General features: G+C 35.0%; 7 protein-coding genes, 1 long non-coding RNA gene and 2 pseudogenes across 25 annotated transcripts; 6 read left to right on the top strand and 4 right to left on the bottom strand.

Moving 5' to 3' along the window:
* Positions 1–6,235: 6,235 nt before the first annotated feature.
* On the top strand, positions 6,236–15,138 carry LOC127868175 (uncharacterized). Its single transcript, XR_008043904.1, has 3 exons — positions 6,236–6,392; positions 10,074–10,199; positions 11,612–15,138. It is a non-coding gene; the product is annotated as an uncharacterized LOC127868175 (long non-coding RNA).
* Positions 14,783–16,797, bottom strand: LOC127868174 (putative nuclease HARBI1; annotated as a pseudogene).
* A 24,668-nt stretch (positions 16,798–41,465) lies between these two features.
* On the top strand, positions 41,466–46,801 carry LOC127868176 (procathepsin L-like). Its single transcript, XM_052409810.1, has 9 exons — positions 41,466–41,632; positions 42,606–42,736; positions 43,125–43,230; positions 43,537–43,707; positions 43,910–44,033; positions 44,325–44,425; positions 45,120–45,280; positions 45,918–46,028; positions 46,340–46,801. Exons 2-9 carry the CDS (start codon positions 42,606–42,608, stop codon positions 46,437–46,439), a joined length of 1,005 nt encoding a protein of 334 aa, XP_052265770.1. The 5' UTR covers positions 41,466–41,632; the 3' UTR covers positions 46,440–46,801.
* Positions 46,802–52,861: 6,060 nt separating this feature from the next.
* On the top strand, positions 52,862–60,398 carry LOC127869924 (cathepsin L-like; annotated as a pseudogene).
* A 4,007-nt stretch (positions 60,399–64,405) lies between these two features.
* Positions 64,406–91,461, top strand: LOC127868177 (procathepsin L-like). 3 transcript variants are annotated; one of them, XM_052409812.1, is made up of 9 exons: positions 64,406–64,574; positions 65,651–65,781; positions 66,254–66,359; positions 66,735–66,905; positions 67,108–67,231; positions 67,529–67,629; positions 68,218–68,378; positions 68,697–68,807; positions 69,113–69,578. In XM_052409812.1, exons 2-9 carry the CDS (start codon positions 65,651–65,653, stop codon positions 69,210–69,212), a joined length of 1,005 nt encoding a protein of 334 aa, XP_052265772.1. In that variant the 5' UTR covers positions 64,406–64,574; the 3' UTR covers positions 69,213–69,578. The 3 variants fall into 3 exon arrangements, with proteins under 3 accessions (XP_052265772.1, XP_052265773.1, XP_052265771.1); XM_052409813.1 differs by lacking the exons at positions 65,651–65,781; positions 66,254–66,359; positions 66,735–66,905; ... (3 more) ...; positions 68,697–68,807; positions 69,113–69,578 and adding exons at positions 85,819–85,949; positions 86,426–86,531; positions 86,790–86,960; ... (3 more) ...; positions 90,585–90,695; positions 90,993–91,461 and having other exon boundaries at positions 64,407–64,574; XM_052409811.1 differs by lacking the exons at positions 64,406–64,574; positions 65,651–65,781; positions 66,254–66,359; ... (4 more) ...; positions 68,697–68,807; positions 69,113–69,578 and adding exons at positions 84,389–84,555; positions 85,819–85,949; positions 86,426–86,531; ... (4 more) ...; positions 90,585–90,695; positions 90,993–91,461.
* On the top strand, positions 77,487–80,481 carry LOC127869925 (procathepsin L-like). The gene is made up of 6 exons (XM_052412583.1): positions 77,487–77,633; positions 77,809–77,932; positions 78,219–78,319; positions 78,925–79,085; positions 79,992–80,102; positions 80,382–80,481. The coding sequence occupies exons 1-6, from the start codon at positions 77,487–77,489 to the stop codon at positions 80,479–80,481; spliced, it is 744 nt and encodes a 247-aa protein (XP_052268543.1).
* Positions 91,462–96,208: 4,747 nt separating the features above from the next.
* Positions 96,209–99,960, bottom strand: LOC127870374 (uncharacterized). The gene is made up of 5 exons (XM_052412995.1): positions 99,796–99,960; positions 99,316–99,463; positions 98,292–98,425; positions 97,776–97,905; positions 96,209–97,027 (listed from the first exon to the last, which is right to left on the bottom strand). Exons 1-5 carry the CDS (start codon positions 99,848–99,850, stop codon positions 96,757–96,759), a joined length of 738 nt encoding a protein of 245 aa, XP_052268955.1. The 5' UTR covers positions 99,851–99,960; the 3' UTR covers positions 96,209–96,756.
* A 2,606-nt stretch (positions 99,961–102,566) lies between these two features.
* On the bottom strand, positions 102,567–165,210 carry LOC127868181 (disintegrin and metalloproteinase domain-containing protein 10-like). Of its 16 annotated transcripts, none has more exons than XM_052409819.1 (21): positions 164,969–165,210; positions 153,734–153,869; positions 150,575–150,696; positions 149,841–150,018; positions 145,630–145,753; positions 143,802–144,008; positions 140,919–141,065; positions 138,842–139,028; positions 138,120–138,292; positions 135,120–135,318; positions 134,563–134,719; positions 132,169–132,270; positions 131,119–131,203; positions 130,182–130,293; positions 128,232–128,396; positions 127,507–127,646; positions 126,959–127,186; positions 123,473–123,538; positions 122,006–122,059; positions 114,428–114,466; positions 102,567–107,493 (listed from the first exon to the last, which is right to left on the bottom strand). In XM_052409819.1, exons 1-21 carry the CDS (start codon positions 165,033–165,035, stop codon positions 107,362–107,364), a joined length of 2,820 nt encoding a protein of 939 aa, XP_052265779.1. In that variant the 5' UTR covers positions 165,036–165,210; the 3' UTR covers positions 102,567–107,361. The 16 variants fall into 16 exon arrangements, with proteins under 16 accessions (XP_052265779.1, XP_052265782.1, XP_052265781.1 ...); XM_052409822.1 differs by lacking the exon at positions 114,428–114,466 and adding an exon at positions 121,087–121,141; XM_052409828.1 differs by lacking the exon at positions 114,428–114,466 and adding an exon at positions 116,802–116,835 and having other exon boundaries at positions 107,353–107,493.
* Positions 165,211–173,626: 8,416 nt separating this feature from the next.
* LOC127868188 (zinc finger protein 732-like) lies at positions 173,627–192,825 on the top strand. Its single transcript, XM_052409841.1, has 7 exons — positions 173,627–173,663; positions 177,412–177,473; positions 177,879–177,976; positions 180,047–180,190; positions 183,384–183,490; positions 185,727–185,871; positions 188,455–192,825. The coding sequence occupies exons 2-7, from the start codon at positions 177,436–177,438 to the stop codon at positions 189,456–189,458; spliced, it is 1,536 nt and encodes a 511-aa protein (XP_052265801.1). The 5' UTR covers positions 173,627–173,663; positions 177,412–177,435; the 3' UTR covers positions 189,459–192,825.
* Positions 192,826–193,060: 235 nt separating this feature from the next.
* LOC127868196 (40S ribosomal protein S27) lies at positions 193,061–202,698 on the bottom strand. Its single transcript, XM_052409849.1, has 4 exons — positions 202,555–202,698; positions 200,828–200,936; positions 196,560–196,670; positions 193,061–193,151 (listed from the first exon to the last, which is right to left on the bottom strand). The coding sequence occupies exons 1-4, from the start codon at positions 202,558–202,560 to the stop codon at positions 193,123–193,125; spliced, it is 255 nt and encodes an 84-aa protein (XP_052265809.1). The 5' UTR covers positions 202,561–202,698; the 3' UTR covers positions 193,061–193,122.
* Positions 202,699–208,012: the final 5,314 nt, after the last annotated feature.

Raw genomic sequence — 208,012 nt, forward strand, 5'->3', positions numbered from 1 at the left:
AGCACGTGTTATGGCATCTCTGTGTACGTGGAATGCAAATCTCGCATGCTTATTTTGCTTCTTATCTCAATTATATATATATGCAAGTTCCGTTGCAATTAATTTCACTAATAACAAATAAATGAATGTTCGTTGAAAGTATTTTTTATATTCCATTATACACATCGTGTGAGTTTTGTGCTATAAATAAGTTGTTTTCAAAGAGTAATATCTAATCTGTGTTTGGAAAACATGTTCAATACATTGCAGTTTGTGAATTATCCATTTTAGTTTGGTTATTATCCACAGTCATTTTCATATTAGTTTGGATTTATCCATGAACTGTTATACCCGCCCTGCAAACACATGATTTTAACACAGAAACACACAAGGTGTTAAAAGTAAATTTTTATAGGACATTCATGATATAATTTTGCATATCTCTGTTACAGTTTTGTTTGCTCTTTTGCCAATTGACGTGTAAATAATTCAACACATAGGTTGCATTTCGTGAAAATTAGCATTTCCCGAAGACAAATTTATCGTTTTTTACTAGAAAACTATTAAATCATTGCACAACTCAAAACTCATGTGTGTGTCAGACATTCATTATCACATGTGTAGAACTATTACGTCCTTATAGTTACTAAATTAGCAGAAATGATAAAATAACCACCTAGCTTTCAGTTTCAGTTTCAGTTTCGGCTGACAGTTTTTTCTTCAGTTTGAATTATCCAACTTAGTTTGGATTATCGACGTACAGGGGGTGAATATACATACATGTAAAACTATTTCAATAACTTACTTGTACGAATCGAACTGACACATACCAAACTCACGCATTTTAAATTACTTTAGTACAGTACGGACAACTAGATTGCGCTTGCGTGCTGCGGTATTTCGATTAGATCTAATTTATTACGAATGCTATTCTTCAATACTTCTGCAAAAATTGTCACACAAAAAAGACAACTTAATAGAAATATTGTGAACATAAATGTTAAAATGAGAGTTTAGTCATTTTAAAATTCTTAGTTAATTATATTTTTGCTTAAAAATATTACTTGGGGCCATACTCTGATACTATTCGAATTAGAAGTTCGGTCAAGGCATTCTATACATAGATGATGACGTCACTATGTTATTGTCAGTATGACCAGTGTGTACACAATGTGGTCAGTGGGGCAATTGAGTTGTTTTCAATAAGGGCGCCTGGCGGCTTTTGTCTTTGAAACGGGCAGAGTGGCGCTTCAGAACGGCGACGTGGCGCAGCGCCACGCAAAACGGGCCTGGGACAAAACACTAGTATTAGACGCTACTTTATGCTGTGAATAAAATAATTCACTCTTTGCACCATTACAAACAACAACCAAACTGAAAACATAGTAAACACGCCAAGTTAACGCGATATCGTGTATGTGTTGAATGACCGTAAAACCCAAATTCAAAACATTTGAATTTTCGGGAAAACCGTTTTTACGTTTAGAAATGATTGTTTTACTTAATCAATAACAGCAATGACCAACTTCAAAAACATTCAACCACTTGGGTAAACAACCGTCGTTCTTCGGTTGCCATGATTGGCTTTAAAAAATGTAGAAATGCCACATACAATGGTATTATGAACTACGCTCTCTCGCTTCCAGACCTCTCCCCCCCCCCCCCCCCCCCCCTCTGCTCTTACACCCGCGACCATGATCGGCAGGTCTCTCAGATGAGTATGTTTAAATATGGTATATCCCATGTTCTCAGATGATATTCACATTGAAAATAAATATTTGCAAACAATTCCGCGTTTTTATATATTATATACATCGTATATAAAGCAAGGGTATTTGGCCGAGAGGGAAAGAGGGTTAGCGTATGTGAAATCTTAATGGTACCGCTAACCTTTTGCCAGCAACATCTGCAATTCGGTGTCAGATTTAACATCCGAGTAATATTTTTAACATCTTTACAATACTTTTTAGCTCGAAGTTTGCATACTTTGTTGTTTTTAGAGTTAGCGAGTTGCTTAGAAATACATGCTTGACACATGCAATTCGAATAATTGCTGTTGAATCTTTCATGATTAATTAATCGGTCTGATGTGAACGCCAATTTCATATGCAAAAACGAACTCGAATGAAATAATAAAACTTAACTTTTGTAAACTTCATTTTATATAACTCCTACAATGGAATATGTATTTTTGAATTGTAATTAGCATAAATGGTTTTAAATATACCATTGGCAATCTATAATAATGAAGTAACGACATACAAGCAAATAATAGCCAAATATATTAAATGATACAACTGAATCAAAAGTTAGTGAGGAAGCATCGAAAGCTATCAAGAATTTGTTTAACGATAGCAATGTTTTTATTCGCCCAGCAGACAAAGGGTCCGAAATTGAAGGAGTGAACGCAGCAGACTATGTCATTAATATAGAAAAAGAAATGAATGACAGGGAGTCTTTCGAGATATCGAATGGAAGTGGAAAAGAGGAATCGATCAGGATTGTCAGGAGGGTAGCCAATTAACTATTCAGGGATGGACTGATTTGCAATGAATTAAATGATTATTTGATACCTAAAAATTCAAAGGAAGCCCGGATGAAAGGTAATCCAAAGATCCATAAAAAGACAACCCCTATAGATCTAGAGTCAATGGAATTGGAACCGCCACAGAAAATATGACAGAAATAGCAGAAAATGAATAAATGCGTTGAAAGTACGCCTAGTTGCATCAGAGACACAACAGATTTTCTAAATAAGCTACACGAAATTCCAAAAACAATACCACAATGAGCGCTACTATTTTGTTTTGATGTTGTCAAACTCTACCCGTCCATTCCAAGACAAAATGGTTCAGAAGCTTGTAGAGAGGCATTTAATACAAGAACAGATAAGACAATCCCATCAAAAGCGGTAGAAGACATGATTTTAATTGCAATTGACAACATCATTATAATGCTAAATAGTAAAGAATATAAACAGATAAAGGTGTAGCCATAGGATCAAAACTACAAAACTGACAAGTATTAAATTATGCATGTAGCTACATGCGTAAATGGGATGAACAACTGATGAACAATGAATGTCTACCAATCGTTTATAAGAGGTTTATTCGCGATTATTTTGGACTTAAGCCTCGTGGGAAAGATCAGCTTGATAAATTCCCAGAACATGCCAATATGATCGACAAAAGCAATAATATAGAAATGAGAGTGGATGCCAACCAGATAGAATTTTAGATAAAATAGATTCAATTGTAAAGATCAAAGATGGGATGGTGACTACTTTGTTATACACGAAACACACCGACAAACACATGTACTTAAATAAAAGTCAAGCCATCCTACAAAAACAAAAGAATCCATCACATACAGCCAGGCCATACGACTCAAGGAATATGCTCCAATGAAGAAGAGTATCAACTTCATAAACTTAAACTCAGACACCATCTCGTAATCTTGGATATACATGTAGTGTTTGATAGACAGTTTTAACCAAGCGAAAATAATAAGGAAGACAACAAAATAGTACCTCTCGTTCTGACATACTCAATAAAACTGCCAAATATCCACAATATTGTACGAAAACACCTATCTTGCTGCATCAGTCAGAGAAGACGAAAGAGGTGTTCCCTACAACCCCGCTTATCGCATATAGAAGGGATAGAAATATCTATGATGTTCTTTTTCATGGGAAAACAAATCATATTGTGAGTAGTGGGGTGAACCAAGAAGCAAGATTTACAAGTAAATGTGTAGTTTGTGGCACATTAGGAAGAGGTCAACACAAAAATGGCGGAATAGAAGGAGTGTCCTTATCGAAAATTCAACGTTGTGAGACGTGGAACATTATTTACGGAATTAGTTGCCTAATATGTCAAAAGGTGGTGTATGTGGGTGAAACAAAGAGGTCATTAAAACAAAGACTGAAAGATTACAAAGCGGATGTAAGACTCCAAAGGAAAAAAAGGTCGCCGAGCATTTCAACTCCCTCGAACAGTGTAAGGACGACATGGGCGTTAGCATACTCCTGTGTATTCGGCATCATTCGGGATCGTACCGTAAACTGAAAGAATTATCGTGGATCCAAAAAATTTAAACAGAAGTTCCCAATAGACTAGATACAAAATGAACCACCGTGCATATATTTTATTACATAAGCAAAACTCAATTAATCAAAAGTTTTCAATTGTTAATAACAATATGATGATGATAACTCTAAGGATCTGAATAATTATAACTGATGTGATGATATATTTGGGTACTCATGAAGATAATGGTTATGGTATGATTATTATATGATAGTGGTGATGGTGGTGGTGATGATGATGATGATGATGAGCATGATGATGATGATGATGATGATGATGAAGAAGAAGAAGAAGAAGAAGAAGAAGATGATGATGATGATGATGATGATGCTGCTGATGATGATGATGATGATGCTGTAATTGTTTAACAGCTTTTTTATTTATCCATCACCAACTGTCTCTTTATCCCCTCCCTCCTTAAAAGAAGGCGACACATGACAGTTTCACTGTGTGTCTGTACGTCTGTCTTTCATTTCTTTTATAAGATTTACATTGGTCGTATATTCATAGATCTTGTCATAACTTATAAAAAATTTAACCATTTTAAGACGATTTGCCATGCAATACACATGACTCCCTACCTCAAAGGTCAAGGTCACACTTAGAGGTCAATACCAAATTTGACAAAAAACAGCTTAACGTGTCTGTCTCAGCTCTTTTTTTTCCATATATTGATTGACTTTAATACAACTAAGAACACATGCATCCATCATAATAGGAATCGTTGCGAGTAATTCCTGTCTTCTTACCTTAAAGGTCAAAGCCACACTTCTGGTTCATAGGTCGCAGTGGTGTTGGATTATTGTGTCCGCCTAGCGATCGGGAGGTTCTTGAACCGTATTCACCAATGTACTTAAGTCTGTTATTTTAAACTCAGCTTAAGATTCTGACTCAGGCTCATACTTACAAAACCTTATTCAAGAAAAATAAAATGGTAAATTGCAGACTTCAGACAGGTAAGTATCAAATACTTATTCTACAATGTTTAGACTTACGCAATAAATTCACGACCTAACGTTCTACGCACGTAAACATTCCTAAAAGGGCGCCGCACGACGCCACTTGCGTTTTCAGGGTGCAGGATCAAGTGACTTTTTGGAATTCCATCTTTTAACTTTTATGGATTAACACGCCGGTAAGTGGTGTTTTATTTTAAATAACTTTTTAAAATAACTTTTTTAAACAAGTTTTCTTCAGAATTTTAACTACATGTAGTGCATAAAAGAAAGATTTTTATGCTGCTTGTGGCAATGTGAAATACATCAGAATTAATTTATTTAATAAGCATGTGTTCTTGTTCAAAATTTCAATCTTTACTGCATTAATTGTACGCGGTTGTTTCACGCAACGTAAAATTTTGTCACCGATTTCAGACGTATTCAATGATTCATTATTATACCTTATGGCCCTATTCCACTACGAAATCACATTTTTTGAATCGGGAAGATTCGTGACAGTCTACGATTCAGATAAGACACTGGTAAGATTGAGTTACGACGAACCGTTGGGTTCGGTTGAAGTCTTGCGAATAGGCTCGCGATTCACTACGATGTGTAAGAATCTACTGCGACTGTACTACGAACGAAGCAGATCGGTCCCGACTTAGCTAGGAACTCACTGAACGCACCCATGAATTAGGCGCAAATATCTATTGATATTGATCTAAATCGCGAGAATCTTAGCGGGCTCGCAACTCACTCGGGGTGAACTCGTGAGAGTTTTTATCTAAATCGCGAGAATCTTAGCGGGCTCGCAACCCACTCGGGGTTGAACTCGTGAGAGTCTTGACAAAGTCGCAGCTATATATATTCTTTATTTCCTCCGATATCGAAGAATCGAACAACAAAGTTATACAATAATCACAAATAATCACAAAGCATGTTTAACAAAGCAAGGGTGGCATGATTTACAAAACATGTAATCACGAATAAATATACAGAATAAAAACTTAATGATATCATTTCACCTGTTGTTAAGTTTACAATATCACATACAAAAGTCGAAAGCGAAAGTTGGTGTATTATTTGTTGACTTATAAAGCTATTTTCTCATAAGAAGTTATTTATCTAATACCAAATAGTAGGTAAATAAACATCAAGTATTCGATTACCCCACTATTTTACTGTTATTGATAACACTGGGTGGACTTCATTCATTAAATCGGCGTTCGCCGGCGCTGGCCGGCTAACTTCTAGAACCGGCGTACCACTTGTTTCGATCCGATTTTGCGCCGAATAATCAAGCCGGCGTAAGCCGAATTCGCCGCTCTCGATTGACGGGCTGACCGGCGAGCGGGAAAGTAAAATGGCCGACAATGGCGCAAATGTAAGTTAAGAAGAGTTTTTGTGGATTAAAATGCATCAATTTATCTACTTTCCAGGGTAAGATGACACTTATCAGAAGCATATAACGAGGCTTTAACAGCATCTGCATTGTATCACTATTTCGCATTGTTTTTTAATGCTTTTATGTAGTATAGAAAAGAAATATTAATTTGTCCTCATTTTAGTTCGTCCCATCATTGTTTGTCTCAGCTACCAATCGATTCTAATATGTTTATATCCAGGTATAACAATTTACTTAACTCTTTCAGTGCGGGAACCGAATTTTGAAGGCCTTTGCAAACAGTTTGGATCCAGATGAGACGACACAGAACGTGGCGTCTCATCTGGATCCAAACTGTTTGCTATAGACGAGTTAATTGTTATTGTTTACATTCGGGATTTTCCGCGCATGCGCACTGACTGGTTGGCAAAAACACTGGTTACAGTAACGTAAAACATGTATAAAGGGCTTTTGTTTAGTCAATAAATTGATAATAAATACGAAATAAACATTAAAACTCTTTAAAAAAAAAAGTGCAAATATAGCATATTTAGTACCAAATAAATGTATATTCACAAATAAAATTTCCTCTTCATAAAAATACGAAGTAGTTATTAGCATAGAGTAAACGTGATCGGAAGACTTAATACTGACAATTCCACAAAACAAAACAATAAATTAGCCGTATTCTTTCTGATAATAAGACTTGAATAAATTATATTTAAACACTAATAAAACATATTTTAATTGTCAGGGCTCGAATTAAGCACTCGCAAACAGGCCATTTGCGAGTACATTTTAAAAAACACGTCTAAAATGCGAGTGCAACATTTAGATACTCGCCATTTTTTGCGAGTTGGGGAAAAAACAAACAAGGTGCTTAAAGATCTTGGATTAAATACAAGATTTGTTCGCCGATCGAAAGTCTTCCGACCAAGTACGAAAATAATTAAACCCCGTCTAGTTTCGATCTAAAAATAGATCTGAAAATTGGAATTACCCTAATTTGCATAATGTATTTCAGCGGTTACTTCCGTTCTAGCAGAAATAATTTTACGAAATATTTTTTAAAATATATTTACGCTCTGCACTGTATCTTTCTGCCGATATAGTTAGTAAAGAACATTGAAAATTATATTATTGCAATTGAAAGTATGTTATTCCCTTCTTAAGTGAAAATTGGCGATAGTTATTCAGTATGAAGTTTTTTTTAAAACGAAGCTCATTTCGTTAATTCCTCATTCTTATAAATAGACGGAACACGTTTAGCAGACGATTTAAAAACTCAAAAATGTCGTCTACTAAAAAAATAACTAGCTTTTTTGTGGCGAATTCCTCCGTCTCCTCTGTGGAAGACAAAAAAGCCGAGGCCGAACCAGATAAAAAGAAATGCCAAAACAGTTAAGAAATGGGAAGACGAGCTAAAAATAACTTTGAACACGGAGAGAGACCAAGACGGCAATGTGTGTAAGATGTTCTGCGATTCATCTGATTGGTCTCTACCCCCTCAGCAATGCTGAGTGTGAAAGATGCTTTTCTGTTATGAAAAGGATAAAAAGTGATTGGCGATGTTCACTAAGCACTGAAAGGATGGACCAATTAATGCGAATCTCTATCAGAGATAATGAGGGGTTCCAGCCACGCAGAGCTGTGAATAGGTGGTGGATCAGTGGCAACAGTAGCAAAAGGCCAGATGTCGCCCCATATGGACCGAGGCATTAACTTTGGATGATATAACTGATATAAAAAAAAATACTCTTTACACTCAATTGTGTTACAATGTTGCTTTGAAGTTTTTAGTTAAAATAAACATAGGTCCATCCTTTCAGTGCTTAGTGAACATCGCCAATCACTTTTTATCAACCAAAGGATGCATTATTATGAAAACTTGTATTGCGAGTTGGAAATAAAAAATGCGAGTTGAAATATTAACAACTAGCAATTTTTTGCGAGTTGAAAAAAAAAAGTAATTCAAGCCCTGAATTGTATTATAATTTTAAGTGGTGTGGATAGTGTTTTATTTCATCAGCGATCAATAGAGTCAGAGGTGCATTTAATCAATTATAAAAAAAGCCCTAAAAAGCGGAATACAGTACTATTTTTAAATATTGTGGTAATTTTCTTTTACATTGAATGAATTTACGTTTCGTTTACATTGAATGAATATAAATTCAATTTACCATACAAACGGAAAAACCCTGCATATTAATTACCCAAATGTAACTGTCTTTGCATGTTTATTGAAATCTCTATTAGTAATAAGGAGTGATAAAAATATAGCATTTTATGATAGATGCATATATTTAATTTATCTAACGGCCCCTTTTGTGACTGCTTATGTTCATGATCGTGTTTCGGACCCTGCAGTAATGTACAATCTTTACACATAATAGCGGAGTTAACTTTTGCCGGTACCCGTTAAATACCTTAATTCAGGGACCTATACAAACTATATGTTTGTATAGGTCCCTGCTTAATTGCATAGCAGTAAAATTGCACAATATTTAAATGTATAGTTATTAAACAATGTATTATTAAGTTTAACTGGCTAATAAATATATACACTCGTTCCCGTTTATACATTTCCGACAAATGTTTTCATTTTTGTTAAAATATTTCATAAAAAATTAACTTATCAGTATTTTTAGCTTTAAAATGTGGCTTAAATGATTGCTCAATATGCCAAGAGATGACATAGAGGTATCGTGACTTATGTTTACTGACCAGACACTCGTCTGCAACATGTGGTTTATGCAGGGGTCCAAGTGTAGGTCCCTGGGTTTATGACACCATGTTTTCTTTGTATTTGTCTGGACAGTATCCGATCATAACGAGATAATCGGTTTGTGATAACAAAGGTGCAATTATACACCGGGATATAAATGCTGCAACAAAGAGTGCCAAAATTAGTGTGAACAATAAAATAAAACAATTACATTAAATAAAAGAATTTATTGAATGTGTAAGAAGGTAAGTTTTTCCAGACACATAAAGGTTCAAATCAGTTACCCTATGTCGCGTACATACAATTGACCTATTCGTTGTTTGTTTTTATCCTTATTTGTTTTCGTTCATTAAATTTAATTCATTCTAAAAGAATTTTAATTTCTGAGAAGTTTTTAACTAAAAATGGTCGCGATGAAGTGCCAAGTAGAGAGATTTTTGTTTAACCACATACCGAGCTCTTAGATTGTGTTCCACTCCCGAGTTCGTTGTCAGTAAAAACAAATAATAATAAAAACAATAAAATCGTTCCAAAGATGCATTTCCTTGCATGCTAATGTTTTATTCAGACATAATTAGTAAAATTATATTCGATATTGTGCATGATTATCATTAAAAACGAAGATTTCGTCAACCTTCTCTATATGCGCTTATATAAATTGCACCTCTTTTGCCAACCAGTGGGCGGAGTCTAAACTTTGCAGGTGCGTGTGACGTCACGCGTTAACTCGTCTATTCTGATAGTATTCTTTGAAAAAAATCGAAGAAAATGCTAATTTTAGAAATTCAGCAGACGACATTTTAGGAGACGACAAATTTCCCAGCATGCAAAGGGTTATTATGTTTTAGTTTTATATGATAAGATCATAACAAATTGGTATTATAATATATCCTTGGAGGTCCACAATAATATAAATATCAAAGTTTATTAATAATAATAGTTTATACAAATTTCAGTTCTAGTGATTTTGGAAGGTGGACCTGATTTCTTTGCCATTCAAAAGCACCACAACATAGCATTGAAAGTCTAACTGCACAAGAGAGTTCCAACCGCACAAGGATCTTTGTGGATGGTCAATATAGGTACTAAAAGTCTTCCCATTGCATGTTATTAATAAATACTTATTTAGTATGCATGATAAATAGTTTTAGTGAACCAATTTCATAAGGGCAGATAACCCTAAATTTAATTTTGCCAAATAAATGCTCCATTTCCAAAAGCAAATACTCACATAGGAAGGTAGTTCTGGCTACCTTAACTTTAAATGTCGCTTTTTATGATTTTTGACTGGCGGGACTTTATAGATATGAACCAACCCCATTAGGAAAGTCAACCAGAAATTCCTGAAAAGTTGACAGTTAACAAAGACCGATCAAAAACAGCTTTTAAATGCAGTTATTGGCCCAAATCAACCACTTGATCGGAAAGATTGACATTTTTCACATTGAACTGATATATTCTTTCACAAAATACTATCTTAAACATTTAAAATTTATCTATTCTGCTCTTACATGTTTCTACTTCTACTTGTTACTCCCGAACAATCAATCCTGACTATGATTGGGAGGCGCTGTCAAGAAAACTGTGTTAAGAATAAAATATTAGTGCAGATTAACAGATAAAAGTGCAAAGATAAAAGTGTGCAAGATTAAAAACATAGTAGGGTGGCTACATTGTAACTGTCACCAGCCTATCTTTGAAGATATCTAGATATCGAGAAAAACAGCGATGTGACAGACCTTCTTGAAATGCGAATCTCCCGAGATTTCACTGTCATATGACGTTATTTCTATTTTTAGTAACATACCGTGTGCTCAAGTGTTTTCAAATTCAGAATGACATTTCCCGGTATTTTAACTTATTCTGGCTTGTTTTGTAAACAAATTGTAGTGTAAATACAAACTCAAAGAAAATATTATTTAAAACTACCTGATTCACACTGAAATCAGTCTTATAATCCACCAGACGTAAGTTGTTAATCACAAATAATAGATTTCAGAAAAAGAAAGTAATGTTTACAATTTCAGCAAAAAATGTCAAGGTCGATCTGAAAGTATCCAAATGAAAACTCGTCACGTGAAAAAGCGACAATGGCGTCAAATTTGTACATTTCAGACTGATGTGAGAGTTATTTTAATCTATTGTAATATGTATTTGAAACATTTGAACTTTAAAATATTCCCCAATGCAGTACTTTATATTCATTTACCAATATATGTAGAAATGTATCCAATAAAATGAACTTTCTTTGATTTATAGCGTGACATAAATATGTTACGACTCTGGTTGACTTTCGATACGGGGTTGGCTTCAGCGTACAGGTCTGTCAATACTATATAAACTGTACGCTGAAGTTTCTTTAGCTAATAGGAAGGCAACTTAGTTATTAATGGTTTCCAGTACACTATCAAGCACTGAGTAAATTGGAGTGCACTAACCGCGGACGGCTCTTGTTAAAAATCCTGCTGTCTATCATGTTTGTGTTTTATTTCAGAATCTACATTAGATGTTCAGAGTGCAGGCTAGTATTTCACGCAGACTGTGCTCATTGTGATCTTGAAGATATAATAACAGGGGACGACCCGTGCATTTGTGATGTCTGCGCAAACAGAATATTGAAGCTGTGAACTCACTAATTGGCGTTTAAAAAGACACCCTAAAAAAAATAATTTGTGGTGGCGCAATCACTTCTTGTTTTAAGTTTATTCAGCCTAATGCCATAGGACTTTAAATGTTCTCATGTTATGTTTAACATATTGTTCAACAGTTGATGTTATCACATACCTAATTGAAGAAAGATATTTGACTTGTGATATGACATATTAGCCATGTGAAATGACATCTTAGACATGTGTTATGACATTTTAGCCATGTGTTATGACATCTTAGTCATGTCATAATACATGTCTAATATGTAATATCACATATCTAAGATGTCATATCACATGACTAAGTTATCATATCATATGACTAATATTTCATAACACATGACTAAGATGTCAGGTCACATGTCTAAGTTGTCATATCATATGACTACGATGTCAAATCTTCTGTCTAAGATGTCAAAACACATGACTTAGTTGTCATATCACATTTCTAAGTAAACATATCATATGACTTAAGATCTCATATCACATGTGTAAGTTGTCATAACACATGACTAAGTTGTCATATAACATGTCTAAGTTATCATATGGCAAAGATGTCATATCACATGTCTAGGATGTCATAACACATGACTTAGTTGTCATATCACATGTCTAAGTTAGCATATCATATGTCTAAGATGTCATATCACATGTGTAAGTTGTCGTAACACGTGACTAAGTTGTCATATCACATGTCTAAGTTATCATATGGCTAAGATGTCATATCACATGTCTTGGATGTCATAACACATGACTTAGTTGTCATATCACATGTCCAAGTTAGCATATCATATGTCTAAGATGTCATATCACATGTGTAAGTTGTCATAACACATGACTAAGTTGTCATATCACATGTCTAAGTTATCATATGGCTAAGATGTCATATCACATGTCTAGGATGTCATAACACATGACTTAGTTGTCATATCACATGTCTAAGTTAGCATATCATATGTCTAAGATGTCATATCACATGTGTAAGTTGTCATAACACATGACTAAGTTGTCATATCACATGTCTAAGTTATCATATGGCTAAGATGTCATATCACATGTCTTGGATGTCATAACACATGACTTAGTTGTCATATCACATGTCTAAGTTAACATATCATATGTCTAAGATGTCATATCACATGTGTAAGTTGTCATAACACATGACTAAGTTGTCATATCACATATCTAAGTTATCATATTTTAATCCACAAAAACTCTTCTTAACTTACATTTGCGCCATTGTCGGCCATTTTACTTTCCTGCTCGCCGGTCAATCGAGAGCGGCGAATTCGGCTTTTCATATGACTAAGATGTCATATCACATGTCACGTCATAACACATGACTTAGTTGTCATATCACATGTAATGGTTATCATATCACATGACTAAGATGTCATTTCACATGACTAAGATGTCATAGCACGTCTAAGTAGTCATATCACATATATAAGTTGTCATATCATATGACTAAGATGACATCTTAGTCATATGATATGATTACTTAGTCATGTGTTATGACAGGGTTTTTTCTTTATCTTTTAATATTTTTATTATAACTTAACATTGTCTTCAAATGTTTGATTTTCTTACCTTTGTGATTGTATCAGGGATATGTGCAGCGGCAGTTGAACATATATTCATCCACAGTTTTAATAACCTGCCATTGTAATTTAGCATTAGAGACTGTTCAGTTAGTAGGAAATGATTTCATGGAACCAGAAATTCTGATAAGGAGGACTCCAGTTTAAAAGTTGTTTCTGTTACAGTTTAGAGGTTTGGGCTGTATTAATGCAAAGTGCCATACGCAGCTGTATTTTGTGCCCACATGTTTCAATTACTGTTTTTATACTTCCACAAACGAAGTTTAGGGGGGTATATAGGAGTGAGCTTGTCTGTCGGTCGGTCGGTATTGGTTGTCCGCTCTCTAATTTAAGTAGTTTTCATCCGATCTTCCCCAAGTTTGGTCAGAATTTTTATCTAGATGATCTTGAGACCAAGATCGAACATTGGTCTTGCTGGGTCAAAAACTAGGTCACGGGGTCACTTAGTGTGTTTTAAACATCGAGCATGGTGTCCGCTCTCTAATTGAAGTAGTTTACTTCCGATCTTCACCAAACTTGGTCAGAAGTTTTATATAGATGATCTCTACGCAAAGTTCGAACATGAGCCATGGGTCACTTAGCGGTAGAATGTTTTACACATTAAGCATGGTGTTCGCTGTCTAATTCAAGTAGTTTTCATCCGATCTTCAACACAATTGGTCAGAAGTTGTATCAAGATGATGTGTAGGTCAAGTTCGAACATGGGCCATGCCAGGTCAAAAACTAGGTCACGGGGTCACTTAGTGAGTTTTAAATATTGAGCATGGTGTCTGCTATGATTTTGTGAAGACACATGCAAAATATTCTGTGTCAATGCCACATGTGGGGGTATTCGTCACGTCTGTGACAAAGCTCTAGTTCTTTTTAGCTCACCTGATTGCTCAGGTGAGCTTTTGTGACCGGGCCTTGTCCGTCCGTTCACATTTATTCGTAAACACTCTAGAGGGCACATTTCTTTGCCGATCTTCATGAAACTTGGTCAGTACATTGGTTTTATTGATTTCTCTGACAAGTTGGAAAATGGCTGAGAGCGGTGTAACACACTTTTTAGCTCACCTGATTGCTCAGGTGAGGTTTTAGGATTGGTCTTTGTCTGCCGTCCGTCCGTCAACATTTGGTTTGTAAACACTCTAGCATTCACACTTCTTAAGCATTCTTTATGAAAGATATAGGTCAAGTTTGATAATGAGCAAAATCACATAAGTAATGCCATAATTATTGCCCTTAGATTGTGTCCAAAATAATTGTAAACACTCTAGAGGTCACAATTTTGTTTCAATTTTTATGAATCATGGTTAAAAAAATATTTCTAAGCGAAGTTTAATGTTTGGCAAGGGAGGGGGGTCAACTCAAAATATAGGTCACCAGGTCAAATCTCACAAAAACACCCCATAAGCCAGAGTTTTGATTCAATAATGATGAAACTTGACCATGGTGTTTGTCTGGACAATATCTAGGTCAAGATTGACATTAGGTAAAGATTGAATGAGCCAACTCCTCTCAGGTGAGAAAACTAGGGCCATCTTGGCTCTCTTGTTTATTTTACTGTGATATATGAGGTACATATTGATACATGTGATATTTTTATTTTACTGTGATATATGAAGAACATATTGATATATGATTTTTATTTTACTGTGATATATGAGGAACAAATTGATAAGTTTTGTCAGACAGGTGTTTCAAACCTGCTGTCACAGGCATGACATAATGATATACGCATTATACTCGTAATATGTTCAATATTTCGGAAATAAACAAGTAAAACCAAATATACATGTTATATGTTTCTTTTTTAATCTGACTATTCGTTTCATGTATGGACAATCAATAGAAATGTAAACAACGCCAGTGTAAATGTTTGAGTCATGAATATTTAAAAGTACTTTTAGTTTCGAATAATCACTTTCTTACACAAGTAGCCTGTTTGTTATATTAATTCTTTTAAGCTGACCTTCCGCATCATTTTGCATAAAAAACTGAGGATCATTACATTGGACTTGATTATTATCCTCATTGTTTAAGATGTCTTCAAAACCATCATGTTCCATAATACAAATGTTATGTAATACACAGGCAGCAACAATTGTCTTGCATATTTCTTCAATATATTTCATATTTCAATCTCCTAAAACGCCCTTTCAGCAATTCAAACACTCTCAATGACCTGGCGCTTTGATGACAAGGAAATGTTGTAGCGAACCTGCTGTTGTGATAAATGTCCACTATCTCTGTAAGGCGTTAATAACCACTGCTTTAGTGGATATGCACCATCCCCTAATAAATGATATCTACCATTATCACTCTTTTGAAAGCCAGATTCCCAAAGACTTGAATTCCGTAGCACTTTAGCGTCATGTTCTTTGCCGGGCCAGCCCACATTAATGTCTGTAAATGTTAAATCATGCACACAAACACCTTGCAGAATGACAGAATGAAACTGTTTTCGGTTAAAATAACAATTGGGTCTTTCATGAGGGGCTGTGATTGGTATGTGACAGCCGTCTATACACCCAAGAACATTTGGAAAACTATAAGCGCCCATATCATCAAATCTTTGGGCAACATCTTGATAACAGTGTGCTTTAGGCCAGGTGACAAGCTTAGAAAAAAGTTGATCGTTTACAGCAGAAATTACTGTCTTTTGCATCGAAAAAAACTATGTTCTGTTACACCAAAGTAATCGCTGAGCTCTCTGACAGTTTCTTGTGATACCAGGTACCTAATAGTCATTAAAACTTTCTTCTCAAGTGGAATAGGCTTTCTCCCACCTGGAACAACTCTTTCAGACAATTCTGGACAATCTGACAGTTTTTGACACAAATGTTCAATTAATGCAGGAGTCACTTTAAAAAATTGCTTGAAGGTGTCTGGTAGATACTGCTGGATTGTGACCTCGTAGTACTGTAGCGACTTTGTCCTGTCTTCTCTTTCACTAAAACGAAATGATAACCCATATGTATGTTACGTAGATATCAACAGATAATCATAGAACATATCGTTGGAGGCACTACATCTGAGTTGGTCCTTATTTCGATTTTCTACATCAGTTCGTGCTATATTTTAGTATAATTATAATGTCATCTTCAGTTTTTTTAATGTTGCATAAATATTATCATATGCCTGTAATGTAACTATCAGACACAGTGAGTGTATAATTGGCATTATGGACTTTATTAATATTGAAATATTGGCGTATAAGACTCTAAGAGACTTACATTCCCGCAATTCCTAATAACACAACCAGATCATCATCGTCATCGTCGCAAGAGAGGATTTGTTTAACCAAAGCATATGAACCAACCACAAATGCTGCCATTTTGAAATAAGCCGGTTCCACTTTATTTGCTTGTAACCGGCTTACGCCGTATCACGTGACCGGCCCACGCCGGCAGCTAAAACGGCGTAAGCCGAGTTGCGTAAATGAAGTCCACCCACAATATACTTTACCTTAAACGAAAACGAAAATTTAAACTAAAATTAGGTTATCAATAATATATTGACAATTTTATCCTGTCAATTTCATACCATAACAAAGAAACATTAAAGTCGATTTCAAGCGAATGTATCACATTCAAGTTAAAACAAATCACATATGAGTTTTAGTAAAACGAAATTTCTAAAGAGGTCATCTTCAGTTACTGTTAATGCAAGACACACTAGATGTCTACTCATTGCCATTACTGGAAGAATCATAATTTGCATAAATTTGCAGTGCCCAGTCACTTTGTACAATTCAACAATAAGATTATTCCTTTTTGATTCCGTTTTATCATAAAACCAGAGAGTATGGTTCACAATACTGTCGGTGAACTTATTACAAATTGCACATTTACTTGCAAACTGCCTCGACATCGCCATACTTAGAATATTCGTTGACTTATGGATTATCACAGAGAATGAAGGTGAAGTCTTACAAATGACGATGGCGGTAAGCGGTCTATCAGCTTTAAATAGCTTTGAGTCCTCGTGGCATGTAATTTCATTTGCATTTTGTGAGCGTCTTTGTCTGTTTGCCATTCTAACACTGTTTTTGATTGTCCGTTTCCATGACATCTTTCCGGGAAAGACACCACGTTCCAGGTACGTTTCTAGGATAGGCATCAAACTGTACTTTTGTAAAAGTCTGTAGATGTCAGGAATCAGCCCTTGAATATTCACGCACCCTGAGCAATATCGTACTAGTCTATGGAAGAAAACTTTCTTGGCCAAAAATCTCACTGTAAGCCGGCACAGTCGCCCAAAAAACTCAAGTTTCTCAAAGTTTAAACATGGCAATGCAACATCGGTGTTTGTGTTCCTACCGTCGTTAAGAATTTGTTTAACACATCTTCTATGGAATACTTCAAGTTGCATTGTGTCACTATTAGAATAATTGCACCATAGCGGCGAGCCGTATAAAGCTTTGGGCAAAACCACATTAACATATATTTTTCGACGTGTTATAGGATTAAGTTCGGCAGGATTAAATCCGCAATGAAGAATAGAATTGAGAGTACCTCTCATCTTCGACGACGCTTCACACATCAGTGCACCGCTCGACATGTTACGGTCACATTTCAGTCCAAGATGTGTGTACGATTCTGCTTCCTGTATAGTTTCGCGACCGAGTGTCCAAATACGTTCCGGTCGACTGCATCGCTGTTCGTTGAATACTATAACTGCACATTGTGATGGGTTGTATTCTATGGCAAGCGGTTCGACGCATAATCCCAAGAAACTAGGTTTCTCATGAGAACCTAGGTTCTCAGAATGAGAACCTAGGTTCTCATGAGAACCTAGGTTTTCAAATGAGAACCTAGGTTCTCATGAGAACCTAGGTTTTCAAATGAGAACCTAGGTTCTTTTGAAAACCTAGGATACCAAACGAGAACTTAAGTTCTCAGAATGAGAACCTAGGTTCTCATGAGAACCTAGGTTCTCATGAGAACCTAAGTTCTATGTGTCTATGAGAACCTAGGTTCTCATGAAAAACCTAGTTTCTCATGAGAACCTAGGTTCTCAAGCGTAAACCAAGGTTTTCAAATGAGAACCTAGGTTCTCATGAGAAACCTAGGTTCTCATGAGAACCTAGGTTTTCATGAGAACCTAGGTTCTCATGAGAAACCTGGTTTCTTGGGATTTCATAAACCTTGGTTCTCATGAGAACCTAGGTTCTCGTGAGAAACCTGGTTTCTTGGGATTTCAATAACCTAGGTTCTCATGAGAACCTAGGTTCTCTGAAAACCTAGGTTCTCAGAGAACCTAGGTTTTCAGAGAACATAGGTTCTCTGAGAAACCTAGTTTCTTGGGGTTATGCGTCGAACCGCGTGCCATAATTAACCTCCAGTTGTCTCCCATTGCTTGGTACACGCTGGCGGCATATGTGTAACATGAATAGAAATAGGCGTGAAACCGTGAATGTTTCTCCCAAAGAGCATTTTCTGAACAATGTTCAGACAATGCTCAGTAATATTCTACGAAACTTATCTGTTGAATATTTGTGACCACAGGCATTAGCCGTCAGTGACCGCCTCTTGTTCATGTTTCCGTGCATGGGTGTTATTTAGGAATGAAATTAGTAAAGTAATCGGTCGACATTGGTCTGAACACGTTAATAAAAAATTGAACTGTTTATGAAATACATCTTTTATTGTAAATATTATTTTGAGACTAAAAATTCAGATCAATCGTTACATAATATATTGTTACAGCATTTAATGAGTTTCAAATATTCAATTCCCTTGTTCGGGCCTCAAACGACTGTACGGTACAGTTTTCTATTTTAAGTATGTCTGTGACCTACATGTAGGAAGCAATCATTATGGTATAAAATACAAGTTTTATCCCTATTGATTATGTGTAATAATGTATTATTCAATAGTAAGATATCGGCAACACTGCAAGAAAAACTTATGCGCTAAAGACTTTGCAAACATATTTCAATAACTTGAGATATCTGCAAAAATAAAGTTCTTAACGGCGTGTTTTCATTCTGTCCAGCCCGTGTGTAATCATATGTGAACCCCATTGATCCTGCGCCCTGAATAATATGTGTCCCGTATTCCAAACGAGCAAGTTTACGCCGTCCGACGCGTAATTATGAAAACCTAGGTTCTTTGAGAACCTAGCTTCTCAAAGAACCTAGGTTTTCAGAGAACCTAGGTTTTCAGAGAACCTAGGTTCTCAGAGAACCTAGGTTTTCAAAGAACCTAGGTTCTCAAGAGAACCTGGGTTCTATGAGAACCTTGGTTCTCATAATGAGACCCTAGGTTCTCATGAGAACCTAGGTTTTCTGAAAACCTAGGTTCTCAGAGAACCTAGGTTCTCAGAGAACCTATGGTTCCCAAATGAAAACCACGGATATGGCAAGCAGTTCGACGCATAATCCCAAGAAACTAGGTTTTTCATGAGAACCTAGGTTCTCATAAAAACCTAGGTTTTCAAATGAGAACCTAGGTTTTCATGAAAACCTAGGTTCTCATTTGAAAACTTTGGTTCTTGACGCCATGTGCAATCTTCAAGCGAGAACCTAGGTTCTCATTCTGAGAACCTAGGTTCTCATTCTGAGAACTTAGGTTCTCATGAGAAACCTAGTTTCTTGGGATTATGCGTCGAACCGCTTGCCATAGCGCTTTGAATACAACCCATCACAATGTGCAGTTATAGTATTCAACGAACAGCGATGCAGTCGACCGGAACGTATTTGGACACTCGGTCGCGAAAAAGCGCCATTTGCACGAATAGTCATAACATATTTTCATCATGCCATCAAGTGCGTGCTTTGAAAATGCAATAAGAATCATGTCGTCTGCTACTGTAGGACTGCTCACATTCAATCCTGTACATACAGAAACCTTGGCCAGAACGTTCAAGAGCATTGATTAAACCATTAATATATACTAGATAGCAGATCGGTGAACTTTTCCCGCCTTTGCGGGTTCCCTGAAAAACAGGGAACCATTTCGATGTATGGCCAGGATTTTTCACACAACTACTCATGTTCGAGTATAATTCCATGAATGCGAGCAGTGAAGTGTTGTCTATTTTTGTTCGGAGCTTGTAAAAGAGGCCGTCATGCCACACTTTATCGAACGCTTGTCTCCATCCAGGTAGCACACGTATAGCTTTGATCCATGTTCACGTGCAAAATAAACATTATCGCGAAACGTGAATGACGTCATCAGACAACCAAGGCCCGCTTGGAAACCACACCGTTGAATGTTAAGGTCGGTCATCATATGTGTGCTACATTGCTGTAACAGTACAGATTCAAAGAGCTTTAACACAATAGAGGTAAGGGTAATAGCTCTGTAGCTATCCGGAATTGCAGTGAAGAGATTAGCTAATAATGGCGAAATAGCACTCGCTACTGGCTTGAGATGCTCGTATGTTATACTATCATATCCAGGAGCCTTTCCATTTGGACAAGAACGTATACACCTCTCAATGTCTTCGGGAATTACTGTGGCGTTGCTGTCAGGTATCAATGCCTCACGCAATAATTGTCCGACGTTTTGTGACACATGCTCACGCCATTTGCCATCAAAATGTCCAGAGTTAGATGGCGAATATAGTCTTTCAAAATAAAAACCCCATTGTTCCGTAATTGCTTTCTGGTCACGATATACCATTTCACCGAACTTGATACCAGATGTGGACTTCTTACAGTTATAGGTCGTACGACGTGTGTTGACCTGTTTCCAAAAATCATTCGTATTCATTTCTGCAGATTCGTCAATTTCCCGGTTCAGCTGCCTCATATGCTCACTTGCAGCCTTTCTGTGAGCTCGCCGGAAGTCCCTCTTTGCCGCCTTATAGGACATATACTCTGCGTTAGTTTTGTTCCTCGGACGTCCAGCACGACACCACTGGGACCTCTTTTGACGCATCTGTTTATGGAATTCACGTAAACCTCTATCCCAGTACGGCTTTAAATGAGACTGAAATTATCTATGACCGATACAAGTTCCTGCCGCCCCTGTCAGCACGTCATATAACATAGTATATGTTGAGTCAATACTTTCTTTACTATCGCACGTATATGTACACATTGATTCAAAGAGTTTGTAACATTTCCCACATAGTCACTTATTTGTGCATCCGTGGCACTTTTCCAGTTAATACGTTTAAAAGATTCTTCACTGGCGTTGAATTTCCCGTCTGACACAGGAAAGTTTATGCTAACTGCGACCGGCCTATGTCTAGATACATTAAGACAATCATCATCTAAAATTTCACAATGCAAAACGAGATCAATACCGTCACTAGGTAAACAGATATAGTCAATCACTGATTCATAAACATCATCATATGATACAAATGTAGATTTCATACCATTACAAACTGGCAACAATTTACGGGTATATACCGCGAATCTGAAAAGAACTGCCTAAGAAGAAAATTTCTTGGTTTGTCATCAAGTACAGAACAATTAAAATCACCCATAAAAATTACCATACCTAACTCACAATAGGCACACCAAAGTTCATACAGTTTTTGCACGTAATCCCTGTATATCACATTAGAATGATTGGTACATGGCAGATACACTTGAAAAATAAATACATAATTACTTGGTGATATTTGTAACTGTAAACCAATTATCCTATCATCATCAATTTCAAGGGGCGAAACTCTGTCATTAAGTTCATGTCGCCAAAGTAGGGCTACTCCCCCTTTACCAATTTTCCGTTTGCTAGGCAATAATAGATCATTATCACACTTGACAATATATCTATAGTTTTTAAAAGCAGAGTCGAGAAAATGTACACTGTTATGAAGCAACCAATGTTCTTAAATACCACAAATATTTACGTGAAGGTTAGTCAATGTTTTGCACAAGAATGATGCGCTGGACATAATACCAGTTGCATTCCATGTCAATAGTTTTAACTTATAGTCTTCCATTACCACACATTAAATAGAGCCATTATCACACCCAACACTCGGGTTAGTTCACCACCATATACAGATTGCTAAATCGATTTTCCCAGGGGTCGTTATCGTAGGAGTCGAAGCGAGGAGAGTCCACCCGATTGCCCAAACGTTTACGTCGCTCTCGAAGTCTCGGCGATTGCTGTCTCGCCGCCCGTGTACGCCATGGCCTGCAAGAAATGTATCTCGGCCAAAAGTCATATTCCAACAAGCGGTCGGCCATGTCATTATCGTAAACGTTTAGACGAATCAAAACCTTTCCTGGACTTGACTTAGAGGGGAAAACACGCAGCATTGACACAGTTGGGCCTTTTCGTTCTATAACTTGTGTAAGAATGTCTGTGTTAACCTTTGCACTAAGGCCAAGTAGACAGAAACGACGCGTCCGCCTGCGTCGCTTCACTTCAAAGTCACCCCCGTCCTGCCATTCGCCTGTAGGTATGTCATCTGACCGCTCTGTGACACGTAATGGTATAGGGAGTTGCTGCGACGAGTGTTTTGTCGTTGTAGGAACACGAAGCGAGCAGGCACGATTGCTCAGCTTTTCAACCTCGTGAGTTTTATCGGAGACTCGAGGTTTATCGCACTGATTGTCACTTCCGGCACAGAACTAATGTCGCCCCTTATGTCAGGCGAACCTATGACCGATACGCAGATAGGAACCGCGGTGAATGTAACGCTGCTATCTAACACACAGTTTCCAGTATATTCCGTGTTTAAATCCTGATTATTGGCATCATCTAACAAAGGGTGCACCTCAAGAACCCTAAGTCTGTCCTCTAGCTCAGTGATCCTCGCCACAGATGCACTGACTAAGTTTCTAATGGTCGATACAGTGCTGTCGGAACAGTCTTTTATAGCCTCATTACACATCAAAATTTGTATCTTGATTGACCGTAGTGAGTCTTTTGAAGCTTCCGTTTCCTTCTTGCGCATCTCGTTACTTGCATACACAGCCTGTTTGAGGATCAGGTGATCCGCCTGAAGGGTGGAAATCTGGTCTTTCAGTATGCAGATATCACTAGAACACATACACTTCCCAGGTTGTCGACCATTACCAACCTGATTTTCAACATCTGTATCCGGAATCGCCCGCGCTACTGTTGATTTCCTAGCCTTTGCAGTGCTGATCATCGACTTCAGCATGTACGGGTCTCCACCTTCAGCAACCTCAATAATAGCGTGAATGTATTGTGCGAGCCGAACCGGAAGTGGCTCGCCGCTCCGTGTAAACATTCTTTTCTTGAGCACAACATCATCGCTAAACGGGAAGTCCTCACACGTTTGCTTTAAGTGTTCAAAGTATGTATTGCGTATCCGTTCAAGGTCAATTTCATTAGAAGAAAATTCTCTCACAATTTGCAAAACACACATATCTCTAGGGAAAAACTGTGAAAGTTTCAGAATCTCCTCATATGCCCGGATGTCGTAAGCTTCGAGATCGTCAATGTTTAGCGCCCCTTCGTCGCCATAAGGATCACCGCTTCGTGAGATCCCGTCTATATCCACCTGACCAGGTGAGCCGTTATCCATGATCCTATATTCCGTTATACGGTTTCTTCAGTTATCCTCGCTAATCTAATCAAGCGGATAATCAAGCGTGACGAGATTTTAGCCGACCGGAGCGTTAACGCCGCTCACAATATAATGTTGAACTTTGACCTGGCAAATATATTTACTTTTACACAAAGAAAACAAAGAAGTATCTGCCAAGTCAATATTTCTTTGGTTAAAAGATATGAGACTTCGTAAGACTGTTTATCAACTCACAGTTATCACATATATCCACCATGAATCCGTTTATTCAACACAAAACACTGTTTTTCTATTTATCATACCACACTTTTCTAAAAATCTGCAAGACAATCCATTTTTTAAATTTAAATTCGTAGACAGATCACGTGATCACCGACTTCCCGATTGAGTAACGAATTACCTACGATTCTATTACGACGCCCAAGAACGCACTTCGTTGCTGTTACGAGTCAACTGCGATTAAATTTAGTCTTGGAGGTCCTGGCCAAATTTTAAACACGATTTTTAGGGATCTCACGAGTTGCAGGAATCACTTACGACCGGCCCACGACTAGCTACGAATATGTTAGGACCTTCGCCGATTGAGCTACGAATGTCCCCGACCTCAAAATATTGGAAATCGGGACAAATCGTGGGGAATCGGGTCGTAGTGGAATACTCCTATTAAGATATCGGTACAAATTGCAGGACAAACTGTCTTTTATGCACTACATATTTTTGCAAATGTATTTCAATAACGTGAAATAAAGTTCTTAACGGTGTGAATACATTCTGCTCAGCCCGTGTGTAAACCCCTGAACACCCCGTTGATTCTGCACCCTGGTTTTAATAATAATTTGAGAGTTAAAAGAGTGTTAATCTACCGAACGAATCCCTAGACAATATATCGGGACATTGAATTATATAAACGTTTTCCTTTTACAAGACCGGGTATTGTTTTTATTTGTAATCTGTGTGATGAAGAGCTGAACCGGAATACAATGCGGAGCCTGCCAGTTCCGGTCGCCCTGGCAGTATGTACTAACCTGCAGCTCACCGACGGTGATAGTACTGGCCTGTCACAGGCAACGGTTAGCCGTGTCTGTGCACAGGTTAGTCCAAATTTTTGACGCTCTTAAATATTAAGCTACTTTTTATATGGGTAATATTTGGTTCCAAAGAATTTAGCCCATATAAAAAGTATCCCTAAATTCTTTGCGCGTCTTATAAATGAGACTATGCACAGGTCAGCGACACTCTGGCAGCGAAAGTGCCGGGATTCGTGAAATTTCCAGCTGGTGCAGACGCCGCCCTCGCAAAACAGGACCTTGGTGCCATCGCTGGTACGTGAGTGCACATGAGATGTATGCTTTTGCAACCTGTCTAATGTATTATAGACAACTGTCAAATTCATAATAATCTGCGTGTGTTTGTTGTCATTGTGAAAATAATCTCCAAGCTTAATGTACGTGAACATGCACTAATTTTATTGATAATACGCATTGTTTGAATGAAATAGAAGTAACATATTTTTTTTAAATATCACTAACTATCATAATGAATTTAGTTCTTATTAGTGATACCTATTTTAAATCGTTTACAAGGCAATTACTTGACATAAATTTTGTTTGCATTTCTATAACGGATCTATTTATAGATGTCGCAATTATTATATTACTATATTTGCCCAAATCTATGCATTCTATACATAGATGGTGACGTCACTACGTTATTATCACCTCTATACTTAGACGCATCACGCACCTCCATTTGGAGGCATTTATAACTACGACACAAAGAAGTCCGCGGATGAATGAAGAATTTGCTTTATAAGTAAACTTTCATGTTATGATTTAAAATTTAAGTATAATTTTGTTCAGTCTTACGGTCTTATGTAAGTATCAATTAAAATTTTCGTAAGTTTTCAACAATTTCGCTCTTTATTCATTTTTTTAAAACTGTACTTTCACTTTCGGTTGTATAACAACATTTATCCTTTATTGACGTAAGTTTGCAATGAAAAGCGGTTTTCAAAACCGCTTAAAAAGTTTCAGAAGGTGTATCTGATGCATGTTATGAATAGACACAATGTCATAGCTATATTGCCGACTAGTATGGGAACAATTTGGTATTTCAAGTGGCTCCATTTGAATTGCAAGAGAAGTTCAAATTGACTTGTTCAGTTTGTTAAATTTTGACACCCTAATTATATATTTTTTTATAAGTGCCTGATAGATTTTTTTCTTTAAATAATTGAGATCAATGAAAATTTTAGTAAACGCACAGCATTGATGTTCTATGATGGTCACTTTTTAGTGGAATAGTATGTTACAATAAAACAATTATAACTATTGTATAAATGAATTTAGATTAGGTGTCATCTTTAAATGGGGTAGTAATTCATTATATGAGATTAGCACATTACATAGTTGAAAAATAAATAACACTTTAATGACTTACCATAGTAAAATAAAGTAGCATAGAATATGTTGCAGGTCATAAAATGTAAAACTGAAATTGAAGAAGCTTTACAAATATTTTACACTGACAACACTGCTGGTTTTCCAAAAAAAAAATCCTTCCTATCTACCTGCCCTAGTTTTTTGGGGCAAATTTAAATATTATTAATATAATTGAGTTAAATTATTAAAATATCAATATGTTTTGATTACATTAGCTTATTATATTATTAATAATAAATACTTTGCAAGGAAAGTCCAATTCTGTTTTAATTAGTCTTAATTAGGTACTAGTAAAATTGAAAATAGCAGTGACATCCAAAACTTGGCTAATATGCGTATGAATGCATATTTTCTTTGACAGTTACATAGTACCCTATTTAATTGGATTAAAAACAACAAAAAACTATAGTTTTACAACCCAGCCCAAGTTGACTCAAACTGAATTAATTCATCAATTGATCCTATTTAATTATATTAAAAACAACATGTGTAAGATTTTGAGAATATCCCATGTATTCCTCTAGTATTCCTCTAGTACACCAACATGCACGTCTTTCTAATGATTTACATGCACTCCTTAAACAGTTTAACAAAAATAATGAATGATTAATCCAAAGAAAACAACAAACAAGCTGCTTCATATAAAAAGTTTATTACATAAGATAACATAAGCAAAATAATCATTTTGATAGTAAATCAAGATTATACTTCAACCAAACCATTATAAATTTATTGTGGGGTGGGGGGGTAATGTAAGAACTAAAATGGGGGAAATGTCTGGGGAGGGAACATCTTAGGGCGGGCGTCCGGAATTCCTGCTAAGGGCGACAGTGTTGTTAATGTGTCTTTAGAAGAAATAACTGAAGGAAAGTACTTATTGGTGTATGCCCATCCAGAAGCATTTCTGAGCATATCAATTGGAACAGCAATATTGAATGCATTTGAAAGAGATATAACTGTTTCATGAATTGCTTTTGTTGAAGCCCACAAGTCATGGTCCTTTAATGGTAGCTTTCCTATTAGGGAATTTTATACTTATTTTTTACTCTACAATCTAGCTCTTTTGTCATAAAATGAGAAGTTTTATTATCCAACAGGTTTTGTGTTTGAACCTCACAAATTTTATAATACCAAAGTCCCATCATATAATCATCATCACAATCAGCAGCAGCATTATCATATTCATCATTATCATCGTTAGCAGCAGCATCATTGTGTTGTATTATCAGAATTCAATACAAATACAAACACAACCATTACAAATCTTACTACTACTACTACTAATTAATTAATTATCTACTACTACAACAAGAACAACAACTACGACTACTACTACTGATCTTACTTCTACTACTACTAGTCTACTACTACTACTACTACTACTACTACTTCTACTACTACTACCACCACCACCACCACCACAACCACCACCACCACTACAATTACTACTACTACTACTACTTCTACTACTACTACTACTACTACTTGGTACACCAGAACTTGTTGTCCATGGAGACGATAATGAGAACTCCCAGAGTATTGATCGAACCCTCGCCCAGCGGACATCATTCTCTACACCATAGCGACCATGAATTAATATCTGATGCCATGTACAACATAATTCACCTTATTACACAAAACATGGAATACACAAAATGAATGAAAATGCTTTAAAATAAATACAAATTTGAAGTTTGAAACAAAACAACCTAAGCAATACATAATAAGAAACACTACATTATTGAAACACTGATACCATGATCATTTTAGGGTGTAACACCTTATGTACATGTACCAGACCTTTTATGTACTACCGGCACTTTGAAACTTTACGTACCACCTACATAAAATATAGGTGTTATTTCCATTCATTCATAGCAGTCCTAATGAATTAAGGTCATTCTCTAAACATGCTTAAAGTCTAAAGAAGGAAATAATTTGATTTTTTTACAGTTTGAACATTAAGATCATTCTCTCTTCTCTTCAAAGTTTCACATTTCAATTATACAATATAATACAAACATTTTAGACTTTATAATCCTTAGTCAGGATAAGATAAGAGACAAATGAATTTTTATAATTTACTTCAATTTCAGGTAAGACTAATAAATCATTTATTAAGTACTACATGTACTTGGGCTAATAAATTAAACTAAGACACTCAGTGACACTTAGACAATCTGACAAAATATAAAATCTATGGCCAATATAGATCTATAAGTCTAAATTTATAAATACTATCACACAAAATACATTTCATCAATAACACACATTCATATTAAATTAGTTATCTCTTTATATTATAACTATGGTACATAAAGTGTCAGATAGTGGTACATAAAGTGTCGGTACATAAACGGACTGGTACGTAATGTGTGACATTCAACATTTTAAAAATCAGTTAACAATATATGGACTTCATTGTTTTGCATATACGCATTCAAAGCATATTTATTAAAAATTAAAACACACTGTTCATGGCTGTATCTTTTTATTTATACATGCATCAACTATTCTGGTTATTAATACATTTTTAAAATTATATATAAACAAGAGTACCACATTATGGGTGTCAAGCTAGGCTGCGGTGCAGTTTTGAATAAATGAAATTTTTTTAAAGAATTTTTAGAGGTTAGTGACCTTGACCTTTGACCGAGTGACCCCAAAATGGGTGTGGTGTGTAGAAATCATCAAGGTGCATATACATGTGAGGTTTCAATGTTTTAGGTGGAAGCACTTTGATTTTTGAGCCTATGTAAAGGTTTTAGCACGACGCGGACGTCTGACGACGAGCTGTCTATGACAATACCTAGGGTTTTCCCCGAAAACAGCCGTGCTAAAATTGAGCGCCATAAGTCCAATTTTTTGACGCTCTTAAATATTAAGCTACTTTTTATATGGGTAATATTTGTAGCAAAGAATTTAGCCCATATAAAAAGTATCTCTAAATTCTTTGCGCGTCTTATAAATAAGACTAGAGCGCCATATAAATTAAATGGAAAACATACATTATGTCATTGTCAAGAAAAATAAAGCTGTAAAAATCTCACCTGCTCGTCTTTGATGTTGCAATAAGCACATTCAGCATTTTCAGTATCTACTAAATAAATATATGAAAGTGCCAAATGTCCAAGATACCATGACGTCCTCCTCAAAATGTTAGATCCTTTGAACTCCATTTATTTTATCCCTGATAAATCCTCTCACACATGAGGCCTACATGTAAGATTCCTTGTAATGTTCACAGCGTTTATTTTAAATTGTTCACGTTCTCAAATTTTAGCAGGTATTTAATTATAAATATTTATTCATGATTTTGATTTATTTACTATTTCGAAGATACAGTCTTGCAACGTGTTTAGTTAGTCTAAGTTACGTGTTTAGTGATTCTTACAAACAATAGACTGACATAAAAAGTGGCTCCTTTTGAAGCACAAACTGCATCCATGTATATATTACAGCTGGCCCGGTTTGATGGGGCCTGTTTTTGATAATAATTAATTACCATTTTTCACTTCCGTGTTTATTATGTTTACCAACGCCATGATGGAAAAAAGTCCGTTTCCCACAATCCTTAGCGCGCATGCACACAGGTCAGTAAGACCGGTGTGACACAATGCAAATCTATGCACATTGCTGTGACGCACTTGGTAGCGAATCAGTTTTCTCGAATAAATTTTGCATTCTAGTCGGTGGTTCGAAATCACAAATAGTTCACAATTTTGTTTAAACATTGTAAATATAAAGTATACCGATTATTTCGATTATTGTTTCTAGCTCTTTTTAATAATGTAATTGGAATTCATTACTTATTTCCAATTTAATGCTACACAATTTAATTTAAAAACAAGGCACTATAAATAATTTATCTACTGTTATAATACACCCCGTTTCTAAGTAATAGGGGTAAACCGGAATCCATGTGTACCTCTTACCGTCTGTCTGTCTTTCTATGTATTAATTGAGTAGCCATATAAAGAGTAAACTTGAAGATAAAAATAGTATTCAGTGAGTGGTGCAGATAACGTTTATAAAGCGAGACTCAGACAATGGCGACTGCGAGTTTAATCCATTTATGCCTAGTAGACTCTCCCATCCTTCTAAATTGGATCAATTTATTTCCAAAATTAGGGATGTCTAGTATATTTATTTCTATATTTAGATTATTTCTTACAGAAATTCCTTTAAGCAAACAGCGCAGACCCCGATGAGACGCCGCATCATGGTCACACAACCACCGATTATATCATGAACTAAGGTTGACTAAGGTTGACTTTTCGAACAGCATGTTCTGAATTGTCGTTGAGTCAATAATTGTTACAGCGGTATATATGTATGTAATATTGAATAGGATTGATACGTATATTATAGTAAAGATAAGTGAAATGTAATAATTAATTAATTAACAGTTATACTTGTATACACAAAACTGCATTTATTTCTTGTAAGTTTTAATAAATGAAAACAAAAATATTAGCGGATCACAACTACACTGTCCTAAATATGCGCCATGTGCAAGTTGAACTGTTAAATGGACGAGATAACGAGAAAACTGCCTAAGGTTTGTTTGCTTTAAATAGATATGACGTGAGTTGTCCGGTGTTTGTTAGTTATATTAATATGTAAAACTGAGGTTTGGGCCGTGCTCTGTTAAAAGGGGGTGTAATGCATGTGCGGAAAGTGTCGTCCCAGATTAGCTTGTGAAATCCACACAGGCTAATCAGGGACAACACTTTCCGCTTTACTGGTATTTTTCGTTAAAAGAAAGTCTCTTCTTAGCGAAATTCCAGCTTGGGCGGAATGTGTAGTCCCTGATTGCACAGGCTAATCTGGGACAACACGTTACGCACACGCAGCTTATTTAAACAGCAACAATAGCATTACAATATGAAAAGTTGCGACAAAAATCACATGCTTAAGAATATTAATTTTAGAGATAATTGGACAAGTGCAAAACAATCTCCTTAATGATAACATGAGACGATATCATAACAATACAGTTAGACCACATGGTCATGGTTTCTCAATGATCAAACGACACATTAGAGTTGCAACTGAATTTTTTGTTTGCGACCTATAAACATTTATCATCAATATATTTCTAAAATTCCGGATATTAAATTCTTTAAAAGAAATGATAATTGCCGAATTAAACGCATAATTCAAATCGGCTCGAAACTGTCATACTAATTCAAAACATAATACACACTTAAAATTGTCGTGCGATATTAATGAATACGGTTTCTAAAATTCTTATCATAAGACTAAGTAAGATCCGCATTTTAAGGTCTACCTTTATTTATGTAATTATTTTTAAATAGTTAATTAAATTAATGTGTGGGTTTTTATATGATAACCATACTGCTTGTAATCAAAGGCAACGAGCACCACGGGGTATAATAAGTCAATGAAATTGCTTTGCAGTGATATTATTATATGAAAATAACAATAGAATGAACCAATACATAAATATCTGTTTAAACGACCATTCACACCAGGTCACGTTGATAGTCTCATATGTTTAGTTTCAACTTCATTTGGAGACTTTAAGCAATATATATTATCTACGGCGAGTCGCCTTTCCATTGAGATATTTTATTTAGGAAAACCCACAATCAATGTAAGCATTAAGTAAACTATTTTCTCTGACTGCTAGACGTAAGTTCGTATTTCCAATTCACAAATAATGTATTCAATAACATACATTGTATATTTACCGTTTAATTTCTTATTCCACCGTTCTAACTGAGACATTGATTGAAGTAATTTTATTTAGATTAAGGTTTTTGTTTCGTTATTATATAATGAAACTAAAACTATTTATTTTTTATGTATTGGTGTTATGAAAAAAGTAAGGCTTTAAACAGTTTTGAAAACATGGCGGATCTGGCAGTTCCGGTAGAAGTTTTTAAAAATCCCGCTGTATTCAAGATTAAATGAACACTAAGCATTTATTCAAGGCTACAGTAACAAACCCAACATTTTGTAATAGGAAAACTGTAATCATTGCTCATAAAAAAATCATTCTCCAAAAACGCAATCGATGACTTTAAGCTGGATTTTAAAAATACAGAGAAGACCATTTCGTCTATGTCTAGTTTACGAACGTGAATGTACCCTGATAATGCTCATACCAAAATCATCATTAGTCGCCTGGTAAAAACCTCCGAAACCACATTCGACGCGTTTTTAAAAGTTTTTTCCAAATATTTTCGTTTTTTTTTTAAATAAACACTTGAAATGGCTATAGTTTTATACTAGTTTAATTAAATAAATGGATAGTTTGCGAGCAACAGACGCGAGTAAATTGAGTTATCTTTGGTTCAAGTCAAACGTGATTAAGTGCACTGAAACCTTAGATGACAATCATGTTCTTTTTTACGCACAGCATGTGATAGTTACATGGCCAATCACAAATGATATAACGTGATGTATAATTATACCGGTGGTAGAATTAAATAGAACACTCGATGATTGTCGATTCAGTACGAATACTATATCAAATGTCTTCAGTGGAGCTAACCACTAGATTAGTTTGCTTTATCAGACAGAGAAGGCATCTTGATCGATGTTCTGGACCATTTCTGTATGTTGAACTCGACGCACAATTAAACAATTATTATCTTCAGATACACAGGTTTTCATTTAGATGGCCTTTGAATAACGTTCATGCCATGTTTACATTAAGTCCTTACAATTACATAAATATTAACTTTCTTGCTGATATGGCTAAAAATTGGGCGATTTTCAAAAAACATAATACAAGTAAAAAAGGGTATAAAACGGCGTAAAATACCTGCGACGGCATTGACGGCATATCACGTGATTACCCCATCTGAGCATAAAGTGTTAGAAACGCGAAACGGGTGTATAATTTTGAAATTTCGTTTGTTATTGTTATGTTTTGTGACACTACGAGGATTGCCTATATTGTATAAAATACCACATTAGTCATGTGGGGAGGATTGTCGAATGGTTTCAGCGCTGGTCTTTTACTCCAAGGGTTAGTTGTTCGAATCCAGATGTGGTTTACTTTTTCTATCTTTTATTATTCTCTGTAGTTCCGATGTTTACAGTTATCCTGTTAAAGCCGTTAATGAACATCATCATAACATGTCAAATCAGTGAACTCAGGTCCCTTAAACAATCGATTCTAATTCCATTACATTATTTTGTTTCAACAATGATTTTCACATTCTTTGAGTTATTGATCATATTTATCATTGTTGGACAACAGCCGTATTATGTTTATAAAAAAGATCGTAAAAACAAATATGAATGCCTCGAGCAAGTCCTGTTCTGACGTCAGTATGATTATGTCCCGTCCTTTGTTATGAAATAAAGCGGTTATAAGGTCGGTAACAGGTAACGCAAAGGCTCCAAAATGGCCGCGAAAAATGCACTTTCAGCGGATAAAATATATTGAGAACGATTCGCAACACAATAATTAAGTCAGTAATATTCTTTTCTTGTCAAAATGTGTTTGTTCATTAAAATTAAAGGATATATGGTCACAGAATCAGTTGACGCGATGTAATCAAGTTCGCTTTGAATTAGTAAACATATAACTATGTCAAACACCGATACGTATAAGCGGTCAACGCTCGTATAATAAGTGTCCCACTTTACATTAAATAGTAGAAGGTTAAGTGCTCATATTCACAGTTCTCAATTTATAAAACGTTGAACATGAGTTCACCAATTACTACAGGTATACTATAGAAAACAACCAAAATGCTTTTAATCGCTAAACCGAATATAAAAAACAACTACAAAAATATAACAAGAAATATCTTTTTTTTTTAAAGATATTAAATAAAGTTTGCAATTCACGTTTCTAAACAATAAAATTACAGACAAAAGTTTAACTATTTTATTTTATGCTTTCCGGTGGTTTATAGAGAAATATCAGTGAATTAAAACTGATAATTTCAATGTCCAAACAGTGAAAATTAACAGTGAAAATTATCGATAATTTTCACTGTTTACTGTGAAATGACGTCATTTTTTGACGAAATGACGTCATTATTATAGCGAAATTCTTTAATTAAACTTTTAAACAATGTATATAAACTGTGAAAAAAGGCATAAAATGAAAAGAAAATTTGTTGGATTCGGTGGAATATCGATTTTAATTCACTCGTGATCATAGCAAATATATATATTTTCTATGATCACTCGTGAATTAAAATCGATAATCCACCGAATCCTACAAATATCCTCTATGTGTTTTTTTCACTTGTAAGTCGCATATTCACTGCATGCAATGTGTGTTATCATTGTCAAACCACACATTAGTTAAAGTTGATAAAATTATAATACGAGAATGCACATCGTATGCGTGCTCATATGCCTTATTATGAGTGTATTTCTTCCCCATCGAAATTTATCGTATGTTATTTTATGCTTTCCGGTGGTTTATAGAGAAATATCAGTGAATTAAAACTGATTATTTCACTGTTTCAAACAGTTAAAATTAACAGTGAAAATTATCGATAATTTTCACTGTTTACTGTGAAATGACGTCATTTTTTGACGAAATGACGTCATTATCCCAGCGAAATTCTTTAGTTGAACTCTTTAACAATGTATTAAAACGGTGAAAAAAGCATAAAATAAAAAGAAAATTTGTTGTATTCGGTGGAATATCGATTTTAATTCACTCGTGATCATAGAAAATATATTTTTTCACTCGTGGCTGCGCCGCCCGTGAAATTATAATTTTCTATGATCAGTCGTGAATTAAAATCGATAATCCACCGAATCCAACAAATACTCTCTATTTAGCACACTGCTTTTCGATGCAAAATTGAAATCAAAATAGCAAACTTGTAAATAAGGGCAGCCTATCCAGGCGTTCAGGAACGATTTCAAGACGTGCTGGCCGAGTACGGCAAACATTTGTGGTTGGATAATTTAAGGATTTTCCTCTTATCGTGACATTATACTATTTCGGTAATGTTCGTTGTCTCATCTTGAAAGCAAAACTGTGTGTATCGATTGTCAATTTTATATTCCCCGAACGATTTAGTGAACGAGTAATGAACCTGAAATTCTGCGAGATGGATTTTAACGCGTAATTGTATCTGGGCCACAATTTGTGTCGTTTGAACATACAGAAAGTAGTCCGGAATTCCTAGCACTGAACAGTGCTACATCATTCGCGCTTAGCACAGACACAGTGATGTAGCCAAAGTTCAGAGGTTTTATCACGAATCAGCCTATGTTTTGATATATTCATGCGTGTCTGCTGGCATTATGTAAAAGTATCTTAAGGTGAAAAGCTGGGTAAAACAGCTACGCCGAAAAAGCGCTCTATACCCATACCTAATTCGTGAGTAAAAAGTATTCGTCACAGATTTATTTATTATTCATCAATTATCTTATTGTATATTTTGAATTTGCATATGGTGTCAAAGCTCAAAAGTTTTGTACAGGGAATTTCCATCATGAAATTATATTCTTAGTGAGAAAGCTATTCGATATTCCCACAATATTCATTTAATATGATGATGATTGCACATTGTCTTCTTATTCAGTTCTCATTACCATTTTCATTATTTACTTTCAATGCTTTCAGAACGTCAAAAAAGGGCCATGTTGTTGTTATTTTTTCTAAGTAATCTATATAAAATAAAAAGGATGATAAAACTTACACACACATCTCGACCCATGCTTTAAGAATCACTCTTTATAAATTTGAATGGCTTGTGTTTTTTCAAACTTGCGATTAATTTTGAAAAATGAGTTGCGTCGTAAATTATGCAATAGCGAACAACTTCAGTGCCTTCAGCGCTTTGAATAATCCTAACCAGAGCTACTCTTTTATTATTATTATTATTATTAGTAGTAGTAGTAGTAGTAGTAGTAGTAGTGGTAGTAGTAGTAGTAGTAGTAGTTGTGTAGTAGTGTGCTTCTGTTAAGAGCCGAATATTTATAATAGTAATATGTTCATATTGGTCCAAAATGATAATATCCAATAATGTAAAGTAAAACCATGTAAACATGTCCTTTCATATGTTCTTATTATTCCGCTCAGGTCAGATAAGATACGCTGATGGAATTCGTACCAATGGTGCACATCATTGACGAATGATCTGAAAAACAAGAAGAATTACAAATATTCCACGTATTTCTGATATTTCAGATATTTCAGAACGTGTATAAGAATGTAAGACTTTGCGATGTGTCATACTGGGACAATCCAGATGGTTGACCTTTGAAATATAAACTATTAGCATTTTCAACTGCAACAACAGGAGAGATACGTTCTTATAGCACGTTGTCCCTTATTTATGACAACCAATTCCCCAAAAGTGTGATACAGTGCAAAAGCACGAGGCACAACACACACAAACAATACACAAATCTGAAAATGAATAAAACTAAGTCATTTGAGTTTTAAAATAAACATTAAGGAGACCCAGACCTATATACGACACAATTAAGCTTATAGTATCACAATTCAAATTAAATAGCTATACAGTCAACCAAAACTTGGCTCACACATAAAACTGGTTTGGCTTATAAGTTTAATTGTATTAAAACATTTGGTGTGGTATAATAACAATCTGAACACAAACAATAATTTAAAAATATGCATATGCACGTATTTTGTGCCCCCGGTAGGGTGGCATATAGCAGTTGAACTGTCCGTCAATATGTCAGTCTGTCCGTCCATCCGAAAACTTTAATGGTCATAACTTTTTTAATATTTAACATAGCAACTTCATATTTGGCATGCATGTGCATCTCATAGAGCTGCACATTTTAAGTGGTAAAAGGTCGAGGTCAAGGTCATCCTTGAAGGTCAAATGTCTAATATATGGCGTTTGTCCTTCCGTCCAAAACTTTAACATTGGCCATAACTTTTTCACTATTAAAGATAGCAACTTGATATTTGGCATGCATGTGTATCTCTTGGCGCTTAAAATTTTGAATGGTGAAAGATGGAGGTCAAAGTCATCATTCAAGGTCAAATGTCAAATATTCCGTCCGTCCGATCACTTTAACATTTGCCATAACCTTTTAAATATTGAAGATAGCAACTTGATATTTGGCATGCATGTGTATCTCCCGGAGCTTAACAATTTGAGTGGTAAAAGGTGAAGGTCAAGGTCATCCTTCAATGTCAAATGTCAAATATATGGCGTCTGTCCGTCCGTCCAAAAACTTTACCATTGGTCATAACTTTTTAAATACTGAAGATAGCAACTTGATTTTTGGCATGCGTGTTTATCTCATAGATCTGCACATTTTGAAAGGTGAAAGGTGAAGGTGAAGGTCATCCTTCAAGGTCAAATTTCAAATATATGGTGTCTTTCCGTCCAAAAACTTTAACATTTGCCATCACTTTTTAAATATTGAAGATAGCAACTTGATATTTGGCATGCGTGTGTATCTCATGGAGCTGCACATTTTGAGTGGTGAAAGGTCAAGGTCATGTTCATCCTTAAAGGTAAAAGGTCAAAGTTTGCAATATTGAAGATAGCAACTTGATATTTTACATGCATGTGTATCTCATGGAGCTGCACATTTTGAGTGGGGAAAGGTCAAGTTCAAATTCATCCTTCAAGGTCAAAGGTCAATGTCAAATGTCAAATTTTGCAATATTGAAGATAGCAACTTAATATTTGGCATGCATGTGTATCTCGTGGAGCTGCACATTTTGAGTGGTGAAACGTCAAGTTCAATGTCATCCTTCAATGTCAATGGTCAAAAACAAAATCCAAGGGAAGTAACAAGCTTTAAAGGGAGATAATTTATATTTTATATCATTTGGCAGGTATAGATCATTTTCACAAGGGAAGTAATAATTTTTAATGGGATATAATTATAAAAAAAAATTATTTCAAAGCGGCGCAGTAGGGGGCATTGTGTTTCCGACAAACACATCTCTTGTTTTCTTTTAAAAACATAACACAAATATATATACACAGATATATGAATTTTGTATCATCAGTTATTTTACATACACACTATGATTTTTGTATTCGAATGAACTTGTCCAAATAATGAAGATTAAATCTACCAGCCAATGTTGTATTTAAAATAACCTATTTAAACGACTTGCATATCTGTTACCACAAATTAAACAATATTAAAGTAGTTACATATACATCTACTTCCAGAAACTGATGGATCACCTAATGCAGTGACGCTGGTTAGCTGTTGTAATTATGAGCAATTTAAAAACGAATTTATTTAAACAAACTAAAATACCATTGAAGTTTCAATATTAATAACTAATCGTTTACAGAATGACTAAAACGGTGATTAATTGTTATAACGTCTTTGTCTACCCCCATTTCAACGTTGTCGAATCATTCGGAAAGATAGCACACACCAAAGTCATTTCTTCTGCGCATGCGCTTTACACGGTTGACGAAAATACTCAATAGCAATTTAATTTTGGCTTATTTTATTCGTTAAGTACATTATCATATCCGTTTTCATTCGTGTAGTTGCTACTCATAGAAAGATGAAATTTGGCACATCTTAAAAATAATTCAAACTACTTTTTGACATAGCAATTATTTACAGAATCAGTTATCTTACATTGTATTGGCATTGCTACCTAAAGAGAGAAGTGCAAAAGCATACTCGAGTAACCTGACAAAATAACGCGGAGATCACAACAGTTCCGGAGTTAGCGGGTTTATATAAATATGTCCGCAAATTGTCACATAAATGTGCTACTGAAGAGTTTTATGCCAAGAGGGTTAGTATCTAAATGTGAAGTAACTTAATCGGTTAATATCATAAACATCGCCCGAATAAATATTTGTTTTTGTTCAAAATGTTGACCTTTGAGTTATTTATCTTCTCGACTAGCCCTTATTCCGGTCAATTGATTAAGATAAGTGGATCAAATAGCAATGATGCTATGATATTATCTCTGAAGTTTGGGATGCTTCATCATCTACAAGCTTAAATCTGTTTCTAGGTCATGTATTTGAAAGAGTTCAAGCTGGTTACAATGCACCTAAACAAACAAAGTTTACTTGATATCTCTTATTTGGAAGGAAAATATAGAACTTATGGCAAACAATAGAAAAGAAAAACTCTATCGGAACTTAAACTACTAAAACATTAAAAATACAAGGTATTATGTTTATAAAATATAACACATATTCGTCCTAACCTCAACGTGATTTAATCCAAACAGAAGCAGGTTTTTCTTGTAAATGATAAATGACGCTTCATGAACAATTGTTGTCTTTCTTGATTCATTTCCCTTGTGAATTCAGCATACAAATGCCGTATTGCTGGCTAATACGATAAAAACATATATTAAAAAAATATTCGTACTTGCTTTCTCAAGATGATTCTAAGTAAAACGTATGATTGTGTATAAACGATAAGTAAATATCAATGCATAAATATCAAGCATGGTTTTCTTAACATATTTCGTTGGACAATAAACTTAGAAGGCAGAGTACTGCAATCGTAAAATTTTAAGTACCTCTTTACGCATACGAACTAGACATAAAGGTTTTGCAAATGTATCTTTTTAGATGTAGTGAACGTTTTTGTTATGTGAATGTTAGAATCCTACCGATACAGTATATGCAAAACTAAGATTTTCCGTTGTTATTTAAAGAAACGTCTTTTATTGTTCCGAGATACTAGGACAAAAAAGGAAAATATTCGATTTGCTAAGCCGTGAAAGCAGCCTTCCCGACATGTCCAACGAGTTGTGTATGGTTCTTTTTTTTTATCCGTTTAAAAAAAAATTAAGTCAGCTAGTGTTTCACCATCTTATTTAATAATACACTTCCATGTCGGGGGGAGGGGTAGATTAGTTTACATTTTTAATAAATAACAGGACCGACTTACTAAATGAAAAGGTGGTATAGTTTTATTGCAACAAAAATAAAAACAATACGCCTACTGATAATGACAGCAACATAAATGCTGATAACAGATAATTTAGTCTACTTAACAAGTATCTGACATATCTAACTTATCTAACAAGAACATCCGTATCAGAGAGTCATTTGATACAAAGACGCGTTTGTAATTAAAACGACTTCACACAATCTAATTAAATTTTCAAAATGCAAATACTGATGCTGAATAACAAACTAGAATACATATTAAAAAGAACTCATCAAGAATGTAGCATACCAATTAAAAACATTTTATTATATTCGAAAACGCATTTATGTAATTAAGACGTGTTTACTACTTAGAAAGCGTCTATATTTTTGTTCGTGTTTTGAGCATATTTATCCATATAAAACAATTATATAATTACCCCCCCCCCTATCCACCCCCACCCAAATACACTTAATTAAACGCTTCCCTAGAAATCCAGCTGTCGTAAGAAGTTCATGAAACTATAGTGTCTACCAATTTCGACATCTATTTCCTAATGCGTTTTTGCATCAACTTTGAGCTCCGTGTTAAATAAAGATTTATCATAGTCAAACCTTATATCTATTTGCTAAATCCTGTCTTGATTTTGTCAGTCCAATTCAATACAAATGCATTTGCATATGCCAGGTATATATTACCTGTCTCAATATACATTGTGATTAATTTGAAATTAGCCCTAAAAAAACCGATCCCAGACAAAATTGCTTCTTGCAGCTAACACTATGCAATACAAATAGCTACATCAATCTTTTCAGTCGAGACAGCCAAGTGAAAATTAAAATTAAACTTTTCCAAAACGTCTCAAATGTGGCACTATGCCTCTCTTTTTTGCTACTCCTATTGCATTAAACGTTGTCGTTATTTCATTGGATTAATGTGTGTTTTTTTACAGCATTCACTGGTTTTAAATTTAAAACACAGTACATTTTGATCAACAAAATGTATAATTATTGCTGGAGATAAAGTGTTTGGATATAATTTACCATCCCTCTGTGTGCCGTATTGGCTTCCATCAGAATGTATTGTCTTACTCAATCAGCAATAAGGAACATACTTGTTTTAATATTCAAATTTTTCATGTTAACATTCCTTCGTAATAGGACATCAGGTTTGTTTTCTTGTTTTCTAATTTGGTATGTCCTGGCAAATGACCTTACGCATACCATCCATATCACATCGTCGCCAAAACTTGCCATTAGTCGAATGCAATATTTGGCCGAAAACCGTCATATCTCTAGGTGTTCTAATTTTGATACCAGGCCACATGATCGGTCACATTCTGTCATTGGTCATGTGACAGTCACGTGGTCTGTTAGGAAATAGGACTTTATTTTCGCATCGTCATCGGAGGCTTTTTGCAGTAACTCAAACGCGTATCACATGGAATATAACTCAGTTTGCATTTGAAGGTAGATTAGAAAAGGGTATATAAGGTAAAGGTCTGTAACATACAAATCACTTGTTGTTTGGGAAATTTGAACTACCAGTAAAGGTAAGCAAAATTTTAGTATTTACTAACAATGGGGGTTTCTTTTCAAAAGTAAACGAATTGAAAAGAATTGCAACAATGCGACCTTTTTTTCTATAATTTATTAGCATAACTTCATCACAATTAAAGTATATATATATATATATATATATATATATATATATATATATATATATATATATATATATAATTATGACTTTATCTCATAGACTTTTAAGAGCATTATTGTACAATAATGTAAAAATTAATAATTTTGAAATATTTCTCTCGTCAATATTTAAGTACGTTTTAAATATAAAGATATTAAAATACACCTGCAGCTATTTCATTAAAAAAAAATATTTCCGATTCAATTGTGGCAATAAATTGCAACATGTATAATTATCATTAAACACAAGATTTAACTTTAGCTTAAACACTATCAGCAACATATTTTATCATTTAAAAATACAAGTATGCTGTGTATGATTGTGCTGATATCAGCACACCTTGTACGTAAATAATATTTATGTTAAATGTTCAGTTGTTATCAGTGCATAATAAATGTTATCTCTAAATGAGAAATAACATATCTCAAAAAGACACGTATAAGCATTATTTAGCAAATGTATGAGCTTTTTTGTCGTTAAATGTTTGTGAAAAACATGAATATATTCGTCAAGACAAACCATATATATGAGGTGTATATTTAATTTAAAAAAACGCAAACTACATAAAAAAATTCGGTGTTGTATAGCTAAAAGAATTCATTGGTTTTGCAAAACAAAAAGGTTATGGTTAAAATTTAAATCTGAATGACGTCCTTCATTTCTTCATATGTTACGTATTTATATATCTTTTATATAGCCCGTTATATTCGAACTTAAGTTTTTTAAGTTAGTATAATAATTTATTTTTTAGCTTTGTTGTTTCATCGTAGGAGCCAAAAATATTCCTCTGTTGAAACCATTTTATATATGACGTCATACATTTTCAGATGATTCGCGCAGTCGTATTGTCCTGCCTCGTTGCCTGTAGTCTGGCTTTGAATGCCCAGCTCAATGAAGAATGGGAGTCATACAAACAGGTCTACGAGAAGGCTTACGAGGCCAACGTTGAGCTGCTCAGGTATGACGTCTCATTATATATTTACTAAGTATTATCTTAAAATCTATAATTGTGCATAGACTAATGATTCTAATGATGAAACTTCAATTTCTATACTCTGAATACTTGCTTTTGATAAGGCTAATGAGAGTGCTGCTTGAGTTTCACCTTCATTTGGTTACATTCTATACTTATGATTGAACATTCTACATTGCGAATGTCTGTCTTTGCTATGATTTTATTGGCTAAGAGTGTATATTGTACATTTAGAACCTTATGAGATATGACGTGGAAAGACTTGAACAAAGCACGAAAATGCTCTTACCACATTACCAGAATAAACGTGTGGCATGTCGGGCATAGCTGATATATTAAACATTTTCGTTTATATCAATGTGTGACCTTGCAGACGTGAGATCTGGGAGAGCAACATCCGGTACATCCAACAGCACAACCTCGAGGCCGACCGTGGACTCCACACCTACACACTCGGCATGAACAAATACGGTGACATGGTACGTTACTACTAAATATATATTTTATTAATAATAGACACCATTATGAACACAAATTTCTTGTTTTTGACAAAATAAGATTTTCGGAAGTAATTGTTTTTGCAAAACATCTATTTTTCAAAACAAAATCAAAATGAAATTTATTAATTACACGTAATTTTTATTGAAAACAAAAGGTGCATGTGTAATTATTATATGTTTAGATCATGACATATTTATTTCCAACATGAACGGTATTAAGGTGATATTGAAAGATAAAACCAAACAAACAACAAAATATATTTACGAAGCACTGCTATTTTTTAGACCCACGAGGAATTTGTTGCCACCATGAACGGTCTTAAGATGAACCTGAGTGACCCCAACCCCAAATCTGCCTGCAGTAAGTTCACCCCTCCACTGAACGTGAAACTGTCTGACTTGCCCGACACCGTCGACTGGAGGACGCAGGGTTACGTCACACCAATTAAAGACCAGGCATGCTTATCCTTTGATCATTTTTCCTTGCAGTACACTTTTTCGTATATCCACATGACACTATTATTATTATATTAAAATGTACATGCAAACGATTTCGTATAGACAATTCTTCAAACACAGGTTCATTTGCCGTCTAAGACAGAAAATCCATTGTCTTGATTGATTGTAATTATTCATGACATCACTCATGACGTTACAGGGTCAGTGTGGTTCCTGCTGGTCATTCTCTACCACTGGTTCCCTGGAAGGCCAGAACTTCAAAAAGACTGGAACCCTCACCTCCCTGTCCGAGAAGAACCTGATGGACTGCTCAGCGAAATATGGTAGGCCAAATGTCAAGATGACATTCTTTGTCATGTCTTCTGCTGACAAACATTCCGGAGGTCGATGGTCTATGCATATAAACTTTATTTTGTCTCAGTTTTTAAATATCATAATCCTTCTCTGGGGATTTGTTGAACAATCGAATCCTTCATTTTTCTTCATGCAGGAATTGCTGACTGTGATTAGACCGATATTTATGTATTTAGTAAACTACGGTGTTGTATTCAAGACTATTCGTGTTAATGCATTTATAGGCATTACATTTACTAATGTTTATTTTTCGTTTCTAGGTAACCATGGTTGCCAGGGCGGTTTGATGGATCAGGCTTTCGCTTACGTCATTGCCAATGACGGCATAGACACCGAGACATCATACCCCTACCAGCCAGTTGTGAGTACACATTTATAATGCACACGATTGTTACTTTCATGATTTGCTATTTAATATCCATAACAAAAGCAATTCTTTAATGTAGATTTTAAATATACAAAAATAACTTTTTAAAGACGTCAAACCTAAAAAATAACAACTTTGGCTTAAGATGTATTTGCATTTTGGTCAATAAAAAGGGTCGTGTATATTCTTTGAAAAGGTAGAAAGTGCTCTCAGTCATTTGATTTCATGTCTCTTGGCAAAAACACACAATGCTTTAATATCAACTGTAATCATTTCTGTGCATTTTTCACGATATAAGTTCAAACCACGTAAATATAGATCAAGTTCCGACAAGTGACGCTGATAGTTAACCTTTGATTTCACTAAACATGTCATGTGAACAATTTCGTCGATGCCTTGTAAATGGCTTACCGCAATCAAATCAATTTATCGGACTTTGGTAGCGAATGTCATTAACGAGAGTTCACAGTGCTTCGATTTTGTTAATCCTTAGGTTATAGATTCACCGGCTAATGCAATTTTAATATTGCCTTCTTTACCTATAATAGTACCGTCATGTTGATTTAGCAACGAGAAAATCAAGTTGAGCATAGCCTATACGCCCCGTACAAGCGGGTTTATTATGGATTTGAATAAGTGAGGTCTCCTTACACAAGCATTTATAATATAAACTATTAATGACTTTTAGAACGGCAAATGCAAGTACAACCCCTCAAACGTTGGAGCCACCGAGAAGAGCTGTATGGATATCAATGCCGGGTCAGAGGCTGACCTTCAAGCCGCCGTAGCAACCGTGGGACCAATCTCCGTTGCTATTGACGCCAGTCACCCATCATTCCAGCTCTACAAGTAGGTTTCATTGCAATAAAATATTTGACATGCGCTCATTATAAACAGAAAACAAAAACAACAGCAAACATTAAAAGCATTATTTTGTAAGACTAAAGCATTGTATTTATACCGTGTATGCATTACATTTTCTTCAACTGTATACTTAGCCGCATAACATATTTCAAAAGTTTGCCGTTGAAATACACCAGTAAATAATCACGGCATATTAATAAACAATGTGTTACTTACTTAAAACCGGTATGGGATTGGAACCGCCGACTATCAGTTAATCGATTTCATCAACTTTTATCTTGATTAGGTTCATAATTACAGTGTTAGGCAATTTCATGTTGTTATGCTTCACAAGTACAGGTCAATTGTACGAACATATAGGAAATAACAAAATATCGTTGCAGTTCCAATAATGCTTTGTATTAAATTAAGTTCTCGGTATAATACGATGTGTTCAACATCAAAACTATATCATAAAATAGCCAAATAAAACAAATATTGCACACCAAATGCTTTATTTCTGGACCTCTATTCGACCAACATACTCGTGAGTGCAAGTAAATCTAAGCTTGCGCTTATGACTTCTTTGCGAACTACTTATATGAGGAACTATTTTTTCACAATGAACACGAATACATTTCAGGTCTGGAGTGTATAACGAGAAGAAGTGCTCATCCACTAATCTCGATCACGGTGTGTTGGCTGTTGGATATGGATCTCAAGACTCAAAGGATTATTGGCTCGTCAAGAACAGGTAATAAATGACGTCATGTTATCAATGACGTCAATATGCAAAAAAATGCGTCTATTGATAGATTCGATACAGTACATTTGTTCGATGTTAAATATGCCTATTGTACTAGTAATAAAATTTATTGTGATTATTTGGTCTTTAATGCTCAATCAATCTTATATTAATAGTTATGTATCTACTGAATATTTCTGTCTTCGATAGTCGGTCGGGATGTCGGGATATCGGGATATCATAGTTTACATTTTCATCTTCCATAATTATATTTGCATATCGACAGTCTTCCAATAATGCATCATATGTGCATGTTTCAGTTGGGGATTGAGCTGGGGAATGAAGGGATACATCATGATGTCTCGTAACGTGAAGAACCAGTGCGGTATTGCCACTGCTTCTAGCTTCCCGACCATGTAAACATCTCGTTGGTGGATTCAAGGGGAACACTCATTTTGATTGGTGGTCTAATTTTTCATAAACGACAATTAAAACATAGGATCAGTAAATACAAAACCAGAGACTTTCCTGATTTTCAGATCCAAATATAAGACTCTTCTTGATGTGGTCGTTATACGTAACAATCATAAATATATGGATATTAGATCAATGTTTAGTTAGATTGGTAGATTCAAACAAGAATTTCCCATTTGTAAATGTCAAAATTTATTTCCCAATGGTGAAATCCAGATCTGATTGGATATGCTGAAAGTGTGTTGATTTTGTTTGTGTTGAATCGACAATATATGTTTTAATAGAAAATAAAGAAAATATATAACATGCATGTTTATCCTTTCCTTTTTACGTTCGCACGTTCGCAGGTCAATGCAAATCATGTCATTAGGTATCAAGTATGGCCAACCTCTTTAAAACGTATATAATAAACTATATATTTCTAATCGTAAATGTATGCCTTAACGATATCACTTAAAATAAAAAACAATACAACATGAAAGAAAAAGAATGTTATCACACAAGGAGCTGTGTGAGTTTTTTAGAAGTCAGTGTGTATTTATGTGAATATGTAATCTAAACAGATGTAGTATTGAAGTCAAACATACACTGGTGTACACAGGAAATGGATAACGTGTGTTCATACGACTCATGGACTTCATTTATTCTGTGTCCAAAAAATACGATTAACAGTTTGGTATGGGTGCGATGCAAGGATAATGCAATAAAAAAAACTCTTATTTATAGTGATTCTACGTATAACTATGAACAACTTTATTTTATTGTAACTAGTCTTTTTTTATCCGTTCGTATGTTTGTTCGAACCTCTTGTGTAAATATAAGTAAAAAAACGTTCCCCATTGTCATTTATAGAAAGCAAAAGACCCGATCCAGTAAGGTTAACGAAGACTTTAAAAGGGTCGCAAAAGTCTCTCCATTGATTAGAACCTGGACAGAATCGTACATCATAGTATCAGCAGGCTGTCCTATTACCTATTATCGCAGTGTATGGTTCACGCGCTATTCACCTTGACGAATCTGATTAAATCCCCATTAATAAAGCATAGACAGATATGTCAAGTTGTCACCATACCGGACTGCTTGACTTCCATTGCGGTTCTCCGGGTTTTTTTTCCAAAGAACAAAACATGCCAAAATTATAATATTTAATTTTAAACAAATTATCTAAAAATTGAAGTTTAAATAATGATAATAAGAGAGTCTAGAAATGTGAAGTTTATTACGTAGGTATTCTCTGTAAAACTACCGGCCACCGCAAAATTTAGTGTACAGACCTATAGGACCTAATTTACTTTAAAATGAACCTATGCAAAGCCTGTGGTTAGTTGGAAAATAAAGTATATCTGTTAAAGGGCCTTTTTACGTTTTGGTAAATTGACAACAGTTGTTTTAGATTCGCAAATTTTCATTATAGTTATGATATTTGTGAGGAAACAGTAATACTGAACATTTACCGTGCTCTAAAATAGCCATTATATACATCATTTGACGATTTAAAAACATGAAAATTATTAAGCGTTGCAACCCGAAACGATTGAATAATTTTGAGAGTTCTGTTGTTGTCGTTATAAATTTTGTTAAACTACGAGGATTGCTTATATAAAGTATAAAATACGTTTTTCATTGTATGAGCACGGATGGCCGAGTGCTCTTAGTGGGTAGACTGTTACTGCAGGACTCCAGGGGTCAGCGGTTCGAGTCCCGATGCGGGTTACTTTTTGTTCTTTTTTAAATTTTATTCTTGATTTTTACTGGAGCTTTTTTTAGATCCAATGTTTACATTTATCATTACATTAAGCACTTAATGACAAACTTCAATATATGCCAAAATCTGTGAAAAGGCCCTTTTAAACAAAGATGACGGATGCTAGCCAATCAGCTGACTTATGATAATTTAAAAAAAAAAGTGCTAAATATCATTTGTTATCTAATCAAGAAACAAGAGTAATACTTGTTTCACTGATATTGCGAACATTAAGATGTTCGTGTGACTCCCCACATGGTTTAATATTTGATATTATCTGATAGGAAATCGTGATTTGCTTAAAATCTAGAACTGACGCTGTTTGACATTGAAACTCTGATTAACCTACTTAAACAATGTTCTGTGATAAACACTTCTCGATCCAAATTGATGAAGATTTTAGATCACTCTAAACTTTAGATGCAGGCAACATTTAGCATGAACATTCTTAATCCATACACTTAAATGCTAGTGAAGATATTTAAGACCATTAATTGATTTTAAACTAAATTAACAGAATAATAATTGCACTTAATTGTCAAACCACCGAAGAAATTCTATACGCAAGCTTAAGAATAAAATCTTTACATCGCCTCAAAATGGTTCTAAGGCTCGTAAGTAAACAAACTCTAAGGGTTATATAAACCCCTTATAAAGCATATACGTTTCAAGCCCAAAATGACAGACCCTATGTCCTTCAAAACCGGCGTGTTTATTCTAAGAATGACATGTTCAATTATTACATGGTACGCTTAAAAAAAATTACTCTCTTAGTCTTAGCAACAATGATTAGATTAAAATTTTGTGAATACCCTCTCCCCCCCCCCTTCATTATTATTTAATATGATAAACTAAATATACATTCTAATGTAGATGTGCTTTAAATATATATCATACATTGACAAGTTTCTTGTAAGTATGCCATTACACATAAAAATGGTTAGAGCAAACGAGACACCACTGCTTGTCATCGGATTGTTAAACGAAACACCCAAATTGCAAAGAAAACAAACATTACAAATACTAACCATAGCAGTAAATAATTATATGTACATGTCACGAGATGATATTGTTAAACTTTATACGGTATGTGTGCTTGACACACACATTTGGGCCGTGCTCTGTGGAAAAGGGGTTTAATGTATGTGTCGGGCGACACTTTTCGCCTAACTAGATTTTTGCTAAGAAGAGTCTTTAAACGAAAAACACCATTAAAGCGGAAAGCGTCGTCCTTGATTAGCCTGTGCGGACTACACAGGCTAATCTGGAACTTCACTTTACATGCATTAACCCCCCTTTTCACAAGGCACGGCCCATTTATTTCTGACAGAAAATACAATTTACATTCTTGTCATGTAAATGATCTTGCATTCATTCGTGACTCCATGCTGTAACATAACAGAGAGACATAGCCGTTTCATTATTTAAAATTGCAAGGAAACAACTCCAAATGTAAAGTGCCGTACATGGCTTATCTGACACAATTCTGACAAAAAATACAATTTACATAAATGACCCTGCATATATTCGTGATTTCATGTTATAACATGACCGAGAGACATAGCCATTTCATTATATAGAATTGAAAACAAACAACTCCAAACGTGAAGTCCCGTACATGGCTTATCTCGCAGTATTAAGATGATAATTGTCTGGGGAACAATCTAACACCTTCTGTGACTTAAGGGTTAGGGTTAAGGGACGGTACCCATAATGCAGTCTCAAGGACCTCACATAGTTGGCAATAGGCAAACACGTTTTGTATTATCAAATGTTTAAAATCAATATCATATTGTTCACGATTGTTTTTCTACATTTACATATAATGTACTAATCGTAGTTTCACACACTATGTTTGGTTTGCTTAAGATATTGATATTGACATTAGAGTAACTTAAAGGGGCCTTTTCACAGATTTTGGCATTTTTTAACTTATTCATTAAATGCTTTATATTGATAAATGTAAACATTGGATCGTAAAAGCTCCAGTAAAAAATCAAGAATAAAAATAAAAAAAAGGAAAAGAACATTGCCCGGAGCAGGTTTCGAACCAGTGACCCCTGGAGTCCTGCCAGAGTCCTGAAGTAAAAACGCTTTAGCCTACTGAGCTATTCCGCCGAGTACACATACCTGACGTATTTTATACCTTATATAAGCAATCTTCGTAGTTTCACAAAAATTAACGACAAAAACAGAACTCTCCAAATTATTCAATCGTTTCGCGTTGCAACGCTTTATAATTTTTAGGTTTTAAAATCGTCAAAAGATGCATATAATGGCTATATTAGACCATGGTAAATGTTCAGTATTACTGTTTCCTCACAAATATCATAACTAAAACGAAAATTTGCGAATTTGAAACACCTTTTTTCAATTTTGTCAATTTACCAAAGCGTGAAAAGATCCCTTTAAAGATGTGCGAAAATGATTATGACCACCTAAAAATTCGCAAGATAGGACTTCAGGTCATATTAATTTACAAGGAAATTAAATTTCAAGGAAGACCATATTACATATCGGTCCTATTGTTTATAATCCTCGGTGTGTATTGTGGGATACTGCAGGAGTCCAAACGCATACTCTAATAGTTTCATATGTTGTGGAGCTATTTAAGATACATTTGCACTATGCTATGCCTGAGGAACAATGAATTAAACCGAGTACGCCAACTATTAGAAGACATTGTTGTTATGGGAGGAAAGTGCCCAAAGTATCTATGTCATAATTAAAACTCGACAATTATTAATAACTTTAGTATCATGTTTTGCTTCTCTCATTCACATCAGAAAAAAAAGGCATGATATGATTATAATCGGTAGAAACATATAAAAAACGACCTTAAAGACGCTGACGTAACGGCATCCAAGATCAGACAAAGAAGACCAACGTCAGCTACCAAGACGGTGACGTGTACGAGACGGTGAATGTCGTCCATAACGTTAGTGCTCAAATCGACCTTCATAGCATTCCAATCTCTACAAAATAAAATAAAAGAAAATATAAAAGAAATATAAAAGCGACGGAAGAAAACAGAAAAGAAACGTTGCTGCTTTTAGAAGAAGCATCTTATTTGATTTCTCTGGTAATCATAGAAAGTACAGATAATGTCATTGATGATAAAGTTATACTGATTTATAATATTTATTGATTTTTGTCATTTTTAATTTGGACGTTTCTGATCGTAACGATTTAATTCTGTGATGAACAAGAATATAAGGCAATAACTCCCCGAACAATAACAAATTGGCAAAACCTGACAGTATTAATATTAAAATTTAAAACAAATACTCGCCTAACAATGGTTTCAATGCTTCAGAATGATTGTTTAGTCAGTTCGTATAGTTGCTTGTTTCTGTATACGCCTGATAGTGCCCGTATGTATGTTTGTCAGAATGTATGTTGTGTTTTCTGTTAATTTTGTAGGTGCGCGTAAAATCTTTGCATATGACTTGTAGTTACTTTTGAATTGGTCGTGCGCTGATCCGTCGAAACTTTTGTATATGTCCGTTGCATGCACATTTTCTGATTGATATTAAGCTTATGCATAGAAGCATTCTACATAATTAACTCTTTCGACGGCGGAAATAGCAGGCATATTTTACATCGACATTTTTTAATCATCCAATATTAATCATCATTAATATTTATATACATGCTGTATCTTATTACTCATAAACAACAAGAATGGAGACTAATATAAGTGTACGTGGCTTTAGGAAGGGGCATAAGACACACATACGTTGTTTTAAGAAGGGAAAACGACAAAGGCGTGGCTCAAGGTTGCAAATTTCGAGAAATGGACAACTATGTGAAAATTGAGTGGAGTAGGTTGAACAAATATACGTTGAAATATGGAAGAGAAATAGAACCCAAAAGTGCATATGTATTTTGTTTCCTTCAACTTGGCCCAAGCCAAGCTCCTCTAGAGATATCTTATGCTACTATTGTTATTGGCATAAGGATAACGTGCACGTCTCGTCTTGTTAAACACCATACAACAAATCTAAACAATTTAGAGCACACACACGCGCGCAGACACATACACGCACTGCTATTTTTGTTAAATACATACACACATCCACTGAAAATATTTTTGTTACATACATAGACACTTCATTTAAAAAAAAGGCCATTATGGCTGTCCAAACTTTCGATTTTCGTGTTTTAGACTGCCATAGAGTGGCGTCTCTTAATACATACTAAACAGTTTAAAATTATATTCTAGTTTTGCTTGGTAAACCGTAGCGGCAATTTAGCGTGCACTAGGTTGCCACAATGTACGGGAACTTTTTATGAATGAAATAAAATTATGAACACATGCATACACACACGAACATAATTAATACACTATGATTAATTCAATTATTAAAACACCACATATGACTAAAAGGAAATAATTAAGTATTTTGTTTCTTTCAGTTGTTTGCATTAAATATTATCTTGAAAAAGTGATTTATGATTATATTTACTGACTTGTATATGCTATTATTATTTTTATTACAAGGAGAACATGCTTTTCGTTTTGTCAGCGTAGACTAAGTGCAGTTTTCGCATGATTTCCGAATAGAAAAGGGTATATAAAGAAGCAGTCCGTAACTTAAAAATCAGTTGCTTTTTGGGGGAATTTTCAACAACGACTAGTAAAGGTAATCAAAATTCTGTTATATACTTACTTTGCGGTGTTTTTATAGAAACAATAGATGCTGTTCAGAAACGCTTCACGGCGTTCATATGTTTTTAACAAAATGAAATGTCTATTTACTTTTCATTATTTCAAGTACACAATTAATTAAGACTTTAACTAATAAACTAATAAAGCAATTAAAGTAATTATTGTATAAGAATGTGCATGAAACAAAGTCTAAATCTCTGATAATACTACTTGTATTAACGCTTTTAGCATTGCGCCTTTATTAAAACTATCCAAAAAAACGTTAACTAAATTGTTTAAGTTGAAGATGAAGACATCATAAACGATGTTATACAAATGGCGCAAAAATCGTAAAAATATGCCAAAAATGGAATAACGTTAATACTTACATCTTACATGTCACCATGTTATGTCAAAATTATTGCTTAAAGTGTCTCATATACTAAATAAATTTATATTGTTGAGAGTGGAAACTCAAATATGACGACAGTGAAAACTCAAACAAGCATTATTGGTTTTAACATGATCAAAATCACTTACCTTGTATTGACTTGAGTTGACACTCTGTTGTTGAGTCTTTTATACAGTCAACTCGCCAATAGGGGGTCACACCAATAGGGGGTCACTATCATGTATTTCATGAAAAAGTATAATAAAATCAAAAACAATTGTTGCATAGTGTGTCCCTTGGATAAATGTACAATTTTACAAATTTGTGAAAAGATGCTCAAACTGTTGATTTGACAGGGGAGATAATGCTGTAAACAGTGATCCTTTATTGGCGATACTGAGTGATTTCGTGTACATCATTTCATTAAAGGTAATGTTTATTTATTTTCAATGAAACCTTTTTAAAACTGAAATATGGTTAAATGACAGCGTTATAAACTGTTTATTTTTTGTGATCATATGATATTTTTTCATTGTCGTACTTTCATTGGTCATTTTTGCAAAAAATCAGAAGTGTACTGCGGCAAAATAATAATACAGAAAAATGATATACTAGTATGTATTTTTACATCTTGTCATATATACACAAAAGCAAAAAGACCACAATTCTAACGGAAATATTTAACGTTTTTTGGCATGTGATTCTCTATTGGCAAGTTGATAGTACTTACTTCCGTTGGTTTGCACTGGCTGAACCACAAGAATTATGTAGTCGTTTCTAATAATCACGAAACAACATACTTAATGCATATGTTTGCCAGTTATATTTAGTTTTGCTTGTTGTATTTCCACTATCATATAACTTTAAGCTATGTAATGAATCTTCGTATCCATGTATTTTTCTTGAACTATGTTACGCTCGATTCCAAACTCATGGACGATGTTGTTTTAAAATGTTAGTGTTTTTCAACACAATGTATACTTATCTACATAACAGCGCAGTAGGGTTCATTTGAAATACTTTGTGATGATGTAATTTGTTAATATCGTCTTAGAGTTCTTTCCATCATTTTCGTGGCAGCCATCTTGTTTTAACTGTAAATATCGGCTAAGTAGCGAAAGTATGTTTTTCTCCCGCAAACGAGTTGAGGTTCGTCTTCAAAACGCTAAATTAACTTATCATGTGTAATTTGAACCCATTTATGTAAACATCTGTAAACATGCTGTTTTTACGAGAAAATAATACATTGGCCTTTGAAATGCTATTGTAAACGACGCGCACCTAGCTGCCACATTAGTTGCTTCGTCATGCCACAGGAGCTGTGGCGTTCCACAAAAATTGTGACATGAAACAATGTGGTGCCACATTGGGGTGTGTGGCATGTGGCATGCCACAATGTGGCACCGTGATGAGTATAAATAGCCCGAGCGCGTTCATTCGAGACTCCAACATCTCTAAAAGAGCCTGAACTCCATCTCGGTTTTTTTAAACTAGAACTTCTAAATTATAACTTAGCAAAAAGGTGCGCGTATTTCAAACTTATTATTTAATTAGTAACTTATAGATAGTAATATAAACAATATTAAGTAAATAAATAAATTATTATATACTTTAATGAATTGAATATATTTGATCATAATTCTGTAACGCACTTTGAGCCAGTTAGTTTCTTTTCGATAATAGTACGTTTTGACAGGCTACACATCACTAAACTGTGTAAACGTTTTATTATACTATTATCGCCATATCTTAACGAGTTTTCTACAATAAAAATCTTGACTGTTTTCAAACTCTTTGTCGTCTTTAATCCTTTAAGTTGGAGTCATTAACAACAGCAATCACTCACTAGCTCATAATAACACAATGAAACAATTCACAATCACCAAAAAGTACTAACGGATGACGAAGTCCAGTCACCCCTGAAGGCGAAGGCCAAGCCTGACAAAGACCAGTCACCCCTGAAGGCGAAGGTCAAGGCCGACTCGCAACAATATTTTACAATAAAACAATTAAAAAACCTATATAATTATAATTAACCTGAACTGCTTATCATACATTTAACATGATAAACTTATTTAAATAGTTAAAAGATATCTGCCGATATCTACATACAAGATTATAAGATAATAATAATAATATATAATTGATACTGAATTTCATAAACACATAACATATCAAATAAATACCATAAGTACTGTTATTTTCATATTTTTTTATATTAATGATTAATATATAATGTTTTTCACGAATCATTTAACCTTAATAATTTCGCTCAGCAAAAATCTAGCTGATTCTATGTATTAAGGTCATTTGGAAAATGTGATTAAATCTTCTTTATCTTTAAATGAGAAATACAAATTTCAGATGCATGTATTTTTAATGTATTATTTAACTGTTCTGCCTTCAAAGAAAATATTTTTTCATATATATGACGACAAGGAACATATTCCTTGTACCCATTGCAAATTGAATACACATGCTCATAGTAATTTAGAAATGTATGTCTTAAATAGCAAAATGATATATCGATTCGGCGAAAATATATAGTTTATTGTTAACATAATTAAAGTGTCAATGTCGTCTGACTTTTCTTGATTTGTAACGTTTTTTTTTACTTCTTTGTTATGCGATTTTTAGAATGTCCCTTTACTTTTAATTATTGGTTGGTTCAATTATCAAAGAAGCCTAATAATATCCATACATTTTCAGATGATTCGCGCAGTCGTACTGTCCTGTCTCGTTGGCTGTAGTCTGGCCTTGAATGCCCAGCTAAATGAAGAATGGGAGTCATACAAACTGGTCCACGAGAAGGCATACGAGACCAATGTTGAAATGCTCGGGTATGCATTACATTCTATATTAATAATGTATGATTATGAGGATAATGTTGAGTTGCTATGGTGCGATTTCAAATATTATAGAATACTCGCGTTTGGTATGGCTCGGTGTGGCGCTGTTTGTTAAGCTCATTCGTTTCGTTACATTCGATATTATAGACGTTGTTGTTTGTTCGGCTTATGGAACCAATTTTTAAATGCTTACGTATACTTTTACATTTTATATTGCCAATTCTTGTTTTTTCCAACGACTTAAAGCTTTTTATGTAAATTGTATATTGAGAACATTACTGCTGAGGCTTATGAGATGTAACGTCGAAAGACTACAACGAGACAAACAGTAATCGAACCACATTACCAGAATAAATGCTTTGCATGTACGTCATGTATAACACATATATTACATATACACGCATATATCACATTGTGACCTTACAGACGTGATATCTGGGAGAGCAACATCCGGTACATCCAACAGCACAACCTCGAGGCCGACCGTGGACTCCACACTTACACACTCGGCATGAACAAATACTGTGACATGGTACTTAATTTCCGAAATACTTAAACGAAAAAGTAACTGTTTACAAACATGGGGCATATGCTGCTTCTGGCCATGAAGATATAGTATTGATGCAAGTAGAACACATATGGTTCAGCAAAAATACTATACTAATTTGGAGCGATTTTGTCGGAAACATATAGTTTATCCGAAGTAAAACCGATACTTCAAACATCTTTCTTGTGACACAAATTAGAATTTCATAAGAATTGATTTTACTACAAAAAAAAATATTCTATACATGTGATCTTATTTGTATTCACTTTAAATTTATGTAGTTTTTATATCAAAAATATTTTTTTAAATAAAACTAAATACATTTCTTAAACGTTGATCATATATTTAAAACACAATTCATAATTTTAATACAACTATTTTGATATCCACGACGAATGTGTTGCCAACATGAACGTTGAACTTGAGCGAACAAACCACCTTTAGAACAAATCTATTTTATTAGTTACTTTATAGTTTAGACCCATGAGGAATTAATTGCAACCATGAACGGCGTTAAGATGAACTTGAGCGACCCAAACCCCAAATCTGTCTGCAGCAAATTCACCCCTCCACTGAACGTGAAACTGTCTGACCAGCCCGACAACGTCGACTGGAGAACACAAGGATTACGTCACGCCAATTAAAGATCAGGTATGTAAGATACTATTTTTGTGCATTGTATTTCCCCATCTACCTATAGATTTAAATAACATTCAAACGATTTCATATTAACAAATCTCTGAACGCAGATGTATCGTAGATTTGCAGCAGAAAATAAATTGTCTTGCTTGATTGTCAGTTCATATGGATCAAATATTACGGTACAGGGTCAGTGTGGTTCCTGCTGGTCATTCTCTACGACTAGTTCATTGGAAGGCCGGAACTTCAAGAAGACTGGAACCCTCACTTCCCTGTCCGATAAAAACCTGATGGACTGCTCCGCGAAGTATGGTAGGTAAAAGTTCAAGAAGACATGTCATAGTATGACAAAATAAGGGAGGTCGATGGTCTATGCATATACATTTGCACACTTTTGTTTCTTTCAGTTTTCAAATATGCCAATCCTTTTCTGGCAAATTATTGGACAATCGAAACGTATATGTTTTGTATCATTCATGCATTGCTGACTATTTATGATGCAACCTATATTTCTGTATGAAGTAAACTACGGTGTTTAATACAAGACTATTCCTTTTTATGCATTTTAAAGCATAAATGTAATAATGCCTATATTTCGCATCTAGGTAACCACGGTTGCCAGGGCGGTTTGATGGATTAGGCTTTCGCTTACGTCATTGCAAACAACGGCATAGACACCGAGACATCATACCGATACCAGCCAGTTGTGAGTACACATTAATAATGAACAGAATTGTGAATGTCATGCTTAACGATCATCCCTAATCGATTCCTGTGCTTTAATTAAAGTTTTAATACTGCAACAATACCTTTTTAGAGACATAAAACAAACAAACTGAACAACTATGGTTTAAAATGTACTTGCATTTTGGCCAATAAAAAGTTGCGTGAAAACTCGTTGTGTATTTAAAAAGGTAGCAGTTGCTTTCGGTCCTTTAATTTCATGTCTCGTGGCAAAAACACATGATGCTTTAATAGCGACTGTAATCATGTTTGTGCTTCATCCACGTCGTACGTTCAAAACCACGAATATATAGGTTAAACTCCGACAACAGCGCTGATAATTAACCTTTAATCTCGTTATCGGTCTATCGTAGTGAAGGTCTTTAACGAGAGTTCAAAGTGCAGTGATTTTCCACATCTTAAGGTTATTGATAGAACGGCAAATCCTAGTTTAGTTATGCCAAATTTACATATCATCTCACAATTATGTTAAATAAGCAACGAGACAAACAAGTTAAGAATAGCCATTACGCCCCATACACACACGTTTATTGAATAAGTCAGCCTTACACGAGAATGAGAAAACAAACTTCTTATGCTTTTCAGAACGGAAAATGCAAGTTCAACCCATCCAACGTTGGAGCCACCGAGAAGAGCTGCATGGATATCAAGGGGGACCAATTTCCGTAGCTATTGACGCAATTCACCCATCATCCAGCTCTACAAGTACTTTATATTGTACTGAAATGTTTGCATCATTTAGTTCAGACTAATTTCATCGAAAGACTTCGGCGCAATGAAAAGCTCTCGAATCCGTTTCCTGGATGGACCCAAGGGGGAGATCTTTAGAACGCTCATGTAGTGGGCTCGAAGCCGTGACCTTCCGGTCGCTTAGCGGATACAGTATCATCTACGCCATTGCGACCTATTTTATTTGATAACCATTGCTATTTTGCCAAAATAACTGATTCACAGAATTCGCTCATAATTAACATAATAATAACATTAATCAAAGTGAGCATGGTTTAACCTGTGTTTTTTTAACTATTAGTAGCTCGTACTTCACACTATGCAGCATATGTACTTTGCGACAGTTATAAGGAAATAGCTGGGATGAAATACGCAACTGTAACTATTACCAACGGATGCGCAACAATCTTCGTACAAAAGATTTATTTATGTTCTAATTTTAAAATTTCTTTTTTAAAATGACTATTTTCTTAAGACTCAATTTGCCAACGTACATTTTGATTTAGTCAATTATTAATTTGTAAAACAATATCAATTGTGTTATGGTTAATATAAAAAAAAGAAATGTTCTGTTTCACAAATATTGTATTTCTGAAATTAAAAACAGTTCCTAACAGATTCCATAATGCTTGGCCATGAATAATGCAGGTCGCTATAATAAGTGTGTACACATACAGAACTTTATGCTCAAATATCCAATTGAAGGAATATTTAGCTTCTAGACAGGGGTTAGAACTGCATATTCATGGTGAATTACAATACTAAACTTGCATCAGAGATTTATTGGGGAACTACTTTCAGAACTTATTCAAAGAGGAATCTATTTTTCACAAGGAACACGAATACATTTCAGGTCTGGAGTGTACAACGAGAAGAAGTGCTCATCCACCAATCTCGATCACGGTGTGTTGGCTGTTGGATATGGATCTCAAGACTCAAAGGATTATTGGCTCGTCAAGAACAGGTAATGAATGACGTCAACGTGCAAAATAAATTGCGTTTATTTACAGATACTATACAATATATTGTGCGATATTGAACATGCACAGTGTATGAGTAATAAGATTTATTCGTCCTTAATGGTTAATTAATCTAAAGGTATCAGAATATATCAACTAAATATTTCTGTCTTCTATAGTCCGCAGAGGTCGGAATGCCAAAGTTTTGAGATTCATCTTGCATTGTTATTGTATACGCAATATCGTTAATTAATGTAGCATATATGCATGTTTCAGTTGGGGAACGAGCTGGGGAATGCAGGGATACATCATGATGTCTCGTAACGTGAAGAACCAGTGCGGTATTGCAACTGCTGCAAGCTTCCCGACCATGTAAACATGTCATAGCTGGATTCAAGTCGAAAACTCATTTTAAATTGGTTGTCTAATTTTACCTTTACGACATAGAAACATTGGATAAGTTGATTCATATTTAGAGACTTCTTTCTTATTTGTCTATCTAAAAATAAGACTCTTTTTGATATGGTTGTATAACGTTACAATAATAGATTTGAGATCAATGTTCAGTTAGATTGGTGATATGAAACCGAATTTACACTGGTAGATTGCGAAATAAATTTGCAAAAGGTTCAATCAAGATCTGATTGGATACGCTGAAATTGTGTTGATGATTGTTTGTATGTGTAACATCGATAATATATATATGTTTTAAAAGAAAATAAAAATAAATAAAAAGCATGCGTGTTTATTCAAACATTATTATAAATTTTGGAATTTTCTCCTTAGCTGAAACTAGATTTCTATGCCAGCCGGTTGTTATAAAAGATGAAACATTATTTTTTCATCATATAATTGGTGAATAAAATAAACAAAAAATAACGGCTGATTTACGCATAAACGCCTTCGCAAAATAAGGCCGATTTCGTGACAGTCCTTAAAATTATGGAATTCTGTTACATTCTTGATCACACCCTTTTTGTGATAGCTTCAAAATGCCAAAGCCACTTTCGAATGCTCGTGTCAAAAAGTGAACAGACTGCGTATCTAGACATAAGTTTAAAGACACCGTGGAAATTGCCTATCGCGTGAATAGGTATCAAACAAGCAACATTTCTTAATATAGATCTGTGACCACTACTTTCAAGAAGGGAAACCTCAACGACACAATGGATGAGAAACAAAACTGGTTGAGCCTACTGGAATGATGAAGAAACCTTATGGAAGTCTGATAGAGAAACACACTCTATTAAAAATTTACTATAAGTTTGTTTTCTTTTTCGGAAATTTATACCAAAAAATAAAATGTAATTACAATATCAAAACAAAATAGTATTGTCACTCACGGAGCGGTATGAATCATTTCGAAATCAGTGTTTTGTTTATGTGTATAAGTAATCTAAACAATATATAAAAAAAGAAACTTTAGAAATAAAATATCGATGTCAAAAATTGCTTTTTGTAATGATGTCATGTTTAAGGAAAAAATAAACATAATTATGGTTCAGAAGATTTGCTATAAGAAAATGCCTGACGAATATTGTTTGTATTGAAGTCAACCATACAAAGGTGTTTACAAGAAATGCATAATACTGGCATAATTATCCAATTAAATTAAGTGTGTTGCGATTAAGAGTTTTGTCTGTAGGTAAACACATCTGAATTAGAGGTTTAATAATTTAAAAAAAAATCTCATTTATAGTAGATCTACGTGTAACTATGAATAACTTTATTTTATTTAAACAATTCTCGTTCATATGCGTTTTCAAATGTGTTCGAGCCTTGTTTATAAAAATTATTAGAAACTTTCCTGGTGGCCATTTATATCACCAACATGGTCCAACAAAGCAAGGATTACGCAGGCTGCAAATACGTCGCAACATTCTCTCCATCGATTACGCACTATAAGGACCGAATGGTGCACCGTATTAACTGCGGGTTGTCCTTTTATCGCAGTAGTTAGTTTACATGCTTCTCATCTTTATGAAGTTCTTCTGCGTCTGAGGCTGCATTATATGAGGACTTTATAGTGCGTCCCAGCACAAATACTGTATTCACTTGCACGACTTGCGAAAAGTGGGGCAAATTTAAAATTAGGCCTGCAATTTTCAGCTTTTTAGTTTTTACAGAAAGATATTCAATGTTAATGTGGTCTTGTGTTGTGGGGAAACCGGTGTATCCGGATTGAACCCCACCTATCCACAATCAAAACTCACATGCGCCGTGAGCGAGATTTCACCTGGTTCGCTCAGATTAGAAGCGCGTTTACCAACCACTGCGCTAGCCTGACAGTCTTTTCCCACTAATAGCGCATGAAAGCTGTATTAAGTTCTCACCATTCCGGACAGGTTGGGTTTCCTCGTATTGATCGTTTTTTAACCTAACAAGACCACATGAAAATTTAAAAACTGAGTTTAAAATTATTGTCTGGAAATTGAAGTTTTAATTCAACACTCTAAGTTTAGAAGTATAGTATATCAACGTTAAAAACGTATGTGCACTGTGTAACACTATGTGTCATCCCGTTACATAGTCTCCGGCGCAGAAGAACCTCTCTCAAATATACCCTTACACGCGCAAAAAGTAAGGTCCGAATAAGCGTCTTGCTATAGTATCTTGGTTAAAGAAATAGGACTGGTACTAAAAAAAACTTGCTTATGATAATGTCAAACACGTAATGACTAATAAGTATCATTTTGTATCTAATCAAGGAACAATAGTAATAACTGATTGCATCATGATTTTCTTGTGATTGCTCGCATGATTTCATATTTGATATAATTCATTATTTGCAACAATCAAGAACAGGCTCTGTTTGACATTAAATGTTGTTTTCCCGATTTCAATAATATCCACCCAATCCTGATGTATGAAAATTGTATCTCATTCATAACTTAAGATGAAATAATGCATAAACATCCTTAAAACAAACATGTTAACATTCTAGGTAAGATATTCATGCCTACAACCTATTCTTTTACCACATTATTTAATTGAAAATCAATTAACTCCCTTGTCAAACCACAAATACAATTCGATACGTAAGCAATTGGAAGAGTTCTGCTTCGTCTCCTTATGATACTAAGCCAAACTCCAAGTGCATTGTAAATTCCCAATAAAGCGAGATATAACAGACACGAACTCTGAGATGAATGTACGTGACTATAAGAGACATACATTTGTATGCCCACTTCGCTATGCATTAGGCACAACGATTAAAACCTCAAGCATACGCAGAGATATTATACTGGGAAGGCAAGTGACTGCCCATGCTATTTTTGAATTATAACTCGCATATCATTCATAATTATATACGAAAACATTCGGTGAAAATATTGCAAAAGGACGTTTAGGCAACGCCGACGTTATTTACAAAGATGGTGACATCGTATAATCACAGTTGTATTAGAAGACGAATGCAGTCCATAACGTCAGAGCTCAAATGGACCATCATGCCATTCCAATCTCTACCAAATAAAATAAAACAAAATATAAAAGAAGAAAAAAATGATGGTAGAAAACAAAAAGATACGTAGATGATTTTAGATACAACATCAAACTTTATTCCTCTCGTGATCATAGTCACTTTCATTGATGGTGTAAGTACTTCTGTTAAGATATGCAATTATATTATGTTGAACTTGAATGAGTGTTTCTGCTTGATTTAAAACGATTGGATGGGGCGATGAGAAAGAACATGGGACAAGTATTTATTGAAAAATCGACAATCCGTAACGACCAGACTGTATTTAATAAGTGAAACTTTGAAGAGTTTTTTCGAGTTCCTTGCATACTAAAATTAAAAATATTCTCCCAACCGTGAATTCCAATAAATGCTTCGGTATCAGGGTCACAATAGTTTCCGATCGGCCGTTCGTGTGGCCGCCTCGTTCTTAAACTCGTTATGTGATTCTGACCTGATTCTCGCCGTAAGTATGTTCTTCAGATGGTATGTTGTGTTTTCAACATCCTATTTATATTTTGAAGGTACTGCGTAAAATTGTGATGTATGACTTGTAGTTACTATTGCAAGGCTGTTCGCTTACTCGTCTAGCTTTGGTGTCTATCCGTTGCAGGTGAAATACATGATTTATACTTTCAAGGATTGTACATCATTCACCCTGGGAGGAGTAACGGATATTAGTTTTACATAAACATTCCGAATGATTACGTACCTTTAGGTAGGGGTATATGACAAACATACGTTGTTTCATGAGGGGGAGACTTTGACATATACACGGGGCTGAAGGGAGAGGATTTTGACAAATGGCTTGAAAGAAGCATGTTAAAGGGGAAGATCATTACACAAATATGCGTGGCTTTTTCTCAGAGACTTGGAAAAATATATGTGTTTTATGTGGAAAAGAACGATACAAACATGCGTGCACTATGGGCTTCAAATTATATAAATAAACATGGTTATATGGTAGGAAATAAGATCCAAATAGTGCACATCTATTTTATCCACTTTAACTTGGTCAAAACCAAGCTCCCCCAAAGATATCGGAAGGGAATATTTTGATGGGTGTAAGGATAAGGTGTCCAACTCGTGTTATTGAACATCACATGAAAACGTTATGATGCAACTTCGATTTAAGTTGAATTGCTTTTCATCTCCATATACGTTCAGTTGATTTCATATCTGAGGTGTTATCAAATTGCTATCATGTCACATGATCGGCCATGTTCTGTCTATGGTCATGTTACAGTCATGTGGTGTATTTACAAATAGCACATGCTTTTAATGTTGATTAGAAAAAGGTATATAAAGTAGTAGTCCGGAACGTACAAAGTTATTCTTTGGGAAATTCAAAACAAACTACCAGTTAAGGTAAGCAGAATTTTGTTGTAAACATATTGTTGTAGTGTTTTTTTCATACAAAAGTGCTGTATTGAAACGCGATATGGGGTTAAATCATAAACAATTCGATACTTATATTCCATCATTTTTAAGTATACATATAATTATTATGACTTAATATAAAAATCTAATAGAAGCATTATAATACGAGTATGTAAGAATTAAACAATTTGAAAGTTTTCTTTCTTTAAGATTGAAGTACATGTTTAATATAATAATATATTTATATGAGTTTTTTATTAAATGAAAAATATCCTTTTTGTGAAGCTTACATTTTAAGATTTATATTAATCAAAAAGCTTTTAAGTCCGGCTCTAACACAATTATTTAAATAAAAACTAGTATCTTTAAAGCCACACACCTTGCCTCTGACTTTGAAATGAAATACATGTAAACCTATACATATAGATGCAATTTGAAAGTCTACAAAATTGTCATTAAATCTATAGCCTCTTCAAACGGTACCGATTTTAAAACCAAAAGTAGGATTTCTAGACTTATCTTACGTCTATTCATTTCGAAAAAAGCGATTATTGTCAGGTTTTAAAGCGCAAAAAGACGGATTTCTACCTTGTTACCACCAGATATATTCTAATAGGCATATATAAAATTAAATATATAGCCTAGTTAGCAAGTAATTTATTATTTTTCAAACGTAACCGCTTTTAAAACCGAAAGTAGGCTTTCTAGACGTGTACGTCCATTTCGACAAACGCGATTATTTTTAAATTTTAAAGCGAACAATAGACGGATTTCTACCTTGTAACCACCAGATACATTCTAATTGGCATAGATAAAATATGTTTCTTATTTATACTTAAATTTACTATTCCAAATAAGGTGTGTCGCTTTAAATGATAAATAAAATATTCTAAAAGCATTTTTAATAGTACCATAATTTGAATATAAATACCCTGATACTTTTCTTTACATAAAATATTTCATTATTGTAAGTGTTATAAATGTATTTGTTAAATATTCCTTTTGTTTACGTTATTGTTTCGTTCTATTATCATATAAGCCATAGAACTATAATACATTTTCAGATGATCCGCACAGTCGTACTGTCCTGTCTCGTTGCCTGTTGTCTGGCCTTGAATGCCCAGCTCAATGAAGAATGGGAGTCCTACAAACTGGTCCACGAGAAGGCTTATGAGGCCAATGTTGAGATGCTCAGGTATGACGTCACATTCTATATATAGAATGTCACATTCTATGTTTAGAAAGTATGATGTTTGGCGTAGGATTTTGAGGCTTATGTTGAGATTAAAAATATAGAACGTCAAATTGTGTATTTAGAAACTTGCTTTTGATAAGGCTCATTGAAGAAATGCTTGAGATGCACCTTCCGTTTGGCACATTCTATATAAAGAATGCGTGCTATTACAAAGGCTTATGATGCCATGTTGAACTGCTTAGGAATGAATTAACATTCTATACTGCGAACGTATGCCTTTTCTTAGAATGAATTGGCAAATTTTATATAATGTTTGTTTAGAACATTACTGCTAAGTCGTATGCGATATGACTTCAAAAGATTCGAACAAGACACAAAAAGGTCGAACAGCATAACCAGATCAAACGTTTTTCATGTTCTGCATAACACAAATATTACGCATACACGCATATATCACCTTGTAATCTTGCAGACGTGAGATCTGGGAGAGCAACATCCGGTACATCCAACAGCACAACCTCGAGGCCGACCGTGGACTCCACTCCTACACACTCGGCATGAACAAATATGGAGACATGGTACGTAACTACTTAAAGAAAATAGAAATTGTGTAAACGAACATGATTTGGGTGCTGCTTTAGATGAATTTGTAATATTGATGCAGGTAGAAAAACAAAACTACACAAATTTGGAGTGTGTTGTTTAGAGATATAATTATTTTGAACTTTAAACTGTTTTTCAACAAACTTGTTTTATACAAAAAATAGAAAACTGCAAATCAATTTTGTTCGAGAAAAAAAATCAAAATGAAATATATTACTAAAAAGTAGTCTATATTCATAACAATATATATATATTTGAGGCACACGACAAATGTATTGCCAAAATCCATCTTTATCGAACAATCCATATTTTAGAAACAAAATCAATTTCGTAGCAACTGTATGTTTCAGACCCACCAGGAATTCGTTGCCATCATGAACGGTGTTAAGATGAACCTGAGCGACCCAAACCCCAAGACCGTCTGCAGCAAGTTCACCCCTCCACTGAACGTGAAACTGTCTGACCTGCCCGACACCGTCGACTGGAGGACACAGGGTTACGTCACGCCAATTAAAGACCAGGCATGATTATCTTTAGATCATTTTTCCTTGCAGTACACTGTTTCGTAATTTCACATGAAACTATTATTATTATATTAAAATGTACATGCATACGATTTCGTATAGACAAAGCTTAAAACGCAGATGAATTGGCCGTCTAAGACAGAAAACTCATCGTCTTGCTTGATTGTGATTATTCATGACTTCATGCATAACGTCACAGGGTCAATGCGGTTCCTGCTGGTCATTCTCTACCACTGGTTCCCTGGAAGGCCAGAACTTCAAGAAGACTGGTACCCTAACCTCCCTGTCCGAGAAGAACCTAATGGACTGCTCACAGAAATATGGTAGGTCAAAGGTCGAGGTGACCTTCGTTTTCATCTCATCTGCCGATAAACATACGGGTCGTCGATGGTCTATGCATAAAACCTTCGTTTTGTCTCCGTTTTCAAATTTCCCCCATCCTTCTCTGGGGAATTATCGGACAATCGGATCATACAGTTGTGATTCATGCAGGAACTGTTGACTGTATGTTATTCAACCGATGTTTATGTATTAAGTAACCTACAGAGTTATATTCAAGAATATTCATTTAATTCATATATAGGCATTACATTTAATAATGTTTATCTTTCGTTACCTAGGTAACCACGGTTGCGAGGGTGGGTTGATGGATCAAGCTTTCGCTTACGTCATTGCCAACGACGGCATAGACACCGAGACATCATACCCCTACAAGCCAGTTGTGAGTACACGTTTATAATGCACACACTTGTTACTTTCATGATTTGCTATAATCCGTTACAAAAGCAATGCTTTAATGTAGATTTTGACCATACAAAATAACTGTTTGACGTCAAGTCAAAACCTTAACAACTTTGACTTAAGATGTACTTGCATTTTGGTAATAAAAAGGGTCGTGAATATTCGTGTAATATTTGTAAAGGTAAACGTTCATTTGATTTATTGTCTCTTGGTAAAAACACACATTTCTTTAATATCAACTGTAATCATTTCTATGCTTTATTCCCTCTATAAGTTCAAAACCACGAAAAAGCAAGTTCTGACAAACAGCCTTTGATTTCACTAAGCATATCATGTGAAAAATTTCGTCCTAGTCTTGTAAACGGCTAGCCGATATCAAAATCGTTATCGGCCATCGGCAGCGAAGGTCATTGACGAGAGTTATCAGTGCTTTGATTTTGCTAATCCTTGGGTTCTAGATAAAACGGCTAATGCAATTTTAATCTTGCCGATTTTACCTATAATTGCACTGTCGTGTTGATTAAATGAGGTTTTATACAATCATTTTTATACAAACTGTGAATTTTAGGACGGAAAATGCAAGTTCAACCCCTCAAACGTTGGAGCAACCGAGAAGAGCTGCATGGACATCAAGGCGGGGGCTGAGGATGATCTTCAAGCCGCCGTAGCAACCGTGGGACCAATCTCCGTTGCTATTGACGCCAGTCACCCATCATTCCAGCTCTACAAGTAGGTTACATTGCAATAAAATGTTTAAAATGCGCTCATGATAAACAAAAACAAAATCGTAACAGTTCCAATAATGCTTGTATTAAATTAAGTTCTCGGTATAATACGATTTGTACATCATCAGAACTATATCATAAGATAACCAAATGAAACAAATATTTCACACCTGTATGCTTTAATTCTAGACCTCTATCAGACCAACATATTCGTGTGTGCAAGTAAATGCTAAGCTTGCGCTTATGACTCCTTTTGGGAACTACTTGCAGATCTACGTATATGAGGAACTATTTTTTCACAATGAACACGAATACATTTCAGGTCTGGAGTGTACAACGAGAAGAAGTGCTCATCCACTAATCTCGATCACGGTGTGTTGGCTGTTGGATATGGATCTCAAGACTCAAAGGATTATTGGCTCGTCAAGAACAGGTAATGAATTACGTCATGTTATCGATGACGCCAATATTCAAAAGAAATAGAGTTTATTTACGGATACGATACAATACTTTTGTGCGATGTTAAACATTCACATTATACTAGTAATATGGTTTCTCGTGATTAAAGGTCCTTAATGTTCAATCAATTATAAAGTATCAGTTATCTATCTACTGAATATTTCTGGTTTCCGATAGTCGGTCGGGATGTGAGGATGTCAACGTTTAGATTAATATCTTACATAATTATTTTTGCATATCGAAAGTCATCCAATAATGCATCATATGCGCATGTTTCAGTTGGGGAGAGAGCTGGGGAATGAAGGGATACATCATGATGTCTCGTAACGTGAAGAACCAGTGCGGTATTGCCACTGCTGCTAGCTTCCCGACCATGTAAACATCTCATTGGTGGATTCAAGGGGAAAACAAATTTTGATTGGTCGTCTAATTTTACTTAAACGACAATGTAAACATCGGATTAGTAAATACAAAACCAGATACTTTTCCTGATTTTCCGTTCCAAATATAAGACTCTTCTTGAATTGGTCGTAATACGTTACCATCACAGATTGATGGATTGGAGATCAATGTTCAGTTAGATTGGTAGATTCAAAAAAGAATTTCATATTGGTAAATGTCGAAATTTATTTGCCAAAGGTGAAATTCAGATCTGATTGGATATGCTGAAATTATGTTAGATTTTTTGTATGTGTTAACTCGACAATATATGTTTTAATAGAAAATAAAGAAAATATAAAACATGTATGTTAATTCTTTTATTGGTACGTTATCAAGTGAATGCCATTGTTGTATGTTAAAGTTACAGTGTATATCCACTGTACTTATTTAACAGTATTTTTTCACCATTTCATATTTAATACAATACTAGAAATTACTTAATGCATGAACGCCTTGGGCAAACTAAGTCAATATCCCGACATTACTTAAACCTATTGAATTCTATGAAATTCTTCATCACACAATTTTTGCGTTAAACCTGATGACTTCGAAATTCGATACCAGTTTAACTTACGAGCTACGCTGTTGTTGTTGTTTTTTAAATAAAGAAATAGCGACGTATTTTGGGTTACACAATTTAGAGACAGCATACATAATATCATGAAGTTTAACCTATTTATGCCTAGCGTCTAGAAAAAAGGCCTTGGCAAACAGCGTTAGACCCAGATAAGACGCCGCATCATGCGGCGTCTCATCTGGGTCTGGGCTGTTTGCTTAAAGGAATTTCTGTAAGAAATATTCTAAATATAGAAATAAATATACTACACATCCCTAATTTTGGAAATAAATTGATCCGATTGAGAAGGATAGGAGAGTCCACTAGACATAAATGGGTTAAAGCTTCCACGGTCAGTGCCATTCATGTGATAAGGGATAAAGTATGACCAATCGTTCTAAACATAGACATGCGACACCATTTCTTTCGAGAAGTTACACTAGAGTGAACACAATATATGGCCAACAAGACTTAGGGTCCCACATTAATTATGCGGACAGTTACCTCACAATGTCATGTAGTACAAAAGCTTGAACTGATTCATAAAATATCTTAAGAAACATATATAACAAACATACATTTCTAATATAAAATGTATGCCTTGAAGATACCACTTGAAATGAAAAACAAAACAACATCAAAGAAATAGAATATTATCACGTCATGATCTGTGTGAGTTTTTTAGTAGTCAGTGTGTATTTATATGTTTATGAAATCTAAACAGAAACTTTAAATGACAATTTCGATGTCATCAAATATTATAAAATGAATATTTAATTTAATAAAGATCAAACAAGAATTTGTGTTTAAAAAATGCTATAAGAAAATCTCGGACCTCATACTTTTGTTACTATAAAGCATATGTCGTATTGAAGTAAAAGCACACTGGTGTAGACAGGAAATGGATTACGTGTGTTCATACTACTCATTGACTTCATTTAGTGTGTGTCCAACAGATACGAATAGCAGTTTGGTATGGGCGCAATGCAAGGATAATGCAATAAAAAACGGCGTATTTATAGTGAATCTACGAATAACTATGAATACTTTTATTTTATTGTAACTAGTATTTTGTATGCGTTCCTTAAACTTCTTAAACCGCTTGTGTAAATATAAGTAAAAAACGCTACCTGATTGTCATTTATATCACAAACAAGGTCCGATCCAGTCAAGGTTACGAAGACTTTAAAAAGGTCACAAAAGTCTCTCCATTGATTAAAACCTGGACCTATATATTTAGGACCGAATGGTACGTCATAGTATCAGCAGGCTGTATTTTATCGCCGTGTATGTTTCATGCGCTATTCACCTTAACGAATCAGGTTAAATTCGAACTTATAACGCATAAACAGATGTCTCAAGTGGTCACCATACCGGACCGGTTGAGTTCCCTCGCGGTATTCCGGGTTGTTCCAACAGAACAAAACATGCCAACAATAAAATATTTGATTTAAAAAATATATAAAAGCTGAAGTTTAAATTAAAACGTATCAGTAAGAGAGGGTAGAATATTTAGTGTATTGTGTACGTATTATCTGTAGCGCTACCGGTCATAGAAAAAATGTAGTGTACGGAGCAAAAGGACCTAATTAACTTTGAAATGAACTTATTTCACCCTATGGTTAGGTGGCCACTAAAGCATCTTTGTTTAACAAAAAATGACGGCTGCTAGCCAATCAGCTCATTTGTGATAATTTTGAACACGTGCTAAATATCATCTGGTATCTAATCAAGAAACAAGAGTAGTACTTGTTACACTGATATTACGTACATTATGATGTTCTTGTGACTCCCCACATGATTTAATATCTGATATAGCATTTGATAGGAAAATCATGATTTGCCAAACATCTAGAACAGTCGCTGTTTTAAATTGAAATTATGTTTACCCTACTAATGTCCTTTGATAAACTCTTCTCGAGCCAAATTGATGAAGATTTTAGATCGCTCTTAACTTTAGATGAACATAAGGCAACATTTAGCATTAACATTCTTAATCCATACATGTCAAATGATAGGGAAGATATTCTAGACCCTCACTTGTTGTTAAACCCAATTGACAAGAATGATATTTTCTAAAATTACATGTTAGGCTTCAAAAAATATTACAGTCTTAGTCTTTTCAACGATTATTAGATTTAATTTATGAATACCCCCTCCCTCCCCTTCATTATTATTTACTATGATAAATTAAATATCCATGCTATTGTAATTACCATTGTCTTGAAATAGAAGTTGGTAGATATAGTAGGTTGTTCCGAATAGAACTTACGTGTAAACTCTGTAACCATAATGTTTGTGAATCCGAATATCACTTTTTATTATGTTGTCCATTATATAACGATTTACGTATACAATATAATATCCGGACATCATGGCCTACCATAAGTAAATACATATCAATGATGTCTTGTACTAATGTTTTTAAACTCAAAACCATTCAGACATTTTGGTCGAAGCGTTCAAACTTAGAGGTGAGACTTTAAGAGTCTAGCTGTTGCATAAATGCATGCTACCAAACATAATTGTATTTGCTAGTGACACATATTATTTGTTCTGATTGTCATATTTGCTCATCTTTAATTTGTATTATTGTATGATTCCCTGTCTTGGCCATTTTTCTTGTGTATATATGTTCCCTGACCAAAGGCAGAATGTCAGATTGCCAATAAACTTTGAGTTTGAATTTGTAAATATACTTTAAAAACATTTAAAGGGGTGTTTTCACAGATTTTGGCATGTATTGAAGTTTGTCATTAAATGCTTTATATTGATAAATGTAAACATTGGATTAAAAAGCTCCAGTTAGAAAAACAAGAATAGAATTAAAGATTGAAAAAAGTATCCCTTAACTGGGCTCGAACAACTGACCCCTGGAGTAAAAGTCTATCGCTTAGACCACTCGGCCATCCGTGCTCATACAATGAGTGATAATACTGTAAATAAGCAATCACCGTAGTAACACAAAATATAACGACATAAACAGAACACTTCAATTTATTTAATCGTTTCGCGTTGCAACGCTTTATAATTTTAAGGTTTTTAAATGGGCAAATGGTGCATATAATGGATATTATAGAGCATGGTAAATGTTCAGAATTACTCACAAATATCATAACTACACCGAAAAGTTGCGAATCTGAAACATTTTTTTTTAACTTTGTCATTTACCGAAACCATTTGTCAAAAAGGCCCCTTTAATCCTATTGATGAGTTTCTCGTCATTATGCCACTACAAATATAAAATGTTAGTGAAAACGATTAGCCACTGCTTGTCATCGGATTGTTATGGCAAACAACCAAATTACAAAATCAAATCAGTCAATCAATGTATGTACATATCATGTGATGATATACTGTAAAACTTTATATACGGTATGCGTGCTGGAGACACACATTTATTTCTGACACATATACAATTTACATTGTTGTAATATAAATGAACTTACATACGTTCGTGATTACATGTTATAACATGACAGAGAGAAATAGCCATTTCTTTATTCAAAATTGCAACCTAACAACTCCAAATGTTTAGTCCCGTACATGGCTTAGCTCGCAGTATTAAGATGATAATTGTCATAAGAACTATCTAACACCTTCTTTGACTCTATGGTTAGGTTCGGGGATTGTACACATAATGCAGTCTCAATGACCTCACATACTTGGCAAGAGGCAAACACATTTTTATCATCAAATGTGTTACATCAATATCATATTGCTCATATTTGTTTTTCTACATTCACGTATGATGTACTGATCGTAGTTTCACACACTATATTTGGCTTGCTTAAGATATTGATATTGACATTAGAGTAACTTAAAGATGTGCGAAAATGATAATGGCCACATAAAAATTCTCAAGATACGACTTCATGTCATATTATTTTACATGTCAATTAAATCTGAAGGAAGACAGTATTACATATAGGCCCTATTGATTATAATCCTCGGTTGTATTGTGATTTAGTTGGGATATTGTGGAAGTCCAAACGCATACTCTTAACAGTTTAACATGTTGGGGAGCTATTTAAGATACATTTGCACACTGCTATGCCTGAGGAACAATGAATGAAACCGAGAACGCGAACTATTAGAAGACATTGTTGTTATGGGAGGTAAGCACCCAAAGTCTCTATGTCATAATTAAAACTCGAAAATCATTAATAACTTTAGTATCATGTTTTGCTTCTCTCATTCACATCTGGAAAAGGCATGATATGATTACAATTGGCAGAAACATATAAAAAACGACCAAAAAAGACGCTGGCATCCGAGATCAGACATAGAGGACCAACGTCAGCTACCAAGACGGTGACGTGTACGAGACGCTGAATGTCGTCCATTACGTTAGTGCTCAAATCGACCTTCATAGCATTCCGACGGAAGAGAACAGAAAAGAAACGTTGCTGCTTTTAGAAGAAGCATCTTATTTGATTCATCTGGTAATCATAGAAAGTACAGATAATGTCATTGATGATATAGTAATACTGATTTATAATAAATATCGATTTTTGTCATTTTGAATTTGGACGTTTCTAACCGTAACGAATTAATTATGTGATGAACAAGAAAATAAGACAATAATTCCCAGAACAATCAAAAATTAGCAAAACCTGACAGTATTAATATTATTAAATTCTAGAGAGAGTTCTTTTAAATTAATTGGGGACTAAAATTTAAAACAAATCTGAAACAAATATTCGCCTAACAAAGTTTTTCTATCTCTGCTTCAGTATGTTTGTTTAGTCCGATCGTGAAGACGCCTGATAGTGCCCGTATGTATGTTTGTCAGAATGTATGTTGTGCTTTCAACAACAACAAAAATATTTGTAAGGTGCGCGTAAAATCTTGGTATATGACGTGTAGTTACTTTTGCATAGGTCGTGCGCTGATAAGTCGAAACTATTGTATATCTCTGTTGCATGCACATTTCTGATTGATATTAAGCTTATGCAAAAAAGCATTCTACATAATTAACTCTTCGAGGGCGGAGGTAGCAGGCATATTTTACAGTGACATTTAAGAATCATTCAGTGTCCCGTGGAGAAGCACAATGAGTCGTAATGTAGGTTTGACATCTCTTATAATATATCACTCAGGCAATTTTGAATACATTTACCATCTCTTAATTTGGGGAAAGGATTTAAAAACAAAATAGAACAGAGTTGTCAAGGGAGAATAAGATAAGTGTACGTGGCTTTAAGTAGGGGCATTAGACAAACATACGTTATTTTAGGGAGGGAAGTACGATGGCTAAAGGTAGCACATTTGTAGGCATGGACAACTATGTGTTAATCTAAGGGTGTATGTTGAACAAATATGGAAGAGAATTAGAACCCAATATTGCAAATGTATTTTGTTTAATTCAACTTGGCACAAGCCAAGCTCCTCTAGAGATATCTTATGCGACTAGTGTTATGGGAATAAAGATAAGGTGCACGTCTCGTCTTATTAAACATCATAAAATATGGATTTTCACCTACATCTATAACCATTACCCACCGGCTAGAGTACGCGCTGGTAACGGAATTGATGAAATTTGACGTCACATCCAATGATGATTGTCAGCATTGATATAGTATTACAGTAATATAACCGAAAATGCAGATGGGATGACGAAAACATAGGAGTAACGTTTAATATTTATATACATGCTGTAGCCTATTGCTCATAACTTCATTTAAACTAAAGCGAGTATGCACGATTTTTATTTGTGTTAAATTGTAATATATTGATAAAAATATGTTACAATAACACACCATAGACAAGACAAAATATACATTGAAGACGAATTTCATAAAATGCAGCAAAGACAAATAAACGCCCCGAGCCGATTGTGACGAAGATACTTCGTACATATTTTCCTACAATAACCGAAGAATTTGTCTTTGTATTAGGATCGGAGTTAGTGTTCGTGTGTCGTATGAAAAGATATCGTTGCCATTCCATACATAGATGGTGACGTCACTACGTTATTGTCAGTAAGACCGGTGTGACACAATGTATCGTTGCAGGAAATTAAAATGATCCGTAAAACTAAATTTAGATTCACATCGTGCATGCATGAAATACATGCTGGCGAATTCGACTGTACAGACATTTTTGATTTCAGAATGAAATATCTGGCTTATTTCGCATTTTTCGACACATGCTCTTCATAACTTTTATTTTAATTTATATTGAAATATATGTTTACTAAGTTTTTAACACATTTTATATAAATTCATAAATATTTGACAAAATCGTGCATACTCGCTTTAATATATTAAACAGAATGTAATATTAAAACGAAAACAGTCATATCTCAAGTGTTATCATTTTGCCACCAGGTCACATGATCGGTCATGTTCTTTCTATGGTCATGCCACAGTCATATGGTGTACTTAAAAAGAGCACATGCTTTTCGTTTCGTCAGCGAAGACTAAGTGCAGTTTTCGCATGATTTTCGAATAGAAAAGGGTGAATAAAGTAGTAGTCTGTAACTTAAAAATCAGTTGCTTTTGGGGGGAATTTCAAAAACGACAAGTAAATGTAATCACAATTGTGTTATATACTTACATTGCGGTGGTTTTATAGAAACAATAGATGCTGTTCAGATACGCTTCATATGGCCTTTCATATGGTTCATATGTTTGTTTTTTTTTTAAGATTTGAAATGATTATTTACCTCTAATTTCAAGTATTAAGGTCATTTGGAAAATGCGATTAAAATTTCTTTATCTTTTAATGAAAAATACAAATATCAGATGCAATCTATTCGTTATATATTATTTAACTGTTCTGCCTTAAAAGAAAATATATTTTGCATACATATGAAGACAGGGCACAAATCTGGTACCCATACCAAATTGAATACGCATGCTCATAATAATTTAGAAACGTATGTTTTCAATAGCAAACTAATATATCGATTTGGCGAAAATATTTAGTTTATTGTTAACATAATTAAAATGTCAATTCCATCTGACTTTTCTTGATTTGAAACGTTTTATATAATCTTTATTATGCGATTTTTTATTGTTCCTTTACTTTATGCTATTGTTTGGTTCAATAAACATTTAAGCATTAGAATAATCATACATGTTCAGATGATGCGCGCAGTCTTACTGTCCTGCCTCGTAATATGGAGACATGGTACGCAATTACTAAATACTAAAACGGATAAGTAATTGTTTACAAACATGGTGCATATGCTGCTTCTGTTCATGAAGATATAGTATTGATGCAAGTAGAACACATATGGTTCAGCGAAAATACTTTACTAATTTGGAGCGATTTTGTCTTAAACATATAGTTTATCCGAAGTAAAACCGATACTTCAAACTTCTTTCTATTTACACAAATTAGAATTTAATGAGAATTGATTGTACTACAAACATATATTATATACATGTGCTTTTATTTGTTTTTACTTTAAATTTATGTAGTATTTATATTAAAATATTGTTTTGTTTTAAATAAAAACGAAGTATATTACTTAAAAGTTGATCATATATTTAAAACACTATTTATATTTTTAATACAGCTATTTAGAGAACCACGACGAATGTATTGCCAACATAAACGCTGAACTTGAGCGAACAAACCACATTTAGAACAAATTATTTTATTAGCAACTTTATATTTAAGACCCACGAGGAATTTATTGCCATCATGAACGGTGTTAAGATGAACCTGAGCGACCCAAACCCTAAATCCGTCTGCAGCAAATTCACCCCTCCGCTGAACGTGAAACTTTCTAACTTGCCCAACACCGTCGACTGGAGAACTCAGGGTTACGTAACGCCAATTAAAGATCAGGTATGCAAGATTATATGTTTGTGTATGGTATTTCCCCATTACCCTATGAATTCAATAACATTCAAAGTATTTCATATTAACAAATCTTTGAACGCATATGTATCGTCGATTTGCAGCATAAAATCAAATGTCTTGCTTTATTGCCATTTCATATAACATAATTATTACGTCACAGGGTCAGTGCGGTTCCTGCTGGTCATTCTCTACAACTGGTTCCTTGGAAGGCCATAACTTCAAGAAGACTGGATCTCTCACTTCCCTGTCCGAGAAAAACCTGATGGACTGCTCCGCGAAGTATGGTATGTAAAAGTTCAAGACGACATTCTTTGTCATGTCATCTGCTGACAAAACTAAGGGAGGTCGATAGTCTATACACTTCAGTTTCTTTCAGTTTTTAAATATTCACATCCTTTTCTGGCAAATTATCGGACAATCGAAACATTTTTTGCGTCATGCAGGAATTGCTGACTATATGTGATGCAACCTATATTTCTGTAATAAGTATACTACGTGGTTTAATTCAAGACTATTCCTTTATATGCATTTTAAAGCATAACTGTCATCATGCCTATACGTCGTATCTAGGTAACCACGGTTGCCAGGGCGGTTTGATGGATCAGGCTTTTGCTTACGTCATTGCCAACGACGGCATTGACACCGAGACATCATACCCATACCAGCCAGTTGTAAGTACACATCAATAATGCACACAACTGTGAATTTCATGCTTAATGATCATCTCTTATCGATTTATGTGCTTTAATTAAAGTTTAAATACTACAAAAATAGATTTTTAGAGACATAAACCAAAATCTGAACAACTATGGTTTAAAATCTACTTGCATTTTGGCCAATAAAAGTTTCGTGAAAACTCGTTGATAATTTTAAAAGGTAGCAGTTGCTTTCGGTCCTTTAATTTCTTGTCTCGTAATGTAATGTCAACTGTAATCATGTGTGTCCTTTATCCACGTCATACGTTCAAAAACACGAATATATAGGTAAAACTCCGACAAGCACCGCTGATAATTAACCTTTAATCTCGTTATCGGTCTATCGTAGTGAAGGTCTTTAACGAGAGAGTTCGCAGTGCAGTGATTTTTCTTATCCTAAAGTTATTGATAGAACGGCAAATCCTAGTTTAGCAATGCCAACTTTACCTATAAAGGCACAATTATTTTAATTAAGCAACGAGAAAAAAGTTAAGCATAGCCATTACGCCCCATACAGACACGTTTATTGAATAAGTAAACCTTACACGAGAATGAGGAAACAAATTTGTTATGCTTTTTAGAATGGCAAATGCAAGTTCAACCCTTCCAACGTTGGAGCCACAGAGAAGAGCTGCATGGATATAAAGGCGGGGGCAGAGGATGACCTTCAGGCCGCCGTAGCAACCGTGGGGCCAATCTCCGTTGCTATTGACGCCAGTCACCCATCCTTCCAGTTCTACAAGTAGGTTATATTGTGCTGAAATGTTTGCATCATTTGGTTCAGACTTATATCATCGATGTTATTGCATCGAAAGCCTTCGGCGCAATGAAAAGCTCTCGATTCCGTTTCCTGGATGGACCCAGTACTTGGTGTCTAAGGGGGAGATCTATAGAACGCTCTCGTAGTGGGGTCGAAGCCAAGACCTCCCGGTCGCTTAGCGAATACAATATCACCTACGCCATTGCAACCTATTTTATCTGATAACCATTGCTATTTTGACAAAATAACTGATTTTTACAAAATGTGCTCATAATTAACACAATTATAATATAAATCAATTTCAGCATGGTTTAACCTGTGTTTTTTTAAACTATAAGAAGCTCGCACTTCACATTATATAGCATAAATACTTTGCGACAGTTATAAGGAAATAGCTGGGATGAAATACGCAACTGTAACTTTAACCAACGGATGCGCAACGATCTGCTTACAAAAGACTGATTTATGTACTACTTTTAAAATTTCTTTTTTAATAAGACTCAATTTGCCAACTTACATTTTGATTTAGTCCATAATTTATATGTGAAACAAAATCAATTTTGGTATGGTTAATATAAAAAAGAAATGTTCAGTTTCACAAATATTGTATTTCTGAAATTAAAAATAGTTCCTATCAGATCCCATAATGCTTGGTCGTGAATAATGCAGGTCTCTATAATAAGTGTGTACACATTCAGAACTGTATGCTCATATGGCCAATTGAAAGAAGAATGTCACACCAATATTTAACTTCTAGACCGGGGTTAGACCTGCATATTCATGGTGAAATTACAATACTATACCTGCATCAGAGATTTATTGGGGAACAACTTACATAACTACTCATATGAGGATCTATTTTTCACAATGAACACGAATACATTTCAGGTCTGGACTGTATAACGAGAAGAAGTGCTCATCCACCAATCTCGATCACGGTGTGTTGGCTGTTGGATATGGATCTCAAGACTCAAAGGATTATTGGCTCGTCAAGAACAGGTCAACGTCAACGTGCAAAATAAATTGAGTTTATTAATAAATAAAATACAATACTTGTGTGCGATATTGAACAGTTACATGCACAGTGTATGAGTTACAATTATTTTGCTGAATTCATCTTTAATGGTTAATAAATCTAAAGGTATCAGATACAATCTACTAAATATTTCTGTCTTCGATAGTCCGCAGAGGTCGGAATGTCAAAGTTTTTATATTTGTCTTGCGTTGTTATTGTTTTCGCAATATCGTTCATAAATGTAGCATATATGAATGTTTCAGTTGGGGAATGAGCTGGGGAATGCAGGGATACATTATGATGTCTCGAAACGTGAAGAACCAGTGCGGTATTGCCACTGCTGCTAGCTTCCCTACCATGTAAACATCTCATTGGTGGATTCAAGTCGAAAACTCATTTTGATTGGTTGTCTAATTCTACCTTTACGACATGTAAACATCGGATAAGTGGATTCAAATTTGGAGACTTCTTTCTTATTGTCTATCTAAAAATAAGACTCTTTATAATATGGTTGTATAACGTTACAATAATAGGTTGATGGATTTGATATCAATGTTCGGTTCGATTGGTATTATGAAACAGAATTTTCACTGGTAGATTGCGAAATAAATGTGCAAAAGGTGCAATCCAGATCTGATTGGATACGCTGAAATTGTGTTGATGATTGTTTGTATGTGTAACATAGACAATATATGTTTTAAAAGAAAATAAAGAAAATGAAAAGCATGCTTGTTTATTCAAAAATTGTTGTAAATTTTGGAATTTTTCCTTAGCTGAAACTAGATTTCTATGCCAGCCGGTTGTTATAAAAGATGAAACATTATTTTTTCATCATATAATTGGTGAATAAAATAAACAAAAATATCGGCTGATTTACGCATAAACGCCTTCGCAAAATAAGGCCGATTTCGTGACAGTCCTTAAAATTATGGAATTCTGTTACTTTCTTTATCACACCCTTTTTGTGATAGCTACAAAATGCCAAAGCCACTTTCGTATGCTCGTGTCAAAAAGTGAACAGACTGCGTATCTAGACATAAGTTTAAAGACACCGTGGAAATTGCCTATCGCGTGAATAGGTATCAAACAAGCAAAATGTTAATAATTAAAATAAAGTTTAATTACAATATCAAAACAAAATAGTGTTGTCACTCACGAAGCGGTATGAATCATTTAGAAGTCAGTGTTTTGTTTATGTGTATAAGTAATCTAAACAATATATAAAAAAAGAAACATTAGAAATAAAATATTGAATTCAACAATTGTCTTTTGAAATGATGTAATGTTTAAGGAAAAAATAAACATAATAATGGTTCAGAAGATTTGCTATAAGAAAATGCCCGACGAATATTGTTTGTATTGAAGTCAACCATACAAAGGTGTTTACAAGAAATGCATGATACTGGCATAATTATCCAATAAAATTAAGTGTGTTGCGATTAAGATTTTTTTTTAATGTTGGTAAGCAAATCTGAATTAGAGGTTCAATTATAAAAAAATCCATCTCATTTATAGAAGATCTGCGTGTAACTATAAATAACTTTATTTTATTTAAACATTTCTCGTTCATATGCTTTTTCAAATGTGTTTGAGCCTCATTTATAAAAATGATTAGAAACTTTCCTGGTGGCCATTTATATCACCAACATGGTCCAACAAAGCAAGGATAACGCAGGCTGCAGATAAGTCGCAACATTCTCTCCATCGACGCACTATAAGGACCGAATGGTGCACTTTAACAACTGCGGATTGTCCTTGTATCGCAGTTGTTAGTTAACATGCTTCTCATCTTCTTGAAGTTCGTCTGCGCCTGAGGCTGAATTATATGAGGACTTTAAAGTGCGTCCAAGCACAACTGCTACATTCACTTGCACGACTCGCGAAGGTTAGAAGCGCGTTTACCAACCACTGCGCTAGCCTGACAGTCTTTTCTCACTTATAGCGCACGAAAGTTGTGTTAAGATCTCACCATAACGGACTGCTTTGGTTTCCTCGTATTGATCGTTTTTAACCTAACAAGACCACATGAAAATTTAACAACGTTAAGTTTAAACTTATTGTCTGGAAATTGAAGTTTTAATTCAACACTCTAAGTTTAAAAGTATAGTATATCAACGTTAATAACGTATGTGCACTCTGTGACACTATGTGTCATCCCATTATATAGTCTCCATCGCAGAAGGATCTTTCTAAAATTTTCCCTTACACACGCAAAAAGTAAGGTCCGAATAAGCGTCTCGCTATAGTATTAAAAAAAGCTTGTTTATGATTATGTCAAGCACGTACTGACTACTGAGTATCATTTTGTATCTAATCAAGGAACAGGAGTAATAACTGATTACATGATGATTTTCTTGTGACTGCTCGCATGATTTCATATTTGATATAATTCATTATTTGCAACAATCAAGAACAGGCTCTGTTTGACATTAAATGTTGTTTTCCCGATTTCAATAATATCCACCCAATCCTGATGTATGAAAATTGTAGCTCATTCATAACTTAAGATGAAATAATGCATAAACATCCTTAAAACAAACATGTTAACATTCTAGGTAAGATATCCATGCCTACAACCTATTCTTTGACCACATTATTTAATTGAAAATCAATTAACACCCTTGTCAAACCACAAATACAATTCGATACGTAAGCAATTGGAAGAGTTCTGCTTCGTCTCGTAATGATACTAAGCCAAACTCCAAGTGCATTGTAAATTCCCGATAAAGCGAGATATAACCGACACGAACTCTGAGATGAATGTACGTGACTATAAGAGACATACATTTGTATGCCCACTTGGCTATGCATTAGGCACAACGATGAAAGCCTCAAGCATACGCAGAGATATTATACTGGGAAGGCAAGTGACTGACCATGCTATTTTTTAATTATAACTCGCATATCATTCATAATTATATACGAAAACATTCGGTGAAAGTATTGCAAAAGGACGTTTAGGCAACGCCGACGTTATTTACAGATGGTGACATCGTATAATCATAGTTGTATGAGAAGACGAATGCTGTCCATAACGTCAGAGCTCAAATGGACCATCATGCCATTCCAATCTCTACCAAATAAAATAAAACAAAATATAAAAAAAGAAAAAAATGATGGTAGAAAACAAAAAGATACGTAGATGATTTTAGATGCAACAATAAACTTAATTTCTCTCGTGATCAAAGACACTTTAATAGATGGTGTAAGTACTTCTGTTAAGATATGCAATTAAATTATGTTGAACTTGAATGAGTGTTTCTGTTTGATTTAAAACGATTGGATGGGGCGATGAGAAAGAACATGGGACATGTATTTATTGAAAAATCGACAATCCGTTACGACCAGACCGTATTTAATGAGTAAAAATTTGAAGAGTTTTTTCGAGTTCCTTGCATACTTAAATTAAAAATATTCTCCCAACCGTGAATTCCAATAAATGCTTCGGTATCAGGGTCACAATAGTTTCCGATCGGCCGTTCGTGTGGCCGCCTCGTTCTTAATACTCGTTATGTGATTCTGGCCTGATTCTCGCCGTAAGTATGTTCTTCAGATGGTATGTTGTGTTTTCAACATCCTATTTATATTTTGAAGGTACTGCGTAAAATTGTGATGTATGACTTGTAGTTACTATTGCAAGGCTGTTCGCATACTCGTCTAGCTTTGGTGTCTATCCGTTGCAGGTGAAAGACATGATTTATACATTCAAGGATTGTACATCATTCATCCTGGGAGGAGTAACGGATATTAGTTTTACATAAACATTCCGAATTATTACGTACCTTTAGGTAGGGGTATATGACAAACATACGTTGTTTCATGAGGGGGAGACTTTGACATATACACGGGGCTGAAGGGAGAGGATTTTGACAAATGGCTTGAAAGAAGCATGTTAAAGGGGAAGATCATTACACAAATATGCGTGGCTTTTTCTCAGAGACTTGGAAAAATATATGTGTTTTATGTGGAAAAGAACGATACAAACATGCGTGCACTATGGGCTTCAAATTATATAAATAAACATGGTTATATGGTAGGAAATAAGATCCAAATAGTGCACATCTATTTTATCCACTTTAACTTGGTCAAAACCAAGCTCCCCAAAGATATCGGAAGGGAATATTTTGATGGGTGTAAGGATAAGGTGTCCAACTCGTCTTATTAAACATCACATGAAAACGTTATGATGCAACTTCGATTTAAGTTGAATTGCTTTTCATCTCCATGTACGTTCAGTTGATTTCATATCTGAGGTGTTATCATATTGCTATCATGTCACATGATCGGTCATGTTCTGTCTATGGTCATGTTACAGTCATGTGGTGTATTTACAAATAGCACATGCTTTTAATGTTGATTAGAAAAAGGTATATAAAGTAGTAGTCCGGAACGTACAAAGTTATTCTTTGGGAAATTCAAAACAAACTACCAGTTAAGGTAAGCAGAATTTTGTTGTAAACATATTGTTGTAGTGTTTTTTCATACAAAAGTGCTGTATTGAAACGCGATATGGGTTTAAATCATAAACAATTCGATACTTATATTCCATCATTTTTAAGTATACATATAATTATGACTTAACATAATAATCTAATAGAAGCATTATAATACGAGTATGTAAGAATTAAACAATTTGAAAGTTTTCTTTCTTTAAGATTGAAGTACATGTTTAATATAATAATATATCAATATGAGTTTTTTATTTATTGAAAAAATATCATTTTTGTGAAGCTTACATTTTAAGATTTATATTAATCAAAAAGCTTTCAAGTCCGGCTCTAACACAATTATTTAAATAAAAACTAGTATCTTGAAAGCCACACACCTTGCCGCTGACTTTGAAATGAAATACATGTAAACCAATACATATAGACGCAATTCGAAAGTCTGCAAAATTGTCATTAAATCTATAGCCTAGTTAGCAAGTAATTTTTTTTTTCAAACGGTACCGCTTTTAAAACCGAACGTATGATTTCTAGACGTTTACGTCCATTCATTTTGACAAACGCGATTATTTTAAAGTTTTAAAGCGCAAAAAGACGGATTTTTACCTTGTAACCACCAGATATATTCTAATTGGCATAGATAAAATTAAATGTATAGCCTAGTTAGCAAGTAATTTATTAGTTTTCAAACGGTACCGATTTTAAAACCAAAAGAAGGATTTCTAGACCTATACTGCGTCTATTCATTTCGACAAAAGCGATTATTGTCAAGTTTTAAAGCGCAAAAAGACGGATTTCTACCTTGTTACCACCAGATATATTCTAATTTGCATAGATAAAATTAAATATATAACCTAGTTATCAAGTAATTTATTATTTTTCAAACGTAACCGCTTTTTAAACCGAAAGTAGACTTTCAAGACGTGTATGTCCATTTCGACAAACGCGCTTATTTTTAAGTTTTAAAGCGAAAAACCACCAGATACAGTCTAATTGGCATAGATAAAATATGTTTCTTATTTATACTTAAATTTACTATTCCAAATAAGGTGTGTCGCTTTAAATGATAAATATAATATTCTAAAAGCATTTTTAATAGTACCATAATTTGAATATAAATACCCTAATACTTTTCTTTACATAAAATATTTTATTATTGTAAGTGTTATAAATGTATTTGTTAAATATTCCTTTTGTTTACGTTATTGTTTTGTTCTATTAGCATATAAGCCATAGAACTATAATACATTTTCAGATGATCCGCACAGTCGTACTGTCCTGTCTCGTTGCCTGTTGTCTGGCCTTGAATGCCCAGCTCAATGAAGAATGGGAGTCCTACAAACTGGTCCACGAGAAGGCTTATGAGGCCAATGTTGAGATGCTCAGGTATGACGTCACATTCTATATATAGAATGTCACATTCTATGTTTAGAAAGTATGATGTTTGGCGTAGGATTTTGAGGCTTATGTTGAGATTAAAAATATAGAACGTCAAATTGTGTATTTAGAAACTTGCTTTTGATAAGGCTCATTGAAGAAATGCTTGAGATGCACCTTCCGTTTGGCACATTCTATATAAAGAATGCGTGCTATTACAAAGGCTTATGATGCCATGTTGAGCTGCTTAGGAATGATTTAACATTCTATACTGCGAACGTATGCCTTTTCTTAGAATGAATTGGCAAATTTTATATAATGTTTGTTTAGAACATTACTGCTAAGTCGTATGAGATATGACTTCAAAAGATTCGAAAAATACACAAAAAGGTCGAACAGCATAACCAGATCAAATGTTTTTCATGTGCTTCATGCATTACACAAATATTACGCATACACGCATATATCACCTTGTAACCTTGCAGACGTGAGATCTGGGAGAGCAACATCCGGTACATCCAACAGCACAACCTCGAGGCCGACCGTGGACTCCACACCTACACACTCGGCATGAATAAATATGGAGACATGGTACGTAACTACTTAAAGAAAATAGAAAATGTGTAAACGAACATGATGTGGGTGCTGCTTTTTAGATGAGTTTGTAATATTGATGCAGGTAGAAAAACAAAACTACACAAATTTGGAGTGTAATGTTTGAGAGATATAATTATTATGTTCGAGAACTCTTTTTGAGGCCCACGACAAATGTATTGCCAACATTCATCTTTATCGAACAATCCATATTTTAGGGAAAAAAATCAATTTCGTAGCAACTGTGTGTTCCAGACCCACCAGGAATTCGTTGCCATCATGAACGGTGTTAAGATGAACCTGAGCGACCCCAACCCCAAATCCGTCTGCAGCAAATTCACCCCTCCACTGAACGTGAAACTGTCTGACTTGCCCGACACCGTCGACTGGAGGACGCAGGGTTACGTCACGCCAATTAAAGATCAGGCAGGCTAATCTTTAGATGATTTATCCCAGCCGTACATTCTTTTCATATTTCCTTTGAATTTAAAAAAAAAAAAACAGTTTCTTTAACACAAATCTACAAACGCAGATGTATTGGCCATATACAATATATTGCGCCTTGTTCAATTTTCATTATCATGACATCATTCATGACGTCACAGGGTCAGTGCGGTTCCTGCTGGTCATTCTCTACAACTGGTTCCCTGGAAGGCCAGAACTTCAAGAAGACTGGTACCCTCACCTCCCTGTCCGAGAAAAATCTGATGGACTGCTCACAGAAATATGGTAAGTTAAAATGTCAAGATGTGACTCATTTTTATAGCATCTGCTGACAGATATACTGTAGGTCAATGGATATAAAGTTCAGTTTGTTTCAGTTTTTTAACGGTTAAATTAGTATTATAATGTACCCATCCATCCCTCGGCAAACATCACCCAATTGGAATATACATTTTTGCGTCAGAAAAAGCTTATTTATTATATGAAATGCCTTTTCATTCAAGCCTTTCGTTTTTACGCGTATTAAAGCATTAAGATTAATGTTTTCCTTTCGTTACCTAGGTAACCACGGTTGCGAGGGTGGGTTGATGGATCAAGCTTTCGCTTACGTCATTGCCAACGACGGCATAGACACCGAGACATCATACCCCTACAAGCCAGTTGTGAGTACAGATTGGTGGTCGACGAAAGTTTTACTTTCATTATATGTGATTATCCGTTAAAAACTGTGCTTTAATAAATAGCAAATATCGTAATACCTTCTTGAATTAAAGAAGTCACGCACTTAACAACTTTGGTTTGATATTGGATCAAGTAAAAGGTCAAACGCTTTACCAGGGTGCAAGATCACGTGACTTTTTGGGGTTCCACCTTTTAACTTAATTGGATTTATACATGACGGTATGAGTAGCTTTATTTCAAATATTAAAATCTTTTTTTTTAAGTTTTCTTAAGAATGTCAACTAGTGCATAAAAGACAGATTTTTATGATGCTTGTGCCATTGTGAAATACATCAGAATTACTTTATTTAAATAGCATGTATTCTTGTTAAAATAATCCATTTTTACTGCAGTCATTTTATACGCTTATGATTCACGCAACGTAAAAGTTTAGTCACCGATTTCATTTTCAGACGTATTCAAGGATTTATTCTTAAACTTTAAGATATTGGCACAAACTTCAAGAAAAACTTCTTTTATTAACTATAGATTTTTGCAAATGTATTTCAATAACTTGAGATATTTGCAAAAATAAAGTTGATTCTGCATCCTGCTTACTAGCATTTTTTGTCAGTTAAAGGGATCTTTTCACGCTTTGGTAAATTGACAAAATTGAAAAAAGTTGTTTCAGAATCGCAAATTTTCGTTTTAGTTATGATATTTGTGAGAAAACAGTAATACTGAACATTTACCATGGTCTAATATAGCCATTATATGCATCTTTTGACGATTTTAAAACCTAAAAATTATAAAGCGTTGCAACGCGAAACGATTGAATAATTTGGAGAGTTCTGTTTTTGTCGTTAAATTTTGTGAAACTACGAAGATTGCTTATATAACGTATAAAATACGTCAAGGATGTGTACTCGGCGGAATAGCTCAGTAGGCTAAAGCGTTTTTACTTCAGGACTCTGGCAGGACACCAAGGGTCACTGGTTCGAAACCTGCTCCGGGCAATGTTCTTTTCCTTTTTTTAATTTTATTCTTGATTTTTTACTGGAGCTTTTACGATCCAATGTTTACATTTATCAATATAAAGCATTTAATGAATAAGTTAAAAATGCCAAAATCTGTGAAAAGGCCCCTTTAACAGGGCATTGACTTCTCATTGAATTGAATATTTGAAGAAGGAAGAAAAACGTTCAGTTTTTTAATATACATATATATGTAATGAAAAACACTAAATGCTTTAATATCAACGGTATTGATGTGCTTTTTCCAAGTTGCACATTCAAAACCATAAATATTTAGGTAAAGTTCCGACAGACAACGCTGATAGTAAAACAAAACATATGTAAATAATTTAGTCGTAGTCTTGGGAATGGTTAACTACACTGGCAATCAAATCTCTTACACATTATGTCGTATAAAATGTCTTTAATGAGAGTTCACAAAGCTTTGATTTTCCAAAAGTCGGTATCAAGAATAAAAAGGATAAAACAAGTTTAGTAATATTCTCATTCTGTGGTATTTACCTATAATAATTTTATAACAACACAATCATGTTAAGTCTAGCCAGTACGCCCTATTAGACTTAAACAATTATTCATTATACAAATTCTTAAACAATTCAAGGATGGAAAATGCAAGTTCAACCCCAAAAATGTTGGAGCTACTGAGAAAAGTTGTATGGACATCAATGCGGGGTCAGAGGATGACCTTCAAGCCGCCGTAGCAACCGTGGGACCAATCTCCGTCGGTATTGATGCAAGCCACCCATCCTTCCAGCTCTACAAGTAGGTTACTTTGCAATGAAAAGTTGTGATCTCAAGTAGGTTACTTTGCAATGAAAAGTTGTGAACTTATTAGCAATGAGACTTTTACACCATAATTGACCTCAAACAAATCGCTTAAAATGAACAACCGATAACTGGTCTGCGAGTTATGATAATGTTTTCAATCAAATTGAAAACTTATGCCTAGCTAGACTTATTAACTTCTACGTATTTCTTATTTAACAGAATAGCTCATAATTACGTTGAGAACGTTATGAGGAAATAAAATTATATCTTGTTTAAAAACGCGACTGCAACTTCTTCACACGTGCAAACAACAATGTTCGTACTTAAGACTTATCAAGGAGCTACGTTTAACACTTTTTTCACAATAACTATTTTCTTAGAACTCGTTTAATTATTGCATACATACCGTGAATTCACAACGTTTTTGTCAACTGTATAAAAAGCCGCATAGCGCATCTCATATGTGTGAAGTTCATCAACGACAGTTACAAATCGCGACGTTTTTATTTAAGTGTTGGTAACATACTTAAAGCCAATATGTCATTCGAACCCCCAAATACCAGTCCGTTGATTAACCAATAGGCATAGTGATTAAGTCCATGATAATATTGTGTAACAACTTCATGGCGTTATGCTTCATATCAAAATAAAAGTAATTGTCAAGAACATTTCATGTTGGAAACTGAAAATAGTTTTTATCACAGATCCTATAAGTCTGGGCAGTAAATTACGCAGGTCCCTATAATACGGTGTAGAGACAATCAGAACTATATCCTCCACAAGCCAATTCAAGTACAAATTGTAAACCAATTATTTAATTCTACAAGTAGGTTACATTGCAATAAAATGTTTAAAATGCGCTCATGATAAACAAAAACAAAATCGTAACAGTTCCAATAATGCTTGTATTAAATTAAGTTCTCGGTATAATACGATTTGTACAACATCAGAACTATATCATAAGATAACCAAATGAAACAAATATTTCACACCTGTATGCTTTAATTCTGGACCTCTATCAGACCAACATATTCGTGTGTGCAAGTAAATGCTAAGCTTGCGCTTATGACTCCTTTTGGGAACTACTTGCAGATCTACGTATATGAGGAACTATTTTTTCACAATGAACACGAATACATTTCAGGTCTGGAGTGTATAACGAGAAGAAGTGCTCATCCACCAATCTCGATCACGGTGTGTTGGCTGTTGGATATGGATCTCAAGACTCAAAGGATTATTGGCTCGTCAAGAACAGGTAATGAATTACGTCATGTTATCGATCACGTCAATATGTAATATTACATATGAAATTATTCATGAATATAGTCACAATACAGTGCTTGTGTGCGATATTCAACATGCAAAATATGATATTGATAATAATGTTTTTATGAACAAGTCTTTAATGGTCAATCAATCTTAAAATATTAGTTATGTGTTTAATTGATATTTTCAATTCATAGTTTGCTGCATTAAATATGTCATTTGAAATCTGACGTTGCCCTTGTTTATAAAAAGTAATTTATTTATTTCATATACGCCAATGTTTCAGTTGGGGAGAGAGCTGGGGAATGAAGGGATACATCATGATGTCTCGTAACGTGAAGAACCAGTGCGGTATTGCCACTGCTGCTAGCTTCCCGACCATGTAAACTTCTCATTGGTGGATTCAAGTGGAACACTCATTTTGATTGGTTGTCTAATTCTTCCTTTACGACATGTTAACATCGGATAACTGGATTCAAATTTAGAGACTTCTTTCTTATTTGCCTATCCAAAAATAAGACTCTTTTTGATATGGTTGAATTACGTTGCAATAATAGATTGAAAGTTTTGAGATCAATGTTCAGTTAGATTGATGATTCGAAATCGAGTTTCACATAGGGTTAATTACGAAATATATTTGCAAAATGTAACATCAAGATCTGATTGGATATGCTGAAATTGTGTTGCTGGTTTTTTTGTGTTACATCGATAATACATGAATTTAAAGGAAATAAAAAGCATGCGTGTTTATTCAAGTATTGTAACAACTATTTTGATTTTCTCCTTAGCTGAAAACAAGATTTCTACGCCAGCCAGTTTTTAAAATACAGCTTTTATCCAAGGTAATTAAGGATGAAACTGTAGTTCTAACCATTTATTTGGAAAAATAAATTTCTGAAAATAACGCCTAATTTACGCATAAAAGCCTAAAGATAAATTAAGCCTATTTTGCTGTAGTACATTTGCCTAAGGAATTCTATTAAATTCTTCATCACATCATTTTTGTGTAAATTTGATGGCTACGAAATGGATTGTCTGTTTCATGAAAGAAATAACGAAATACTCCTTATTTAAAAAAGAACGCAATTGCGACGCAAGAATATGGTTAAAAATGTTAGAGACTGCATATCTAAAGATTATCAAGTTCACAGACTCCACGGTTACTGCCAATCACGTGATTAGATATCAAACACGAGCAACCATTCTAAACATAGACGTGTGACGCCGATTCTTTCGAGAAGTGTATGAGCAAAAAGACTGTAGGCGTCCGAGGGCTATGCTGACGGTTCATTTGCAGAATAAAATAATGTAACAAACATTAGACGATTCAGAGAACATATTTAAAGCATGTACTTTAAACAACATATTCCAAATGGAAATGTATTTCTTGAAAACATCTTACTTAAAATAACATTTTAAAAAGAACATTAAACAAAATAAGTTTTCACGCAAGGGGCTGTAAATGTATTATGCAAAACAACTATGCAGACCAAAAGCAATGTAAGGAAGCTAAATACAGGATAAATATTTGATGAATAAAAACTAGATAAGTGTTTATATGAATCCGAAAAACTGCGACGTTTAAGTTTTAATTCTTAAAATATTTGCCGTACTGAAGTCGCACACGGCATATATTTGCAACATTTTATTGTATGCATAGGTCTCAGTGATCTATTTTCTTTTTCTCAACCAAATACTTTTAACAGTTTGATTGCTCTACGAATCAATAGGAATGTTTAGGTCATTGAAATAAAAACATCTCAATTATTATTGAAATATAAATTATATAACCATTGAAAAATGTATTATATATAAACTTTTGTATTTCATATTCGGTCGAATCTCGTTTGTGAAAATAAGTAGAAGCGTTCCTGCTGGTCATTTATATCGTAAACAAGGTGCGACCAAGTCAGACCTGTTCAGATTGGCTTCGAAAAGGTCGCAAAAATCCCACCATTAATTACGACAAGAACCGAATTGTATTTTAGGACAGACAGACAGACAGACAGACAGACAGGCAGACATGTAGACAGGCAGACAGGCAGACAGGCAGACAGGCAGACAGACAGACAGACAGACAGGCAGGCAGGCAGGCAGGCAGGCAGACAGACAGACAGACAGACAGACAGACAGACAGACAGACAGACAGACAGACAGACAGACAGACAGTTTATTCAGACCTATACACAAGTACATCGTATTCATACTCAAATATACACATTATTTCTGTCACGAAATTAAGTATATTGACATAACCTTACATAACATAAAAAGGTCTTTTAAGGATACAAATATGAATAAACACAATCAATAGTAATAATACGTAAATTCTATCGAAGCGGTAATGGAATTTTAATACAGCATTATTTAGAATCGTATTTCTTATATCAAAAGCTTCTTTCATATATTTACATACGTTTGAAAGTACTGATTTGTCGCATGAGGATAATTACATGTGGAATTTATATACAGATGGGTTTATATTAAATATACGGCTAATATGTTTTTGTTCTTACATCATTGAAACAACGGCAAATACATATAAATGGTATACATCTTCTAAATCGAAGCTCTTACAAAATAAACAATAACGCTCATTTCGTGGTATGTTATTCTGAGCGTATCTTCCAGTTTGGAATTCTCAACGAGTGTGCAGAGACTCTTAATCTAACAAAAATATGCATAAACGTCTAGGAAGCAAGTCTAAATATTCTTCATAGTCTAGTGAGGTTTTAAAAACTTTATAAGTATCTAATACAGAACTGCTATTCATTTTTTCATACCACTCTTGTTTATAATTGTCAACAAGTCTACATGTGAACTCGCTAATAAATCTATTAATTAGCATGCATAACGTTTGAATTTTCAAATACATAACCGAATCCATATTATTTAACATCTTCTTAACATTTGAGACCCAATTTGTATAACCTTTATTACAATAAATTAAAGCTTGTTTGTAGACAATCTGTATTATAATATCTTCATTATATTTGAATTTTAAAACAATATTTTAGAATTTTAACGTACCTGTTTACAAACAATGGATATCCACCTTACTCACCATAAACAGCAACATTAAATGTATTTATTTTAACCTGTAACAATCGTTTGCAAAAATCTTAATGTATACGTTCGATATCATCAGACTTTGTGAAAACCCATACTTCTGAGGCATAATTCAATATACAACCCACAAAGGAGTCAAACAACTGGCAAAGTATTTTTGGTTTTATGTCAATGTTATTGCATTTAAACAATAGTGTATTCATACCCTTAAAGGGGCCTTTTCACAGATTTTGGCATTTTTTAACTTATTCATTAAATGCTTTATATCGATAAATGTAAACATTGGATCGTAAAAGCTCCAGTAAAAAATCAAGAATAAAATTAAAAAAAAGAAAAAGAACATTCCCCGGACCAGGTTTCGAACCAGTGACCCCTGGAGTCCTGCCAGAGTCCTGAAGTAAAAACGCTTTAGCCTACTGAGCTATTCCGCCGAGTACATATACTTGAAGTATTTTATACCTTATATAAGCAATCTTCGTAGTTTCACAAAATTTAACGACAAAAACAGAACTCTCCAAATTATTTAATCGTTTCGCGTTGCAACGCTTTATAATTTTTAGGTTTTAAAATCGTCAAAAGATGCATATAAAGGCTATATTAGACCATGGTAAATGTTCAGTATTACTGTTTTCTCACAAATATCATAACTAAAACGAAAATTTGCGAATCTGAAACAACTTTTTTCAATTTTGTCAATTTACCAAAGCGTGAAAAGATCCCTTTAAGGGCTTTACCAACCAAATGTTCTTGGTTACATTTAAAACTTCCAGTGTAATTTAAAACTGTGTCTAGATAAGCTCAGTTTAATTATCCGAAGGGATATTAAAAAATTATAACTCTCTGATTATACTCCTTTAATTATTAAAGGAGTATAATCAGTGTGTCTAGATAGTTAAAGTTATCAACCACTTCAATAGCAGTTCCATTGCATTTCCATTTTCCGTTGTCTGTTAGTCCGCCCTCTTCCGAAATACCATTATTATGTTTTTGCAGTGTTGACATAAAGCCTCCAGGAATACACTGTAAATATAAGTTATCTAGATGTAATTGGACTTCATCTGGTGACTTGCCTAAAATAGCCATGTCATCAGCGAGTAATAATAAAATCAATAAAATATCATCTATATTTAAACCAGAGTTTAGGACCGAAGGGTGCACCATACATACTGCAGGCTGTCCTATAGTTGCAATGATTGGTTCACACGCTTCTCGTTTTGGCGTGTACGTTTAGATTCCCGCACATGACAGGGTGGGAAGTGGTAACAGAGTTTCCTCGGGGTACTCCTTCTTTTACTATCATAACGAGACCACAACAAATTAAAAATGTTTAAACTGAAACCGAACAGCTGAAATCGCAATTTGTATTCGAAATTCAATGTTTGACAGTTTGGTATATTTAAGCAAATTGGGTTGGCATTCTTTGTAACATTCAATGTCATCGCACAATATAGTGCACGGCGCAGAGGTTAACTTCATTAACTGCGAAATATACTCATACACACGCTATAACGGGGTCGAAATATACTCATACACACGCTATAACGATATACTCATACACACGCTATAACGAGGTCGAAATATACTCATACACACGCTATAACGATATACTCATACACACGCTATAACGGGGTCGAAAAACAAGTATCGCACTACAATATATTGGTTTGGAAAAATACTCAAGCAGCTGACTTATGATAATTTCGAACAATAATAATGCATGTTTCACTGACATTGCGTACATCAGGATTCTATTGTGACTACCAACATGATTGTGTATCCGTTGTAGTGAAATCATCACTTGCCGATAATGTTGAACATTAAGTTGTTAGGAATCGAAACTGTGTTTATTCGATTTAAACGTTGTTATTGAATATATATTTCTCGATTTAAATTTAATTAGATTTAGGATATTCTTAATTTAGTAATAACTTATCAAAATAGAGCAAAAATCCTAAATCTTACATTTTACTGTGAGATTGAAGATATTCACGACTATTAATCACATTTATATATTAAATCAAAACTCTACTACTTTGTCAAAATACTAATAGAATTATTTACGTCAGTCATGAGAATAAAACAATGCTTCTAATAGTCATGGTTCCCAGCCTCATTTCTGAAAGGAGGTTGGAAATTAGACACACGAAAATCATGTACAAAATAGCAGACTTCGTGTACAATATTTTCAGTTATAACGCTTTTTTGTTTACATATTACGGTTTTTTAAACAACATCTTTCAACGATGTATGATGACATATTGTCAGGAAACATATGAGTTGGTATGATAAGTTGAAGATACGTGATAGTGTACATGATCAATGTAATGATTTTTAATAATTTCGATAAGTTTCTTGTTATTGTTCCAATACACATGGCTGAAAAAAAATTCACCACTGCTTTCTTCGGAGATTTTAAAACACAATGAGGCTCAATAATTCATATTGTTTAATAATTAATAAATAACCAAACGAAGGCAATACAAAAAAATGTAAACACACACGTTAACCGATAGTAGCAGAGTAAGGTATGTACGTGGGATGATATTGTATGTTTTCACAATATGTCTGCACTTAGACATACACGAGTTTGTGACACAAATACAAAATTCAATGTACATGATTGACATGCTAACGATATTGCAAACATTCATGATATCACATTATACCATGGCGAACGCAGTTTTCTACAAACAATCAGCATCATTTCATTTGTTTAACCCTTTCCACCATCAGAAGCAAAGTGAAAATGGCTTTTGCTACCAACATAAAACCAGAACAGCCTGCGAGTAACTCACACATATCATAGAGATATTATAGATATATGTGCACTGTGCTATGCATTACGAATAAGTATATAAACCGAGTAAACCAACTACGAGAGGACTAATCTGCTGTGAGATAGTATTCACAGGAGGTAGTTCTTTTTCATAATTAAGTTGCAAATCATTGATAACGTTATTTTCATGTCGCGCTTCTCTCATTCACAAGTCCCATCCAAAAAAAAGGCATAATACTATCACCATTGGCAAAAACATTGTCAATAACAACGCAAAATGCGCTGACGTCACGGCACCGGAAATCACGCAAATGGAGACGTCAAATGAGGCCGATGTCGCGTACCAAGACGGTGTCTTCGTGTTATCACAGTTGTACGAGACGGTGTTTAGAAATGTTTTCCATAATTCCAGCGCGTTGCCTGAGCAAGCCGTCGTAATCAGTGTTGTCAAATTGACCATCATCGCATTCCAATCTCTACAAAATATCATGAAACATAATATTCAATTATAAATAATATTAAAACAAAATGATGGTAAAAAGCATGAAAGAAACGTTGATCATTTCAATATCGTATCGATTTCTCTCACGGTTATATGAGGTATAGATCCCGATTAGTATTGTTTTTAACATGGATGTGTTGTTATTCGTAAACGATTGAATATGACGAGGAACAAGAAAGTCGGAAAATAACTTCCTGAAAGATCCACTCTACGGAACGACCTTACACTATTAATATAAGTAAAAAGATTTTTTTTTAATCTTTCCGATTTCTTGAAGATTAAAATAAAAATACTATTCGAAAATATAGTTTCTTTATATATCTCAGTATAAATAGTGAATTGCCAAGTATCTCATCTCATTGCGTCTATTTATTGAGAACGTCTTGTCTGTTAGATACTCATTCATTTATAAGTACCCTGTATGCAAACTCTAAATCTTTACTTTTAGGTAAAGGAATAAGAAAATCTAGAAGTTTTATCGAAATGGAAGTTCCTGCAAATCTATTATTAAAGCAAATCGACCAATTTACTGTATTATACTGTGCAAAGCATACAACCGCGTCAACGCAACATTAAACTTACATATTAAAATTATGGTCGCCATATCAAAACAGTAAATGCAAAGCAATGTGGGTTTCAAACGATTGAAAGGCATGCAAAACCGAATACACGAGTTTAATGATGGGTCGTAAATACTGGCCTAGATGTCATACGGAACTTACTCGCATATCTCCGTTGTGTTCTCCGTACTAGCGAGGTATGACGCCTGCAGCTTGTTCTCAAACGGACTGATGACGTCCAGCGCGGCTTGATTGGAGACGGTGTTACTGCACGAGATGAACTCGCCAACAGCTGATATATGTAAATAAGAATATTACAAAACAACTCATCTATGAATGACAAGTATCTGGAAAATAAGTTGAAAATATTATACAATCGTTGCAGCAGAAATATCCAATCACTGCTGCCCTATATTCATAATATCCATACTGTAAAAATGCTCCATTATCGGAGCAAAACTGTCCATTCGTTTTGCAATGTTTCGCGATCTTTGTAGCAATAAAATCCAATCATTGCTGTAAACCTTCGTATAATTGTTATGTTTACGATTATGAACGGTTTCATTATGTCATGTGATTGTCCATTATTTTATAAACCTAGTTCTCACAATTGTTTGTGAGCTGAAACTTCAATCGTATATCTAATGTAGCGTACGATCTTTAATAAGACGTGCATACCTGTCTCAGTCTCGTTGCACAGCCCCAAGTAAGCCCCTACAAGATTCGAGCCGTCGCCATTGACGACCATGAACTCTTGGCTGGAACACGCGCTGGCCACGGACTTCATGCAATACGTCATACACGTGGAATTGCTGAAACTCGACGTCACATCCAATAGTGGTTATCATCGTATATGTAGATAATTATCTTGTGGTGAAGAAATATAACCGAAAATGCATTCGATAATGGCCGGGATAGCGTTTAAAATGTACATGCAATATTAGTAGTACCTGAGCCGACAACAACCAATTGAGTCATCACAATAAGTAAATGTCGACTCAAGTGCTACTTAAAATTACCCCGGGTACTCTTAAGTATACTACTTAGTACCCGGGGTATGGAAAATATTATAAAAAGCACCCATATGTGTGATCGGGTGCTTAAAGCGTATTTTGCGTACCCGTGGTATATTGTTGTAAACGAGGTACTTTTAAGAAGTACCTAAGTCGACAAAGATCAATTGAGCCTTAATGACCTTTGCATATACGTGATACGTAATTTTTCGACGTTTATTTCTTTGGGTTACAGCGTTCGGATTACTTTATTTAATAAGCATGTGTTTTTGTTCAAGAAGTCTATGTGTACTGAATTAATGGTAACGGTTATGCTTCGCGCAACGTGAAATTTTGTCACCGATTTCATGCGTATTCAATTAGTTATTCTTATACATTAAAATATCGGCACAAACTGCAAGAAAAACTGTATTTTATTTACTAAAGATTTTTGCAAATGTTTCTCAATAACTTGAGATATTTGCAAAAATATTTTTAACGGTGAGTTTACATTCTGTCCGGCCCGTGTGTAAATCCCTGAAAACCCCGTTGATTCTGCACCCTGTAAAGTGATTTCGATTGTTAGTGGTTCGCAAACTCAAAACCGAAACTTATGTAACGACATTCAACATGTCGTAAACCGCACTACTATTTAACACTTCCGGATTCAAACAAACGTGTTAAGAACGTGCTTTGCTGCTATCTATTACCCGCAGAAGCCCTTGTAATAGTTTGTGCTCTCCACAATCGGGAACTGATAGTATGTCCCAATCTTCTGATACGCTAGGCATTTAATGAGGTCATTCTTGACGTCATTCGGGGCACACGCACCTAGCACGCACGTGCTCTTGAACAGTCCTGTAATATTTATTTAATATAAATAAGCATTTTGGCGATGCAGCTGCTTGTTTAGAATAAAATGTTTGGATTCCGCTAATAATCTACATGTTTCATACAGTGCAAAGAATAAAATTGCGGGGGAGGGCAAACTTCGAAACAGTTTTCTATAAATTCGCTCATATCGGATTAACATGCAAACGATTATGTATAAACACGTACAAGCTTTTTAAAATACCATTCAACAACTAACTTACTACGTAACGCATAACTATTACACCGATATTTAAAAAATGCTGAACGCCTTTAACAATAAAACTTAACGAAAGCCCATGAATAAAAATCGGACCTACCGTAAACAAGACACAGAATCCACACGTTTGGAATCGTTTTTCGCTTACACTTCATTTTCAAGCATACTTGTATGAAACATATTGGAAGTTCCACAAAGCATTATTATCATGTATTAAATCTGTCACTCTACATGTATTTTCGAATGTGTGCCCATTTGTGTTGAATATGCCATTGTTTGGAAGTTGTGATTTAACAACGCTATTGTTGAGCTTATTAAACCTCAGTGAAAGCATATCACGCTCAATAACTAGCATTTAAAACAAAAGTATCATATTTCATATTGATTCGGTCCGTGTGAATTCTCTGTTAACTGGAGCTGTTCACACTTATGACGAATATATTCGTCGTTGAAGTTGTTTAAATGTTTAAACTGATGAAGTTTAATAATAATGTTTATCGAAAAAGTGGAAAACGGGGTATAACTTAGCAAGATAATTAAAAAATGCGCATGCATAATTTAATATCATAATGAACAATGCACGCAAGTTTCAATGTAAAATAAGATAACTAATGTAAGGTAATAAGCACAGCTGCTGGTGATACAATTAACAGTACAATTCCAGTCGTCTTCACTTTCACCTTCCGATCACGACAATCTCCACGCAGAGTCGCGTAGTGATTGGTGGATTATTTGTGTGCTATCCTTGCATGAAAAGCTCCAAGGCTGGTAGCCGTCACTCTAAGTGATTTACCAGTTGATTCGAGTTTTGTTGCTGACGGGAATAATGAATTGTATGGTAGTCAGTCCTGATACACAATGTTGTACCGGATACTGCTGCCTCTTGTGGATGATATATGTAGGTCGATGTCAGATGGAATATCGATCAGATTGCTTATGGTACGTGACATCATAGTGACCTTTGTATTTTGTCGTCGCTCTTGGTGGAGGCTGCAATCCAATCTCCTCTATCATCTGTGAGCTGCTGCTTGTGTTTCTGTTGTCGCCTTATACGTAGCGAGAAGCGCGTCTCTGCACGGCTTCGAGCTGGCCAATGCATGCCTCATCGTCGGATACACACGGCTGCTGATTACGCTCTGCTCATACATCATATAGGAATGGAGAGTAGCGTAATGAAAAGACCGGGGTGTCCGACGATGTGCATGCCTGAGTGTGATGATCACTTGCAGTTGCAGCGTACTTCAAATTGGTCGAACAATGACTTATGGCTGACTGCGGCTACATGAAGTGTGCAAGACATGTTTTCCGAGATTGTCACTCCAATGTATTTTCCTTCCTTCACAGCTGCAAGCTTCTGAGCTTGACTTCCATACTCTGATTGTAGTGGGTTGAGCTTTATCGAGATTTGAAAGTCCTCACACTTGAGTTGTGTTATTTTGTCTAGAATGCCTGGTAGGTCATTGACGTATAACAGAAAGAGCAGTGGTCCAAGAAAAGACCCTTTTGAAACGCCTGATGTGAAGTCGACTGAGTTACAGAACTGTCCTTCAACTGGGACCCGTTGGCTGCGTCCAGTTAGGAAGCTTTCTATCCAGCTTAAGACTGGTCCTCTGATTCCATAGTGGCTCAGTTTCATGAGAAATTGTTTGCGGCACAATATCAAATGCTTTGGCAAAGTCTAGTAAAACTGCATCAATCTGCTCTCTAGGATCAACGAATGTAGCATGGTAATGTAGGGTTACGTTGCTGCGTCTTTGCTGAAAGCCGTTTTGTCGGTCGGCTAGGGTGTCGTGTGTGTCTAAGTGAGACACGGCCTGGCTGTGGCTGATGAGTTCCATGATTTTGCAGCATACGGATGTCAGAAAGATTAAGCGATAGATAGTCGGGTTTCGTCTGTCTTTCTTTGCAAAGACTGGTTTCATATGCGCCAACTTGCAATCAGGGACGCGTTATTGCTGTAGGATGCAGCGAAGAGTATTATAAGCGCCGATGCTATTTCTATTTTTGTCTCCGTTAGGAACCTTGTCGGAATTGCGTCGGGTCCTGTGGCCATGTGTGGGTCAATTGTTTCTAGTATGAGCATCATAACACCCTCAATTCAAATAGTGGATAGTAGACAAAGGGTCACCAGACTTTGTCGGTAGCTGTGGTCCTCCGATAGAACACGAAAATTAATTTCTAATTATGTATGGTGGCCTTTATTTTAGGGTCAATGTGTTCAACAGCCTCTCTCTTCAATGAGAAAGAAATGTCACAGCGCTAACTCTTTATGAAAGAATTACGTTTCTTACCATGATCTTTATATGTCAATTTATAAACATACGAGTTCTAACCGCACTTGCACTCCTACTTTTACGAAACTGGTTGCAATGCGTTTTGTTTTTGGAGTCTTTGGATTTACAGGCTTTCCTGAATGCACGTTTTTCCTGGTTGGAAAGACGTTATCACAGAGCGGTCATTTCATAAGACAGTACTTAAATCTACATTAAATGATCACGTACCAACACAGAGTTTTACCGTATTAATTTTTTTCAAAATTAAAATTAAGCTGTGGAGTGGCGTACATGTGGTAAGGTTCGATACTAAGAAGTCAATAGGTAATTTGACAGATTTAAAAATCAAGGTCATCAAGGGAAAGATGTATTCGCACACAGTGTTAGGATCGGTCTCCTTTGACGAACCACCCACTGCAATGAGCCATGCAAGTTGGGCAGCTGTTAGTTTTCCATTCATAAAAATGTTTGTTTGTCCGTTTTGTTCTTACTCTTTTTTATGAAATCAGCGAAAGACACAGCAAAGACACACACAGAATTGTAAAATAATTGGCTTCATTGCATTTAAAAATGTAAGAACATGAAGAAAACGCTGTGATAATTAAGTAGAAATGTATTATCATTTACATATACAATCATCAGTATTTTTACAATAGTAGTATGAATGGATATAAGTCAAATATAGATACACAACATTATTGTTAAGTAGAGTAAATTCTTTTCACTCTATGATATAAAACACTACAGTGAAGCTTCACTTGATCCACCCATTTAAACATTAACAGGACATTGAATTTTAAGCAAGTATTATGCATTATGAGCTATGATGGCCACGTATGGCATAGAACACATTTTCCCCATGACGTTTATCAAAATATTGTATGAGTAATTTGAGTAATGATACAAGTGTAAAAGAAGCATACATGATAAGAACAAACAATGATCATGTGTTTATTTCTGCTTTTCTGTTCTATTTAATGTCAATGTTCATGCCTTTTTATATAATGAACATAATAATTGTCAATCAAATAAAATGTCACTTTTTCTCAAACCTTTTATAATGGGTGGCAGTAAAAATGAAGCCTTACTGTTTTAAATATGAAAACAACACACTTAAGTCCATTTATACATGTGGTTTTAAGCAAATGTTGGTACTGAGAGCACCTAATAATAAAACGTAAAAGCACTAAATTAATTATTGAATATTGTACACTAAATACGTAAATTTATTGTTATAATTGATATTTCTTATTTCTTACTTTTCTCATTAGAAAATTGGTGCAAGATACTCAATAACTCTCTAAAAAATAATCTGGTAACAGAACAAATATTGCTAATTAACAATGGTACCAATTGTTTGAATATATCTATCTGATATAAACAAATGTCCTGCATATAAGATCACAGAACTTTGAATTACAAGTGTAAGTAATTCATGTTAAAGAAAGGCGACAATACCCATTACATCCTTGTAGACTGTTTTTTACATCTTACAATTTTAAAGACAGACATAATGGAAAAATCACAACAACTAGATAGAGCACAATGTGACTCTGATTTAAATTATACAAATTTTTTTTTTTAAAACGGGCTACTTTTCTGCAAAATGTAAACGCGTATCCACTATGCTTAATTATAGTATAGTGTAGTGCAAACATATTTTGTTGGTTCCAATGATGACCTTTATAACAGAAAACTTCATTGTAGGTTCATATGTTCATTCAACATTTATTTTTATTGTCAAAACACATAATATTTATTAAAGTGACACGCGATTGTGTTGATTGAGTCAACATTTTAAATTATCCTTACAAATTATCTTGTTTTCTTGTCTTGCTTTTATGTTTGAATATCACCTACTGTGAAAACATTCATCTGTATGATCATAGAAATGCACTATAATGGCAAGAAGTGTTTTATCAATTTTCAGTAACAAAAACAGCCTGTTAACAGCACACGTTTATTGCAAAAAAAGCTCCTGAAAAATAAATTCTGCTTATTAATCCATTATAAGTATGGTAGTATGCCATTCATGAAGTAAATGGAAATGCCAGCATTCCATTACTTGTCATATTTATAGAATAAATCATAACATAATTTCTCTGGTACAAATTATCATCATTTTACCCACAGGTACACTTAGCTTTTGCAGTTCATTTTTTATCAAATTTGCACAAATGATGCAGCTGCTTTGCAAACTATATAATCCAATTAAAATTATTGTACCAACACTTGTGCTTATTCCAATTATTTAAATACTTCATTTACATGTTTCCACTGATGCCCTCAGCAATACTATTTTTGTGTAGAACTTATACGATAACATTTAAAAACCTTATATTTGTATTTTTGAGTATTTGTTTTTATAACATTTTTGTTTTATCTTTAAGTACTTAAAAAGAATTTCCAATGCAAAATTGTCATAAAAAAAAAAGACTTTAAAAAATTATCATCTTATTGCATGATACATGTGAAGAATAAACAATTGTATGTTGTCTAACATATCATGGTAAAACAATAAAATAGGAAACTAAAATAATTGGAATGGAAATAAAACTCTTGAGCCTGCTTATAAAAAGTGTCCTCAAGCACAAAATGAAAAAAAAAACACCTTACAGACTTAAGGATTTTTTTACAAATATAGAAAATGTCATCAATTATAAAGATAAAGAAACTCTTTAAACCTACAGAAGAAGTGATTTTGTACATAAAAATTCTACAAGCCGATTTCAAAATATGGGCATTTCAAAATCAATACAATATTAATTGAAGTGTGCACCACACTTGAAAATAGTAACTGAAGCTATAGTCATAAAATTGAACACTTTTTAAAGGCAAATTGATGAACAGACAATGCTCATTAAGAGGAGCATTAACAAACAATGTCTGGCTTGAAAAATAACAGGTTTGTACTCCAAAGACATCTTGAGTTTATTTTGACAAATGTTCAATTCAGAGAAAAACAAATAATTCTATAGATTAATCACTATCAAAACAATGTGAAACACTACATAGTACAGAAAACAGTAATTTCCTTAACACTTAAGTTTTGTGTACACAAATATACATGTGTATAAACTCACAAAAATGCTGATTTCATGATAATAAAGAATTATAAATAACTAAAGATGTTTATGGAATACGACACCAGTTCTATCTGGGATACCAAATGAATTTCAAGCTAAATACCCCTGGGGGTTTCACATTTTCTCTATGGGAACCCTCTAATAGGAGTCTACTTATTGACTGTGAAGTCATTTGTGTAAGCATAAGGAAATCCATCTTACTGTGACTATGAAGCAGCCAAACAGGAGGACTTACATTAAAATTTACATCAAAGTGAAGGCATCATTTAGGATGCAAGATTTGCGCATCATCAAAACAATTAGAAGAGAGTCTTAGGGTGGGTGTCATTTAAGAGGGAATATACAGTAATACGGACCTGCTCTATATACATGTAATTACATCTTGGCATCAACATCTTGTTTACATGTACAAGTTAAAAAAATAAAATGTAGGAAGCTTAAAAGAAAACATCACAAAACAATAACAATGTACAGGTTATGTTGTTTTATTTCAATTATTCACAAAATAACATTTGTGCATGTATGATGTTACAAAAAGAATAATATATAATTATAGTTTAATTAAAAAAAATACATAAAGTGTATCAAATTGACTTTCATTGAAAAAAAATTAATTTATTCATGGCCTTGTCTTTGGCTTTTACCAAATGGCACAAAAATGAAAATTATAGAAACCTTGAACATGTTTTTCAATTGGTTTATTATATGTAACTTTGGAATGGTTTTCCAGATTTTATATAGGCTATTTAAAAGAATATTAAAATTGATTACTTCCGTAGTAAACATGCAAGGTCATATAATATTTACAAATCTGCAAACATTATGACCAAATATTTGCTCATTATGAAAATTACAAAATAAAACTGGAAATAACGATATGTAAACATACATATAAAGTTTAGAATACGGGAAATTAGGTCAAAGTCTTAAAATATATTCAAGAACCACTCAATTATGCAACTAAAACCTGAATTAACTGTAACCACGACATTACAAAAATATACATTATTACATCATATTTTGATACTCTGTTGATGAAAATAACCTAAAGACAGTCCATAATTGGTGAAAAAACTTAATTTTGTTATATAAATAACCTTTGCAAAAAAACAACACAAACCACAAATTTAAGAAATTTATTTCTAAATGCAAATTTAATGTTTGAGCCACACTCTCATAATTTCACTTAAAAAACTTTTAATATTGAAATCAATAAAAATAAAAGCATTAGAAAAACAATAATAACAAGGGACAAAATTGTCACAAAACCAGGTTTTCATTGTGAAAAAAAATCTGATAAAGGGAGAAAACTCAAACTGAACTTTTGAAATGAACAAACAAAATTAACCCCCTTTGTAAGTTTGTTTTTAAAAAAAATATATTTTTAGTCGTGGCGACTTTGACATTGGAGATATTGACGTGATTCTTTCGTGCGACACACCGTCCCATGATGGTGAACAAATGTGCCAAATGATTTTAAAATCTCACAATGAATGACATAGTTATGGCCAGGACAAGCTAATTTATGGCCATTTTTGACCTTTGAACTCAAAGTGTGACCTTGACCTTGAAGATATCGACGTAATTATTTCGCAGGACACACCGTCCAATGATGGTGAACAAATGTGCCAAATGATTTTAAAATCTGACAATGAACAACATAGTTATGGCCCGGACAAGCTTGTTCCGCCCGCCCGCCAGCCCGCTAGCCCGCCAGCCAGCCAGCCAGCCAGCCAGCCAGCCAGCCAGCCAGCCAGCCAGCCTGCCCGCATTCGCCAATCTAATAACCAGTTTTTTCCTTCGGAAAACCTGGTTAAAAATGATCAATTTCGATATTCTGTGATTATTTTTCAGCCACTTTTTTCTATAAAAATAAAACTAACCAAAGGAAGATCATGATAAAGAAAAAGAGTTAATTTTAATGAAAGATTCCAACATCAAAAAGTTTAAAGTTCATCTAAAACATTCATTAGAAATTATTTAATTGGTATCTTTTTAATGAAAGTTGTTGTTCTATCAAACTTAAATTTATCATTTAATCTGATAAAAATAATTCCAAAAAACATAGAAGAAAATATCATCAACCAGTTACACATGTCACATTAAACAGGAGTGTGCATAATTGCTTGGGACAAATGCGCTTTATCTATGCAATAAAACTTAACAAAAGGAAAACAATTGTCAATACTTTTGATGAAACCACAAATCCAGGGGAGAAAATAATAATACATATTGTTTCACCGAGACTCACAGCGTTCTTCATTCAAACTGATAGAAATAAAATACATAGTAGAAATAAGCCAGACACTATATAATTTCCATGTTGTGGGGGTGACTTTTTCGAGCCTTTCCCTTTTTCCCGTGCCCGTGGGGTGGGCCCTGCCGAGAGGAGGCACTAGTACTGCTGCCGGGGTATGGAGGGGGCGGGCCCTGTGGGTTCTGAAATAAGGGAACAAACAAGGGGGTCAAAATGGGGGTCACATCAAGTTAATTGTGGTCATGTAATTGTCAAAGTCTTGGAGGTTAACAATGCTATTTTGGGCCTGTATTCATAAAGGTCATTAGGTAAATCTAACGTTGTTGTTAGTTAAAAAATTTCAGGAAAAATATTTTTTTAATTTACTGGTATTGATATTGTTTTCAAAAGCCTATCAGGCACAAATTCTTTAGTATTCCTTTAGAAGATCCAAGCCCAGTTACTTGAACATCTAAGAACAATTCAAAAGACAAAAAGGTGATTTTGTAATTGATCAGTAAAATTTAACTTAAACATAATTATGGTTTTAAAATGTGTGCTTTCAACTTATCAAAGGTTAAACATGTAAATGAAACTAAATCACAAACAAATACAACATCTATGAAATTGAACTTAATCATTTGTATGAGTATAAATTTATTTGTGTGTATATATTCTGAGTCACTTTATAATATGGAAACATACAAAAAGTTAAAAAAACATGAATGATTAATTCCTTTACAGCATTAAATAAAACATATGAAATGTTGTTTTCTAAAAATAAAGTTAATGCAAATAACACATGACAGTATAATAAAACATTTACATAAACAGGAATGTTTATATAAGTAAAATTTAAAAAATACATAAAACATATCAATAAATTATTGCATTACAAAATTTAGCAATTGTAGTGGTGTGAACACTATTAAGATTTGCAAAGTGTTAAAAGCATTAAATAAAAATACAAATAAATAAGTGCAGTGACATACAAAAGGATGGGCCCATTTAAAATACACAGGTAAATAATCTGTCTACAATAATTTCCCAGTACCGTTCAAGCAATCAGGATTTAGCTGGAGGCAAGCATTTTGCAAAGTTGGTATTCAAACAGTTTAAGGAACATAAACAAGAGCTGTCAGAGGACAGCGCGCTCGACTATTCGAGTGCTCGACAGTATAACGTAAGCCATCATGTGGAAATTGTTCATATTCAATAATTTATTAGACGATCTTTCAAAAATAAAAAAAGGAAAAAACAAAAAAACATTTGGGGGGTTGGGGGGGTAGGGGGGGGGGGGGGGTGAGAGCGGGGTATAATGTGGGGTGTGGTAATTTATTAGATGATGTTTACAAAAAAAATGGGGGGTGGGGGGGGTAGGGGGGGGTGAGAAGGGAGTATAATGTGGGGTGTGGTAATTTATGATGTTTAAAAAAAAAAAAAATTGCGAGGGGGGGGGGGGGGAGGGATTCTGGTAGGGGCGTGGCGTATTGCTTGGGTGGAATCCATTGTGGTATTCAGGTAAGTGTTGTTTTGTCAAAGTAATAATAAAATGTGATCATAAATAAAGAAGTTATGGCAATTTAAGCAAAATGTTCAATTATCTAAGTGTAAAAGGGGCCATAATTATGTCAAAATGCTTGATACAGTGGTCTGCTCTTTTTTATAGGTTGGGGTCATGTTGCTAAACAAGTATGCAACATATAAAAGCAATATGTCAAAGGATATAGGAAATATTTGGGGTAGTACGCAAACTTTAACATAGATTTATCAATAATATGCATATTCTAAGTATAAAAGGGGCAATAATTATGACAAAATGCATGATAGTTGTCTGCTCTTGTTTATAGGTTGGGCTGATGTTGGTGAACAAGTATGCAAAATATAAAAGCAATATGTCAAGGGACAATGAAAATAAATGGGGTAGTACGAAAACTTTAACATTTGCTGCATATTCTAAGTGGAAAAGGGGCCATAATTATGACAAAATGCTTGATAAGAGTTGTCTGCTCTTGTTTATAGGTTGGGGTCATGTTGGTAAGCAAGTATGCAAAATATGAAAGCAATATGTGAAGGGAGAAAGAAAATATTTGGGGTAGTACAAAAACTTTAACATTTGCACGCAGACGCTAACGCTAACGCAGACGCCGGGGTAAGTAGGATAGCTCCACTATATATATTTCATTTATAATAGTCGAGCTAAAAATGTGACTGAAATTTAGAGTGTATGTCCACCACAACACACAGTGGCTTAAATATGGGTAAAATGTTGTTTGGGTTTAAGAAATCACTATTTTGTATTGCTATTGGAAGTCATGTTAAGAATATGCTCCAAATTCTGCCATTTGTTTTACTTTGCCTAGTGTTACGCATTTTTATGTAACACACACAGCTTTTTTATACGGCACCCTTTTGCATTGCTATCTATACAACGCAATATGCTTTAGGGTTAGCACATATTGAATCACTACATTGAATCAATATATTGAATCACTATAGCTGACAGTGAAAAAATGTTTACAGCAAACAAAGCAGTCTAAACGAATATTCCACAAGGTGCTTGCAAAGTGGGCAATTAACTGTTAATGACTGTATTCTTGTAAGAGTGACATTCTTACAAATTATCTGATTTAAAAATTGCTAATTTGAAGTAAATAATTTATGTGATGGTTAAAAATTGTGACTAATTATCAGTAAACCTGCCAATTGCTAAAATACCGGTTATATTGCAACAAATAAGCCGTTCGCAATGTGCCAAATTACTGGTTAATAAAACCTGTCGATTTCTAGGAAATACAAGGTAAATTGTATCAAATTAGCCTTATTTAATATTTCAAAGTGATAAACAGTTCATAAGCCAGCCAATCGCTAGGATATGAGATATATGTTAAAAAATTGATGATACTTGATAGCTAGCTTGTGTCTGGCCAGGAGTCATCAAAGAAAGCCGCTCACTTTCTGATGAGGTCAGCTGTGGAAAGAACACCACCAACAACTTTGAGAATATTTGTTGTGACATCGAGATATTATGCAGACATGGGTTATGATGTTTTGAAGAAATGGAGATAAAAGACTCAGGTTTTGAAAATATGAGTCGCGTTCTGAGAAAACTAGGCTTAATGCATGTGCGTAAAGTGTCGTCCCAGATAAGCCTGTGCAGTTCCCACAGGCTAATCAGGGATGACACTTTCGGCCTTAACTGGATTTTCATGTAGAATAGACTTCCTTTCAACGCAAAATACCATAAAAGCACAATTGTTGTCACTGATAAGCCTGTGCACACTGCACAGGCTAATCTTGTATGACACTTTACCCTATGCATTATGCCCAGTTTTCTCAGAATGTGACTCATATATTTGTGACATTGATACACATTTGAGGTTTTGGGTTTCGATACTCTGGTGTATACTTTAGGTTTTTAGATAAAGATTTGTGATAATACTTCAGACTTTGAATAAGAACTTTGGACTTAATGGTAGACCTTATGATTTTGACATGAACTTGCCGGATTGAGACAATACTTGGCTTTAGAGATAATATTTGTAACCTTGAGATTGTACTTATGCATTTCAGATAATACGTTATTTTGATGTAATTGGTGAGACTTTTAGATAATACTTATGTGACACGCATATACTTTGTGTGAATTATAGATTATAATTGTGGCATGAACCTGATACTTGTGAAATTGAAACTTTGTCATAGAGATAATAAGTGTGACATTGAGGCAACTTGTTTCACTTTGAGATAATGCACATGAATTTGAAATAAAACAAGAGATATTTTGATAATATTTTTTACTTAACAATAATACTTGTGACTGTTTTAATACCTGTGACATTGAGACACTTGGGACACTGAGATGACTTTGATATACTATGTGAGATGATGAGATCATGTGTGTGACCTTGAGATAGTACTAGCGTTATTGAGATTATATGCATGAAAATTACGTGTAACTTCGCAACAGAAATTTTTAAGATTAATTTTCAGCCAAGTTCAAAGTTTGTTGCATAGTTAAACTGGTTTAAAACCTTTGAAAAGTTTAACCAGTTTTGTTTTGCAATCTCATTTTACGTTTGCTTTTTATTCTTAGCAGTGTGCTGAATCAGCAACCGACCTGCTTTCTTTAAGATAAACAGAGATAATGTTCATGATTCAATCATGAGGTTTATAATTATAAAACATAATTATGCATATTGTTTGCACCTTGTACTGGTACCCCAACTTAATCATTAAAAATTAAAAGATTAACTAAACGATGTTACAGGACTTAAAAAACTGTTGAATACGCAAAAAAATCCTAACACATAAACTGAATGTGTTTGGTGTCTTTCTGTGTTTCTGTTAATTTTAACATTAATTGCTACAATGTAACATAAAGCAATAAAGTAAAAATACATCATGCCATGCGAGTCTGATTTAAGATGACATCAATTTGAGCCATGCTCTGGGAAAACAGGGCTTAATGGCATGTGCTTGCTTTTGATGAATTTTTCAATTTAAAGAACTTCTTTGTTAAAACAGAAATCCACTCTAGGTTTTAAGTATTGTCACTGATTAGCCTGTGTGTGTACTGCACGTGTAGTTCTTGGACGACCCTTTACAAACACGTCTTAAACCCCATTTTCCCAGAGCGTGGCTCATTTCTACAAAAGTTCTAATAAGCTTTCAATAAACCTGTATAATATTCATTTGGAAATATTATTTCAGTTATAATTATGAAAATCAATTCATTTTGCATTATAATCAAGTTATCGATAACTTCTGAGTACATGGCATGGATTATAATTCAGTTTTGTACCCTCAAATGTATATTTTAATTTATCTTCAAAGTAAAGTTGACTACGCTCTAGAAAATATAATTATACACAGAGCTAAGCATACAAGTATTTCAAAGTACCTGTGCATGACTTTTATTTTTTAGGCTAAAATAAAAAAATGTCAAACAAAATACTAAATTATTGAATAATTGTACGACACAGTGACACAATGAAAATGGGTGAACTATTATTTAATAAAGTGATACAAGTTGAACTTAAAAAAAGCTGACTTTTATTGAAATTTAAACAAGACTTATAGCATGAAATTTTGATTTTAGTCTATGTTTTATTGTATATGAGGTATGGATTTACTGAGATGAGGAAATCCACATATGATAAACAGTTAAAATTCCTAATGTTATTTATCTTGTAAGTAAATCTTCAACAGTTAAGTCAGGTATTTTACTATTCAACGGTGTGCTCAAATAAAGTTCAAAATAAAAATAGTTATATATTTATATAGATTTAAAAATTAATACATAGAATTGAACAAAAAGCGAAAACACCAAATTCAAAACTCAACACACTGATGACATTCCCAGTATAAATTATCTCCCTTATATTTTGCATGTATTTGTTTTATTTGTTCACTTCACTTTTATGTATAAAACAAGGGACAAAATTGTCACAAAACCAGGTTTTCAATTTGAAAAAAAAAGTCTGATAAAGGGAGGCAATTCAAAATGTGCATTGTTACCCCCCTTGTGTAAGATTCAATCTTTTTTTTTTCGTGGCGACCTTGATTTCAATTTGAACAAGATATGTGTTTGTCAGAAACACTATGTCCCCTTCTGCGCCGCTTTGAAGCTATATATTTGACCTTTGACCTTGAAGGATGACCTTGACCTTTCACCACTCAAAATGTGCAGCTCCATGAGATAAACATGCATGCCAAATATGAAGTTGCTATCTTCAATATTGCAAAAGTTATGGCAAAATGTTAAAGTTGAAGCAAACAAACACACAAACCAACCAACCAACCAACAGACAGGGCAAAAACAATATGGTCCCCACTATAGTGGTTGGGGACATAAAAAACAAGAGACGTGTTCGTAAGAAACACAATGCCCCCTATTGCGCCGCTTTGAAAAAAAAAACAACATTCTCAAGGGACATAGAAGTTATGAGCATTTTTCGAAACCTAAACGCAGATTTCAAAACCTAAACGCGGACCCTAAGTTCAAGGTCTAGGTCACAAGGGTAAAAATTTGTGTGCGTATGGAGAGGCCTTGTCCATATACACATGCATATCAAATATGAAGGTTATATCTCAAGGGACATAGAAGTTATGAGCATTTTTCGAAACCTAAACGCAGATTTCGAAACCTAAACGCGGACCCTAAGTTCAAGGTCAAGGTCACAGGGGTAAAAATTTGTGTGCGTATGGAAAGGCCTTGTCCATATACACATGCATACCAAATATGAAGGTTATATCTCAAGGGACATAGAAGTTATGTGCATTTTTCGAAACCTAAACGCAGATTTCGAAACTTAAACTTGGACCCTGAGTTCAAGGTCAAGGTCACAAGGGTAAAAATGTGTGTGCGTATGGAAAGGCCTTGTCCATATACACATGCATACCAAATATGAAGGTTATATCTCAAGGGACATAGAAGTTATGAGCATTTTTCGAAACCTAAACGCAAAGTGTGACGGACAGACAGATGGACAGTCCGATCACTATATGTCCCCTTTTCTTCGAAAGGGGGCATAAAAAGTCTGATAAAGGAAGACCAACTAAAAATGTGCATTGTTACTGATTGTTCAAAGTTACCCCACTTGTTTCAAAATCAATCTATTTTTAGTCGTGGCAACCTTGACCTTGGAGATATTGACTTAATTCTTTCGCGCGACACACCATCCAACGATGGTGAACAAATGTGCCAAATGATTTTAAAATCTCACAATGAATGACATAATTATGGCCCGGACAAGCTCATTTATGGCCATTTTTGACCTTTGAACTCAAAGTGTGACCTTGACCTTGGAGATATCGACGTCATTCTTTCGCCCGGACAAGCTTGTTCCGCCCGCAAGCCCACCAGCCCGCCCGCCGACATTCACCAATCGAATAGCCAGTTTTTTCCTGGTTAAAAACCCATAAAATATCAGAGAACTAAAATATTGATTTTTGTAATATAGTAAAGAACAATACAATCTTCTTATGTGTGAAACTTTTATTGTTTTTATCTAAATTGATAACTTTATTAATTCAAAATGGTAACTGCTCTTTATTCAATAATTCTATGTTCAATTTTGATTTTCTTCAATGGGAGACAACTTTTGCTGGGAAATCTAAATCAGGGGAGAGTACCTTGATTGGATATTTAGGATCAGGAGGAGTTTCTTGCCCCTGAGAAAAAGAAGACAACATTCTCTGCAGAATACCATACTTTGACATGTTTTCTGCCTTTGGAAAAAGACATGCCTGTATATAATATGGGGACAAATACATAAGAAACAACTAACTTAAATTATGTTCAACATAAGCACAATGGTAAATTATTGAATGTGATTATCTTTTGCTACTATTATCACTGGTTCAAACTCCAAATCTGTCATGACTATGGGATATAATTTGTTGTAGCTGCAACAGAAATCAAACTAATGACACCTCTATGGCCTAATACAAATATAAAGGTATTTAAGTGGAAAAAAGATCCCAAACAGCAACAAATAAAATACTTCATTAGAATAAACATGAACAAAAACAAGAATTGTTAACGCCTAAAACAAACAAAAAAACACAAAAGTGGCCTTTTCAAAATAATTAACCCAAAGACATATTAAACCACATTTGAAAGAACTTATAAGGAAACAGAAATATTTTGTACTAGGTAGTTTCCCTCAGGAATGGGGGCTTTACAGTATACCTTCTATATGTGATAACTTGGTAATTCTATGGCAACCTGTGGAAAACGGTATAAGTTGCGCAGTTATTGTGTTATATAAATGGCCATATTATGAATAAATGTCAACACAGAACGTTTATACACATTTCACCAAAAGGAGTTCTTAAACAATATTTAAATTGGATTAAATAAACCAGGGAGCTATACTTATATAAGCCGTTCTGTTTAATTGAGACAATAGCCAATGGTCAAGCTAAATGTTGCCCACATGGCACACATATTTAGGTACTTGACACTTTGTCACCATAAAATCAAAAGAATTTTCATACACATTCAAAAAAATATATACCAAGAAATATGCCACTTGAACTATTTCAACTACAATATTTAACCCTTAGATACGTATTTTTATGCATTTGTAGTCGATCCGAAAAATATATTTAATTAAAGACCTTTCTTACTAGATTCAAGTTTTTTCAGGCTTCATCTCAAAACCTTAGATACTGATGAACAGCTAACAGCATAAAACCTGAACAGACTGCAAGTTACTCGCAGGCTGTTCTGGTTTTATGCTGTTTGCATATAGCCATTTTCACTTTGCTTCCCAGTGGAAAAGGGTTAAATACATGAACCTTGTCATGCAAAAATGGGTCTTATGTCATGCATTCACATTGTCTGATCTGGAGGTACTCTGTCAGATATATAATCATGTTCTGGTCTCATTAGCAGACATTGAAACTCCTGACCAGTCTGCATGATCGAGGCTAGACCCATGTTTGCATGACCGAATAATATCTAAATAATGTCATCAATATATTGTGCAAAAAAGATTGTGGACAATAATTTTGATAACATGTTATTCTATTTCTAAAATACAAATAAGTTAACAGATTAATAACAGCAAATGGGTTGAATTGGGTGCTCAACACATCAGTGGTTAAAATAACAAGATAAACTGTTTTTAATAACAATCAATTCATTTAGTTGATATCAAGTGTCAAAAGGCGATTTTTAATGTTCAAATATAAACTTTATCACTGTGTCTAATGCATGATAACAGATTTTAAAATGCTGAATGTATGAAAAAGTCTCAACCGAATATTAGGTCACCCATCAAATTTGATGGGGATAGACAAAAGCTCGCCCATTTATTTTAACCCCCAGACAACAGAACAGCTTAAGTAAAGGTTGGCTTTCGTTCAGATACACAAAATTACACAAAAAAGCAAATGTTACTGTAAACTAAGTTGCCTCTTATCACCAATTACAAAAATTACAAAGTAGTTAAAATGTGTTGGTAAATTGTGAAAGAATTCTAGTTACAGCTCTATAATTGTGCACAAAAATAACTTCAACTATATTGTTCAAGAAAGAAAGTACCGGTAAGAAAGATAAGAAATTAATTGCAACAAGCAAGACTGGAGAATTGTTAGATAGTATGTCAATTGGTGAGTTTCCTACAAAAGATATTTAACTATTACTTAGTGCTAAAACAAGGCTGTGAAACAGAAAAATGATTTCAGGAAATGCTTTACATAAATTAATTTGTATACAAAAATTGTAACGTTGAGCTTCGAAATGAAGAAAAAACAAATTCACCAACAGCTTGCTTGAACTTCATTTCCTTCATCAAAATATTTTTTGTACAATCCAATATTTGATGTTTTGGTTTTCATACAAAACACCTCTTTCACAGCCCTCTGAACTAGGAGAAAACAACATCAATAACAACAGTTGAATGCAAATCTAGCCCATCTCATCCAATACTTCACAACAGATAGGTCAATTTTGTTTTCAACTGTTAATGTAAACACAAGTGCAGTAGAGCAGCCTTACATGCGCAGGATCAAAACGAGGAAAAGTTCCTATCCTAGAAAATAAAACAAACGCAAAAAGCACATGAGTTTTAATTCAAGCAAGCATACAATCAATTTCATGAAACACATTATTACAAATATGAAAAGCAACACATATAACACATATAACAACTAACAAAGGTCAATTTGCTAATAATTAAAAACCTAATAATCTTGGTCAAAATTCTAAAAAATATGCTATTCTTCAACTCAAATCAGGATTGAAGTCATTACAATATTTCAAGACCATAATCTTGATTCAGAATGTGTTAACCGAGTTTTGATACTTGGTCACAAGTCTGGAGTCTTAATAATTATTTAAATATGATCAATGTCTCAACAAACATTCATTCTAGTTTTGATCCTTCATGAAAATCTAACTAGAATAATAAAACCATGTAGTAAAATCCATGAGTGTTTATAAAAAGATTCAATTTTGTAGCATTATAAATTGATCAAATTCATGATTTGATCATGATCTTTTTGAAAAAGGGGGATATCTCCTAGTTACCTTAAAAGAAGGCAAATAGGTAACACTTAAGTCAATTGTTATCATGCAAATCAACAAGGATAAAGAGAGGTTTTCTGGGGTGTTGCCCGAAAATTCACAAACATGAAAGACCAATAAAATTCTGGGGGTAAAAAGGTTCACCAAACACAAATACTATTGAACTCCGGTCATACAACACATCTATATAAAAAAAGGGAATGGTAAAAATTGCAACATTTCAAACACGTCTTTTTGAAACACTGTACACACAAACACAGTATCATCACCTATGCGTCTACCATAATACCACTGAAAACATTTGATCTTCACTAGATCAACATCTTACATAATTAGTGACGACCAATCATCATAATAACATATCTGTATATATATATATTGTAGACATTGTCCTATCATTTTTTGTACTTGACTACAAACCAGAAAAATATTTTGTAAATTAACAAAATAAAATACTCAACTGAGGCTAGAATGTTTGTGGCTTTTTTATATTTGAAGACTGGTAAAACAAGAAACCGTCGGAGACGGGTGATGCTCCCCAAAGTTTTTTTTTGTCACAATATTGCACTATATATTCAGATAAAAGGAAACGTCTAGTAGTTGGGGGACGAGAATTGCAATATATGTACAGTTAATGGAAAATTTCAAAGGGCCATAACTCTGTGAAAAATCATCCGACCAGAACCGGCTGATAATATGCACATCTCCTCTTGGTAGTGAAGTTTCTCATAAAGTTTAATTAAATTCCGGTCATTAATTGCTGAGAAATAGCCCGGACAAAAAAAGCCACAATTTTGTTTCTAATATGGAAAAATGCGTATACACAATCAATATAATTTAATTGAAGACTCAAATATTGGTACATGTATACCCAAGAGTCTTATGTCGCATTCTGCAAATTTTCATCAAAACTTTTAACAATCAGTAATCACAAACTAAGTGAATCGGAAAAATGTTTAGAGTCGTGAAAAAAACATCCCGCCTAATGATTAACAATTACATTCAAAATCATTTAATGCTATATTTATTTGATATTTATTTTATTGATTCTTTCTAGACATAACTGCACTTAACACACTAGACGTTTATTTAAATTTGAAAACAAATAATTTAGCAATCTATATCCTTTATAAATTTGTCTGAATACAAGTCACTATTTAGCTTTATTAGCTATATCAATACCTGTTGTTGTCACATTATATTTTAAATATTGAGAAATAATATTTTCATGTTTTGGTAATAGATAGTTTAATAATATATTTTTACACGTAATCTTGATTCCTTGATATTTCTTAACATGAAAAGTATACAATATCAAATCATAAAATAGTACAAATTTAGTCAATTCTATAAACAAGCAGAAAGCACCTCCAATGGTAAGTGTGTTAAGATCTTTTGGCTTTTTTATATTGGGTTAAATTTATCTGACTAACTATTGACCAATGGAAACACAAATAACATTTAAGCATTGTTTTTCCCTTGTATTAATTGGATATTGGCACTAATAATTGACCAATAAAAACAGGCTCTACTAGCAACCTGTCTATACTCATGAAAAAAGTTTATAATGATATATTTTTCTACTTTGAAATAAATGAAGAGTCAACACACTTGAACAATTTGACATGAATTTAACACAAAATTGACAATACATGTTTTCCCTTTAAAATGCATACAATATATCTTGCAAATAACTCTGCAGTCATACAATTTAATTGCTCCTTCACCATCGTATTTTCAATTAGCAATATTTTTTAAGCACATGCAAAGTGAGTACTATTTAAGATTTAATTGTATTTATATTTGCTCTAATATGACAAAAAACATGGTATTAATGAATGGTAATAAAAACAAATGTCACAATTTGTGACCCATGTTAAGTACTTACTATAATTGCATCCTGTTTTAATTTAACCATTTTGTTAAAAAAAATCTGTCACATTTCATTGATAAAGAAAAGGATAGATTTAATCTTTCATTTTTACCCCTATTTGCATACATTTTTCACCAATTTTGAGAAAAAAAATAACTTTATCAAAAACCAGCCTGTTATTATTGTTATTGCCCACATTCCGTTCCTGACAACAGCTCATGTCACATGTAAGTCTATTAATAATAGCTTATAGTGTAATGTAGCCCATCCAGAGGTTATCCAAAAGTGCATTAAGTAACCCTATGAATAAAAGTCTGCAAAGTTAAAATATAAATGTAATCATTAAGGACAAGCCCGTTATTCAATTACAATTTTCAATTTGGTATTTAAAATTTTTCTATTTTATCATCATTATTCAAATAAAGTAATAGAGAGAAAAAAATATGACTATAAACAAATTAAAACAATAGTGGAATGCTTTTTATTGCATCTTTTAAATAGCTTTGGGTGAGCGACTATACAACATTAATTTGTTGTAAGATTCCTTGAAGAATAGAAAAAATGTTAACTCAATTAAATGAACTAAATAATCATAAAGACTCACAGTATATGTCAAACAAGCTTGTACTTGTATGTAAAGTTCTGTCAACAAAAGCATATTTTTGGTGGTAGTTACAAGTACATAAAAAAATAGTTTAACTAGTAACCACAAGCCCCACTGGATATTTCTTCTCTTTTGTTTTTTGTTTTTTTATATAAAAAATAAGGCATTAATACTTTTCTTAGATATGACAGATATATAATCCTATTTCAAAGAGATCTGGCTTAAAATTCTATTTCTAAGTGCTTAACGATAACAGGGGGTGAAGTAAAAATTGTGCAGTTTTCTCTGAATTAATTTATTTCCATATAGGTTAGTACATTGAGTATTCAATGCCATACAAAAGTATTTAACATAATGTGCAACATTTACCGTAGGCTCTAAATAAGTTTCGTAAATATTTGAATTTGTTTTGTGCAAAGCAAATTGCGTGAAGGACACCTGATGGGTGTATGTCTGTATAGGGGTAAACACAATTTAAAATGACAGGATTCTGAAAATCATAAAAAGTACAAAAAAGGTCTGCTGAACATTGAAAATTACACTGGCTTGGTTAAACAAAGGGAAGTGATTGTGCAGATTTTTGGTTCTGGAGACCAGAAAAAGTCATTAACTAGAGGTGTATTTTCTTCATTGTTTCCTTTTTATCAAATTTAAATCTGTTTTCTCTTGTCTCCAAATAACTATGTACATGACATTTTAAGACAAATGCCATTGAGTTATTTAAACATAGCAATAAATTTTGGGCAAAATTATACAATCACTGCCCCATGGGCAAAATGCAGCAATATCTGAGTACAAAATTGTATATAATCAGAGCACTTTTGCCATCTCTAAATGGTAAATATATTGTATTCAGCTGTATGTTAGATACATGGTAAAATATTTGTTTACAAACTTCTTATAACTCGCTGCTTACTTTGATGTATGTGCAGTGTTAAAGAAATGGCCAAAATGTTCTTTCGAGTTCCTCAAAGTGGTGTTCCTTACTTCACTGCACTGACCTGGGCCAACTCATCTTACAGTTTTCATGGTCTTACGCATACGATTTTCTATAACTGTTGATAATCCCTTTAGGGAATCTAATCCCCAAAACTTGATTAACCTTGATATGAAAATTGAAAAATCCAATAAATCAATCAATGAAAAGAATAAATCATTTTTAAGGGTCAAGTGACATTTACTATGGGCATGTAATGATTGCGCAAGTAAGGGAGACCACTTTTAGAAGTGTGTTCAAATATGCAAGCCATGCAGGGAGGTCATTCTAAATGTATACCAACCAAAAGTGTACATGGGTGAAACTTGATTTGCAGCCAAATGCCTTTTTTCATTTCTCTAAGGTGTAAAACAATAATACAACAATTTTTTTCCAAGATAAATGAATATCATATATACATTCAAATATGCATCATCAAAATAACTGATAAAAGGAAAACAAAATGGGTAATCTAAACAACAACAAAATGTAGTAAAACATAATAATGCCGCTGAAAAAAAATACGCTGGAGAAGTAAAGAAATATAGAGCGTGGAACCTTTGGAAACCAAGCTGTTGAAAGTAAGAGGCTAAGAAAGCATGACTGCAAAGAGGCCTATAGCAAGTTTTATCACTTGTGCGGTGTGCCATCTGCTGTTTTCATACAATTTTTTTTATCATATTCAATTAAAGTAAATCGTAAACATCTAAAATGTTTCCAATAGTTCGTGTATCTGCATTAATTAAATAGAATCATTCCATAGTTTACCATATAATTAATGATACTGTTGGTAAATTTAAAAAACATAAATTTCAACTTCTCAAAAAATGCATGAAAAAGAAGAGAACATTATTTTTATACCAAATTTGTGTAAATTGTGAAATACACTGTGCGATTTACCATATTTATATCCTATACATGTAGATCTGCTATTGGAAAAGAAGCTTTGGGACTCAAACAGGTAGATAAACACTTAAAACATGTAAACTTTAAAGAAATAAATATTTTTATGCAATATTTCAAAACCATTTTCATATATTTATCTCAAGTTAAACAGCTATCAAATAGTTGTCATCCATTTTCTAAATGGATCAACTTGACAATCACTAACTTGAAGAAAATCTAGCAAGTGCATTATAACTTGATCTACGTGTTAATTCCACCCGACATGTTAGATCAACTACTTCTACAGATTCAGGGGTGCAGAGCTAAACATAACTTACCCGGCTATCATAATTATCACTCCTATAATCCCTGGGACGTTGTTGACGATTATACTGTACGTAAATGTAAGATTGTTGATGGTTTACTAATGAAACTTAACTATGCTATTGTTAGAATTGCCTATTGTCACCAGAAGACAGAAGATTTCATACTGCAGCTTATAAACTACCTGGTATATGATTAAGTCTTAATTTACAAAACATGTGAATATCTATGTAAACATACTTAAACAAAATCAATTCATAAATTATTACCATTAACTATGATTCACTGAGAATTGGCCTCAAGTCATAATGGATGTCAACATAAGCTAGAATTTTTTTTTCTAAAGACCATAAAAATGATCCTATTAGCCACCTTGTGCAAAAATGGGTCTTGACCAGCAGCAAGTCGGTGCACTCACGCAGTCGGGTCAGGGGCTAAACTGTCTGCTATAAAGACGCACAAAGGTATCACAATCAAGCAGGGTTGCTCCTTACCTGGCTGCTCAAATGCGCAGGCTAGTCTGGAGCAACTGCCGCCGCATATGGCATAAGACCCATTTACACATGATGCAATCATTTAATGACATTTTATTAAATAACAGAAGTGTTCTTTTCAAATTATACAGACTATTGTTACCAATGTCATGTCATTAGCATAAGACAGACAATTTTATTTTGCATCCCATAAGCAATGAAATATGTTAACAATTTACACATGGATATAATAGATGTTAACATATTATACACCATTTCTTTAGTTTGGCCCATTATTTCTGATGCTGTGGAAAATTAGCTGTAGCCACATTGGTTAGGAATATAGGAAAGCAGATTAATATTAACACATTTATGCCTAGTGGACTCTCCCATCCTTCTAAATTGGATCAATTTATTTCCAAAATTAGGGATGTCTAGTATATTTATTTCTATATTTAGAATATTTCTTACAAAAATTCCTTTAAGCAAACAGCGCAAACCCTGATGAGACGCCGCGTCTCATCTGGGTCTACGCTGTTTGCCATGGGCTTTTTTCTAGACGCTAGGCATAAATGGGTTAAGGACCGGTAAAAATAACCTTACTGTAAAAATTGACCTCCACTCCATTTTAATTTGATTATAAATTTGAAAATTAGTTTCAATCCATTTAAGCTTGGACTTAAAAAGACGCTCTCAGGTCTGTTGCCTGGGTAGAACCAGTACTTAGTGTTAAGAAGTGTGTCACACTGAAGACACCATAATTATCAACACGACCATTGCCGCCAGAGAGATGGGGTATTAAATATGGAAAATAATCAGGAGTTATCTGACAAACATGACAATGCTGTAAGCTACACAAATAATGTTTTATATGATTTGTGTAATTAAATTTTCATCTTATTGTTTAACTGATTATCTTTAATAATAAAACATTATTTTGTTAGAATCGGCTGTAGCGTTAGACTGACTACTGATATAAATATTGGAGCAGTGTTGGACATTACTTACCCGCCCATCAATATAATCACTCCCATACTCTCTGGGCAACTGCTGATGCACATACTGACTTCCATACTGAACATCAACGTAAGATAGTAACAGAATAGTAAGACTATGAGTGATCATCATATAAACAATGAGCTTTTGGTCATACTGGATGTTACCTTAAGATAGAAGATTCTTCATTTTGGACAAGTACATTATGAACCATTATATTATATGGACAAGTACATTATGAACCATTATATTATATGGACAAGTACATTATGAACCATTATATTATATGGACAAGTACATTATGAACCATTATATTATATGGACAAGTACATTATGAACCATTATATTATATGGACAAGTACATTATGAACCATTATATTATATGGACAAGTACATTATGAACCATTATATTATATGGACAAGTACATTATGAACCATTATATTATATGGACAAGTACATTATGAACCATTATATTATATGGACAAGTACATTATGAACCATTATATTATATGGACAAGTACATTATGAACCATTATATTATATGGACAAGTACATTACGAACCATTATATTATATGGACAAGTACATTATGAACCATTATATTATATGGACAAGTACATTATGAACCATTATATTATATGGACAAGTACATTATGAACCATTATATTATATGGACAAGTACATTACGAACCATTATATTATATGGACAAGTACATTACGAACCATTATATTATATGGACAAGTACATTATGAACCATTATATTATAAACAACCTCCCTCTGAAAAAACTGTGCTTAACCCTTTGCCACTTAGATACATATTTTGATGCATTGGTAGTCCCTAAGACAGTTACATTTAATAAGACATTTCTAACAAAATTAAAGTTTTAAAGGCTTCATTTCTATGAGCAGAAAATAGCATAAAACCTGAAGAGACTGTGAGTTACTTGCAGGCTGTTCTGGTTTTATGCTGTTTGCACATAGCCATTTTCACTTTGCTTCTCAGTGGGAGAGGGTTAATGCATGTGCTTAAAGAGGCCGTCCAACAGATTTTGGCATGTATTGAAGCATGTCATTAAATGCTTTATATTGATAAATTTAAACATTTGACCTAAAAATCTCCAGTAAAAAAAAACACAAGAACACAATTTGAAACAAGACTATTGCCAAGCAATATAGTCCCCTACCGGCTCCACCATTGTAAGAACTTCCACCATTTATTTTTGTTGTTGCCATAGCAACCAGAATTTTTGATGTAGGAACAAAATGAAATGACGTGCATAATGTCCATATTGCCATCTATCCATGTTTCATGAAAAAATATTAAAAACTTTTAAGATTATTGCAGGATCCAGAAACCCACCATTTTCAGCAGTATTTCTAGTCTTTTTGTTGCCATAGAACCAGAATTTTTGACGTAGGAACAAAATGAAATGACGTGCATAATGTCCATATTGCCATCTATCCATGTTTCAAGTTTCATGAAAAAATATTAAGAACATTTAAAGTTATGGCAGGATCCAGAAAAGTGTGACAGACTGACAGACAGACAGACAGACAGAGCGCAAACCATAAGTCCCCTCCAGTCAAGTACCCTCCGGTGAAACCGGTAGGGGACAAAAAGAAAAAAAAGTAACCCTTAACCCGGCTCGAACCACTGACCCCTCGAGTCCTGAGGTAAAAGTCTCCCGCATAGACCACTCGACCATCCATGCTCATGCTTAGTGCGGATGTATTTTTTACCTATATAAGCAATACTTGTAGTTTCCCAAAACATAACTACAACAACAGAACTTTCCAAATTATTCAATCATTTCGCGTCGCACAACGCTTTATAATTTTCAGGTTTTCAAATCGTCAAAAGATGCATATAATGGATATTTAAGAGCATGGTAAATGGTCAGTATTACTATTTCCTCAAAAATATCATAACAAAAACGAAAATGTGCAAATCTGAAACAACTTTTTAAAATGTTGTCAATTGACCAATCTGTTAGAAGGCCCCTTAAAAGTATCATCCCAGATTAGCCCGTGAAGTACACAAGGTGGCTCAAATATTTATCTATTGGCAATATCTAAATTTAACATAAGATAGAAGGTTTCCAAATGGCAATAAACCACAGTGTTGAAAAATCCGATCAATTTTATTTAAAAAAAACACATTTTGTTCTCAATTTTTGGTTGAAATATTGTGAAAACCTACTTTTGTCTAAACCACAGCTCAAATTGGTCAAATAATTTTCTTGAATCAGATTCTAAAATTTTCCAAATTCTGTGTAATTTAGGATAGGATAGGGTAACATATTAATAAATTGTAACAGAGCAAAACAAAATGTATAATTTACCCATTTTTATTATAGAATTAAATATTTGTCCAGTAAGAAATGTATACCAGTCTCATTTATTGGCTTTGCAACAATAACATGTACATGCCTATGGTGTTCCCTATTTTAAGTTATCTAGTCATCCAATCAACAAGTCTGAGCAAAGCTTTTGCATGAAGCACAGTTATTTTTATGACATGCAAAGTAAAAAATGTTGGGACATTTAAGAGCTTTAAGACCAAACCTCCTACAACGACTTTCTCAGCTCACTACACATTTTGGAAGCTTGTTTCAAAGCTTAGCTCATACACACATTGTTTAATCTACTGTTTATAACAAGCAAACAACAGACAAGAAAGAAAATAGTGTCAAAACAGATTGAGGAAAAATCTGAGGCACAAAAATTTTTAGTAACCAATTTTAGTTGAGGTAAAACAGCTGATTATCATAAATTGTCATACGGTCTTGAGGATAATCATAAATACCGTCTTGAGGGTAATCATAAATAGACCCGTCTTGAGGATAATCATAAATAGACTAAGAAAAAAAAACAATAAATGATAATCACAAATGTTATAGTATCAAAGGAAACACAAACCAAAACATGTATTCTCACATATACCCACTGCCAAAAGTATGAATATCAAAAACAATCATCTTACAAGAGTTACACATTTACTAGGAATTCAGAAAATCATATGTCACCATTGAAGAGTTAAACAATTTAATGGAAAAATAAGCTAGAACATGAGGTCCAACTTGGCACAAATAAGCCCATTTAAAAATATAAATAAATTTGATCTGTGACTGATGTAATCATTTGATGTATAAATGGTGGTACAGAAATAATGGGAAAAAAGGGCAATGACATGCATATGTGCTAATATTTGGAATTGCTGAGTAAATCAACATGTATTAAAGATTGCTAAACATTTACATGTTTTATATCAAAGTGAATACATGAAAAATATTTTCATTTTCAAAAGTAAGTAAAACTGTTAATGTTTATCAGCCAAGAACGGCTCCAACACAAGGTAGAAAAATGAGACAGGGTGAAGCAACATGCTTTTTATATGTAGCTTTTTAATGAACTAGAATTATATAAATATTAATGCTATTAATAGAACATAAGAGGTAATTATCATGTCTATTTTGAGATTTGTTCGTATACTTACATCAGCTCTACCACCACCTCTGGCTCCCTCTGGATATGGCGCAGTCTGCGGCTGGCGGGCTGCGTTAGGGTTACGTTGTTTACGACGCAATGTCATCGTCTCGCTAAGTTTACGAGCTGGCTTGGCTTTAGGGTTGGAGCTTGGTGTGTGGACAGCACAGAACTTTATGAACAGGCCCATCAGTAGGACTAGACCTATGGCCATCAAGAGAACAGCCCACCATTTCTCCTGAAAAATGTTTATCACCAAATCCTCTATACATCATTTTCATGGCTACACACAGAATCAATTATTTAAAATTAAAATAAAAGAATAATTCTACATCACACCTCAGGTCTCTTGGTTGAAGAAAGACTTTGTTTGATCCAAACTTCATAACACGCCATTCCTCCCAATCCCCCAGGTAAATTCCCCATATATGCCCATCTTAAATTATGGCTCAGTTTCTCCACCCAAAAAAAACAATTAAGGGTGGACAAATAGTGGAACTATACACAACTGCCCTTTAAAAAGCCCACAAATTAACCCAAAATATAACGGCTACACACCACTATCCAGTTGCCAATGTCCTTCAGAGTCTCTGGGTTGAAGATGAGGTTCTTGAGCCGTGCCAGAGGTCCCTCTGCGTCTACACCACGGCAACGATGGAAAACGTCACAGTAGCCTTGGAAGTTATTGCACGGAGAACCTGGTCACAGAAAATAAACAGTTGCAATTATCAAGTTATCTGTCAGAGGAGGTCACTTAAGTAAGGAAGTTCATAAACATTTAATAATAATTTCACAAAATCTGCCAAGGAAGGCAAATCTTCGGAAAATCCCCCAGCGGCAATTCACAAACAAGAAACATGTATATGTTTACCCAACACCGTTTACCAGCGATGAATTTCATTGGTCGGTCCAATGCAAATTGATTATCCAATTATTATGCGTGGTGCAATTCTTGACAAAACATCATATCATTCATTTTACCGCGAGCCGAAAGCGCAATAACAACAAATGCTACATGAAAATATTGTGCGCATACTCTTAACTTTTGCATCCACGGCAATGGTTTTGCATCTAGGATGCACAGCACAGAGGTAAAAAAGAGCATTGCTTATATAGAAAGTTCTGTCAAATGTTCACACATATATACTCTGGAACATGCTGACCAATAAGGGCAGTTGACTTCACCACCCATGTTAGTGTTGTCCTTTAACAAGAAGTACTTGTGACATGTATTATTTCAGTGCTTGGCTTTGTTCAGTCATGCTTATAAACTGCAAAATTACCTGGTGCCAATTGGACCCCTTTGGCTATATCGGCAATATTTCCTTTTTTTCCAATGGTTATATTCTTCAACATGTTGTAGTATTTAAAGTACGGTCCTGTTTCCTTGATATCTGGGTTGTCTGAAGTGATGCATTGTGAAGACACATTTGTTCCTGCCTGTGAAGCTGCAAAAAGAATACAAGAAAGAATTGCAAAAAGATAATAAAGAGATGCTCAAAGGGATAATTACAAGTTGTTTGGTAGTTTAATTTATAAATCTGCTAAACATTTTTTTCAGGGCAAAATTTCTTGTTGCAACTGCTTATGCCAGTAACTTACAACTATCTTGGCCATTGACCACACATAATGACCCCAAAGGTATGTCAGAATTTCAACAGAGTGCATGCAGTGGTCTAAGTGATATAGCTAATTTTTTTATAAATTGTTGTTTGTTTGTTTTTTACATTTTAATTAGGAAGGCAACAATTTACTAAAACATTAATCATTTAACCTTACATAATAACTGGTCAATAACCTGGGAAGAACTCCAATTGTTGTATTATACTAAGAAAACACAGTTATATTGTTTGGTTTGCCTATGTTTAAAAAAAGCAAATAAATTTATGAACATTACATTCTGGATATAAGCCGCCACATCATGTTCATGATACACAACCATAATTAATAAATATAAAAGTGGTCTAATATATTCATTTATACAGAGTTTATTTGAATGTGTATTTAATTCCACTCTGTTAAAGCATGTGGAGAACAGATTTAATAAAATTGAGCCCTATTTAATTGTAGCTGGATTTTTTTCAGCATTCTGTTCAACAAAATTCTAAATTCTGTTTAAGATAACAATTTTTAAATGCTCATTAGAGAATACAAAACCAAATATAACAATTCATGGTTATTTTACCAGCATTCAGACAATCTGTGTAGTACATGTTATTAAATAAAAATACAAGTATAATTTTCTTTAAATTTTAAAAGAATGTTGGTTAACAAAACAAACATTAAACACCTTTAAAACAAGACTATTGCCAATCAATTTATGTCCCCTATTCACCATTGTCAGAGTTTATTTATTTATTTTTTTATATTTGTTTCCATAGCAACCAGAATTTTTGACGTAGGAACAAAATGAAATGTCGTGCATAATGTCCATATTGCCATCTATCCATGTTTCAAGTTTCATGAAAAAATATGAAGAACTTTAAAACGTAACGCAGGATCCAGAAAACTACCATTTTCAGCAGTATTTCTAGTCTATTTGTTGCCATAGCAACCACAATTTTTTATGTAGGAAAAAAATAAAATAATGCACATAATGTCCATATTGCCATCTATCCATGTATGAAGTTTCATGAAAAAATATGAAGAACTTTTGAAGTTATTGCAGGATCAAGAAAATTGTGACAGACAGACTCACAGACGCACAGAGCGAAAACCATAAGTCCCCTCCGGTGAAACCATTTGGGGGCAACAAGCAATTCATTGAATTGATATCCCCCGCCAATATGCTTCTGGACACTCATACCAAGCTTCAATGAAATCCGCCAAAGTACTTCAAAGATATGGCTCCAGACACACAAAAGAGCATTTTTTTAAGATACAAAGGGCCATAACTCTGTTATTAACAAATAGTGAACAATGCCATTTGGTGTGCATCATCCTATTATCCATATAAATACTCATACCAAGTTTCAATGAAATCCGCCAAAGCACTTCCAAGATATGGCTCCGGACGGACAGACGGACAACGCCAAAACAATATCCCTCCGCCTATGGCGAGTTACTCGCAGACTGTTCTGGTTTTATGCTGTTTGCACACAGCCATGTTCACTTTCCTTCTTATTGGGGAAAGGGTTAAAGTGAGGTCAATGCACATTGTGCAAGTGCATTTTTTTTTAAAGAAAATTGAGTTCCTGCTCAGGTAAAATATTCACACCTCTGATTGAACTTACGTTGTTTACAGCCTAGTCTACACAGCCGTTCCTGCTCTTCCTTGGTCTTTGTTTGTCCGGTGGTAAAACACTCCTCCCATTCAAAGTGCGCGCACAGGGACCCTGCACACTCCTGAAGCAACATTACAATGTGTTACCCATCTTTAAACTTCCTTGATGAAATATAACTCAAACATTTCCCTGACACTAAGACGGTAAGCATGAATAAATTTAAGTATTGAAATACGGGCCAACCTAAATACCTTCGGACAACCATTGTGACTGACCGATGGACAGGTGCAAAGTAATGTCTTAACATACCCCAGCTTCTTCGAAAGGTGGCATAATTATATGACAAACTTTGAATTTAAAATAACCATTGACCCCAGTCATGTGCTATCAACTAGGCTTCTCCTTTAGATCTGTACATAATCAGCCCAAGAAATTACTCCCTTCCAACTAGCTTTCTTATCTGTAATACTGAATCTTTCTACCATGGTCCTTGCAGCTATGCTAGACTGCTAGTGCAGTATTTACAGGGCAGAAAGTATTGGCCATTTCCCACTCAGAAGCAAATTGAAAATGGCTTTGTGCAAACAGCGTGAACCCAGAACAGCCTGCGAGTAACTCGCAGTACAGTATGTTCAGGTTTTATGCTGTTTGCAGGTCATCAGAATCCAAGGATTGGAAATCAAGCCTTTAAAATTTGAATCTAGTAAAAAAAGGTCATTAATTAAATGTAACTTTCTAAGAGACTGCAAATACGTCAAAATACATATCTAAGTGGTAAAGGGTTAAACCTCACTGGCCCTTACCAGCTGAACTGATATACCCACTTGATAATGTCAAGTCTGTATGCGCTGCCATATACTCAAGCTCAACGTTCTTACTAAAACATCTCTAGCAAATCAAACAATATCTCTTTCACACTAGGTTTGTATAGCAAAGTAAATCATACCCCATTTATGCAGGTGAATCCATAGTCATTGCAGAAACTCCCATTAGGTTCCTTGGTTGACGGAGGACAGGCAGCGCCCAATCCAGTAAAAACGGTTAAGGATAAAACTTTGGCACATTTCTTGTCTTTAAAAGGTGTATTACTGAGTGGTTGTACTCATAAGAAAAGATAATGATTAGTGTAAGAAAGACATCTCACAATGAGCAAAAAGATAGATTTAATTTCCATGAAATAAATAATCATTTACAATCAAATGCCGTCTTGTTTTTTTACAATCTCACATTACAGCATCAGTTTTCTGTGTGGATAAGCAAAAACACTATGAATTGAAATCTTACTAAACAATAGTGATTTTTTTATCCACTGACTATTTATTATTTTGTTATGCTTTGCAATAGATAACATTTAAAACCAAACAACATTACAAATTTCATACCAGAGCGTTTTTAGCCATATGTTTTACTTGCATTCAACAACTAGGCTGACCTTTGGAGTGTAAACAAAGAGGCAAATTTTTAACAGCATTACACTGGCTTCCCTTAGAACTAATGCATTCTATCATTAATAATGGACAGACAGTTGTAATGTTAACAAATCTTTATTGGAAGGGGGATTAAGCAATCTTTAAGTTAAGTGTTATTAGTAAATTGTCATACATTTTCCCAACCCTACAAAAAAATGACAAATGTTCACAAAATTTATCATTATTTAATATGTTCAAATAAATGGGTTAAAAAATGTCTAGTTCATTGATTTAGGAATTGCAATGCAAAATTTCAATCAAATGAAGTCATTTATGTTCTTTAAAGGCGACACAAAAAATGTTGACAACTTTTTAGTGGCAAAATTTAAAGGCGATAACATTTTGGGTGGGGAGCTAACGGAACCCTGTGTAAACTCTTATTATTAGTATGCAAAATGCATCCAAATGTAAAAAATATTTAACAATAAGTTTTTGTTCTATTTCCAATTACTATTCCCACAAAAGTTAGTTTTTTGTTTTAATGTTTGTACACACAGAATAGCAGTTTTATTAATTTTAAAGGATATTTGCATTTTGCTTCGCTTGCACAGTCTTGTTTTGACCGACATACACCATTCTCACCAGCATACGTGCACGTACTTTTGTTACAGCATGGGCCTTCCGATGGGCTGCAATTATAATACAATTTATCTTAATTATTTGGCACAAAGATTGATTTTTCAGAGGGCTCCTAACAAATACAATGTCAATTCTAAGATTTAATGTGATACATGTATGAGAACTATTTACAGATACTCTTCATCACATAGTTAATAATGTCATAAGTCTGGAAAAGTTGACTTGAAATTCATTGGGCATGTCATAAGCGCCAGACCAGTCTTATGCCTTTCGCGTGTCTGGTCTAGCACTGTTCTGTCTGCTAATCCTTGAGTGATTTTATAGCGGACTGTATAGCTAATGTGCAAGCTGGTTTGGAGCTATGCCAGCGCTACGTTCAAAACATCATATCACCAAATTAACATAATGTCATAGGTGTGTCAAACATTATGTAACCAACAAAATTCTAATTTTTGTATATTCTCAAACCTTAGTAGAATATATATATAATTTGTGAAGCATTAAAATTATTGCACAGCATATGATAAAATAGAGTATAATAAAATAATACATTTAACAAGACTATTGCCAAGCAATATGTGTCCCCAACCGGCTCCAACATCAGGGCTATAGATAACAAGACTATTGCCAAGCAATAAAAGTCCCTTACCGGCTCCACCATTGTCAGAAATTTCACCATTTTCAGAATTTATTTTGTTTGTTTCCATAGCAACCACAATTTTTGACATAGGAACAAAATGAAATGACGTGCATAATGTCCATATTGCCATCTATCCATGTTCCAAGTTTCATGAAAAAATATTAAGAACTTTAAAAGTTATCGCAAGATCCAGAAAAAAACACCATTTTCAGCACTATTTCTAGTCTATTTGTTGCCATAGCAACCAGAATTTTTGACGTAGGAACAAAATGAAATGACGTGCATAATGTCCATATTGCCATCTATCCATGTTCCAAGTTTCATGAAAAAATATTCAAAACTTTTTAAGTTATTGCAGGATCCAGAAAAGTGTGACGGACGGAGACAAAACCATAGTCCCCTCCGGTGAAACCGGTAGAGGACTAACAAGCGTATTTGCCTTATTACACAATAAAAATAACCAAAAACGTAATTAAATTAAAAATAAAGCGTACAAAAAGACAAATACAAATTTAAATACATAATTCCCGTAAAAAAAACTTGCATCACCAAACGCAATTCTTACAAACACCGGGCGTATTTTTTAGACTGGTTATTAACCGTACCGAAATGTACTGGATAGTTTATATGCCTTCCTATGAAGAAAAGAAGGCAGTCTTTCCAGCATTTATCAATCTTTAGGGTATTATTTTAATAATTCTTAGACCCATCCGATTTCTACTTTCATTTTCAAGGTATTCAACTCAAAATGACCCGAAAACGAGGTGCATCACTTTGAACAGCCATAACTTCATCAAAGTTACAGCAATTTTCACGAACTCGGTCTTATTCAACGCAAAAATGAATGAACTTTGATCAGAAATTCTTATTGTTTGTGTTATGTACAGGTACCTTTTTGAATTCCATTTGTATAAATAATATAGTAACCTTAGTAGATTTTTATAATATTATTATATATGTCATTCTCTAAATTACCCAAATTGTGTTAAATAACTGGGGGTGAAAATCCCCAATAAAGCTCAATAGTATGGGGTAAAAAGTTTTGCTTAAACTCTATTGAATTTACAAAAACCCTATTGTTGTCAAAAACAGGGGGTGAATTACCCAATATACCCCAAACGTTATCTATAGCCCTGCACCATTGTCAGAAATTCCACCATTGTCAGAATTTTTATTTTATATTTGTTGCCATAGCAACCAGAATTTTTGACGTAGAAACAAAATGAAATGATGTGCATAATGTCTATATTGCCATCTATCCATGTTTCAAGTTTCATGAAAAAATATGAAGAACTTTTAAAGTTATCGCAGGATCCAGAAAAGTGTGACTGACAGACAGACAGAGCGCAAACCTTAAGTCCCCTCGGGTGAAACCGGTAGGGGACAACAAGACTATTGCCAAGCAATATATGTCCCCTACCGGCTCTACCATTGTCAGAAATTTCATCATTGTCCGAATTTTTTTATATATATTTGTTGCCATAGCAACCAGAATTTTTAACATAGGAACAAAATGAAATGACGTGCATAATGTCCATATTGCCATCTATCCTTTTTTCAAGTTTCATGAAAAAATATAAAGAACTTTATAAGTTATCGCAGGATCCAGAAAACCACCATTTTCAGCAATATTTCTAGTCTATTTGTTGCCATAGCAACCAGAATTTTTGCTGGAAAGAAACAAAAATATCCTATATCTAACCTGCATAGTGCTGCTCCTTTAAGTGTGCACCATTTGTCTTTTGTTACTGATTGGTCATTCATTGCATAGCAGCATATGTCATTACAGTCACCATAGAAACCACAATCACACTTCTCGTTTTCCTCCACAATGTTATTGCCACAAAAGGCTCCCTCCTCTGGGAATAAACAAAAACAGCATTAAACTTGCAAACAATCTTCTTATTTGACAACAAGCTATTGTTTAAGGACTAAAACTTCAAAGATTCTATACTCATCTAGTACCGGCAAAAAGACTGATGTTAAAAACTGTCAGTTACTAAGGTTACAATCTATCAGTGACTGAGGTTACATTCTATCAGTGACTGACGTTACAATCTATAAGTTACTGAGGTTACAATCTATCAGTGTCTGAGGTTACAATCTATCAGCGACTCACGTTACAAACTGTTTGTGACTGAGCTAAAATTTATCAGTCAAAAAAACAGCCCAAGTAACAAAATTCATTTCTTGCATACACATTTATACAAAATAAAATATTTGAAGAAAACAGCAAGAATTGATTGTAAGGCTTCTCACCTTTTTCAAAGCAGTTAGTTTTACTGGCACTCGTAAGAACAGCACGCATAACTCGTGTGATGTTATCCCTACTACACGTGGAGAACTGGCTGTTATGAAGCTTGTCTCCCATAGTGGCACTTGCAAACATGATGTAGTTTCCCTGATTGGCATCGGCTGCGGATGTTCCAAATGGAGCACAACCATCCCCAGAGTCGTGCTGAAATAGAGTTCTGATAATTGAATAACAATTAGGGATGGCATTGAATACCAATATCGGTATTCGAATGTTCGCAAATTCATTCAATCGAATATTCGAATATTCGCATAAAACGGCTGGATTGATTTTACCTTTTTATGTATTAATTTCCATTGGTTTGTAAGTTATATCCGTTTGCTAAATACGAGGCTGTTTATTAACGTTGCTATCGAATAATTGTATCGCTGTCGACTAATACTATGACCGATACTGTAATCGGGCACAAATAGAATGAAAAACATCGTGTCATAGAATTTTATTTTTTAATGATTCTACAGATTTGTAGCAGACCGCGCATATGTAAAAACAAGAGCACTGCCTTGCGGGTGCAGACCGCTCATCTATTTTCTTTTTAAAGGTGAAGGGACTCTCAATTTCAATCACAAAGGAGGGAGGGGTGGAGTGAAGAGTGGTGTATAGTGTGGGGGTGTGGACATTTATTACATTCTTGGCTGCGATGGTTTGACGGTATTTCAAAAATAAAATAATACAAATAAATATTTGTGTTTTTTTAACCGTTTCAAAAAAATTAATCGGGGGGGGGGGGGGGGGGGGGGTATAGTGTGAGGGTGTGGTGGTCATTTGTTAGATGATCCTTAAAAAAAAATACAAAAAATAGGGGGGGGGAGAGGATTCGGGGGGGAGGGGGCACGGGGGATGGTTTATTGTGGTATGTCAGGTAAGAGTAGTTTTGTCAAAGTATCAATCAAATCTAATCATAAATAAAGAAGTTATGGCAATTTTAGCAAAATTTAATAATTTGACCTTAACAGTCAAGGTCATTCAAAGGTCAAGGTAAAATTCAACTTGCCAGGTACAGTAACCTCATGATAGCATGAAAGTATTTGAAGTTTAAAAGCAATAGCCTTGATACTTTAGAAAAAAAGTGGATTGAAACACACAATTTAACCATATATTCAAAGTTACTAAGTCAAAAAAGGGCCATAATACCATAAAAATGACAACTAGAGTTATGCAACTTGTCCTTTTACTGTACCCTTATGATAGTTTGCGAGTGTTCCAAGTATGAAAGCAATATCTATGATACTTTAGGGGTAAAGTGGACCAAAACACAAAACTTAACCAAATTATCAAGTATAAAGGGCCCAAAATTCCGTCCAAATGCCAGTCAGAGTTACATCACTTTGCCTGCACAGTCCCCTTATGATAGTTAATAAGTGTTGCAAGTATGAAAGCAATAGCTTTGATACTGTAGGAATAAAGTGGACCTAAACACAAAACTTAACCAAATTTTCAATTTTCTAAGTATAAAAAGGGCACATAATTCTGTCAAAATGCCAGTCAGAGTTACATAACTTTGCCTGCACAGTCCCCTTATGATAGTTAGTAAGTGTTGCAAGTATGAAAGCAATAGCTTTGATACTTAAGGAATAAAATGGAACTAAACACAAAACTTAACCAAAATTTTCAATTTTCTAAGTATAAAAAGGGCACATAATTCTGTCAAAATGCACGCCAGAGTTATCTTACTTTGCCTGCCCAGTCCCCTCATGATAGTAAGTAAGTGAACCAAGTTTGAATGCTATAGCATTGATACTTTCTGAGAAAAGTGAACCTAAACGCAAAACTTAACCGGACACCGACGCCGACGCCAAGGTGATGACAATAGCTCATAATTTTTTTTCAAAAAATAGATGAGCTAATAAGTTTACACACATTACACGTTGCGGTCTTCTTATCCACAGACCGTGTAAAGTATTCCATACTGCAGAAGGGGCTGGTGGCATTTTCAGATTTGAATTATGATTCCTTGATGATTGTTTAATTTATATCATCTGTTACTTTTGAGTAATTTACATATTTAAATGTCTGTTCAAACTGTGATCACAAAAACTAAATTATTATTCGCAAGTTAATTGAAGCCCTTTATTGGTACCTTATTGACAGACAACAGTTCGGGCCCTTTCTTATAGTTAGTATATTGCATTGCGCGATTTGAGTAATTCACACATTTTAATGGCTGAACATACTGTGATCACAAAAATTAATTATGATTCGCTAGTCTATTGAAACCGTGAATTGGCACCCCATTGGCAAACAACAGTTGGGGCCTTTCTTAGAGGGTGTATATTGCATTGCGCAATCAACACTGATACGGGCCGCGTTATCAGTTTGACACGAAGAACGTCACGTCAAACATGTTACTCCCAAGTGATTTCGGTTGCTTTTTAGTAAGCGGTTCGCAGTTCATTAAATATTGTTGAAATTAATTTGGAAAAAAAATGCGAATATCATTTTCATTATTCGAATAATTTTGCCATCCTTAATAACAATGTAAAGCCTGTCAGAGCAGTGTTAAATATCACCTAACAATGCATCTAAAAGAACAGAAAGAGAAGTTCTGATGTGAAGTAATTAAACAATTAGAGCATTTGTCACCGTTCCGATTAATTACTATTAAATAATTCCCTTAATTAAGGTATTTTTTTCTCAAGCAGGCCTGAAGGAAAAACAAAAACACATGTGAACTAGTGAAAAAAGCTGCTGATAGTTTAAGCCTTGTGTGTGGGCAGGTTACTGACAGGTAGCCCTGCCGAATGTAAGTTAAATAAATGGTTTATCCCCCCTATTTTCTGACTAATTGCAGTGCCTGTCAAGCGTCCAAGCATATTTTAATAGAACACAATTAATGGTATTAATCAATATTGGCGACTCCTTAGCAAAAACTGGGAACAAACGTTTACAGCACTGATGCTCTCAGTATTCCCTGATATAAAGAAACAGTTTTCAAATGCACTAACCGGAGAACCAAAATTATGGCCGACTTCATGGGCAAATGTCAGTTGGGACACCTTGGAGGCCACTTCCTTTCCATAGTTGATGGTGGTGACTATTCCGGTATTCAAACTCTTGCGTACGCTTTGACCACCTTCACTAAATACTTTGTTTTTTTCGCAAAGACCACCCGAAGCACCTGAAAAGACAGTTGTTTATATACTGAACCAAATATATTGTGCACATTAGCAAATTTTATCATGTGCTGAACTAGATGCTAAATGTTTCACAGAGATGGATAATTCACGGTTTGATATTTTTCAACATGTTTTGATACAGACAAATATCAAAGTGTCATAATGCACAAGGATTTTTGTTGTTAAGGATCAATAGTAACAGGTTAAATATTACATGCTATAGTACATTTTTATTAGGCCTGCTCTAAGCATTTTCCCATTGTTAACTGTGCAGGGTCAGTAAGATGGTGTGTAACTAATCTTTCCCCATAAAAAGCAAAGTGAAAATGGCTTTTGCAACCAGCATTAAACCAAAACAGTCTGTGAGTAACTCGCTGTCTGTTCAGGATTTATGGTGTTTGCTGCTCATCAGTGTCTAAGGGTTGGAAATTAAGCCTTTAAAACTTGAATATAGTAAGAAAAGTCTTTAATTAAATTCAATTTTCTAAGTGACTACAAATGCATCAAAATACATATCAAAGTGGTAAAGGGCTAAGTCTCTCATCACCCACCTCCAGGCGAGCCAACCCATGCCAGGCCTAAAGTTCCACCTGAGAAGTCGCGATATGTGAACACGTAGGCCAGGCAGAACTGGTCATGATTTAGCAGAGAATTCATATTCAGGAAGTTGCTGACATCAATGTTCTCATTGCAGAATCGAGAAAACGTGGCATCGTTACAGTCTGCATTGGTCATGATCTGAAAAAGCAAATGTAAAATTTAACCCTTTCCTACTCAGAAGCAAATAGAAAACAGCTATGTGCAAACAGCATAAAACCAGAAAAGCCTGCGAGTAACTTGCAGTCTGTCCAAGTTTTATGCTGTTTGCTGCCCATCAGTATCTAAGGGTTATAAATGATGCCTTCAAAACTTTACTCTAGTAAGCAAGGTCTTACAAATGCGTCAAAATACGTTTCTAAGGGATGAAGGGTTAATCTGTTGGACTGGACAGTTTTGCTGGCTTATTACTGTGAAATCATTTATTTTCGCCAGCAAGAAATTTCGTCATTTTTATAAAAATGATGTTTTCGTCAGCACTTAAATTCGCCAATTCCTGACTTTGAAAAAAAAGCTTCAGTCAATATCCGATTTGTTTGTTCGAAATATATCGCGGTTGCGAAAAATCGTAGTGGGAAAAGAGGGAGGACACTTGAGATTCACTTGCAGGTGGTGGGGCCTGTTTGTCACATGTCAATATACTAGTCTTTTGTTATCAGGTGATCAGTAATTTGCCCCCATTAGTGTATCATTATTATGATTAGCGGATTAGTGGGACCGAATAACCGTTAACCAGTGTTTGAAACCCGGGTTTAAAACAGTGAAGCCAGTTGCCAATTGGTCCTATTCATTTATTATCATGGCCAAACTAATAACAATCTTACCTTTATCGGCGAAAATTAGAGAAGGTGCGAAGATTATTGGTTAAAATAAGTGTTAGCAAACTGTTTGGTCAGTTTTCAATAAAGTTTCAAGAGTTTAGCATCGTAAATATTTGATCACTTTAAGTACAATAATTTTCAGAAGTGTAAAATTAACAGTGCATTATGGGACAGCGGTTTCATAGGGCAAAGTTCAGATTTAATTGTAACAACCAATGGACGAGTGAGTTTAAATTAGATTGAATGCAATAGGATACAAAGAAATGTTTTATTGCGTCATACTCAGTCATTCGAAACACGTGCTTTCCGGGGATTTGCTGGAAATCACACAAAAATAAGTTAATTTTTGAAAACAATTTCCCTTCTTTTGGATGGAACTAATCGTCATGATTGCTTATTTCTCTTTACCTGTTACATTTTCAATTGCTACAAGTAACAATTATTTGAAACATGTATCGTAAAACTTGCAAAAGATGTCGATGATTAAAAAGATCGATAGCCCATAAAACAAAGCACAAGCTTTTTTTACACCTGTATTGTAGTTAAACGCAAACAACCAAACACAAATCAAAATGTTCTGTATTTATTTGTAATCAATGCGGAGAATGTATACGGTAAGTATAAACATCACCATCTTTTAATTTTGTTTATTGTCTTTGATCCGGATCTAATTTGGTGCGTGGAGGCTGTATAATCTTCTGCAACAACACTGAAAAACACACTACACACAATGGGTAATAAAGTTGTTAACAATTAGCGCTAATCTTTACAATTCTACCTAAACGAAGTCAACGCAGTCAATACAGCTGTACTGCTTTCGCGTTTTAGAGCAATGTAACGTGTCAGTAAAGTACACTGTGTAATCTACACCCTTTTGTGTCAAACCCGGATTTATCTTGATTACATAACAGACAGAGTATGTATGCGTGGATTACGTTGGATTTTAGTGCCTAATGCCTTTGGTAATTCAGTCTTAATTTGTTAAAATATGGGACATAATTGTTCGTTATTATCTTGAATTCGTCAATCTGTCGACTGACGAAATATACAAAAATTAATGCCTGATGATATATAATGGTTTCACAGTAATTACATTGTGATGGGTTTTGGTAAGAAAAATAGAGGATAAATGTTTTAATAATCTACTCACTGCTTTCATTAATTACACAATAAAAACTATACATGATATATTTCCTATAGCTAGTAATACCTTGGTTCGCTGAGCAGCAAAAGACACATCCGTATAGAACATGTCTCCACTATAGGTCTGAAATTTGGTGACGCTATAAATATCCTTGATAGCCTTGACATGGCTGAAGAAAAATGCCAAAATTTCATCTTTGGCTACCTCCTCATTCTGTAACAAAAAGCAGAAATTACATTTACCATGATATAATTGGTTTATTATGCTTAAGGAAAGAATCAATGTAAGATTTGGAATCAGGCATAAATGATAGTCAATTTTATGCATTTAAGCTGTGCTCTGGAAAAAAAAACATGCTTTAAGTGTTATCCCAAATAAGCCTGTGCAGTCGGCACAAAATATGGTGTAAACGAGAGATTTTTCTAAATCATGTATGCCGCCAACCTAAATCTGAGTTGTTCGTTAAGAGATTTTTTACTATTTAATGCCAGTGTGACCTAACCCTCTTCACACTCAGCTCTTTCCTGTTCTTTCTATAATCCATGTCAATTAGGATGCTGGAAGGTTAAAGCCTTTGCTAGATACTGTAAAACCATTAAATTTCGTGTGGTACGAATTTTCGTGGATTTCGTTGGTCAGCTGAACCACGAATTCAAGTACCAACGATTATTTATACATTTTTAACCCGAAATCGGTCATTTCTATAAGCCATTTCCGATTTTTGATTGAGATACGCTAGATATAGAGAATAATAGGTTAGTGTTGATTATAGATCAGGTTTATCATGCGAGGCTTAGAATACAAAAAGCACGAGCCTTGGCGAGTGCTTTTTCGTTTTCGTGCCGAGCATGATAAACCTGATCTATAATCAACACTGACCTATTATTCTATTTATCACACTTTTTATTCAGTAAACTTTTTGTATTTAAACAAAATAAGTTTTCATGAGTGTTTGTCGTACTTTGATAATGACTGTAGTGTAACCAAGGTCAGTGTATTACTCCGCGTTCCAAAAATAACCGCTGATCAAATAATCTTTTTTTTAAATCAGAATATCGTTCTGTAACAAAGTGTCGAGCGTAATTAATTACAATTTTAATCATATTGAATTGCAAATCTTAAAGTTTTATGATATTAATATGACATTAAGTAGTTATATACAAGGAACTACATTTGTTTACAAGGTAGCCTAACACCACACACAATTCACTTTCGATATCAAACTATCAGGTCGATCACGAGGTGCACAGTATTTGCTTCTTTGTTATAATATGTGGTTATTTCGTGACGAAATAACAAAGATTACTTGGATTTAATCTAATTATATACATTTTGAATGTTGAAAGTGGCACCAAAGAATTGTGAGGCAAAGTTGTTCGAACTAGAGAAAGACATTTGCTGGTGAAGTGACTGGGTGGGGCGAACATCAAGATCAACTTGTTTGACGGTAGACAGTGGTTGTCTAGGCTGCATTTCGGCCGTAGTTTCGCTGCATGAAGGTGAACAAGAGGAATCTGTTGGATTGTTACATTTACTGGACTGAGCAAGAATGGACACTTTTGCTGCTGTTCAACAGATATGTTGGAATAATTGGTTATGGACTGGACATTTTTGTGCCCTGTTATGGCCATGGTTTCAGTGGGTGGAATGTTTGCATTTCGAAGTTTTTGGACCAGGAATTTGCGAACTGAGTGGTTCGTTATTCTCTTGTGCTTGAGAAAGCAGGCGTCTTTTGCCATGGCCTTCAGCATCTGACCTAGCTTGTTGACACCCAATTGTTGACGCAAGAACCACTGGGATGCAGTGTCATTTGTGCGTATTGCCAGGTTGAAAAGATGCTTTGAAGAAAAATCAGATGGACGCATATCCGAGTACAGCTTGTAAATTAACACAGGATTTCTTGGTCCAGACGATTGTTTTCTACGGTCAAAGGGGAGCAACTCAAAGTGACTTCTTTAAAGGGGAGCAACAACAACAGAACCTATTTGCATAGTGTTAAATTTAGCTAATACTAGAGGTTTTAATAAAAATAAATGACAAAAAACACGTTTTTTGGCTACTTTTCTTTGTTTTAAGATCATTAAGATTGACAAACTTTTGAGATTGTTTTTATTATTGATGCACTTGGCAAATACAGGTGACGAGGTGCGTGGGAAAAAGTAGTCCCGGTTCGGCAGTTGATGACGTCATTTCGTGCCATTGATTATAGCCTTGCCGTTGATTATAGATGAAATTTAATAAACGGGGCTTTAATCAACCGATTTCGCTGTAAAAGTGGGATAAAATACAATATGTTGTTTTCTTGATAAGTGTTTGAGTAATAATACTTTTAATCAAGCACGGTATTTAAACTGTACATCAACAATTGTTTTCTTTTACATGACGTAGTCATATTAACGGTTTGCAGATTTATCACAATTGTCAATTAGTGCCAATTTAAGTTAAAAGAGACATAACGGTTTTCACACGTGTATTTTAGGGACCTTATTACTCAATTGTTACTACTGATTGCGCTCAGAATTGCAAATATTGTCAAAACAACGTTGATGACAATTAGCGAGCGGGGAACCACAAGTGCGCCGCTTTATCGCTCTTATCAACAATTTTCGGCTACACTGTCATGCTTCAGTTCATATCAACCTCAGGTCTTGCTGTCAACACAGATAAGCAGATTATGCTTCGTGGTAACTCTGATTGTTTTAATAAAAGTTTAAATATTACGACGGTCAGCCTTCCCCGAAAACTTTAAATCCATGAAATTACGTGTCAATGAATTAGTTGTTTAATATTAAATCACGAAATTTCATACCGACGAATTTCTATACGTTTACAGTATTGTATGGAAACAAATATAATGTTACAAGCCCCTTTCATAAACTGGGGGGGGGAGGGGGGCATTATAATAACTCCCTGAGATGCCTTAAAGCCCAACAGCAAGCATATACTTACACCTCCTGCTTTGGTTATATGCCTGTCCCATAAGGTCTTGTCTGACATGAGGTACATGAAGCAGGAGTTCTTGAGATTGTTGACCTGCTTAAGGGAACCATATTCCACGGCCCGTTTCGCCCTATCGCCTGTGTTTTCATTGGCCCTAGCAGAGTACTTTGAGCTTGAAGCTTCCGAGGAATGGACTTCTTGCCACTGATGATCATGCTGGCAATAAAGAGAAGAATTTATATTATAAATACATTTCTTAAGCAAAACGATTGGGCTTTTTGGTCATTCATACTTTATTTGTCAATTATTATGATATTGTTACGAATTATTATCATATCTACATGCCAACCACCTTTGTTCTTAAACTAGAACACAATTTCCATGTGTAAATCTCGTCACACTTTTTCTTGGCAGTTTTAGCAGACCAATCTCTTCATGTTACATGTCCAGGAAAAACCCAAAGACCGGGGCCTGCAAGCTCAGGCTCTACCAACTAAGCTAGCCAGACCAGGCAATTCTTGGACAGGAATATAAATTTTTAAGCAGTTCCAAAGTGGAGAATAAACTTCCCCTTCGCTCCCAATACTGTTTTTGGCAAAACTCGTCACTGTTAAATAAATTCAAAAAAGTAAAGCATTTGTTAAACTTTTTTTAAGAAAAAGAATGTAACCCTCTTAAAAGAGGAAAAATTACACCACTGAGTTCAAAAACCTGAGCCAGTCAGTTTCACTAAAGTGGATTCTGTATTTACCCATTTGGCTCTGTTAGGGGGAACCACTCTGTATTTACCCGTTTGGCCCTGTCAGGGGAGACTACTTCTATTGCAGTGGATTTGGTGTTAACCTGTTTGGCCTTGTTAGAGAAGACTACTTCTGATGCAGTGGATTCTGTGTTAACCCATTTGGCTCTGTTAGGGGAGACTACTTCTAATGCAGTACTACTCTGTATTTAGCCGTTTTGCCCTGTTAGGGCAGACTACTTCTGATGCAGTGGATTCGGTGTTAACCTGTTTGGCCCTGTAAGGAGGGACTTCTCCTGAAGTAGTGGATTCTGTCTGTGTTTACCCATTTGGTCCTGTTAGGGGAGACTACTTCTGATGCAGTGGATTTGGTGTTTACCCGTTTGCCCTGTTAGGGGGGACCACTCTGTATTTACCTGTTTGGCTCTGTTAGGGAAAACCACTCTGTATTTATCTGTTTGGCCCAGTGAGATGAGACCACTCTGTATGTACCTATTTGGCCCTGTTGGGCGGACCACTCTGTATTTACCCGTTTGGCCTTGTTGGGGGAGACTATTCTGTATTTACTCGTTTGGCCCTGTTTGGGGAGACTATTCTGTATTTACCCGTTAGGCCCTGTTAGGGGAGACTATTCTGTTTTTACCCCTTTGGTCCTGTTAGGGAAAACTATTCTGTATTTACCCCTTTGGCCCTGTTAGGGGAGACTATTCTGTATTTACCGGTTTGGCCCTGTTAGGGGAGACTATTCTGTATTTACCAGTTTGGCCCTGCTAGGGGAAACTATTCTGTATTTACCCCTTTGGCTCAGTTAGGGGAGACTATTCTGTATTTACCCGTTTGGCCCTGTTAGGGGTGACTATTTTGTTTATACCAGTTTGGCCCTGCTAGGGGAGACTATTCTGTATTAACCAATTTGGCCCTGTTAGGGGAGACTATTCTGTATTTACCCGTTTGGCCCTGTTAGGGGAGACTATTCTGTATTTACCAGTTTGGCCCAGTTAGGGAGACTATTCTGTATTTACCCATTTGGCTATGTTAGGGGAGACTATTCTGTATTTGCCAGTTTGGCCCTGTTAAGGGAGACTATTCTGTATTTACCCGTTTTGCCCTGTTAGGGGTGATTACTTCTGATGCAAGGGTTTGCTTCATCCACTCCATAGCATTAGCATATCCACATGTACCTAGCTCCTGAGCTTCGCGTCTCTCGCGAGTTCGTCTCTCCCTGAAAGTTTCAACACTATTTAAGTATGATGATAATTGATATTTATTTTTATTTTGCCTGATGTTTCCCTTTAGTCTTGTTAAGATAAATAAGTTATTCTTTAACAAGGGCTGTTTGTAAAACATGCATGCCCCCCATATGTGCTCTCAGTTGTAGTGACAGCCATTTTGTAAATATGTTTTTTGTTACTGTGACCTTGACCTTTGACCTAGTGACCTGAAAATCAATCGGGGTCATCTGCGAGTCATGATCAATGTACCTATCAAGTTTCATGTTCCTAGGCATAAGCGTTCTTGAATTATCATCGGGAAACCATTTTACTATTTCGGGTCACTGTGACCTTGACCTTTGACCTAGTGACCTGAAAATCAATAGGGGTCATCTGCCATTCATGATCAATGTACCTAACAAGTTTCATGATCCTAGGCATAAGCGTTCTTGAGTTATCATCCCGAAACCATTTAACAATTTCGGGTCACCGTGACCTTGACCTTTGACCGAGTGACCTCAAAATCAATAGGGGTCATCTGCGAGTCATGGTTAATCTACCTATCATGTTTCATGATCCTAGGCATAAGCGTTCTTGAGTTATCATCCGGAAACCATTTTACTATTTCGGGTCACCGTGACCTTGACCTTTGACCTAGTGACCTCAAAATCAATAGTTGTCATCTGCAAGTCATGATAATCTTCCTATCAAGTTTCATGATCCTCGGCATAAGCGTTCTTGAGTTATTATCCGGAAACCATTTTACTATTTCGGGTCACCGTGACCTTGACCTTTGACCTAGTGACCTCAAAATCAATAGGGATCATCTGCGAGTCATGATCAATGTACCTATCAAGTTTCATGATCCTAGGCATAAGCGTTCTTGAGTTATCATCCGGAAACCATTTTACTATTTCGGGTCACTGTGACCTTGACCTTTGACCTAGTGACCTGAAAATCAATAGGGGTCATCTGCGAGTCATGATCAATCTACCCATCAAGTTTCATGATCCTAGGCATAAGCGTTCTTAAATTATCATCCGGAACCCATTTTACTATTTTGGTCACAGTGACCTTGACCTTTGACCTAGTGACCTCAAAATCAATAGGGGTCATCTGCGAGTCATGATCAATGTACCTATGAAGTTTCATGATCCTAGGCCTAAGCGTTCTCGAGTTATCATCCGGAAACAAATTTTTAAAATAAAATTCATTTTAATTATTAAATACTTACCTGTTATCGTATGCTTATACTTTCCAAGGGGAAATAACTCATCCGGAATTTTAACTGGGAATCGGCCACCTCAATACCGTAATACAGGCCAGGTTTCTGTAGCCAGGTGAACGGACCAGTCATAATATGACCGGTGACGTTACCAGTTAAAGACCGAAAAATGGTGGAATCCATATGGTCTGATATCAATGTCAAGCACTGCTCGGAAAAGAAGATCGTGCTAAAACTCCAATCTGATGGCGATGAAACATCACTTATTCTGACCGGTGATCAGTGATCGGTGATGTGACTGATGAATGGTGACCGATGTCCGGTGATCAGGACCGGTATAATAAAACTGCGTCAGAATGGAAATATCTGGTGCAGAAGAATGACCATCCACGAAGTCATCTGATAATGTTAACCAGAAAACAACAGTAGATTATCAGTATTAATAGGCATAAGTGTCCTTGTAGTCGTAGTGGAGAAAAGAACAGCTTATCCCGAAGCCTGAAAGTTAAACGAACTAGTGTTCGTATACAACTACGGCTCGGTGACTGCAACATGTGTGGATGCCATAAGAAAAACCATCACACGTGGAATGGATACATGATATTCCTAAAGGAATAAAATGGAGAACATCGATATGACCAGTAGGTTCATGAACACCTACGTGAGAAGTGGCGACATCCATATAACTACGATGCTGAAATATTGTTCGGCTACGCTGGAAATATTGTCTTCTACCTGTGACATGACCGGTGACCGGACCAGACTGGTGACCGGACCGGTGATCAATGACCGGACCAGACCGGTGACATGACCGTTGACCGGACCGGTGATCAATGACCTGACCGGACCGGTGACATGACCGGTGACCGGACCGGTGATCAATGACCGGACCGGTGATCAATGACCGGACCGGTGACATGACCGGTGACCGGCCGGTCAGCCGTCGATCAAAGGTCCGTGATCAACGTCCCCGGTGACTTACCGGTCATATCATGACCAGTGTTGTCACCGGATAATGACCGTATGGCGGATGCCAAATGGTCCGGCATTGGTCGATATCCTTGACCCATGCCATCGGGCAAAGACCGGCTGACGGGTGTCGCCATATGGTCTGATGTTGACCGACTGTCTAAGAGACTTAGCATAGTACGGTCGCGATCGTGCCCGATACCCGGTGACTGATACTGCAACTATCATCCATGATCTGCGAAGTCACCGGGTATTTATCCACTCTTGTTTCTGCAACCATCATGTAGTCAAATATATGAAAAACAATGGCAAAGCATATTCAACCATAAACTGGTCACAGACCAGATTATCATACGGCACATAAAATCATTATTTGACCAAAATGAAAACTATAATAATACTGACGTAGATTATAAATTAAACAAAAGTTTAATTCAAAACAGATGAAAAATAAAATGACGATCAATTAGATTGTCATACGGAACGTTAAAATCATTATTGCACACAATGGCAAATGATAAACAATCTGTCAATAGAACACGCTTAGCACGATCTCGTAACACATTAGAAGAACATGCTTTGCACGTTCTAGAAATGTATTAGAAGAGCACATTTTGCACGTGGTCGTTCGCGCCTGAAAACACCCAGCATGGTAGAAATAAACCATTGTTCGATAAAAACAAGCATGGCTTACCTTTTACAAATGAAACAAAATCCATTAAATCCACACAATTTAATCTGAATGAGAAAGAAAAAGATAAATAACACAATTTATCTATTCAAAACCCCAATCAACCAAGTGAAATAAATCGAAAAACAATATTTTAATTCAGAGCCGTAAAAGACACGTATACACCTGGTTGATCCGGAAAGAATATTGAGGGTTGGTTACGGATTTTTGGCTAGGTTGCATTGCACTATGTTTAACCTGGCCTGTATTACGGTATTGAGGTGGCGGATTCCCAGTTAAAATTCCGGATGAGTTATATCTCCTTGGAAAGTATAAGCATACGATAACAGGTCATTATTTATGACATTAAAACCACCTGGTGGACCGACCGACCGACTGACAGACCGACCGACCGACATGTGCAAAGCAATATACCCCCTCTTCTTCGATGGGGGGCATAAATATCACCATAACTTTCTCTGCGGAAAAAAATGTACCAATTTCTTACTCTTTCCTTAAAATATTCATTCTTGATAAAAATCTTTGTTTTCCTAAGATTTCCAAAATTTGTTTCATATTGCCCTCAAAAACTAATAAATTTCAGACCTGGTATTTACAAAGATAAGCGAAATATTCACTTACGGTAGGTTGATTTTTCATCTTAAAAGAGCTGCCAAAAGACAGCATGCTCTACTATTCATCTGCTATGATAGTAAAATATACAATTTCTGTCATTCACCTGATGTAATGACCATACAGAAATATTTGAAGTTTAAAATCTGCAGTACTTATATAGCATTTGAAAACTGAAAGCATCAAATGTAGTGTTTACACTTTTTACTAATGTTTATAGATGCAATTTAATTAATTTTGCAAGCAATATCTGCATAAACGCTACATGAAAACATTAAGCTGAATTGTTATGTACAAAAAGTATCATCATTCTGCTGAATTGCAGGTCAGAGTTAAGCAACTTGGTCAGTGACCTCACACAAAATGACCCCAATGACATGTGAAAAGTTTAAATAGAATAACTTTAAAAAAAGTGATTAAGAGCTGTGCACAATTACAGTAACTACAGAAGTCGTAGACACCAATGCCAGTAAATGTCTGAATTATATAGCTTAAAAAGACAAATGAATTAGCTAAAGACTTAAGGGAATTTATAAAGTCAAGGAATTACAGTAAGTGTTCCTTAATGAGATTTGCAAATTCTGGGCCCAGACAGATTTACCTGAAAGGGTCTAAGTTCATGTCGCTCTCCTTGTATATGACTGAATGGAAGACAGGCCTATTCTCGAAGAACCGATGGGACTTTTCCACATGGTACGTCTCAAGGTCAGAGGGCACACGGATGGTCCCCTGGAACACGCCTTCAATGATGGACCCATGAACCTGGCTCCCTGTTTCACCTGGTATACAAGAACAATCCACCATGATAATGTCATAATAACCATTATTGTGATCATTTTTATAAGCATTCACTAGCACAATGACCACTATAAGCAGCAGAACAACAGCAGAATCATCATGAACACCATTATTTAATTACTAATATTACTATTATTATCATTATCATTGATCAATCTCAACCTCCTCCTCATCATCACAACCATCAGCACCATCATGATCATCTTTACCATTATAAGCTTCATATCATTCACGAAAAGGACGCCGTGGTATAATGGATATGGTGTCCGCCTAGCGACCGGTAGGTCACGGGTTCGATCCCCACCATGGGAGCATACTTTAAATCTCCCCCAAAGACACCAAGTACTGGTTCTAGGCCCAGGAAACGGACTCGAGAATGTTTATATAAGCCTTGGGCTTTCGATGCAATCGAGCTTAAATAAATAGGTTTAAACTAAGCTTCATATCATTGAATAAAACGTCATCAAAGACATCAAAATAAACAATACATATGAAGCTCATTACAAAAAACATTTCAGAATTGAAAACCGTTATTACCTAAAACCTCCCCAGTGTAAAGGAAGGAGAGATCTGGTTTTCCGACTGTTCCGTTAAAATCGAGAACAAAGTCAGGAGGGAACACTGCCCCACTGTCTGATATCAGCCGCAGCTTCAACGGCCTGAAATTGACAAGACAATAAACATTTATTACCTATAAATGTTATCTAAAAGAGATATCTCATAATTTTTAAATTACCCATTAAACTTCCTCAAAATATTGATATCAGTAGTAGTCTTAACCCATTTATGCCTAGCATCTAGAAACAAGAAACCGTCGGAGATTGGTGATGCTCCCCAAAGGGTTTTTTTGTCACAATATTGCACTATATATTCAGATAAAAGGAAACGTCTTGAGGGACATAACTATGGACAAAATAATACGATGGATGATTTAGCAACTTGAAAATTTTAAAGGGCCATAACTCTCTAAATAAATCATCTAACCAGAACCCACAAATAACATGCGCATCTCCTCAAGGTAGTTAAGCTTGCCATAAAGCTTCATTGAATTCCAGTCAGTAGTTGGGGGGACAAGAATTGCACTATATGTACAGTTTATAGAAAATTTCAAAGGGCCATAACTCTGTGAAAAATCATCCGACCATAATCGGCTGATAATATGCACATCTCTTCTTGGTACAGAAGCTTCCCATAAAGTTTCATTGAATTCCGGTCATTAATTGCTGAGAAATAGCCCGGACAGACACACGGACAGACAAAGCGGCGAATATATGCTCCCCCAAAAAAATTTGGGGGAGCATAAAAAGGCCTTGGCAAACAGCCTAGACCCAGATGAGACATTTCATCTGGGTCTGCGCTGTTTGCTTAAAGGAATTTCTGTAAGAAATATTCCAAATATAGGAATAAATATACTAGACATCCCTTATTTTGGAAATAAAATGATCCAATTTAGAAGGATGGGAGAGTCCAGTAGGCATAAATATATATATTTCATATTTTCCCGCGACATCGATCGGTCCGGATATAAATGGGGAAAAGAAAGTATCCGAAAATGTATATCCGAAATCATGACAAATTATGTTAAAATATATACCATTGATTTTGCCATTCATGAAGGTGATATAATACATGTACAAGTAAAATTCCCTTAGGCATCTTTTTTTTAAACGGAACGAGTTTTCTCAACTGGTTTTATCATTTGGTATTTCACTGTTGTTTCGTGTGCTGTTTTATCAGACTTTTTCATCGTTGTCAAAATTATTAATTTGTGTAAGTCTATACCTATGTTTTAAATTGTTGTCGACTCGATAACAGCTTACAAACATGCACTGAACCAAACAAATGTCTGTGCGTAGGTTGGCTACTGACAACAACAAACCAAATAATTAAGAAATAATTTGTTGTCAAATAACCCACAGCCGATAGTTTAGATGAGTAGGGATTTAATCATGAGAGCGAAGCATTTGAAACCACGCATCTAATTTTCCGGTCGTGAGTTATTCAACAACAAAAAGTATAAACTACACTTATTATTTCAATACTAACACAGTTTTACCAAAGATTTATTCAATGTATATTATTTTTCTTGTGTACTATTTTATGTGAAGTTCCGCCGATAAAAATAACTTTCGGCTGTTCTGTCGATCAGATCCGCGACTTTTGTTCATAATTATATTACCAGATTATTACGCTGGTGGAAAATGTATCGGCATGTTTTGTTTCGTTACAGCGCGTGCATTCAGACGCTTCTTTTCTGATGTGTCTTTAATCTGATTCTTGGTCTGACGTGCAATAAACCGGTCCTGACCGGTTTAGAGACTGCAGCCAATGGTTTATTACACCTAATCAAGATAATAATGTCATTAGGGTGTGTTAGCATGTACACTGTGTAATCAATTTCATGACATGGGAATTTTAATAGCAAACAGAATCGGACCGACTGTTTGGGATTTTCAATCGGTCTTTCATGACCCCAATCGGTCTAGGACCGACAAAACCGAAAAAATAATGATCCCCGATATGTATATATATGAACTAATTGTGAAGTAAACTTGGCATTCAAAAGGAGGCTTTCCGAGCATTCATCACACCCTTAACAGAAATAGTCATACTACAATAACATTTGTCTTAATTCCTCTGAGTCATTCTCAGCTACAAATAATCAAATTTGGCTAGGAAAATTTAAGTTACATGTAGCTACAGCTTTTTCTTCATAAATCTGAAAAACAAACAACCAAATAAAGAGCAAATTTATGGTCTGCAGAAAATCTGGCGTAAGAAATTTTGAGCCAAAATATTCCCTGAAATAAAGAAGTAGCGTTCTCCAATAAACCAATATATTCAAACTCTATACAACAAGATGCGTTTGTGAAACACAATGTCCCCCTATATGATGACCTTGACCTTGACCCTTCACCACTCAAAATGTGCAGCTCCATGAGATACACATGCATTTCAAATATAAAATTGCTAGCTTCAATATTGCAGAAGATACATTACTTGAGCAATTTTGACCCATATATTTGACCTTGAAAGATGACCTTAACCTTTCACCACTCAAAATGTGCAGCTCCATGAGATACACATGCATGCCAAATATCAAGTTGCAATCTTCAATATTGCAAAAGTATTCATAAAATAAGCGATCTGGGCCACATATATTTGACCTCTGACCTTGAGGGATGACCTTGACCTTTCACCATTTAAAATGTGCAGCTCCATGAGATACACATGCATGCCAAATATCAAGTTGCTATATTCAATATTGCAAAAGTATTCATAAAATAAGCAATTTGGGCCACATATATTTGACCTCTGACCTTGAAGGATGACCTTACCCTTGACCTGCACCACTCAAAATGTGCAGCTCCATAAGATACACATGCATGCCAAATATCAAGTTGCTATCTTCAATATTGCAAAAGTATTCACAAAATGAGCGATTTTGGCCACAAATATTTGACCTCTGACCTTGAAGGATGACCTTGACCTTTCACCACTCAAAATGTGCAGCTCCATGAGATACACATGCATGCCAAATATCAAGTTGCTATATTCAATATAGCAAAAGTTATTGCAAAATGTGAAAGTTGGAGCAAACAGACCAACCAACCAACAGACCAACCAACCAACCAACAGACAGGGCAATAACAATATGTCCCCCACTACTATAAAAAGTTTCAAAATTCCACTCACTTATCAAAGGCCCGAAACTCCAGCTGTACATGCGGGTCAATGGACCGTTTGTGTCTCATGTGATTGTCGTGCACAGCCTGTGTGTCGTACGTGAGCACATCATAATGGCGGATGTAGTCATCTAGCACTCTACACTCTGAAACCAGACAAGCATTCCTGACAGATCAAGCTTAAGTCATCTCAAGAAATTGTAGTAGGGATTCCTGTGGCTGGCAGAGCTTTAACCCTTTCCCACTTAGAAACAAGGTAAAAATGACTATGTGCAAACAGCATAAAACCAGAACAGCCTGCAAGTAACTCGCAGTCTGTTCAGGTTTTATGCTGTTTGCTGCTCATCAGTATCCAAGATTTGGAGATAAAGCCTTAAGCCTCTAGTAAGAAAGTTCCTAAATTAAATATAACTTTCTTAGGGACTACAAATGTGTTTAAATACATATCTAAAGGGTAATGGGTTAACTAGGAAAAATATTTCACTAAATAAAAATGTGTACGAGGAAATATATAACATAACGGAAAATGTGTGCCAGGAAAGTTTTCACTCGGAGAACGCATTTACAATACAAGGACAAGGTTTTACTATGAAAAGACACAAACAAGAGCAGCCTAGCACATTTTGAGACATTATGATACTGTTAAAACCTTATAATCTGTATTAGTATTTTCACTTAAGAAATGCTCTATCCAAGAGTCAGAAAGCAGTTTATAACATTAATATGTCTTAGTACCGTAGTTCCTAACAGAAAATCATAACACAAATACAAAGGTAAACGCATAAACATATGTTGGTAAATCATTTAGACATAGCCATTTTGCGTCATAAGATTAGCAATAAAATACGTTAATGCCAAACACGATAAACATGCGTTGTTTTCTTATCACAAAATTGAACTGTCGAGTATTTACATTGCACTTATTCCTCCTTGTGTAAACAGCGCTAGCGTGCTTATCTTTCAATATGATTTCATGTTGTTTTAATGTACAAATATCATATCAGGATGTTATTATCTTCAAAAGTGAAATACACTTATTTTAGATAAAGCTATAAATAAATATTAAAATTAAAGAAATGTTTGAAATAAGTACTTCTGGCGAATTTAATAATTTGATAATTATAACAGATTTGTTTATGTTTCTTCAACATGTATGCCCTAACCTGCTAACGCTTCAACATTGAACCCTTTCCCACTCAGAAGCAAAGTGAAAATGGATATGTGCAAACAGCATAAAACCAGAACAGCCTGCAAGTAACTCACAGTCTGTTCAGGTTTTATGCTGTTTGCTGCTTATCAGTATCTAAAGGTTGGAAGTGAAGCCTTTAAAATTTGAATCTAGTGAAAAAGGTCTGTAATTAAATTTTACTTTCTGGGGGACTACAAATGCGTCAAAATACGTATCTAAGTGGTAAAGGGTTAAAAGTTTTATACGTAGAACAGTTTTCACGTTAAAGGCCCCTGATCACTCGACCTCTGACTGGTTGTTCTCAACAGTAGACATCTTCCCTCCCTCCCAATTCACCCTACACCAATGTGCATGACATACCCAAGACATTTTTTATATCATGTGGAAATGAAAAGCTATACAGACTGGACAGATGAAAAGCCATTTACACCTACTTCTTTAAAAAGAAAATAACTATCTGAAAGCAAGAACATTATAAACGTTTGCAAGTATAACATCTATTTGATCACTTAAGTTAAAGACATAAAGGCCCAGTTTTGAGCAAAAAGATTTTTTATCACATGCATTATGTTTTTAAGCTCAGGGTTTTGGGCTCGTGCTTTTTTCCTCCACTGCAGAAGTGTCACAACTTCCATACATGTACATGTGTACATTATTAGCTTTTAAGTAAGTTTTACCACCTCCATGTATAATCACATGATTTTGAATTCCAAGTAAGGGTTGCCACAGTTTTAGGTAAGAAACATGAACATTTCACATAAGCAGTTCTAAATTATTAACGTTACATGTGGACTATTTGTCCCTTATTTTAAGTTTCTTCACAACTAACCACTATTAATGAGCAACATTAAATGAATATAATAAAAAGTTAAACATGCTGCTTAAAAAACAAACCCTTTAATGTGTCTTAAAATTAATACTACATGTAATTAATGTAATTGTTCAGCAAAAACATAGATATCGGCTGAAAACAATAAATAATTAATAACTGGTATGTGCCCTGTTTGTACACTGTGTAACTTGTATTACACATTTTGCAGAGTTGTTCAATGAGTTGCAACTAAAGAATTTACAAGCAAACTTAATGACCCGTCAATGAATCAAAATTGATTGACATCCCTATCACTCCAGGGTAAATACACATGTAGCAAATTGAACAAATATTAATCACCATTTGGTTTCATAGTGAATTATCTTGGATGTCAAATGCATAGTTGTTAATACAATAAAGATGCTGAAAAGTGATGAATGGGTAAGAAAGAAATTGAAATATTGCATGATCATGCAACAGTAAGGTAATTACTTATTCATAAGGTGTGTCATTCACATTCTATTTAGTATGATAACCTTGGGCAAGCAGCGTCTTATGGAGTCATAACATGTAATACCTCAACAAATGTTTGTAATACCACAAAATATAGACTTAGTGAACTGAATGCAAGTTGAGCATATAATTTAATATCCACAGGAAGTTTATAATGTGTATATAGCATTACTTTGATTACAAAATGTCATTTACATAAAAAGCTCGATTTAAAACCAGTTCAAAGGATTTTAATGTCAACATTGTATTTTTGCAATCTTGAATCATAATATGAATATGAACCAGGAATATTAAATAAAAGATAATAACAGTCTTACAATGGTGCCATAAATCAAATTGTGTAAACTTCACACAAATTCATAAATACCCATAATTGCCTCCCCCAACCATTCTTTTTTTCAAAATGCTATAATAGTATCTATTGCTTCAAGTCTGGTTAAATCCCTTGTCTCAATCTATTTTCATACCCATACAAGACATAGACAGAATTGTTCAGGGGAAAATAACATAGAAGTGTTATCTTGGAACCACTGGGGATGAAAAGTGCAGTCTAAGATATCTATACTATACGTGATGACGAATCGTTGTAAAATGTCAATGAACTTCAGTGATTTGTTAAGAGCTGTATGTAAGATGGGCCCCAAATTCATATGTGTTTCCCTCTAATAACCTTAAAAGTTCCCTTCTCACTGTTACAGTGTAGCTATAATTTTGAAATAATATATGTTCCATTTAAAACAAGAAAGAACTCTAATAACCTAACTAGCAGCAGTCATATTTTACCACAAGCAAACAACTCGTTTAATAAAGCGTAGTATCATGACAACGTTAAAGATACCATTCTGATGTGAAAAATGTAATAAAGTTTGACAATTTCCATGGAACAAAATACAAACACACGTAGATCGAAAGGTTTAAATAATAAATCAAATCATTCCATCAGCTTAAATGTAGTAAATTTTCCTTTTCATTTGCATAGTGACATATTTTCACATGAAGGAAAGCAATAAAATTCACCATGGTTGCATGGGCCACTAAACTCATGAGTTGGCAAGATAATGGGGTGTGAACAAATTGATCATAGTTATCAGTATTTTTAATTCAAGGAAGAATGTTACAATGTACATGTAATTGCAATTCAATTTCATAAAATCACATAGACCACCTGTTAATTTTTTATGAAGCCTTAAGCGATTAAGTCCCACATGGGTTTATTGAAAACATCAAACTTCTTTTTTCACTCTTTCTACGCAAACTTCAAATCTTTTAAGCAAACTTTTAAGTTATTAAGCGTATACTACTTTTTTGCTGTTTTTTTAGCAATAGAGACATTGAATCAACTGGTCCATGATACAATACATGTAGTAAGCTAATGGAAAATGCATTGAAATATTTTAAAACCGTATTAAGTGTAAAATCTTACAAAGTCACTATTTTATGTTTAATTTATACAATATATATGATATCATTTCAACAACATCATTCAATTAAAACAATGGTAACAGGACATCCAACCAAATAGACATACTTGGGACATTGTTAAAAAACATGCAGGCACATGACTTCTTTGTTGTACAATACATGAACATGTCACCCACTATTAGCTGACCATTAGGTATTAAGATAGCTGTAGGTAGATATGTAAAGAAATGATAATTTGTTTGGTACATGTACACAATTGTTTGTAAACAAAATGATGGTTAAGCAATAAAGACAATGTACAATGTCGAGTGGTTAAGGTAAAGCAGCACCCTATCATGTTACATGTATGCTAAGTGGTTTAAGGTATGTGTACATGTACAAGTAAAATATATAATATACATTCGGGGCTTTCTTTTGACAATTATTTATAACATTTGTTCATTACATATAAGAAAGTTTAGTAAAACGCTGCAGCAGGGTGGTGAACTGGTAAACAAAATCAAATATTAACAAAGCAAGTATTAGTAAGAAATTGTATGTATTTTAATTCAACCTCAGTTTACATGTACTTGGGGAATATGAAAAACCGGTTTCCTATACACTGTATGTGTCCAACTGTGACGGTCTGTCGCATTAGTTTTATATTTATTCATCTACAGCAAATAGTGTGTATCAGATTCACAGGACGCAGAGTTAAAAAAAATCATATTTTATAATGGATCAATCTTCTGATATTAACCTTTTCCCACTCATAAGCAAAGTGAAAATGGCTATGCAGTGTAACTGGCAGTCTGTTCAGGTTTTATGCTGTTTGCTGCTCATCAGTATTGTAGTATACCCCACCCTTAGGTACGGGCAATGTTAACCTTCTCCATTGTCTTACAAGTGCTCGTGTCAGGATGACACTTTCAATAGTGTGAAGAACTCAGTTTCACGGTTTCAAAATCTTGTTTGTATTGATATTTAAAATAGTCCATATGCATCAGTTCTCATATAAACACAATATCATTGAACAGTATTACAAGTTTAATAATGCTGATAAACTTTCATCATATCTAAAGCTCTCTGGAGTTCCTAACGAAGCGCTCATCTAATGTGACAAAATAACGCTTACCATCTTTGGAATGGTGAATGACGCCTTACGAAGTTATAGTACTATTACTTTAAATGAAGGGATAAATAAATTTTACATGAACTTTCAAAAAGTGATCTGAACTGATCTTGACAGATAGATGCCAAAAGTTGTTTATCGGCGCTATTTATACCTGTCGCTAAGCACTTAGGATTTAGGATTATGGGTGATTCTGCGCACCAATGTCTTAGGAATTTGGCGAAGCCAATCAAAACGAATTAGGATTGCGCCTACCAATCAAATGCATTTAGGAATCCTAAATCCTAAGCAAAGTTCTCTATCGGCAAAACATTCAACAATAATATTATATTTTAACTAATAAAAGAACATTTTAGGAGCAAATATAGATGCGCAAAAGATTCTACATCTAACAATAAACAAATATACTTCTCTCTGACCTTAACAAATATGCAGTTATGACAGAGAAGAAATATTAAGGTACAATATATCCGAAATATTTCAACAGCTGAAATTTCTTTTTAGGAATGGCGAATTTTACACAAATAACAACATATATGAACATTTTATGACTATAAAATAGTGTCTTAAAGTAACTTATAGTCGTATTATTATAATTATACAATGTTTAGTCACTTAGAAATGAATTAGAATATAACCAATAGAATCATTGCAAGATGACGGTTGGACTAGCTTCCTTGAAGTTCGGACATTGCCAGTAAGTTTTGGAATTCAGGTTCTGTTTATAATCATTAGACAAAACATATTTAAATGATTTCTCTATCAGTTAATATAACAATTAAACACTTCAATCATAATCTTGTGTATGGGATAGTGTAATGGTTGAGTAAATGATGATATAAACAATAGCAGTTTGTTTACATTATGAAATAATAGATAATAAACAAGTTCATGAATACTCCAGGGCCTTACAGGTACATGTACATTATCTAAGGGTTGAAAATGAAGCATGAAAAACTTGAATCTAGTAAGAAAGGTCTTTGATTAAACTGAACTTTCTCAGGAACTGCAAATGCGTCAAAATACGTATCTAAATTATAAAGGGTTAATACAATGCCAAAGACGGTTACTGTGGAAATGATCTAGATGCTACTGTTGCTATTACTCTTTATATTTATAGGTGCAGGTTTTGACAATGATTATAAACTAAAGACGCTGCAGAGATAATAAAAATTCTGATTTGGTCATCCTTAACAATAACTATGATGACAATGATTAATAAACCATCATGAGTTATTATCATTCTTTATCTGAGATATATGATGATACAATAATGTATTGAATATATCAAGACAAATTCAGAGTAATAAGACTGAATGAACTGCAGAGCTTATATAGCTATATTTAAAATATCAACTTTAACCATGTACCACTCAGATACTAAGTTTGACCCATTTGTGCTCCCATAGAAAATCAATTAAATTCAAGACATTTCTGAATAGATTCAAGATTTCATGGCTTCATTTCCAAGCCTTAGATACGGTTGAACATCACACAAGATAAAACCTGAACAGCCCCTGAGTTCATCCAAGGCTGTTTGCATTAAGCCATTTTCAATTTACTTCTCAGCTTGCAATGGTAAACTACTCATAGGTATTTAGAAGAGATTAGACCAAACTGCAATGTCAAATAAATATGTCCACCATTGCAATATGAACAAGTGAGTCAGCTTCAACTATTCCCAGATACTTAATTAACCCACATTGTAATACAACTGATTTTAAAGGCCTTTGCAAACAGTTTGGATCCAGATGAGACGCCACAAAACATGGCGTCTCATCTGGATCCAAACTGTTTGCTATTCTGATAGTATTCTTTGAAAAAAAAAGGAAGAAAATGCTTATTTTACAAATTCAGCAGACGACATTTTAGCAGACGACAAATTTCCCAGCATGCAAAGGGTTAACCCACATTGTAATACAACTGATTAAGCCCATGATAATGATTGCAATAAGAATGAGTGCTTCAGCTTCCTGTGTCCATGGGTATTTAGAAGAGACTTACTAGAACACATTGTAATACTTGAACAGAATGGAAACATTAAAAGATAACAAATAAGCTCAAAATAATAAAAAATAATGTGTACAAAAGATTTCAATGAGATAACCACTATCAATGGTACCCATGGCAGAACAATATAAAGCATTATTTACTTGTATCAAACTACCTTTATTATAAACAAATATAGTGTTCCTCTTATCGCACTGACATGTACATGTATTATGAGGCACATTCAAATTAATACTTTTATCAGAGTGAATAACCCGCAAAAAGTGTTATCAGTTGTTAATATTTACTTATATACAAACCTTACATTATTACTTAAAATGACACTGCAATGTTACCTTTTGTGTCGTTTTTTTCATGACTTTCACAAAGTATACCAGAAAGGTAACATACAACATAATTATTATTTAATAAGTGAAATACCTTCACAGCATTAAACGTTATTACAAAGTTATTTGTTTGCATATACCCAAGGTAGAGAATTTTCCCCAGGATCTTTTAGCGCAGCCCCAACTCAGTGCCTTCACTTTTAAATAGATGTGGCTGCATCACTCGAGTTTTTATAATATAAATCAGCACTTTTTCACAAGGGATTGCAAGCTCTGAGTTGATTGTAAATTGAGAATTTTTTTTAACTTTGAATACCGACATGACTGCAACTTTGGCAATACTATGACATAAAATTGATGTTTAATGTACATTAATCATAATCTTCCCTTTCTCGATCAGTGATTATTGTTTCTTATGGTTTAAATTAAACAATAATTCAAAATCAATTGAGATAAGTCACTTAATCTCTCAATGACTCGATGATTAAGATCATTACAAAGCCTGGACAACAATAAATAACACGCATTCTTATACAACAGATACTGTCTCTCTGCAAAACAGCTTCACTTTAATCACCAGTGAAACACAAGGGACCCAGATTATACACACATACAGTTGAAGAGGTTCTAAAATTTAAATAGACCCCCACCCCCACCAGCCTAACTATGGTTATTTATTGTTATACAGAATTGTTTTTAAGTTTTAAGTTTTAAAAATCAAGAAGATCAAAGTACATGTAAGCTTATAATGTTGGCTATAAGTTACTGTTCGCCATAAGTTAATGCAGGCTTTTTACGATATGCAGGTATGGGGCAAAAACATGTGTAATGTTGTTGTTTTTTAACCTTTGCATTACTACGTTACTAAATTAGGCTTTTTAGCGAGCGTTTTTTGGTTTTGTCATAGCTGCCTTTATGGAATGCAGATTTTGGACACTGCCCTGTTTTGTTTTTTATTTTATATATTTGCTTAAAACTTAAAAAAAAGATCTGCTTGTTTTGTAAACATTTTTTTATGATATCAGAAAAATAATAACATTTTAATTCTTACACTTACCAGCAATAGAGATTCTTTTAGTTCATAAATTACCTAACATGCACATTCACTGTAAGAAAGTTAAAGTTTATTTACCATTTTTGTTTCAACATTTAGTTATTTAATTAACATTCAAGCCGCTTATCAAAACACTTGTTAATACAGCAACAAGTTGATTAAATTGTATAACAGAAAGTAACAATACTGAGTAACAGGATACTTTTGGCACACAGATATGCAAATTTATATTTCTTGTTGATTAACTATGGAATTGCCTACAGTACTCCTATGTAATCAGTTGAATGTAAATTGTATAAGGAAAGGTCTAGTATCACAAAAGGTACAGCGTGCTGCTAAAAGAGCCAAAGCGAAAAACCAGAAAATTCAAAAACAAAACAAGGAATCTGTTAGTCTACACATCATGCAAATGTTATCAAAATTAAAAAAAGGTGTATGTTAACCAGCCCAAAAGGACTGAAGGTGAGAGCAAAACCATACAGTGCCCAGTACCCTGAATGATATTTCACTATACAAATCCATCCCTAAGTGTAAGTCTCACACCTAAAACATTACCCGACACTGCTATAAAATGTCCTCTATGCTAAGGTGTTAATACTAGCAACACTCATATCTCAGCCAGCTAAACTTAATGGTCTTGTTGATCTGTTTACTTGATATTCTACTGTCGTAAAACTAAGATATGGGACAACATGACATTTCAGATCAATAATAATGATATAAATAAGTATTGCTTCTTTCTGATACAACTGACATAACATGTACATGCATGCTTTGCAATCATGCCCTCCCCCGCTATGAAGTAAAGGGGGTATACTGGAATCACCATGTCTGTCTGTCTGAGAAGTTCTCTTACAGTATACACTGTTCAATATTCAAATTTATAACTTGCTAGGATTGTTTCTTATGATATGAAGATGTGCATTGCATGTGAAATTTGTTATGTCCTTTGCTGCACAAATTACAAAATGTATAAATCACTATTTCAACTGTCTTAGACATTATTATTGTTTTTAAAGGCTTCATTAGCAAAATTATACAATTTGAAAGTAAAGTGTCAGAATGTGTCAGACTTGGTATGAACACGTGCCTCTGAAATTCGTTCTATTATAAGTTTCATCAAATAATGACCCTGTCAAAACTGACCTTGGTTACTTTTTTTTCTTTTTTATTTGTTTCATTGTTTTTATTACTGGAGCTGAATGGGTTATGGTCCCCCCAGGGTACTACTTCCCCGTACGCCTGGTAATTTGAAGTATACTTCAAATTACTCAGGGTACATGGGGAGTTTACTTCAAAGTACCTGGAGTACGGGGAAGTTGTACCCAAAATTTTTCGTACCCAAATACTTTTTTTTCCTACCAAAATTGTTTTTGGTATAATTTTTTCCTTTCCATAATTTTCGTACCCACATTATTTTCTAACCAAAATTTTTGTACCCACATTTTTTTCCAGTATCCAAAATTTTCGTACCTACATTTTAATCGTAGTACACATATTTTTCTTACCAAATTTTTTTTTTCACACCCACATTTTTTTGGCATAATTATTTCGTAACCAACATTTTTCTCGTACCCAAAATTTTCATACCCACATTTTTCACATATGGGTACCGAAAAAAAAATATGTGGAAACGAACATTTGAGTACTAAAATATGACATCTACAAAACAAGCGCAACTGATTTCAAGAATTTTTTACTGAGCACGTGAAGTCATTTACCAGCAATTTTTTTCCTTCCTCATAACGTACCGGTAAACGGCACTTTCCCAAACAGAAAAAACTACAAATTTCCCAATTGCTGTTCAAAAAATTCCCAATTTAAGGTAATTTTTTTTTTTTTGAAAATGCAACATTTAGTTAGTTTCCCTATGCAGCCCTATGGCTTGAACGATAGGTAAATACACTATTGACAGCTTGAAAACACTAAGTTATCAATTTTAAAGTATTTGGGAGCATAAAACCAAATACATCAATTTCCCAATTTGAGGTTTTCATGACTCATTTTCCGCAATTTTCAGGTTTTCACCACACAATCTTTCCCAATTGGACAAATACAGGTACTTTTCCCAAATGGACAAAAAAAATCGCTGTTTACATCGTCAAAACAAAAGAGCAGTGTCTTGGTGTACTAAACCTTTTTTGTTTGTTCACAAAATGGTTCGCAAAATAGTTCGAAATCTGTGTTGATCAGATGTGGCAGGAGTTCTGGAACTGAATTTTTATTTCTTAACTGGAAAAACAGCACTTGCTGGTCGGTTAAATATTAAACAAACTTTACTCGCCCTACCATCAACTTTACTTGCAAATTCGAGCGGTCGAATGAACTTTTCAAGGCCTGTAAAGCATTTATCTGATATATGAAAATTGTTTCTGGACGCAAATTAATATTTCTTAAGTACTGCCAAAATACTGTGTTGAAGTATACAAAATTACATTAGTTTCATATTTTATATAATCATATGATCATACATCACATGTATCTAGTTTGTATTGACATCAAGTTATTATTTCTTGATTAATTTTTTAGTGACACCAGCATAAAATCACCTTGAGGAGTTCCACTAACTCATCAAAAAGTAGACATTATCTTTTCCAAACAAGTGACTCATACAATGCTGGACAAAATGCTGAACTGGAAAAAAATCTTAGTGTAATGAAAATACTTTTTTAAACTTTATATTTAAAATTTACACTTACAAATGACAATAGTCAATTGTGGGAAATCTACATTTTAACATTCTAAACAGACTGATAAATGTAATGACTAATGTTATCTGTCATTATTTGATTATCAATTAAAATCTTACCTGCCAAGCAATGAAGTAAAATGGTAAATAATACTGATAAATGCTGTATACATTTACACAAATCCATTCTATATAATTATTTATTCATATAACGTTCAGATTTTCACTTGTATTCCTTTATTTAAATGGATTTTCAGTCAACACACCCTAAAAAGAAATAAAAATATCACTAATACGAACACAGATCATTCTGTATTTCACTTCCTGTTTCTTATCATGCGCATGCGCATGTTAGTCAAACGGTTAAATAACACCAAAACTTAAACAGCAATTAATACCAAATAAGCCAAATATACACGCATAAAGTATTAAATTAACCACTCAAAGTTATTTCTGCAAACATCTGACAGTCTTTATCCCACTAAAGTTCACATATTCGGTTGATGTATATTAAAACACATATATACACGCAATACCGAGTTTTGCAGTGCGTGACATGAAATTCACAGCTGAGTGATTTTGAATAAACTCGTGACTATTTTTACATTACTCACCTCACGTGTTTTACATGTTTACAGGATCTTATACCTAAGTACAATAACATCCCACCATTTTTGTCGAAATCAGAACAAAATGTTTCCCACGATATTTTCCTACCAGGCGGGGTAATTGATACCTGTTAAAATATGTGCTATACAGAATCATGTTTTGTATAACGTTTAAAATCCGTATGTAAATACTAAATAGTGTCTATGAAGAATCTCCAAAAGCATTTTGAGTTTATTAAGTATTTATTTAAGCTATTTACAATCTGAACTTATTTCATAAACGAATTATAATGACATTTACAATATCAAAACATCGACATTCGTTTTAACAATTGGTAAAAAATCCATTTATTGTACGTTGCAGTTAAGACTATACATTACATTTATATAAATGAAGTGAGCCAACAGTTTCGTGTGCTGGTGATCAGTGCTAGACAAATACTTTAATATCGTGTTGTTTTGAGTGACACACCTTGACCGAATGGGTCACTTTATGAAATCAAGTTTGATTTTACTTGATCGAAAAGGACAAGCTAGTTCGTGATAACTTGAAAACGCGATCAATTCAAAATATAGCAGGCAAGTAGCCTTGGTTGTTTATTAAGAAGTTTATGAGGTATTTTCGCACCAGAGATTACATAATGTGATGATCCGGAGTTCAACCATATTATTTTTTTGACTTACAAAAGTATGTCCAAACTAATTATTTTTTAAGCGTCTAGCCTTTGAAAATATTAACATAGTTTCAATTTTAATTGAATAATACCTTGATAAAAGTTTAACAGCAATTTAAAGGGATTTTAAAAACAAGCTGAATGTCGGTCTATAGTAAATCGACAAGTCAAGGTTGATGTTTATATGTACAAACTCCAAGCAGTGTTGACTTCCCATCACGGTTAACGGTCGACAATCATTCTCTACATATATGGTGACGTCACTACGTTATTGTCAGTAAGACCGGTGTCTTGAATGGGGAGGCGGAAAACTACAACGGGCGAGGCATGGTATGGTATTGCGCAAGGGGGGGTTAGAGGGTTAGGGTTAGGGTTTGGGTTAGTGTTATGGGTCGGGTTAAGGTTTGGGTTAGCCTAAACCCAACCCTAACCCTAATCCGACCCCTTACCCTAACCCTTACCCTAACCCTTTTTTGGGGTTATCACCCCTGACCATGCCTCGCCCGTTGTAGTTTTCCGCCTCCCGTGTGACACAATGGGTCGACAATGCATTAAGAAAAACAAAACCTTCCGGATCTGAAAGGATTAATAGTATGGTATCCTTTTACATTAAAGTGAAAAATAAATAATTAAATAGGCTGGTCTGGTTTTCGTCCCACTTTACGCTGGAGACTGATAAAATTGCATTATAAGGATCTACAAGATGTCATCTGCGAACTAGTAAATCGCTGTTACCCCAGTCCAAAAATGATTTCAGAAAACGATTAGGGATACAATCGGAGGGTTTCAGCTGTCTACCTCCCATATTCTTGTATCGATATTATTAGCAAATTTATCAATATAGAGGCATCGGACATAATCACAATATGCCTTTAAAACTCAAATATCAAAATTAACGAGAATACAATCATTATGCTATGAGGTCAGCTAGTTACGGCGCCCTTCTCTCGATTAGCCGGACCTGATGTCGCACTATTCTTTTGTATCATAGAATGGTCTTCATCACAGTCGTTATAAAACTGATTTGAAATCTAAATCTAATTACATGATAGCAATAAACCACTTATTGTATTTGACAAAATATACGGTTTCGCAAGAATTGTGTGATTCAGTTAAAATTTTCCGCACGAATTAAGGCAAATAGAACACATCAACGATTATCATTATTTCGATATAATTATATTGCAACGCGAAGACACGGTTAAGGGAATGCATTTGATATGTTTGCCATCCTCATAACGCTTCTCTCAGGCTTAATAAGTCTGTCGCTGGTTCGCTAATCGTCATAGAAGTATATGTGTGAGCTAAGCTGGCCTGACATTCGAGCAAATATATTAGAAAGGAATCGTGTCGTAAAACTCTTAACTACTACGTTCGTCGCCGCATTATCAATTGACATTCGTCATTGACTGTTTTGGTAAGATTTCTTAGCTAAGAAACTTTCCGATTAATAAACCACTGTGTCTCGAATATGACCGTATTTTATCTAAGGATTATTTGTGTTGTCAAAATGCGTGTTTCTACGGTATAAAATTATCAATTACAGTTTTGTATATACATTAGAATGTGTTTTCACCCGCCCCCAATACAATTGAATAGGTATAACACTGCGCGTGTCAAAAAACTCTGCATGTACGTCCCGATATTTGACGGGGTAAGATGCTATTTAATTGCATTGGTGGTTTCGCTAATAATTTTCCAGAAAACATTGTCGTTAAACGGTATAAGTCATAAAAAGCTTAATGCATAATGCATGCTATCATATCTTGTTGAATTTTGGCGCTTTGTAATTTGTCCATCTATAAAGCTACACTGCATGCTTTTACAATATAAGAGGTTCTTATCTTTGTAGTACGAGTACTTAGTAGATTTACTTAAATGTGCATATGTCATCACGTTCATATCTGCGGCATAGGTCATTCCACAACTTCATAACGGTTCATTAAAATAAATAATAATGTGTTTTAAAGTTCACATCTACGTCACTTTCAAGTTACTACGTTCTGACGCTATTATCTACGTCACCACACATGTTGCTACGTTATTACGCTCTTAAATGCGTCAAATTACACGTGAATTCTTCATGACGCTTTGATCAACGTCACAGTTCATGGCGCCGCGTTATGACGCTCAATAGTGTAGACGTCACAATATACGTCACTACGTTATGGCGCTCTTATCTACGTCAAAGGATACATTTTACTACGCAATATTGTAGATTTTTCATTATATGTAACTGTGTTTTGATGCTTCTATCTACGTCCTTTTACGTCGTATTTTGGTTAAGAGGCTCAATATCAAAGACGTCGCATCACATGTTTCTGCATTATAATGCTAAATATTGTTGACGTAATATAACGTGTTACTGCGTAATAGCGTTCACTTTATATACGTTACAATACGTTTTACTACGTATTGACGTTAACTATTGTAGACGTCACATAATATGTCACAATATAATGACGCCCAATACTGTAGACGTCAGAGTACATGTTAATAAGTTATGACGCTAAATATTGTTGACGTCACAGTACATAATGCTATTTTATGACGCTCAATATTGTAGACTACGCATTGTATGTAACTATGTTATGACGGTCAATATAATAGATGATGATGATGATGATGATGATGATGATGATGATGATGATGATGATGATGATGATGATGATGATGATGATGATGAACTAGGACGTGTGCAATATTGAGCTTCTACATGATGACGATAATGATGATGATGATGATGATGTTGTTGATGATGATGATGATGATGATGATGATGATGATGATGATGATGATGATGATGATGATGATGATGATGATGATGTAGACGCTCAATATTGTAAACGTCATAGTACATGTAAGTGCGTTATGAAGCACAATATTATAAACGTCACAGTGCATGTTACTACGTTATGACGCTATATTTTACAATCGCCACAGTACATGGTTGACGTCACAGTTCATTATAGGGCCGTTACTACGTTATGACGCTCAATATTGTAGACGTCACAGTCGATGTTACTACGTTTTGAAACTCAATATTGAAGACGTCACAGTACATGTTACTACGGTATAGTGCTTAATATTTTAGACGTCACAGTAAATTTTCTATGTTATGACGCCAAATATTGTAGACTTCACAGTTAATCTCCAAAGTTACTACGTTCAATATAATATACGTCATAGTACATGTAACTGCGTTATGACGTTCAATATAATACACGTCCTAGTACATGTGCTCTGGTATGACGCTCAATATTGTTCACGTCAGAGTATATGTCATATGTTGTTGGCAGACCTGAATCTCCGTAAACTATGATACTTTGCTCTTGAATCGTCATTTCTGCTAGCATCGCCTGCTGTGGCTTATCAGACCGATGCTGGAACGGTAGTCCTTGTTTAACGGCACGAACACAAAGGTGCTTGAAGACAATGTAAGGGCGCGCTTTTCGCAGGCTGCTCTTTTGAGTGTCGGTTCGGGTCTGTTTGCCTCCGCTACCTCGATGCCGCTGTGTCGCGACTGTCGCCAGGCGGTGCGATCTCTTTCGTCAAAGTATCCCAGGTGTCTGAAGCTTTACCTCAGGCTTTTAAGTAATTAATGAAGTCAACTGTTTACCTGAGTGCTGGGCGACTGACGGGTCGCGTGCCAGTGGAAAGCTTGCCGTATATGACATCCTTTGGGAGGCGTCCATCATCCATTCGGTGCTCGTGACCAAGCCAGCGGTGGCGACGTTTAGTAAGAAGGGCGACCATGCTTGGGATCCCAGCACGTTCTAGAATGTCACTGTGCGGGATACGATCCTGCCACTTGAATTCAGAATGCGTTTCAAGCATCGCACGTTGAAGGTGTTAAAGAGGCGTTCATGATGCATGCGGGTCGTCTAGATTCCGCTACGATACAGAATGGTGCTTAGGACATTGTCCTACGTTATGACGCTAAATAATATAGACGTCACAGGACATCTTATTCCGTTATTACGCTTTATCTTGTAGACGACACATTAACGTGCTACACGTTATGGCGCTTTTATCTACGTCACAGTACATACGTTATGACACTCAATATTGTAGACGCCCCAGTGTATGTTGCTACGTTGTGAAGCTTTTATCTACTTCACAGTGCAAATTACAACGTTATGGTTATCAATATTGTAGACGTCTCAGTGAATATCACTACTTTATGACGCTCAATATTGACGCCGTCACAGTACACATGTAACTACGTTACTGCGCAAAATATTGACGACGTCACAGTACATAGCCCTACGTTATGACGCTCAATATTGAAGACGTCACAGTATATGCACTACGTTATGGCGTTTCAATATTGTAGACGTCGCAGTGCATGTTACTACGTTACGCCGCTCACTATTGTCGACGTCACAATGCATGTCACTACGTTATGATGCTCAATATTGTAAACGTCGCAGTAGATATTATTACGTTATGACGCTAACTATTGTATACGTCACAGAACATGTTTCTTCGTTATGATGCTAAATATTGTATAATCCACAGTACATGCCCTGCGTTATGACGCTCAATATTGAAGACGTCATAGTACATGACCTACGTTATGACGCTCAATATTGTAGACGTCACAGTACATGTTACTACGTTATAAAGTTCAATATTGTAGACGTCAAAGTACATGTTTCTTCGTTATGACGCTCAATATTGTAGAGGTCACAGTACAAGTTACTTCATTATTACACTCAATACTGTAGTCGTCACAGTACATGTTACTACGTTATGACGCTTAATATCGTGGTACTGTTATGTTAGGACGCTCAATATTGCCGCCACAGTATATGATACTACGTTATGACGCTCAATATTGTAGACGTCACAGTACATTTCATACGTTATGACGGTAAATATTGTAGACGCCACAATGCATTTTACTACGCTATAGCGTTCTTACTTACGTCATAACAAATGTTACTTTGCAATGCGTCTTTTTTCTACGCCAATGTTCGTGTTACTAGGTTTTAACGCTCTATCTATTTCACCGTACACATAACTTTGTTTTTGCTCTCCTTTCGACGAAAGTGTTTTGTTTACTCGGACAAAGCACTTATTGCTACGCCGTTATCTTTGCTCAACATTGTTTAATTACATGACGTTCGAATATGCATCCATGTAGTTTATGTCAGTGTTTATGATGGTAAGCAATGGCGCTTTGATCCTCCTCACTGAATATGATACTGTACAAGATATGCTCTAACCTTCGTGGCGGTTCAAGATACACATCTAGCATCTTTTGTAACGTTTGGTAGTTGCAATCGTCTAAACTCGGAATGTCTTATGAGTTGAGGACAGGTATTGATTTCTCAATAAGTACCCATCCACGCCAGCTATCCGTTTTTCAATTAAATCAATAAAAAATATTTTAGATTAAAACGCATTCTAGTTAAAAACAACTTCAAATTGGTTACAATGACCTTCGCAATAAAATAATTAGAGTTAAACCAACTTCCAACTTAGTTTTGGTTGAAATTCGTTCGATGTGTGCGCACAATAATTAACTGCCTATAAGTACTTGTTAGTTACCGGTGATGTTAAATACATGTAGATTTACATATGTTTGAATGTTAGAATTGAATATTTGCTCAGGCATGAAAAAACACCTTATTTTTCTTAATCAATAAAGCTCGTACATATGACTATTGTGCGAACATGACTTCGTTAAAATTGTAAACATATCACTACCCTAGCCATATGCAAAATACGGTAATGCCGATGCAGCATTGTGAAGTGGTAGGGGAGATGCTCATGGGTCCGGTTGGATCCCCTATTGAAAACGTTTTTACAAACAACATCTCGGGTGCATGTTAGAGGAACCCAAATCATTGGCGTCTTTTATTGAATTCCACGGGGTGACTTAAAAGGACCGCCCTTTGGCCCGTCATTCATTGCGGGGCGTCCACATTTTTGTTATTCAAACATCAACTCGTCCTCAACCGGTGGGCAGATTTTAACGCAATGTCTTGCGAACGATTCTTGTTTTTCTAAGTTAGAAAAAAGGTTCCAATCGTCCAAATGCCCGCTGAATCGGAGTTTGTTATAGCTACAATATAATTTAAAAATGAACAGTTTACAAACATTCTCATTTACTAAATTTGTATGGGCTGTAATAAAAATTAAAGAGTTTGTTATAGTATCGTGCCATGTAAGAACGTGTCCCGTGTGTGGCGCGGACCTTCGTTCTCCCGCTCCTTCGGCGAATGCTCTAACAACTAGTCCAATAAGACAGTATATTTAATGAGTAGCCTTTTATACTGATCCTCTAGTAATCTTGTTCACCCAATGCCCCTGGTGTAAAAACTGGGATCTCATTTAGTTGTAACGTACTGTTGTTTGTTCGATCTTTAAAACCACAAACGCGCCAACACGAAAACATGACAAATGTACCCGTAAGAACGACACAAAGTGAACTCATACTACCATTATTACTTGTGTCGCCTCTTTAGTCGTATTGTAGAGTACATTTGTTAGTCTGTCGTGTTTTCGTATTGACGACCTTTATACCCGCTTACATGTACAACCAAACACGAAAGAGTAACAACTATACTCGTCAGAACGAAAACGAAGGCATAATGCATCAATTATTGCGGTTTAGCCGTTTTATCATTAAAGCGTGTTGTAATGTTGGCAAGCTTCACACCCGCCAACACTCAAGAACGAAACGGTAGAAATCAGCCATCATAATGATATAGACATCAAAGAACACTATTAAATCGAAGTGAAATAAACGTTCTGTGTCAACATGAGCATCAAACTGCTTTAATGTGTCAATGGGAAATATTGCATCATCATCATTCCCTTGACCGGTTTGGACATTGGTGGAAATGAGGGACGACGAGACAGAACTCCTCATTCAGTCAGTTGTGTGCTGCTGAGAGTAATTCATCAATGGGAAGGGATGTCCACTCTTTTTAATATTTGTATGTCGACGTACAATTATTGTACTTCGACGTACATTTCTCTTTTGACCTTGTAGGTCTTCTTGACTTTCAACCCAAATGGTACGCCATAGTATGTCTTTTGGGTTATCTAAAGAATGCTCCCACCTAAGGGATCAGTACAGAGACCTCCCAGTGACTAAGCCAGTTAGCAGACACCCCATCCACTATACCACATCCACCGAACCAACTTTAAATTCCTGTGGCTAGAAAACAAAAAAAAAATAAGATGCTAGATCTTTAAGCTGGGAACATGGAACTCGTTTTAAGATTGACTTTTTGGATGCATTACTTAATTATTGCAACAATTATAATATTTTGACCACAATCATGTCCATATATTTATTTTAAAAAACATGGTTAACAAAAAAAACTTAAAAAGCTTTTGCCCGTAAATTAGGTAGCACCTATAATCATATTAGAGTCTATAAACCTTTATTGTTATATAACGTTATAGATGCTCTTTAAAAACTTGCGGACGACCGTTTATGATTAAACCGATTTTACTTATGTTATATTCTTTGGTTACTTCCCCTGTTTAAAAATTCGCCTTAACATTTGTAAGGTATATTTGGTATTTTTAATTAAACACGATATTTGATTGCTTGTTTAAGCCGTGCCATCGTCAACTTTTTGTACTTATTTTTGTTGTTATAGTGACGTAATATTAATAGTAAGTCTATTTATCTGTATATTCGGTTATTTATTATTTGTTAAATGAAGTATATATAGTGAATGTAAACAATTTAACACAAGTGATATATTTAACCACGGACTCTAGATTACACGGATAAGAAACGGGACCGTTACGCCAAATATCTTGTTGTGTCTAAGTCACGTGACCGTGTCATAACTATCGATCTTTTATCGAGGCGCCGAAGTTAAACATTTGATGTACCCACTCACGTATTTTGTTAAATTATTATTTCATTTCTAGGCCGATTCTGACAAATTATATATCATTAGAAAGCTAACGTAACGTAGTTTTCAGATATGTAAATATATATTAAGTTTTTCTTCTGATTTCGGCAGCCCGGCGAGTTATAACTTAAACTTTTGCAAATATACCGTTTTGGAGTTTTAGAATCTAGATTTACAGTCGACATGTTCGTACTTTATACCGATTTGTAGCCTTTATATTTGGAGTTCAGTTTTAAAAATAACATCTTGCTTAGGAGAATAGAATTCTGTATATGATAGAAAAAAAAATGCTTTAAAAAAGAAAGCAAGTAAGGAATGAAGGCGGAAAAAAGTAGAGTGCGGTCCTAACGAACCAAACTGATGCTAAGGTCTTGGCGATTATGGTTTTGTTTAGATATCGGCCATTGAATTTCCTTTGCCATGATTATATTATATTTTTTTATGGAATATATTGAAATATTTTGTTCTAGAGACATATCAATAAAGCTAAGTATTAATGAAGCTTAATAAATTAACGATTTCAGCTCTTGATTATAACACAGAAAGCAGTCATTCCGAAATACCGTCGGTCCTCAGATTTTTCCGATAATAATTTGGAAAATCCTGAAATTATTCTAATATTGCCGGACCTCATGTCCGGTAATAAAATTGTGGCGAAATTTGGAATTCCATAAGCTTTTTCCAGAAAAGTTACAAGGCAAAAGTAAGGAATTTACAGAGTAATTTATGAATACTCCAATCATGAAAAACATTTTTTTATTGGTTGCATTTCTTGAATGACGTACGTGCATATACGGTATCCAAAGATTTTTGCTGCGTCGTCAATGCAAATTACAATGTTAAAAATGTCATCTTCGTCTTTCGTCGTCATTTTTTACTTTTTGGGCCTGAAATAATCAGTCTAGGCCGGAAATGGCTGCATGATTATAGGACCTCATTGCCGGCAATAAATTATAATTTTGGGAAGGACTGCAGAAAGGGTGTTAATTTTATGATGAAACAGCGTATATAGCGGACCCTCTTGATATTTTTCGGCTTTGCATACTTCAAAAATAATGGGTGTCAAAACATTCATCGTTTGTTGTTTATTATCAAAAAGGTAATTACGTAAAATTATATGAAAGGTTATTAACCATAAATTATCAATTAATTAAAATCATTTTAAGATTCTTGAAAATCACGGTCAACTGTCTATGCATGTATATTGAAATATCTTTATAAGTTATCAGAGTTATAAATATATAGAATATAATGTTTAAAATGTACATGTATAGGTATTAAGCACTTATAATTATTATGATTAAGCTGGCTAACATCTATACGGTATGTAGTTTATGGCAATCTGTATGGGCAGATGACTATAAATGTTTTCAATACGCTACATATCTTATAAACGCAAAATTGAGTATTTGGCGTTACATTACTCCAAGAAATGACCACTAATACCACGAGAAGACATGGAGGTATCATAAAAAGTGTTAACTGACCAGACATTGCCACCTGTGGTTAGGGACCAATATACAAGTATAGGTCCCTGCTGTGGCGTATGACACCATAGTGTTATTTAGTATTGGTCGGCACAGTATCTGATCATAACGAGATAATTGGTTTGTGCTGAACACAGGGGCAATAAAACCACAGATCTATCAATAAACAAGATTATTGAGATATCTGTTATTGAACACCGCGATAAAAATGCTCAAACCACGGACTCTAGATTACACGGATAAGAAACATGGCAACATTCTCAGAATCATCACTGCTATATGTGTAATCACCTAACAATTCGTCTAAAAATAATGTATATATTTGAGTTGAAGACGATGTACTGTTGTATAAGTCTGAATAAACTATCTGTCTGCCTTTCTCAATCCAAGCCGTCATCGTCCCAGTGAAAAAAATCTGATTTTGAATAGTTGGACATGATGCCCTGATGTCAAAATACGAAATGACCCGCGTAACACCGACCGTGATTTTCAACAATCTTTAATAAATTGATAATTTAAGGTAAATAACATTTCATATAATTATACATAATTACGTCGTTGATAATAAACAGCAAATGATGAATGTTTTTGACACCCATTTTATTTCAAGTATGCATGCAAAGCCGAATTACATCAAGAGGGTCCGCTATATACGCTGTTTCATCATAAATTTAACACCCTTTCTGTGTTATAAACAAGAGCTGAAATCGTTAATTTATTAAGATTCGTTTATAATAAGCTTTATTGATATGTTTCGTGAACAAAATACTACAATATATTCCATAAAAAATATAATAAGATGGCAAAGGAAATTCAATGGCCGGTTTCTAAACAAAAGCATAATCGCCAAGACCGTAGCATCAGTTCAGTGCGTTAGGAACGCGCGCTACATTTTCCCGCCTTCATTCCTTAATTACTTTCGTTTTTAAACAAAAAAAATTTCTATCGTATACAAAATTCTATTCTCCTAAGCAAGATGTAATTTTTAAAACTGAACTTCAAATATAAACGCTACAAATTGGTATTAAGTATGAACATGTCAACCGTAAATCTAGATTCTATAACTCCAAAACGGTATGATATTTGCAAAAGTTAAAGTTATAACTCGCCGGGCTGTCAAAATCAGAAGAAAAACTTAATATATATTTATATATCTGATTACTACGTAACGTAAGCTTTCTAATGATATATAATTTGTCAAAATCGGCCGAGAAATGAAACTTAAATTTAACAAAAGACGTGAGTGGGTACACCAAAATGTATAACCTCGGCGCTTCGCTGTACGCTAATTGTAAAAGATCGATAGCCACAACATGTAAAAACGCGCAATGGTAAAACATAAAATGTGTATTTCTTGTGTTTAACTCGCTATAAATCCATTAATAACAACGGGAATATACTTAAAGTTATATTTTTTTGAAAGAGGAATTAATAAGCAACAAGATAACGTATAAACCAATAAAATCGGATGAATGGTATTTGCATAAGATTGAATTTACTACAGTAAGGGTCAAATACTCGATTCATCTCCTATCAATATACACTCCGTGATTTAACATGAACGGCATTGTGTCAACAACAAAATAAAGACAAAATAATTTGCAATTTTCGCAGTAACAGATCAATGCTGCGCAGGCACCCTAGCAACCATGATTAGTTCCATCTTTCATATCAATACATGTATGTTCAATCATCATTATAAAAGGAAACTTTTGTGTTTATTTTTTTTAATAGATGATCAAAAAAATCCTGACGACTACATAACACAAACATGCTGTTTAAATATGAATAGCATAATAATTATCTGCATGTCCATAACATTAAACAATAAGTAGCGAAATAAAGATGTTTGATTTGAAGGCTGCAGGCAAGACTTAAAATACTTGGTATTTTTTATCACTCTAGGTTGAGAATCAGAGACCACTTCAGATGGCAACAACAGAGCAAATTGGGAACTCTCATGACAGGTGGGATCAAGTAAAACAAAGCGCTGAAAGCCCTGCACACAACATTTTTTGAAGAAAAAAAAAGTGCATTTTTAAATCTCATTTTTAAATAAAATTAAAAGCGAAACATTCAAGTTTATGAGAATGTGCCAAGACACAAAATGTGTGCGCAGAGTGAAAGAAAAAAAGCGGACTGGTTATACCATGGACAGACTCTGAAAAAGCTTAAGAGACTTTCAGATGTATTGTCATATAAGAACAGATTATTGTCATGCATTTAGTCTATCTGACAGACATGTATGCTTTTTATCTATAAACTGTTGCAAATTGCTACAAAACACTGTGTATTACAGTGCCCAACTGTTTGTCAGACATTGTCAGAGTCATTTGGACAGGTTTTGTAGAGTCTACATGGATCTATTACAGTGAGGGTGATAATATGACGGAAACTGGGTCCAGTCAGGAAGCTCTCGATGCTGAGATAAAGAGAGAGAGAATGGCCAGGCTACAAAAAGCAATGAACGGTAATTTAATATTTACTGCATACATTTAGTAATTACAACCCATAAGGTTATATAATTTTCGCATTTGATATGAGTAAGATTATAGCTACCATTTTTCCTGGATAAATGTCCCTTAGAGCTATACATTTTCCAGAGTTGTTTGATCTTCATGAAACTTGGTCAGAAGATCAATGATATCTTTGAGGAGTTGGAAAATGGTTCCAGTTGGTTGAAAAACATGGCCACCAGGGGGGCCAGGCATTTTTCCTTATATGGCTATAGTAAAACCTTATTAACACTCTTAAAGTCACTTTTATTGTCCAATCTTCATGAAACTTAGTCAACATATTTTTTCTAATGATATCTTAGATGAGTTATAAAAAAGTTCCGGTCTCTTGAAAAACATGGCCACCAGGGGCGTCATTTTCCCAATATTATATTGCTATTGTAAAACCTTGTTAATTCTCTAATAGTCACATTTATGGTCTAATCTTTATAAAACTTAGTTAAAACACTTTTTCTAATGATAACTTGGCTGATTATGGTTTGTCAAAAAAAAATTGCTGCCAGGGGTCGGGGCTGTTTTCTCTATAATTTTTTATGGCTATAGTAAAATCTTGCTAACACTTTTCAAGTCACATTTTTCGTCCAATCTTCATGAAACCTGGCCCCGTGTTCACAAAACATTTTTTGCAATCGAAAATCGATTTTGCTTGTCATTGAAAATGGATTTCCATTGTAGTTGATAGGCAAAAATGAAAATCGATGTCAGTTAAAATCGATTTTCGATTGCAAAATCGTTTTGTGAACACGGGGCCTGGTCACAGCATTTGTTCTCATGCTATCTGGGCTGAGTTTAAAAATGCTTCTTGGTAATTGAAAAACATGGTTGCCAGGGGGCTGGGCGTTTTTCTTTCTGTGGCTTTAGTAAAACATTGTTAACTCTTTAGTTGATATTTTGGCCTAGTTAAACAATGGTTTCAGATACATCCCAAAAATTGCTGAGAGCATTTCAGTTCCCTGAAGTTTCAGATGAACGACTGTGGGCCTCTGGTATTTGATAAAGACATCTTTCAAAAATACAAAAAGCATACTTTATATACCATTTGCTCTGAGTGCATTTAGATTTACATACATGTATTAAAATGCTTCTCTTATTAAAAATATAGTTTCAGTGAAATAAACATCATTTACTGGTACTTAAATGAGAACTGATGCTCTTTTACAGCATATGTATGTCACTCATGAACGCCATGAGCACAGATTTTGGGACTTACATTTTGTTTTGTTTGTGCATGTGTTGGCGAGTTTTATGTGTCCATAACAGTATACCGGGTGTGGTATGCTTCAATCAATTCAAATACCTTTAATTACGGAAACTAATGTGTATGTATGGTAATGGTACTTACATGTATTAATGCATAACTTTGGGATAACTTTGGTACAATTCTAGACAGTGGTATGGTGTAGTGGATAGACAAACTATGCCATACAGACCAAATGGTTAACTCAAAGGTTGCTCTTAAAATTTGACTGTTTTTTGCCTTTATTTTCACTCTGTTATATCTCCTATACCCTTTTATAAAATTTCTGTTAAACCAATCATAAATGTTCATCATATTAAAATTCAAGGTCAATGCTTCCTTACTGTCAAGGTCATCACTTGAAGGTCAAACAGACCAAGACAGAGGATAGAGCTGATTTTTAGCTCGGCTGGTTTCGCTATTGTCCCGAGGTATTTCATAGCCAGCTCGTCAGGTCATCCACCGTCCGCCGTAGGCGTCCTGCTAAAACCTTAACATTGGCTCTAAAATCAAATTGCTACCACCTACAACTTTGAAACTTCATATGTAGCTGCACCGTGATGACTTCTACACCCCACACTCATTTTTGGGGTCACTATGTCAAAGGTCAAGTTCACTGACCTCTTAAAAAAAAAAATCTTCTGTCTGACAATCTTTCATTTATTCAAAACTGCACCACAGCCGAGCGTTGGCACCCATTATGCGGTGCTCTTGTTTAACTGCCTTTTTTACCCATTTTAATCAAAATTTTGAGCCAACTAAAAATAACTTAAATTGTGTTCTTCAGAGAGTGGGATTCTGGACTGTGGAATGGTGCAAGTAATAGACAAACTACGGCAGACAGACTCCAGAATAAAGCACATCTGCGAACACTGTGCCAAGACCTTCAAGCAGAAAAGGGACTACGAGACACATTTACGGGTGCATACTGGTATGATAAAACAACTTATGCATTATGCAATATGAAAGAGCAGGTTTTTGGAAAAAACAAGTTTAATACATGTGCATAAAGTATAATCTGGAATTAGGCTGTGCAGTGCACAAAGGCTTATCAGGGATGACATTAGGCTGTGCAGTGCACAAAGGCTTATCAGGGATGACATTTTCCGCCAAGACTGGATTTATGTTTAGAAGGGAATTCCTGTAAATAAAAACTTTCATAACAGTGGAAAGTGTCATCACTGATAAAGCTGTGCAGACTGCACAGGCTATAGCACAAGTATTAAGCCTGTTTTACCCAGAGTGACTGCACAGGCTATAGCACAAGTATTAAGCCTGTTTTACCCAGAGTGACTGCACAGGCTATAGCACAAGTATTAAGCCTGTTTTACCCAGAGTGACTGCACAGGCTATAGCACAAGTATTAAGCCTGTTTTACCCAGAGTGACTGCACAGGCTATAGCACAAGTATTAAGCCTGTTTTACCCAGAGTGACTGCACAGGCTATAGCACAAGTATTAAGCCTGTTTTACCCAGAGTGACTGCACATGCTATAGCACAAGTATTAAGCCTGTTTTACCCAGAGTGACTGCACAGGCTATAGCACAAGTATTAAGCCTGTTTTACCCAGAGTGACTGCACAGGCTATAGCACAAGTATTAAGCCTGTTTTACCCAGAGTGACTGCACAGGCTATAGCACAAGTATTAAGCCTGTTTTACCCAGAGTGACTGCACAGGCTATAGCACAAGTATTAAGCCTGTTTTACCCAGAGTGACTGCACAGGCTATAGCACAAGTATTAAGCCTGTTTTACCCAGAGTGACTGCACAGACTATAGCACAAGTATTAAGCCTGTTTTACCCAGAGTGACTGCACAGGCTATAGCACAAGTATTAAGCCTGTTTTACCCAGAGTGACTGCACAGACTATAGCACAAGTATTAAGCCTGTTTTACCCAGAGTGACTGCACAGGCTATAGCACAAGTTTTATTAAGCCTGTTTTACCCAGAGTGACTGCACAGGCTATAGCACAAGTATTAAGCCTGTTTTACCCAGAGTGACTGCACAGGCTATGGCACAAGTATTAAGCCTGTTTTACCCAGAGTGACTGCACAGGCTATAACACAAATATTAAGCCTGTTTTACCCAGAGTGACTGCACAGGCTATAGCACAAGTATTAAGCCTGTTTTACCCAGAGTGACTGCACAGGCTATAGCACAAGTATTAAGCCTGTTTTACCCAGAGTGACTGCACAGGCTATAGCACAAGTATTAAGCCTGTTTTACCCAGAGTGACTGCACAGGCTATAGCACAAGTATTAAGCCTGTTTTACCCAGAGTGACTGCACAGGCTATAGCACAAGTATTAAGCCTGTTTTACCCAGAGTGACTGCACAGGCTATAGCACAAGTATTAAGCCTGTTTTACCCAGAGTGACTGCACAGGCTATAGCACAAGTATTAAGCCTGTTTTACCCAGAGTGACTGCACAGGCCATAGCACAAGTATTAAGCCTGTTTTACCCAGAGTGACTGCACAGGCTATAGCACAAGTATTAAGCCTGTTTTACCCAGAGTGACTGCACAGGCTATAGCACAAGTATTAAGCCTGTTTTACCCAGAGTGACTGCACAGACTATAGCACAAGTATTAAGCCTGTTTTACCCAGAGTGACTGCACAGGCTATAGCACAAGTATTAAGCCTGTTTTACCCAGAGTGACTGCACAGGCTATAGCACAAGTATTAAGCCTGTTTTACCCAGAGTGACTGCACAGGCTATAGCACAAGTATTAAGCCTGTTTTACCCAGAGTGACTGCACAGGCTATAGCACAAGTATTAAGCCTGTTTTACTCAGAGTGACTGCACAGGCTTTAGCACAAGTATTAAGCCTGTTTTACCCAGAGTGACTGCACAGGCTATAGCACAAGTTTTATTAAGCCTGTTTTACCCAGAGTGACTGCACAGGCTATAGCACAAGTATTAAGCCTGTTTTACCCAGAGTGACTGCACAGGCTTTAGCACAAGTATTAAGCCTGTTTTACACAGAGTGACTGCACAGGCTATAGCACAAGTATTAAGCCTGTTTTACCCAGAGTGTGGCTTTAATATTTCAATGCCCTAGGAATGCGGCAGGTAGATCTATGAGATTTGCATGCATGGTGCCTTATGATATAGAGGATATTTGTTCATGTCAGTGTAAGATCGTTTGTTATTTCACGAGTGATCATAGAAAATATATTTTCAAGAGTGGCGCATCTTTGGGTGAAAATATTTTTTTTTTAATGGTCATGTGTGAAATAACAAACGATCTCACACTGACATGAACAAATTTTCTGTTTCTTTTATGCCCCTTTTTCAAGAAAATAATTAACAGCTGTTTCCCTTTAGCTGAAAAGTTACCCTTTCCCCCGTGGCTTGCCTCAATACATTTCAAAACACAAAATGACGTCATTATTCCAGCGAAATTCTCCAGTTGAACTCTTATACAATATAAATAAATATTGACAAAAGCGTAAAATAAAAAGAAATTTAATTTTATTGGATTCTGTGAAATACTAATTTTAATTCACTCGTGATTATAAAAAAAATATGATAATCTTGATATGATAATCTAAAAATAGAAAAAGTAGTTCCGAAAATGTGTTATTTTCACCGGTGAAATTTATTTTTTTTGCTGTTATTTCACTGCAGAAATGTCATATTTTATCATTAGGTATAAAAGAAATTAAGTTCTGCATGTGCAAGTAGTATTTTCCTCCAGTAAAGTACTGCCTGCTTATAACTTTAAAAATAAAAGCAGTCAAAATGAGAACATCATAATGTATGGAAAAAAAATGTTTATGCTGATTGTAACAGTCTTGAAACTGATTCTGCTCTATAGCATGCTACTTCTTGTTCAGTATTATAAACACTGTATCTATCTACTGGAGAAGTCCAAGTAACACAAGTGACACTTGTTTTTTCATCAAATTTGTTTAAGCAAGCTTTTGAGTTTTATTAACAGTTTTTTTGAGACCTTGGGCTGTGGGAGGCGGGGAGTTCCTGATGGAAACCCCTCCTGTCTCATTTGCTGGCCAATCAAACTCACATATACAAGGAGTGGAAATGAAACCCAATTTGTCAAGGTGAGAAGCGCATTTAAATGACTCCGTGCATTCACCTAAATCCATTAAACTCTTTTCAGGAGAACGTCCATTCAAATGCGAGGACTGTGGCATGGCCTTTAAGGTGAAGTCAGGCCTCAAAGAGCACATGTTGATACATAAAGGCATCAAGCCACATGGCTGTCCGGTAGGTTGATACACAAAGGCATCAAGCCACATGGCTGTCCGGTAGGTTGATACACAAAGGCATCAAGCCACATGGCTGTCCGGTATGTTGATACATAAAGGCATCAAGCCACATGGCTTTCCGGTATGTTGATACATAAAGGCATCAAGCCACATAGCTGTCTGGTATGTTGATACATAAAGGCATCAAGCCACATGGCTGTCCGGTATGTTGATACATAAATGAATCAAGCCACATGTCACGTATCCTTATACTATAGTAGGTAACCAAATCAATATAATGATGTATGTATGTTAGTAAGTTAAATGACATTTCAGAACTAAATTCAATGAAATGACATTTCTAAACAAAATAACAACAGAGATAAACAACGATTTTGACAAGGAGAAACATAATAATTACTGCCTTTAAAATTATTATGTTTCTCCTTGTCAAAATCGTTTTGCAATATTGAACGTAGCAACTCGATATTTGGCATGCATGTGTATCTCATGGAGCTGCACATTTTGAGTGGTGAAAGGTCAAGGTCATCCTTCAAGGTCAAAGGTAAAAAAAAAAGCTGCGCATTAGGGGGCATTGAGTTTCTGACAAACACATCTCTTGTTTTCTTAGCCTTGCTTACTAAACACATTTGTATTCAACACTAAAGTAGTATTCTCTTTCTTCCGTGGAAAGAAAAATAACAATGTGATTCAAATGTGTGATTTTTTTATTCCACTTTACACTCCTTTAAACAAGCAAATATTTGTTGATTTCCCATACATTTTGTTTATGGATGGGAGCAAATCCCTTGATATATGGTATCATCCTAAACAAGAGATGTGTTTGTCAGAAACACAATGCTCCCTAATGCGCCGCTTTGAATTATTTTGTTTGACCTTGAAGGATGACCTTGACCTTTCACGTCTCAAAATGTGCATCTCCATGAGATACAAATGCATGCCAAATATCAAGTTGCTTTCATCAATATTGCAAAAGTTATGACCAAGGTTTAAGTTTTTGTTAAAGTTTTGGGACACGCACACACACACAGACACATACAATGATAGACTAGCCAAAAACAATATACAAATGTATCCCCGATCTTTCGATCCGGGGGCATAATAAATGAAGCCATATGTTTGAAATTTGACCTTGAAGGATGACCTTGACCTTGACTGGGAAAGTTATGAAGAAAGTTAAAGTTTTGGTTAAAGTTAGATGCGTCAAAGAAAAGACAATGTTCCTAAATTAATGAAGCCACATATTTGACCGTGAAGGATGACCTTGACCTTTCACCACTCAAAATGTGCAGCTCCATGAGATACACATGCATGCCAAATATCAAGTTGCTACATACAATATTGGAAAACTAATGAAGAAGGTTAAAGTTATGAAGAAGGTTAAAGTTTTGGTTAAAGTTAGATGCGTCAGAGAAAAGACAATGTTACTAAATAAATGAAGCCATATATTTGAAAATTGACCTTGAAGGATGACCTTGACCTTGACTGGAAAAGTTATGAAGAAGGTTAAAGTTTGGGTTAAAGTTTTGATTTTTTTATTGACCTTTGACCTTGAAGGATGACCTTGACCTTTCACCACTCTAAATGTGCAGCTCAACGAGATACACATGCATGCCAAATATGAAGTTGCTGTGTTCAATATTAAAAAAGTTATGATAAAACGTTAATGATGGTTGAAGATTTAGGAAAGAGAAACACAACGATATTTGACCTTTGACCTTGAAGGATGACCTTGACCTTGACTTTTCACCACCCAAAATGAGCAGCTCCATGCGATACACATGCATGTTAAATATCAAGTTGGTATGTTCAATATTGCAAAAGTTATCAAACTTTAACAATAGTTAAAGTTTTGGACAGAATGTCAGACAGACAGACAGGACAAAAACAATATACCCCTGATCTATTGATTCCGGGGCATAAAAATCAAGAGATAAACTTATCTGTACTCAACCTTCTTCTCTTGCTATAATTGGAAGGTGGAAGTGTGTCCTATGTACGCATGTCTTATTCCGTCATTATTTGTCAAATAACAAATGAAAATGGTCAATTGAAACACGATTATCAAATTATATCATTAAAATAAATAAAATATCACTATACTGCCTATGTTTGCTGTTTTCCACAATGTGGAATATCACTAAGTTTATAGTATGAGCTGTCATTTTATCAATGAACATTAGAATTGTATGATGTGTTATCAGACTGAAAACTATCCTTTACACTTTTTTCAGCACTGCGACCAGTTTTTCCGCAGCCAGCGCACCTTACAGAACCACATACGCACACATACAGGGGAGAAACCATTTGAGTGTGAAGTGTGCAGCAAGCGGTTTACACAGTCCGGTGGGCTAAAAACACACATGAAAACTCACACAGGTTTGTTCATAGGTCTGTTTGATTCTCACAGGTTTGATAAAAATAGGTATAAAGTCCAACCTGTGTACAGCAACCAGTAATAGGAAGTGGTCAAAGTGGTTGCTGTAGGCAGGTGGCTGCTATACAGAGTTCAGGATCAATGGGGTGCACACCAGAACCAACATGGACGGGACAGAATGTAAACACACAGTTAAGAACTTCACTTTGCAAATATCATAAGTTATTGGAAATACATTTTCAAAAATTTTTAGTGGTAAAAGAAGTAACATGGTGAGCTTATGTGACCGTGTGATGTCCGTTGTGCATGCGTGTTTCCGTCAACAATTTGTTTGTGTAGACAGTAGAGGTCACAGTTTTCATCCAATCTTTATGAAATTTGGTCAGAATGTTTATCTTGATGAAATCTAGGTTGGGATTGTATTTGGGTCATCTGGGGTCAAAAACTAGGTCACTAGGTCAAATAATAGAAAAACCTTGTGAAGACAATAGAGGTCACTGTTTTCATCCAATCTTTATGAAATATGGTCAGAATGTTTATTTTGATGAAATCTGGGTTTGGATTGTATTTGGTTCATCTGGGGTCAAAAACTAGGTCACTAGGTCAAATAATAGAAAAACCGTGTGTAGGCAATAGAGGTCACAGTTTTCATCCAATCTTTATGAAATTTGGTCAGAATGTTTATCTTGATGAAATCTAGGTTGGGATTGTATTTGGGTCATCTGGGGTCAAAAACTAGGTCACTAGGTCAAATAATAGAAAAACCTTGTGAAGACAATAGAGTTCACAGTTTTCATCCAATCTTTATGAAATATGGTCAGAATGTTTATTTTGATGAAATCTGGGTTTGGATTGTATTTGGTTCATCTGGGGTTAGAAACTAGGTCACTAGGTCAAATAAAAGAAAAACCGTGTGAAGGCAAAAGAGGTCACGGTTTTCATCAGATCTTAATGAAATATGGTCAGAATGTTTGTCTTGTTATAATCAGGGTTGGGGTTGAATTTGGGCCATCAAGGGTCAAAAACTAGGTCACTAGGTCAAAGTTTAAAAAAAATAATTTGAAGACAGTAGAGGTCACAGTTTTTATCCAAACTTTATCAATTTGGCCAGAATGTTAATATTGATGAAATCTGGGTTGGGATTGTATTTGGGTCATCTATGGTCAAAAACTAGGTCAAATCATAGATAAACCTTGTGTAGACAATAGAGGTCATATTTTTCATCTGATCTTAATGAAATATGGTCAGAATGTTTATTTTGATAATCTTATTTTGGATCGTATATGGGTCATCTGGGGTCAAAAATTAGGTCACCGCGCCAATTGTAGTAAAACCTTGTGTAGGTGAAAGAGGTCACAGTTTTCAACACGTCTTAATAAAATTTTGTCAGAATGTATTAATTAATGAAATCGGGCTTGCGATTGTATATGGGTTTGATAGAATTTAAGTTGATGTAGCAAGGTTAGTCAGGTGAGCGATTCAGGGCCATCAGGGCCCTCTTGTCTTGCAGTATGTGTCGATATCTTAAGATTTAAGAATTAATCCTTGAATATGTCTGAAATCTCTGCCAAAATGTCACGTCTAGTGAAGCATGACTGTGTATATTAATTAGACAAAAATTTGCCCAAAAGAGCATAGGCTTATTAAATTAAGTAATTCTTAATATGTACTTCACATTGCCATATTAAAGCAGAATAAAAACTGTCTTTTATGCAATAATTAATTCTTAAGAAAAATTGTTTAAAAAATGTATCTGAAAAAAAGCTGCACTTACCGGTGAGTTTACAACCATTAAAATTTAATTGTGAACCCACAAAGTCATGTGATCCTGCATCCTGTTTAGTCAGATGACAACTTTTGAGATGGATGGTCAGCTCATAGAACCATTCTCATTTTCACACATTTTTGTGAGAGACAACGATGCACATCTATTTGAGTATTTACTTTTTGCAACTTGAAATGAGCGTGCTGTGACTGATTTATTACAGTGAATAATGGCTTTTGGTGTGAAATATAACTACACTAGCCTTTGGCAGTTTAGGGCAGTTGATTGTTATATTGTTATAGGTGTAATAAAGACTGATATTTGTTGAGGGGAATCTAGGCCTACTGCTTACGCCAGGTGTCAGCTATACTCAGGTCAGGTTGGACTGTATTTAGTTATATTTGCCTTTCTGGGAAACCAGTCATCTACGTTTGCAGTCTTGTTGCAAGTACAAAACAATAAGCAAATACTGATCTTCAATACATTTTCAACCAACAATTACAAATTTCACCTGCAATTTTCTTTTCTGCATTGTGATACACTATATGGGTCCAAACTTACAATTCTATGCAATATTGTGTGGCAATGATAGATGAAACAGCTTCCAGTAATACACATTAAAAGTTGAGTTAATACATACCAAAGTTATTTAAAATATGCATGTTTATAAAATTGACATAGAGTAATCCAACAACTGAAGAAACCTTTGTGATATATTACGTTCCAGTGCATGGTAGTTATGATGGGATGATTTATCAGCTTTTTCAATGTGTTCACAACCTGAGGTACAATAAATCACAAGGATTTATTTTTGTTTCAGGAGAGAAACCATTTGTCTGCCAATATGAAGGTTGTGGATTACGATTTGCCCTAAAAAAGACGTTAAAGTACCATGAAAACACCCACACAGGTGTCAAGAGATACCAGTGCCACTACTGCTCTAAGATATTCAGTAGAAAGGACCAGTGTGTGTCACACATACGTCGCATCCACCTCGAGGACAAGGAAAAGTTTGAGTGCGCCGTCTGCTCTAAAACATTCACTGAGAAAAGTAGCCTTCTGAGGCATGCTGAGAAACAAAACTGTAAGTTAAAGCTGTATAGGGGGAATAGTGGGGACCATGAGGAAGGGGCTACTGCTGCTGCTAGTGGTAGTGATGATAATGATGATGGTGATGATGACACTGAAGAGGAGGTTGAGGGGGAACGTGAAATGGAAGCAGCGGGAGGGAGTGAAATTGTGGTTGCTAAGAAGCGGAAAGTGGAATACATCGTTGAAAAACTGGGTCAGACAGTTGAGAGGTTTCGTGATCCAAATAGTGAAGGTATTGTGAATGAGTCTGAAGATGCTTCTGAATTTGGTGAAAACGAGGATTTCCCAGAAGTTCTTATCTTGAAGAATCCAGATGCTGCTGGCCCGAGGGTCATTTACTGCGGAAAAACATACAACGCAGAAGAGACGGCCAGAAAGCTGAGTGCTATCATAGGGAAGGATGCCGTGATATTGAATATGAATCGCCCGGCACGAAATTTTGAAGTAGTTTATCATACAGACGAGATGCATCCGATTGGAAACAAAGGCAACGGTTTAGAATATGGTGAACATTTGAAAGAGCATGAATCTGGTATAAAGAAGCAAATTGTTTTTGCCAGAGAATATTCTAAAAGAAGAAATATGTGTGAAGATGAAGTATGTAAATCCTTTAGTAAGGAAGTAAATGGAGATAATGAGTTACATGTAGATGAAAAATCAGAAAAAGTTGTGATTCTTGGTGAAAATGATGGGCGAGAATTTGTTAAGAAAGTTGTGGAAAACAATGAATAATATAAAAGGTTTTTAAGTACATGTATTATGTACACTGAATGTAATTCTTACAATAATTGTAAATAGCCGGATGCAATAGCCTGATGAATAGGTTGGTCGAGATTTCTTCTTTCTTGGAAATAATATTAGGTTGTCTTCAATATTCAGAAATCAATAGTTACATTAACATCAATACTGGAAATGTTTAGATTTGTATGCTTTGCTTTAATATTTCACCTCGTTACACTTACAGTATACTAATTTTCATTAATATCCTAAAAATGTTATCTCATCTTCGAGAATGTGAAGCTGACCTAGTTGCAGGTTTTTAATGAACATGTATAATAATAATAATGACTCATACCCTGTTTAAACTTAATTGTTTAAACCTTTCCCACTTAAAAACGTATGTCAAGGCATTTGTAGTCCCTTAGAAAGTTCTATTAAATATAAGACCTTTCTTACTTAATTCCAGTTTTAAAGGCTTCATTTCCAACCCTTAGATACTGATTAGAATCAAACAGCATGAATAGACTGCGAGTTACACGCAGGCTGTTCTGGTTTTATGCTGTTTGCAAATAGCTATTTTCGCTTTGTCTTTGAGTTGGAAAGAGTTAAAAGTGTCAGACTCAGAGAGGGATACCAACATGATTCATCATGGATGTCTGTGGACACAAACTTTTCTGATGTATTTCTCCCTAACATTTCAACATACATCTTTCAAACTTGTAAGTATTATTTTCTTTACTTCACCAACGTTCTTTTGTACCTGTGCAATTTTGTTGCCCTAGTCGAGTGGCACTTAACTTGTCTGTATGTACGTCTCAAGCATGTGTTTGGTAATCCTATTTTACTACTGGGTGGATCTTGCTAAAAATTTCACAGTTGGTCTTAATTTGTAGATGATCTTGAAAAAAGGACTTTGGCTGTGAAGATTTTTGGCAGAATTATGGCCATTTGTCAGTTTTTCTTTTATGGATATTTTAGTCCCTGAAGATAATGTTTTTAACTCCTTAAACAGGGTGCAGAAACAACAGGGTTTTCAGAGGGTTACACACGGGCTAGAAAGAATGGAAACACAAGGTTAAAAACATTATTTTTGCAAATATCTCAAATTATTGAAATACATTTGCAAAAAAAGTTAGTGCATAAAAGACAGTTTTTGTCTATATCTTCAGGTATAAGAATTAATCCTTGAATACGTCTGTAATCGGTAACAAATTTTCACCTTTGGGTGACGCATAGTCAAGCAGTATACCTGGAACTTTTGAACAAGAACACAGGCTTATAAAATAAAGTAATTCTGATGTATTTCACATTGCCATACCCTAGTTGAAATTCTTAAGAAAAAATGTTTAAAGTTATTTGGAAAAAAAGCAGCACTTACCCGTGTGTTACATCAGATAACGTTTAATTGGGAAAACCCAACAAAGTCACGTAATCCTGCACTCTGTAAACTACAGGGCCGATTTTAACACTTATAAGCGCTTGATGTCTTAATGTTTGTTAAGATTTTTTTGGGGACATGTTTTGACAGAAATAGGGTCCGATTTTCCAGTGTAGAATACATGTATATTGTTCAGGTTTTATACTGTTGCTGCTCATCAGTATCTAAGGGTTGGAAATGAAACCTTTAAAACTTGAATCTAGTAAAAAGGTCTTCAATTAAATTTAACTTTATAAAGGACTACAAATACACATGAACGTCAATATATGTATCCAAGTGGTAAAGGAACTGATAAAATGTACTAATCATGCCATTTTAGTTTTTCCAATTATGATTCTTAAACTAGTGACCTGAAAATCAATTGGGGTCATCTGCGAGTCATGATCAATGTACCTATCAAGTTTCATTATCCTATGCACAAGCGTTCTTGAGTTATCATCCGGAAACCATTTCACTATTTCGGGTCACCGTGACCTTGACCTTTGACCTAGTGACCTGAAAATCAATAGGGGTCATCTGCCAGCCATTATCAATCTACCTACGAAGTTTCATGATCCTAGGCATAAGTGTTCTTGAGTTATCATCCGGAAACCATTTTACTATTTCGGGTCACTGTGACCTTGACCTTTGACCTAGTGACCAGAAAATCAATAGGGGTCATCTGCGAGTCATGATCAATCTACCTTTCAAGTTTCATGATTCTAGACCTAAGCGTTCTTGAGTAATCATCCGGAAACCATTTTAATATTTTGGATCACCTTGACCTTTGACCTAGTGACCTCAAAATCAATAGGGGTCATCTGCGAGTCATGATCAATGTACCTATGAAGTTTCATGATCCTAGCCCCAAGCGTTCTTGAGTTATCATCTGGAGACCACCTGGTGGACGGACCGACAGACCGACATGTGCAAAGCAATATACCCCCTCTTCTTCGAAGGGGGGCATAAAAATAAAATGCATCTTAAATCTGTTGTACAATGTTTGATCAGACAGACTTCATGTTTTGTACCTTCCAGTCACTTTATTTTAAAATTCTTGATCAATACTATAAAAGGTTCTTTAAAAGCAGTATTCTCTTCAAAAGCATCCTTCGTCGATTAGCATTAGAGACATGACCCTTGTTTGTTTGATACCCGCAATATCAGTAAGGAATGACATCTCTATGGTTTCTGGAACTGTAGGTAAATTTTTTGTTTCTTTCAGTTGAAACAGCCCCTTGTTTCTTTCTGTATCTGGTATGTTTGCAAAGCATAAAATTAACCAACATTATTTACTGTAATTGGTAAAGCACATTAATTTAGTAAAATTTCTGCTTGTTTAAATTAGAGAGACAATTGCAGTGGCATTTCCTTTTGAATATTAAGCTTGTAAATGTATTCTAAATGAGTGTTAGTTGATAAAAAAAAAGGTTACCCAAGTTTCTGCGCAACATTTCTCATCACAATTGTTCCACATTGTACTTGCGGAGTTGTTATTCACGAATTGCACCACACTTGTAGATTGCTTGTTTGTTAATTAAACATTGCTACCGTGTATTTAAATTATACCATCCTATTCAAATTACCCATGCATTAATCAAATTATATTATTTTTCGAGTGTATTTATTTTTATGTCAAAAGATATTGTTTACACACAGTCGTAAATGTATGCACTTGTCATGTAGAGAAGTAAAATGTCTAGTGACTGTGCTAAGAAAACCAATTTCAGGACCAAGACACTGCAAGTCTTAATTCAAATTAATTATTAACCGTTATTACCGCAGATCAAGACAGAGTGAACCATTTTTATCTGCTACGATGTTGAAGTATGTGTGTTGAACTGCTTTTCCTTAGGAAAACACTGTACATGTACTTAATGTTTCAGTGCTGTTTCATTCATTTTTTTTCCAAATAAATAATGTTATATTGTGTTACATTTCTGTTATTATTATATAAACTGACAGCTTATCAAAAATTAAAGTTAAATTGAAATTTAAGCAAGCTACAAAACGGTTAAACAAAATGTCCATCTAACACACTAAATAACATTTCAAATAAGAAGTTACCCAGTCATACATGTACATCATTCCATTCATATCTTCATTTTATGTGCACACGTACAAGCTTCATGGACCTTGCATGTGCATTAATAATGTAATTGAAATCCAATTTGAAAATCACAACAGAACAACTGCAGTTTGTGAATGATTGATTTTAATGTCTCTTCAATCACAATGACAAGATAACAAATGTTCCCTCTAGTGCTGCTTTCTGCGGAACGAGCAACCTGAAAATATACCAGGTATAATTTAATAGACACAATTATATACATAGTAAAATGTTTAATACAATATAATCATTACAGACTCAGTCTCTGAGAAAGTCGCAAAATGACAACTCGCGAAAAACGACAACATATAAGTACATTGTATTGCCCTCAACTTCAAATTGGGTATTGACCTCAATTTTTTAAAGACCAAAAAGAAACCCCACCTGTCTGGTAAGTAACCACCGACCAAACTTACTTCTGTCTCGAGGGGGAATAACCAGAGAAAACTCCACTTGTCTAGCTTGGTGACCACCAATCAAACTCACATATGCTTTCATGGATTTGAACACGTATTGCCTAGGTAAAAAGTGCATATACCAACCACTGTGCTAACCAGAGAACTATTTGATTTTAGATTGTGTGCTTGTAATTTTGCATTTTAGTAGTAGTCAGTACTTGATATATCAGCATCAGTTTTGGAAATAAGCAGCCATCGGCCAATAAATAGTCTGTCATATGTAAATGTAAGAAAGAGGGTGCCCAGCAATGACCAAAAACTCAATCAATAGGGCCTTTATCTTTCTTTTACGCATGAAGATTTAAGTGGCATATGTTCAGCCTTCCATTTATGAGTTTAAAGTGATGTAAGCGCTTAGATGAAAATTATTATTGATTATTTGTGTCAAAACCATGGGCTTAAAGAATCACTCTTTGAGTCTGTTTCCTAAAGAACCAGTACTTTGTGTCTTTGAAAAGAGCCAGACATTGCTCCCCCTTGAGAATACAACCTGAGATCTCTTGGGGTTTGGTTCAGAGACAGGGTAGGGCCTTCCATTTTGGGGAGTAATAAATACATTACAAACATTTGCCCCATTGGTGCAAAAAGGTACCATATGACTTCTAATTTCAATGTCACATGTACCTTTTTGCACCAAGGCGGTGAAATATATACATAAACAAATTTATGTTATCCAGTTAACAGGAAATTTGAATGGAGACCATATCATTTGAAAGAAATTCTCTAACAAGAGCTGTCAGAGGACAGCGCGCTCGACTATTCGAGTGCTTGACAGTATAACGTAAGCCATCATGGTGAAATTGTTCATATTCAATAATTTATTAGACAATCTTTCAAAAATAAAAAAAGGAAAAAAAAATTGGGGGGGGGGTATTTTATTAGATAATGTTTAAAAAAAACAAGATGTGTTTGTGAAACACAATGTCCCCCTATATGATGGTTGACCTTGTAGGATGACCTTGACCTTGTGAAGGATGACCTTGACCTTTCACCACTCAAAATGTGCAGCTCCATGAGATACACATGCATGCCAAATATCAAGTTGCTATCTTCAATATTGCAAAAGTATTCATAAAATAAGCGATTTGGGCCACATCTATTTGACCTCTGACCTTGAAGGATGACCTTGACCTTTCACCACTTAAAATGTGCAGCTCCATGAGATGCACATGCATGCCAAATATCAAGTTGCTATCTTCAATATTGCAAAAGTATTCATAAAATAAGCGATTTGGGCCACATATATTTGACCTCTGACCTTGAAGGATGACCTTGACCTTGACCTTTCACCACTCAAAATGTGCAGCTCCATGAGATACACATGCATGCCAAATATCAAGTTGCTATTTTCAATATTAAAAAAGTATTCATAAAATGAGTGATTTTGACCACATATATTTGACCTCTGACCTTGAAGGATGACCTTGACCTTTCACCACTCAAAATGTGCAGCTCCATGAGATACACATGCATGCCAAATATGAAGTTGCTATCTTCAATATAGCAAGTTATTGCAAAATGTTAAAGTTGGCGCAAACAGACAGACCAACAGACAGGGCAAAAACAATATGTCCCCCACTACTATAGTGGGGGACATAAAAATCTGGGGGGGGGGTAGGGGGGGTGGGGGTGAGAGGGGGGTATAATGTGGGGTGGGGTAATTTATAAGATGATGTTTAAAAAAAAATTGGGGGGGGGGGGGGGATTCTGGTAGGGGCGATGGGTATTGTTTGGGTGGAATCCATAGTGGTATTCAGGTAAGTGTTGTTTTGTCAAAGTAATAATAAAATGTGATCATAAATAAAATTAAGAAGTTATGGGCCATAATTATGTCATAATGCTTGATGCAGTGGTCTGCTCTTGTTTATAGGTTGGTGTCATGTTGGTAAACAAGTATTCAACATATAAAAGCAATATGTCAAAGGATATAGGAAATATTTGGGGTAGTACGCACACTTAAACATAGATTTATCAATAATATGCATATTCTAAGTATAAAAGGGGCAATAATTATGACAAAATGCTTAAAAGAATTGTCTGCTCTTGTTTATAGGTTGGAATGATGTTGGTAAACAAGTATGCAAAATATAAAAGCAATATGTCAAGGGACAATGAAAACAAATGGGGTACTACCAAAACTTTAACATTTGCTGCATATTCTAAGTGGAAAAGGGGCCATAATTATGACAAAATGCTTGATAGAGTTGTCTGCTCTTGTTTATAGGTTGGGGTCATGTTGGTTAACAAGTATACAAAATATGAAAGCAATATGTCAATGGACAAAGAAAATATTCGGGGTAGTACGAAAACTTTAACATTTGCACACAGACGCAGACGAAGACGCAGACGCCGGGGTGAGTAGGATAGCTCCACTATATATATTTCATATATAATAGGCGAGCTAAAAAGGGCCTACATTATACCCCTGCTTAAGTGGGAAAAAGCCCTGGTTATGCAAGATCAAAAGCCTATACAATATCATGCAAGCTTACCTTCGCTGAGCCAACCGTATGATGCAACCTAACCTTTGCTGAGCCTTAGTTATGATGCAAGCTAACCTTCACTGAGCCTACGGTATGATGCAAGCTAACCTTCGCCAAGCGTACAGTATGATGCAAGCTAACCTTCGCTGAGCCTAGCGTATGATGCAAGCTAACATTCGCTGAGCCTAGTTTATGATGCAAGCTTACGTTCGATGAGTCTACGGTATGAGGTAAGCTAACCTTTGTTGCTCCTAGGGTATGATACAAGCTAACCTTCGCTGAGCCTACCTTATGATGCAAGCTAACCTTCGCTGAGCCTACCATATGATGCAAGCCAATCTTCGTCAAGCCTACAGTATGATGCAAGCTAATCTTTGCTGAGCCTATGGTATGATGCAAGCTAACCTTGGCTGAGCTTACGGTATGATGCAAGCTTACGTTACTATGCAAGCTAACCTTCACTAAGGCATGAGGCAAGCTCAACTTGTAGGCCTACGGTATGATGCAAGTTTACCTTCGTGAGCCTACGGTATGATGTAAGCTTATCTTTGCTGAGCCTACGGTATGATGCAAGCTTACCTTGTGTAAGCTTACAGTATGATGCAAGCTTACCTTCTGTAAGCCTATGATATCATGCAAGCTTACCTTCGGTGAGGCGTGCCTTTCCACCAGTTGGCTGACACAGGACAGTACTACAGCCGACACACAACACCACTGTCTGGGCATGGCTGAATACTGTGGTTATCTTGTAGCAGCCTGAAAATAATAAAATAAGATCTGTGAACAAATGAATGCATAGGTTAAAATTGAAAATAAGGCTGTAAGCTGAATGACCCAGGGTTCAGTATAAAAATTATAATCCATCTGTGCAGTACAATTAGCGCCCAACTTGTTCACTTGTCCCGGCCAAAATTTTACTCTTAAGATCTGATAATGTAAATAAATAAACAATGTATGTACAGTCAGATAATGGCTGATCAGGCCTTCTCCAGGCTTATCTACGCATCTGTTATACAGACCCATTTCCAAAGCAAAATAATTTTAAAAATTTTATGCAAAAATCAATACACCCACACTTTCCATGCATACAGAAAATGTGACATTGTATGTGTCACCTTAATGTTCTAGCGCTTACCACGAAATAAATTAGCACTGTTGATTTGAAGCTATAAATTGTTGACGTCGCAATAACATTTAAAGTCAGAAACGTGTTTCGAATTACAATTTCAATTATGCTCATGTGAATAAACTGCTGCGCCATGAGCGCATGATACGCCCGTCGTTCGCCAATGAAGTAGTAAGGTAATAAATAACCCTTTGAATCATTTTTTTACTTCAGTTTATTTAATGAAATCACGAAATTTTGACGAACAAAGTCGCATAACTCTGGAACGACAATTCAGAATTCCGTCAAAAATGAAAGGGGATCAGGGTTTATGAATATTAAGATTGTGTTAAAATTTGAAAAAAATCCATCGAAGGATATTTGAGCTACGGTAGGACATTCAATGAAATCACGAAATTTTGACGAACAAAGTCCCATAACTCTGGAACGACAATTCAGAATTCCGTCAAAAACGAAAGGGGATCAGGGTTTATCAATATTAAGATTGTGTTGAAATTTGAAAAAAATCCATCGAAGGATATTTGAGCTACAGTAGGACATTCAATGAAATCACGAAATTTTGACGAACAAAGTCCCATAACTCTGGAACGACAATTCAGAATTCCGTCAAAAACGAAAGGGGATCAGGGTTTATCAATATTAAGATTGTGTTAAAATTTGAAGAAAATCTGTCAAAGGATATTTGACGTAGCGTACGACATTAACAGACGGACGGACGGACGGACGGACGGACAGACGGACGGACAGACGGACGGACAGACGGACGGACAGACGGACGGACAGACGGACGCGGGGTATACCATAATACGTCCCGTCATAGACGGGCGTATAAAAATGAACAAACTGCAACAGGGAACCAAAATAAATAATTTCGTTTTCTTTACTTTTTGTCTATGTGTTTAGCTGAATGATGAGAGGCATATTATCCAGATGTGCAAAATATCGGACATTATGATCTCGCTAAAGGAATAAGTAAATCAATGGTGTTTTCAAGATGATTTTTCAAAGATGATTTTTAAGGAGTCAGCCTTGACACAAAAACATTGAGTTTGAGTCTTATTTCCAGGAGTCTCAGACTTCAATAAGTGTCGAACACAAACTTATATACTCGTTCAATCTTAAATCAAATTTCAAAATACACTGTTACGTAAGCAGTACACCACATCTAACAATCTAACATCAGTATTTTTGAATTATTTGTCAATTTGTCTAATTCATAATTGCATTGCGTTATAAAATATACACAGATCAGGTGTTTTTTTTAGAACAAGATGTGTTTGTGAAACACAATGTCCCCCTATATGATGTTTGACCTTGAAGGATGACCTTGTGAAGGATGACCTTGACCTTTCACCACTCAAAATGTGCAGCTCCATGAGATACACATGCATGCCAAATATCAAGTTGCTATCTTCAATATTGCAAAAGTATTCATAAAATAAGCGATTTGGGCCACATATATTTGACCTCTGACCTTGAAGGATGACCTTGACCTTTCACCACTCAAAATGTGCAGCTCCATGAGATGCATATGCATGCCAAATATCAAGTTGCTATCTTCAATATTGCAAAAGTATTCATAAAATGAGCGATTTTGGCCACATATATTTGACCTCTGACCTTGAAGGATGACCTTGACCTTTCACCACTCAAAATGTGCAGCTTCATGAGATACACATGAATGCCAAATATGAGGTTGCTATCTTCAATATAGCAAAAGTTATTGCAAAATGTAAAAGTTGGCGCAAACAGACCAACAGACAGACAGGGCAAAAACAATGTCCCCCACTCCTATAGTGGGGGACATAAAAAGGGGAAGACGCTGAACGCTGGGTGAAAGGGGAAAATTGAGTGCGAAAGACACATATTTGGGGAAAAAATAAAAACTGTTTATTTCAATGTCTATAACTCATCTACAGAGGCATGCCTCTGTCCTTTTTGTTCTTCAACACATAAACAAATATTTAAGTCAAAGTCCTAAATAAAGTTGCAGGGGTAGATCTAATAATGGAAAATGTTTTCAACTGTATTTCTGTATTGGGGCCAGGGGACGATGTCAATTTTGTTATTTCAATTTCATGATGAATGGGTAGACGTTCTAGATCTGCTAAAGTATTGGAAGGGAAAGGTGAGGCAGCTGCCGATTGTCAACTTTCACTTTCACAATGTTCGATGTTGATTACCTCCGAATCCTGCTGGGTTTCAACAGTTTTCGATGATAAATCCTTAAAAAAATGCGTCGATGCTTTTAGTATTATCTGAGTCTAAAGGTTATATTATTTTCTTGTATGAACGCCAATTGTGAGACATTTTTTCTGTTTTCACGTTAACATCTGTGCTTTCACATAACCCGGATGAATATTCGACTGGTTTCCGGTAATTAATTGACGAAATACCCTTCTCGCGCAAGACCGGAATCCAGTAAAATAGTCACGTGATTCAGTGAGTTGCCCGGTTTCCATGACGTAATTTAAGAGCTATATTTAGAATCACTGGGGTTCCCAGATTTGTGTGTTCGACGGGAGAGAAAGAGAGCGAGATCGTTGTACATGGTACAAATTGGATAAGTGTCGACTGCCCAAAGGCGAAAAACTTTTCTTTGAGGGAAAAATATTATATTTTAGGTAAAAATGATATTGATGACGGGAAATTGTATTTTGAGGGGAACGAATTCTGGTAGGGGAAGGTCTCAAAATTACGAGGGGGTCAAATAAAAATGATAATGGTCAAAATACTGATGTAACTTGAAATGTTCCTGATTGAATGTTTAAGGTTTTGTAACAGCTTATTAATCATAATAATGAATAAAACATTTTCACACAAGTATTATTGCCCAAAAAGATAATTTCTGGTCCTTTTTCAAGTTGAATTGTGGAAAACAAATGTGCCCAAGAAAATTTAAAATTGAGTGCATCAAATGCAGGATTCTGGTTCAATTGCAATCACTGGACAATTTATATTTCATACTTTGTAGTCTGTGGGAAAGTAAGATTTTTTAAGATTTTGCCACCCCTTTTGGTATTATTGGCCGCAATAGTAACCACTAAAAACAAGAAACTGTCGGAGACGGGTGATGCTCCCCAAAGGTTTTTTTGGTCACAATATTGCACTATATTTAGATAAAAGGAAACGTCTTGAGGGCACTGCCACAGTAGTTGGGGGGACAAGAATTTTTTATAGACAATTTCAAAGGGCCATAACTCTGTGAAAAATCATCCAACCAGAACCCGCTGATAATATGCAATCTCCACTTGGTAGTATAGCTTCCCATAAAGTTTCATTGAATTCCGGTCATTAGTTGCTGAGAAATAGCTCGGACAAAAATTGCACTATTTGTACAGTTAATGGAAAATTTCAAAGGGCCATAACTCTGTGAAAAATCATCCAACCAGAACCCGCTGATAATATGCACATCTCCTCTTGGTAGTATAGCTTCCCATAAAGTTTCATTGAATTCCGGTCATTAGTTGCTGAGAAATAGCCCGGACAAGAATTGCACTATATGTACACTTAATGGAAAATTTCAAAGGGCCATAACTCTGTGAAAAATCATCCGACCAGAACCCGCTGATGATATGCGCATCTCCTCTTGGTAGTGAAGATCCCCATAAAGTTTCATTGAATTCCGGTCATTAGTTGCTGAGAAATAGCCCGGACAAAAATTGTGCACGGACGGTTTCTGCTCCTGTCAAAAATTAGTGAGCTGAAATCTTCTTGTATCAAAATCAGGATTAGGGGTCCATTGAAATTGCTGCGGGCTTCAATTACCGTGCATTAGAATGAGTACCTGGACATTTGACATCCATGAAGTAGCTGTTGGGAGACTGAACAAGCCGCTTCAGCTTGTTCTTCCTCTTCTCCTCTTCAGCTGTCGGGTGAAGTAAATCTTTAGCAAGCTGGAAACAAAAACATCTGACAGAATAAGTTGCCAGGTTGTTATGGCTAATTTAGACTAAAGTCTCTGACTTCTTCTGATATTGCCATACTGCCTACCCAGATGTTAAGTAAATGTTAAATTGAAGAATAGTCTATGCAACCCTTGGAAGACGTTTACTGCATGTTAAATTATTATAATAAGAATGAGGTGTATCAATTAAATTTCAGTGGAAAGATTTAAATCAGTTGAGTTTTCTCGTTCACCAAAACTGGTTCTCTACTATGCAAAAAAACATACTTTTTTGCAATCATAATTTACAATGGGGATCATAGATCACTATAGACTATGGTATAGATGTATAGTCTAAATGCATTATGGCCCAAAGTAATCCCAATAAATATCATTAAAACGAATTAGGTTTGATCAAACATTACCAACATAATACTTTATAATGATGTTCCACATGAATTGGGCTGCAATGGCCTAGTACCTCAACAAAATTGGGTGTCTTGATCATGGGTTTATACTATTTGGACCAGACTCCATAAATGACAGTGCAAAACATGGAAAATACTTAAAACATAACTTTACGTAGCATCACCCTCTTTAACGGCTATATAAATAATATATAATATAAAACCATGATTGTGTCATGATCAGATCATTTTGAATTGTTAACTTTATTTCTTAAATTAACTACATTACAGTAATCATGGGAAATATTGAAAGTTTGGTGAATATTTGCGTTATTGTAAATTTCATTCAATCCTAAAGATGATGCTAACCAAACAAATATGGGTGATGTTTTACAATTTACATGTGCACATTTTCTGTAAACCTAAAATGTTTCTGCAAGCAGCCTATAATAAGTAGTCAAAATAAACAGGGTATTCAAATAAAACTATTAATTAAATATTGGTAAAATCCATAAAAGATAAAAATCAATATTCATAATACAATAACTTAATTATATGTTTTATTATAAATTTATAAAAAAAATTGATGTTTCATTTAATAAATGCCAGTGTAAATGGGGTTTTGTGTTACTTCTGCTATTCAACTGGAAAGCAATTGTCTGTCATCCAGGATAGGCTATATGGCAACACTGTAATCTTGAGCCTCAAATAAAATGACATTATTATTTTATCCATAAAGGACATGTGAAACGTCCATAGAAATGATTGTGAAACTTGATTTGGAAGACTTTGCTATATTTGCTGTACGATATTGGCAGAGAAGCAGAAACGGTGATCAACTATCACTTCACTTTTGTCACCAGTTTTCGCGGTATTTTTTAGGAACGATGTTTATGACTTTATAAACGAATTATCAAAGCATTTCTATGATCAGCACGTGAATTTCAATATGTGTAGGAAATATATCGATTAAATGTTACATGACATTGATTTTTAATGACATTACTGTGGTTTTCAAACTTATATAAACGGAAACTCACACTGTTTGACAACTGCGCCGTCGTGACAAAATCGATCAAATGTCTAAACATACCGACAGTTGGCAAACAATTTTACACATCGCGTTAAACCTTACACTTTGATGATTAATTTAACTCCATTTATAGCATTATATGTCCCTTGATTTAATCGCTATAAATGAAATAACCAACTAATACTTACAGGCATGTTGTCAGTTTCGTGAACTGTTTATAAAAGAAAGTTCAATGGGGTTTCCACGTGGTAAGTCAGAGAGCTAAAAATTGGACTGTTTCGCGATTATTGCCGATATTTATATACAGTCGGATATAAAAATAGAAAAAGATACCAAATTGTACTAATCGTATTGCACAACAACATGGCCTCTTCGTACCCATGTATTGCGCAACTTAAAGTAATATTTGAATAAGACGAGTATTTCAGACAAAGTCTTTATGATTATTGCTGAATTCACTAACGTTTGCGAGTAACTGTTAGCCCTTTCCGATCACATTCATCGTATTAACGGCAAATTAACAAAAAAAAATGTTTTAAAGAGATTGTGAAGATTATCATGTGCATGTCATTGGATATACTAGTACTCATTTTATTGAAAATCGTAATAAAAAGATTTACGAAAAAAGTTTGCCGACCTACACAGCCTCATTTTTTGGGCGATTTTAGTGGAAAAAAGATGACTTGCACATAGGCGAATTAGTATAAAAGTTTTAGAATCAAGTAAACGTACCTTCTTTATTGAGTTTTGTTTTCAGTGCGTGTATTACATTTTGGCAGTGATTTAAGACAAAGAGGGGATAGCTATGACAATAAAGAAACACGCTAAGCATTGAGAGAGATAAAGAGGCGATTCACATAATGTCGCGAATGAGTTACTGTAGCTTGATTGGTCATTGTCGGATCGGGTACTACTTAAATGTACTCCGGGAACCCTAGCTATAGGTATACTTAAATATACCCCTGATACGGAAAATATACCAACACGTACTCGGCCTGTTTAGACTGTACCCGAGTTTATTCCCGCCCCAAATCCGATGATGTGAAACGCGCTCAGGAATACGAAACTAAATTCTCTTTGAGCAAAACCTGCCACAATTAACATGCTTTTTGAGTAGATCGAATTTTCGATAATATAGAGGCCATTTTACAAAATATTGACATAAATATAAACCTAATTAATTTGAAGAAAAAGTCGATTATGACCACTTTAGCGTTAGAATTTCCGGGTACGTTTCAGTATATTTTCCATACCCGGTGTACCTATAAGTATACTTAAGAGTACCCGGGGAACATTTAAGTAGCACCCGAGCCGACAACGACCTATTGAGCGTTTCTGTAAGGTGACATTGTGAACAATATATATACATTCTAAATAACCCAGATAAACTTCTTCACACATCGCCTCATTAATTCGCGTTTAAATTAGGTCGATAAATGTGCATGCAAATAACTTTATTTAAAAAATATATGTCAGTCCACGATCTATAATTAAGCCTCTATGTAAAATGAACGTACGTGTTTATTCACAAGGGTACGCCTTTTCGCGTTTATGAGGTCCTCATATTGATCATACGGTGAATGTTCTAGTTTCACATTAACATATTTAATGCAATTATGTTTACATACGATGTTGAAGTGTCCTAGCCTTGACAGTATATATGCGCTACAAAATTCATGATATATTTTCAGTTATGCGTAATTTAAATAAAATGTAATATGCAAGTATATCTCGGTCAAGTTAACATGATACTTAAAAATACTTGCGGTGACCTTAAAATTGAAATTAAGTTACGAAGCCAAGCTCTGTGGCTTTTAAGACAGAAACAGAAAATACAAATGTGGCCTTTTAAAGACTACAACCATCAAAGGAAAACAGTCCTTCGTTGATGGCATAGTCCCGTTTCCTGCGGACTATCAGAAAGGGTCACTAATTGCCCCAATCTAACTGCAAAAAAGCTCTTCAAAAGAAATTTTAGAAAAATAAAACGCTCAAAGAACCGTAACAGCTGAAACAGTGTTGATGTTCGGTATACGTGAACATCGCACAAATGTTTAGTACATTATGGCAAGTGGTTGTAAAAACCTTGGATATCCTTGGATATCTCATGAAAAACCTGGTTTCTTGGGACTATACAACAGGCATAAGCCGTCGATGACCGCCTCTTGTTCATATGTACGACGTTTTCCGTGCATGGGTGTTCTTGAGAAATGAAATTAGTAAAGAAATCGGTCTACATGGGTCTGAACACATGAATAAAAAATTAAACTGTTTATGAACTACATCTTTAATTGTAAATATTATTTCGAGACTAAAAATTGAAACAAATTCAGGTCAATCGTGAGATAATTCATTGTTACCGCATTAAATGAGTTTCAGATATTCAGTTCCCCTGTTCGGGCTTCAAACGACTGTACGGTACGGTATTGGGCTATTTTTTTAGTTTTCTATAATTTAAGTATGTCTGTGATATATTTAAGCGATCATTATGGTATAAATAGAAGTTTAATCTCTTTTGATAATGTGTAATAATGTATTATTCAATCTTAAGATATCGGCCCACACTGCAAGAAAAACTTATGCACTAAACACTTTGCAAACATATTTCAATAAATTGAGATATCTGCAAAAACAAAGTTCTTAACGGCGTGTTTTCATTCTGTCCAGCCCGTGTGTAATCATTTTCGAACCCCATTGATCCTGCGCCCTGAATAATATGTGTCCCGTATTCCAAAACGAGCAAGTTTACGCCGTCCGACGCGTAATTCTGGAAACTTAGGTTCTCATGAGAACCTATGGTTCCCAAATGAAAAACGCGGATTATGGCAAGCAGTTCGACGCATAATCCCAATAAACTAGGTTTTTCATGAGAATCTAGGTTCTTACCAGAACCTTGGTTTTCATGAAAAACCTATAGTTGCTCATGAGGTTCTCATGAAAACCTAGTATATATCGAATAAAAACTTGGGTTCTGGAAGCCATGTTTAATCTTCAATTCTGAGAACCTATATATAGGTTCTCATTCTGAGAACCTAGGTTCTCATGAGAAACCTAGTTTATTGGGATTATGCCTCGAACCGCTTGCCATAGTACATCGCACAATAGCCACGCTTCAAACCAGGGCGTTGTAATCCGACGGGAACATCAGCTCTGGTCAAGAACTTCAGTTCCAAAATCCGTAGAATCAGCCGCAATGGCGACTTATTAATTCAGACCGGAGAGTTAATCAGCTAGTCAACTAATACATGTTAAATGCTCATATATAGACAGTTATGGTAACCGCTGACATAAAATTTCAATTGACATGTATTGAACTATTTCAGATATAATGGCCAAGGTATCAACGTATCTTAATGTACCGGGTATACTGTATCCTCTATAAATTCGCATTCAAGTAATTATAGCTAAACTGGCCATTGTCGGCTCCGGTACTATAAGTACCACAGGTACTCTTAAGTATAATACAATGTACCCCGGGTACGGAAAATACGCTTAAAGGCACCCGGCCAATACTATAGACTGTATAGACTGTACCCGAGTGCAGTGGCGCCGGAGCTGGAACGGCATGGGCGGCGGCCGCCGCCTCAATATTTTCGGCAAAAGATGAAATTTCGGCAAAGACCTTTGTTTTCTTTTTTTTCATTTCATTACCCGTATATTTGACAATATTTTACCTCGAAGCAAGGTAATCACGCTTTCGCGGTTATGACACGTGTATTGGATATTGCTGATTGTCATCACCCGCCCTCGGTAATGTAGGTGTCAATTATATTGTTTATTGATCGGTCTCTTTTATAACGATAATCCCTTTATGCTTGAGTAATTAAACCTGGGAATCTTTAAATGTCGGTATGATCTCAAACAATGTAACTATACAAGACATTGTGCAAATAGTCAGGGACATGAAACCCGCTTTTCGTACTATGTTCTCCGACATAGTGACAGTACTGAAACTGATCCTTGTAATGCCAGCCACAAACGCGACTAGCGGACGCTCATTTTAAGCCCTACGATCAACTATGACACAGGAACGCATAATGCACGTTCATCGGGAAGAAACTGACAACATGGACTTACGCCAAGTCGCAAATGAATTTGTCTAGTATAAGGATACACGAATGTCTACATTTGGAAAATTTAAAGTGTGATGACCTTGTGGTACCTATATGGTTGCCGGCCAGCGTTCAGTATTCAATGTAAAAATGACCTTGTGGTACCTGTATGGTTGCCGGTCAGTGTGGAAATTAAAAAACAACTACCGGTATATAGACAAATTACCAGAGTTGAATGCGATAGCGTTCACATTTGACAGTCCTGTGATATTATAGTTGTATGTTTCGTGTGATATGGTGATATTGTTACTGCACATCGTCTGTCTGTCTGTCACAACTTTTGTTATTCAGAATATGCCTGCAATAGACGTGTATTAGGTCAGGTATCAGGCATAACAACGCACAAGAATGCGCCATTTGATGCAAAAATTTGAAAAAAAATCCGGGGAAGGGCCGGACACCCACCAACGGAGAGGTACACCCTCCCATACCCACCCTCCGCCGCCCCAATGTCAGTTTGCTTCCGACGCCACTGGAGTGACATTCCCGCCCCAAATCCGATGTCGTAAAACGCACTTAACACGTTACGAAACAAAATTCTCCTTGAACAAAACCTGCCTCAATATGCTTTTGTGTACGAGTTTCGATAATATAAAAGCCATTATACAGAATATTGACATATATTTGAACGCAATTAATATGGAAAAAAAAGCCAACAATGACCAATTTAGCGGTAGTATTCCCGGGTACGTTTTAGTATATATTCCGTACTCGGGGTACATATCGTAGTATACACAAGAGTACCCGAGGGTACTTTTAAGAAGTGCCCGAGCCGACTTTGACCAATCGAGCGAAATTATATGTAACCATTGATCAATTACATAGCATTTAAAACGTCATGTCACTTGTAGTCTTTTCAACAGGATTTACAAATCTAGAGCTCGTTGTTTATACTAATTATATGTAATAACTATCAATATGCTATATTTGTTTGCTTACTCTAAATTATCAAACTGCCTCCTCTGCAATTTGGTTCATTGTGTCTATGTCATTCTTAATCTTTGATGTACTATATAAGTCATGAGTTTGCGCGAAAGCCGCACGTCAAAATTCCAGACTTTGCACGAAAGCTGCACGTGTAAGATCCATACTGTCCACGAAAGCCGATCGTTAAAGGTCCAGACTTTGCACGAAAACCGCTCGTGTAAGTTAGAGACTTTGCGCGATAACCGCACGCGTAAGTTCCAGACTTTGCACGACAGCCAGTCAGCCACACGTTAAAGAACCAGACTTTGCACGAAAGCCGCAAGTCAAAGTTCCAGATTTTGCACGAAAGCCGAACATCAAAGTTCCAGACTTTGCTCGAAAGAATTGAAAATCACTTTTGAAAAAGTAAAAAGCAGCTCACATACGCGACACGGTTTCAATACCGGCTATCGGACCATGTTATTTAGGTTGGTAATATTCTGGAAGTTGGTTTCACAACGAAGATTGATGGTGACCAGCATCAAAAATCAACGTTATTTTTATTGACCATGGACTTCGTTTCGTTGATTTATAGCGTCACACAAACCAGTTTGAAAATGTAGTTTAA

The sequence above is a fragment of the Dreissena polymorpha genome, chromosome 2 (assembly GCF_020536995.1).
Source record: "Dreissena polymorpha isolate Duluth1 chromosome 2, UMN_Dpol_1.0, whole genome shotgun sequence".
Taxonomy (NCBI): domain Eukaryota; kingdom Metazoa; phylum Mollusca; class Bivalvia; order Myida; family Dreissenidae; genus Dreissena; species Dreissena polymorpha.

Excerpts from the sequence above, each read along its gene's own strand:
- LOC127868188 (XM_052409841.1), top strand. The coding sequence starts at position 177,436 with ATGGCAACAACAGAGCAAATTGGGAACTCTCATGACAG. Across the intron at positions 177,474-177,878 it reads ATTGGGAACTCTCATGACAG|TGAGGGTGATAATATGACGG; the intron begins GTGGGATCAAGT and ends GATCTATTACAG. Across the intron at positions 177,977-180,046 it reads GCTACAAAAAGCAATGAACG|AGAGTGGGATTCTGGACTGT; the intron begins GTAATTTAATAT and ends TGTGTTCTTCAG.
- LOC127868177 (XM_052409812.1), top strand. The coding sequence starts at position 65,651 with ATGATCCGCACAGTCGTACTGTCCTGTCTCGTTGCCTGTTGTCTGGCC. Across the intron at positions 65,782-66,253 it reads GCCAATGTTGAGATGCTCAG|ACGTGAGATCTGGGAGAGCA; the intron begins GTATGACGTCAC and ends GTAATCTTGCAG. Across the intron at positions 67,630-68,217 it reads CATACCCCTACAAGCCAGTT|GACGGAAAATGCAAGTTCAA; the intron begins GTGAGTACACGT and ends TGTGAATTTTAG.
- LOC127868176 (XM_052409810.1), top strand. The coding sequence starts at position 42,606 with ATGATTCGCGCAGTCGTATTGTCCTGCCTCGTTGCCTGTAGTCTGGCT. Across the intron at positions 43,708-43,909 it reads TCACACCAATTAAAGACCAG|GGTCAGTGTGGTTCCTGCTG; the intron begins GCATGCTTATCC and ends ATGACGTTACAG. Across the intron at positions 45,281-45,917 it reads CCATCATTCCAGCTCTACAA|GTCTGGAGTGTATAACGAGA; the intron begins GTAGGTTTCATT and ends AATACATTTCAG.
- LOC127868181 (XM_052409819.1), bottom strand. The coding sequence starts at position 165,035 with ATGGATTTGTGTAAATGTATACAGCATTTATCAGTATTATTTACCATT. Across the intron at positions 127,187-127,506 it reads ACATTGGCAACTGGATAGTG|GAGAAATGGTGGGCTGTTCT; the intron begins GTGTGTAGCCGT and ends AACATTTTTCAG. Across the intron at positions 114,467-122,005 it reads GTGATAATTATGATAGCCGG|GGGCAAGAAACTCCTCCTGA; the intron begins GTAAGTTATGTT and ends TCTTTTTCTCAG.
- LOC127868196 (XM_052409849.1), bottom strand. Across the intron at positions 196,671-200,827 it reads CATGGATGTCAAATGTCCAG|GCTGCTACAAGATAACCACA; the intron begins GTACTCATTCTA and ends TATTATTTTCAG. Across the intron at positions 193,152-196,559 it reads AAAGGCACGCCTCACCGAAG|GTTGCTCGTTCCGCAGAAAG; the intron begins GTAAGCTTGCAT and ends GTATATTTTCAG.
- LOC127870374 (XM_052412995.1), bottom strand. The coding sequence starts at position 99,850 with ATGAAGTGTAAGCGAAAAACGATTCCAAACGTGTGGATTCTGTGTCTT. Across the intron at positions 97,906-98,291 it reads GTGCAACGAGACTGAGACAG|CTGTTGGCGAGTTCATCTCG; the intron begins GTATGCACGTCT and ends TACATATATCAG. Across the intron at positions 97,028-97,775 it reads AACACAACGGAGATATGCGA|AGATTGGAATGCGATGATGG; the intron begins GTAAGTTCCGTA and ends GATATTTTGTAG.
- LOC127869925 (XM_052412583.1), top strand. The coding sequence starts at position 77,487 with ATGAACGGTGTTAAGATGAACCTGAGCGACCCAAACCCTAAATCCGTC. Across the intron at positions 79,086-79,991 it reads CCATCCTTCCAGTTCTACAA|GTCTGGACTGTATAACGAGA; the intron begins GTAGGTTATATT and ends AATACATTTCAG. Across the intron at positions 80,103-80,381 it reads TATTGGCTCGTCAAGAACAG|TTGGGGAATGAGCTGGGGAA; the intron begins GTCAACGTCAAC and ends TGAATGTTTCAG.